This window comes from Hyperolius riggenbachi, chromosome 11, assembly GCF_040937935.1.
Source record: "Hyperolius riggenbachi isolate aHypRig1 chromosome 11, aHypRig1.pri, whole genome shotgun sequence".
NCBI classification, from domain to species: domain Eukaryota; kingdom Metazoa; phylum Chordata; class Amphibia; order Anura; family Hyperoliidae; genus Hyperolius; species Hyperolius riggenbachi.
The window spans coordinates 58,402,664-58,659,634 of record NC_090656.1 but is presented as its reverse complement, the minus strand read 5'-3'; the positions used below and the strand labels follow the sequence as shown (position 1 = coordinate 58,659,634).

General features: G+C 45.6%; 4 protein-coding genes across 4 annotated transcripts; 2 read left to right on the top strand and 2 right to left on the bottom strand.

Moving 5' to 3' along the window:
* Positions 1–17,773: 17,773 nt before the first annotated feature.
* KLHDC4 (kelch domain containing 4) lies at positions 17,774–135,700 on the bottom strand. Its single transcript, XM_068261817.1, is given in 13 exon segments — positions 17,774–20,713; positions 21,718–21,837; positions 23,054–23,206; positions 23,209–23,467; positions 25,825–26,033; positions 39,522–39,591; positions 47,284–47,443; positions 48,579–48,671; positions 70,985–71,121; positions 125,749–125,847; positions 133,124–133,202; positions 134,467–134,558; positions 135,539–135,700. Coding segments are annotated over 13 exon segments (1,746 nt in total). The 5' UTR covers positions 135,638–135,700; the 3' UTR covers positions 17,774–20,537.
* Positions 135,701–202,474: 66,774 nt separating this feature from the next.
* LOC137537807 (zinc finger MYM-type protein 1-like) lies at positions 202,475–216,640 on the bottom strand. Its single transcript, XM_068259767.1, has 5 exons — positions 216,484–216,640; positions 206,507–206,593; positions 205,011–205,103; positions 204,691–204,915; positions 202,475–204,411 (listed from the first exon to the last, which is right to left on the bottom strand). The coding sequence occupies exons 1-5, from the start codon at positions 216,638–216,640 to the stop codon at positions 202,475–202,477; spliced, it is 2,499 nt and encodes an 832-aa protein (XP_068115868.1).
* Positions 216,641–232,770: 16,130 nt separating this feature from the next.
* Positions 232,771–241,576, top strand: LOC137538171 (zona pellucida sperm-binding protein 3-like). Its single transcript, XM_068260195.1, has 6 exons — positions 232,771–232,812; positions 235,707–235,825; positions 237,794–237,897; positions 237,976–238,156; positions 239,239–239,359; positions 241,373–241,576. Exons 2-6 carry the CDS (start codon positions 235,707–235,709, stop codon positions 241,472–241,474), a joined length of 627 nt encoding a protein of 208 aa, XP_068116296.1. The 5' UTR covers positions 232,771–232,812; the 3' UTR covers positions 241,475–241,576.
* A 493-nt stretch (positions 241,577–242,069) lies between these two features.
* LOC137537806 (52 kDa repressor of the inhibitor of the protein kinase-like) lies at positions 242,070–243,740 on the top strand. Its single transcript, XM_068259766.1, has one exon. It carries the CDS (start codon positions 242,070–242,072, stop codon positions 243,738–243,740), a length of 1,671 nt encoding a protein of 556 aa, XP_068115867.1.
* The last annotated feature ends 13,231 nt before the right edge of the window (positions 243,741–256,971 follow it).

Sequence of the window (256,971 nt, the reverse complement as noted above, 5' to 3'; positions counted from 1 at the left end):
AAGCAGGGGTCTCAAACTCAATTTAGCTGGGGGCCGCAGGAGGCAAAGTCAGGATGAGGCTGGGCCGCATAGGGGATTTCACAATCAGCAGCTCCCACTGATTGTGAAATCAAATTCACACTAAAGCGAACTATTTTACCTTATAGTTCGCTTCAGTGCTCCCATTACAAGTAATCCGCCGTGTCCCCGCCGCAAAACGAGGGCTGCAAATCGCCCAAGGGGCAATCCGCCGGCATTTCCTGGAAGGGGCAGAGCTTTCAGCTCTGCCCCTCCTGACGTCAATCGCGGCGCATCGCCGCCTCTGCCCGCCCCTCTCACTCTTCCTTCACAGAGAGGGGCGGGGAGAGGCAGCGATCCGTGCGGCGATTGACGTCAGGAGGGGCAGAGCTGAAGCTGAAAGCTCTGCCCCTTCCAGGAAATGCCGGCGGATTGCCCCCTGGGCGATTTGGGGGCTCTGCAGCCCTCGTTTAGCGGCGGGGATGCGGCAGATTACTTGGGAGCACTGAAGCGAACTATAAGGAAGCTTTTGCCAGTGCGGGCCTCAAAATATTGTATCGAGGGCCGCAAATGGCCCGCGGGCCGCGAGTTTGAGTCCCCTGCCTTTAAGACATCAGAAAGCAAGCAAATACTCAAAATAATGTTGATAGTACTTTTTCACCTACTTTTTGGTTCTATTTTAGTTGAAAAGTATTGGAAAGTTATTTTAAATCGAAAATGAAAAAGGTTCTCCTAGGAGAAAAGTCAGGTGAAAAAGGGAATTGTATATGGCCCCAGGGCCCACATGCAATTCACTTTTTCTACTGAGTTTTCTCCTATGTGATATTTTCACACCTTCACATAAAATGCCTTTTAAACCACCAGCAAGCAAGAAAATACTCAAAATAATTTTGATAGTACTTTTTCATTTACTTTTGGGTACATTTTCACTTGTAAAATGCTGAAAAGTTATTTTAAAGAGGATATGAACATTTTTTCCTAGGAGAAAACTCAGGAGAAAAAATTTATTGCATATGGGCCTATGTGTCAAAGCCACCAAGCGGCATTTCACCATCCCATGTAAAAGAGGCCTGACGGATAACATTACCATCTAAGATGTCTGTTCAGCCGTGGCTCACTGGAAGGATAGAAAAAAAAAATCAGTTTTGTTATTGGTGGGTTACGATGTTGTCTTAGCATGACAGTATGAACAGAGCTCGAAGTACTTTCATACATTTTTTTAAGGTGGCCACAGGAAAGCTGCTGTGAAATCCAACTATTGCAGTTGTGGCTTGAGTATGTCCGCTCAGCAGTGCCTCCCGTCTGCCCATGTGATCAGTCCTGACTCCTCCTCCATTTTACTCAATCACACTGTCATCTGTCATGTCATTTTGTCTGAAATCACAGGAGGCGGGGTGGCTCTGCAGGAAGGAGGGGGAGGTGTAATGACACAAAGCATTACTGAGCTGGACGGCACAATTCACCACCGCAGTAGTTGGATTTCACTGCACATTTCTATGGCCACCTTAAAGGGTCACTTAAGGCAACCCAAAAAAAAAAGAGTTTTACTCACCTGGGACTTCTACCAGCCCCCTGCAGCTGTCCGGTGCCCACGCAGTCTCACTCTGATGCTCCTGTCCCCCTGCCGGCAGCCACTTCCATTTCCGGCGACAGGCCTGGGAACGCGAGTGAAACTTCGCGTTCCTGGCCGCAATATACTGCTGTTGTGGCTAGGAACGCAAAGAATAATTCGTGTTCCCAGGCCTGTCGGCGCCTGTCGCCGGAAACGGAAGTGTCTGCTGGCGCGGGACAGGAGCATCAGAGCGAGACTGCCTTAAAGAGACACTGAAGCGAGAATAAATCTCACTTCAGTGCTTATATTCATAAAACGCTGCTATCCCTCAGCTAAACAGGGGTCCCTTACCTCCCCAATCCCCACGTGGAGTCCCGGGCAGCGCTTCCGCATTGAGGCAGGGCTAACCGCTGCAGCCCTGCCTCACGCGCGTCTGTCAGCGCGTATCTCCGCCTCTCCCAGTCTTCCTTCGCTAAGAGGGGCGGGGGGAGAGGCGGCCGATGCGCCGCTGATAGACGGCGCTGAGAGGCAGGGCTGCAGCCGTTGGCCCTGCCTCAAGAGCAGCAAAATCTACAACCAAGTTGGTTGTAGATTTTGCAAGGGGGGATTTAGGGGGCAAGGCACCCCCGTTTAGCCGCGGTATAGCGGCATTTTAGCAGGGGCACACATGCCCCTGCTGAATATAAGCACTGAAGCGAGATTTATTCTCGCTTCAGTGTCTCTTTAAACAGAAACTGTACTGAAAATAACGTAACGAATAAAATTGCTTAATTTTTGTACAGTATTAATTTATACAATATTTAGTTAGTGTTTTCCCACTGTAAAATCATTCCTAACCCCGATTTACATTTTGAAATTCATCACAGGTGGGGACATCTTTAGTCCTGTTTGGTGCAGCTCTGCAGAATGTTTATTACTGAGAATTCTGAAGCAAGTGAAAATAATGCCTGGTCACCCAGAATGCTCCAGGAAAAGAATGCCACATAGCTAAACAGCCTAGGCTAAGCATCACTGGGACAGCGGAGCTACATACCCATTTCCAATCTGCATACAATTTGCATAACATTTACATGCAAGCTGGAATTAAAGTGCATTCGAAAAGTATTCACAGCACATCACTTTTTCCACATTTTGTTATGTTACAGCCTTATTTCAAAATGGATTAAATACACTATACACTTTTTCCCGTCAGAATGCTATACACAACATAATGACAACCTAAACAAAGTTTATTGGAGATTTTTGCTAATTTTTTAACATAAAAAAATGAGAAAGCACATATACATATGTATTCCCAGCCTTTGCCATGAAGCTCAAAATTGAGTGCAGGTGCATCCTGTTTACCCTGGTCATCCTTGAGATGTTTTTGCAGCTTCATTGGAGTCCACGTATGGTAAATTCAGTTTATTGGACATGATTTGGAAAGGCACACATCTGTTTATATACGATCCCACATTTGAATGCAATACAAAGCAATGTACAGAGACATCCTGAGCACTCTTGAACTCAGACTTGGGCAACAGTTCATCTTTCAGCAGGACAAGGACTCTAAGCACATAGCCAAGATATCAAAGGATCGGCTTCAAGACACCTCTGTGAATGTCCTCGAGTGGCCTAGCCAGATCGTTGATTTGAATTCAATTGAACATCTCTGGAGAGATCTCAGAATGGCTGTGCACCGACACTTCCCATCCAACCTGATGGAGCTTGAGAGATGCTGCAAAGAGGAATGGGTGAAACTGGCCAAGGATAGGTGTGCCAAGCTTGTGGCATCACATTCATAAAGACTTGTGGCTGTAATTGCTGCCAAAGGTGCATCCACAAAGTATTGAGCAAAGGCTGTGAATACTTATGTACATTGTGATTTCTCATGTTGTCATTATGGGGTGTTGTGTGTAGAATTATGAGGAAAAAAATAAATTTAATTAATTTTGGAGTAAGGCTGTAACAAAATGTGGAGCAACTGAAATGTGCTCCGGTGTTAGTCGAGGAGCAGAAATGCAGACATCAAAGCAACAAACACCGATTCCGGTGATACCATTAATGACTAACTGTGAATGGTTTATTGTTTATTTTTGCAATAAACTATGTACAGTTGGTCATTAAAGGTATCACCGGAATCAACGTTTGTTGGTTTGATGTCAACAAAATATGGAAAAAGTGATGTGCTGTGAATATTTCCCAGATGCACTGCATTGTGCAGCAATTCAATGAACATCTCCAATCTCCAGGGAAGGAAAGGATTAGTATTGCGTTCTTCCAGCATCGCAGGGCTCTGATTCGGTAAGGTCTATGTGACATGGTTATGGAGCTGTGGTGTTACCCAAATGTCAGGACATTGCTCAACAAGCATGTATGTGTACGATTTAAAAAAATGCCTTATATAAAAATTCCATACGTTGTTTAACTGCCATAGTTGTGTCAGTTCTCTTCAGAAACATCAGCGCCCTTGTTGTGTACAGGGAAGCAAAACTGACAGAACTCAAACGTGACATTCACAAGGGACACGTCACATTTGCTGAGATAAAGCATTGTTCCTTCACTTCACCTATATACTGTACAAAGGACTCATGGTAAACATTTCTTCAGTTTCTCTGTGGTTTTATGTGAATATAAAATAGTCATTGCAGAGACGTAACAATAGATCCTACGATCCCTCCATCGCGAGTGGGCCCATAAGCGGGAGTGGAACATTATACATAAACTACTCCCAGTGGTTATCTAGGTCCTCCCTACTTCCTGTTCAGTTTACAAGCACTGCAGAGCCAGCGCAGCATCCTGTGTCGCCGCCAGGAGCAGGAAATTTATAAGGCTGGGCCCTTAGCTCCTGGCCCACCCCCTTCCCTCCAGTGACTGCTTTTGTGCAGCGAAATACTTCTCCAGCTGGATGAGAGGTCAGCTAAGTTCACAGTGGGGCATTGAGGAGTGATGTAATTTTAATACACAGAATCGCACTGCAGTTCAAAGTCTATGTGGCATTCAGATTGCACCCTGTGCAATCCAATGGACTTCAGTATCCCAATGCAAAATGCACTGTGGCAGTGAAGTACTTCTCATTAACTGTAGGCTTCACTGTACACAATACGTAATGTGCACGATTCCCTGCATTAGTCTGCATATTAAGCATGGGACTCCTCCCTGGCCACGTAACTGATGGGGAGAATGTTTGGCTTTGCAGATGTGCTGTCACCATTTGTGGCACTGAATAGTGTAGACCTAGCCCTAAGTATACCTGAGACGAATTGGAGTGAAGGATTTTTACTTACCTGGGCCCCCGGTAGTCAGTCTGCTCTCTTAATGTCCTTCCAGTGCCTTCTCTTGTGCCGCTCTCTGAAGTCCTTGATCCAGCGTGGTTGCGGGCCACCATGCGTGTGCTGTCCTATGCCACGTGCCTCCTAGTTTGCGCTCCTGTAAGCACAGCTAGTGTTAATGAACTGAGCATTCACAGAACGCTCCCATGCATGGGAGAGCTATCAAAGGGCCAGCAGAGTTGCAGACATTACGGGGCTGACATCAGCACAATCAATGGGACAGCAAGGGAGCAGATGGACTACAGGGGACTAGGAGAAGCCCCATGTACCTAAAAAGCTTTTTCTCCCATTCATCTCAGGTAGACTTTAAAGAGAACCAGAGACGAAGCACACATGTATTTTATTACATTTATCAGTGGGAACATGACAGTAAACACCTATCATGCTTTTAGTTTTATTCTTCTCAGTCTAATCTATCTGTTATCAGCTGTGATAACAATCCACCAACTGATTCAGTCTAGGTTTGACCTGGGATCATTATAGCGGAGTCACTCTTCTGTGGAGTCTTTTCAAGCCCAAGCCTGCCCCCTCCTGGCTCAGATTTCCTACTCAGAGCTGTTGATATGGGAGGGGCTGCTGCTGCCAAGAAAGAAGCTCTGAAACAGACAAGTGTATCTGTGTGCATTGTGCAGCCAGTCATTATCTACTGTATGCAGTTTCATTTGTATGAGAGACACTTCCTACAAGCAGCCACACAGCATGCCAGAATAATAAAGTTGAAAGCACACAGATGAAAGCCTGCAGCAGCCCTGCTTGTCTATAGTCTCATAGAGGCTAGAGAGCACATCCAGAACAGCTTATAACCTGGAAACAGAAGGGATATGAGCCGGCGGCCATATTGGATATTTCCTGGAGCAATAATGGATAAAAAACACTCAAAAAGGCACACCAGAGTGGCGAAATTATCAGGTAGAGCATTTATTCTTTACAAGCTATCGCCTGATAAGTTTATTTTGTGTGAATCATTCATCTCTGGTTCCCTTTAAGGTAACCAGTTCCCAACAGCCTTCTAAACTGTTGTGTGTGGCCACCATTCAGAGCCGGGACAAGGTCCTCCAGCACCCAAGGCTGAGACACCAAAGTGCGCCCCTCCATCCCTGCCACCCCTGCCGTCACACACTGATTGCTATTAGACTAAGAGGCGCCAAAGGGCCCACAACCTCCCCAACATCTTAATATCTAGTTACATGGCTTGCAGTCACTGCTATGTATCCCCTTTTCTTATTTCTTTCTGCTTCAAACACAATAAGGAATGACAGCTGAATGAATTCTGCGCCCCCTCCTACACTGCGCCCTGAGGCTGGAGCCTCTCCAGCCTATGCCTCGGCCCGGCCACCATTACTGGCAGCTATTTTAGCTGAACATATATGAAGCCTGGTACTTCTTGAAGACCTAAGATGTCGTTTTTTCCAAGAACTTCATTGGCTGAACATCGACCCATCAATGCATCATCCAGTGCCAGTGTAATTTGATATTCTATTTAGCATCATTATGCCACGCCATATACTGCTACCAGAACTTTAAACACAGTGTTTCTCTGCCACTGCTCTTCTGGGTGTGGGTCCTGTTGGTTGGGGATGTACTGCAATCCCAATTTGGTATCTGGTGACTTGGAGACATCATCGCTTGAGACTAACGGCATGATTTTCCAATGCACAATATATGCAGAACCTGACCAATGCTGTACAGAAATCATTTGAAAAATACAAATACTAATAAAAAAAGTACAAAGATGTATACTTTTATAAATATCCTGGACATTCATGGGTTTGTAACTTCCCTGCTGACCTCATTCTTTCTGTTCCTTTTGATAAATATTCATACTCATTAAAACTGGTGAGTTACTGTTTAATCTTGCTTGTGTGACAAAGTTGTGTGTGAATAATATATAAATTCCCCAGTGATCCCAGACTGAAAGAGGACTTGTCTTCAACTTGAATCGAATCCATAGATCTTGAATATTCCAACAACGGCTTCAAGGCAGCATCAGCATGCAAAGACCAAACAACACCTCTGCAGACCCCAACCAGCAACATGTCAAGCCATAAGAGGTAGGGCCTCTGGAGTGATTAATAGGGATGGTCAATGATACTCTAATACTTCCATGTTTATGCACATTTTATGCAAAGGTATGCAGCTTGGCAATGGACCAATCGAATGCAGCATTCCAAGTTGAGATGCTAATTATTTCACAAGTCAGTGTGAATTTTATGTACGTTCATTGAAGAGGAGCAGTTAGCCATACTATCTCAGAAAAAACCCCCCACATATATTAGTAGATAAAATACTTGCTCTAGTTACATAACATATGTATTGCACTGTCCACATTTTGATTTCAGTGAGTTTTATATAATAAATAAAGAGAATTCTATTTCGGTCAGTTTCCATTTTGGAATCCCTCTGTCTGAAGCCAATCCTGATGCAATTTCCTCCCTTATTCTGTTTCCTCTCCTCTTTCTGATTTAGTATGGGTTCCCAGCCGTCAAAAACTCCCACACAGCTCTGCAGTAAGAAGTGCATCCTCACAAATCATTGTGTGGTTTTGCAGACCTGGTTTATTTGTATGGATCGGATTTCAGCTGAGTCACTTTCTCAACTTCTCAGCACAAGAAATATTGGCCAATCAGTGACGAACAGAGGTGTGGGAGGGAAAAACAGGAGTGAAAGAAACTTCAGCCAATCAGACTTTATTAGTTATGTCTGAGGGGAAAAGGGGAGAAAAAAAAAAAGCAACAAAAAAAAAATACACTACAACTTCTCTTTTGCGGCAGATGTACCAAATAAGAGTCAGGGGACCTGGTAAATAGGGATGCTCGCTGTATTCCGTGGAATTGTTAATATCGTGATCCGGCCGGAATTAGGTCAATACCAATTCCGGCAGTCGGAACGGAATTGCTAAACCTCTCAAACGGAATTCCGTGAAATTTTTTTTATTTCCGCGGCATTTTCCGGAAAAACACAAAAATCTCTCTCCTCCTCCTATCTATCCATCCATCCATCCATCCATCCATCATCTTGTAGGGAATTGCAGTTTTTCAAAACAGCTTACATACCATGGCTGGGATTTGAACCCAGGTCTCAGTGTGTAATAGGCATCTGTCTTACCCCCTAGACCACCAACCACACTACATGCTAAAGCCAGCCTAGCATGTACCATTATGATCAATCCAATAGAAAAAGTAGCATGATTAAGGATTTATACTTTTTCAAAAGCCAGCGTACATACCTTGGCCGGGATTTGCTACTTTTTCTATTGGATTGATCATAATGGTACATGCTAGGCTGGCTTTAGCATGTAGTGTGGTTGGTGGTCTAGGGGGTAAGTCAGATACCTACTACACACTGAGACCTGGGTTCAATTCCCAGCTCAGCCTGGGTTCAATTCCCAGCCAAGGTATGTAAGCTGGCTTTTGAAAAAGTACAAATCCTTAAAGTGAACCTTACAGACTAAAAATTGACTCAGCAGCACTGGAAAGGCCTGGTGTTTCTTTAACTGTTTCACAGCATCAGAACTTTTTTTTCTCTTATACAAGCCTCATTTTAGCTGCACAGAAAAAAACTGCCCAGGCATTTTCCCCTAATGCTGTGCAAAGCATGCTGGGATTTCTGATGTTGTTGTTCTCGTTCTGCTGTTTTGGTGCAATTTTTTTTTTTTTTTTACATTTTGATTATATTACCTATCTATTCTAATTAACATAACTAATGTAACTTAATGACAGTATGTTTGGAGAGAGAGAGAGAGATTTTGAAAAAATTTCCGACGGAATCTGGAATTCCACGGAATTTCATACAAATCCGGCGGAATTTTCATAGCGACGGACTTTATCATTGACAGAATCCGCGATTTCCAGCGGAACGGAATTTGCTGGTTCCGATCATCGCTACTGGTAAATGATATTCTATTGAGATGAAAATTAAGAGCAATTTTTAACTTTTGGATTGCCTGGTTAGCATCCTTATTTGTTTACCAGACAAAAATAGAGAATTGATTTTATGACCGACAGTTACACTTTAAAGGAGATCTGAGCTGGAAAACTGGAATTCAGTAGACTACATACATGAGTCTGCAATGGGATCCAGTGAGGAGTGCACCCACCCCCCATAAGCCTGCTGCACTAGGCCCTGACCCCTCGTGGTCAGGATGTTAGAAGCCGATATACTATGCCTCACGTATGCACAGTTATGTCCTGCATGCTGCTTTGGCCACGCTCCCGCCACTGCTTTGAGTGCTGTGAGTGCACTAAGAAAGCCGCCGTGGGGTAATGGACACAACTGCTCATGCGTAAGGCTTGACAGGGGGGATGGAAGACGCAGTCCTCAACTGTATACCATTGCTGACTCATGTATGTAGCCTATTTAATTCCATTTTCTTCAGCTCACTCCAATTGTAAGTGAGCCCACATCCTTGGATGAGAAGCAGCCCCACACATGAATTATCTCAGGATGCTTTACTGTTGGCATGAGACAGGATTGTTGGTCACACTCTGGTTAATAGAACAATGATCAAGCATTGCCCCCCTTTTAAAGCATCCATTCTTCTATTCTAACTCATTCAGCAGGACAGAATGATCTCCAGCCTTGTACTTGTAAACACTCTTACCTGCGTTAGTAATGCTGGGAATACACGGTTCGTTTTTGCCTTCGTTTAAACCTTCGTTTCGATTGTGCCTTTTGTCCTTTTCGATCCCGAAATAATCAGTCATACGGTTAATATCACCACCCACGGTTTCGTTTTTTTTTCCGATTCTGATGGTTTCGTTTTTCCAATTATCGAAGGCTGCAAAGAAACGAAACGAAAATCCCTTTTTACAGGGACGGACTAGCATAAACGAATATATAATCGATCTGAACAGCCATCAAGCCTACCAATGGCTTGATTAGATGGATAAAGAGAGATAATATCAAACATGTTCGATCACTAGTCGTTCGTTTTTGGGGTCTATTAATCGAAACTATAATGAGATTATGACTATTTTCACATACGTTTTCAACACTCGATTCGTTTACCGAACGAATCGAAGGTTTAAACGAAGGCAAAAACGAACCGTGTATTCCCAGCATAAGATTACAGAAAAACTCAGCGGCCTTTTTGCGGCAGGGATGAAACGCAGTGGAAATAATTTTTGGGGGGTATTACGTTGATTTTCATGGCAAAGTGACTTTTCAATTCATCTGATCACTCTTTATAACATTCTGGTTTATGCAAATTGCTATCATGAGAACCGGAGTTTTCAAACTTTGTGAAAACCAGCATTTGTGCCATTCTCAAAACATTTGGCCATGTCGAGGTCTAGGCAGAGGCAGGTAGCGGATGGTGTCAGCCAATGACACTCTTATGCAGCTCTGTACTAGAAAAACCTCATTTTACTAAAAAATCATCAGAAACAGAGGAACAAATTGTTCAGACAACATTAGCAGAACCCTGACAGAAACAATTCTATACGCCCCGTATAACAGCAGCATTAGACACTTGTGTCAAGGATCTGCATTCATGTATGTCTCTCTCTGAAACATGGAGAATACAGATGGACTGATGGGGATAGACAGACAGATGTCCTAACGCTTTAAGGCAGGGTTCACAAAAAAATCATGTCCAAGTTGTGAATTTTCAAAATCGCCATGATCTAATGCATTTCAACATCACATTTTATTCTCATGGTATGTAAATTTGCAATTGTGATTTTTCTGCATTTAAAATTTGAATGGGAGGTCTTATTATTTTCATGTGTGTTGTGCAATTTGTGTTTCAAAGAAAGTCAAAACTGAAAAAGCATAAGGGATAAAAAAAAATTTGTTCCACAAAGAAACAAACTTTTTCCAGGGGGGGGGTCTAGATTCCTGAAAGGTCTCCTTCAGTCGCGCACAGTACAGTATAATAATATGGTAGGACATCATGCTGGTAGTAGGTACACACAATGCAATTTCTCATGCGAATGGAACAAATCAGGAATACAATCAGGAACAGTTTGGATGCAGATAATGTCAGCCAGGGCCAGTTCTCTCATGAAGCAAGGTGAAACATTTGCATCAGGCACAGAGATTTCAGGGGCAGCGTTTTTGTACTGTGTGTACCTTCCTGAGGAGGAATGGAGTGGCTGAAGGTGAGCAGTTTGTTTGTCGCAGACTCACAGCCAGCCAGTGTGCTATTGTGTTGAGCTGCAGCATGTCATGTGAGAACATTAAATGGAGTAAATTGTTGGGTGCGGTGCGATCATTCCAAATCGGGGTGGGGAGCGATTTCCTCACAAGTTTGCCTCAGGAGGCAAAAAGTCTAGAACCGGCCCTGATGACAGCTGTCATTGGTAATGAAGGGGAAAGTGAAGCATTCACACAGCAGGGCACAGGGCTGCGCTCATACCTGAATCTGTTAAGTTCCCCAGAGCAGCTTCATGCTCTGTACACAGGCTGCTGCTGCTCCATGCTCTGTACACACGCTGCTGCTACATCCAAAGTCAACTGTAGCTGGGAAAGGCAGGGCAACACATGGTGCAGACAGCAGCACAGTGCTGTGAGCTGCAGGATGCCTGCAGATATTCTGGTGTCTTGACTTGTGCCTGTCAACAGACACTGCACCGGCCCTGGTGTGAGGGGGTATTCTGGGCATCTGTGAACCCCCCCTGCGTTTGCCTATGGTATGCCGGAAACTCCGTCCGGCAACATTTTTTTGCTGAATGCGGTATGCCCGAGACAGTGTCGGCCATGCCACTCTCAGGAGGCTGACACTGCTACAGCTGCCCAAATCCCCTGCGATCTCTGGCACTGTGTCAGTTACTTGCCTCTAGCCAGTACTGATCGCATCACCTCCGGTCTTGTATGTCGGGAGCATCACGACTCAGCGACATGACATCAATGGTGTCATGACTGAGCCCCCAATGCTCCCCACATACAAGACAGGAGCTGTGCAGAGGTGGTGATTGGTACTGGGGATGATACGATCGGAGCTGGCTAGAGGCATGTGAGTAACTGACACCGCACAGAGGGTTGGGGCAACTGTACTGGGGCAGCTATAGCTGGCTATACTGGGGGCACCTATACCTGTCTGTCTAATCGGAATCAATTAGAGAGAGATTTAGCTCTTGGTCGAATCTGCCCTTCATCTTTAGATGTATGGCCACCTTTACATTCGTATTAGTGCAGGTTAAGCAGCTTGGAAGTATAAATGATCAGAAATTTTGGGGAGTAATTTTGAAATTTTGTGTTTCAAGCTTTTATTAAACTCAAAATATACTAGACTAGTACACTAGACCCTTGCTGGACAGATTTTGGACAAGTTACAAGAAAAAAAGGTTGTGAAAATGAACTGGGCCACTTTTTGCAAAGAAATCCAGCAGAAACTGAACGCCAGGGAGGTTCAATAAAATTGCACGCGATCAGTTAGGGGCGTTTTCTGCCTTTTTTCAAGAGCAGGCGATTTTTAAAATCGCCCACAAAACACTTGTGCAATGATTCCTTATGAGAGAGTTCACAGCTGGGCGGTTTGTTTCCAATCCGCTCAGCAAAGCTGTGCCTGGACCATTTTTTTCTATAATGGAAGGCATAGGAAAAATGCAAAACGCTCACAAAATCGCTTTGTGCAGCGATTGTGTTCACGTTTTTAAGAATAAATACATAGTATTTATTATTTTCCGGGTCAGAGAGATCACTGAAAAAGCGCTTAGAAAAGTGCTTTTTACAAAAACGCAGCGAGCAGCAGAGCGCCGGGAGGGGGAACAAAAAACAGCGCACAAAAACACAAAATGCTTACGTTTGCATGTGTGAATGGGGCCTTAATGAGATGTATTTTGCATGCAAATCCAGTCAATCCCACTAGGTGACAGTTTAGGGCTGAACCACCTGGGCGTTACGGACGAGCTCAGCTCGCCCAGTACCGCCATGCTGCATTGTTCAGGCCCTGGTAAGCCAATTTGCATAATTTTTTTTCTAAACGCGCAATTAGCACTTTGCTAGCTGCGTTTGTTCTGATCCGCCGCTACCAGGCGCGAAAGAGGCCCCCCCCCCCCTGCAGACCCCTTGCGCAGCCTGGCCAATCACCGCCAGGCTGCGCTATGGGGTGGATCAGGACTACCCCTGACGTCAATGATGTCAGTCCGATCGTCGCCATGGCAACGGGGGAAGCCCATACAGGAAATCCTGTTCAGAACGGGATTTCCTGTTGGGTATTTGCACCGGCGGCGATCGGAGGGGTGGGTGGGATAGCGAAGGGAGGGGGGAAGCATGTAGCTAGCGCTAGGCTAGCTACATGTTCAAAAAAAAAAATTAGCCAAAAAAACCCCCTCCCATGGCCGTATATAATCAGAACACTAGAGAGAAGGGGGTGGAGTGAAGAGATGTCATACATTGCTCAACTAAGCAGGAAGGGTAAGGATGAAGCAGAATAGAGAGGTTTTTTTTCGCACAGATACACGCTAGCTTCTCAGTAAAGGCAGTTCAGAGAACTAGGTGTATGAGGCTTCTGACTTGCCACGGATTAGGTTGTAAATTCCTTTGATGAACAGTCTGTGACATGACTATGTATTCTGTAAATCACTGCAGAAGGTGTCACTGCTGTGTAAATTTGCTGTCCCAACAAAATAAAGCCAGTAATGTCTAAACCGCTGGCAACAAAAGCGAAGAATGCCAAAATTGTGCCCCAAGTGTTTGTTTTGTGTCGCCACCATTATTTTGAAGCACTGCCTTCATTCACTTGGGCATGGAGGTCACTAAAGAGTCACAGGTTGCCACTAAAATCCTCTTCCACTCCTCCATGATGAAGCTGGTGGATGTTAGAGAACTTGCGCTCTTCTGCCTTCTGTTTGAGGATGCCCCACAGATGCTCAATACGCACCTTCAGTTTCTTTAGTAAGGCAGTGGTTGTCTTGAAGGTGTGTTTGAGGTTATCATGCAGGAATACTGCCCTGCGGCCAGTTTCAGACGGGAGGGGATAATGCTCTACTTCAGTATGTCACAGTACATGTTGGCATTCTTGGTTCCTTCAATTAACTGTATCTCCCTAGTGCTGGCAGCACTCATGCAGCCCCAATCCATGACACTCCCACTGCCATGCCTGACTTTATGCAAGACACGCTTGTCTTTGTACTCCTCACCTGGTTGATGCCACAAAAATCTAAGGGAATGGTCCCATTAATCCTTGTCCTTAGTCTGCTTATCTTCAGCAAACTGTTTGCAGGCTTTCTTTATCATCATCTTTAGAATAGGCTTTCTTCTGGGATGATAACCATGCAGACCATTTTGATGTAGTGTGTGGTGTATAATCTGAGCACTGACAGGCGGACCGCATGGCAGTGGGAGTGTCCCCACCCCTTCAACCTCTGCAGCAATGCTGCCAGCACTCATAGGTCTATTTGCAAAAGACAACCTCTGGATATGATGCTTAGCATGTGATCTCAACTTCTTTGATCGACCATGACGAGGACTGTTCTAAGTAGAACCTGTCCTCTTAAAGTGCTAGGCCCCCATGCTGCATATCCATTTCTGGCAATCTTCTAATAGACTAGGGCCTTTCTCAACGTGTGGTACGCATACCCCAGGGGGTACTTCTGATGGTTCCAGGGGGTACTCGGGCTTGATATACTTAACCAAGAATAATAAATCTAGAGTTTTAGAAAATGCTACATCTTATTTAAACAATACCAAATTAGTATTTTAGCTAATTAAAAGCAATAGTAAATGCTTGGACATTGTGTTTCGACCCAATTATCATGTACTACAATTTAAATATATATTTGTCAAGGGGTACTTGTGATAATGTGTATTATGCTAGGGGGTACTTGGTGAGTACAGAATTTTAAAAGGGGTACATATCAATAAAATTTTGAGAAACACTGGACTAGGCCAACTTTATGTAGAGTAACAATTCTTTATTTAAGATCTTCAGAGAGTTCTCTGCCATGAGGTAGACAGAGGCACTTGGCATAGTACCAGATCTGTTTTTCTATATGCTCCATCTTATTGCCTGAGGAAGAGGGTCACTCCTGCGAAACGCATTGTAGTTTACTGAAGTATGTAAATAAATTGTTTTGCTGAAAATTGATCGGCCTTTTCATGTGTCTATCCGGAGGAGGCAAGTCCACCACTACCTCCTCATTTTTAAACGTTTTAGATCTTTTTATCCTTCTGGCACCTCTGTATACATACTACGTTACTCTGCTATGAGATGCCATGTTGAACTTCCAGTGACCAGTAAGAGTGTGAGAGAGATGACACCAAATACAGGGAGTGCAGAATTATTAGGCAAGTTGTATTTTTGAGGAATAATTTTATTATTGAACAACAACCATGTTCTCAATGAACCCCAAAAGCTCATTAATATCAAAGCTGACTATTTTTGAAAGTAGTTTTTTTTAGTTTGTTTTTAGTTTTAGCTATTTTAGGGGGATATCTGTGTGTACAGGTGACTATTACTGTGCATAATTGTTAGGCAACTTAACAAAAAACAAATATATACCCATTTCAATTATTTATTTTTACCAGTGAAACCAATATAACATCTCAACATTCACAAATATACATTTCTGACATTCCAAAACAAAAAAAAAAAACACATCAGTGACCAATATAGCACATCTTTCTTTGCAAGGACACTCAAAAGCCTGCCATCCATGGATTCTGTCAGTGTTTTTATTTGTTCACCATCAACATTGCGTGCAGCAGCAACCACAGCCTCCCAGACACTGTTCAGAGGGGTGTACTGTTTTCCCTCCTTGTAAATCTCACATTTTATGGACCACAGGTTCTCAATGGGGTTCAGATCAGGTGAACAAGGAGGCCATGTCATTAGTTTTTCTTCTTTTATACCCTTTCTTGCCAGCCACGCTGTGGAGTACTTGGGCGCGTGTGATGGAGCATTGTCCTGCATGAAAATCGTGTTTTTCTTGAAGGATGCAGACTTCTTCCTGTACCACTGCTTGAAGAAGGTGTCTTCCAGAAACTGGCAGTAGGACTGGGAGTTGAGCTTGACTCCATTCTCAACCCGAAAAGGCCCCACAAGCTCATCTTTGATGATACCAGCCCAAACCAGTACTCCACCTCCACCTTGCTGGCGTCCGAGTCAGACTGGAGCCTTTACCAATTTAGCCACGGGCCCATCCATCTGGCCCATCAAGACTCACTCTCATTTCATCAGTCCATAAAATCTTAGAAAAATCAGTGTTGAGATATTTCTTGGCCCAGTCTTGACGTTTCAGCTTGTGTGTTCAGTGGTGGTCATCTTTCAGCCTTTCTTACCTTGGCCATGTCTCTGAGTATTGCACACCTTGTGCTTTTGGGCACTCCAGTGATGTTGCAGCTCTGAAATATGGCCAAACCGGTGGCAAGTGGCATCTTGGCAGCTGCACGCTTGACTTTTCTCAGTTCATGGGCAGTTATTTTGCGCCTTGGTTTCTCCACACGCTTCTTGCGACCCTGTTTACTGTTTTGAATTAAACGCTTGATTGTTCGATGATCACGCTTCAGAAGCTTTGCAATTTTAAGAGTGCTGCATCCCTTTGCAAGATATCTCACTATTTGTGACTTTTCTGAGCCTGTCAAGTCCTTCTTTTGACCCATTTTGCCAAAGGAAAGGAAGTTGCCTAATAATTATGCACACCTGATATAGGGTGTTGATGTCATTAGACCACACCCCTTCTCATTACAGAGATGCACATCACCTAATATGCTTAATTGGTAGTAGGCTTTCGAGCCTATACAGCTTGGAGTAAGACAACATGCATAAAGAGGATGATGTAGTCAAAATACTCATTTGCCTAATAATTCTGCACTCCCTGTATAACACACCTCCTCGCCATGCACACCTGAGAACTTGTAGCCCTAATGAGTCACATGACCCCGGGGAGGGAAAATGTCTGAGCAGAATTTTGACATTCTTCACTTAGGGATACACTAACTTTTGTTGCCAACAATTTAAACATTAATGACTGTGTGTTAAGATTTTAATGGGACAGCAAATTTACACCGTTATACAAGCGGTACACTGACTACTTCACATTGTATTTAAGTGTCATCCCATGAAAACATATAAAAAAAAAAAGTGTCGTCTTATGAAAACATATAAAAAATTTGAGCATTATACTCACTTTTGTGAGATACTGTATGTTAGTATTGCAAGTAGCAGGAGTTTTCTTTCCTGAGTTAGAAGTGCAGAGCCATCCGCAGTAGCTGCCATTCAGTCACACACATGCTATCTCGGGAGCTCCTGGCCAGTGCTGAGTGTCAGAATGTAGATAGGACAGGGTTCTTGGTGAAAGGTGACATCACTTGCAGGCTGGGCAACCTCCTCTTCGGAAGTCAGAAGAGACCGATAAAGCCAAAGCTTCTACTCCAAACAAAAGTGCTTCTGTCTAACATGAGAGCTTCCATCAGCAGACAGATTCTGACTGTGTGCAAACTGCCAGCAACAACTCAAAGCCGAGAGGTAACAATAGATGGGTACATTTTGTTTTTATAGATCTTTAAGTGTGCCCATGTCATGACTGTAGGCTCCATATCAGTATGTACATACATGTTGCTGTCTGTCAGCGATTGGGAAGTCTATTATGAACGGGAGGATCTCAGTGTGGTAATGTGGAAAGGTTGTGGCATTTCCTGTAGTAGGATCGTACTTCGGAACACCTAGGTGATAAGCAGAGAGAGGCCAGAAGCCCAGTATTGCAGTACCGTTTAGTAATGGGGTTGATGTAAGTACATGTTTATACTCGCAGCCGCATAGGCTTGAGGAGAATTGACCATCCCCACTTGGTTTTCTAGGCCCTGCCGGATGCTGAATGGTTGCTCTCCTAAATTGGTAGTTTTGACAAAAAAACTATAAACTTGTGAGGATGAGGGCGCCCAAAATTTGAACATAGTGTTTTTTTTTCTATTGAATTCTAATAGTTTAACAAGAGGGATCCTCTTACCTCTCAGGAAGATAGGACACCAGTTCAACTGGAAAATATTTATTCAGGACACAAATAGTAAACACGTTTCATGAGTACTAGCCCACTTCCTCAGGTCAAAATACAGTGCCTCTGATTACCCTCAAAAGTAAAGGGAAGTCCCTGGATCCTCCAGAGATTTCCTTCCGACCACCAATGGACACCTCTGGAAGTTGGTAGGAAAATATCCATCAGCGGCGGATCATCAATGGCCCATAGCGTTGCGCTGCATCGAACAGTGCAGCACGGCGGTTAGAGATATTTTATTTCATGCTGTGTAAAGTGTGTGGTGTGATTGGATCAGATAGATCCCTTTCTGATCAGATCGTGATCTGAGAGAGATCCATCTTTTTGGCCACATCTACTACCAGTATATGGCCATCCTGAGCCCCACTGAGGAACAACAAATGAAGTGAGAGATCAGTGCAGGTGGCACATTGTGTAGAGTATTTCTGCACAGACTTTCCAGCGATCCTCTCTTGCGTCTAATCTCCCAGCAGCGGTCATGTGATGTCACCTGTCCCGTCACAAGTGGATGAACATAGGCATGGCGGGGGGAGCTATAGAAAGGGCTCATGTGGAAACAAACTAAACAAACTCTACCCTGCTCAGCGTGCTTCCTGAAGTGGATCTTTACAGCTGGGGGCAGGTACTATTATCACAAGGGGGGTGGCTATGGCTATACCTGTTAGGTTTTTCCTTTTTTTTGGGGGGGGGGGGGGGGGGGAGCAGAGGCTCATGTGTCCAGCTATCTTTTGGGGGGGGGGGGGGGTTGAGGGGAGGCATAGCTATTGTTTATGGGGTTGTTGGGGAGCTATGAGGCTGTACTTATTACGGTGGGGAACAGATTTTCTGAACAAGATGTGGGAGTGTCTATATTTGTTGTGGGGGAGGGGGTTTGGCTGTACTTGGATACATAGTTGTACTTATGGTAACATTGTTATGCTAGTTATAGGAGTGGACATGATTGTGCTGGTAGTATGGTGTGGTACACGGCTATGCTAGTTTTCTGTGTTAGCTTATCCTTCAGTCTTCACAATTTCCAAATTAAAAGGGTCAAAGATCAGCTCACATGCTCCGCGCCAAAAATAACCTGCTTCGGCTTGTATTTGACTATACGGTAAAATGATACTAAATTTTGCTTCATCTTAAAATGTAATGTTTTTTTCTACTTGATTTAGGGCTCATTTCCACTATAGCGAGTCCGCATGCGGATTCGCACAGCCAATACAAGTGGATGGGCCTGTTTCCACTTGTGCATTGTGCGGAGCGTTTTTGTGTGCAGGGAAAATCTGCACGCAGAGCCGGCAGAATTCGCTCCCCGCACACCGCTAAGCGAATCGCATACAAATGTATCTAATAGGGAAATCGCATGCGTTTTTGGCATGCCTTTTTCCCCGCGATTTCGCATAGGAGGTAATGTTAATTTACACAGGCAGTGACATGGTTAAAATCTCCCACCTACTACCCTATGCGAAATCGCGGGAAAAAACGCATGCAAAATCACATCCGCATGCAATTTCGTCTGCGGTGATTTCCCGCCGATTCCGCACCGCACAAGTGGAAATGCAGCCTAAACACATCAGGCATAAGAGCTGTCACGTCTGTATTCCTTCAAGAGGACAGCTACATGTCATGTTCCCATGGTGAAATTAATTAGCTCAGAGAAGGAAAGAGTTAAGTATATTGGGCGTAGCAGTAAAGGCTCACAGAGCGTCAGAGACGGGCGGAGTCCTTGGGGAGCGTGGGCCACTGTTTTTGTTGCATCAGACGCACCGTTACCAGGTGTGTATACTGAAACTAAGAAGGATGAGAAGCCAGAAGCCACGTGGGAATTAATAAACGGCATCAGAGGTGAAGATTCTACATCGCTATCCTTACTGATCTCTTACCAGGGATTCTACCACAAAGCTGATAAATAATGTGTTTTATATAGCACAAGACTTTTATACAAGCACCCCTCTTAAAGCACTGAAGTAAACTATGCCTATATAGTCTCTACATCACTGAGAATGCAGCCTATCCATTCACTAGAGACCAGTGATCTCACGGAGAATGCAGCCTATCCATTCACTAGACACCAGTGACACAACTGAGAATGCAGCCTATCCATTCACTAGAGACTAGTGACATCACTGAGAATGCAGCCTATCCATTCACTAGACACCAGTGACACAACTGAGAATACAGCCTATCCATTCACTAGAGACCAGTGACATCACTGAGAATGCAGCTTATCCATTCACTAGATGCCAGTGACACAACTGAGAATACAGTCTATCCATTCACTAGAGACCAGTGACATCACTGTGAATGCAGCTTATCTCATTCACTAGAGACCAGTGACATCACTGAGAATGCAGCCTATCCATTCACTAGATGCCAGTGACATCACTGAGAATGCAGCTATCCATTCACTAGAGACCAGTGAAATCACTAAGAATGCTGCCTATCCATTCACTAGAGACCAGTGACATCACTGAGGATGCACCCTATCCATTCATTAGAGACCAGTGACTTCACTAAGGATGCAGTCTATCCATTCACTAGAGACCAGTGACATCACCGACCATATGATGGATTATTCTTATTTGTAGTTTCCTCTGTTAGGACTACATGGTACATTTAAATTACAAAGACACCCAAGTCATAAAAATAGTTCATTCTCTTATAACTTTGCATAGGTAACCAGCAGATTTTTCAGTAATTTCATTTTCTCATTCCAGAATCCCCCAAAAATGTTAAATTGTCCATGAGAGCGCAGTCTGTCTAATCCTTAAACTCATAGAATGTTTTTGCCATGGCATGAGCCACTTTAAGTACTTTCTTCTCTTTGGCCTCAGAACCCATATTGCTTCGAGCAAGTTGAATCCAGTACTGTTCAGTCCGGGACAGATAGTCAGAATACTTCTCCTTCGGCTCCACTGGGGGGTGCTCTTCTTCGTCTGTGGGTGGGCAAAATAGGCACAGATCATATTAAGTTTTAACTATTGAATCATGGGTGTAAAATACCACCCTCCAGGCCCCCCAGAAAACAGATCATCATCATATCGGCCTGCACTGTATGGGCAGCCGACAAATCTCTCTAATCAGATTTGATCAGAGAGAGATTTGTCTCTTAGTTGAATCTGCCCATCATCGCTAGATATATGGTTACCTTTAGGCAGAGGTCACACTTGTCTCACTTTTCAGAAAACAGAAAGACAAGTGTGACCCCTGCCTTACAGCAGCTAATGTAATTTATAGAGAAAATTGACAAATTGTGCAAGATTTCAGTTTTTTTTCTGTGCACAAAATCTGCATTCAAGTGTGACCTAGCTCATTGATTAACATGAGTTCTCAGTTTAAATCAGTTTTTCTGTGCAGAAAACGCACATGAAAGCCAACAAGTGTGGCAGGGACTGCGTTGGGGGGGGGGAGGGGTTTAGAGGGGATAGTTAGCGTTAGGCATCAGTTGGGGGAGTCTGTTAGGGTTAGGCACTTTGCATGCGTGTGTGTGTGTGTGTGTGTGTGGCGTCTTGTGGCAGGGATTGCGTGGGGGGGGGGGGGGGGGGGGGGGGGGGAGAGGGGTAGTTAGAGTTAGGCATCGGTTGGGGGAGTCTGTTAGGGTTAGGCACTTTGCGTCAGGGTGTGTGTGTTAGGGTTAGGTGTCTTGTGGCACAGGGAATGCGTGGTGGGGGGTCAGCTGGGTAATGCATTGGTAGAGAGAGAGCTCGTGTGAGAATAGGGCTAGGCGGCCGTAAAATTACCGATATTTTGCTATCAGAATTAAGTAGTGTAATATCAGTAATTTTACCGGTATTCCAATAGTGGCTTTCTCCAGCGGTTAAGTTACCACGGTGGCCATTTTGAATGCACGCCTCTGCAGGGCTCCAAGATTCCGGGAACTTCAGGGAGTCATTCCATGTATATTAGATACACAGTATAAACTGAATATTATGTCACTCACCGCTATCCTCCTCACTTTCATCCTCTTCATCTTCCTCCTCTTCTGCTCCTCCCTCTGCACCTTCCGCTTCTCCTTCCTCCTCTTCACCAGAGTCAGACTCGTCCAGCCACTCCTGTGTCTCTGCAGGAGGAAAACCAGGCACCGTATTTGTGAAGCAGTAGAACAATTCAGCACTGCCCTTATCAAGCTTCATACAGCTCTCAATTCCTGATAATACCTGAAGATGTGTAAAAAATAATTCACTTACCTGGGGCTTCTGCCACGCCCCCTGCAGCTGCACTGTGCCCACACTGTTTCCAAAGGATCCTCCGTTCCCCTGCCGCTGTCCACTGCACCTGCGCATCCTCATTCACGCTCCCATCGCCAGGGGATGTACTACACAGAACACTCCTGGCAACGGGAGTGCATACGAGGATGCGCGGGCACCAGGGCCAGGCAGGTGTAGTGGCCGTCGACTTGTAAATTGGTGGTGAAGAAACGGAGCCATTGCAGGGAAGCGGAGATTGTTTGGAAATGGCGAGGGCACGGGATGGCTGCAGGAGCCTGGCAGAAGCCCCAGGTAAGTGAAATTCTCTCTTCTTTTCTTTACATATCTCCAGGTCCGCTTTAAAGAGACACTGTACTGACATTTAGTATAATGTAATAAATTATTCAGGAATAGATACTTTTGCTAATTTACCTGGCATCAGAAACACTTCTTATACATATATATTACAGTATATTGGTATGAAGCCCCCCCCCCCCCCCCCCCCCCAGTAATGATTAGGCTGTTTAGCTATGCAGCATTCTCCCAGGGAAGCCCAGGAACCAGATCTACCTTTTCATGCCCAGTCCCCGGCTCTTAAGAAGAACACGAGCTCAACATCTGGTAACCCATAAGGGTGTGTCCAGCCCCACATATAAGGCGGGAACTTTGCACCAGGGCATTGTCCCTGCATCTTCACCACTAATTCAGTGTGCACTCTCTTTTTCTCTCTACACACTATATACTGTCTTGTACAGGAAGCAGTACCTGAAACCACCACCCTCCTCTCTGATCGTTACCTTGAGATCCATTTTCACACAACACTGCAATTCCTTCACTGCCTTTTATAGCATTCCGTTATTTTATTTTCCTTGGTTATTAGTCACTTATTTTAATGAGATCGGCCATCAGCGTCATACACTCACACCTCTGATGAAAACATTTACATGGGAGTGTGCAAGGGGTTAACTGATTTTGTTGGTCACACCCACTTTGGCACCTCTCTTCTAAAAAAAAATATTTTAAATATCCTAACTCGAGTTGATGATCCCGGATACTGTGTTTTTTTTCCTATCTGAAATGGGGACTTACTTGGGTCCATTTCCACTAGCACTTTCCATTCTTCCATCTTGTGCAGGTCAAGGGAGTAAAGGTCGTTCAGAGTGAACTGACGGTCACCGACTTCAAACATTCCTCCATAAACATACAGGATGCCCTGCTTGACAGCAATCATGGTGTTGGAGCGGGGCAGGGCTCCACCTGAGGACCTGCTGCCTCCTCCTGGTCATCCTCATCTTCTCCGCTATCTTCCAAGTCACTTGTTGCTTCTGGCTGGTTGGAGATCACCTGTTTGATGGTCATCACAGTCCCGTCTTCAGCCACAATCTCTTTAATGACTTCAATGGGTTCGGCAGGGCTGGGTGCAGCGGCCTCCTCGTTACCGGATGCTTCAGTCTCTGCGGCCTTCTCTCCACGGCGCCTCTTCCTGCGTTCTGATTTAGGGCCCTGCGAAGGACACAAGAATTGGTTTTATGCTCAAGTTTAGCCCCACATAGCATTGAAAATCCATACCTTACACTGATGAGGGTCAGATAGAGTTATGGTTATCCGGCACAGTCGGGGATTGGCGGATGCCGGATAAGTGTGTTTTCTGGTTGCTTGAAACTCAATGTTAAAAATAGGCTTTGCTAATACAGTACTATACCCCACTATATATACATACCATACGCTTTTTGTGACCTGATCTATCCTGTGTTCCCCTACATGGCATCATGCTACCACAATAAAAATGGCCGCCAGCACTCTGACACGCGTCTGCGCATGTGCATTGTGACCCACGCTGCACACCGCCTCCTCCCACTCTAAACTGCTTAGCAACATCCTCCAATTAGCTTCCATTCCTGATTTACTTCCGGGTCTCACCACTGCACACCACAGAGGTGCTTGGTTTGCTATGGACCCAGTATTGGTGAGCGCTTTCCTTCACTACACCCCATGGGAAAAACGCATACGAAAAGCTGTATGTTTTCTGCCACATAACTTCAGGCAGGGGTTACACTTATATCCGCGGAGAAACTGCCGCATTTTACCCGCAAACTGAGCTGCATTGTTGGCCAACAACCAGCTGAAAGCCAGCTCACTGTTGGCAAATGCATGCGAAAAAAAGCAGCGCTGTTGCCTTTTTTATGCCGCAATGGCAAAACGCTCATCGCTCCCACTGCATTGCAATTGTGCACCGGGAGGCATTCTGTGCATTTTCTGCAAAAGTAAGTGTGATCCCTTTAAATATATTTTTTTGACATGATTTTGGGTTTGAAACTTATCTTATACTCAAAATGTATGCTAGAACCTTGCTTAACGTGAACCTTAAGTAAAAAAATAAAATGAGTTTTACTCACCTGTGGCTTCTACCAGCCCCCTGCAGCAGTCCTGTGCCCTTGCAGCCACTCAATAATCCTCTGGTCCCCCGCTGCCAGCTAGTTTCGTTTTTGCCGACAGGCCCGTCAGGACTGGCCACGCGTAGCTTTTTCCGCATTCCCGACTGTAATTAGCGCTATTGCGGAGCGCAACACGTACAAAAATACGCGTTGCCGCATTACGAACGCATAGATATGCAGCAACGCGTATTTTTGTACGCGTTGTGGCCCGCAATAGCACTAATTACAGTCGGGAATGCGTAAAAAACTACACGTGGCCAGTCCTGACGGGCCTGTCGGCAAAAACGAAACTAGCTGGCAGTGGGGGACCAGAGGATTAGTGAGTGGCTGCGAGGGCACGGAACAGCTGCATGGTGAGCCCCAGGTGAGTAAAACTCATTTTATTTTTCTGGCTTAAGTGTCCCTTTAATGCTAAGTACACACTTTGCGATTTTCTGGCAGATCGATTATTTCCAACTTGTCCGATCTGTTTTCTGACCTTCTATCGGGAATCGAACGAAATCAGGTCGGACATCTGGAAAAAAAAAATCGATCTAACAATAAATCTGCCAGAAAATCTCAAAGTGTGTAGTGTACCCAGCACACAGAAATCCATCAGTAATTGACCGCCAGGGAGGTTAAACTCTGCAGTCCTTGCCTGGATCATACTGAAACATAATAAGGGTTGCTGAAGTAAATTAACAGCTACGGGAGGATTCACAAATTTACTAACAATAATTTCATGCTGACAATTTGTGGGTTTGCAGTTTGCAAAGCGGCTTCCCATGGAAATTTAGTGAAGAATCCTAGCATTACAGGTCTGTTGCATTAACATTATAAATTATTATTATTGATTTATAAAGTGCCAACATATTCTGTGGCACTGTACAAAGTAAGAAACAAACATGGGGTACACCATAATACAGACAATGGTGTACACCAATATACAAAATACAGAATTGGAGACAAAATACAGAATGTCAGTAAAAAAAGTAACATGATGAATACAATGTATAATGAATTCCAAGACATAAAAGGGGGAGAGAGTCTGCCCTTGCGAGCTTACAATCTAAATCATGATTGCACACAACCCGGTCAGTCAAACTTACAGACTGACCTTATTGGGTGGAAAAGCTTCACTCCATTCCAGTGATGGCTAACCTTGGCACTCCAGCTGTGACAAAACTACAAATCCCATCATGCCTCTTCCTCCCCAAGTTATGCTTAGAGCTGTCAGAGTATTGCAATGCCTCATGGGACTTGTAGTTCCACTACAGCTGGAGTGCCAAGGTTAGCCATCACTGCTCTATTCTGTTTATGGAGCTGCAAAAGTTATCACATGGCATTTTAAAGCAAATCTGTAGCCACACAAAAAAAAAAAAAAAAAACTGCAGCCATGCACACAGGCCCTAAATGACTGTATGGGATAGTCCTTATGGGATTTACCTTAATCTGTGCAGTAAACCACCGATTCTTTGCCTGGTCATAGAGGTAGAGATCATTGAAGAAATCCCCTTCAATACTCTCCTCTTCCTCCTCATCGTTGACACCCCCAAAGAGGACACTGCGGTTATTGATGCCGACTGCCATGGCGAAACCTGTGCGGGGGTTGGGCTTCACACCGGATGGACTCAGTCTAGTCCACATCCATTTATCTGAAAGAATTTAAAGTCAGCCTGTGAAAAAATCCCCCCCCCCCAACTGAAACTAAATTAAAGCGGACCTGAACTCAGAACGTCCTTCTCTGCTCTATAAGATACACACCAGCATAATAGCCTGTAAACAAAAACATTTCTTTGTTACAGCTAACACAAATCCTAAAATAAATCTGCACAGTTTCTACTTCCTGATTAATGGAACCAGACATAGTTAACATCCTGTGCTTTCAAGTGAGCTTATCTGCCATCTCTGCCATGGCAGTCAGCTGACACTGCTGAGGGATCAAATTACAAATTGTGATTAAACACAAATAAGAGGGCTTTAAACAGGCTAACTCTCTAAAATACATACAGGGTGCATATCTCTAGGTTTTACTTCTGTTGTGTGCAAGAGTTCAGGTCCACTTTAACAAACAACTACATTTAATTGAACAAATATAGGCAAAAGCAACAATACATTACATTTTGATCAATTATGCAACTAAAATGCATTACAGTGGAATCTTGGTGTAAAGTGTGCCAGAGCTCGTATAAATAAAAAGATTTGTACATACCTGGGGCTTCCTCCAGCCCCATACGCTCCGATCGCTCCCACGCTGCCATCCTCAGTTTTCTGCAGCGCCGGTACCGGGTCCCCACACTTCCGTCAGTCAGAGCCAGTCTACGCAGGAGAAGTGCGCTCTTTGCGTATCTCTCCAGCAGCTGCTGGTTCTGGAGAGATACGTAGAGGGCGCACTTCTCTTACGTCAGACTATTCTATTGCCTTTAAAAATAATACATTTATGTTTGAATCTATAATCAAATAATCTGTCTCTCTAGTGATCTACCGGCTCACTCAAATATACAACTTTGCCAACTGGCTAGTGCGTTTACTACTTTTACAACTTAGATCTTTAGGTACATTTTTCTTTAAAAAGGTGTGAATTACAAGGTTATATGTACTGCATACCCCATACAGAAACATTTCACAGAGATCCCCCTTTCATAGTGGCATTTTATACAACTTCCTGCTAATCTTACCTCACCCAGATGGCATTTGACTGAAAATTATAGACTTTCATGAAAATGCCTGGCTACTGGATCACTTCCTCTTTTAGTCTATAAAATAAATGGTTTAATAAATAGGTCCTCGTTAAAAGATATTGGGCTCAATTCTGGTAGTGTTTAGTAAATAATTACCTCATGGAATTGGGTTTACCTCATGAGGGAAATCAACTTTTGAATTCTGGTAGTTTAAGTTTTACCTCATGTAATTTCATGAGGTAATTCATGCGGTAATTTTCTACTAAAAATGTGTGGTATTTAGTAGTGAAATACCTCACACTTGAATTCTGAAGAGAAATAAGGGGCGTGTTTGCAGGTCTTTTACCTCACATAATTAGACCTACCTCTACCACATGATAAATGCAGTGCTGTGACAGAATTGTGATATCAGTCACATAACATGGAACCTCTTCAGCTTGTTCTGTGTTCAGGGCCCCCATATTTTGCTGAAATAAGTAAAAGTTATCTGACCAACAATCCCCCCCAGCCCCAGCTTCCATTTTGTTTTAAAAAAAGAAGACATGCTCCAAACCCTGTACAATCCTTCATCTGCCGCGCCCCCCCCCCCCCCCCCAACATTGCCAATTGGGAAGAAAAAAAAAAGAAAAAATGCTCCAACCCACAGCCTCTATTTAAAATAAAAAAAAAAATTAAGTAAAACTGCGGCAAACACTGATTTCTCCCCCCCCCTCCTCCTCTGGTTAAAAGTGCTCCGAGGCACCCCCCCCCAGCACCTCTAAAAGTAAAAGTACTCACACCCCCAGTCTCTAAAAGTGCTGACCCCTCCCCCGGCCTCTAAAAGTGCTCCGACCCACCCCTCCCCCAGCCTCTAAAAGTGCTCCTCCCCCCCCCCCCCCCCCCCCAGCCTCTAAAGGTAAATGAGCTGGATTTTTTTTTCTTTTCTTGTAATTTTCTTGTAATGGATGCCTATAAATTTACTTTTCATAGGTTGCTACATAATCAAATACACCTTCCCTCCTCCTCCAAAAAAAAAAAAAAATCATCTTCCAAAAACTATCCTAACTTATGGAAGACAAAGACTATTACTTATTTGCTGCAGGCTTACCACTGAAATACCTCATGTTTTACTTCACTCTATGCATTTACCTCATGTTTTACCTCATGTTCTGAAATGGAGAAAAATATTTCAGAATTGATAAAAGAAGAGGAAAATACCTCACGAGGTATTTTACCTACCAAAAAATATTTACCTTACAGAGCTACCAGAATTGAGCCCCACTCTTTTCTATTGGTGAAAAGGTTTGAAGATAAAAAAGGTCTTTAATTACGGATGAAAATGTAACGCCCTCAAGAAGGTGATAATATGAAGCTGTGACCGTCTGATATACTGCGGAACACACAGTGCTGGGACCTGACCCCCTTCTGCAACAACCCCCCACCCCCTCGAGCAGTTTTATTCTTTCATTAATAAAACTGTTGCCTCTTTGAAGCTTTTTTTTTTTTAATCTTTTTATTCTGAAGCGTCTAAGTGCCTCCTAAAGCCTAATCACCCATGTCGATCCATATGCTCCCTGTAAAATCTGTCGGCCCTGCGGGATATGTGTTTATTCAGACGAAACGGCCACAACCGCGCATTGAGATGTTATCTTACTAAGAGGCGGATTTAACCCATGGAAGGAATCCTATTCCTTTCTAAAATGTCTTCTCTATTTTTATCGGTTTCACAGAAGTTCACAGAGAGCTCACTCACTTGCAACCAACTTGAGAACGGAGTATTATTATTATTATGTATTTATATAGCACTGACATCTTCTGCAGGACTTTACAGATCACAGTCATGTCAGAATCAGAATCAGTTTATTCGCCGAGTACGCTGTAGACGTACCCGGAATTGGTTGTGGTACACATAGCAAAGGCAGGAGAGCGTGAGACCTTTAAGTCATTCAATAGTTTCAAGAGACAGAGCATTCAGTAATTCAAGAGACAGACGTACATGCATTGGTGAGATTAAAAAGTAAAAACATATACATATTACAGCATACATGCCAGGCACTGAGAAAGAGTACATTAGTCCAGGTTTAGGGTGCCTGGGGAGCCAGGTAGTCCGTGATCAAAAACTATAGGGGCCCAGTTGGGCAAGTGTTCAGCAGGAGAACAGCTTGAGGAAAAAAGGTGTTCCTGCGCCTTGTAGTTCTGGTGTGGATTGTTCTGAAACGGCGGCCTAATGGGAGTGGCTCAAAGAAGCGACTGCCTGGGTGGGAGGGATCTTGAGCGATCTTGCAGGCTCTTTTCCTCGCTCTGGTGGTGTGGATGAGGTCAAGGGGGGGCAGGGGCGTGCCGATGATCTTTTCTGCAGCGCTTATTACTCTTTGTAGTTTATACTTGTCACTAGCTGTTGCCCCTGCATACCAGACAATAATGGAGGAGCACAGGACTGTCCTCAGAGAAGCTCACAATACAATTCCTACCATAGTCATAAGTCCATCATAGTCTAGGGCCAATTTTAGAGGGAAGCCAATCAACTTATTTGTATGTTTTTGGGATGTGGGGGAAACCGCAGTGCCTGGAGAAAACCCACGCAGACATGGGGAGAACATTACAAGTTCCATGCAGTTAGTGCCCTGGCTGGGATTCAAACCCGAGTCCTCTCCACTACACCACAGTGCTCCTTTGTCTTTTAAGGTGCCCATTAATGGTACAATTTTAGCAAACGATCAACGGTCCGATCCAATAATTATGATTGGATTGGAAAGTTCTGATGAACACAAACGATCATATTATCGATCATACTGTTCAATCCTATTCAAGTGAACGATTAATGATTTACGATTGTTTCCTTCCGATCCCAATTATCGGCTCAGAAGGCAGATCATTAGCTGAAATAGCTGTTACTGGGCACCTGAAAGTGTACCAGAGATGGTACGCTGGCCATTATTTATACTTACCTGGGGCTTCCTCCAGCCCCATGAGCCCTGGGGCTTCCCCCGCCGTCCTCCTCGGGTCCCCCGTTCTGGCGATAGGATTCCCGGTAATCCGCTCAGTTGCCACCAGTCGTTGCCTTCTGCGCATGCGTGGCTCAGCCGCATGCGTGCCCCCGCCGTGCTCCAGTCCCCTGAAACAGTGTGTGCCTGTGCAGTACTACTGGAGGAAGCCCCAGGCAAGTATAAATTATGGCTAGGAAACCATCTTTGGTACACTTTAACAAAAGTTTGTATCTTCCAGAAAATATTAACTGCAAATTTTAACATCATTCAGTGCTCCTATGTAATTATCACTCGGATTCATGCTAATTTCATAGAATCTATACCCATGTATGCTCTTTAGATTTTCCTCGACCGAAATGGCAGCTTTCTTTCTTGCAGTGGTCTTATCATGACTCCCCCCTCTTCATATAACAGAACACACTGTGAGGCCGTAAAGTGGACCTGAACTCAGAACGTCCTCTCTGCTCTAAAAGATACACAACAGCATAAGAATCTTTAAAGAAAAACAATTTTCTTACAGATGATACAAATCCTGCAATAAATCTGCAGTGTGTCGACTTCCTGCTTTCATGGAAGCAGACATAGGGTTAAAGTGGACCCAACTTAAAGAGACTCTGAAGCGAGAATAAATCTCGCTTCAGAGCTCATACTTAGCAGGGGCACGTGTGCCCCTGCTAAACCGCCGGTATCGCGCCGCTAAACGGGAGTCCCTTCACCCCCAAACCCACCCCTCCAAGACTTGGTCGTAGTCTTGGTCGTAAATATTCCCTTCCTGGTTGGGGCAGGGCTAACGGCTGCAGCCCTGCCTCCAGTCGCGTCTATCAGACGCGCATCGCCGCCTCTCCCCTGCCCCTCTCAGTGAAGGAAGACTGAGAGGGGCGGGGGAGAGGCGGAGATACGCGTCTGACAGACGCGCGTGGGGCAGGGCTGCGGCGGTTAGCCCTGCCCCAACCAGGAAGCGCTCCCCCGCTTTACGGAGGCGATTTGGGGGATCAGGGACCCCCGTTAAGCCGCGGGATAGCGGCGTTTTAGCAGGGGCACACATGCCCCTGCTAACTATGAGGTCTGAAGCGAGATTCATTCTCGCTTCAGACTCTCTTTAAAAATACAAGATTTCAGAAATAAAATCTATTTTCTAAATTATAATAATAAATAGCAGCCCTTTTTCAGCTGCATGATGACAAATATAAAATATTTTACATTCTTTGGAGGAACCCCTCCCTTCCGTTCATATTGCCGGGACAGAATCCGGCAGACTGGTGGAGTATGTGGTGTCCAGCAATGGAGGAATTGCTAATGGCTGCCATCTGTATAACCCTAGTTATGGAAAGAGAAGGGTGAAAGGCATGCACTGAAATGCTCATAGGCTTGAAGGAGTGTGTATTTATCTTTGTATGTGTCAGAGTGGTGCAACTAGATATTTTGAATTAAAAAAATTGTTTGGTTTGGGTCCGCTTTAACATCCTGTGTTTAAAAATTAGCAGCTCTGCGGAGACAGCCAGCTGATACAGCTGAGAGATCAAATTACAGTTGTGATTAGTCATAGATGAGGGGGACTAAGACTGGCTAAACTCTCTAAATACATACAGGGTGCATTTCTCTACATTTTCCTTCTGTCCTGTGCAAGAGTTCAGAGATTTTTTTTTTTTTTAATTCAACTGAGAAATCTGGGGGTGACAGGACTGGAACGCAGGGACTGTGAGAGGAGCGGAGAAGGCTCTATAGGACCCAGAGCCTTCCCTCTCCTTAAATATCAGGTAACTTATCTAACTCTTTCAGGCAGAAAAAGAAAAAAAGGAACACAGCATAGTTATTAGTGTGCTAGGCACTGTACATACCCATGTCTATCTCATCATGTCACTTCGGGTATCCTTTAAGTGTTAAAATACAGTAAAACTATATTAACATTGGGGAAGCCATGGAACCCAGTCTTTAAAGGGACTCAGAGACGAGTCTTAAGCTAGTTTTTTTTTTTACTTACCTGGGGCTTCCTCCACCCCATAAGCACAGATACGTCCCTTGCCATCCTCCTGCTCGCTCTCATTCAGCCCAGTGTTGCCAACTCTTCCCTTTAATTACTGACACATATGAATTATACAGGTTTTATGGCTAGGTAGATGCAGTTAAGGCACTGATTATGTGCAAATGGCCCCAGAACCTGTATAACTTAATATGTCAGTAATTGAAGGGATGAGTTGGCAACACTGATTCAGCCCTTGGTGAACCTCCGGTAACGGACTCAGTCGAAGCCAGTCAGGGTCTTCTGCGCAATGTGCAGTAGAGCCAGAGTGATGTCATTGAGCCTGTTACCGGGGCTCACCACGGCTGAACGGGCGATCGTAGGAGGACGGCGAGGGACGTATCTGTGTTTATGAGCTGGAGGAAAACCCGGGTAAGTAAAATAACTAGCTTAAGATTCGTCTCTGAGTCTCTTTAAGCACAGCCTACAAACAGCCTAAGAAGTTGGCCTCACCACTGTGAGTACTGTCAGCGATTTCTGCCGATTGGTTGAGACTGGATGACAGGATGAAAATTGGACATACCGTAGAGGTCATGCCAGCTATGACATGTCCATTACAAGAGAAGTGTGCCTTCTACGTATCTCTCCTGCACATGGGGCTGGGGGAAGCCCCAGGTATGACAACTTTTAGTTGATCTCGTATCTGGTACACTTTAAACTCAGAACATGAACTAAATAGCCTTTTTAAGTAGATTCTGAGCAATGGAAAACAGATATTCAAAAATGAGTTGCAGTATCTGATGTAACTAGATAGAAACTTTTATTTAAACGATTTTACCACAAGTCTGAAAGATAGGAGGGGGCATCCTGCAGTCTGTTAGACACTCCTATTCACAATTATAGAAGGTAGGATTACAAAACCTGTCCATAAATCACATGATCAATACTGTAGGATACAAAAAACAACCTTAGTGCACAATGTATTTCTACCAGTATGCAACTTTTATCATGAAATTTCAAACAGGTGTATAGATAAAATAATGTACTTATGTACTTTAATCCTTTTATTAAAGTGGACCTGAACTCTTGCACAGAACAGAAGTAAAACATTGAGAAATGCACCCTGTATGCATTTAGAGAGTTTGGCCTGTCTAATTCCCCCTCTTCTGTGACTAATTACAACTGGAATTTGATTGCTCAGCTGTGTCAGCTGGCTGCCTCCGCAGAGCACCTTATTTGTAAACACAGGATGTTAACCTTATGTCTGCTTCCATGAAAACAGGAAGTAGATACACTTCAGATTTATTGCAGGATTTGTATCAGCTGTAACAAAGAAATGTTTTTCTGTAAAGGTTACTTTGCTGTTGTGTATCTTTTAGAGCAGAGAGGAAGTTCTGAGTTCAGGACCACTAATACAGTAACTTTATACTGCCAGGGAAGAAAAAACAATGTTGCTGTGGCTCACCAGTTATGACTGCACCCCAAGGGCTGCAAGTCTATAGCAGTGAGCACGAGACGATTCTCTGGAGATGTATGCACCCTGCACCCCCCGGGGGACCACCCTCACTTATTGTCTCCCAAGCTGCAGCATGTCACAGCGTTCCCTGCTGGCACCTCTAATTACTGGCTGGCAAAGCTGGCATCAAGCAGTTTGCCTCCTGATGGTTATTGTGTGGGCTGCGTGAACACAGCACCCGCCCACTGGTGAAATGACACAGTGCCACTTGCAGAGGGCGAGAGTCGGTTATGTAACACTACAGAAAAGGAAGAACGTTTGCCATGTTGTCTCAGCTAGAAACTAAACCCGAGGGACACATGCAGAACCTACAACTACTACTGCAGGGACCCCAACACAACAAACAGGGCAGCAGCTATTGTACAACTATTACTGCTGGACCCCAACACAACAAACAGGGCAGCAGCTACTGTACAACTACTACTGCAGGGACACCAACACAACAAACAGGGCAGCAGCTACTGTACAACTACTACTGCAGGGACACCAACACAACAAACAGGGCAGCAGCTACTGTACAACTACTACTGCAGGGACACCAACACAACAAACAGGGCAGCAGCTACTGTACAACTGCTACTGCAGGGACACCAACACAACAAACAGGGCAGCAGCTACTGTACAACTACTACTGCAGGGACACCAACACAACAAACCGGGCAGCAGCTACTGTGCAACTGCTACTGCAGGGACACCAACACAACAAATAGGACAGCAGCTACTGTACAACTACTACTGCAGGGACACCAACACAACAAACAGGACAGCAGCTACTGTACAACTACTACTGCAGGGACACCAACACAACAAACAGGGCAGCAGCTACTGTACAACTGCTACTGCAGGGACACCAAATTTGCGTCCATCACTATTTATAAGCTTATAATTTTAAATAATATAATAACATATTCTCTTGACATGCATATTTAAAAAGTTCAGACCCTTGGGTAACTATTTATGTTGTTTTTGTTTTTTTTAATTGTATTTTTTATTTTTAATAAAAAAGTGTATGTGGGTAATTTTTGGTGTGGGAGGGAAACTTAATTTTAAATGTAAAATAATATTTTTTTTTTATTAAAAATGTATGTTGGTGCAGTTTACTATTTGGCCACAAGATGGCCACAGTGAAAAAAGTCCTGGATGCGAACGATCTCGCATCCAGGAACTAAAATGCTGGGGAGATGTTTCCTGGGGGCAGAAATACCGCGCTCTCTGGAGAGAAAGCGTCGGTATTTCTGCGGGGAAGATAGATCGGTGAATGGGAATTATATTCCCATTCACTGATCGGGGGGCTAGCGGCGGGCAGCGGGAGCGCGCGCGCACCAGCCGGCGGCAGCAGCAGTGCCTATCTGGACGAGGAAGCTCGTCCAGATAGACCGAACTGGTTAAGATATCCCACAGTTTTATTTTCTATTAAAAAAAACAAACAAACAAACAAAAAAACGTCAAAAAGTAGTTTTATCTCTTCTTAATGACAAAGTCTGTCCCAAGTCTCAGAGAGCTAAAACATATGACCTACTGACCTTTACTTATCCCTTGCAGTCAGAAACCATTCTCTGCCAGGAAAGAGTTTTATGGCTTTAATACCTTAATCAGTGAGAGTTTAACTCTTTCAGGCAGAAAAAGAAACACAGCCTAGTTACTTGTATGCTTGGCACTGTACATACACATGTCTGTCTCATCATGTCACTTAAAGGACACCTGAAGTGAGAGGTGTATGGAAGCTGACATACTGTATCTATTTTCTGTTCAGCAATACCAGTTGTCTATCTTGCAGATCCCTTTCCTCTAATACTTTAAAGGGAACCAGAGGCCCCAGGAAAAAGATTCTATACATACCTGGGGCTTCCTCCAGCCCCATACGCACGGATTGCTCCCACGCGCCGTCCTTTGCTGCCTGGATCCGCCGGTACCGGGTCCCGTCATGGCCGCCAGACGCGGCCAATTGTCCGGTATCACACGGGGCTCCCTCCATATAAGTACGCGTGAGGCTGCCTACTGCGCAGCCGCATGCGTATGGGTATGGAGGGAGCCCCCGTGATGCGGACAATTGGCCGCGTCCGCTGGAAGTGACGGGACCCGGTACCGCCGATCCAGGAAGCGGAGGACGGCGGCGTGGGAGCGATCCAGGCTTATGGGGCTGGAAGAAGCCCCAGGTATGTATAAAAGCTTTTTCTTTTTTTTTGTACGTTCCTCTCTGGTTCCCTTTAAGCCATAGACCCTGAACAAGCATGCAGCAGATCAGGTGTTTCTGACAGTATTGTCAGATTTGTTAAACAACTACAGATACATATTTTGGGATACATATTTTCAATATTTCAGTTTGATCACTAGATGGCGCTGTCACGTACGTTACATGCGTCCATACGCATTCCATTTATTTGACCATGTGCACTTCCATAATAGGAATGCGTACTTTTGTACGCGTTCACTTTTTTGGCCACTATAGGCCATCTTAGATACGGAAGCCGACAGAGTGATGGAGGCGGTAGCGTGGCTATGCTACCTTTGGGCGTTTTCCTCTCTTGGACCTGTATAAATAGGGCAGCATTACAACTACCCAGTAGCTTAGAAAAATCCACGCTATAGGTGGCGAATCGCGATAGCGGCGGTGGGGACCCGTGGAGACATCACACTGGTAGGATCTGATTCACTACTTGCTGACCTCATTACACGTTTCTGCCTCTCATTCCTATATGGTCACTACGCGATTACCTCTGGCGGAACTGGTGGAATTATAAAGTGCTAGTGACAAACATGTTCATCCTCAAACATCATATACATAGCACTAAGCGTGCATAATACTGTTGTGACACATACAATGGCATGAGATCATAATATTATATATATATGATCTCATGCCATTGTATGTGTCCCAACAGTATTATGCACGCTTAGTGCTATGTATATGATGTTTGTGGATGAACATGTTTGTCACTAGCACTTTATAATTCCACCAGTTCTCCGATACTGTGGGTTTATATATTCCCCCACCAAGTTTTAATAGTTTTTAATGTTTGTAATTTCAATAAAGGATGATATTCTATATTTTGATAATTGTTGTTCTGGTGTGGTTATTTTGAGGTCATGGCTTTTGTTTTTGGTATACTATTGTCAGATTTGACAAAATTAGCAGCATTCTTGTTTCTGGTGTGATTCAGACACTATTGCAGCCAAATGGACCAGTAGGATGGCCAGGCAACTGCTATTGTTTTAAAGGAAATAAATATGGCAGCCTCCATATACCTCTCACTTTAGTGCACTTCCGCAATCAATGGGGGGCCAGCGCTGGATCAGGAGTGCGGAGGAGGACGAGGGACGCCTCATTACTATCCAGAGGTTTCCCCTCTCTTCCACCACAGGTACTCTTTTAGGTACACTTTAAAGGGGAACTGAAGAGAGAGGTATATGGAGGCTGCCATGTTTATTTCCTTTTAAGCAATACCAGTTGCCTGGCAGCCCTGATGATCCTCTGCCTCTAATACTATTAGCCATAGCCCCTGAACAAGCATGCAGCAGATCAGGTGTTTCAGACTTTAAAGTCAGATCTGACAAGACTAGCTGCATGCATGTTTCTGGTGTTATTCAGATACTACTGCAGAGAAATAGATCAGCAAGGCTGCCAGGCAACTGGTATTGATTAAAAGGAAATATGGCAGCCTCCATATACCTCTTACTTCAGTTCCCCTTTAAGTCTCTAGCAAGCAATAACATACTCAGAATCATTTTAACTGGACTTTTTCGTCATCTTTGTTGTACTTGTTCAATTGCAAAGTGTTGAAAAGTTATTTTAAAACAGAAGATGAAAAATGATCTCTTAGGAGAAAAGTTGACGTGAATTGAATATGGGCCTTTGTCTCTCTTTTGCCAGCCTCTCATGTGATTCGCACGTCCCTGCCACGCTGCACAGACAGTGAAGGACACCATTTATCATTCGCACTCTCTTTGCATATTTTTAATATACTGTCACTAGCTTATTCACAAGCTTCTTCTGCCTGATGTGGTCCTTTCTGTGCTATCCCTACCTTTACAATGCTTGTCTATCTCCCTCCATCTCCCCCAAAGCATGAAACATGTCACAGGAACAAGAGTGCCTGCTGGCCTACAACTTATACTTAGCTCCTGATGCACACTTACAGGGTTAATCCACGGTGGACATACACTTGAATCTGCTAGACATGTGGCACATATCTCTATCACATTCTGAAGCCAGGTGTGGGAGGATACTGGAACACAAGGAGGAAACCTACACACAGGGGAAGAACATTCACATTTCGCACAGTTAGGGCCTGATTCACTATTCGGTGCTAACCTAGTTAGCACGCACCAAGCCGGCTAACTAGGGTGCTAAGTACGCACCAAGCCGAATAAGATTGCGTGCAAAGTACCACGCGCAAAGGCCGGTGCCCGCGAAAACTGCGCACCCTATACACCTCTAAGATCGCGTTGGATGCGCCCTAAACGTCACATGGGTGCAACATTTAGGGCGCATCCAATGCGACATTATAGGCGCATAGGGTGCGCCGTTTTCGTTTCGCGCGCACCGGACTTTGCACGTGGTAGTTTGCTAATTAGCGTGCGCTTAGTTTCTTTAGGCGTGATAAGGGGCTTTTCACAAGTGTGCTAACAGTTAGCACCGCTTTGTGAATCAAGCCCTCAGTGTGATGGCTGGGATTTAATCCTGGAAGTTTTGCCCTTGGAGGTAGGAGTATTAACCATTTAGCCTCTGTGCTGTCTGATGCATTCTTAATCACATATAAAGCATATAACGCAATAAAAAAAAAGTGTACCCAAGGTGACATGTGACCTGATGAGATAGACATGTGTATGTACAGTGCCTAGCACACAAATAGCTATAGAACCAAAGGAGAACAAATGGTTGTCACTACAGCGGTATGACATGCATAAATCAGCTTCAGAGACATGCAGATTGCACAGGAGGACTACAAACACCCCTCTTCTCTGGAACCTCCTCAGCGTGCTCAAGCAAAAGCATCAAGTGGCAAGCAAACAGAAGAAAGCAGGAAAGATGGCACTGCTGCAAGTGTTCGGTTTATTAAAGCATGGATAAAGTGCAGACGTGCAACATCTTGCAAAAATAGCATGGAAAAACACATACCCTGGCGCTTCTACGGAGGCAGCCTCCGTAGAAGCGCTATCCAGCGCGAAACGGCCTACAGGAATCCTGTGCCCAGCACCCACCACCACCTACGCTTCCTCTCACCAGGGTATGTGTTTTTCCACACAAATAGCTATCCTGTATTTCATTTCCTGCCCAAAACAGTTAAACATCAGGTATGCAAGTGGCAGTTCCTCTCCATTTGGGACCTAGTGGGACTATAGCGTAATCATCACTGATAAGAAAATTACAGCCATACAACTCTTTCCTGGCTGTCATTAGCTTCTGAGTGCAGGGGGTAGATAAAAAAGTCAATAGTTCATATATTTTAGCATCTGGGACACTGAAAGACTGCATCAGTTATATGAGAGAATCCAGTATTAAAGCATACCTGAGATGGGGATAAGGGCCAGATTTATACTTACCTGGGGCTTCCTCCAGCCCCATGAGGCCCGTGAGCTCCCTTGCTGTCCTCTCTGGTGGCTCCGTTCAATTGTAAAAGCTCCCGTTATTCTGGCCAGTCATTGGCTCTTGCACATGCAGGGCCAGGCCAAACTCCAGCCGCCCAGTCGCAGAACGCTCCCAGGCACGGCATGTGTGGCCAACTAGAATACCAGAAGCTTTCACAATTGAACGGAGCAACCAGAGAGGACAGCAATGGAGCCCATGGACCTCATAGGGCTGGAGAAAGTATAAATTATGCCATTACCACCATTTCAGGGTCACTTTAAATATACTTTATTTAACTGATACACGGAGATTAAAACTGTGGGATTCATTTTGAGGAGTAGTAGGAGAGTTACAATTGTTTATCTCATCAGTTTATTTGCACCTTGGGTTTCCTTTAAGACTTTATATTCCTGCCACGTCATATGTAAAATCCCTGCAGAGTAAAACTCACCTGCACCCTCCAGCTTCAGAAGGAACATGTCTGTGTGGACGGTACCTTTATCTACATCCTTCTTTACTCTCTGTGGAAAAAAACATTATAATAATAAGCCACTGACTAACAGACTGAAGTGAAGTATATGGAATATTAATATCTATGCAGTATATGAGGTTGTCTCGTAGTCTCCCCTCTGAGTACAGAACATGGTAGCTGCCAACAGCAGTAGCGTACCTACTGGGAGAGCAACAGACATGGCCAGGGAGAGCCCATCTAACCCAAGCTCAGTCTAGTGTAGTATATAGATCAGTTTATGGTCGTAAGAAAGGAAAGTATGAGAAGTGGATACTCACAAGGTTGGGTTACAGAACCAAGCAACCATTGGTAAGGGCATGTGGGTAAGCAGCGGCAGTGGCTGGATAGTGTACTGGTTAAGAGCTCTTCCTGTTCAGTAAGCCAGCAGCTATTCAGTAAGGAGACAGTAAGGCAAGACTCCCTAACATTGCTACTGCCTATAGGGTGAACCCTAGCGGCATTGAGTCCACCAGGAGAAAAGCGCAATATACAGTGCTGTCCATAATTATTCATACCCCTTGCAAATTTTCACTTAAAGTTACTTTTATTCAACCAGCAAGTTATTTTTTGATGGGAAATGATATAGGTGTCTCCCAAAAGATAAGACTATGTACAAGAGGCATTATTGTGGAAAAAAAAAACATTTTTCAGCTTTTATTTACATTTGAGCAAAAAGTGTCCAGTCCAAAATTATTCATACCTTTCACAAACTGACACAGTCTGGGGGAAAATCCAAAGTTCTATACCATTCCAAATAGTCCAAGCTGTTCTAAAGCAGCCTAATTACCCTGATTGGGAACAGATGTTTTAATCAACTCAACAGGTGAAATACAGCAGCTCTCTGCAGTTGGTTTGTGGACAGTCATGGCTAAGACCAAGGAGCTCAGTGGGGACCTGTGGCTGCACATTGTGGCTGCTCACAAGTCAGGAAAGGGCTACAAGGCCATTTCTAAATGTTTTCAAGGCTTAATGGCTACAGTGCAAAGTATTATTAAAAAATACAAGATGTTCTGCGCTGTGGAAAATCTCAGAGTACGTGGTCAAAAGCCAAAAGTGACACCTGTGCTGGCCAAGGAGGGTAGCGAGAGAGGTGAAAAATAATGCAAGGATAACCACCAAGACCATACTGGTGAATCTGGGCTCTGCTGGTGGCAATGTCTCAAGGCAGACAATCCAACGGACACTGCACCATGCTGGGTTCCACGGATGCAGACCAAGGAGGACACCACTTCTCCAGATAAGGCACACAAAAGCTTGCTTGGCCTTTGCAAAAGCTCATCTGGACAAAGAAGAAGACTTCTGGACTCCTGTGTTATGGTCAGATAAAACAAACATTGAATTGTTTGGTCACAATGAGGTTTCCTTCATTTGCCATAAAAAAGGAGAAGTATTCAACCCAAAGAACACCATCTCAACTTTTAAAGATGGTGGTAGGAACCTAAGGCTTTGGGGGTGTTTTTTCAGCCAACGGACCAGGGAACTTAATCACAGTAAATGGCACCATGAAAAAAGAGCAATACATGAGGATTCTCAACAACAACATCAGGCAGTCACCAAAGAAACTTGGCCTTGGGCAAGTGGACATTTCAGCATGACAATGACCCAAAACACACAGCAAAAGTGGTGAAGAAATGGTTAGCAGACAACAACATTAACATTTTGAAGTGGCCCAGCCATAGTCCTGACTTGAATCCAATTGAGAATCTGTGGAGGGAGCTAAAGATCAGGGTGATGACAAGAAGACCCTCCAACCTGAAAGATTTGGAGCTCATTGCTAAAGATGAATGGGCACAAATACCTGTGGAGACATGCAAGCAGCTGATCTGCAATTATAAGAAGCATTTGATTTCTGTAATAGTTGTTAAAGGGAAGGTTCAGGGACTAACAAAAAAAAAAAAATCCATATCCACTTACCTGGGGCTTCCTCCAGCCAGTGGCAGGCAGGAGGTGCCCTCGGCGCCGCTCCGCAGGCGGCGGTGGTCTCCGGTGGCTGACCCGACCTGGCCAGGCCGGCGGCCAGGTCGGGCTTCTTCTGCGCTCCATTGTGCATTTCACTCCGGCGTGCTGACGTCATCGGACGTCTTCCGGGCTGTACTGCGCAGGCTCAGAACTACTGAGCCTGCGCAGTACAGCCCGGAGGACGTCCGATGACGTCAGCGCGCCAGCGTGAAACGCACAATGGAGCGCAGAAGAAGCCAGGTCGGGTTGGCCACCGGGAGCCCCCGGAGCGGCGCCGAGGGCACCTCCTGCCTGCCACGGGCTGGAGGAAGCCCCAGGTAAGTGGATATGGCTTTTTATTTTTTTTTGTTAGTCCCTGAACCTTCCCTTTAAGGCTGGTTTCACAGTGGGACGTTGCGTTTTAGGGGACGTTATGGTCGCATAACGTGTCCCTAACGCAACGCCTGGTGGTGTTGGAGCAGGACGCTACCAAGAGCCGCGTTACAAGCAGCTCTTGGTGCGCCTGCTCTGTCGGAGGCACTGCGGAGACCACGTGAGCGGAGCTCTCTGCATCGCATGGTCCCGCTAGCCAATCCGCGGCCGCTCCAGGATGTAAACACTGCAAGTGCAGTGAATAATAAGTAGCCATGTGCCTGGCTATGTAGCGGCCTCTCCCCACCTCCTCTCCGCCCATAAAATGAAAAAAAAAACCTACTGAGCATGTGCAAACAGTTTAACGCGGCTTAGCCGCGTGTAAAGTATTGCATGCAGTACGTTATGTAGACGTACTGCGTTACAATGTAACGTAACGTGGGCACTGTGAACAGCCCATTAATTTTTCATTGCTGTGCGTTGGGGTGCGTTACAGGCTGCTCTAACGTGCGCCTGTAACGTCCCACTGTGAAAGCAGCCTAAAGACTTTTCTATTGATTATTGAGAAGGGTATGAATAATTTTGGACTGGACCCTTTTTTCTCAAATGTAAATAAAAGCTGAGAATGTTTTCCCCACAATAATGCCTCTTGTACATGGTCTTATTATCTTTTGAGAGACACCTATGTAATTTCCCGCCAACTTGCTGGTTGAATAAAAGTAAATTTATGCCAATATTTGCCAGGGGTGAGAATAATTATAAGCAGCACTGTAAATGTTCGGTGTCTTGTCAAGCACAGTCCCCCATTCGGCCTTGTGTATTGTAATGATGGGTGCTGCTCCAATATATAAATTATACAATAACCCTCTCAAACTGGGGTGACAATAGCTAAAGGAACAATAGCTGGAGGTACCAAAAATGTATACAATTACTGATACTTCACAATAGAACAAAACAAAAGCCCCTGCACTCTACACATCCAGAATCAGAATCGTTTTTTTATTCCGCAAGCACAATAATGTCACACTCGGAATTGTTCCTGGCAACATACAAAGTACCGGAAAGGAGGAAGACACAACAGTTTGACAAAGTGGCACCTTCTGTGCGAACATAGCTGATTAACATTAATAGCAGCAGTGGTACAAAATGGCCGCAAAAACAGTACCAAATACACTATATGTGGTTTTACAGTAGTAGACCAGTAATGGATAAACAACCACAATACTGGCAATGGCAGGCCATGGGCTAGGGTGAATGAGAAGGGAGAGTGTCCGCTGAGGGAGTTAAGGTGTGGAGAGAGTTTAACCTCTTGTCGACCGCGTCACGCCGGCAGGCGTGGCCGCGGCGGCAGCCCCAGGACCGCCTAACGCCAATTGGCGTAAAGTCCTGGGGCTCTGTTTTGCAGGAGATCGCGCGCAGGCTGCGCGCGCATCTCCTGCTTGGGGGGCGGAGCTCTGCCCCGCCTTCAGTCTCCGAGCGGCTATTGCCGCTCGGGAGACTGTTAGACGGCGTGATCGCCGTCTATTTACTCTGTGCAGCGCTGCGATCAGCAGCAGCGCTGCACTGAGGACAGCCGTGTGACACGGCTGTCCCCCTGCGGGACAAGAGAGCGATCGGCTCTCATAGGCAGAAGCCTATGACAGACGATCGCCGTAATTGGCCGGCTGTGGGGAGGGAGGGAGCGAGGGAGGGAAGGGATTTAAAGGAAGAGGTTTTTTTTTTTAAAAAAATGCAACACAAATATTTATTTAAAAAAAAATAAACATGGGGGGAGCGATCAGACCCCACCAACAGAGAGCTCTGTTGGTGGGGAGAAAAGGGGGGGGGGGGGGGGAAATCACTCGTGTGCTATGTTGTGCGGCCCTGCAGCTTGGCCTTAAAGCTGCAGTGGCCTTTTAAACTAAAAATTGCCTGGTCACTAGGGGGGGGGGGGTTTAGCCCTGCAGTCCTCAAGAGGTTAAGAGATTGACGGCCGTGGGGGGAAAAAAGTATTTCTGTGTCTGGCAGTCTTGGTGGAGATGGCCCGGAGTCTCCGGCCAGATGGTAGTCATCAAAGAAACAAAAGCCCAGGTGGAAGGAGTCGTTAACAATCCGTGTTGCCCTGGAGCGCAATCTGGTGTTGTGAAGGTGGTCGAGAGTGGGTAGGGGCGTACCAATTATCCTCTCCGCCAATTTAATGATCCTCTGGTGTCTGTATCTGACGCTGGCCGTAGAGGCGGCGTACCAGACCCCGATGGAGGAGCAGAGGATAGACTCAATGGTGGCGGAGTAGAAGGACCTCAGTTGCTCTTGTGCCATACCAAACTTCTTGAGCTGGCAAAGGAAATAAAAAAACAAAAAAAAGTCTCTGCTGGGCTTTCTTCTGGATGGAGATGATGTTAGTCTTCCAGCTCAAGTATTTAGAAATGGTTGTTCCCAGGAGGCGAACGCTGGCTGCTCTTATGACCTTGACTCATAGATCAGAGGAGGATTGAGGGCATGCTTCCTAAAGTCAATGATGTGCTCGACAGTTTTGGCAGTGTTAAGTACCAGCTTGTTCTCCTTACACCAGAAGCATAATTCTATCAACCTCCCGATAGGCCACTTCGTTGTTCTTGGTTAAAAGGCCCACGATAGTGTTGTCTGCAAATGTTATGGTTTTGACAGCATTTGCTATGGATGTACAGATGTTCGTGTAGAGGGAGAACAAGATAGGTGATAGGTGGCACGTGTTGCAGCGAGCCCGAGGCAGGAGATTGGCACTGCAAGTGGCGGGACACAGTGGGACACCTCTGATCCTCCTGAGCTGGAACTGCGGTGGACAGGGAAACCGCTGCAGTCATCAGAGGAGCGGCCCTGGCTGTGCGTCAGTGGTGGTGATCCTGACAGTGAAGAACTGGAGCTGCAGAGGACATAGCAGCGGTCATGGGAGCAGCTGCACCTTCAGCGATGGTCCCGGCGGTGGCCTAGGAGGGGGCAGCGCTGTTGAGATGGCAAGGCCGCCGCAGCCGTTGGAGGAGCAGCCGCGGCTGTGTGTTCGCGCTGGCGGTCCTGGCAGTGAAGGGCTGGAGCCGTGGAGGACATTGCAGCCGCGGTTGCATATTCACACCTGACGGTGGCCAAGGTGGGGGCAGCGCTACAGAGGTGGACAGGCCGGACCTGAAGGAGGAGAAGGACATCACTATGCTGGCAGTGTGCATGGGGGAAAATAACAGTAGGCTGCCCTGCTGTTCGTCCGTCGCGTGGCAAAGGAAGTCCACAAAGGTAATAACCACAAAAAGGTTAGAGAAGGTGAAAAAAGTAAATAAAAGTAAAATAGATACAAATAACCAGAGAAAAGTGAAAGAAGAGGTAACACAAGAGAGCAGAGCAGTAATTGCCATGGTTGCCCTTCCAGGCAACAGAAATGAGTACAGATCTGACACTACACTGACCTGATGAAGCAGACTTGAGCTGCGAAACGCATTGTCTACTGTGCTGCATAACATTCTATTTTTAATTATCACATAATCTTCATTTTAACCTCCCTAGCGTTCTGGACGAGCTCAGCTCGTCCAGCAAAAACTTGCTGAAAGTGTTTTGGACGAGCTCAGCTCGTCAATCCCGCCAGGGAGATTTCCTGTTTCTCTGCACCGCCCGCTGCAATTTTCCCTCATCAGAGGGATTCCCCAGGATGGCTGGATGCCTGACTGCACGCTGTGGATAGCGATCTGTGCTACCCACAGCATACAGAACAAGCATCCAGCCACCCTGGGGAATCCCTGTGCAGCTGTCGGGGCAGAGAATGTGCTGCGTGCAGGGATTCCCCCTTTGTGAGTGGACAGGTGTCCGTTCTGTGCAGGGGGATTCCCTATGCGGGCTGGTAGTGGCTGATGGGGACTCCCCTTCTGGGCGGGGGTCCCTGTTCTTTGCAGGCTGGTAGTGGCCGGCGGGGACCCCCCTTCTGGGCGGGGGGGTGTCCCCGTCCTTTGCGGGCTGTGGGTGGCCTTTCCCTCCCTCCCTCCCCCCGTGCAAGCCCCCCCTTCCCCCTGAACCCCTTCCCTCGGTGTGAGTCCAGTTCTACTCACCCAGGCTGTCTCCAGCAGCGCCAGCAGAATCCCTTCTTCCTCTAACGCCGAAGTCCCGGCCTGTGACGTTACTGCTACGAGGCTCGGTGACGTCACCAAGCCTCGTAGCGATAATTACACAGAGCATGAGACTTCGGGGAAGGAGGAAGAAGGGATTCTGCCGCCGCCGCTGGAGACAGCCTGGGTGAGTAGAACAGGACTCACACCGAGGGTAGGGGTTCAGGGGGAAGGGGAGCTTGCACGGGGGATGGGAGGGGGGGAAAGGCCACCCACAACCCGCAAAGGACGGGGACACCCCCCCCCCGCCCAGAAGGGGGGTCAGCATGCAAAGAACAGGGACAACCCCCTGCCCAGAAGGGGGGTCCCCACTGGCCACCCACAGCCTGGGGGAAGGTGTTGGGGGGTAGTTTGGCACGCCATTACTGGCTACACTACACCTGGCACCCCATAACTGGCTACACCTGGCACCCTATAACTAACTACACCTGGCACCCCATAACTGGCTACACCTGGCACCCCATAACTGGCTACACCTGGCACCCCACAATTGGCTACAATACACCTGGCACACTATACCTGGCACCTTATACCTGGCTACACACCTGGCTACCTATACATCTGCCTACACACCTGGCTACCCTGACATCTGGCTACATGTGGCTCCCTATACACCTGGCTACACATCTGGGTATTATACTCACCATTGGCGTGCTGATCCTTCGTCGTCTACCTTTGATAGCTTCCCCAGTGCCTTCTTCCATGTCCCTGTGCGGATTTTTCTTCTCCCTCGGCGATGACATGTCCCCCGGCGATCGGCGTTGATGACACCAGGGTCACACAGCGTCATCAACAAACTCGCAGTAAACACTTTTTTTAGTTGAATTCAATACAATAACCTGTATTGAATTCAATATTAAAAAAAAATGATTGCAAAAAAAAAGGGTTGAAAATTATTGGAAATTAATTGAACCACTTTTTGCACGGAAATCCTGGGTAAATAGAACGCCAGGGAGGTTAAGGTAGGCCAACACTTACCTTCATTTTTTTAAACAGTTTTAATTATTTTATCACTTTCAGGCACCTCCAGCTATTGTTCCTTAGAATTTAGCTGGCAGAGTAAGCAGAGCATATACCGGTGAAGAGGGACGTGTTTAGGGTGAAAACAGCAACTTGGGTTTTTCCAAGTACTACAGTGCACTGGTAATGGGTAAAGAAGCTTCTATTGAAACCCAATCATTACATATTAGGAAATGAATGCTAGCTTACCTTGGGGGATCATAATAACTTGAGGGATCACAATAATCCAATACGGAATATGAAAAAAGAGCCTTGTAATCATGACTTACCTGCTTAGAATAACCACCATAGATGACCACACTGCCATCCTGAGTAGTCGTCATTTGGCATCCTGATCGCGGCAACGGTCCTGTCCCAGATGGGGATAACTTGGACCATGTAAAGGTATCGAGATTAAACACGTATACATCATTATAATAAATGTAGTCCCTAGAAAGGTATAAAGGGGTTTCAATAACAGAACAGAGTCGGTAGGCTGAAACATTATTAACAGTGAGAAGGGGCAGGCAGCAGAACAAAGCAGAAGGGACAGGCAGGAGAACGGCGCCGAGAAGGGGCAGGCAGGAGAACAGCGCCGAGAAGGGGCAGGCAGGAGAACAGCGCCGAGAAGGGGCAGGCAGGAGAACAGCGCCGAGAAGGGGCAGGCAGGAGAACAGCGCCGAGAAGGGGCAGGCAGGAGAACAGCGCCGAGAAGGGGCAGGCAGGAGAACAGCGCCGAGAAGGGGCAGGCAGGAGAACAGCGCCGAGAAGGGGCAGGCAGGAGAACAGCGCCGAGAAGGGGCAGGCAGGAGAACAGCGCCGAGAAGGGGCAGGCAGGAGAACAGCGCCGAGAAGGGGCAGGCAGGAGAACAGCGCCGAGAAGGGGCAGGCAGGAGAACAGCGCCAAGAAGGGGCAGGCAGGAGAACAGCGCCAAGAAAGGGCAGGCAGGAGAACAGCGCCAAGAAGGGGCAGGCAGGAGAACAGCGCAGAGAAGGGGCAGGCAGGAGAACAGCGCAGAGAAGGGGCAGGCAGGAGAAAAGCGCAGAGCAGGGGCAGGCAGGAGAAAAGCGCAGAGCAGGGGCAGGCAGGAGAACACAGCAGACAGAACATTGCAGAGAAGGTGCAGGCAGAACATTGCAGAGAAGGGGCAGGCAGAACATTGCAGAGAAGGGGCAGGCAGAACATCACAGAGAAGGGGTAGGCAGAAAAACAGCACAGAGAAGGGGCAGGCAGAAAAACAGCACAGAGAAGGGGCAGGCAGGAGAACAGCACAGAGAAGGGGCAGGCAGGAGAACAGAGAGCAGAGAAGGGACAGGCAGGGAAGCAGAGAGCATAGAACGGGCAGGCAGGAGAGAAGGGGCAGGCAGGAGAAAAGAGAAGTGACAAGCAGGAGAAAAGAGAGCAGAGAAAGGTTAGCAAGGTAGGTGGATAGATTGATTGATTGAGATGAAGGAGAAAGCAAAATAATACATTGCACTAGGAAGATAACCAGCATAACTGACATTGAGAATGGAACAGAATAGCTAAGAGGAGAAAGAAAGTTTATTGGAAGGGCAGAAAAATCCAACAAATGCCTAATCTCACCGTGTGCTCTCATGGAATCCTCCAAACACTATCAGCTGTCTCTTGCAATAAACCATACGATGGCCGCTTCTCCCGGATGGGCCCCCGGGGGCTCTGCATATGCAAAAATACAAAAAAAAGTAGAACATTGAAACAGGAAGAACAGCAGCAGCAACATATGACTACATACAGAAAAAGTAGTAGTCACGAAACAGAGGCCAGAAAGAGCAACCTAGGGTTTTTGGTTTTCTGGTTCTTTTTCTTTTTATGCCTGCACACTTTGAACTAAAGAATATACAATACCAATAAAAGGTATGTGAACCCTTTGGAATTATATGGATTTTTGCACAAATTGGTCATAAAATGTGATCTGATCTTCATCTAAGTCACAACAATAGACAATCACAGTCTGCAAACTAATACCACATAAGTAATTAAATGTTTCCATGTTTTTATTGAACACAACATGTAAACATTCACAAGGCAGCAATAACTTCAACCAAACGTTTGCTGTAGTTGCAGATCAGACGTGCACATTGGTCAAGAGTATTTCTTGACCATTCCTATTTACATAACTGTTTCAGTTCAGCAATATTCCTGGGATGTCTGGTGAAAATCGCTTTCTTAAGGTCGTGCCAAAGCATTTCAATCGGGTTGAGGTTAGGACTCTGACTGGGCCACTCCAGAAGGTGTATTTTCTTCTGTTTAAGCCATTCTGTTGTTGGTTTACTTCATATGCTTTGGGTTGTTGTCCTGTCGCAACACCCATCTTCTGCTGAGCTTCAGCTGGTGGACAGATGGCCTTAAAGGACAACTGTAGTGAGAGGGATATGGAGGCTGCCATATTCATTTCCTTTTAAACAATACTACTTAGCTGGCTGTCCTGCTGATCCTCTGTCTCTAATACTTTTAGCCATAGACCCTGAACATGCATGCAGCAGTAAGAAAAGACAGATCTATTTCATCACTTCGCTTATCCTTTAAATGAGGATAAGCGAGGTGATGAAAAAGCGCTCCGGGATCCAGATTCACTTTCGACGCAGAGGACTGCACTCTCCACTACCTGGAATCATACTCTCTAATGTCAGGTCCATATGTAACAAACTAGATGAGCTTCAACTACTGATTAGGACAAAGAAGGACTTTCATCTCTCTGCTGCTCTTTCCTTTACAGAAACTTGGCTATCTGAGCTTATTCCAGACAGCGCTCTGCAGATGAATGGATTTACACTCCACAGATCTGACCGGGATCCACTTATTTCTGGCAAAACCAAAGGTGGAGGACTGTTTCTATATTACTGATATGTGGTGCATGGATGCTACCGTTATCAAGATGCATGCTCGGCTGGGCTGGAAACTCTATTCATAAACTGCAGACCCTACTATTCACGCCGTGAGATCTCTTCATTTATTCTAGTTCCTGTGTACATCCCTCCACAAACATGTATGCAGTCTGCGCTCCAAGATCTCACAATTCAAATCACTGAGGTGGAAAGGGAGTATCCCGATTCTTTTTTTTATCATACTTGGGGATTTCAACAGTGCTAACCTTTCCAAAGAACTCCCCAAATACAGGCAACACGTCACAAGGGCAACTAGAGAAGGTAAGACACTTGATCACTGTTACACTATGAGTAAGGACTCGTATCACTCTGTCAGCCGGGCAGCTTTGGGGAGCTAAGATCATTCTATTATACAGCTTATCCCAACATACATACAAAGGCTAAAAACTGCCAAACCTGTAGTGACCACAGTTAAGAAATGGACTAGCGAAGCTGTAGAAAAACTACAGAGCTGCTTTGATTCAACTGACTGGAATACAGTATATTCAAAGAATCCACCAGTGACCTAAATGAATACACTGGTGCTGTAACACCATATATTACCTTTTGCAAAGAGTCCTGTCTCCCCACAAAAAAGTGCATCAGGTACAACAACAGCGATAAACCCTGGTTTACATCACATCTTAGGAAGCTGCGCCTCGATAAAGGGCATATCGTACAGGCGAAAAAGTCCTCTACAAAGCTGCGAAATACAAACTGCAGAGAGCCATTACCAATGCAAAAAAAAAATAAAAAAAATAAAGGACTACTCTAAGAAACTCGAGGAAAAAAAATGTTCCACGGTCGACTTGTCCACAATATGGAAATCTCTACGTGAAATTACCAACTACAGAACAAAAACCTCCACGATCACTGGACAACCTGCAGCTTGCAAATGAACTGAATACGTTTTATTGCAGGTTTGACACTACCAACAAAAGCCAAACACACCATGTCAATTTGCATAATTTGCCTCTCTGCAACAGGCAAATTGAGCACTCCACCAACGTCTTCACCCCCTGCGGTGCCTCAGCATCTACACAACACCAGCCACAATCTGCTAACCTGTCCCCAGATTTGCATGTTCTACCAATATGCCAATCCGATGTAAACAAACTCTTCAAAAGACAGAACACTAATGCTTCCGCTCGATTGATTCCCTGTTCAATTCTGCAGGCGATTCTCTTATCTTCTGCTCTTTTTCTTATCTTTTTACATTGTTCTCAATGCAGAATCGAGCGGCAAAACAATCAGGCGGGAGATCGGACGTGTCGGAAATTATCTATCGAGCCATCTAAATGACTCAGAATCAAGCCGTGTATTTCCAGCATAAGAAAGTAGCTGGGTCAGACACTGTAAATGTCAAATGTTTGAAATTCTGTGCCGATCAATTAGCGCCTGTATTCACAGACATATTCAAATCATCTCTGGAACTCTCAATCGTCCCTGCCAGTTTTAAAAGCTCAATTGTACCAGTTCCAAAAAAATCAAAACCTACATGCTTAAACGATTACAGGCCTGTTGCCCTGACATCATTGGTCACGAAAGCATTCAAAAACGGATAATGGCTTATCCGAAATCCATCACAGATCCTCAGCTGGACTCTCTGCAATTTGCCTACAGGCCCAATAGATCTGCAGACGACGCAGTTAACATGTGTATGCTTTATAAACTACAGCAGGGGTCACCAACCTTTTTGACCACATTTTTCCCCGGGGACCGGGTGGGGGGGCAATTGCTGGGGTGGTTTTGGTTGCAGTTGGGGAGGGTTGCGCGCGACCTAGTGCACAGTGGCGTGCGCAGTGGGTTACGGTGGGGGAGGGGGGGCTGGGGTTCGGCGGCATAGCTAGCATGGTTGCCCCAGTATAGGGAGTTTAGTTGCCCCAGTATGGCTAGTGTAGTCCCAGTATGGGTAGGTAGTAGGGTTGCCGCGGTATACCGGTATGACGGTATACCACGGTTTCAATATGCATGATAATCATACCATGCACTTTTTGAAAATACCGGTTTTTGGCTCTATTTCCGCATCTCCCGTCACTGTCCGGCTCTCCGTCAACCTCCGTTACAAAAGCAAGCTCCCGAAGCTAGTTCGTGGTAGCGGGAGGCTTGCCAACAGACTGTGCAGGCGCCGGGTGATGACACAGCCGGATCGCATAGGCAGAGCGCTGCTGGCGGCTGGAGCGCAAACGCTCATTCTGCGTCATGAAGGGACGCTCGTTCTGCGGCTCTCCGTAGTGTGCACTGCGCACACTGTATGACACTCCCTGAGCGACGAAGAAGGAGCCTAGGCGGCGGGTGCCAGGTTATTTATAACGGAGGGGGACAGAGAGAAGGACAAGTGGGAAGCAGAGGCAAGGATGATCCCCTGCGGACAATTAGAAGGAACGCAAGCACCATAAGGTATGTCAGTGCCAGAGACATTAGTCCACCACTACTCAGCCCCCACACGCCCAGTCACTCCAGCGGCCTCTACGTTCCCCCACTGGGAGTTGAGACACAATTACTCAGAGGGCCTGCCTGAGCACCACACCATTGCACCTCCAGCATTTTTAAAGTGGACCTGAACTTTTGCACAGATTCAAGGAAAACAGAGAACTGGATCCTGTATGCATAGAGAGTGTTTAGACTGTCTAATTCCCCCTCATCTGTGGCACAGCAGCAAACATTTTTGATCTCTCCCGTCCCGTGTCCCTACCTGTGACCTGTCACCTGACTGAGGACAGAAGGAAAAGTGAGACATGCACCCTGCATGTATTTAGAGAATAGACACTGTCTAATGCCTTCTCATCTGTGACTGAGCAGCACAGCACATGTTGTATTTTGATCTCTCCCCGTGTCAGCTGACTGCCACCGCAGCTATGCTCATTTTGAAAGCACGTCTGTGAGAAATTGAAGTAAAAGTGGCCATACACTTATAAATTTGCAGCATTTTTCGACCATCAGATAGATTTCTGTCAGATGCCTGTCAAGTGGAATCTAACAGGAATCTATCTGATGTGTGACACACACACTAGGAACAGATTTCCAATAGATTTCAGAATGAAATCTATTGGAAATCAATCTAAATGCATTATTGGACCATTAGATTCAATGCAACTCTATGGGCCATCGATCTGCTGCCAGCAGCAGATCGACCTAGATTTTTCATCCTGTCAGATAGATCAAACCGATCGAAATCAGTTGAAATCTGCCGCAAATCGATCAAATGGGGGAATTTGATAGAATCGATTTCTGATCAATTGATTCTATAGAAATCGATCGATGGCTGAAATTGACCAGTGTATGGGCCCCTTTAGTTGTAATTTGGTCACCTGTGACCCGTCACCTGACTGCCACCACTGCAGATAAGCTTATTTTTAAAGAGAACCTGTTGCACTGCAGATAGCTGAGGAATACCAGACACAAATCAGGTAACAGAGATGCAGGACGCTGTATCCGAGCCTATACTAGTTAGGTTAATTGTAATGAGAATAAATGTGTAATACTGTATACCGTGATACCGCCATACCGCGGTATTTTTTTTGATGGTTATCATACCGTGAATTTTCATACCGTTGCAACCCTAGTAGGTAGTGCCCCAGTATAGCTAATATAGTGCCCATTACAGCTAGTATAGTGCCCAGTATAGCTAGTATCGTGCCCAGTATAGCTAGTATAGTGCCCAGTATATAGCTAGTATAGTGCCCAGCATATAGCTAGCATAGTGCCCAGTATACAGCTAGCATAGTGCCCAGTATACAGCTAGCATAGTGCCCAGTATATAGCTAGCATAGTGCTCAGCATATAGCTAGCATAGTGCCCAGCATATAGCTAGCATAGTGCCCAGCATATAGCTAGCATAGTGCCCAGCATATAGCTAGCATAGTGCCCAGCATATAGCTAGCATAGTGCCCAGCATATAGCTAGCATAGTGCCCAGTATATAGCTAGCATAGTGCCCAGTATATAGCTAGCATAGTGCCCAGTATATAGCTAGCACAGTGCCCAGTATATAGCTAGCACAGTGCCCAGTATATAGCTAGCACAGTGCCCAGTATATAGCTAGAATAGTGCCCAGTATATAGCTAGCATAGTGCTCAGTATATAGCTAGCATAGTGCCCAGTATATAGCTAGTATAGTGCTCAGCATATAGCTAGCATAGTGCCCAGTATAAAGCTAGCATAGTGCCCAGTATACTGCTAGCATAGTGCCCAGTATACAGCTAGCATAGTGCCCAGTACATAGCTAGCATAGTGCCCAGTATATAGCTAGCATAGTGCCCAGTATATAGCTAGCATAGTGCCCAGCATATAGCTAGCATAGTGCCCAGTATATGGCTAGCATAGTGCCCAGTATATAGCTAGCATAGTGCCCAGTATATAGCTAGCATAGTGCCCAGTATATAGCTAGCATAGTGCCCAGTATATAGCTAGCATAGTGCCCAGTATATAGCTAGTATGGTGCCCAGCATATAGCTAGCATAGTGCCCAGTATAAAGCTAGCATAGTGCCCAGTATACAGCTAGCATAGTGCCCAGTACATAGCTAGCATAGTGCCCAGTATATAGCTAGCATAGTGCCCAGTATATAGCTAGCATAGTGCCCAGTATATAGCTAGCATAGTGCCCAGCATATAGCTAGCATAGTGCCCAGTATATGGCTAGCATAGTGCCCAGTATATAGCTAGCACAGTGCCCAGTATATAGCTAGCACAGTGCCCAGTATATAGCTAGCACAGTGCCCAGTATATAGCTAGCACAGTGCCCAGTATATAGCTAGCAGTGCCCAGTATATAGCTAGCACAGTGCCCAGTATATAGCTAGCATAGTGCCCAGTATATAGCTAGCATAGTGCCCAGTATATAGCTAGCATAGTGCCCAGTATATAGCTAGCATAGTGCCCAGTATATAGCTAGCATAGTGCCCAGTATATAGCTAGCATAGTGCCCAGTATATAGCTAGCATAGTGCACTAGTATGGGTAGGTGCCGCTCTCCTCTTATCAGCATCTCCTATTACAGCAGCGCGTCTTGCGGCTGTTGTAAGGAGGGAAGGAAGCAAGGCAGCCATGGGAACCGCTACCCTGCTTCTTTCCCCCCTTACAGCAGCCGCAAGAAGGAGATGCTGATAATAGGAGATGCTGATAAGAGGAGAGCGGCTGCGGGTGAATATAAGAAAGGAAGTGGCCGCCCGCTCATAAGCTAACAGGAGCGGCAGCCGCGGAGGGGCGAGATGACAGACCTGCCACGGCCCGGTGGAAAACTGCCAATGGCCCAGCAGTGAGCCGCAGCCTGGTGGTTGGGGACCCCTGTACTACAACATCTAGACACCCCAGGACCTACACCAGGATTTTATTCATAGATTTCAGCTCTGCATTTAATACCATAACACCATCCCTGCTACACAGCAAGCTCTGCTAGCTACACATACCTGAATCCATCTGCAAATGGATAACCAATTTTTTAACAGGAGACAGCATGTTAGACTTGGGAAACACACATCAAGCTCGCTGTCAGTACTGTTGCTTTCCCCACTGCTCTACTCACTTTACACCAATGACTGCATCTCCACAGATCCATCTGTTAAGGTCCTGAAGTTTGCAGATGACACAACAGTAGTTGGTCTCATACAAAACAGGGACGAGTCTGCATACAGGCAGGTAGTGGGACAGCTTTCCTCCTGGTGCAGCAGCAACAACTTGGAACTAAATGCTCTTAAAGGGATACTGTAGGGGGTCGGGGGAAAATGAGATGAACTTACCCGGGGCTTCTAATGGTCCCCCGCAGACATTGTGTGTTGGCGCAGCCACTCACTGATGCTCCGGCCCCGCCTCCAGTTCACTTCTGGAATTTCTGACTTTAAAGTCAGAAAACCACTGCGCCTGCGTTGCCGTGTCCTCGCTCCCGCCGATGTCACCAGGAGTGTATAGCAGAAGCCCAGTATGGTCTGTGTCTGCGCAGTATGCTCCTGGTGCCAGCAGCGGGATCGAGGACACGGCAACGCAGGCGGAGTGGTTTTCTGACTTTAAAGTCAGAAATTCCAGAAGTGAACCGGAGGCGGGGCCGGAGCATCGGGGAGTGGCTGCGCCAACACAGGATGTCTGTGGGGGACCATTAGAAGCCCTGGGTAAGTTCATCTTATTTTCCCCCGACCCCCCTACAGTATCCCTTTAAAGAGACAGTGAAGCAAAAAAAAAAAAATATGATATAGTGAATTGGTTGTGTACTATGAATAATTACTAGAAGATTAGCAGCAAAGAAAATATTCTCATTTTTATTTTCAGCTATATAGTGTTTTTTCTAACATTGCATCATTCTATAATATGTGCAGATTACACAACACTAAGCATTCAAAATGATTATTTCAGAGCAGTCTGAACTAATGATCTCTCCTCTGGCAGAGAAAAAGAAAAGAGTTCTCTAAGAGTTCACACCACAAACGCGGACGGCCACGCATGCGGAACGCCACGCATGCGAATGCTCGCCATCCGCGTTTGTATGCGTTGCGTGGCTGATCTCATCACTGAAATGTGAATGGGAAAGCCGCATGTTGTTGCAAAATCTGCGTGCAGCATGCGTTCCCGGACCGCACAGGTCCGGAACGCATGCAGTGTGAACATCAGACAGCGCACTCTATGCACTGTCTGATGTCGTGCGTGTCGGCCTCCTGCACGCGTTTCCAAAACGCGGCTGGAAAAGCGTGCAGTGTGAACGGGCCCTTACAGTTGAGATAATAAAAGTCAGAAAACAGCCCTCTCCATGACTTTTGAAAGTCATAGAGCTTAATGGCTTTTTTGCATAGAGATAACAACTGGAGTTTCTTAACTCTTCCTGTACTGGAAACAATTAGACTAATGTATCTGATCTTAATGTTTTATTTCTTAGGTGTACTACACATACAAATCATAATATACCGTATATTCCGGCGTAGAAGACGACTTTTTAACCCCTTAAAATGTTCTGAAAAGTCGGGTGTCGTCTTATACGCCGGGTGTCAGGCTGCAGGTGTCACTACTTCAACCAGGAATTATAGTAAATGACAAACCTAATGCTGCAGCATCGGGGGAAGGTTCCTATTGAAGTAAAAGCTTCCTGCAAAAACATTAGCATCAAGCGAGCAGCCGCTCGCGCGGGTTACACAGCAGCGGGATCATCGATGACGTGTGCGCTCACGATGGATATTACTGGGCGAGGAACACATTGTTGAGCGCACAAGTCACCAGTCAGGTGACCCGGAAGCAGGAAGCTGCTGTGTAACCCGCGCGAGCGGCTGCTTGCTTGATGCTAATGTTTTTGCAGGAAGCTTTTACTTCAATAGGATCCATCCCCTGATGCTGCAGCATTAGGTTTGTCATTTACTACTCACGCAAGCGGCTGCTGAAAAAAACTATAGCGATTGCTGGAAGATTTTACTGGAAATAGATTTTATCTTTGCACCATCTGGTATTTAAGGTAATTTAAAGATGTAGCACAATTACTATTACTACCGTATGTAGCATAAAGTACTATTGGGATGACAGCTTTGCCAGTTATGAAAATATGCACAGCCCTCCCTCTGGATCATACAGCACCCAGTAATAGTTTTATCTAGTTCTATTCTACACCCTATGTAGTTCTATAGATATATTCTAAACCCAGTTCTATGTAGGGGTAGTCTTATACGGTGAGTATATTCCAAACTCTAAGTTGGGGGGTCATCTTATACGCCGGAATATACGGTAATTTTTTTTCCCGCTTCAGTGTCTCTTTAAAACCATGGAGATGATAATAGACTTTAGGAGATCTCCCCACAGCACCTCCCCTTAACCATAAACGGATCCACAATAACCCAGGTAGAGTCATTCAAGTTTCTTGGGCCCACAATCTCAAACAACCTAAAATGGGATAACAACACAGCCACTATCGTCAAAAAAGCGCAACAGAGGATGTACCATGTATGGCAGCTGAAAAAGTTTGGCCTACCTCAAAATTTAATGGTACAGTTCTACACTGCAATCATCAAATCCACCATAACATCATCTATGACTGTATGGTTTGGCTCCAGCTCAGCATTAGAAAAGGGGAGGCTGCAGCGCATCATCCGATCAGCGGAAAGGATAATTGGCTATAGCTTCAACAGTCACCTTGGTACTCACTCAGTGTAGCTAAGCTGGATAAGGTAGCTGGCCATTGCACTTCTCCTGCAGGTTCACCACTCCTGCTACAATTTAATCCAAGAACAATAAGAAAAAGGCACTGCTGGCTTCAAACTTCCGTTTGATTTATTGAGAGCTTGGACACTCAAATTTATTGTCCCGGGAGGCAGGTACATCAGAATCAGAAACATTTATTTCGCCAAGTACAACAGGGGTTGTACCTGGAATTATTTCTGGCACATACAGGGTCTGTGATGGTACAGTACACATATTAATTACACATTACATCATTACAGTGAAGAGGGACTAGAGGGGTCCGTCTGAGTGTTATGTCGAGTGGGGCTGCCACACTCCATGCGGCGCTCGCAGCTATGCAGCAAAGTACAGACTCCCCTTCGAAAGTCCTTGAAAGTGCAGAGAAGAAGGAAGATAGAGAGAAGGAGCTAGAGAAAGACAAATAGTCCCCATGGTGGAAAATGGCAGTCCTGGCCATGCAATCAAACCCCTGTGGCCATGCTTGCAAAAATGGCTTCAGGCTTACCGCCCAGTCAAATCCGGTACATCCAAGATTGGTTGATGCCATGGTAGATGCTCTAGTCCCGCATCAATGTGGAAATTAGGAGATCCCAGTGGCAGCAAGAGCTGTTGCCACTGTGCGGGCACAGTAGTAGTCGGCTGGCTGATGGAGCAAGGGCCGTGGGTCCCCACAACAGAGCTCCAGTAATAGTGGTGGGGAGCCTGCATTCCAAGGTTGTGCAGGGCTGCTGGGAGTGGGGCAGAGCTGACCTGTAGTGGGCTCAGGCCTAGCCAAATCCAGGCTTTGTTGATTGTGTGGCGGCCTGTTGTGCTGGTCCCGGGAGATGAGCTGCCTGTGCCATTCTGCTGCCTCCAAGGTCCGGGTCCTGGGAGAGGAAGGTTGTCGATGTTCCTGTCTGGGTCCCACAGCGTGGTGAAGACCGGAGAGACACTGCGGGGGTGGCATTATGAGGGCCACCTGCTGGATCTTCCCACATGGGGAGCAGATTAGAAACAGCCTCATGCTGATCCGATGGATTGAGAGGTGCAGGGAGTCCCCGCCATGGCAGCGCTCCATACAGCCAGGGGAGCAGTGGAACCCTGGCCTCCTGCTCGTGCACTGCCAGCGGCGTCCTGGACTCCTAGGCAGCGGCAGTGCAGGAGTCCACGTGTGGATCGGGACCGGGTCAGCGGCTTCCCCTACAGCTCTCCATGGTGCCTCCAGGATGCATTCTGGATTGCGGCGGAGTAGCAGTCCACATGCAGCCTCTGGGCTGTGGAAAGATGTCCAGGGCGAACAAGGTCAGACCGCTGCCATGGAACGGATAGCCGTGTTCCGTGGCGTTCGAGCATGGTGGTAGTCCAGGGGAAATAATAAAAAAATAAGACAATAAAAATAAGAGCCGGAGCCCTGTATGGACATGGCTACCCCTCAGGAGCCATCTTTAGCATGCATACCCTAAATGCTTTTGCAAAACTGACATTTCCATATTAGTCGAACAGTACTGGAAGAGATTCACCACCAAATTGCTTACCTTTCCCCCTGTTGTTGATCTCTCTTCGGATACTGGTCCCTTGGGATAGGGTGGCGAGGATTCTTGCGTGGGTATGCTTTGTCCTGCCCCCCCCCCGGGTGCCTACTGCACCTGAGCCTCCGGCTGCAGGGTAAAAGGAGTTCCGTTTGCCAAAAATCCTGCTGCCCACGTCCTTGGAAAGCTCCTGGGGAACCAGATGAGGAGTCCTCCTGAGTTCCACTGCCACTCTGTCCTCCGGCTCCTCCACGGGGGTAGCGCTTTCGCCACTTGCCATGTCCAAGCTCTCAATAAACCAAACGGAAGTGTGAAGCCAGTGGAGTGCCTTTTTCTTATTGTTCTTGGATTTAATTGGCTGTAGCTTACCTTCCCTGGAGGATCTGTACGCAAGCAGGTGCAGAAAGACAGCGACCAAGATTGTCTCTGACCCCTCTCACACTGCACACGCCATCTTCCAGCTCTTGCCTTCAGGAGTAACATTCCGGTCAATCGCAACTAAAACCTCTAGACACAGAAACAGCTTTTTTCCTCAGGCAGAACCACGCTAGAGCTGCTAGGACTTGAAAGTAATCAGCACAGAACTGAAAATGAACAATTCTCACCTTGCTTAATGCCATTATACTTACATAACCTAACCACCTCTCAGTGGGAGTCCCCCCAAGGCTCGGTCCTTAGCCCCCCTACTGTTCTTCCTATACACATACTCCATTGGCAAGGTTATCTCCTCCATGGGTTTTAACTATCATCTGTATGCAGATGACACCCAGATCTACCTCCAAAAAAATCGGGAAGGTCCGCACACTCACGTGATCTAAAATCAAGGTTTATTCAACCAACGTGACACAAGTCCACTCCATGGTTTTATGGAGTGGACTTGTGTCACGTTGGTTGAATAAACCTTGATTTTGGACCACGTGAGTGTGAGGACCTTCCCGATTTTTTGCTTATAGTCTTCAATGGTTCAGCACCTCCACAGTGGTGTGCGATTCTCCTTTCGATTATTGACAGATCTACCTCCACACCCCTGACCTATCCACCACTACCATGGATAAGGTCTCCTCCTGTCTATCAGCCATCTCCTCCTGGATGTCCGCTAGGTTCCGGAAACTAAATTTAGACAAAAACGGAATTTACGATCTTCCCACCCCGGCCATCCATGAACCTCTCAGATGTGCATGTCACTGTTAACCACACTACCATTCACCTTACCTCTCAAGCCCGCTGTCTGGGTGTCAATATGGACCCTGCACTCTCCTTCACTCCCCACATCCAAAACCTCACAAAGTCCTGTAACTTCCACCTCCGTAACATCTGCAAGATCCGCCCTTTCCTGACCTCTGCCACCACCAAACTTCTCATCCATGCCCTCATAATTTCCCGCCTTGACTACTGCAATGCCCTGCTGTCTGGTCTCCCTATGACCCGAACAGCCCCACTGCAGTCCATCATGAATGGGGCAGCCAGAATTATCCACTGCTCCCATCGCTCCACCACGGCGGCTCCACTCCTTGAATCCCTCCACTGGCTTCCTATCCAGTCCAGAATCAGACCCAAAATACTGTTCCTGACTTACAAATCTGTCCACAAAACCTGTTCAACCTACATTTCCGATCTCACTCAGAGGTACACACCTAGCCGCTCACTCCCCTCCTCCAATGAAATTTGCCTGACCGCCCCTCGCATCATCCAGTCCCATGCACGCCTTCAGGACTTCTCAAGAGCTGCTCCAACACTATGGAACTTCCTACCTCCACCCATTAGGGCAGCCCCCTCCTTCAACATCTTCAAGAAGGCCCTCAAAACTCACCTTTTTACTCTGGCCTACCACCCCTCACAAGTGCTCTAAACCCGCAGCTGAACTCTGGTCCCCTACATTTCGTGTCTTTACCTCTCCCTCTAGATTGTAAGCTACCAGGCAGGGTTCTCCTCCTTTTGTGTCCTACCTGATCATGCACCTCCATTACTGTGCACCCATGCTATGCATCTGAGTGAGCCTAACTTGCCTAATCTCCATGCTCCCATACAGTAAGTATTACCTTGTACTCATACTGTGCTGCGTGATCTGGTTTTTCTTGTTTTCCTGTATTGTCGTATTGCTGTTTGTCACCCCTAAATATTGTCTGTAACCTAATCTAATGTCCAACACTGCGTAATATGTTGGCTCTTTATAAATAAAATAAATAAATAAAATAAAAAAATACTGTTCTCTTGACTTGTACTATACACACCGTTTGTCCTTGTATTGTATTTGTTTGTGTTTGTTAAGCAACTGCCAAGACAAATTCCTTGTAAGTGCAAACTTACTTGGCAAAATAAATTGATTCTGATAAACTAGGTGTGGCTGTACATGGGCGGTGAACAGACATGGACAATGAGATGCAAACATTCAGCCAGTGAAACCTTGAGGCAGAGGGTCAAACTTGAGAAAAATCATCTGCATTTTGCCGCAATGTAAACATCACATGTGAAAATACACACACTGTTTTCCTATGGGCCTACTTCAATTTTCAGGAACCCTCTGCAATTTGGGGATGCAATTTTGGTGTGTTATTTTTAATTTGTTTTTACAGGATCAATTTTTCATCCGATACAGTGTGAATAGGGCCAAAGATTTTAATCCGAATAGAAAATCATCTGTCTTGTTGATCAGATGTCAGTGAAGTAACAAGCATCTGACTTCTCTCTATACGGTTCTCATTATATTATGCTGCCATCGAGCTGTAGGGAAGATTCCAGATCTCTCACATCTGTACTAGCAACTGAACACTCTTCACGACTGTGATGAGGAGACCAGATGGGACCAGCAGTACACAGAGCCGCTGCACTAATCACCTGCGCACCTGACACCTGGCCTGCCCGGGGACCACCTCACTGTTCTGGGAGACACAATCAATGCCAGCCAAACCAGACCCACAGGAACGCCTGCTGCCGTGGCGACAGCAGGCCTGTCACAGGGAGGAGCCAATTAAAGATGTGCGACAACTAGAGGGACGTGAAGGGAATGAAAGCAGGCCTAACATGCAGCTAATTAATCTTATTAATTCTATTCCAATCCAGAATCTTTAAAGAGGAACTGTACTGAAAATAACGTAATTAATAAAATTGCTTATTTTGTTACAATATTGATTTATAAAAGATTTAGTCAGCGATTGCCCATTGTAAAATCTTTCCTCACCCCGATTTACATTCTAAATTTTATCACAGGTGGTCACAAATTTAGCCCCGTCAGGTGATCCCAGCTGGACTCGCATCGGATGGAACTCTGCTCTGCGCGCCGCTAGTCTGGTCTACTAGTGGCACACAGGATCTCCCTCCCGCGGGAGCAATCAAAATCAGCTGCAATGGCATTTGATTGGTCAAATTTAAATCTGTCGTTGCAGGAGAGGTCAGTGACATTGGGGTACACCTGTAAACACAATTTTTTCACCTGACACCATCAACCAAAAAATCAATTCATTATTCGATCTTGCATGCTGATCAGCTTTTTGATCTGATCATTTTATTGGATCAAAGGAGAATCAGAATCAGTGCCGCTTAATGGTCAGCCCATCGGTTTCCGATTAAAAGGATCGATCATGCTGGAAGATCTAGGTTGCAAAATCTTGATCGGGTGCGCGGCGGCAAATGGCATTTGAAATATCCCAACAACCAACGATCCCCTAAAGTGTATATGCCCCCTCCCGCCAGTGTGCAGTGTTGAAGGCTCACCTGTCACGCGGTCACAAATCCTGGTCTTCTCCGGTGTCCATCATCACCTTTACCTGTCTGAAACCACCTGACACCGGCACACTGGTCAGCAGAGGCCAGGATTTGTGCTGCCATGTGATAGGTGACCCTTTAACACTGCACATGGGGTGTGGGGGGGACCATATACAGGTCCTTCTGAAAAAATTAGCATATTGTGATAAAGTTCATTATTTTCTGTAATGTACTGATAAACATTAGACTTTCATATATTTTAGATTCATTACACACAACTGAAGTAGATCAAGCCTGTTATTGTTGTAATATTGATGATTTTGGCATACAGCTTATGAAAACCCAAAATTCCTATCTCAAAAAATTAGCATATCATGAAAAGGTTCTCTAAACGAGCTATTAACCTAATCATCTGAATCAACTAATTAACTCTAAACACCTGCAAAAGATTCCTGAGGCTTTTAAAAACTCCCAGCCTGGTTCATTACTCAAAACCGCAATCATGGGTAAGACTGCCGACCTGACTGCTGTCCAGAAGGCCATCATTGACACCCTCAAGCAAGAGGGTAAGACACCGAAAGAAATTTCTGAACGAATAGGCTGTTCCCAGAGTGCTGTATCAAGGCACCTCAGTGGGAAGTCTGTGGGAAGGAAAAACTATGGCAGAAAAGCTGCACAACGAGAAGAGGTGACCAGACCCTGAGGAAGATTGTGGAGAAGGACCGATTCCAGACCTTGGGAGACCTGCGGAAGTAGTGGACTGAATCTAGAGTAGAAACATCCAGAACCACCGTGTACAGGCGTGTGCAAGGAAATGGGCTACAGGTGCCGCATTCCCCAGGTCAAGCCACTTTTGTTCCAGAAACAGCGGCAGAAGCGCCTGACCTGGGCTACAGAGAAGCAGCACTGGACTGTTGCTCAGTGGTCCAAAGTACTTTTTCGGATGAAAGCAACTTTTGCATGTCATTCGGAAATCAAGGTGCCAGAGTCTGGAGGAAGACTGGGGAGAGGGAAATGCCAAAATGCCTGAAGTCCAGTGTCAAGTACCCACAGTCAGTGATGGTCTGGGGTGCCATGTCAGCTGCTGGTGTTGGTCCACTGGGTTTTATCAAGGGCAGGGTCAATGCAGCTAGCAATCAGGAGATTTGAGAACTTCATGCTTCCATTTGCTGAAAAGCTTTATGGAGATGAAGATTTCATTTTTCAGCACGACCTGGCACCTGCTCACAGTGCCAAAACCACTGGTAAATGGTTTACTGACCATGGTATTACTGTGCTCAATTGGCCTGCCAACTCTCCTGACCTGAACCCCATAGAGAATCTGTGGGATATTGTGAAGAGAAAGTTGAGAGACGCAAGACCCAACACTCTGGATGAGCTTAAGGCCGCTATCGAAGCATCCTGGGCCTCCATAACACCTGAGCAGTGCCACAGGCTGATTGCCTCCATGCCACGCCGCATTGAAGCAGTCATTTCTGCAAAAGGATTCCCGACCAAGTATTGAGTGCATAACTGAACATAATTATTTGAAGGTTGACTTTTTTTGTTTTTAAAACACTTTTCTTTTATTGGTCGGATGAAATATGCTAATTTTTTTGAGATAGGAATTTTGGGTTTTCATGAGCTGTATGCCAAAATCATCAATATTAAAACAATAAAAGGCTTGAACTACTTCAGTTGTGTGTAATGAATCTAAAATATATGAAAGTCTAATGTTTATCAGTACATAACAGAAAATAATGAACTTTATCACAATATGCTAATTTTTTCAGAAGGACCTGTACACTTGGGGGGTGGAAGCAGGGCGATTTCAAATACATTTCATGCTGAATCAATTGGAAATCTGTGTGCAGTGTGTGAGCAGACAAAAGATCCCTCTCTGAGCAGATTCAGAGAGGGATCTGACGGACCATCTTGAATAATTAATCTGTACGGGAAAAGTATACACCACCTAACAAAGTCACCAATGGTGCCAAGGCATGGAGATACAATACTAGGGACCTTAGCCCGTTTAATAACGGGCTCTAGGTCCGTCACTGCCGCCACCTGTCAGCGCACTTGCGCGCGTCTGCCCGGCACCCTGGCTGTCCTGCTCCCATCTGAACAATGGCTGTCCCTGCAGCACATACGCAGTAGTGCTAAGCAGGGACACACACACACACGGTAATGGGACACAGAGACACAGGGGTTTTATTAGGTAGGATAGCAATTAGGTATATTTATACAGCTTCTGCCAAGTTAACTCCTCACAAAGCTGATCAGCTTAAATAAAGTGAACAACACTGGCAAAAATGCCATTACCATGAATTAAATGTAGTCTCTACAAAAATTGTGGAAATTACCATTACACACAACTATGCCTGAAACCCTAAGATGTGCACAACATGAACAAAAAATAAAGTGTACTAAAATTTGTATACAGCAGTGCAGCAACTGAATATAATAGCCAAACAGCAGGAGGCAGAAAGTGAGTGAATGACCAAGCTTTGCAAAGTGTCAGTAAAGTGCTTACATGCAAAGAAGAGCAGGATGCTGGAGTTTTAAAGGGACAAACAAAAAAAATGAGTTTTACTCACCTAGGGCTTCCAATAGCCCCCTGCAGCTGTCCTGTACCCTCGCCGTCTCCCTCCGATCCTCCTGGCCCCGCCGGCAGTCACTTCCTATTTCGGTGACAGCAGCTGACAGGCTGGGGACGCGAGTGATTCTTCGCGTTCCCAGACACATTAGCACCCTCTATGCTGCTATATGGTATATGATATATGCTGCATAGATTGGGCTATTGTGGCCAGGAACGCGAAGAATCACTCGCGTCCCCAGCCTGTCAGCTCCTGTCGCCGAAACAGGAAGTGGCTGCCAGCGGGGCCAGGAGGATCGGAGGGAGATGGCGAGGGTACCGGACAGCTGCAGAGGGCTATTGGAAGCCCCAGGTGAGTAAAACTCGTTTTTTTTGTTTGACTTAAGTGTCCCTTTAAGAATGCAGTGCACAGTAAGAGGAGACCGAGGTCAGCACGGAGCTCTAAATACAGATGCAGCCTGTGACTGAGCACAAGTATCCTTGGTCCACCAGTCAGAGTGAAGCTGTGATTCAGACTGCAGCGGCCAGATTTGCTTACTGTTACTCTACAGGACTTCACATGATGAGCAGCAGTTCTAGAGTAACAGCAGGCAAATCTGGTGACTGTCGGACTCTCAGCTTCTCTCTGGCTTGTGGATGTTTGTACTCAAGTCACAGGCTGCAGCTGCATTAGAACGCCGATCCCCTCCACCTCGGTCTCTTATCCACTAGGTGCAGGTGCACATGCACGCCGCTCGGCACTTCCCCCTTCTGCTCTGATGTCTGCTTCTTTGCCCTCCACTTCCGCTCCTCCTACATCCTGGAACAGGCGTGTTACCGCAGGGTGGGCGGACTCCCAAGACAGGACTAAAACCGTGATCGCTCCTTGCCTCCTTCACTGACATGGTCGGGGCGGATAGACCGCAGAGCGGAGCGGCTAGTGATGTCAGCGGCATGAACGCAGCTGCTACTCTACTGCCTCTGATCACATGGCACCTGTAGGCACGTGCCTACAGTGCCTAGTGGTAAATCCAGCCCTGCTGGGGACATCTCTACACCTGGCTACCTGTTCTGGGGACATCTATACACCTGGCTACCAATTCTAGGTATAACTATACTTATGGTTACTTAAACTGGTGACACCTAAAGACCTGGCTACCTACACTGGGGGTACCTATTTTGGTGGAACTGCTGTCAGATCTGTATTTTTGGGGAACCGCTGCTGACAGATTAAGTGTATTTTGGGGAACAGCTGCCAGATCACGTGTATTTTGGGGAACCGCTGCCAGATTGTGTATGTTTGAGGCAGGGCTGTGGAGTCGGTACAAAAATCCACCGACTCAGACTCCTCAGTTTAGGATTCCACCGACTCCGACTCCTCTAATTTGCATATTACAATCTTGTTGATTGTAAGTATGTAACATGAAATTCGTATCTTAACCGCCAACGCTTAGGAATTTTAAAAGACAACTGAAGTGAGAAGGCTATAAAGACTGCCATATTTATTCCCTTTAGTCATAGACTAAAACTAGTCCTTGGTAAGAGTACTTGTAAAAGGTACACACCGGAACAAAGAACATCTATCAGGTCCTAGGCAATGTAACTGTGGGTACATGTAAGAGTGATGTGCAGGTACTCTGCAGGGGAATAAGGAGATTCTTCCTCTATTACACATTCTTCATGCACAATCTGAACCAGGTTTATGGGTGATAGACAACACCTCTGTGTTCAATGTGCACAACATTCTCAGTGGATTCCCTGCAGCTCTGTGGGGAGTGCATATGTAGAGTATAGTACTACTGTGTAAGAAAGTACACCTGAGACAGATGAAATTCAAGTTTTATACATACCTGGGGCTTCCTCCAGCCCCCTTCAGGCTAATCAGTCCCTCGCTATCCTCCTCCGCCACCTGGATCTTCTGCTATGAGTCCAGGTACTTGAGCCAGTCTGGCGTAGTGTGCATGCACACACTCCGCCGCCGGGAGCATACTACATCTGTGCAGCACTATTGCGCAGGTGCAGAATGCTCCTGGCTGTAGGAGCGGCACGTGGCCGGACTGCGCTGACTGGCCTAATTACCGGGACTCATAGCAGAAGATCCAGGTGGTGGAGGTGGACAGCGAGGGACTAATTGGCCTGAAGGGGGCTGGAGGAAGCCCCAGGTATGTATAAAACTTTTTCTTTTTAACCGTCTCAGGTACCATTTAATTCGTAGTCACCAAACCAAATTTTAACAACATATCAAATTATTTGATTTCGTGAGCAGAGATTGCATACATTTGCATAAATCAGCATCAACGCAGAATTATTTCCATCTCATTGACCATCTCTATTAGTGACACGGCTACACATCAGGCTTTATTCTTACAGCATAGATGTTATTTAGTATATATAAGAGATTCCTGTGTACACATCATATATACTGTACAGTCACAAACAGATATGTATATTTGACTTTAAAAATACAGGGACTGCTTTACTGAAGCAGCACAAGTAACTAATTTTGATTGGTTTATTTCATTTTTGTGGACTAAGCACGGCTATTACTGTATATATAAATTATTTGATAACTTATCTGAGAAATAGAATATTTTATCATAGTTTCTATTTTAATTACAGTTTAAATCCATTAGGAGTTGGAGTCAGTGCATTTTTTCCCGACTCCGACTCCAGGCACCCAAAATTGCCCCGACTCCACGACTCCGACTCTACAGCCCTGGTTTGAGGGACCACTGCTGCCAGATTGCATGTATTTTGGGTGATACTTGTATTTTGGATGATCCGCTGCCAGGTTTTGTGTATTTTGAGGAACTGCTTCCAGATTATGTGTGTGGGGGGAACTGCTGCTGCCAGATTATGTTTATTTTGGGGGAACCACTGCCATATTATCTGTATTTTGGAGATACCTCTGCCAGATTACGCACATTTTTTTGGTGAAATGCTGTCAGATTACATCTATTTTTGCGGGATACACTACGGCAGAGCTAAAACTCCCCGGCAGACCTTTTACACCACTGCTAAGGTCATGTATATTTGGCTCCACCCATGACCACGCCCTTCTGCGTAACCACACCCATTTTCCGGCGAAGGGGTTTTTAGGGTGAGTCCACTCACCTCTTTTCCCAGGACTAGACTACTGCTGTAATCTATTGAAAATCTATGTGCAATGTGTGGAAGGAATGATCCCTCTCTGATCAGATTCCAAACTGAGAAGGATTTATCTTTGTGACACATCGGGTGGCAATCTATGTATGTATGTATGGGTACCTTTAGTCATGTTAATGTCCCCAATGTCTCCTCATTTTGGGTTAATTTTAACCGCTGTTATCAGTGACCCTCACTGATAAGAAATTCCAACTATAAAACACTTTCCTAGCTGAAAATAGCTTCTGAAAGCAAGAAAGAGACAAAAAGGGGAGTTTCTTATCAGTGAGGGTCACACTGTAGTTACTTCCTGTCTGAGTCAGGACTGATTCAACCACTTACATACCTGATATTTAACTCTTTCAGGCAGAGAAAGAAAAGAAGGAACACAGCATAGTTACTTGTGTGCTAGGCACTGTACATACACATGTCTATCTCATCATGTCACTTCAGGTATCCTTTAAGAAAGACAAAAGTACAGTATAATGCACTTAGCGAAGGCATAGACAATATATATAACAGCATTCCAGTAGCAAAAGGGGTAGGATTAGAGGGGTGGTCTGAAGTGCTGATTTGAGCAGAGCTGCTGAATTCAGGAGCTATGCAGTCAGTCCATGTCCTGCGGGTGCAGTCCATCAGTGGACCAGGAGCCAGTCTGAGGGGTCGGCATGATGGAGCGAGGGAGGGGGCTAACCATAGTGGGGACCAGGAGGAAGGTTGTTGGCCTGCACTGCCAAGAAGGGAGCCTGCCAATGCGTGTGGTGAATTACTTTAACAAGCCTTTAATAAAATGTGCCACCACAATAGGAAATCTCAGCATTTATAGACTTATACACTTATAGAAGGTCACCAGATTCAACCATCGGATAGATTCCTGTAACATAAAATATGGTCTGAGGGGGATCTATTACTGCCACACACTAGGCATAGATTTTTAACAGATTTCAGTATGTATCGCAGCATTGCACTGTTCGATGCAGTACAACACTATAGACCGTCAGTCTGCCGCCGCTCCCAATTGATATCTTCCATCTAGTGCAATCCACTGATTTTAGCCAAACATTGCTCTGAGGATCGATCAGGCAACCCACGGTGGTGTTGATGTGCGAATTCGGGAACCTGCATTCGGAAATCTGAATTATGCTAACACCTCACTTCAGCACCAAGCTAATGGATAGGGCCACATGGCTGTGGTCACTTGACTCAGATGCTTCCTCTTTCCAAGCCAGGAGGAGGAAGAATTGGGGTAAAGGTAAAGCATGGCGTGATTGACCTCTCTGTGATCCCTTTCCACTAGCTTGGGTGCTAATTTACGGTGTTCGGCATAATTTGTGTTTCCAAATGCGGGATCCCAAATTCAAACAGCAACACGAGCCCAAAGCAGGGTCGATAAGTGTACAGCAACCTTATGAGGTGCGAGGAATGAATCCAAATCCCACCCCCATAGGGGGGCTGATAACGGGTTAGAAAAAACAAATAGGTTGTGAATTTATGCGCTGATCCCACTTTTTTTGCGCAATTCTCAATTTTGCTGGTAGCGCGCCCAGGCTATGCATATGCATAGGTAGAATTTAGTTAGTGTTAGGTCCCCTCCCATGGAGGAAAGACTTCTTCGACAGTGGGAGGGACAAGTACCTAACAAATTGCAAATTGTTAGTGAAACTAACATCCTCCAAGTGGTAGACAGGTCATGTGTATGCTCATTGTGTATTTGAATCCCATGAGTGGGGTGTGCACTTTTTTGCAGGTAAGCACTCATCTGTTTTTAAGTAGCGCTGTTCATTTCTTTGCTATGTTTGATTGATTTATTTCTGGTCAGCTGCTCCCACTTAATAGTTTTCCTTTGGTGTATATGCAGAGCCTCTGTTTGGGTTCAAGGTGCGTTTGCAGTTTCTGGGGTGGCTCAGCGCATCTCTGAGCAGAGGCCATTCAGAGGCGGCCTGGTGATGCGCTGATCCCACTTTTTTTGCGCAATTGTGAATTTATTTTGCACAGTGCAGATGCTTAGTTGTGTCCCTCCTGGATGTCAGGGTAGACACTGTTTCTCTTACTTGATCTGCTCCCAGGTCTTTGTAGCGAGATGTAACACCCACAGGTCCTTGTAGTGATAAAACTGTTCCCCATCAGGAGATGCAAATTCTCCTCCAAAGATCCAGATTTGCCCTCCAGCCTGGGGTACCGCCACCGCCTGCAAAAAAAGAGGGGGGGAAAGGGCGTTAGGGGTCTGAGTAATCGCAAATCTCCAAACATTCAGAGATAAAGCGGGATTGTCAGCCACAAAATCAAACCATTTACCCTCTTGCTCTGTATTTATTATGTAGTCTAAATGCAGTCTGCATTGCAAGTATTCCAATGTATTCATAAATGTTTCTGCTGTAATGAATCTTACCTCAGTCAGCCTGGCTTTATTCTGGTACATTGCCGGGGAGAGGGAAACATATCTCCCCTCCCACATTACTGCTCCTCACTGATTGGCTGAGGGCAGTTCAGTGTGACACGAGGCTGAGAAGGGAAATACACCTCATCCCACTGCAGAAGCTGCTGAACTATGATCTATGCTGTGCTCACGTGTTTACAAAACAAACTAGGCATAACAGTGCAGTGTCAAGGGGAAAAATGAGTAAGGGAAGAAAAAACATCAGGCTTTAGTCAGAGGCAGTAAAGATGGAAAATCCCTGGAACAGTTTTCTCTTTATTTACTATGCTGAAATCAATTTGTGGACAGTACAATACATATGTTATTTAACCACTTTACCCCCCCACCCCCCCACCCCGCGGTACGAATTTCTCCGTCCCTTTTTTCCCCCCTAAAAAACCAAGGGACGGAGAAATCTGTACCTCCCGTGCTACCGCCGCTGTCCGCACTCCTGCCGCTCGTGCGCGCGCTCCCGCCGCTCGTGCACGCCGCAGCCCGCTCGCCCGGAGATCAATGAACGGGAAAATCTATTCCCGTTCGTTGATCTAAGCCCCCGCAATGATCTGCTGCTTCTATGAGAAAAAGCGCGATCATTGTGATTTTCCCAGCCTCATACTGCTTCCTGTAAGCGTCCTTCAGGACGCTTACAGGTCGCATGACAACAAACTCACTGTGGTCATCATCAATAGTAAAACTACACCCTAAAGCATTTTACATATACAAATACATTAGTTTTACACAATAAATTAACTCATTACCTCCCACACTCCCCAATTTATTTATTTTTTGAAATAAAATAAAAAATACAATAAAAAAACAAAAACATAAATAGTTACCTTAGGGACTGAACTTTTTAAATATTTATGTCAAGAGGGTATAACACTGTTACTTTATAAACTACGGGCTTGTAATTAGGGATGGATGCAAAACTGAAAAAAATGCACCTTTATTTCCAAATAAAATATTGGCGCCAAACATTGTGATAGGAACATAATTTAAACGGTTTTATAACCGGGACAAATGGGCAAATACATTTCATGGGTTTTAATTACAGTAGCATGCATTATTTAAAAACTATAATGGCCGAAAACTGAAAAATAATTTTTTCCCACATTTTTCCTATTCTCCCATTAAAACACATTTAGAATAAAATAATTCTTGGCATAATGTCCCACCTAAAGAAAGCCTAATTGGTGGCGAAAAAAACAAGATATAGTTCATTTCATTGCGATAAGTAATAATAAAGTTATAGACAAATGAATGGAAGGAGCGCTGAAAGGTTAAAATTGCTCTGGTGTTCAAGGGGTAAAACCCCTCAGTGGTGAAGTGGTTAAATAGAAGTATCTAATAGATATATACAAATAACGTAAACATCCATCCTCGCCCCAACCTTATTTCCATCCATCCCACCCACAAACACATGCTCCCCCTACCCTGCGGTCTCTGGAATGCCAGATCCGTCCACAAACTTACAGCAGTCCACGACCTCTTCCTCTCCAAATCCCTCACCATCCTCGCACTCACTGAGACATGGCTCACCCCCCTCTGACTCTGCCGCAGAGGCTGCCCTCTCCTATGGTGGGCTTCACCTCAGTCAAACCCCCAGACCAGCCAGACAACAGGAATGGGGGAGGGTTGGGTCTGCTCCTCTCCCCATCCTGCACCTTCCGTGTCCTCACCCCACCTACCTCCCTACAATTCACTCATTCGAGGCCCACACCATCCGCCTCTACCACCCCCTCCCTGCCATTGTTGCGGTCTTATACTGCCCGCCGGGCTACACCCCACAAACACATCCTCTCCTCTGACCTCCCCACCATCATCCTCGGGGATTTCAATATTCCCATTGATGAAGCCCAGAACTCCGTTGTGACCCGGCTACTCACCATTGCCAACTCACTTGGCCTAGTACAACACACCAACACCCCCACTCACACTGCAGGTCACACGCTCGACCTTATATTCACTAAATCCACCACCATTGCAGACCTTGACATCGCACCCTTTCCACCCTCAGACCATTACCTTCTCACCTTCAACCTCCTCACGGAAGGCACCTCCAAACTACTCACCCACCTGGTCGATGGCAGCGAGACCTAGGCAAGCTCAACCCAAGCGTCCTTGCTGACCCCCTCTATGCCCTCTCCTCCACTCTGCCCACCTTCACCTGTCCTAATCTTGCTGCAGCTCAGTATCCCCAAACTCATCAGCCCTAGAGAAAGCTGTTCCACCAATATTCCGCCGCAACCGACCTAAGCCCCAGCCTTGGCGCACTACCCATACTCGCAACCTCCAGAGGAAAACACAAGCCACTGAACGGAAATGGAGGAAAACTAGATTTAACCAGCATTTCCTACAGTACAACACTAACCTGCTGCAGTTCCACACTGCCCTTGCTCATCGGAACACAAGCTTCCAACCCCGGCGTCTTTTTGCCACTTTCAACTCCCTGCTTAACCCCCCCCCACCTTCTGTTTCCTCCCTCTCTGCCACAGATTTAGCCACCCACTTCACAGACAAAATGGTCTCCATTCGTCAGGAAATATCCAATCTTCACCTCCCACCCCCTCCCAACCAGCTCCTCCTCCACCCTATCCTCCCCTCACCTCCTTCACTCCTACTACCACCGAGGAAGTCAACCACCTACTGCAGACTTCCCATACCACTATTCCCCCCCCCCCCCTTGACCCCATACCTTCTGATTTACTCCAGCCTCACTTCCCAGAATTGGCCCCAGTCCTCACTACCCTGTTTAACCTCTCCCTATCCACAGGCACCTTCCCCTCAGACTTCAAGCAGGCCACTGTACTACCCCTGCTCAAGAAACCCTCCCTCGACCCCTCGCTACCCTCCAACTACCACCCTATCTCCCTCCTCTTTGCCTCAAAACTCCTTGAGCATCTGGTTCACAAACACCTGACCCAGTACCTCAATGCCAACTCACTGCTAGTCCCACTGCAATCTGGATTTCGGTCTGCCCACTCAACCGAAACTGCTCTCACCAAAGTGGTCAATGACCTTGCCTTAGCTAAAGCTGAAGGTAAATACTCCAAACGCCTTGACCTTTCAGCAGCTTTTGACACAGTAGATCAGGGGTCCCCAAATGTTTTGGGTCGAGGGACGGGTCAACATACTTAAGACTGCTGGGGGGCAGGGGGGGGGGGAGGGGGAAGAATAGTATACATAAAATTATGTAGAAGTCTTTGCCGGCCAGACAGTGAAGCATACCCAGGTGACAACCTGCAGTTGACAACCTGCAGTCACTTGATGTGGAATTTGATTGTAAACCAGCAAATTACTGTTTTCTGGCTTCCATGTGGATGGGTGGTGCCAGCACTGCTATTCTATATACTGGGGACATACCTCTGGCTACATATACTGGGCACATATAATCCTGGCTGCACATACTGGGCACATATACCCCTGCCTACATATACTGGGGTCATATACCTCTGGCTACATACAGGGCACATATACCCCTGCCTACATATACTGGGGACATATACCTCTGGCTACAAATACTGGGCACATATACCCCTGACTACATATACTGGGCACATATACCCCTGACTACATATACTGGGGACATATACCCCTGCCTACATATACTGGGGACATATAACTCTGGCTACATATACCCCTGCCTACATATACTGGGGACATACTGTATACCTCTGGCTACATATACTGGGCACATATACCCCTGACTACAAAGCATGCACGCAGCACTGGAGAACCCCAATCTCCATAAGAAATACCCCTGACTACAAAGCATGCACGCAGCACTGGAGAACCCCAATCTCCATAAGAAATATATAAATACAGAGGGGCTGCAGCACACAACAGGAAAGCAGTAATAGGGGCACTTGGTTACGCTTTAACGCATTTAACCTCACAAACTGCGCCAAAGTGTCCCCAATCTGGTGAGTCCTACTCTAACCAGGCAAAATGCTAGTTTTTTATCAGCGTTCCAGTGGGAACCATGCCAAAAGCCCAATGGTCAACTAAATGGGAGAAAGGAAATTAAAAACACCTCACCTTCTACTAGCTACTGACTGAACTATGAGCTCCGTAGCTAGTAGAAGGTGAGGTGTTTTTAATTTCCTCTCTCCCATTTAGTTGACCATTGGGCTTCTGGCATGGTTCCCACTGGAACGCTGATAAAAAAAACTAGCATTTTGCCTGGTTAGAGTAGGACTCACCAGATTGGGGACACTTTGGCGCAGTTTGTGAGGTTAAATGCGTTAAAGCGTAACCAAGAGCCCCTGTCACCGCTTTCCTGTTGTGTGCTGCAGCCCCTATGTATTTATAGATTTCTTATGGAGATTGGGGATCTCCAGTGCTGCGTGCATGCTTTGCATAGTATTGCATATAATTTGGTTTGTGCTGCTCATCCCCTGGTATATATTATATATACACTGCTTTAAGAAAAACTTCACAACAGGACAATCTAGAGCACATGGTCAGGACTAAAGATGTCGTCACTTGTGATACATTTCAGAATGTAAATCAGGGTGAGCAAAGATTTGACAATGGACACTGACTATACAATTTATAAATAAATGTATTGTAAAAAAAATAAACAATGGTGTTCCTTGTGAGATTTATGGTAATGGTTTCTAAACAGTTCAAGATACTAAATTGGCCTAGTTTATATAAGATTTATCATTTTCTAAATTTCTAAAATGTGTTCTTAAGTCCCGGAACCGATCAGAAGCACCCCTGGCATATGTGTAGCACAGCCTAGGTGAGATAGAGCAGAATGAGGCAGCCAGTGATGTTTATGTTTATGTAGTCCTGTCAATCCTCTGCCTGATCAGCGCACAGATTATCGCTGAAGAAGAGGAATCCCTGTACATGTTCAGCATCACTGCCCCCTCTAATAGAGCCAGCAAGTAAGGCTGCCACACTTCTCAGACACGCATTTATGAATATTACATGTACGACATGCTAAGCCGAGCTACAACAATAACACACAACACCTCCTCCGGTTCAAGAACGACGCCCTGATCTCTGTTTTATGGAATACATCACTGGAGGGGAAAGATGGAGCAGGATGTATAGATGAAATGACTGCACCCCTAAACAAAAAAAATAAAAAATAAAAAAAAGATAATAGACTACTTTCAGTTTGGATATCCGCTGTCTTTCAGTCAGTTTGAGTCGAGGTCCCTTCAAAGGACAAATGAAGTAAGATCATGGAGGCTGCCATATTTATTTTCTTTTAAACAAGACCAATCTCCTGGAAGCCCTGCAGGACTAGATGGCTGCAGTAATGTTTGAATCACACCAGGAACAAGCATGCAGCTAATCTTGTCAGATCTGACAATGTCATAAACCCCTGATCTGATCTGCATGCTTGTTCAGGGTCTATGGCTGAAAGTATTAGAGGCAGAGGATCAGTAGGATAGCCAGGCAACTAGTATTGCTAAAAAGGAAATGAATATGGCAGCCCCCATATGTCTCTCATTTCAGGTGTCCTTTAAATTTTGTCTTTTGTCTTCGCTCAGCCTCCTGAGGTTCTCATATGTTAAGGTGCCCATACACTACTGGATTTTGCAGGCCGATCAACCAATCGATAACTATCAATTCAGAGGAAAATCAGTGCCGTAACAGCCGCCCAATATTTTGGTCATTTTCAAAGTGAAATCAGTTGAAAGGATTGATTGCAAATGCTGGTAAATATGTTGTTCACAAGGGCTCGCTCAGGTGCACGGTAGGCCGTACACGATGGACCCCCTGGCCAGTCTCCACTCCCCCAGTGTGCCGGTGTCCTATTGATGCACGAAAGATCAGCTAGGCAACTGGTATTTAGCAAGGTGAATTCCAATAGCAATCAGGCTGATATCATTTGAGAATAATGATAGTAAGGAACTTATGAGGTCTGGCAGTGTGAAAGACTACTGAGCCAGAAAAAGGTCCTGGAGAAGGAGGAAGGGACTGCAATGCTCTTCAATGGTGAGCAGTACAGGTGGGATCCCATGCGGTGACAAGACTTGCTACACCAGAGGGCAGAGCAGGTAGCCTCCCAAAAAAGTCAGATACTCACCTATGTAGAGCAATTTGGAACCAGAAAGGAGGCTCCATGCTTATTTCTCTGGGGGTCCTGTGGGTTGTTGCTGCACCACGGCTCAAACTGACAATGTATCAACCAGTTACACTATCACCAGTGTGCTCCTCTGCATAAGAAGGTCGTGAGCTCTTATTCTTTTGCTGCTTACAATAATGCGCACATATGAAGCTCTCAAGGGCCACATAAAATGGTAAGGAGGGCCGGATTCGGCCAGCAGACCTTGTGTTTGACATCTGTGCTATAGAGCCTTATTGATTCTCTATCTTTCCAGCATAGTAGCCCCTGTTGCACGTATTCAAATTGTTGAATATGCCTTCAGGGGCCTCTCGGAAGGCTTCAGGAACAGTCATGGTATGGAGCCGCCTATTTGCTTTAAACAGCCAGGTGCTACTTGGGAGAGAGGATTTGCCTTTCTCTTGCATATGATGGACTGCAATAGGCATGTCTATTAACACTTTCAGGGGCAATTGGTCCGCTACACTGTAGCGGCCGTTCTCAACATTAATACAGTGACATCGCTATAGTCATATACTAGGTTCTTTTTTCCCTGTTACAATTCTTCTTTTGTAATTGTTTTGATATGTAGTTTTAATTGGAAGCAACCTCAGATCTTACATTCTTTATCATCTTCTCATTATATGCTGATTTTTCTATTCCACGTGCTTGCTACCCCTAGGAGAGGCATGTGCTGTTTTCAGGGGTCCTCTACGTTTCACTGGTTATCGCCATGTTACTCATGAACAATTTAGAGGGGCACTACAGTGAAAAACTGTAAAATTTAAAATATGTGCAAACATATACAAATAAGAAGTACATTTTTCCAGAGTAAAATGAGCCATAAATTACTTTTCTCCTATGTTGCTGTCACTTACAGTAGGTAGTAGATATCTGACAGAAGTGACAGGTTTTGGACTAGTCCATCTCTTTATAGGGGTTTCTCAGGGTTAGATTTTCAAAAGCACTTGCTCTGTCCAACTGCCAAAAAAATGTGTAAGGAGCAGGGAAGCTGGCCAGCATCATTGTTTAAATCCTTTTTAGGGAATATCTTTATAAAGAATAAAAGCCTTGCTGAGAATATATAAATAGTATCATCCTGATTTAAAAGATAAAAAAAAATAAAGAATTGATTTTTGAATTTATGCCCGACAGTTACACTTTTTATCAGTTAGATATTACTTTAACAAATAAAAGAAAAAAAAACCCCACACCTTTTGTGTTTCTACATATGTACAGCAAAATTCCCAGTATCCGACACCGGCGGGGATCACATGATGCTGGAGGATACATGCGCTTGCTGGTGGCTTGAGCAACTGGCCTAAAAAGCACAACCCCCCCCCCCCCCCCCCCCCCCCCAGCAGTATTAAATACTTCCCGAGTGCCCAGCTCCATCTACTCACCATCTTGTAACTCCTAGCGGCTTTCTGGTGTCCTCCATGCACGCCTTCCGGTGTGTCAACTGAAGCCGCTAGGAGCTACAGGGTGGGTAGAAGAAGCACTGGACACCCAGTAAATAAATACCCAGCAAAACCACTTGCAAACCCCCCAAAGCACTGTCCCAGTTATCCACCTCAGGCATGCCAGTTAGTTGAGACTTCCAGTTGCTTGAGTTCCAGGTAACAGGGGCATTGCTGTAATTTTTGCACAACACACTAAGCAAAATATTTTGCTACTATCCAAGAGGGCTATAAACAGATGCAGCATTACCAACACATTGTTGTATCTCAGTACAGAAGAACTTATAATGGAAGTAAATCTAAAAATAACCCTGGAGGTGCTGCTATCTCATGTACCTCATGCCTTGAACAGACTTCTAGGAAAACTGGAGAACCACTCAAAAGTGCAGGAAGATAAAAATTCTAGGAAGCTCTGAACACAGATTGTGCATTGAAAGGGGGGGGGGGGGGGAGGATTTTTTTCCCAGCAGTTAAAATAAATTAAAGTTAAGAGTTGATTGAATATTCATATCATCCTGCAGGACAAAGACGTACCTGCGCACAGGCGGTAAGCATACAATGTCACTTGCTTTAGCAGGAGCCTTGTAAGCTAAAAATAAGTGAAAGTAACAGCATTTAAAATAGGAAACCTGGGTTGTCATGGAGATGTTAAGTGTGAATGATAATCCTGGGGGTATCTGATACACCACCCTACAAGTTCAGCATCACTTTCATTAAAAACACAAGAAAGAGCAATATACTTTTATACACTGGGATTTTGTCTTCTTGGTCTTTGGTGTGTGTGTTTTTTTGTTAGGGTTTCTCGGGTAGCTTTCAGCAGTTTATTGTTAGTCTACTGCATGCTGGATAGAAGAGCCCAAGTGGCCAATAATGATACAATTTTATTTTTTTGTCCAATCTTACCATTTCTATGTAATATGAGGGACTACCTAAAATCTGCAGTCAAAGTATATTTCAATCCATTTACCCTTCTACTACAGATTTGGTAAGATTGAACAAAAAAAACAATTGTATCATTAGTGGGCACCTTAATGATACATAAACACAATTTTGATTGGCCAATCACTGACCAATTTGACCACTTCAACGTAGTATGAGGGTTTACCGACACAATCTGCTGTGTGTTGACCCTTACACTACATGGAGGTGGTAACATTGGTCAGTGATTAATTGAAAAAGTGTGTACCAGGCTATATCCAGACCAAAGTTCTTGTCTATCCCGAGTAAAGTAAGGCATCCTCAGACATTTAGTATTTGTGATTGACTAGAGGGTGAGTTGTGCATTTAGGAGACCACAGTAATCCCAGACACAGCACATGGCCCCCCCATAGGAGGGCACTAAAGGTCAGGACTCATGGAAACATGCATTTAAAGCAAACCTGAAGTCAGAAGTATATGGAGGCTGCCATATTCATTTCCTTTTAGACAAGGCCAGTTGCCTAGCTGACCTGCTGATCCGCTTTCTCTAATACATTTAGCCAAATACCCTGAACAAGCACGCAGCAGATCAGGTGCTCTGACTGAAGTGTGACTGGATTAGCCGCATGCTTGTTTCTTGTGTGAGTCAGACAGTACTGCAGCCAAAGAGATCAGCAGGACTGTCAGGCAACTGATATTGTTTAACCTCCTTGCCGGTTATCCCGAGCTCAGCTCGGGGTAACCTGCGCAGGAGGATTTCTCAGGCCCCGCTGGGCCGATTTCTATCAAATAAAAAGGAGCACACGCAGCCGGCACTTTGCCAGTCGCGTGTGCTACCTGATCGTTGCCGCAGCGCGGCGATCCGCCGCGCGCAGCGGCGAAAGAGGGTCCCCCCAGCCGCTCGAGCCCAGCGCAACCGGAACAAACAGTTCCGGCCAGCTCTAAGGGCTGGATCGGAGGCGGCTGACGTCAAGACGTCAGCTGACGTCCATGACGTCACTCCGCTCGTCGCCATGGCGACGAGGAAAGCGAAACAAGGAAGGCCGCTCGTTGCGGCCTTCCTTGTTACTTCTGATCGCCGGAGGCGATCAGAAGTGCGCATACGAAGCGTCCTCTAGTGGGCGTTATTTAAATAACAAAAACTCCCGCAGCCGCCCTGGCGATCTTAATAGAACGCCAGGGAGGTTAAAGGGAACCTTAACTGAGAGGGATATGGATGTTTTCTTTTAACCTCTTGACGACCAGCTAACGCCGATCGGCGTAAACTGGTCGTCTGCGGGTTACCATGGAAATGGCCGCTCGATCGAGCGGCCTTTCCATGTCAGTTCACGGAGGGTGTCCCCGTGAACAGCCGGAGAGCCGCCGATCGCGGCTCGCCGGCAAAATGTAAACACGCGGGGAAGAAATCCCCGCTGTTTACATCATACGGCGCTGCTGCGCAGCAGCGCCGTAGGGCAGATCGGCGATCCCCGGCCTCTGATTGGCCGGGGATCGCCGGCATCTGATAGGCGGAAGCCTATCCTTCAATGCGCAGGACGGAACTCCGTCCTGCGCATTACGGGGAGAGGGAGGGAGGGAGGTAAGGAGGCAGAGGGCGGAAATGGCTGCGGAGGGGGGCTTTGAGGAGCCCCCCCCCCCCGCAAAACGCAGATGGCCGGCGGCGATCAGACCCCCCTGGCAGGACATCCCCCTAGTGGGGAAAAAAGGGGGGGGAAGGCTGATCGCCCTGGCATAATACTAATCTGTGCTGCGGGCTGGAGAGCCCACGCAGCACAGATCAGGCAAATCACCCCTGGTCGGCAAGTGGCAGTTGCTTGGCAGTTCTGCTGATCTTTTTGACTGCAATAGTATCTAGATCACACACCTGGAACAAGCATGCAGCTAATCCAGTCTGACTTCAGTCAGAGCGCCTGATCTGCATGCTTGTTTAGGGGCTGGGTCTAAAAGTATTAAAGACACAGGATTAGCAGGACAGTCAGGCAACTGGTATTATTTTAAAAGGAAAAATCCATATCCTTCTCAGTTTAGGTTCCCTTTAAAGGGAATGTATATATATGGCAGCCTCCATATCCCTCTCCCTTCAGGTGTCCTATTAAGACATCAATGTGCATAAATATTATGGACAGAGAAGAATAATGATTTGCAAGAAGGGCTAAAGAAACCATCAATGTCAAACAGATGAGCACAACTGCATACATTTAAAACAGCATAAATTTGTGAGATGGTTAGGAGGAGGGGTATGACCCGATTGAGCACAAATTTAAAACTGCTACAAGTTAGATTGGGCATGAAATGTTGCCGACAGTACAAGGTCAGAAATGCTACCGATATTCTACTATCCTATTAACTGTCCTATATTCTATCCTATCTTATCCTATTTACTATCCTATATTCTATCCTATCTTATTCTATTCTCACACTAACCCGCCCCTGTCTACAACTAACATTAACACTGCCCCCAAGCCTAACACTAACACACCAAGGCACAACCTACCGCTATTTTCTGGGTTCAAACGAACTCCCCAGCACTTGGCTATTATATCTCACTAGCAGACCCAAGCAAGCCCGTTTAAAAAACGGGCTCTAGGTTCTGTTTCTCGCTGCTGTATGTTACTGCGCGTGCAATCACCGCGCGCCAGGCCGCCCGCTCACATGCCCGCCCGGCTCCCTGGCCCCGTCCTCATGTCTCTGTGAGGCTGGAACCGTGCTGCGCACATGCGCAGTAGCAAAAAGCATAGACCAAGCTACACAGGGACAGCGTGATGCAGGGACACAGGGGTTTTATTATAGAGGATTACTGGAACCCTGTGAGCAGCCGCACAGCACTCAGCAGAACCACCAAAGCCAAATTGCCATGGCGCTCCTTTAGAGTGTGTACATTGCAACTATAGAATCATATTCACTCTTTAAAACAAGTAACTTCCTCTGTTGTAGCTTTCAGCTGTAAGTAAATATGTGGCACTATACTAATAGTGCCACCTGCTGCTTACCAGTGGTAGTGCAAGATGTGTGTGATAAATCATCACAGCAGAAGAGGGGTACTGGCTACAAAAAAGGGCAGAAACCTTTCAGAGTTTTAAAGGACATCTGAACAGAGAGCAATATGCAGGCCCCTATTTTAAATTACCTTTAGTAAAATTCCCTTCCAAAGCATATGCCACTCTCCAACCCTTTAAACCCAAAGCAAACCTTTAACGTTAAGAGAGAAAAGAAAGTTAGATACTTATCTCATTAGAGCTTCCCTGACATCCATGACACTTCCACTGCTGGCCAGGACGCTCTTCAAAGCTGCGCTCCTCTTTGCGCGCAAGCATGGCCGCAAGCGCAGGAACATAGATGACTGCGCCTCCGTAGAAGTGCTCGGAGCCATGCATTAGCGGCACCCTGCTACTGCACAGGACCAGCTGTCAATGCACAGTGCGGCTACACCCGCATATGGAGGGGAGCATGGCTGTGAGCAATCCTCAACTGTAATGTCCAGGATTCTTTAGATGGTCCCAGCGCAGGAGGGGCGTGGCAGGGGCGGTTCTTCCATGGAGCAATGTGAATCACATGCTTCAGGGATGCAACAATCACAGGGCGGCAAGAGGCAGCTCCCCTCCCCAAATGTCCCCCTCCTCACACTCCGTCTAACCCTCCCTAGATGCGTGGCACCACTTCACTCACCTGCTCTCAGCGTTCCAGCGATGAGATCTCCATCTGCCTGTCCAGTGTCCTGTATCCATGGCTACAGCGGTGCCTCATGTGACCGGTTATGTGCTGCCAGGTCACATGAGGCCCTGTTGTAGTCCGAGAGTAGCCAGGAGTTCACGCGTAGCTGGCGATCCCATCACTAATCTGCTGAGAGCGAGTGATTGATGCGGCACTGGTGCAGCACATACCTGGAATGTGACGAGCAGATGCTATCTTGGAGGAAGCAGAGGGAGGTAACCGTAGTGCCAGGGCTTGCAATGCGCTGCAGGATGTGTCTCTCCCCTCCAGTCCAGCTTTGCGCGCACACACACACCACACACACACACACACACGGGTTGGTGTCCTCACAATGTAGCAGTGTCCTCACAATGTATCACTTTAGGCAGTAAAAAGTCTTGCACCCGCCCTGGGTGACCTATAGATGGTCCAGAGCCTTCCCCCTACTGAAGTAAGTATCCAACTTTTTTCCTATCCAGATTACAGGTACCCTTTAAGTACTCGCTAAAAGATATCCAAGGCGATTACGTAACTAACTTTTTTTACCCGAGGCTTCTTCCATCCCCTGTAGCTTACGTGTAACTCTCGCTGCAGCTCCAGTCTTCTCCCAGGTCCAGCTGAAGTATCGCCTCCCCACAATAGGTTGGCGTCTTCTGCACATGTGTGGGTGTCCTCGTCGTTGTACTGAGCTTGCGCAGGTTCAGTAAAGCTCCCGATAACGTGGGCGCGCACACCGGCACATGCATAGAAGATGCCAACCCAACGGGGGTAAGCGATACTTCAAAGGCGGCCAGCGGGAGACTGGAGAAGTACGAAGCTATGGCGAGGGACAGGCGTGACCTCTAGGGACTGGAAGAAATCCCAGGTAAGTAAAGCTCGATTTTAGTAATTACCTCGGATATCCTTTAGGCTGCAGACACACAATGAGCGCTTTCTTAATGCTTTTCTGACCATCAGCGCTTTATGAGCATTACAAAAAACAAAAAAAACGCTCCCATTGACTTGCATTCAAATCCTGGTAAAATCACAGCGGTTGTGATTTTTTGGAAATATCGATCTCAGCAATTTTCCCATGATTTTAATGTACGTCAATGGGAGTGTTTTTTAAAAATGGTCAGAAAGCTCTGATGGTCAGAAAAGCACGGAAAAAAAATGCTCATAGTGTGTCTACAGCCTTAAAACCAATCTCTTCAGGCAAGCATAAAAAGTAATCTAGGCCCTTCCGTTGTTGACTAAGCTCTGCTCTCTGCAGGATCTGACACATGAGCATCCTGATACAGCACACAGTTTACTCCTATCCGTAGCTATGGGTAAGTATATAAAACTTTTTTTTCAGGTCACTTTCCATTTCCTTTAATGTAAGACTATGAAACAATGTATAATGTATATAAAGTGGAACACATGCTCAGGGACAGGCTCTGTACCATAGAAGGTTTAGCATCTTGGCTCACGACACCCATGCCTCCTCTCCAGCCTGGGAAAAGTGACACCCACTCAGCACAGACTCTACGGTCGGTGCAGCTGACAGTGGGTGGAAGGAAACCCCAGCTTCCCTGGCAGGATCCCTCTAACATAACATTACCGTGTCACCCAGAGGGCGCAATTACGCCATGAAGCTGCCACAGCAAATAAAAGCCTCGTCAATGCAGGCGACAGGCCGACGAACCAACACTGACACTGAATCTACACGCATGGGCGACGCCAGGAATGACTGCTGGTGACTATGAGCTACTGAAGCCCTGGCATTAAAAGGGAACTCTGGCTGAAAATGAAATAACAGTAGCAGAAAATGGACGTTTGCCACATTGTTCCTCCCCCTCAGTGTGACACTGCAATCCAGTCACTCTCAATGCCACCCCAGCTACTGTTCCACACTAAGGGCTTGATTCACAAAACAGTGATAACCGACTTATCACACCTGAAAGCTTTGCACATGCAAACGTGCGTGCAAGCCATTTTGCGCGTGCAAAGTATTAGCACTCGAGCGTTAACCTTTACGCGGATAAGTCCGCTTTGCATGTGAAAACTATGTTGCTTTATGCCTATTAGAGTGTATGCTTAGCATGCCCGTGCTAAGCTGGTTTGCATGCGGTGTAATGTGCGTAAAACTTCACACGCGCAAACTATTGACTTCACGCAAAGTCATTGGTTTGCGTGCGTAAAGCTTTACGCGCTTGATATCGCGTGCAAAGCACCTTTGCACGGGCGTGCTAAGTGTTAGTACTCTTTTGTGAATCAAGCCCTAAAGGCTCTTACACAGTGGGACGTTGCGTTGCAGGGGACGTTAAGGTCGCATAACGTAACCCTAACGCAATGCATGGTGGTGCTAAAGGTGGAAGCTACACAGAGCCGCCTTATGCTGCTCTTGGTGTGCCGTTTTCGTTTAATAGAACCGGCAATGATTCATATGAATCATTGCTAGCAGGCAGAGAATGATTCATATGAATCATTGCTAGCAGGCAGAAAATGATTCATATGAATCATTGCTAGCAGGCAGAAAATGATTCATATGAATCATTGCTAGCAGGCAGAAAAGGATTCATATGAATCATTGCTAGCAGGCAGAAAAGGATTCATTTGAATCATTGCTAGCAGGCAGAAAAGGATTCATTTGAATCATTGCTAGCAGGAAGAGAATGATTCATTTGAATCATTGCTAGCAGGAAGAGAACTGCATTGCAGTGCAATGAATATTAATTAGCCATGTGGCTAGGCAAAATAGTGGACTCTTCCCTCCTCCTCTTCTGCACACAAAAAAAGGGATAGAACATTACTGAGCATGTGCAAACAGTCTAACGCAGCTAAAACCACCTATAACGCACAGGATGCAGCACTTTCTAAATATTGCTACACGTTACACACAAAGCAACGTGTACACTGTGAATGTCGCAGACTTTGCATTGCTGTGCGTTCGTCTCCATTGGAACATTTTCTAACGTACGACTTTAACGTCGCACTGTGAAAGAGGCCTAAAGGCAGTCACACACACCATACAATTTTTTAAATTTCTTTTTTAATTCGAGAAGTAATTTGAAATGAATTGATTGAAACATTTAAAAAATCTGATCAATGTAATCAATGTATCACACAAACACACACATTCTATTTTCCTCCAATTATGAAAAAAAATGAATGAAAAGACTGTAAGTAACAAGAAAAAGAGAAGAGATCGAGAGCCCCCAATGGTGTATTATCGTTTGGTATAAGGCACAATTATGGAAAAGAAGAGTTTATACTCACAAGTATGGGTTGCCAATAGGGGCAACCACTTCGATCGCAGGCGAGGAGATTAGACCTGTCCTCGCTCAGGTTAAGAAAGTCGCTCTCCGTAGAAGAAAAAACGAGGGGTGTCAACACCCATCCACCAGGTGGATCAAAATGTACTCAAAAGTAAGGAGGCGCCAGAAGAATAAAAGGAGGATCAGATTTAAAAAGTTAAAATTGTAGGTGGCAATGGTGGACTTGCTCACCTCACAAGGAGCACAAGCACTGGTTCAGTGTAATAAAATTATACAATTTAATTATTACTCCTTATCAGAAAAAACAAAATTGCAACGCGTTTCACGGATCTCAAGTCCGCTTCCTCAGGCAACAAAAATCACACAGGCAGGAGCAACTAAAAAACAGGAAATATAAGGAACAAAAAATGAACAAATAAATAAATAAAAGTGGAAATGAGGAAAATGATAAAAAAGGGGGGGGGGGGGGGGGGAACAATAGTGAACAGAACATCATAAAAACAGAGCCCTATGTCATTATCCGTACATAGTTACACTCATCAATATATGTACCTTGATCAACATAAAACACATTCCATTGTGTGATCTTATCAACATAAAAAGAATAAACGTATATCTCCGTGAGCACATATCTGTATCTGAAGTTATCCATCTAACAGAAGGAGGGGAAACTTTCAGGGCCCCAGGGGTCCCTTAGAAGCAGATATGTATATTCTTGATAAAGACATATGTATGAAAAACATCATTGTGTAAAGACCAAGCGCCCCGCCCTCTGTAAGGTCCCTGTGTGGAGAGGATCTGTGTAGTGTGATAAAAAAACACATATATGTATATATATATATATATGTATATACCTCTCATGTGCAATACAAATACAAGCACCCTGAGCGTGAGTTGTGTTTGTTCCCACATGCTGGGAGTGGTGGTACCCCTTACATATAGGTGTATGTTGTGATTGGTTTCTCAAGCTGGGAATAATAATCCCCCTTATATATAAGTGTGTGCTGTTTATTGTCCCCGAGTTGTGTGTGTGCCCACATACAGCGTCAGGGTCTCAGGTAAAAAAGGAAGCCCCCCGGGATGTGAGGAATGCGCATACCCTCCCCCCCGGGGTGGGCAATCACCTGCTGCCTGGGTAGGGCCTGGGGGTGTGGATGGCAAAGATATCCCCGTAATAACACTGGCGCGTATGGAGGGGGGGGAGGAAAGAAAGGAGAAGAGGGGACTTACCCGTAGTGCTACGCAGATACGTATGGCGCCTCCGCTGTGGTCTGGCGCCATTTTTCTGTGGAATATATTCCTCCTGAGGTGGGAGGTTGCAACCCACTGAGGGGCGGGGTGTAGCTTGCCGTAGCCTACGCTGTCTGATCAGCTAGTAGGTTGTGGGTCCCGGCGGAAGTGCGTGAGGTATGGGCAGGAAGCCCATTTCCTCATTTCTATTGTGGGCAATACACCTCCGTGTTGTGTGCCCAGCTAGTGGGCTCTACCTTCCGGCGGAAGTATGTCACGTGTGGGCAGGAGGCCCAAATACCCATCTCCTCTGTGGGCAAATTGCTGTTATAGGGTGGCTGCGCATCAGAGTGAACACAGCGCTTGCCAGGGGGAGGAAGTGTGGAGCGGCAGACTATAGGACCTAAGGTGTATATGGATATATATATATATTAATAAAAATTAATTAAAATAAATTATAGATCTAGGTGTGGATTCCCTTTGTGTGTGAAATTTAGTATACACACGATGGTATAGTTGATGGTGATAGGAATGAGAAACTCTCTACTCCCTCTTGTGGCTAAAGGGCTAATTGCCATGAATGTAAAAATGATTTAAAACAAAGGGTAAAAAAGATGTAAAAATTAGGTATATATATAAAAAAAAAAAAAAAAAAAAAAAAAAAAAAAAAAAAAGGTACATATATGCATACATGCATATATGTACATGCATCTACACACACGCACACATACAAAGGATTAGAGGAGCATCGGTCAGGGACTGAAATATTCTGTCCTGTCCGTGATCTTTGCCATATGGTTAAAAAACAGTCACCATGTGGACGATAGCCCCTGCAACAACATGATCAGGATAGGAGCACCTAACCTGTAGTACATCACACATAAAAAGTACATAAAAAGTATAAGTATATACATCCATATACACATATAAGAATACATACAATATACAAGAATTTTGTACACAAGACGACAAATACATAACAGGGCATTATTAAAAGAAAGCGACTTTGTAGGGTGTTTCGGTTATGGGTTTTGCTGATAGAACTGGGGATACTATGGGAAAAGGAGAAGGAAGAGCAGAGAGGACAGGGGAGGGGGGAGGGGGGGGGGGAGGGAAGAACAGGGGAGGGGATCTGATGGTTTGAAATAGACATCGGTGTGTACGGCAGATTATCAGAATGTGGATTTTCATTATTGTTAGAAGGTCTTTTCCAATTGTTCGTTCAATCCCAGGGGCGTAAGTGTTTTGAGTGTCTGGATCCAGTACATTTCTCTATTTTTAAGTGTTAGGGTAGCATTGGGAGCCATAGGGTTTATGGCCTCCAATGCTATAAATGAAACCTCGGATACATTTCTATGGTGAGTCTGATCGAAGTGCCTGGAAAGGCTGTGGGTAGCCAGGCCATTCTGAATGTTGCGTCTGTGTTGACCTATTCTGTCCTTTAGTTGTTGGCTGGTGCGGCCCACATATTGGACCAGGCATGGGCAAGTGGCGACATAAATGACATATCTGGTGTCACAGTTTATGTGTTTGTGTATAGGATATACTAGCTTATTACTGTGGGAGATGACATGATCGGTGGTGGTGATGAAGTTGCAAGCTAGGCATCGTTTTTTAAGGCATGCGGAGGACCCTCCTGGTAGGGTCACCTTATCAGTGTGGGACTTTAGTTTGCTTGGTGCCAATAAATTTCGGAGGTTGGGTGCTCTACGATAGGTCATGATGGGTTTGTTGGGGATTTGTGTACATAAATAAGGGTCCTGCTGTAATATCTCCCATCTATGGGTGAGTATGTCTCTGATGGCTGTATGCTGGGCACTGTATTTTGTGATGAACCGTAGTGGTACATCAGATTTGGATTCAGGTGACCTGTCATGATTAGTATGTGGTCCTGACTTGCATTTAGCTGTATATTTTGCATTTTGAATAAGTTTTTTTGGGTATTTCCTCTCTTTGAATTTATTAACTAGTATTTTGGATTGCGTTTCGTAGTCTTTGATATCTGTGCAGTTCTTGTAGATTCGTTTAAATTGATTATAGGGGGTATTGGTGGTCCATGGTCTGTGATGAAAGCTACCGAAATGGATATAACTATTCGAGTCTACCTTTTTGAAATGGGTTTTGGTTTTAATGGTATTGTTCTCATGAAACAAGACCAAATCTAGGAACTCCAGGGATGTGTTGCTGTGTTGGGAAGTGAATGAAAGTTTGGCCCTGTTGGAGTTGAGGTATTGGATGAATGATGGAATGTGGGCTGTGTCTCCCTGCCAGATGAACACCAAATCGTCTATATAGCGCCTGTATAAGACAATGTGTTCTTTGAATGGGTTGTTGTTCAGGATATATATGGTCTCAAGTAGGCCCATGGCTAGGTTGGCATAGCTTGGCGCGAAGCTGCTGCCCATCGCCGTGCCCCCTATTTGTTTGTACGTGGTGTCCAAAAAAGTGAAGTAGTTGTGCGTGAGTATGAAATCTACGCATTGGAGAAGAAAGATTTTTTGTATTTGTGGCATGTCTGGGTCGGATTGTAGGTAGAATTCTGTGGCTTCCATGCCAAATTCATGTGTAATGTTAGTATAAAGTGCAGATACATCGCATGTCAGCCAGGTGTAGTTTGTTTTCCATTCGTAGTCCTTTAATATTTCAATGAGGTGTTGGGAGTCCCTCGTATATGAGTCCAGTTTTCGAACATGTTTTTGTAAGTGTAGGTCTATGAATTTGGATAGGTTGCTGGTGATTGAGTTAATACCAGATATAATGGGTCTGCCGGGAGGATTAAGTAGACTTTTGTGTATTTTGGGCAATTGGTAGAAATATGGGACAGCGGGCTGTTCAATCAATATAAAATTTCTTTCATCCTTGGTGATGATACCTTCCATCAGAGCGTGATTGATGAGGGTTTTTAGTGCCCCATTATATGCAATAGTGGGGTCTTCTGGAAGGACACAGTAGCTAACAGGGTCATGTAGTAAACGAAGTGCCTCCTTGACATAATCTGCCCTATTCAGTATGACTATGCCCCCCCCCCCTTGTCTGCTGGTTTAATTACCAGATTCTTATTATCTTTGAGATGATTGATGGCTCTCTTTTCAGATGGGGTAAGGTTGGTTTGTGAGATTATGGGTTCTTGACATAATTTTTGCAAATCTTCTAAGGTGAGTGCATAAAAGGTTTCTATGAAGTGTCCCTTAGACGCAGTGGGATAGAATCTGGACCTAGCCTTAAGGGATGTCGTTATGCATTTTTCAAGGTGTAATTCCTGATCATCAACAGTTACTATGGGTGTGTTTGTATCTTGGGTGAGAATTGGTCTAATGTTACTCCCTACTTTTTTCATAGCAAAGTGTCTTTTTAGGGTCAATTTTCGTATGAAGGAATTTAGATCCACAAAAAGTTCGCTTAGCTGGGCCATGTTGGTGGGGCAAAAAGACAGTCCCTTACTTAGTATTTGTATTTCATTCTCTTTAAGTATATGGTCGGAGAGGTTAAAGATGGATCTGGTTTCGTGGTTGATGGGCGCAGCTATGTTTTGTTTCTTTTTCCCCTTTCCCCTTGATCCTCTTTTCCTGTGTCTTTGAAGGGTCGTTTGCGGATACTTTTCGGTTGTAAGATGGTGTTTGAAGCTTTGGGGCTGGGGAGTTGTGTGTGTAGTGGGTCTGGTTGGTGGTTCGTGAGGGTCGAAGGAAGGTCTAAAAAAGACTCAGACTGTTCGCTTGGGCTGTCTGGTGCTGGATATGTGAATGTTAGTGGATCATTGGTATCTGTGTTCTGGTTTGTACCCTCCAGGGGTGCCACAAAAGCCAGGCCTTCTTGAGTGTCATAGACACTGTATTGTGAATAATTCTCATCATCCTCTTTGGTGAGTGAAATGCTTCCTATGGGTGACTTTTGGGGTGTGGGCTTTGGGTCTTCGTTCATGATGGTCGTGGGATCAGATATGGTGTTGATTGGTGTGTCCCCTGGGGTGATTGGTGTGGGGTGCACCCCTGTGGTAAGAGAAATGTCTATAGGTAGGTTTGTGGTGTGTCTGAATAAGGTCGGTGGAGGTGGACCTTTGGAAAAGTTGTATTTGGGGGGGTGTTGAGAATCTATGGGGAGTAGTGTATTACTTTGGGACTGAGGGTTGTTGGTCACTGGATGAGGGGTTTTTTGGGGGGTCTTTTTGGTTTTTTGTGTTTTGTTGTTCATTATTTTGAATAGGGATGGTATAGAGTGCTTGGGTGGTGGTAATTTTGAGAACACAAATTTGTATGCGTTAGGTGAGAAAATACGTGACACACGTGACATACTTCCGCCGGAAGGTAGAGCCCACTAGCTGGGCACACAACACGGAGGTGTATTGCCCACAATAGAAATGAGGAAATGGGCTTCCTGCCCATACCTCACGCACTTCCGCCGGGACCCACAACCTACTAGCTGATCAGACAGCGTAGGCTACGGCAAGCTACACCCCGCCCCTCAGTGGGTTGCAACCTCCCACCTCAGGAGGAATATATTCCACAGAAAAATGGCGCCAGACCACAGCGGAGGCGCCATACGTATCTGCGTAGCACTACGGGTAAGTCCCCTCTTCTCCTTTCTTTCCTCCCCCCCCTCCATACGCGCCAGTGTTATTACGGGGATATCTTTGCCATCCACACCCCCAGGCCCTACCCAGGCAGCAGGTGATTGCCCACCCCGGGGGGGAGGGTATGCGCATTCCTCACATCCCGGGGGGCTTCCTTTTTTACCTGAGACCCTGACGCTGTATGTGGGCACACACACAACTCGGGGACAATAAACAGCACACACTTATATATAAGGGGGATTATTATTCCCAGCTTGAGAAACCAATCACAACATACACCTATATGTAAGGGGTACCACCACTCCCAGCATGTGGGAACAAACACAACTCACGCTCAGGGTGCTTGTATTTGTATTGCACATGAGAGGTATATACATATATATATATATACATATATGTGTTTTTTTATCACACTACACAGATCCTCTCCACACAGGGACCTTACAGAGGGCGGGGCGCTTGCTCTTTACACAATGATGTTTTTCATACATATGTCTTTATCAAGAATATACATATCTGCTTCTAAGGGACCCCTGGGGCCCTGAAAGTTTCCCCTCCTTCTGTTAGATGGATAACTTCAGATACAGATATGTGCTCACGGAGATATACGTTTATTCTTTTTATGTTGATAAGATCACACAATGGAATGTGTTTTATGTTGATCAAGGTACATATATTGATGAGTGTAACTATGTACGGATAATGACATAGGGCTCTGTTTTTATGATGTTCTGTTCACTATTGTTTCCCCCCCCCCCCCCCTTTTTTATCATTTTCCTCATTTCCACTTTTATTTATTTATTTGTTCCTTATATTTCCTGTTTTTTAGTTGCTCCTGCCTGTGTGATTTTTGTTGCCTGAGGAAGCGGACTTGAGATCCGTGAAACGCGTTGCAATTTTGTTTTTTCTGATAAGGAGTAATAATTAAATTGTATAATTTTATTACACTGAACCAGTGCTTGTGCTCCTTGTGAGGTGAGCAAGTCCACCATTGCCACCTACAATTTTAACTTTTTAAATCTGATCCTCCTTTTATTCTTCTGGCGCCTCCTTACTTTTGAGGAAAAGACTGTAAGGGCTGGAAACCACTAGAGCGTTTAGGGAGGGCTTTAAATTGCTAGCGATTTCCCAAAACGCTCTGCCAATGTAAATGGATGGGACAGATTCCACTACAGCAATTGCGATTAGGCAAATCACAATTGCAGGACATGCAGCATTTTGGGACCATTTCCATTCTATTATATAGGAGTCAGGAAATTGCTCCCAAAGTGCTACCACAAATCGCTAGCGATTGCGATAGTGCTTTGTAGTGGGTCCCAGGTGTAAATCAGAAGTTGACAATCAATCAGAAATTGCTTGTCAACTTCTCGAGTCCCATGGAGTCCGTAGGCAAGACTTCCTACCACTGCTACTGCCTACTGAGTGTGTCCCTAGTAGCTGCAGATCAAGCGCTTTGAGTCTGACAGGAGAAGAGCGCTATACAGATTTTTTCCTTTTTTTTTTTCATCGAATTGCTGTAAAATTATATAATTTTATTGTACTGTGTGTGGCCACCTTACAGCATACCCGAGGTGACCTATGACATGATGAGATAGACGTGTGTGTACAGTGCCAAGCACACTAATAACTAACTATGATGATGAGGTTTAAAAAGCAGGTATGTAAGTGACAGTTTCTGTTTGGGTCGGACCACAGTGTAACCCTCACTGATAAGGAATTACAGCCATAAAAACGCTTTCCTGGCAGAAAATGTCTTTTCAGAGCAGATAAGAGATACAAAGGGTCAATTGCTCATAGATTGTAGCTCTGGCATTTGTTAATAAATGTGTCATTGAGCAGAAACAATAAAAACAGTAAGAGGAAAAAAAAAAAAAAAAATAAGTCGTAATTTTTAGGAAAAAGAGGATAGATGCCATTGTTTAACTTATCCGTTTATTTTCACCTTAGGTGTCCTTTAACGTGAACCCAAGGTGAGAGTGATATGGAGGCTGCCATATTTGTTTCTTTTTAAACAATACCAGTTGCCTGGCTGTCCTGCTGATCTATTTGGCTGCAGTAGTGTCTGAATCACACCAGAAACAAGCATAATATATCTTGTCAGATCTGACACCAATGTCAGAAACACCTGATCTGCTGCATGTTTGTTTAGGGTCTATGGATGAAAGTATTAGAGCCAGAGGATCAGCAGGATAGCCAGGCAACTGGTATTGCTTAAAAGGAAATAAATACGGCACATATCCACATAGCAGCACGGTGGCATAGTGGATAGCGGTCTCGCCTTGCAGCGCTGGGTCCCCGGTTTGAATCCCAGCCAGTTCAACATCTGCAAGGAGTTTGTATGTTCTCCCCGTGTCTGTGTGGGTTGCCTCCAGGCACTCCAGTTTCCTCCCACCTCCCAAAAAACATACAGATAAGTTATTTGGCTTCCCTCTAAATTGGCCCTAGACTATGATACATATACTACATAATACATATATAGACATATGACTATGGTAGGGATTAGATTGTGAGCCCCTCTGAGTGACAGTTAGTGACAAGACAATATATACTCAGTATAGAGCTGCGTAATATGATGGCGCTATAGAAATACTTAGATAAATAGATAGCTAATCAGCCTAGGTTAAGCATCATTGGGAGGGCGGGGCTAAATACCAATATACAACAATATATAGCTATAGGAAGTGTTTCTGATGCTGAAACCAGGAAATTACCATAAAAGTGGGTATCCTGAATAATTTACTGCTTTCTACTATATGTCACTACAGGGCCTCCTTAAAAATGCAGCAATTACTGGCTAAAATAGATGGAGAGTAAAGCAACGATTAGCTGTGTTCCCATTCTACCAATAAATATATAGGAGCTCCCAATGCTGCACAGGATGAAGCATGGGGTATTTAGCAGTCCTTGGGTGTGATAAATGGATGCCAGGGTTATATTATCTAGAACAGAGGAGAAGAGATTTCATGCTACCCCATCCGGTACCGCTGGCCTCTCACTTCAGGGATCAATACTCTTATTGACCAGATAAAAGGCTACCAGCAACACTGACTGCAAGGAGCCGAGCCACAGTGTCCAGTGGGATACACTCAGCTTAAAGCCCACAAATTGTTCAAGGCAGTTTCTCAAAGCAAACATGTGGATTAGTATAAACCTTTGGAATTTAAAATTGATAAATCCTTTGCATAGCTGTGCTTGCTCGAAACCGGAAATCTGGGCGCCGGAGTCGCTCCATAGTTAATATCGGTTATAGTGAGGCAAAGACCTTGTAGCCACTATAGTAGCATAGTTTGTCTAGCGGGTGGGCTATTTTATCGGGCACATCCAGGGCCCAAATCTTCATCTATAACTGATGTTAAAATGGGTGTCTCGTACATAGCCAGGAAGGTGTCACGGATAGCAGCGCGTGGGGCAAGTAGGGTTGGGCATCAGTTGGGGGGGGGGGGGGGGTAATCGGATGGGCATCCGTAGAGGGAGATTGTGTGTGATAATAGGGTCAGAAGGGCCTATTTCCACGGCACGCGGATTCCGGATGCAGATATATATATATATATATATATATATATATATATATATATATATATATATATATATATATATATATACATATATATATATATATATATACATATATATACATACATACACATACACACACAGGATCTTCTCAAAAAATTAGCATATTGTGATAAAGTTCATTATTTTCTGTAATGTACTGATAAACATTAGACTTTCATATATTTTAGATTCAAATACACACAACTGAAGTAGTTCAAGCCTTTTATTGTTTTAATATTGATGATTTTGGCATACAGCTCATGAAAACCCAAAATTCCTATCTCAAAAAATTAGCATATTTCCTCCGACCAATAAAAGAAAAGTGTTTTTAAAACAAAAAAAAAGTCAACCTTCAAATAATTATGTTCAGTTATGCACTCAATACTTGGTCGGGAACCCTTTTGCAGAATTGACTGCTTCAATGCGGCGTGGCATGGAGGCAATCAGCCTGTGGCACTGCTCAGGTGTTATGGAGGCCCAGGATGCTTCGATAGCGGCCTTAACCCATTCAGGTTCCGTCGTTTTCACTTGAGAAATGTTCACCTCCCATTCATTAGCCTATAACTTTATCACTACTTATCACAATGAACTGATCTATATCTTGTTTTTCCGCTACCAATTAGGCTTTCTTTGGGGGGTACATTTTGCTAAGAGCCACTTTACTGTAAATGCATTTTAACAGGAAGAATAAGAAAAAAACGGAAAAAATCATTATTTCTCAGTTTTCAGCCATTATAGTTTTAAAATAATACATGCCTCCATAATTAAAACTCACGTTTTGTATTTGCCCATATGTCCCGGTTATTACACCGTTAAAGAGTAACTGTCAGGCTGCAGAAGCTAATTTAAACCTCTATTCTCCTGTGTTAAACAGTTTAGAAGGAAGCCCAAAAGCCATTAGTGAAGATAAAAATCTCAGTTACCTTTGATGTGTGCTTATCAGTAAGGCTGTTAAAACCCAAGAGGACGCAAGCCGCATACTATACTGCAAAGCATTCTGGGGCCCTCCCCTCGGCTGCTAATGAGACGTTACAGCAGCTTGTAATCAGTCCAGCGTGTAGCACTGATAAATCTCCGGGCTGAGTACACTGCAGGAGTCAGCTATTGTTCCTAGCCACATGGCTCATTAACCTCCTTGCCGGTTTTCCCGACCTGAGCTCGGGGTAGAAAAAGACCACTTTACTTACGGTAAAGTCTTTTCCAGTAGTCATGAGGACAGCACCCCTGGATGAGACCTGTCTCCCTCCCCACTGTGGACAGGAAACTGTTAAAAGAAGAATTTGCATAAGCAATAGGCAGCCACATATAAGATACTACACCTGACACAGTACCTCAGTTAATAAAAAGATGACACGGACATTTAATGATGCTTACACAAACTTATTTCTCTTTCCTACCCAAATAAGGGCGGGTTGCAGGGGTGCTGTCCTCATGACTACTGGAAAAGACTTTACCGTAAGTAAAGTGGTCTTTCCCAGAACGTCATTTTGGACAGCACCCCTGGATGAGACGATATACAAGAGTTAAAACCTTAGGGTGGGACCACAGCTTGCAAAACTTTCCTTCTGAAGGATAACCCTGCAGAGGCAGATACATTAAGGCGATAGTGCTTTACAAACGTATTGTGACTTGACCAGGTCGCAGCTCTGCAGATCTGATCTATAGAGGCCCCTGCCCTCTCTGCCCAGGAAGTCGAAATTCCTCTTGTGGAATGAGCCATGATAGAATTGAATTGCTTCCCCTGTGTCTGATATGCTAATGAAATAGCCCAAACAAATGTATAATCTGTGTAGGATTTAATTAAGGAAGATTTCTCCCAATTAATGATCCAACCTAGATCTTGTAGTAAGACTATTGTCGTAACAATCTGATCTCTTACCGAATTGGGAGATGTCCACCAAAACAGAAAGTCAAGGTAACCCAAAATGTTAACCTTTCTCTGTCTAAGTGTAGCCAGAACCCCAGACATTACCTTCATAAACAACCCTGGAGCTGAGGATAATCCGAAGGGCAAAGCATTAAACTGATACATTCTTACCTCTTCCTCCATCTGGATGGCAAACCTTAAGCATTATTGAGAAGTCAGATGTATCGGTAATTGAAGATACGCATCTTTTCAGTCTAGAAAGGCTAGGAAATCGTCCTTCTGTAAAAGATGAATAATAGATCAAATCCATCCTGAATTTTCTGTATTTTACCTTCTGGTTTAGACTCTTTAAATTTAGTATGAACTGATAATTTCCCTGTAGCTCCTTTACTAGAAAAAACACAGGGCAATAGAATCCCTGTCCTCTGACATTTCGGTACTTCTCAAATTACCCTTTTTTTCCTAAACAGGGAAAGGACTTTCGATTGTAGGGCTGAAAACTTTATTTGGTCCTGCAAGCGGGGAGTAATGCAAAAGCTCTTAAAAGGAGGCTGGCTGCACTCTATTCTGTATCCCTCCAAAAAAAAAAACACCTTAAAGGCTCTTTCCCACTAAGACGTTGCGTTAGATGCGACGCTAAGGTCACATAACGTGCCCCCAGCGCAACGCATGTGAGCTTTGAAGTTGGATGCTATTTAGAGCCACGTTATGCGTCTCCTGATGGGTCTGTGATGCGTACTTTTTGACGCATACTATCGGACGAAAACGGCACATGCGGCAAAGACTGTGGAGACCACGTGATCGGAAAACTCCGCATCACGTGGTCCTGCCAGCCAATAAGCGGCCGCTCCAGGAAGTTAACACTGCAGTGCATATTAATAAGTCATGTGGATGGCCACAACAGCGGACTCTCCCCTCCTCTCCTGCAAGAAAAAACAAAAAACACACATTATTGAGCATATGCAAACAGTCTAATGCGGCTAAAACCGTGTATAACGCACAGCATGATGCACTTTCTTTAAACGTCCAGCGTTAGGGTGTAACACAACGTGGGCACTGTGAACAGCCCATTGATTTTTCATTACTGTGAGCTGGGCTGCGTTACAAGCTGCTCTAACCTGCGCCTGTAACGTCCCACTGTGAAAAGCCTAAATAACCAATATTTTGTGCACTGTAGTTGCCATGTTTTGAAATTTGCAATTCTCCATCTCACTGGAATACTAGCGTCATTGCTTATCTGACTTCTTAGTAAAAGTGAAGTTGGACTTAGGGCCGGTTCACATTACAAACGCGGACGGCCACGCATGCGGAACGCAACGCGTACGACGTTGCGTGGCTGATCCCATCACTGAAAAGTGAATGGGACAGCCGCGCGTTTTTTGCTAAATCTGCGTGCAGCATGCGTTCCCGGACCGCACAGGTCCGGAACTCATGCGGTGAGAACATCAGGCAGTGCACTCTATGCACTGTCTGATGTCGTGCGTGTTGGCCTTCTGCACGCGTTTCCAAAACGCAGCTGGAAACGTGTGCAGTCTGAACAGGCCCTTAGGCTTCTGTGACTTGTAGAGAGCCCATCTCCTGCCCTTAGAGGACTAGGGATCTGACTTATTCTTAGAAGGAGGGACGAAAGGACCGTTTACTTTGAAAAGGTCCTTTCTTAAAGGAATACTATCAATACCCAAGTGTTCTAAAATGACAGTGTGCAAATAATGTCTAAGTAGCTGTGTAAACATTTTCGTACTTTTCATGTTAAATATCAGAGGCAAAAGCTGTAATTTATTGAGGGTAGGATTTAGCTATATTGGGACAAATCAATTGCAGAAGGGGTGTCTACTTCAATGCACAGCCAGAGTTGCATATCAGACTACAGGAAGCAAATATCAAACAAACTCTGAAAGTATTTTGCTAACAGTAAACAAAGAAGTTGCTACTAAAATGTATACACCAGTACTTAGCAACACTTCCCAAACAATTCCTGTGTCAATTGAAAATGTGAATCGATAGAATTCCTTTAACAGGAATTCTTTTTTTTTTTTTTTTTTTTTTTTAACATGTGTGTCTGCCGTTCTGTCTAGAGGGTTGTCTAACTGACTCAAACAGCAGACCCCCTTCACAAGGTACACCACATAACTTGATTTTGAAGAATTGTCATCATTCCAAGTTTTTACCCATACACCTCTTCTGGCTGAATTAACTAATGCCGTAGTTCTGGCCATAAGTTTAACCGTATCATCTGAAGCGTCCACTAGATAATTGGAAGCATTCCAAACTTTGGGGAAATCATTCAAAATTTCCCAGAAATCCTCAAAAAAGTAGGTCAGTTTTGTTTGATACCCTTGAAAAATATGGTTCTAATTTAGGTGGGGTTCCCAAAAACCCTGATCTTCAGGAGAAAAACAACATTTAGATAATGATCTGGGCCAAAAAAAAACCTTTTCCTAGGATTATCCCACTCCTTAATCCTAATCTTAAAAGTAGAATGGACTGGAATAAACCGAGAATGAGGATCCGCCAAACTCTCATACATTTGATCCAAAGGTGTCAAAGATTTCTGCTCAGACTTAATATCTATTAGTAAGTCTTTCATTAATTCAGGAAAAAACATTGCGGTTAGGGCTCTTTTCCACTATGAAATGCGATCGCAACAACATTTGCGATCCCAATCGTACTTCAATTTCCACTATGCGATTGCGCTACTATACTTCTAGTACAGCTCAATTGCATACAATGCAGGAGGATGACGATTGTGCTTTGTCCAAATCGCATCGCAATCAGATTGCACTAATGGAAATTGCTGCTGCAGTTTCCATTAGTTTAACGTACCTCGTGATCAGAATCAAATCTTAACTCGCAGGGTAATGAAAAAAAGGCCCTTAGTCAGTTTTACTCAAATCTTCCTCCTAGTTTGATACATTTTCTCTGTGCAGAGAGAGTTACTATAAAGGAGGCAGCCCCAGCATTCCTTTACATGTGCATTTTTGTTTAAATTGCCTCTCCTTGCCCTGAATCTGTCTAGTTCTTTTAAACAATCTATTTAATTGCTGCAGCTTAGAAGAACTTCAAGAATGTTACACATGCAGGCTTTCTGATGTGAAATTTATCTGAAAACAGGTACCCAAGGGGTTAAAAACACAGCCTGGGTATTCTGGGATGCAGTTTGTTCTGCTCTCACTGCAGCTGCCAGGGAGGTCTGTCTCTCCATTAGCTTGCCTGTTATGGCTGGCTTATCGCCTTCTCTAAACAGCCAGGGTTTCTCTGCTCACATTTGCCTGCTTTAATTTTTATGAATTAACCTTCAGTGACCTGTGTGATAATCTCCACACAAGGTGTTCCCGCACCTGCTCAGGAATTATAGATTTTCATGCGGACACAGGTTTTATGAATGCACACTTTACTAAATGGTGGGTAAAGTCAGCTGTTTTGAGCATTACCGCATGCAGGAATGCTCAATAAATAGAGGCCTATGTCTCTTGGAAGCAGGAGGCATAGTTAGAGGTGCAGACAACATAGGAGATGATGGATTAGCTATAACAGGTAGATAAGCCATAGCAGTACTAGTCCCAGGCCCATCTGAAGCAGCTGAGGCGGTAGAAGCAATAGCAGAATCTTTAATTTCCTATTGCTGTGGACCTTCTCTGTACAATACTGGCACCATTTCCATTCAGAGTTGCCAATCCATGCTGACTGGACTGAGTAGAAGATTTTTCAGACTTTTCAACCTTCTCAGTCTTATGTCTTTTGGGTATAAAACATAATAAACGATAGCCAGCCATTAGACAAATCCCTCTATACATAACATACATCCAGCAAAGCAGAAGAAACATAATCACATCTACTTGCCAGAGAGGGATCCTGGGCAGATTCAGCAGATTGTGCAGGAGCTGACCCAGAGGCGTCCTCCATGATCCCAGCCACAAACCAGAGTGCATCATGGACTCTACAAACTTATAGCTGTGCTGCTGATTTGATGCAGCTGATCCAATTATGCATGCGGCCCCTGCCGGCTAAGCATATGCTTAATCAGCTTCTTACCTTAAGGAATCAGCTGTATGCCGATTCCTAATCACCGCCGCGGCCCCTGCCGCCCGGCTCAGACTTCAGATCACGTGGGACGCCAGCGCGTGACTACTTCCGGTTCAACCGGAAGTGAACTCTCTCCAATGCACGCACATGCGCGCATAAAGTTGCTGCCTCCGATGGAGAAGCCTCCTCCACGCTGCAGGGCTCCTGACTGTTCACTGAACAGCGCTGCTTGGAGCCCTGGAAAACGCTGCCCCTGCCGCCTGACATGGATGGCACTCCTGGAGACCTCTCCCATGCATCCCGTCCGGGACAGGAAACTAAACTGAGGTACTGTGTCAGGTGTAGTATCTTATATGTGGCTGCCTATTGCTTATGCAAATTCTTCTTTTAACAGTTTCCTGTCCACAGTGGGGAGGGAGACAGGTCTCATCCAGGGGTGCTGTCCGAAATGACGTTCTGGGAAAATAAGCTATTAGCGGTGATCCCGAGCTCAGGTCGGGGTAGGCATTGCAGAGCTTTACTTGCAGTTGTGGAGTCCCGCGCGCGATCTCGCTGCGCAGCGGGACTCCAGCCTCTCTCGCCGGCAGTGTGGGGTCTTTCCCTGGCCGCCGGGATCCCCCATGTCCCCGCTATTCTTCCGGGGACCCGGCAGCCAGTTGGAGCAGCGCAGCCGTGGTGGTGGCAGCAGAGCGGTGGTGGCAGCGTGACGTCATCGGGGGCGGGGCTAATATTGAAAACGAACTTCTCTATGTTAGAGAAATATAGAGAAGTTCGTTTATATGTATATTAGCGCCATCTTGTGGGCAAAGAGAAAACTGCAGCACAGGAGCCCAGGAAGGTACATTTTTTTTTATTTTGCTGCAGATCTCCCTGCCAGAATGATTTTTTTCAGGTTTTAGGGTCTGAAAGAGTGGAAAAAAATTGCACCGCTTTTAGACCCTAAAATCTGGAAAGAATCAGACCGCCAAGGAGGTTAATATTCACTGCACACTTAAATAATATTATCAAAACAGCAGAGCGCTCAACAACTCTTAGATCTATTACAATATTCAAGTCCTTTTCAAGCTAACAGCCAAAAAGTCCTCCCACAAATGCAGATCACTTCTATGTCTTCCACAGTCTTCATGCAATCCGATATTCCATCACTTATAAATAATATACGCTCACCAGAATAAATGGCCAATCAATCAAGATCAGCAAAACACGTGTTTGGCCCAGCCTGTGATCACTCTTCTATCTGTTGTCGCTCTTCTTATACTCAGTAGTCATGTAGGGAAAATAAACTTCAATAGTGTGATACTGTTAAGAACATAGGCATCTGCTTTTCACCAGTGCTCCCCTATTGACCAAAACTGTCACCAGCGTGTCTCCACCACCTTAGTAGGTAAGCCTCTCACCAGACTCTGTGGCCGACCCCTCACAGACCAGCAATTCAGCGTGTGTGTTACAAGTCTTTGCCTCCAGCATCAAGTTTTCTAAAACTCAAACAACGCTTGACATAGCATAATTCCGTTTATTCATAAAAAGCATTAAAAAGTAGTGCACTCACATGTGTTCCATAAAATATGCGCATGTAAAAAGTATCTTCCCCTCGAGGTCTTAGCGTCTCACCGGCTCTCCAGGCCACGCCCAACTAGTTTCGTCATCCGACTCATCAGGGGCTTGGCCATTCAGAGCCGGCAGACGCCATAAATTCCCACCCATCGGTCACATGATCCCTTGTTACAATCAACGTCATTGGCCAGTTCTCTGCTCTGAATTTCTGTTGTGCCTCCTGATTGGTTATTGTCTTAGCCTGATGGATATATAGAGACTACACCTCCCAGAACTCCGCGCGAGCCGTCTAAAACAACAGTAGCCTCATTCCAAAAAACTACACTACCCAGGGTGCCAATGATATCCCAGGGAACCAATCACACGGGCTAAAAGTCGGAGCATGCAGGGCGGACTACACCGTTCAGCAGCTCCTCAAATTAACAAAGTTTATTAAGATTCTAACATTTCAGTAAAAAACGGAGGAGCTTTTTTAATTCCAGGAACGAGTTATATCAGAACAGTTTGTTAACTATTTTGTAATTATTGTGTACATAACTACAAACAACCATATGCTTAGCTACCGTCTATTTGTACTGGCCTAGGACACCAATATCCCATGGGGCTTGTTCACTCAAATTTACACAGCAGTTCCCATTTTCCCAACAAGAAAATACTTAATTATTATATAAAATGTTAAATGATTATATATACATATAAAGACCATGATTAATCATATGTATTCTATATTAGAGGGTCATAGACTGTCTATATTTGGCAATACATTTGGGGGGCCATGAATTATATTTGATAGTTCTATCTTACTTAGGTCCCCCAATAAACTGTAATTTCTAACCATCCCGGGCTATCCACTGTATATAATGATGCATACCACCCATGCTGCAGGCCACCTGCCATGTGACTAAACAGTGAGGGTCAAAATTCATTAAAAGTTAGGGACACCCAATATCTATATAAAAAATGGCGATACTATATATGGAGACGGTCCTACACCTTAAATCTCATATTGTCACCAGAAATCTTACTTTCCAGAAACAGCGTCGTGTCTACCCACATAGCGCTGTACCTGCAACATGGGGTGTATTCCACAACTTCAATGGTCATCAATATTTAACCAGTGACCCCAATTGTTGTGCCCTGTCTGTTTGAAAGCGCCATCTGCTGGTCAGAAAACCTCAATCATCCATTATAAAACAATTAATATCCAATTCCACGTTCAAACCTCCTGGTGCTAATGTTTTAAGGTTATAAATCCATCGAGTTTCCAATTTTGAGATCTCCCTTATCTTGTGACATCCCCTCCACCTTGTAGTAAGTTTCTGGATCCCACAGAATTTCAGAAGCCCAGGATTTCTACCATGACACTCCAAAAAGTGCTTCGAGACACTGTGCCCACCAAACCCCCCAATGATGTTATTAATATGTTCCCCAACCCTTTTTTTCAGAGTTCTTTTAGTTCTTCCCACATATTGCAGCCCGCATGGGCACCACAACAGATAAACCACATGCGAGCTGCTACAGTGGATGAACTCCTTAATTTTGTAACCCTTACTCGTTTGTGTGGATATAACTTCTTTTGTTCTCACCCCTTGTGCTCTCTGACATGTTGTGCATTGACGACAGGGATAAAACCCACTATTTCCCCACATGTCAGTTCTATCCTTAACAACGGGACCATCAATATATGTCTTAACCAGTTGTTGTTGTAGGTTTCTCGCTCGTCTATAAATAAACTTTGGCTTGTCGGGGAGGGCTTTCCCCAAAACCGGGTCATTTTGTAATAGACCCCAATGTTTCTTATAGATATTCTCCACCTGTTTATGCTGTGAGTTAAAGTCCATCATTATCGCATATTCGAAAGCACTGGATCTGCTGTCCCTTTTTCTGTCCTGCAGCAAAGTGTCCCTGTTCATAGATAAAACATCATTTGCTACTGTTTCTAAATATTGCCGACTGTACCCTTTCTCTGAGAACCTGTCTATGAGTTTATTAGCTTGCATTATATAATCAACTTCAAACGTACAGTTTCTTCGTATACGACTTAGCTGGCCTTTCGGAATATTTTTCATCCATACTGGATGATGACAACTCTGGGTGGGGATATATGAATTTCGGTCTGTTTTTTTAAAATAAGTCTTAGTCCCCAGACAGCCTCCCTTATTCATAATACTGACATCCAAGAATTCTATCTCTTCATTACTATGTTTCATTGTTAATTCAATCCCCAGATTGTTAGAGTTTAACCACTGAACATACTGTGTTAACTGTTGCTCTGTCCCCTCCCATATCCAGAACAGATCGTCAATAAACCGTTTCCAGTATTTGACTCTTGAACTTTCCTGTGACTGTAAAATTTCTTTCTCCCATTGGTCCATGAATATATTTGCAACGCTTGGAGCAAATTTTGCTCCCATAGCGCATCCGATAGCCTGCACATAAAAACACCCCCCAAACCAAAAGTAGTTATGTGTCAATGAAAACTCAAGGAGTTCTAGAATGAACCCAATTTGTTCATGACCCACCATATTATGATCTCTTAGTGCTTTCCCAACAGATTCCAGTGCTTTCTTATGTGGAATAATTGTGTACAAGGCCGTAACATCGGCCGTGACAAGGGTGGCATGCTGACTTATACACATTCCATTCAAACTCTGTAAAAATTGTTTAGTGTCTCTCAGCAAATGTGGCAAAGTGCTTACAACAGGTTGCAAAAATATATCAATATATTCTCCTATCCTCTGGTTTAAGGAACCTATTCCGCTGACAATGGGCCTGCCAGGCGGGTTCGTTTGATCTTTATGAATCTTCGGATTTATATACAAAACGGGGATACGTGGGGCATCTATTACCAAATATCGAAATTCTGCATCCTTTAAAATTCCCCTATCTAATCCACCTTTTAAAATTTTCCTCATTTTTTCCATATACTCCTTTGTAGGGTCCCCCTTTAGTTTTTTATATGTAACAGTGTCATTCAAAATATTGTGCACTTCCCGTGTATATTGGTCATGATGCATAATAACCACCCCTCCCCCCTTATCTGCTGGTCGTACCAATATCTCCTTCTTTTCACTTAATTCTTTAATTTGTTTCCATTCATTTTTGTTGGTCACAGTCTGCACTTGATCTAACTCTTTCAGAACTATATTCTTAAAACTCGTTAGAGTGCTATCTTTGGACATGTCAGGAGGATTGAACGTAGACCGGTTCCTCAAATTTGTATGCACAAAGGGTGTATCTGGAACCCCCTTATTAGCTCTGCTAGTCGGACCTTCCTTTGACAGAAAATATTTTTTAATATTCATTTTGCGTATGAACTTGTGGGTATCTATATATGCATTAAACTTATTCACTCCCTGTTGTGGTGCGTATTTTAATCCTTTGTCTAAAATTTTCATTTCAGCCTGGGATACTGGGACTCCACTTATATTGAAGATACCCTTCCCCTCTATTTTCTTCTTTTGGAATCTGCCCCCTCTTCTACCTCTTCTATGTCTCTTTTTCGGATGTTCCTCATCTGATATTCTATTTCCTCCCATTGTCCATCCCCCATCCTTCTGTCCCCAAGAAAATGGTGATGGGCCGTTTCATCTACTTCTCTTTCCAGGGGTTCATACCTGTTGTAGATGGGTAAGTTGACACACCGTGCCTCCCTCTCTTCCCAACTCCCTTTTGCCGGAATTTTTCTCTGTGGGCTATATTGTTTCATCCGGGATTGGTGGTTGACATATTCTCCATTATATCCTCCCCCATAGGGGCCTCTGTTTCCTCTATATCCTCTACCCCTGTTATATCTCGGTAGTTCCCAGTTTTCTTCCCTATCTTGTCTATAGTCTCTTCTGTGGGGTGAGTTATACCCTGCTCTACCTTGATGACCCCCCCTGGCTGGTCTTCTTGGGAGTGCTCCTCTATCCCAGTAACTTTCCATCCCCAGAGTTACATCATATTTTGCTTTAGTAGCTATGACCCCACCGTGGGCACCATTATCCTCTTCTTTGGTGTTAGTGGCCTTCTTATTTTCTTCTTCCTTACTCCTCCTCTTATTTTGCTCCACCTGCCATTTGTACGCTGTTTTTTTCTTATATTCCTGCCAGTCATTTTGAAAGCGACTAATTCTGGTTTCAGAAACCTCTTTCTCACATTTTTGTATAATTTTACTAAGTGCACCAGCATTGTTGATAAATTCACCTTCTTCCTTAAATGGTTCTAACTTACTTTTAATACCATCAATTTCCTTCCCTAACTTGTCTAACCTGTTCTGTTTTCTTTTGGCCAATAGTTTTAGCAGATTTACCCCACAGTTATTTAGAAATTCACCAAGTTCTCTGTCATTTTCGTCATTCTCTTCACCGTCATTGGGGAGAATATCCCACCTAAACCTCCTAGGAATGATGCCTTCTGTAGCCTGTTTTTTAAGACTAGCCAGATCCCACCAGGCATTAGTCTCCTTCACCATAAGATGCTGCAGCTGTTTGAACAGCCCATCAGCATCCTGGTGATTGGGATCTGGTTCTTTAACAAAGATTTTATCCAAATCTATTACACCTCTATTCCTTAGGTTAAAAAGATCCATATTGGGTACTGTTTAAACCTATTCGGTTACCTCAATTGAGTCTGCTGCAAAACTACTAACACTGTTAGAAAAATTGGATACTGAAATAATTCTGCGCTCCTCACTGATCTCTCCACAATAGTAAGCTATCTTTGTTGGATCGCTGTGCAAATAGTGCGTGTCACACTCACATAAATAATATTATCAAAACAGCAGAGCGCTCAACAACTCTTAGATCTATTACAATATTCAAGTCCTTTTCAAGCTAACAGCCAAAAAGTCCTCCCACAAATGCAGATCACTTCTATGTCTTCCACAGTCTTCATGCAATCCGATATTCCATCACTTATAAATAATATACGCTCACCAGAATAAACAGTACCCAATATGGATCTTTTTAACCTAAGGAATAGAGGTGTAATAGATTTGGATAAAATCTTTGTTAAAGAACCAGATCCCAATCACCAGGATGCTGATGGGCTGTTCAAACAGCTGCAGCATCTTATGGTGAAGGAGACTAATGCCTGGTGGGATCTGGCTAGTCTTAAAAAACAGGCTACAGAAGGCATCATTCCTAGGAGGTTTAGGTGGGATATTCTCCCCAATGACGGTGAAGAGAATGACGAAAATGACAGAGAACTTGGTGAATTTCTAAATAACTGTGGGGTAAATCTGCTAAAACTATTGGCCAAAAGAAAACAGAACAGGTTAGACAAGTTAGGGAAGGAAATTGATGGTATTAAAAGTAAGTTAGAACCATTTAAGGAAGAAGGTGAATTTATCAACAATGCTGGTGCACTTAGTAAAATTATACAAAAATGTGAGAAAGAGGTTTCTGAAACCAGAATTAGTCGCTTTCAAAATGACTGGCAGGAATATAAGAAAAAAACAGCGTACAAATGGCAGGTGGAGCAAAATAAGAGGAGGAGTAAGGAAGAAGAAAATAAGAAGGCCACTAACACCAAAGAAGAGGATAATGGTGCCCACGGTGGGGTCATAGCTACTAAAGCAAAATATGATGTAACTCTGGGGATGGAAAGTTACTGGGATAGAGGAGCACTCCCAAGAAGACCAGCCAGGGGGGGTCATCAAGGTAGAGCAGGGTATAACTCACCCCACAGAAGAGACTATAGACAAGATAGGGAAGAAAACTGGGAACTACCGAGATATAACAGGGGTAGAGGATATAGAGGAAACAGAGGCCCCTATGGGGGAGGATATAATGGAGAATATGTCAACCACCAATCCCGGATGAAACAATATAGCCCACAGAGAAAAATTCCGGCAAAAGGGAGTTGGGAAGAGAGGGAGGCACGGTGTGTCAACTTACCCATCTACAACAGGTATGAACCCCTGGAAAGAGAAGTAGATGAAACGGCCCATCACCATTTTCTTGGGGACAGAAGGATGGGGGATGGACAATGGGAGGAAATAGAATATCAGATGAGGAACATCCGAAAAAGAGACATAGAAGAGGTAGAAGAGGGGGCAGATTCCAAAAGAAGAAAATAGAGGGGAAGGGTATCTTCAATATAAGTGGAGTCCCAGTATCCCAGGCTGAAATGAAAATTTTAGACAAAGGATTAAAATACGCACCACAACAGGGAGTGAATAAGTTTAATGCATATATAGATACCCACAAGTTCATACGCAAAATGAATATTAAAAAATATTTTCTGTCAAAGGAAGGTCCGACTAGCAGAGCTAATAAGGGGGTTCCAGATACACCCTTTGTGCATACAAATTTGAGGAACCGGTCTACGTTCAATCCTCCTGACATGTCCAAAGATAGCACTCTAACGAGTTTTAAGAATATAGTTCTGAAAGAGTTAGATCAAGTGCAGACTGTGACCAACAAAAATGAATGGAAACAAATTAAGGAATTAAGTGAAAAGAAGGAGATATTGGTACGACCAGCAGATAAGGGGGGAGGGGTGGTTATTATGCATCATGACCAATATACACGGGAAGTGCACAATATTTTGAATGACACTGTTACATATAAAAAACTAAAGGGGGACCCTACAAAGGAGTATATGGAAAAAATGAGGAAAATTTTAAAAGGTGGATTAGATAGGGGAATTTTAAAGGATGCAGAATTTCGATATTTGGTAATAGATGCCCCACGTATCCCCGTTTTGTATATAAATCCGAAGATTCATAAAGATCAAACGAACCCGCCTGGCAGGCCCATTGTCAGCGGAATAGGTTCCTTAAACCAGAGGATAGGAGAATATATTGATAGATTTTTGCAACCTGTTGTAAGCACTTTGCCACATTTGCTGAGAGACACTAAACAATTTTTACAGAGTTTGAATGGAATGTGTATAAGTCAGCATGCCACCCTTGTCACGGCCGATGTTACGGCCTTGTACACAATTATTCCACATAAGAAAGCACTGGAATCTGTTGGGAAAGCACTAAGAGATCATAATATGGTGGGTCATGAACAAATTGGGTTCATTCTAGAACTCCTTGAGTTTTCATTGACACATAACTACTTTTGGTTTGGGGGGTGTTTTTATGTGCAGGCTATCGGATGCGCTATGGGAGCAAAATTTGCTCCAAGCGTTGCAAATATATTCATGGACCAATGGGAGAAAGAAATTTTACAGTCACAGGAAAGTTCAAGAGTCAAATACTGGAAACGGTTTATTGACGATCTGTTCTGGATATGGGAGGGGACAGAGCAACAGTTAACACAGTATGTTCAGTGGTTAAACTCTAACAATCTGGGGATTGAATTAACAATGAAACATAGTAATGAAGAGATAGAATTCTTGGATGTCAGTATTATGAATAAGGGAGGCTGTCTGGGGACTAAGACTTATTTTAAAAAAACAGACCGAAATTCATATATCCCCACCCAGAGTTGTCATCATCCAGTATGGATGAAAAATATTCCGAAAGGCCAGCTAAGTCGTATACGAAGAAACTGTACGTTTGAAGTTGATTATATAATGCAAGCTAATAAACTCATAGACAGGTTCTCAGAGAAAGGGTACAGTCGGCAATATTTAGAAACAGTAGCAAATGATGTTTTATCTATGAACAGGGACACTTTGCTGCAGGACAGAAAAAGGGACAGCAGATCCAGTGCTTTCGAATATGCGATAATGATGGACTTTAACTCACAGCATAAACAGGTGGAGAATATCTATAAGAAACATTGGGGTCTATTACAAAATGACCCGGTTTTGGGGAAAGCCCTCCCCGACAAGCCAAAGTTTATTTATAGACGAGCGAGAAACCTACAACAACAACTGGTTAAGACATATATTGATGGTCCCGTTGTTAAGGATAGAACTGACATGTGGGGAAATAGTGGGTTTTATCCCTGTCGTCAATGCACAACATGTCAGAGAGCACAAGGGGTGAGAACAAAAGAAGTTATATCCACACAAACGAGTAAGGGTTACAAAATTAAGGAGTTCATCCACTGTAGCAGCTCGCATGTGGTTTATCTGTTGTGGTGCCCATGCGGGCTGCAATATGTGGGAAGAACTAAAAGAACTCTGAAAAAAAGGGTTGGGGAACATATTAATAACATCATTGGGGGGTTTGGTGGGCACAGTGTCTCGAAGCACTTTTTGGAGTGTCATGGTAGAAATCCTGGGCTTCTGAAATTCTGTGGGATCCAGAAACTTACTACAAGGTGGAGGGGATGTCACAAGATAAGGGAGATCTCAAAATTGGAAACTCGATGGATTTATAACCTTAAAACATTAGCACCAGGAGGTTTGAACGTGGAATTGGATATTAATTGTTTTATAATGGATGATTGAGGTTTTCTGACCAGCAGATGGCGCTTTCAAACAGACAGGGCACAACAATTGGGGTCACTGGTTAAATATTGATGACCATTGAAGTTGTGGAATACACCCCATGTTGCAGGTACAGCGCTATGTGGGTAGACACGACGCTGTTTCTGGAAAGTAAGATTTCTGGTGACAATATGAGATTTAAGGTGTAGGACCGTCTCCATATATAGTATCGCCATTTTTTATATAGATATTGGGTGTCCCTAACTTTTAATGAATTTTGACCCTCACTGTTTAGTCACATGGCAGGTGGCCTGCAGCATGGGTGGTATGCATCATTATATACAGTGGATAGCCCGGGATGGTTAGAAATTACAGTTTATTGGGGGACCTAAGTAAGATAGAACTATCAAATATAATTCATGGCCCCCCAAATGTATTGCCAAATATAGACAGTCTATGACCCTCTAATATAGAATACATATGATTAATCATGGTCTTTATATGTATATATAATCATTTAACATTTTATATAATAATTAAGTATTTTCTTGTTGGGAAAATGGGAACTGCTGTGTAAATTTGAGTGAACAAGCCCCATGGGATATTGGTGTCCTAGGCCAGTACAAATAGACGGTAGCTAAGCATATGGTTGTTTGTAGTTATGTACACAATAATTACAAAATAGTTAACAAACTGTTCTGATATAACTCGTTCCTGGAATTAAAAAAGCTCCTCCGTTTTTTACTGAAATGTTAGAATCTTAATAAACTTTGTTAATTTGAGGAGCTGCTGAACGGTGTAGTCCGCCCTGCATGCTCCGACTTTTAGCCCGTGTGATTGGTTCCCTGGGATATCATTGGCACCCTGGGTAGTGTAGTTTTTTGGAATGAGGCTACTGTTGTTTTAGACGGCTCGCGCGGAGTTCTGGGAGGTGTAGTCTCTATATATCCATCAGGCTAAGACAATAACCAATCAGGAGGCACAACAGAAATTCAGAGCAGAGAACTGGCCAATGACGTTGATTGTAACAAGGGATCATGTGACCGATGGGTGGGAATTTATGGCGTCTGCCGGCTCTGAATGGCCAAGCCCCTGATGAGTCGGATGACGAAACTAGTTGGGCGTGGCCTGGAGAGCCGGTGAGACGCTAAGACCTCGAGGGGAAGATACTTTTTACATGCGCATATTTTATGGAACACATGTGAGTGCACTACTTTTTAATGCTTTTTATGAATAAACGGAATTATGCTATGTCAAGCGTTGTTTGAGTTTTAGAAAACTTGATGCTGGAGGCAAAGACTTGTAACACACACGCTGAATTGCTGGTCTGTGAGGGGTCGGCCACAGAGTCTGGTGAGAGGCTTACCTACTAAGGTGGTGGAGACACGCTGGTGACAGTTTTGGTCAATAGGGGAGCACTGGTGAAAAGCAGATGCCTATGTTCTTAACAGTATCACACTATTGAAGTTTATTTTCCCTACATGACTACTGAGTATAAGAAGAGCGACAACAGATAGAAGAGTGATCACAGGCTGGGCCAAACACGTGTTTTGCTGATCTTGATTGATTGGCCATTTATTCTGGTGAGCGTATATTATTTATAAGTGATGGAATATCGGATTGCATGAAGACTGTGGAAGACATAGAAGTGATCTGCATTTGTGGGAGGACTTTTTGGCTGTTAGCTTGAAAAGGACTTGAATATTGTAATAGATCTAAGAGTTGTTGAGCGCTCTGCTGTTTTGATAATATTATTTATGTGAGTGTGACACGCACTATTTGCACAGCGATCCAACAAAGATAGCTTACTATTGTGGAGAGATCAGTGAGGAGCGCAGAATTATTTCAGTATCCAAATTCACTGCACACTGTGTTGTTCAAGTAGGAGCTTATCTGTGATCAGGAAGCAGGCAGGACATGACGACACATTTGACAGAAAAACATGGAGCCTGCCATGAGCTGTCAGGAGCATCTATCTCTGCATATACTATATACAAATTCTGTGAAATCCAAACGTGGACAGTGAAATGCATATGTAATGTAAGTACAGCCAATCTTTAGCTACTGATATATGTGTTTATTTTCTCTGAGACCTTATACCTAACAGCTCCTCTTTAAAATTATGTCCCTATCACAATGTATGGCGACAATATTTTATTTGGAAATAAAGGTGCATTTTTTCCGTTTTGCATCCATCACTATTAACAAGTTTAAAATAAAAAAAATAGAAATATTTCATCTTTACATTGATATTTAAAAAGTTTAGACCCTTAGGTAAATATTTACATGTTTTTTTTTTTATTGTAATGGTTTTTTGTTTTTTTTATATTAAACATTTTATTTGGGTATTTTTGGGAGGGTGGGATGTAAAGTATAGTTTTATAATGTAATTGTGTTATGTTTAACTTTTTTTTAATTTTAGTTGTAGTTTTACTTTTTGGCCACAAGATGGCCATGAGTTTGTTTACATGACGTCACTCTAAGCGTAACTCACGCTTAGAGTGACTCATCGGGGAGGGAACGGCCAGAAAAGGCGCAGCTTCCGAGAGAAGCTGTCGCTTTTTCAGCGGGGGAGAGGAATCAGTGATCGGGCACCATAGCCCGATACATTGATTCCTTGGCTACCGAATCCGCGGCCGGGAGTGCGCGTGCAATCGGCCGCGGGAGTGCGCGGTAGCGCGCATGGTTCCTGGACGTAGTTTCTACGTCCAGGAACCAAAATAGGTTAAGCTCATCCAGAGTGTTGGGTCTTGCGTTTTTCAACTTTCTCTTCACAATATCCCACAGATTCTCTATGGGGTTCAGGTCAGGAGATTTGGCAGGCCAATAGAGCACAGTAATACTATGGTCAGTAAACCATTTACCAGTGGTTTTGGCACTGTGAGCAGGTGCCAGGTCGTGCTGAAAAATGAAATCATCTCCATAAAGCTTTTCAGCAGATGGAAGCATGAAGCGCTCCAAAATCTCCTGATAGCTAGCTGCACTGACCCTGCCCTTGATAAAACACAGTGGACCAACACCAGCAGCTGACATTGCACCCCAGACCATCACTGACTGTGGGTACTTGACACTGGACTTCAGGCATTTTGGCATTTCCCTCTCCCCAGTCTTCCTCCAGACTCTGGCACCTTGATTTCCGAATGACATGTAAAAGTTGCTTTCATCCGAAAAAAGTACTTTGGACCACTGAGCAACAGTCCAGTGCTGCTTCTCTGTAGCCCAGGTCAGGCGCTTCTGCCGCTGTTTCTGGTTCAAAAGTGGGTTCATGCTTCCATCTGCCGAAAAGCTTTATGGAGATGAAGATTTCATTTTTCAGCACGGCCTGGCACCTGCTCACAGTGCCAAAACCACTGGTAAATGGTTTACTGACCATAGTGAAGAGAAAGTTGAGAGATGCAAGACCCAACACTCTGGATGAACTTAAGGCCGCTATCGAAGCATCCTGGGCCTCCATAACACCTGAGCAGTGCCACAGGCTGATTGCCTCCATGCCACGCCACGCCACATTGAAGCAGTCATTTCTGCAAAAGGATTCCCGACCAAGTATTGAGTGCATAACTGAACATAATTATTTGAAAGTTGACTTTTTTGGTTTTAAAAACACTCTTCTTTTATTGGTCGGATGAAATATGCTAATTTTTTGAGATAGGAAATTTGGGTTTTCATGAGCTGTATGCCAAAATCATCAATATTAAAACAATAACAATAAAAGGCTTGAACTACTTCAGCTGTGCGTATTTGAATCTAAAATATATGAAAGTCTAATGTTTGTCAGTACATTACAGAAAATAATGAACTTTACCACAATATGCAAATTTTTTGAGAAGATCCTGTATATATACATATATATATATATATATACACACACACATATACACATACATACATACATACACACATACACACACACACACACACACATACATACATACATACACACACACACATACATACATACATACATACACACACATACATACATAGATACATACACACACATATACATACACACGGAGTTACCACTGCCCAATAGTAGATTATCAGTAATTTTACCAATACTCTACAAGCTGGTATCACCAGAGCCCATTTTCCCAGATGCCTTTTTTCCATATGCTTACTTGCTATCCCTACTTGTAATTTCCGGTTAGGGAAATGGGGATGTACTATTGCTCAAACCGATTTAATTTAAACGCATAGAGGTTTGATTTTGTAATAATGCAGTAATCGGTGGTAGCCCCCACGTATTAACTGGGGGGTAATGAAGCTTAATGCACCTTCAATTCAGTAAATACCAGGGCTGGACCTAACCCAATTGCACCCCTGTGAGGATAAAGTCAGGAACACACAGAGCACAGACCGACAGAGGAGCATGCTTTGGGAAAACTGTTCAGCGCTGTAGGAAGAACCCTTAACCATTACACTATCCAGCCAGAGGATTCAAATTAACTCTCAGTCAACCCCTTATGATACCCTAAAGCCCTAGCCGTCGGACACAAATGACGGCCGATAATGGTCTAAAAAAAAATGTCCCTACAATGGTAAAAGACAGCAATTATCATGCATGTAGACTGATCCATCCCAGTAGATTGGTTCAGACAATAATCGCTGTTAATCATACAATATACAAATATTAGACACTGCGCCAGATCAATGGGGTCAACACGAAACAAAACAGATTGTCCTCTTGATACAAACACCTGTCAATTCCTGCTGAAGATCTCGCTACTATAAGGAACACCACATCCCCCTACCAAATTCAAAGAACAAAAACAGCAGCGCTATCTCAAAAAGTCACTATATTCAAATGATATGGCTGTATCCAGTCTATAATGTTATGCCTTTCACTTCTTCAACTTCACTTCAACTGGTACACAAACAGGTAGTAAAGATACACTCACCAGACGTACTGACTCTTAATCACAGGAGTCAGTATAGGCAGTGAGGGGTCTCTGCCCCCCTCCTAGCTCACAAACTTCTCAAGCCTTCAGGACCCCCACTACAGAGGTGTCTGCACCATCATATCCAACCCCATTACAGAGGAGTCAGCTTCACACAGCTAAATACTATGTTCCTCCAATCTCCAGCTTTGCAGTTGTCCTCAAAAACAAGCATAAACAGCTCCCATAGCGTAACACAATTTATTAAAAAGCTTTTAAAAACATCCAATACACTCACATAGGCGGCACTAGTTTCCAGCTTGGAGTTTTTGGCCGGGCTCTCCCCCGTGCGCTACTCCGGATTAGTGCTCTGTAGGGACACTGATCACCCTCGCTCTACTCCTGGCTCGCCTGAGGCATAATCCACGATTCCTCCTTGCCACACATGTCTCCGCCCCACGCGTTTTGAACGTCATTTCTTACAGGAGTAGTGTTGGGTCGTTCGCGAACGAGTCGGCTCTAAGAGCCGGCTCTTTGCTTCGAACGACAAGAGCCTGCTCTCAGTTTTAGAAGAGCCTCAGCCGCCCCACAGAGCTCTGATTTGCTCTGTAATAAAGGGCACTGAGGCATGCTGGGAGATGTAGTCCTCCTCTTCCAGCTTGTAGGAGTGTGTGGGGCGGAGCAGAGCAATAGCAGGAGGGATTGCCTCATTCAGAGAAGCAGTCTGGAGTTGTCATGGAGACGGGGGCGGGGCTTTTACTCCGATTCTGAGTGGTGTCTAGTGATATTTAATGAAGAGCCGATTCAGAGCCGTAAGAGCCGGCTCTTTGATGGGAGCCGATTCAGAAGAGCCGATTCTCCGAGAAGAGCCAGAATTCCCATCACTAATCAGGAGTGTGGGAACGTGCGTGCAGTGTGCCATTAAATATGGAGACTCCCGGGGTTCCCTTCGCATCACTTCCTCCCTGAGATCCAGCGGCTATTTCTGCCGCTTACTTCCTGCGTTCCACCCATATCAAAGAGCTGTGCTCTATTACCCCATCTTGTGGAAGTTGAAGCTAATTGCAGCCCAGGGGGAAAACCTGACCATTACAATGTATTGCACCTGAATTACATACAAAAATCAAAGTATCCATAATAAAATTACAATAAAGCAGTAAAATAAATTATAAGCTCCTGTAGTCCAACACTAAGATTTAATCATCACTAATAAAACAATTAATATCAATTTCAATATTTAATCCTTTAGGATCCAGACTGTCCATTTTATACATCCATTCCATCTCTTTTGTGCCATACGTCTCACTTTATTAGCACCCCTCCATGAATATTTTATTTTATCTAAGACACAAAATCTCAAATCCTTTGGGTTACATCCATGCTTTTCTTTAACCACTTCCCGACCGCCCACTACACAGGGGCGGCGGGGAAGTGGAGCCCTGCAGGACGGCCTCACCCACAGAGGCGGCGGTCCATTTAAGGGCATGGGCGGAGCGATCGCGTCATCCGTGACGCGATCCTCCGCCGGCGCCTGTCACCGCTCGCTCGCCGCAACATCCCGCCGGCTATACGGAAGCGCCGGCGGGATGTTAACCCCGCGATCGCCGCATACAAAGTGTATAATACACTTTGTAATGTTTACAAAGTGTATTATACAGGCTGCCTCCTGCCCTGGTGGTCCCAGTGTCCGAGGGACCACCAGGGCAGGCTGCAGCCACCCTAGTCTGCACCCAAGCACACTGATTTCTCCCCCCCCTGCCCCAGATCGCCCACAGCACCCATCAGACCCCCTTCTGCCCACCCCCCAGACCCCTGTTTGCACCCAATCACCCCCCTAATCACCCATCAATCACTCCCTGTCACTATCTGTCAACGCTATTTTTTTTTTTATCCCCCCCCCCGCTCCCTGCCCCCTCCTGATCACCCCCCACCCCTCAGATTCTCCCCAGACCCCCCCCCAGACCACCCCCCCCCCTGTTTACTGTATGCATCTATCCCCCTGATCACCTGTCAATCACCTGTCAATCACCTGTCAATCACCCGTCAATCACCCATCAATCACCCATCAATCACCCGTCAATCACCCCCTGACACTGCCACCCATCAATCAGCCCCTAACCTGCCCCTTGCGGGCAATCTGATCACCCACCCACACCAATAGATCGCCCACAGATCCGACATCAGATCACCTCCCAAATCCATTGTTTACATCTATTCTCTCCTCTAAACACCCACTAATTACCCATCAATCACCCATCAATCACCCCCTATCACCACTTGTCACTTTTACCTATCAGATCAGACCCTAATCTGCCCCTTGCGGGCACCCAATCACCCGCCCACACGCTCAGATTGCCCTCTGACCCCCCCTTATCAATTCACCAGTGCATTAATTACATCTGTTCTTCCCTGTAATAACCCACTGATCACCTGTCAATCACCTGCCAATCACCTATCACCCATCAATCACCCCCTGTCACCCCCTGTCACTGCCACCCATCAATCAGCCCCTAACCTGCCCCTTGCGGGCAATCTGATCACCCACCCACACCATTAGATCGCCCGCAAACCCGCCGTCAGATTACCTCCCAAATGTATCGTTTACATCTGTTATCTTCTCTAAACACCCACTAATTACCCATCAATCACCCCCTATCACCACCTGTCACTGTTACCTATCAGATCAGACCCTAATCTGCCCCTTGCGGGCACCCAATCACCCGCCCACACGCTCAGATTGCCCTCAGACCCCCCCCCCCCCCCCCCCCTTATCAATTCGCCAGTGCATTAATTACATCTGTCCTTCCCTGTAATAACCCACTGATCACCTGTCAATCACCTGCCAATCACCTATCACCCATCAATCACCCCCTGTCACTGCCACCCAACAATCAGCCCCTAACCTGCCCCTTGCGGGCAATCTGATCACCCACCCACACCAATAGATCGCCCGCAGATCCGACATCAGATCACCACCCAAGCGCAGTGTTTCCATCTATTCTCTCCTCTAAACACCCACTAATTACCCATCAATCACCCATCAATCACTCCCTATCACCACCTGTCACTGTTACCTATCAGATCAGACCCTAATCTGCCCCTTGCGGGCACCCAATCGACCGCCTACACGCTCAGATTGCCCTCAGACCCCCCTTATCAATTCGCCAGTGCAATATTTACATCTGTTCTCCCCTGTAATAACCCACTGATTACCTGTCAATCACCTATCAATCACCCATCAATCACCCCCTGTCACTGCCACCCATCAATCACCCCCTGTCACTGCCACCCATCAATCACCCGCTGTCACTGCCACCCATCAATCAGCCCCTAACCTGCCCCTTGCGGGCAAACTGATCACCCACCCACACCAATAGATCGCCCGCAGATCCGACATCAGATCACCACCCAAGCGCAGTGTTTCCATCTATTCTCTACCCTAAACACCCACTAATTACCCATCAATCACCCCCTGTCACTGCTACCTATCAGATTAGACCCCTATCTGCCCCTAGGGCACTCAATCACCCGCCCACACCCTCAGAATGCCCTCAGACCCCAGCCCTGATCACCTCGCCAGTGCATTGCTTGCATCCATTCCCCCCTCTAATCACACCTTGAGACACCCATCAATCACCTCCTGTCACCCCCTAGCACACCTACCCATCAGATCAGGCCCCAATTTGCCCCGTGTGGGCTCCTGATCACTCGGCCAAACCCTCAGACCCCCTTCCGATCACCTCCCCAGTGCATGGATTGCATCTATTTTCCCCTCTAACCACCCCCTGAGACACCCATCAATCACCTCCTGTCACCCCCCTAGCACTCCTATCCATCAGATCAGGCCCAATACAACCTGTCATCTAAAAGGCCACCCTGCTTATGACCGGTTCCACAAAATTCGCCCCCTCATAGACCACCTGTCATCAAAATTTGCAGATGCTTATACCCCTGAACAGTCATTTTGAGACATTTGGTTTCCAGACTACTCACGGTTTTGGGCCTGTAAAATGCCAGGGCGGTATAGGAACCCCACAAGTGACCCCATTTTAGAAAAAAAAGACACCCCAAGGTATTATGTTAGGTGTATGACGAGTTCATAGAAGATTTAATTTTTTGTCAAAAGTTAGCGGAAATTAATTTTTATTGGTTTTTTTTCACAAAGTGTCATTTTTCACTAACTTGTGACAAAAAATAAAATCTTCTATGAACTCGCCATACACCTAACGGAATACCTTGGGGTGTCTTCTTTCTAAAATGGGGTCACTTGTGGGGTTCCTATACTGCCCTGGCATTTTAGGGGCCCTAAACCGCGAGGAGTAGTCTAGAAAACAAATGCTTCAAAATGACCTGTGAATAGGACGTTGGGCCCCTTAGCGCACCTAGGCTGCAAAAAAGTGTCACACATGTGGTACCGCCGTACTCAGGAAAAGTAGTATAATGTGTTTTGGGGTGTATTTTTACACATACCCATGCTGGGTGGGAGAAATTTCTATGTAAATGGACAATTGTGTGTAAAAAAATCAAACAATTGTCATTTACAGAGATATTTCTCCCACTTAGCATGGGTATGTGTAAAAATACACCCCAAAACGCATTATACTACTTCTCCTGAGTACAGCGGTACCACATGTGTGGCACTTTTTTACACCCTAAGTACGCTAAGGGGCCCAAAGTCCAATTTAGGATTTCACAGGTCATTTTGCGACATTTGGTTTCAAGACTACTCCTCACGGTTTAGGGCCCCTAAAATGCCAGGGCAGTATAGGAACCCCACAAATGACCCCATTCTAGAAAGAAGACACCCAAAGGTATTCCGTACGGAGTATGGTGAGTTCATAGAAGATTTTATTTTTTGTCACAAGTTAGCGGAAAATGACACTTTGTGAAAAAAAACTATTAAAATCAATTTCCGCTAACTTGTGACAAAAAAATAAAATCTTCTATGAACTCACCATACTCCTAACGGAATACCTTGGGGTGTCTTCTTTCTAAAATGGGGTCATTAGTGGGGTTCCTATACTGCCCTGGCATTTTAGGGGCCCTAAACCGTGAGGAGTAGTCTTGAAACAAAAATGACCTGTGAAATCCTAAAGGTACTCATTGGACTTTGGGCCCCTTAGTGCAGTTAGGGTGCAAAAAAGTGCCACACATGTGGTATCGCCGTACTCGGGAGAAGTAGTACAATGTGTTTTGGGGTGTATTTTTACACATACCCATGCTGGGTGGGAGAAATACCTCTGTAAATGACAATCTTTTGATTTTTTTACACACAATTGTCCATTTACAGAGGTATTTCTCCCACCCAGCATGGGTATGTGTAAAAATACACCCCAAAACACATTGTACTACTTCTCCCGAGTATGGCGATACCACATGTGTGGCACTTTTTTGCACCCTAACTGCGCTAAAGGGCCCAAAGTCCAATGAGTACCTTTAGGATTTCACAGGTCATTTTGAGAAATTTCGTTTCAAGACTACTCCTCACGGTTTAGGGCCCCTAAAATGCCAGGGCAGTATAGGAACCCCACAAATGACCCCATTTTAGAAAGAAGAAACCCCAAGGTATTCCGTTAGGAGTATGGTGAGTTCATAGAAGATTTTATTTTTTGTCAAAAGTTAGCGGAAATTGATTTTAATTGTGTTTTTTCACAAAGTGTCATTTTCCGCTAACTTGTGACAAAAAATAAAATCTTCTATGAACTCGCCATACTACTAACGGAATACCTTGGGGTGTCTTCTTTCTAAAATGGGGTCATTTGTGGGGTTCCTATACTGCCCTGGCATTTTAGGGGCCCTAAACCGTGAGGAGTAGTCTTGAAACGAAATTTCTCAAAATGACCTGTGAAATCCTAAAGGTACTCATTGGACTTTGGGCCCTTTAGCGCAGTTAGGGTGCAAAAAAGTGCCACACATGTGGTATCGCCGTACTCAGGAGAAGTAGTATAATGTGTTTTGTGGTGTATTTTTACACATACCCATGCTGAGTGGGAGAAATATCTCTGTAAATGGACAATTGTGTGTAAAAAAAATTAACAAATTGTCATTTACAGAGATATTTCTCCCACCCAGCATGGGTATGTGTAAAAATACACCCCAAAACACATTATACTACTTCTCCTGAGTACGGCAATACCACATGTGTGGCACTTTTTTGCAGCCTAACTGCGCTAAGGGGTCCAAAGTCCAATGAGCACCTTTAGGCTTTACAGGGGTGCTTACAATTTAGCACCCCCCAAAATGTCAGGACAGTAAACACACCCCACAAATGATCCCATTTTGGAAAGTAGACCCTTCAAGGTATTCAGAGAGGGGCATGGTGAGTCCGTGGCAGATTTCATTTTTTTTTGTCGCAAGTTAGAAGAAATGGAAACTTTTTTTTTTTTTTTTTTTCTCACAAAGTGTCATTTTCCGCTTACTTGTGACAAAAAATAATATCTTCTATGAACTCACTATGCCTCTCAGTGAATACTTTGGGATGTCTTCTTTCCAAAATGGGGTCATTTGGGGGGTATTTATACTATCCTGGAATTCTAGCCCCTCATGAAACATGACAGGGGGTCAGAAAAGTCAGAGATGCTTGAAAATGGGAAAATTCACTTTTGGCACCATAGTTTGTAAACGCTATAACTTTTACCCAAACCAATAAATATACACTGAATGGGTTTTTTTTTTATCAAAAACATGTTTGTCCACATTTTTCGCGCTGCATGTATACAGAAATTTTACTTTATTTGAAAAATGTCAGCACAGAAAGTTAAAAAAATCATTTTTTTGCCAAAATTCATGTCTTTTTTGATGAATATAATAAAAAGTAAAAATCGCAGGAGCAATCAAATAGCATCAAAAGAAAGCTTTATTAGTGACAAGAAAAGGAGCCAAAATTCATTTAGGTGGTAGGTTGTATGAGCGAGCAATAAACCGTGAAAGCTGCAGTGGTCTGAATGGAAAAAAAGTGGCCGGTCCTTAAGGGGTAGAAAGCCCTAGGTCCTCAAGTGGTTAAAGAGACTCCGTAACAAAAATTGCATCCTGTTTTTTATCATCCTACATGTTCCAAAAGCTATTCTAATGTGTTCTGGCTAACTGCAGCACTTTCTACTATGACAGTCTCTGTAATAAATCAATGTATCTTTCCCCTGTCAGACTTGTCGGCCTGTGTCTGGAAGGCTGCCAAGTTCTTCAGTGTTGTGGTTCTGCTATGAACTCACCCTTTCTGGCCCCTCTATGCACACTGCCTGTGTGTTATTTAGATAAGAGAGAAGAGAGAAGCTGCTCTAATCAGCTGGATAAATCGTCCTCTGAGCTGGCTGGGCTTTAAAGAGAATCTGTATTGTTAAAATCGCACAAAAGTAAACATACCAGTGCGTTAGGGGACATCTTCTATTACCCTCTGTCACAATTTCGCCGCTCCTCGCCGCATTAAAAGTGGTTAAAAACAGTTTTAAAAAGTTTGTTTATAAACAAACAAAATGGCCACCAAAACAGGAAGTAGGTTGATGTACAGTATGTCCTCACATAGAAAATACATTCATACACAAGTAGGCTGTATACAGCCTTCCTTTTGAATCTCAAGAGATCATTTGTGTGTTTCTTTCCCCCTGCAGCTATCTTCCACTGAAGTGTCAGGCTGTTTCTTCCTGCAGAGTGGAGACAGCTCTGCCTGTATGTAATTCCTCAGTATGTAAAAGCCCAGCCAGCTCAGAGGAGCATTTATCCAGCTTGTAAAAGATAAGAGAGAAGAGAGAAGCTGCCCTAATCTAAATAACACACAGGCAGTGTGCAGAGAGGGGCCTGGAGGGGGGGAGATGCATCACAGAACCACAACACTGAAGAACTTGGCAGCCTTCCAGACACAGGCGTGACAAGTCTGACAATAGAGAGATAAGTTGATTTATTACAGAGATGGTGATAGTATAAAGTGCTGCAGTTAGCCAGAACACATTAGAATAGCTTTTGGAACTTGTAGGATGATAAAAAACAGGATGCAATTTTTGTTACGGAGTCTCTTTAGCATACTGAGGAATTACAAACAAGGGCAAAGCTGTTTTTGCAAGAAGAAAATAGCAGCCTGAAACTTCAGTGCATGGGGGAAAGAAACACACAAATGATCTCTTGAGATTCAAAAGGAATGCTGTATACAGCCTGCTTATGTATGGATGTATTTTCTATGTGTGGACATACTGTACATCAACCTACTTCCTGTTTTGGTGGCCATTTTGTTTGTTTACAAACAAACTTTTTAAAACTGTTTTTAACCACTTTTAATGCGGCGAGGAGCGGCGAAATTGTGACAGAGGGTAATAGGAGATGTCCCCTAACGCACTGGTATGTTTACTTTTGAGCGATTTTAACAATACAGATTCTCTTTAAAGTGAGCGGACACGCTGTGCCCCTCATAACCTCTTATAATATTACCCACATGTTCTGAGAACCGTATAGGGGTTGGATAGGATGGTGCAGACACCTCTGTAGTGGGGGTCCAGAAGGCTTGAGAAGTTCGTGAGCTAGTAGGGGGGCAGAAACCCCTCACTGCCTATACTGACTCCTGTGATCAAGAGTCAGTGTGTCTGGTGAGTGTATTTTTACTACCTGTTTGTGCACCAGTTGAAGTGAAGTTGAAGACGTGAAAGGAATAACATTATAGACTGGATACCGCCATATCAATTGAATATAGTGACTTTTTGAGATAGCACTGCTGTTTTTGTTCTTTGAATCGCTGTTAATCGTTCGCACTGCACAATGGTAAACCAAAGGGTCCATTCAAAATACTCCTGTGTTGAATTTCGCACTTCCCGGTCCTCATTTTCGCATGTCCGATAACGATCCGATTGGGAGACCATTGTACTGCAGTTGCTGAATTCAAATTCCTGCTCGTTTTCTGTCGATCGCGGTCACACGTGTGTGTGGAGCTTTAACGGTGTCATTAATGAGCCCTTAGTTCCAGAGTTGAAAGATCTATTGTCTCAGGGACACAATTGTCGCTCACAAATGAATCAGTGAAAGGTGATAACCTGACAGAAGTCAAACAAGTCTTACCTGATGAGCACAACGCCGGGGTGGAGGGTTGGGGATGTCCGCTTTAGTCCAGCTGTTCTTCTTTATGTTATAAATGTACAGCTCATTATACAGAAAAGTCTGCAAAAAGATTAAAAACAGAAAACTTCTGAAAGCATGATCCAGAAATAACGCTCCGCAAATCTTAGGTAAACTCCCTATGTCGCTATTTATTAACTTCAACTCTCTAAACCAGTGTCCTGGCATTAGGATGCTGCTGGCTCCAGTACTTTGTATGCATTTTGTGGCATTTCCAGTTGAATCTGTTAACTGCTGTTAACTGTTAACTTATACATTTGCAGCAGATTCGACCATCAGAAAGAAAGCCGAATCTGACAGGAATCTGATGTGTGCCACACACTAGGAACAGATTTCCAATAGATTTTAAAATGAAATCCATTGGAAATAGATCTAAATGTATTATTGGACCATTAGATCCAATGCAACTCTATGGGCCATCGATCTGCTGTCAGCAGGAGATTGACTAGATTTACCATCCAGTCAGATAGATCAAATCAATTGAAATCAATCAATACCAATTGCCTAGCTATCTTGCTGATCCTCTGCCTCTAAAACTTTCAGCCATAGACCCTGAACAAGCATGCAGCACATCAGATGTTTCTGACATTATTGTCAGATCTGACAACATTAGCTGCATGCTTGTTCCTGGTTTGATTAAGACACTACTGCAGCAAAATAGATCAGAAGGGCTGCCAGGCAACTAGTATTGTTTAAAAGGAAATAAATGTCAGCCTCCGTATTGCTCTCAATGCAGGTGTCCTTTACATTATAAAAAAGGTTGCTAAGGAGGATATCACCTGCATGTTTGAACATTGCCTACCTTTTGCTATACTGTGTCACTCCTCTGCCAGATGTGGCTGAAACTGAGCTGTGTGCAGAGATCTGGCATAGTATATTCCCAGCAGCTGTGCATCCAGTGACCTACTTGAATGAAGCACTCACTGCAGAGTTCTAGAATGATGCCAAAGCAAAAATGTAGAATGGAGTCCTCCATAAGCAGTGGACTGTAGATATAGATGCACGTTTTAGCAAAAATAGCTGGATACCGACACTGAATACATCTGACGTGAGAGAGATATGAAGGCTGCCATATTGATTTCCTGTTAAACAATACCAGTTGCCTGGCAGCCCAGCTGATCTCTTTGGCTGCAGTAGTGTCTGAATTACACACCTGAAACAAGCATGCAGCTAATCCAGTCAGTCTTCAGTCATCTGCATGCTTGTTCAGGAGCTATGGCTAAAAGTATTAGAGGCAGAGGATCAGCAGAACAGCCAGGCAACTGGTATTCTTTAAAATGAAATAAATATGACAACCTCCATATCCCTCTTACATCAGACGTTATTTAACTGGAGGAGTGGTGGCCAAAATCATAGGAATTCCCTAATTCTGGACTCTTTTCCACTGCTTGAATGTTGACTTAATTTTCAGAACGCATGGAAATGCTATGCTATATAATGTTCTTATGATTTTCCAGAGTCATTTTTTTACCCCCTACAAATCGTAGGTATAACGCAAATATAATCAAAACCACACCGTAAAAAAATTCATGGAATACTGTGTGATGTGTTTCAGGGTTTATGTGATCCTGATTGTCATTGGAAAAAGGCCCTTTAAGTTAATGCATGTGACTATAGGGAGGAGGAGGGAAAAGGCTGTAAATAATAATAATAATAATAATAATAATAAGACTTTAAAACAACTGATGTGTAGCACTCAAATAAGATTATAGCAATGCTTTTTAAGAAACAGTACACATTCACTCTAATTGTAGTGAAGTTCCTATTATGGCCGATTCACACTACAAAATGCAAACGCAAGGCAATTTTGATGCGATTTGGCTGCGACTTTGACTGGATGTTTGGAATACAATGAGAAAATGCAGCACTTTTGTGATCAGGTAAAATTGCCTCACAACCACATTCGTATAAAAGGGTTCCTTTGATTTTAATTTGTTTGCTGATGTCCTTGCATTTTGCGATTTGCATGAGACTGGAAAACACAGCAAATGAGAGTCAGTATAAAACAGAGTAAAAAGTAAGGAAGATTACACTGCTATCATCTTGAGCATGCACACAGATTGTCGGCAGCATCTCTCATTACCGACTCTGATCCATCCATGACACATGGTCACCCCCAACCACTCACAGTGCATTAAATATTAAACACAAATCTACACGGTGAGGCCTGTAATGGGCACACATCTCTCCCAGTTCATTTACAGCAGAAGGTCGAGGGGCGGGCGTTCCTCTCATGATGTGATACACTCCACAGAGATGCATGCAAATCAGCCTCAGCCCTCCAATCAATATCTATCTGTAAATTTCTCAACAGCCATATGGTACAATCCAATCACATGATCGATTTACCATATTTTTCCAGGCAGAGCGGGCAATCACCGCCACTCTGCTAGTTAATAGGAAGCGATGGTCTCAGAGGCGAGACAGACTCCAGTCATCTAGCAGAGCGGCAGTGATTGGCTGGGATAGCTGCAGCACCCCGCCTGATTGGCCGCTCTGTCTGGAGGCTGAAGAGTGAGCCACAGGTGCAGAGGTGTATGCTGCTTTGAGGTAGACTCCATTGGCTGACAGAGGGACTGTGACGTGACCAGAAGACTTGGCCTCTGCCTGGCATATAAATATCCACATTCAAAGTCTGCCAGGAGGATCTCGGGGAGTTTGTGGAGCTGTCCAGGATCTTATGCAGATCGTGGTGGGTCACAGCGATGCCTTTGGTTGCTTAGATATTTTATTACTTGCATATTGTTGCATTTTATTAATCATTAAATTTTAGATTACGTTCATTAAGAAAGCTCAGGAGTTGGTAATTTCCCCACAGACAGGATGTGATTTTTCTTTTGGGGACAGAGGAGAACACATGAGGAGGGTTTAAAAAGGTACAAGTGGGACACAGGAGGGACATAATTTGGAGGAGAACATCTACAAGACGTCCCTGCACTATGGACGCAACAGGTTTAGTATTTTTTTTCCCTCTAAATCTAGGTGTGTCTTGTGGTCCAAAAAGTATGGTAGTCTATGGAAATGATTTTGGCCCATTTTACAAATTCAATTCTTCTCATTCGTTTTTTTGCACACTGGACAAGTCGAGTACTTTTGGGCATATTTGATCTAAGAGCACATTGGTTGTATGCTTCTTTTTGGATAGATTCCCCCCTCACATTATTTTAGGTGTAAATACACAAAATACATTTTTTTAACCTCTCTAATTTTCACATGACAAGTTCCATAGTTAGAAAACAAATATACACAGAGGTTTGCAAAAGTATTTGGCCCCCTTGAAGTTTTCCACATTTTGTCATATTACTGCCACAAACACAAATTAATTTTATTGGAATTTCACATGAAAGATCAATACAAAGGCTATCATTCATAAAAGCAGTGCGGTAAAAAACATCTGTGCGGGAAAGTACCACATTCGGTATTTTAGACTTCTGTGTGCTTATTCACAAATATGTTTACAGTTGCGATAGCACTGCAGTATTTTCCCGAACTAGGCTGGCTCTAGGCAGGCGGTAGGCTTGCGGAAACACTAGAAGCTGCCGAGTTGATACATTTTTTCCTCCAGAGACAGCGTTACTACAGAAGAGGCAGCCCCAACTTCCCTTTACATGTGCATTTTTTTTTTTAAACTGCCTCTGTTTGCCCTGAACCTGCGCTGAACCCATTTAATAGCCACAGCTTAGAAGAACTTCAAAAAAATGTTACACATGCAGGCTTTGTGATGTGAAATAAATCTGAAAACAGGTACCCAAGGGGTTAAAAAAAAAACACAGCCTTGGTATTACAGAATGCCTTTTTTTTTGCTCTGCTCTCACTGCTGCTGCCTGGGAGGTCTGTCTCCTTAGCTTAGCTGTTTTCCACATTCTTATTGGCTCTGCCAAGGAAGCGGTATTCTCCGTGCTGACACCGCTTGCTCTAATCTTTATGAATTGACATATGGTGACATGTGTTAACATAATCACCGCACAAGGCGGTAATTTATCACACTGCTCGGTGATTGTAGCTTTTCATGCGCAAACAGCTTTTCTGAATAGACACTTTGCTAAGTGCTCGGTAAATTCAGCTGTTTTCAGCATTTCCGCATACGGGAATGCTTTATGAATGATAGCCATAGTGGTGTACACGTGAGAAGTGGAACAAAAATCATACATGATTCAAAACATTTATTACAAATAAATAACTTCAAAGTGGTGTGTGCGTAATTATTCAGCCCCCTTTGGTCTGAGTGCAGTCAGTTGCCCATTGACATTGCCTGATAAGTGCTAATGACTAAATAGAGTGCACCTGTGTGTAATCTAATGTCAGTACAAATACAGCTGCTCTGCGACGGCCTCAGAGGTTGTCTAAGAGAATATTGGGAGCAACAACACCATGAAGTCCAAAGAACACACCAGTTATTAAGAAATTTAAAGCAGGCTTAGGCTACAAAAAGATTTCCAAAGCCTTGAACATCCCACAAAGCACTGTTCAAGCGATCATTCAGAAATGGAAGGAGTATGGCACAACTGTAAACCTATCAAGACAAGGCCATCCACCTAAACTCACAGGCCGAACAAGGAGAGCGCTGATCAGAAATGCAGTCAAGAGGCCCATGGTGACTCTGGACGAGCTGCAGAGATCTACAGCTCAGGTGGGGGAATGTGTCCATAGGACAACTATTAGTCATGCACTGTACAAAGTTGGCCTTTGTGGAAGAGTGGCAAGAAGAAAGGCATTGATAACAGAAAAGCATAAGAAGGCCCGTTTGCAGTGTGCCACAAGCCATGTAGGGGACACAGCAAACATGTGGAAGAAGGCTCTCTGGTCAGATGAGACCAAAATGGAACTTTTTGGCCAATATGCAAAACGCTATGTGTGGCGGAAAACTAACACTGAACATCACTACTTGCCCGTATGTCTTACCCACAAGCCTGATGTGAAGCTGCAAACCGGATCCTCATTTGTCGCTGGATGATGGATGTACGGGGGCGGTGTGCGCTCCTGTGCCCGGAAATTTAAAATCATCAAGCAGCCGGCAGTGCGAGTGCGTTCTATGGTTCGGGGGATTGTAATCCTCTTTGCTGTGAGTGCTGCCCGAAGAGAGGTGACCAAATGTGCGGACTACACAGGGGCCCCTGATGTATGCATCTGTAAGGATGGGATCCCTTTATCCCCAGGAATTGGTCTAGGACTGTGGAGTCGTGAGTATGCATTAAGGCCTGACAATTGCAGCTTAGGAGACGGGACTGCTTTGCATGCGCTTGCGTACATCAACGCTTTACCAATCTACAAGCTTTACCGCATGGTACAGGGCTTGTTGTGATGCATGCCACTGACATCAACCTCCAATGTTTGAGCTCAATATGACTTTACCTGGGTGGTTATAAAGGTTGTGTCAACCCTCCCTTATGCCCTTAGGTTGGCCAGTGTGTGTGTTAGCACAATATGTGGTGAGTTTGGTGGGCGCCCTGACGTATATGGACAACAGCGCTGTTGGTTTTAATTGTGTCTTGCACACCATTTTACGCTTTTATGAGTCACATATAACAAATAAATGATTACCTTTTTCACGGCAACTAGGCCACAGCTTATTAATTGATAGACAATTGTGGCGGTTGGGTTGAAAGTACAAAGTGGAAATTGGGAATTTAATTGAATGTCTGTCTCCCTCCCCTTCCCTGGCTCCCCCTTGACATAACACTGCACATCACTCTGAACACACCATCCCCACTGTCAAATATAGTGGTGGCAGCATCATGCTCAGGGGTGCATCTCTTCAGCAGGGACAGGGAAGCTGGTCAGAGTTGATGGGAAGACGGATGGAGCCAAATACAGGGCAATCTTGGAAGAAAACCTCTTGGAGTCTGCAAAAGACTAGAGACTTGGGCGGAGGTTCACCTTCCAGCAGGACAATGACCCTAAACATAAAGCCAGGGCAACAATGGAATGGTTTAAAACAAAAACATATCCATGTGTTAGAATGGCCCAGTCAAAGTCCAGATCTAAATCCAATCGAGAATCTGTGGCAAGATCAGAAAACTGCTGTTCACAAACGCTGTCCATCTAATCTGACTGAGCTGGAGCTGTTTTGCAAAGAAGAATGGGCAAGGATTTCAGTCTCTAGATGTGCAAAGCTGGTAGAGACATACCCTAAAAGACTGGCAGCTGTAATTACAGCAAAAGGTGGTTCTACAAAGTATTGACTCAGGGGGCTGAATAATTACACACACCCCACTTTGCATTATTTTATTTTTTTCATTGTTTGGAATCATGTATGATTTTCGTTCCACTTCTCATGTGTACACTACTTCATATTGGTCTTTTACGTGGAATTCCAATTAAATTGATTCAGGTTTGTGGCAGTAATGTGACAAAATGTGGAAAGCAGCAAACTTTTGCAAACCACTGTATTCTATGGACCTTCCCAATTTAAATTACACCACATATGCCTTATTTCAGTAATAGCAGGTCATGTGGTGGACCATTATGCCCAGCCTTCAGGTTTGTAGTGATCGGATGCAATTTTTGGGGCAAATTTTCAGGGGTCACAGTGCTGTTCAAATCTTGCGGCCCGAACTGTTGCCTTAGCGATTGCATCTGATCGCCACAGGTGGCAGGCATTACATGTGTATTAACAGGTAAAGGTATTACAGGGTTAACAAGGATGGGTGGGGGGAAATTTTTTTTTACTTGCCCCCCCCCCAAATTTCAATTAATGATTGTTACTTTTAACAAAAGCGTACACAACCACATGAACGTGCCGCTGTGGGATGCTGCTACATCCAAAAAGGTACAGGAACATTTTTGGATGCAGAATCTACCAGTTAATGATGTAATGTCTCCCCATCTATTGTACAGCACTGCGTAATACGGTAAGTTAGCGCTTCAGAAATAAAGTTGATTATTATTAATAATAAAAAATATTGAAGTATATTTCTAGCAATAAGCAAATGATATAAGTTTATATGCACAGAACATTTCCAGTTAAGAAGTGGTAATGTCAGGTGTTATTGAGGTCATGTACATACCTCAATGCACATACACTTCTTTAATAATTGTGTGTGTGAAAACGTCTGCATGAGGAGAATCCCCCCACAAATTTAATTATCAAAAGTGTTCCTGACTTCAATTACATTTTAAGACTACACTCACACCACCCCATATTCTCAGAAGGCTCCAGCAGAACCTAGTACTAGAACACAGTTTTCAGCATTGCTCTTGTAGGGTTTTGCTTGAGTTCCAAAACCAGAAAAACGTAATGGCACAGATGGATAAAAAAAAAAAAACAAACTAAATTTAAGCGGGAGAATAGGAAGGAAAAAAAAAATGTATACTTTACTTTTTGGCCATTGAAATATTCACCTCCAAAGAGAATCAGCTCATCCTTTTCCGGGTGGGGGGTCAGAGAGGCGTTCAGCCTGCGAGAGAAAGCAAGACAAGTGATATAGATGGTCAATTGTGTTTTATACCTTAATGCCTTTAAATAACACAAAAGTAGTAAAACCAACCATACTGTAATGTACTTTCGCTATGAACCACTTTGCCATATATCACAGGACCAATGATCGAACCTAATCAGAGAGGGATCTATTGCCTGCCCACCTACTGCAGACAGATTTACAATAGATTTCAGCATAAAATATATGGAAAAATTTCTTAGCGTCACCGCCTACCGCCCAACCCCCCCATGAAGTGTGTCTCTCACTCCCCACCCCCGGGCCCGTGGTGACAGTTACAGGCTCACCTGTCACCCAGGAGTGACGCCTCACCTTCTCCTGTCTTTCTGAATAGCCACTGCAAGCGCCTGTACCCCATGAAACCGGTACATGTAGTGACAACACATACACCAGCTGGGGGTCTGTCCGTCGTCAGCAAAAAACACTGTGGGCCTGATTCACAAAGCGGTGCTAACAGTTAGCACGCTGGTGAAAAGCCCTTAATCACGCCTAAACTCAGTTTAGGCATGATAAGTTTAAGCACCAACTGGCTTAGCACCACAGTGAACAGCTGATCAAAAGTTTTGCACTAGCAAAGTCTGGTGCACTTCGTATAGAGTTTAATGGCGCTGCTTTGCGTGCAGGACTTTGCACGCGATCTAAACTTATCTAAACTTAGCATGCCTAAACTTATCACACCTAAACTGGCTTTTCACCAGTGTGGTGCAATGGTTATCACGCCTAAAGTCTCTAACTGGGTTAGCACCGCTTTGTGAATCGAGCCCTATGTACGCAATCGAGCACTTTCGACCAAGATAATGCAGCAAACCCAATTGTTCGCTTTGATCTATTCGGACTGAATCGATTGATCAAGTGGCCATGTTGCGTCATCAATCTCTGATGGATATTGATAGAAATTTTTGTACTGTATGTACACACCCTTAGAACACCTGAGCACATACTTATTTATGCAATCTTAATCGGCCAGTCAAGGGACTGAGCAATCCATAATATCATCCAGAAAAGGTGTTTCAGTTAATGTTCAACTTAAACACTTCAAACATCAAGCTGAATATGAATATAATCTCAGTGATTCTGACCTTGGCACGAGTGTTGTTGCCAGACATGATAGTTTGTGTAGTTCTGTAACTGCTAATTGGCTGGGATCCGTGCATGGCCAACTAATGGCCTGTTCTAGTGTACCGGATTCAGAATGCTGTACCAGGTGCTACACATGCATACTTGCCTTGGGCTTGGCGGTGGGCACAATGTTTCCACAACCTGGGTTTTCTTGGCATCCAGAGACTGGAATTCTGCTATTAGAGCCTCCAGGTCCTCCTTCAGAAGATTAACACAGAAAGTGAAATTTAAGAAGGATGATACTAACCAAAAAATAAAAACATAGAAGTACAATATGCACATTGCCACTTGTTTAGCTTACCTATCCTATTTTAGTGGTCACTGTCAGATTTAGGAGAAATGTGATGTGAAAAAAAAAAAAATTCTGCTGGTTTCCTTCTTTACGGTTTCTCAGTGATGCCAAAAGTGACATCACTTCTGTCCTTTTCTTTTTCAATCCAGCTCAGTGTTAATTTTCCCTCCCTACACTGCCACAGCTTACTGTCCCTCCAACAGTAAACATCACCTAAACAGGCTTACATCACTTTATAAATTTTTCAATTAACTTCTGCTACAGACACCCCATTTGTGCTATTCTGGTTGAATACTCCTTAGGGTGTCCTCATGAAGGCTTCGTAAGTACTCATGCTCCCGAGAGCTTCCAAAGATGGGCCCATCAGTACCGAGTATTCGAGTACTCACCTCGACCAGTTGTTTGAACAACTTAAATTGGGGGGGGGGGTTGTTTTGTGTGTTATGATAGTAGTTGACCAAGGGCATGGAGAGAGAGGGCCGGGAAGCTACATAGGATCCAGAACCCTCCCTCTACATGAGTATCTGACTTTTTTTTTAGCAACAGTACAGTATTGCTTTCAGTTCACTCCAAAGCTTCACAGAAAATCTTGGCACTATATAAATACACAATGATACCAACAATAATCTCTAATAAGGTATTTAACGTTAGATACCCAGTTCTCAGGTGTTCAGTTGGTGCTGATTGAAATATAAAATTAAAACAATAAAATAATCCATAGACATTAAAAAGCAAACAAAGCCTATGAAAGGTGAAAGACAATATGAAAACCTTAGCAATTTCAAAGGTGAAAGAATCTATATTGACACCTAGAAAACAGAAATTCAATGAAGTTCAGGAACTCCCTCAGCCCCTACCACTCATGTGACCCCAGCCTAATGCCTACCTCATCCTTTTTGGACCTCTTGGAGACTTTCTTCTCCATCTTGGCAGCCGTCTTCTCTGCCCCCTTCACCTTCTTCTCCTTCTTGCCTTTCTTACCCATGCTTGAGCTTCCTCCACACTTCTCTGCGGCACACTGTCTAACACTATAGACTGCTCCCAGGATGACGATACTGCTCTGCGACCAGGGATGCACAAGATGACATCACTGCGACGTGACAGGTCACGTCGCGCCTCGTGTGAGTTCCTGTGTAATGTCTGATTGCGCTGCCTCAAAGCTGCCCTCCATGGCAGACATGCGCAGACATTACTTCCTCATTCCACAGAGAGAAGGCAGCACAATCAGACATAGCACAGCTCAGACTGTGCTTCTGCAGAGCTGCCCTCCAATGGTAATTAATCTGCAGCACTTCCGTGCTGTGAATGGGGTCTATTGTAATGGGCTGAAGGTGGCTGATTGTAGCAGAAGATTACTGACAGGAGGACAGGACGTTAGGGCAGACAGCAGTCAGAAGTGCTTGATTTAGAATACTGAGACTGTAATCCAATCAGCCGTCTAGCTGTTGTTCAGTTTCCACAGTAATACAGTCACTGTACTTTTTTTTTTTTTTTAACAGTAGAGACCCATTTTATGTGAGATAACTACCAGGAGCAAAGACACTGTTTAGTTGGGGCTATATTATCGTTATTTAGTATTTATATAGTGCCAACATTTTACACCACGCTGTACAGTATATATTGTCTCGACACTATCTGTCCCGATGACCTGCTGTTACCATGGAGTTTAATATGTGTCCAGTCACAGAGTAAAGTATTGTTTTCCATGCAGTCAGGGTGAATTCCAAGAGCAAATCCCCATAAAGGATACCGGAGCCGACTCGCTTATTAGAAATGTGGGGGGCAGGCATGTACAATGAGCTTTCCTGATAACCACCACTCCCCCCTCCCCCCCCCCCCCCCCGTTCCCCTCCTTTGCCTGCTAAGTTCCCCCCCGGCTCGCTGAAGATGGGCAGCACCGCGCCTACCCTGGCCCACCTGTGCGCATCATACAGCACGCAATTGCGGCCAGGAGTGCACTGCGCATGATGTCACCTTGAGGTCATGCGCAGAGAGTTCCCAGTTGGGTTCGAGTGCTGTCGGGTGTACGCAGCCGGTCCAGCGTAGGCGTGGTGCTGCCCGGCTCTGGCGACCCAGAAGAGGTTGCCGGTGTTAATTTATCAGGCAAAGGAGGAGAACGGGAGAGCGGTGGCCATCTGGACAGCTCATCGTACATGCCATCTCCCTCAGTTTCTCATCTTTTTGGCTCTGGCCTCTTGCACACTATATGCGATTGCGATTTTGATGTGGTTTTACATGCAATTCCGATTTGCGATTTTTAATCGGTACTGCATGCTGCGTTTTTGTTTGGAACGGAGGCTTCGAAAAGCCTTTGGGAGCCCGAGTGCTCTTGAAGATGGGCCTCTCTACACTGCGCGAGCGGCCACTCACGTGCACTCGTGTGTGCGCAGTTTGGAGCCGCCTGTCTTCGGGAGGACTCGGCTCCTGAAGACTTCTGAAGTCCCGCGCAGCAGGGGATTTGAATGAATGGAGGAGCTGCCACCTGAACGAGAGGACCGGGAGAGGAGAGTGAAAGCTCATTAGGACTCAGAGCCTTCCCTCTCCTGGGGTAAGTATCCGGCTTTGTATTTTAGGGTGGCCACTAACCATCCAATCTTTTTCATCCAATCTTACCATTCCATGTAATAGAAGGGCCTGCCTATAGTATCTGTTCAAGTATAATCACTCAGTTTACTCTTCTACTACATAGACAAAGACAAGACAAATAACATTTATATCGCGCTTTTCTCCTGGCGGACTCAAAGCGCCACATAGATTTGGTAAGATTGGATGAAAAAGATTGGATCGTCAGTGGCCACCCTTAACTCCCGGTTCTCATTGTCTTTAAGTAGATGCCCACCTTGCCATCGCACCCACTTAGTCTAGAGTAGTGATGGGAATTCCGTCTCTTCTCAGAGAGTCGGCTCTTCTGAATCGGCTCCCATTAAACAGCCGGCTCTTACGGCTCTCAATCGGCTCTTCATTAAATATCACTAGACACCACTCAGAATCGGCGTAAAAGCCCCGCCCCCGTCTCCATGACAACTCCAGACTGCTTCTCTGACTGGGGCAATCCCTCCTGCTACTGCTCTGCTCCGCACCCATACACTCCTAAAAGCTGCAAGAGGAGGACTACATCTCCCAGCATGCCTCAGCGCCCTTTATTACATAGCAAAGCAGGGCTATGTGGGGTAGCTGAGGCACCGGCTCTCCTCAAAGTGGGAATCGGCTCTTGTTGTTCGCAGAAAAGAGCTGGCTCTTAGAGCCGGCTGGTTGGCGAATGACCCATCACTAGTCTAGAGTGTTCTGTGCAGGTGCAGTAGTTCTTCACCAGCGCAGATCATTCCAGATTATGTGACCGCAATTGTGAGTGACACGGACACGTGCTTGCGCAGGCGATGACGACCTGGCAAGATGGGCATCTGCAACGGAGGGGATCCTTTGACACCGGAGCTGTGGCGAGGGACAGATAGGCTGCCAGGGGCTAGAGGAAAGTCCCAGGCAAGTAGATCTTGTTTTTTTTTTTCTTCTCTCACCTGTCCTTTTAGGATCTGCCTAAATTACCTATTCAATACATTCACTCAATTTACCCTGCAGGTGGGCACGAAAGATCCAAATTTTTTCATCCAATTTTATCAAATCTATGTAGTACAAGGGCTTGTTCCAGTGCCAGACAGAGGCAGAGGCCGAGAGAGGCTCCTGCCTCAGGGCGCAGTGTAGGAGGGGGCGAGGCAGAGGCTCCAGCCTCAGGGCGCAGTGTAGGAGGGGGCGCACAACTCACTCAGCTATCATTCCCCTATTGTGTTTGACGCAGAGAGAAATAAGAAAAGGGGATACATGGCAGTGATTGCAGGCAACATGACTAGAGTTTAAGGTGTTGGGTGGTTTAGGGCCCTGAGGCGGCTTTTAGTTTAATAGCAATCAGTGTGTGACGGCTGGGGTGGGAGGGATGGAGAGGTCCACTTTGGTGTCTCAGCCTTGGGTGCCGGAGGACCTAGTCCCAGCTCTAGCTTGTTCACACTATGAGCGTTTGCGGAATTTTTCAAGCGCTGGCGATTTTAGAAATCGCACTAAAAGTTCTTATGCAATTGATTTCCTGTGAGAGTGTTCACATGTTTCAATTTTATTAAAATGTAAACTGCCTACATGTACCATTTTCTGAGTGTTACCACAAACCTCAGGCCAACAGCAGCCAATAACTTGACCACCCCCAGTATCCAACGCAAAGCCTTTGGGGCTTGAGTCCCGGCCATGGCGGTTTTCCAGCCCCCATGGTCAGGAAGAGCTAGCTTAATGACCGTAACGTGGTCCAGAAAACACTGGTACTGCTGTGTGGACCCAGTGTTGGCCTAGTAGGCTTTACAGAATACTGCTGCCAGACTGCTAAGCAACCAACCCCATCACTGCCACATAACACCAGTCCTGCACTCCCTTCACTGGCTACCTATAGAATGGAGGGTCCTATTCAAGATCGGCCTACTGACATTTAAATCCCTGAATAATCTAGGCCCTGGATACATGAAAGATATGTTGCAGCTACGTAGCAATCCCTGCATTCTCAGATCCACAGGTTCTAATAATCTAGTCATACCCAGAGTCCACTTGGAATCTTTTGGTCCCAGAGCCTTCTGTCATGCTGCCCCTACATTTTGGAACTCCTTACCTTAACAGATCAGGACAGCTCCATCCCTGGACGTGTTTAAATCCAGACTGAAAACCCACCTGTTCAGTTTGGCATTTGCAGAAATATAACTTTTGTTGTGTGAATACTTCATCCTACTACCAATTACTGAATCTGAGAGAGCCTAAGCTTCTTTGAGTCCTATGGGAGAAAAGCGCTATAGAAATGTTATTGTATTGTATTGTATTTATTGAATGATCATCTAGCCAAAACATACCTAGCCCATCGATCGAATTTGGTCTGTCCACAATGAAGCAACAACCTTATCCTCTTGGGTGTGTCCCTAACACACTTATATAGGTAATTGGTTCATTGTGACATGCAAGCCACTTCACCATGACAAGATAATGCTTATGAAGGGGAATTGACATTATGTACATCATGCCTTTTTTTTTTTGTTGCCACATTTCAGCACCACAGTCCAGAAAAATTAGGAATGTGCACATGACAGAATTTTTTTTTATTTATAGCAGGACTCCACCTGGAGTCTTGGGCTGGACCCTGCTGGTGTTGGCAGAAAAGTAAAAAAACAGGCCTAGCTAGCGCTTTCCCTTCCTCAGCAATGTGTCTCTCCCTTCCTCTCATTATAGAAGCCAAAGACAGACTGTAACATGGCCGACGCAGCAGCGTTTTTATAGGGGACGGGGGGGGGTCCATGAGGGAGTGCAGGCTGATTAGCTGCCACAGGTACCTGCTCACTCCCACTCCAATTTAAACACCTCCCTTTCAGTCACATGTGCATGCAAGGGAAGAGAGTGATTGCTCTGACAGCTCAAGCTATGCCTCTCTGCTGAGTGCGTGCCTATTATATCTGCCGCTCTTTTCTAGTGGGTCATGGCTACTAGCTGACTGGTGATGGGTGGAAGTGAGCAGGGGCGGCGCCAGGGGGGTGCAAGGGGGTGCTCGAGCACCCCCTAGAATTGTCCAAGCACCCCCTGGAGTGAACTGACTTCAGGCGTCTAAGAGACGCCAAGTCAGTTCACAGCGGCAGCACGGAGCAGCAGGCAGGGCTACGGTAAGATGGCCGCCCGAAGCCCTGCTCTGCAGACTTCGAGTCTGCAGTGCAGGGCTTCGGGCGGCCATATTCCCGTAGCCCTGCTCTCAGCACGGGCAGGAAGTCTCGTGACATCATCAGGAAGGAAGAGGATCGTGGGCGCTGCACGCCACAAGGAGGTCGGGACAGGAGGTCGGGAAAGAAGGTCTTCTGGCTGTAGGTGAGTAAATAGTTTTTCTTTTCTTTTTCAGGTGGTGCTGAAGGGGTCAAAACTGCTGAGGAAGGATTGTGCATATTGGGGTCATTTCTGCTACCGATTGTGCATATTGGGGTCATATCTGCTACCGATTGTGCATATTGGGGTCATTTCTCCCATCGTCCTCCAGGATGGCTGCTGCTGAGACATTGCTTGTCCCCTCCCCAAACGGAAACACCTGTAAGAGTAATCAATTTAAAAGAACCCGCCCTTATATAAGGACTCCTCCTCCCTCACCAACTCAGTTTTTGTTTGTTTCCCATCACCTGAGGATACACCTGTAGACATTTGTTGTTTTAAGGCATAGGTTGGCCTGGGGCGCCTATGTTGTTAGACAGGGTTTTTTCCTGGATGGCGGTGGAAACTGTGAGTAGGATGCCCCAGTTTTAACCTGTGTGCGGTGGGGGCGGAATGTTACCTGGCTGCAGGTTGTCCAAAAGGATCGCCGCCATTACCGCCCTTCTTGCTGCGTCCATGTGTTACAGAGCAGCTAGAGATGTCAGAAGTTATGACATAGGATCTCCTGGTCCCGCAGGTGTCACTTCTGCTAGCCGGCCAATGAGGACAGGAAGTGGGGCGGTGTCTTCAAAAGCCAAGAGAAGCGCGGATTCCACGCTCTCTACACGTGGGACGCCAGCGACGCTGCCATGGAGCAGAAGCAGTCCTCCGCAACAGCAGCCTCTGATGCCCAACCGAGACTTTCTCTCTCGGGGGAATTGGCACAGGTACATATATGAAAAAACAATTGCTACCTATAAATACCTCTAGCAAAATGTTTTTTCTGAGCAGTGACTCTTCTTTCACGGTTTTGCAAAACTTGCACAGCAACAGCCTGAGAGATAGAGATGCCAAAAGTGTAACATTAGATTACATGATAAGAAATGGAACTGCTCCTCACGTTCTCCACTATGCTGGAAAGATGGGATCACAGACAATAGGCATCCCAGCCTGTTCCAGCAGCAAAGGTGAGTGCACTGATGGTGCATTTTTTGCAGGAATATACACTCCTATGGTTGAGATTGCAGTGTGATTTCCCCTGTGTTTTCCCTTTTCCCTTTCCCTCTATAACCTAGCAAGCTAAAAGTGCATGCAAAGCAGAGGAGGTATCGAATAAGGTTGGAGAAGCTAATATCTTAGAAATGTTGCTACTGCAACATTGGGCTTTCCCAGCAATATAACAAAGAATTGTCAAGCCTGCACTAAATCTGTGGTAAAGGTAGTGATTGACAATTTACGTAAACAGCTAATGGAAACTTTCGGGGTAATGGGGAATCCCTGAGCAGTTTCAGGGTATGATTGTTTTCCCAATTTGATTGTCAGGCTTGCAGTAAACCTATGCTAGCTGTAGAGACTGATGATTGTTTGCAGGAATATGCACTTACATGATTGATTGTTAGTGCTTTTCCCTTGTATGGTTTATACTTTCCCTTATCCTCTGTGTCCATGCAATGTAGCAGTGGGTGCAAAGCAGGAGTGAAGGGGAATTGTTGCCATTGCGGCAGTATGTTTCCCCAGGGTTATAGTAAGATTGGTCAAGCCTGAACTGGAGCGATGGTGATTGACAATCTATGTAAATGAGAAATAGAACTTTTCAGGAAGTGAATCTCTGGGTAGTTTCAAGGAGTTCCTTTTTTCAGATCTGTTTTGCATTTGTATTGGTTTAGATCTGTTTTGCATTTGTATTGGTTTCAGATCTGTTTTGCATTTGCATTGGTTCAGATCTGTTTTGCATTTGCATTGGTTCAGATCTGTTTTGCATTTGTATTGGTTTCAGATCTGTTTTGCATTTGTATTGGTTTCAGATCTGTTTTGCATTTGCATTGGTTCAGATCTGTTTTGCATTTGCATTGGTTCAGATCTGTTTTGCATTTGCATTGGTTTCAGATCTGTTTTGCATTTGCATTGGTTCAGATCTGTTTTGCATTTGCATTGGTTCAGATCTGTTTTGCATTTGTATTGGTTTCAGATCTGTTTTGCATTTGTATTGGTTTCAGATCTGTTTTGCATTTGCATTGGTTCAGATCTGTTTTGCATTTGCATTGGTTTCAGATCTGTTTTGCATTTGCATTGGTGTCAGATCTGTTTTGCATTTGCATTGGTGTCAGATCTGTTTTGCATTTGCATTGGTGTCAGATCTGTTTTGCATTTGCATTGGTGTCAGATCTGTTTTGCATTGGTGTCAGATCTGTTTTGCATTGGTGTCAGATCTGTTTTGCATTGGTTCAGATCTGTTTTGCATTTGCATTGGTTCAGATCTGTTTTGCATTTGCATTGGTTCAGATCTGTTTTGCATTGGCATTGGTGTCAGATCTGTTTTGCATTGGCATTGGTTCAGATCTGTGTTGCATTTTCATTGGTTCAGATCTCTTTTGCTGTTGCATTGGTTCAGATCTGTTTTGCTTTTGCATTTGTGTCAGATCTGTTTTGCAATTCCATTGGTTCAGATATGTTTTGCATTGGTCAGATCTGTTTGGCATTGGTTCAGATCGGTTTTGCATTTGCATTGGGGTCAGACCTGTTTTGCATTTGCATTGGTTCAGATCTGTTTTTGCTTTTGCATTGGTGTCAGATCGGTTTGGCTTTTGCATTGGTGTCAGATCTGGTTTGCATTTGCATTGGTGTCAGAGCTGGTTTGCATTTGCATTGGTGTCAGATCTGGTTTGCATTTGCATTGGTGTCAGATCTGGTTTGCATTTGCATTGGTTCAGATCTGGTTTGCATTTGCATTGGTTCAGATCTGGTTTGCATTTGCATTGGTTCAGATCTGGTTTGCATTTGCATTGGTTCAGATCTGGTTTGCATTGGTTCAGATCTGGTATGCATTGGTTCAGATCTGTTTGGCATTTGCATTGGTTCAGATCTGTTTGGCATTTGAATTGGTTCAGATCTGTTTGGCATTTGAATTGGTTCAGATCTGTTTGGCATTTGCATTAGTTCAGATCTGTTTTGCATTTGAATTGGTTCAGATCTGTTTTGCTTTTGCATTGGTGTCAGATCTGTTTAGCTTTGGATCCATTTTTCATTTGTTCTAGATCTGTTTTGCTTTTGAATTTGTTTCAGATCTGTTTTGCATTTGCTTTTGGTTCTAGACCTGTTTAGCATCTGTATTGGTTTCAGATCTGTTTTGCATATGCGTTGGTCTCAGATCTGTTTCGCTTATGCGTTGGTCTCAGATCTGTATCGCTTATGCGTTGGTCTCAGATCTGTTTCGCTTATGCGTTGGTCTCAGATCTGTTTTGCATTTTTCAGATCTGTTTTGCTTTGGCGTTTGTCTGATATGTTTTTTCATGTGTTTCAGATCTGTTTGCCTTGGCGTTTTGGGTTCAGATCTGTTTTCTGCTTTTGATACGAAGGTGGAGGATTTCTGCTCTCTCCACCCATCGGTGTCAGGGAACAGATTGGATAAGTTATCAGTGGACTGGCTGAGCGGTCTCCTCTACACATTTCCACCATTCAACTTCATTCCCAAGGTCCTGAGAAAGATGGAGGTTGAAGGGCAACAGTGATATTCATAGGTCCCTGGTGACTGAGACGGGCATGGTTCCCTATCTGTTGTCTCTAGTCCTGAAAGGCCCATGGCATCTGGGAAAAGACAAGACCTTTTAGTTCAGGGGTCAAATGTACATCCAAATCTCCTGGTGTTAAAATTGATAGCCTGGGTATTGAGGAAAGAATCCTGGTAAGACTGGTTTTCTAGAGAGGTGGCATCTACTTTAGTTAACTGCAGAAAGATTTCCACAACGAGGAAATATGCAAAAATTTGGAACGCATATTCTTCCTGGAAGAAAAGGAATAATATACAGACGGTTTTTCTTCATACACAATTGTCCAAGAAGATTTGTCGTTAAAAAGTCTTATTTTCAGTAATGAAATTCCAACCAATGCCAGGAAAATTAATTCCTCCTTGGGATTTATCTTTAATTTCTTGACTCCTGATAAAGTTGAACCTATTGCTCAGACCCCTTTAAAGAATCTAACATTAAAGGTAGCAATAACATCAGCTAGAAGAATTGGGGATATTCAGGCATTATCCGTTAACGACCTTTTTATATGATTATTCATTCAGAATTGTGTTCAGACCTGACCTAGCCTATCTTCCAAAGATATCTTCAGCTTTTCATCGTTCACAGGAGATTGTTTTACCGTCTTCTTCTCCCAAGCCGCAGGATGTTAGAGGAGCAGTGAAACAGATTAATGTGAGAGAGCTATCATAGTTTATTCAGAAAGGACAGCTCAGTGGAGAAGATCTAGCTATTTATTTGTATCATATATGGGAGCCTCAAAAGGATTGCAGGCATGAAAAAAAAAAAAACAAAAAAAAAAAAACCACTATAGCTAGATGGGTTAAGGAGCTAATAGGTTGGGCTTACAGGGAATTGCAGGAAGTATTCCATACTAGAATTACGACACATTCTACTCTATCCTTGGCAGCCTCTTGGGCAGAGAGGTCGTGAGCAAGCCTGGAACAGATATGTAAAGCAGCTACCTGGTTGTCACACACAACTTTTGTGAAACACTACAGAGTTGAACTACTGTTAAGCCAGGATCAGAGTTTTTTGGAAGAAAGTATTACAAGCCATCATCCCTCCCTAAGGAAAATGTCTCGCTGGTCTCAGCAGCAGCCATCCTGGAGGACGATGGGAGAAAGTCCCAGCTGCTTACCGGTAGCCGTGTTTCGGCGAGTCCTCCAGGATGGCTGCCGAGTTCCCATTCCTATTGTAATATAGTTGCTAAGTTTGATTTATGTTAAAGGTGATGTACTCTTAATAACTGAGTTGGTGAGGGAGGAGGAGTCCTTATATAAGGGCGGGTTCTTTTAAATTGATTACTCTTACAGGTGTTTCCGTTTGGGGAGGGGACAAGCAATGTCTCAGCAGCAGCCATCCTGGAGGACTCGCCGAAACACGGCTACCGGTAAGCAGCTGGGACTATCTGCTACCGATTGTGCATATTGGGGTCATATCTGCTACCGATTGTGCATATTGGGGCCATATCTGCTACCGATTGTGCATATTGGGGCCATATCTGCTACCGATTGTGCATATTGGGGCCATATCTGCTACCGATTGTGCATATTGGGGCCATATCTACTAACGATTGTGCATATTGGGGTTATTAAACATGCTTTTTGTTCAAATCTGCTCACATTAGGTGTATTTTCTCGAGAAAACCTGCACAATTATGTGAATTTTCTGGGGAAAGGGTCACCAAAACTTGGGCCCTCTGTGTTTGCGTTGCACTTTTAACCACTTCCCGACCGCCTAACGCACAGAGGCGGCCGGAAAGTGGAGCCCGCAAGGACCAGCTCATACCTAAAGGCGGCGGTCCTTTTAGGGGCATGGGCGGCGCGATCGCGTCATTCGTGACGCGATCGGCCGCCGGCGACTGGCTTCGCCCCCTCGCGCTGTAACCTGCCGGCCGTTCGGAAGCGCCGGCGGGTTACTAGCACCCGGATTGGCGCATACATAATGTTTACAAAGTGTATTATACAGGCTGCCTCCTGCCCTGGTGGTCCCAGTGTCCGAGGGACCCCCAGGGCAGGCTGCACCCACCCTAGTCTGCACCCAAGCATACTGATTTCCCCCCCCCCTGCCCCCTGATCGCCCACAGCACCCCTCAGGACCCCCCAGACCACTGTTTGCACCCAATCACCCCCATAATCACCCATCAATCACTCCCTGTCACTATCTGTCAATGCTATTTCCCCCCCCCCCTGCCCCCTCCTGATCACCCCCCCCCACCCCTCAGATTCTCCCCAGACCCCCCCCCAGTGTACTGTATGCATCTATCCCCCCTGATCACCTGTCAAGCACCTGTCAATCACCCATCAATAACCCCCTGTCACTGCCACCCATCAATCAGCCCCTAACCTGCCCCTTGCAGGCAATCTGATCACCCACCCACACCAATAGATCGCCCGCAGATCCGACGTCCGATCACCTCCCAAGTGCAGTGTTTACATCTGTTCTCTACCCTAAACAGCCACTAATTACCCATCAATCACCCCCTATCACCACCTGTCACTGTTACCCATCAGATCAGACCCTAATCTGCCCCTTGCGGGCACCCAATCACCCGCCTACACGCTCAGATTGCCCTCAGACCCCCTCCCTTATCAATTCGCCAGTGCAATATTTACATCTGTTCTTCCCTGTAATAACCCACTGATCCCCTGTCAATCACCCATCAATCACCCCCTGTCACTGCCACCCATCAATCACCCCCTGTCACTGCCACCCATCAATCAGCCCCTAACTTGCCCCTCGCGGGCAATCTGATCACCCACCCACACCAATAGATCGCCCGCAGATCCGACGTCCGATCACCTCCCAAGTGCAGTGTTTACATCTGTTCTCTACCCTAAACACCCACTAATTACCCATCAATCACCCCCTGTCACTGCTACCCATCAGATTAGACCCCTATCTGCCCCTAGGGCACTCAATCACCCGCCCACACCCTCAGAACGCCCTCAGACCCCAGCCCTGATCACCTCGACAGTGCATTGCTTGCATCTATTCCCTCCTCTAATCACACCTTGAGACACCCATCAATCACCTCCTGTCACCCCCTAGCACACCTACCCATCAGATCAGGCCCTAATTTGCCCCTTGTGGGCTCCTGATCACTCGGCCAAACCCTGCAGTAAAGGTAACCATACATCAGATGACTAGGTGGATGATCGTCCATCCAATTATATTATTATAATCGAATTGGATGAAAATCTGTGGCGACAAGTGCATGCACCACTGACAATGCGACTGGCGTATTCTCCCCTAATGTTAAATGTTCCCCCACTGCCTAGTGCAAGTGATACATTACCTCTCCGTATCCTCCCCTGCTCTGTTCTCCTGACACTTGCGACCCATGTGGTTGCCTAGTAAGGACGCGCGTGTGATGTCAGATGTCACACACGCGGGCATGTTACTAGGCAACCACGTGGAGCATGCGTGTACGGAGAATGGAGGAAGCCAGGAGCCAGCAGAGGACAAGCAGCAGGCACGGCGGAGAGGTAATGTATAACTTGCAATGGGGGGGGGGGGGGGACATTTAACATTACGGGGGATATAGTATCACAAGCGAGGTGGCCAGATGCGGCGTCACAAGGCCAATTCGTGATCAATTTCAGCAATGTTACAGTGGCATTTCAGTATGAAATTGAACGATGATTGGCCTCAGTGTATGGCCAGCTGGTCAATCTCTCTCTAATCAGATTCGTTTACAGAGAGATTTGTATTTTGGTCGGCTCATCATCGCTAGATATATGGTTGCCTTAACCATGGCCAATTTGTTTGTCAAGAGGTTTGTGTTTTTTGTTTTTTTTTAATTACTAATGTTTTTTTTTTTTTTTTAATAAAAACACTTCAACCATCTATGTCCGTGGTTCCAAACCTTTTTGAAGTCATTAGTAACAAGACTATGTTCTATTTAAAGCATTGTGGAAGATGTCAGCATTAGAGAATATGTGGGATATTGTGAAGAGAAAGCTGAGAGACGCAAGACCCAACACTCTGGATGAGCTTAAAGGGGAACTTCAGCCTAAAAAAATATACTGCCATTAAGTTACATTAGTTATGTTAATTAGAATAGATAGGTAATACAATCTCTTACCCACCCTGTTTTAAAAGAAAAGGCAAATGTTTGTAATTCATGGGGGCTGCCATCTTTGTCATGGGGGCAGCCATCTTTTTGGTTTTAAGGAGGTGACAAGGAGCAGGAGACACAGTTCCAACTGTCCTGTGTCCTGATAACCCCTCCCAGCTGCACACACTAGGCTTCAAATGTCAAATTCAAAATGTAAGAAAAAAAAATTTGCACCAAAACAGCAGAACGAGAGCAACAACATCAGAAATCCCATCATGCTTTGCACAGCATCAGGGGAAACATGCCCGGGCAGTTTTCTTCTGTGCAGCTAAAAATGAGACTTGTATAAGAGAAACAAAGTTCTGATGCTGTGAAACTGTTAAAGAAACACCAGGCCTTTTCAGTGCTGCTGAGTCGATTTTTAGTCTGGAGGTTAACTTTAAGGCCGCTATCAAAGCATCCTGGGCCTCCATAATACCTGAGCAGTGCCAGAGGCTGATTGCCTCCATGCCACGCTGCATTGAAGCAGTCATTTCTGCAAAAGGATTCCCGACCAAGTATTGAGTGCATAACTGAACATAATTATTTGAAGGTTGACTTTTTTTGTTTTAAAAACACTTTTCTTTTATTGGTCGGATGAAATATGCTAATTTTTGGAGATAGGAATTTTGGGTTTTCATGAGCTGTATGCCAAAATCATCAATATTAAAACAATAAAAGGCTTGAACTACTTCAGTTGTGTGTAATGAATCTAAAATATATGAAAGTCTAATGTTTATCAGTACATTACAGAAAATAATGAACTTTATCACAATATGCCAATTTTTAGAGAAGGACCTGTACAGTGAGAAACCGGCCTGAAAATAATGAAATGCTGTGCATCAAGTTTGTTATCAAATGACGTATAGGTGACTTAACGTAATCAAAATGAGGTGTGGAATAAATTTTGATGCATCTTTCAGCTCGGACCCCTGTCACCTAAAAAAAAGGAAGGGAAAAACGCAATCCTACATCCCCATAAAAAAAAATAAGTATAGGCCATAAATTATTGTTACCTTGCGTTTGAAATATGTTGCCATGAGGGTGTATTACTGTTATTTTTGCAATAAAGGGTTTGTAATTATTAATAGATTACAACGAGGGAGAAAAAAACAACATGGAAAAAAATACACCTTTATTTCTAAATACAATAATGTCATTGTACTAGTAACATAACCAGGACAAATGGGCAAACAACATGTGTGAGTTTTATCTACAATAGCATTGTTTAATGAAGACATTGTCATTCGTCAATTTCACCCCTTTAAAATGCATAGAAAATAGTAAAAAAAAAAAACAACAACACAAAAACCCTAATTTGGCCCTAAAAAACAAAAACAAGACATAGATCATTTAGGTATGATGAGTACCATAGTTGGGCGAATGAATGAAAACAGCGCTGCAATGTGAACAATAAAGTAAATATGTAATGTTCACTAAGGAGATGAAAAATTAAAGGAACGTGCCCAAAAGAGTAACCAAAGAAAATGGCTCCTTTAGTGTTAAAGAGGAGCTGTTAGGTATAGGGTCTCAGAGAAAATAAACACATATATCAGTAGCTAAAGATTGGCTGTACTTACATTACATATGCATTTCACTGTCCACGTTTGGATTTCACAGAATTTGTATATAGTATATGCAGAGAATGATGCTCCTGACAGCTCATGGCAGGTTCCATGTTTGTGAAGCCAAATGTGTCGTCATGTCCTGCCTGCTTCTGATCACAGAACAGCTCATTCTGAATAACACTAGTTTGCAGTGAATATTAATGAGCCATGTGGCTAGGAACAATAGCTGACTCCTGCAGTGTACTCTGCCCAGGAGATTTATCTGTGCTGTGGCTGGACTGAGTTTTAGAAGCTGCTGAAACTTGATCCCGTCTTCTCCTTAGCAGCCGAGGGGAGGGCCCCAGAATGCTTTGCAGTATGTTATGCGGCTTGCGGCTTGCTTAGGTCTAAGCATTGCTGATAAGCATACATCAAAGGTAAGATAGATCTTTATCTTCAGTAATGTCTTTTTGGCTTCCTTCTAAACTGTTTAACACAGGAGACTAGAGGTTTAAATTAGCTTCTGCAGCCTGACAGTTAAGGTGGCCATACACTGGCCCGATTTGCGGCAGTTTCGACAGCAGATTCGATCACTGGGATCGAATCTGCTGCCAATCGTTCGCGCAACACGCACCCGCCGATCCGATTTCCTCCCGAAATCGGATCGGTCCGTCGATCGCGCCGTGCGGGAAATTACCCTCGATCGCCCGCGGGTAGGGAGCGCGTCGCTAGCGGCGGCCGATCCGATCAGGTATACATTACCTGAGGCTGGCTCCCGGGCATCCCGTCCGTCACTGCTCCTGTCATGACACCTCCGGCATCCTCTTATAACTTCCGCTGTCATGCCAGTGACAGCGGAAGTACAACTAGAGGGCGCTCTATTTGAACTTCCGCTGTCACTGGTGTGATAGCTTAAGTTCTATGCGGATGCCGGAGCCGGAGGTGCCACATGACGGGGACATCACGCCCGGGAGCCAGCCTCAGGTAATGTATACCGGCGGGGGGAGCGGCGGCAGCACCACCACAACAGATTGTGATCGGTTTCAGGCTGAAATCAATTCACAATCTGTTTGCAGGAAAGGCAGCCATACGATCCCTCTCTGATCAGATTCGATCAGATAGGGATCTGTCAGCTGGTCGATCTGATGGCACATCGACCAGTGTATGGCTACCTTTACTCTTTAACTATCCCACTGACCGAAACTGGTTTTAAATTAATAGGCAAATTTGCATGCAATTTGACAAATGTTAACACTGCCTAAAGCACAGGTGTGGAGCTCCAGTCCTCGGGGGTGTAAGATCCACTGGCTGCTCAAGGTGGCAGGGCGCCGAGACCCACGCTGAGGCGCAAGCCTCTGGGTCTCGGCCTGTCTCTGCCATCACTGGAGCGCATGGCGCTCAGCTCCCATTGGATAAGCGGCGGACGCGCTCTCCATATGCGCTCCGCCGCTGTAAACAATGGCCTCGATTCATAAAGCATTCCCGCATTCGGAAATGCTGAAAACGGCTCACTTTACCGACCACACAGCAGAATCTTTATTCATAAAGGCTTTTTCCGCATGAAAAGCCGACATTCGCGAGCAGAGTGATAAATCACCGCCTTGCGCGGTGATTATCATAGCAAAAGTAACAAGTAGTCAATTCATAAAGATTAGAGGTAGCGGTATGCGGACAAGTATTACCGCTACCTCTGGTGTGGCGAGAAGCGTGCGGAATACATTGCAGTGAATGGGACAGACCTCCCGAGCAGCTGCAGAGAGAACACCGCACGGAGGGACTCCGCCTGCTTCTCCTGTTTCCGCATGTCTCCCGACAGCCTAACGCCTGCCTACAGCGGAATATCTCCGCACGCCTGTCACATCTAGCTACATTTTTATGAATTACCACCCTGAAGGCGGAAATACCGACAGCGGTGTTTCCCCGCTCGACTTTCCCCGCTCGACAGCACTTTTACGAATCGAGGCCAATGAGTTTGGTTATATGTCAGTCATATGGGCATACAGTCTGACTCATAGCAGGTGACTGTACTGAGATGATCAGCAAGAAATGAGAGGTTAGGATGAGTCCCCAGCTTGGAGAAAGTCCTGAGTGTAGAGCAGGTGACATCTATAGTGTAGTTCCAGCACTGTGAGGCCACGTCATTGCTGCTGCTCTAATAAGATGTGCTTCCAGGAGACGTGTGCTTGTTTCCCCGTAGCTTCATAAGCTGTCTGACTGTAACTTTCCTCCTGACATGACTAAGGACGCTTTCCCGTGTGACTTCTCTGAAGTTTAATAAAACTAGCTTTCTGACTGAAACATTTCCCACACTCTGAACACAAATAAGGACGCTCTCCTTTGTGTCTCCTGTAATGTCTAAGAAATACAAATTTCTGACAACCATTTCATGTATTCAGAACATGTAAAAGGACGCTCAACCATGATTTTTCTGATGTGTAGTAAGATTACCTTTCTGGCTGAAACATTTCCCACACTCTGGACATGAATAAGGATGCTCTCCTTTGTGATGGCTAAGAAAAATAAATTTACAAATGAAACATTTCCCACATACAGAACATGAATAAGGACGCTCTGCTGTGTGACTTCTCTGATGTATAATAAGACTACCTTTCTGCGTGAAACATTCCCCACACTCTGCATATGAATGTGGACACTCTGCTGTGTGACTTCTCTGATGTATAATAAGACTACCTTTCTGCGTGAAACATTCCCCACACTCTGCATATGAATGTGGACGCTCTCCTGTGTGACTTCTCTGATGTATAATAAGACTACCTTTCTGCATGAAACATTTACCACACCTGCATATGAATGTGGACGCTTTCCTGTGTGAATTCTGATGTTTAACATTTGATTTGACACAGGAAATTTTCCACATTCGGAACATGGATAAGAACGCTTTCCTGCGTGATTTCTTAGATTTCTAACAAGATCAGATTTCTGACTGAAGCATTTCCCACACTTTGCACATGAGAAAGGACGCTATCCTGTGTGAATTCTGTGATGTGTACGTAGACCAGTTTTCAAACAAGAACGTTTTCCACACTCAGAAGATAAAAAAGGATGTGTCTTTGAGCTAACAGGATGTGATCTATCAGAAGATTTGTCCTCATGGTGACGTCTGCTGTGTATATTTTCTGCAATGGAGTTTCCTGCTGGTAAATGTAGTGCGGCACCATTATCGTCTGCGCCATAATCTGTTGGAGAAATAATAACAGAGAACAGTCATTGTCCTGTCAGCAGTCGTGTGTGTTGCTGTAGCAGTTACAAATAATAAAAACCAGATCAGACACAAACTCAATAGATAAAAATATAAAACCAAGAAAAAAAAACACAGCGACCCACCCATAAGATCCAATGTTATAGAAACAATCACATCAATCAATCCAGTTCAACAATAGAACAGATGCCTCCCGCCTTGCAGCACATGTAATGTACAGACTGGGAGCCCCAATACACAGCAAGGTGCCACATAGCATCACAGATATACCACCCAACACATCATACCAGTATAGATACATAAATGTAAGTGCTGAAGGGTTAAAGCGGTGGCTGCTGCTGGCATAGTAGTGACACAGTGGTGGCTGCTGCTAGAACATTAGGGGCACCAGGGTAGCTGATGCCGGCACATTAGGGGCACTGGGGTGAAAGTCGCTGGCACATTAGGGGCACTGGGGTAGCTAATGCCGGCACACTAGGGGCACTGGGGTGGCTGATGCTAGCACAAACAGGGACAGTGCCAGGGACAATGCTGCCAGTCACATACAGGGACAGTGCCCGGGACAATAATGCCAGTCACATACAGGGACAGAGCCAGGGACAATGCTACCAGTCACATACAGGGACAGTGCCAGGGACAATGCTGCCAGTCACATACAGGGACAGAGCCAGGGACAATGCTGCCAGTCACATACAGGGACAGTGCCCGGGACAATGCTGCCAGTCACATACAGGGACAGTGCCCGGGACAATGCTGCCAGTCACATACAGGGACAGTGCCCGGGACAATGCTGCCAGTCACATACAGGGACAGTGCCCGGGACAATGCTGCCACTCACATACAGGGACAGTGCCAGGGACAATGCTGCCAGTCACATACAGGGACAGTGCCCGGGACAATGCTGCCACTCACATACAGGGACAGTGCCAGGGACAATGCTGCCAGTCACATACAGGGACAGTGCCAGGGACAATGCTGCCAGTCACATACAGGGACAGTGCCAGGGACAATGCTGCCAGTCACATACAGGGACAGTGCCTGGGACAATGCTGCCAGTCACATACAGGGACAGTGCCCGGGACAATGCTGCCACTCACATACAGGGACAGCGCCCGGGACAATGCTGCCAGTCACATAGAGGGACAGCGCCAGGGACAATGCTGCCAGTCACATACAGGGACAGTGCCTGGGACAATGCTGCCAGTCACATACAGGACAGTGCCCGGGACAATGCTGCCAGTCACATACAGGGACAGTGCCCGGGACAATGCTGCCAGTCACATACAGGGACAGTGCCCGGGACAATGCTGCCAGTCACATAGAGGGACAGTGCCCGGGACAATGCTGCCACTCACATACAGGGACAGTGCCCGGGACAATGCTGCCACTCACATACAGGGACAGTGCCAGGGACAATGCTGCCAGTCACATACAGGGACAGTGCCCGGGACAATGCTGCCAGTCACATAGAGGGACAGTGCCCGGGACAATGCTGCCACTCACATACAGGGACAGTGCCCGGGACAATGCTGCCACTCACATACAGGGACAGTGCCAGGGACAATGCTGCCAGTCACATACAGGGACAGTGCCCGGGACAATGCTGCCAGTCACATAGAGGGACAGTGCCCGGGACAATGCTGCCACTCACATACAGGGACAGTGCCCGGGACAATGCTGCCACTCACATACAGGGACAGTGCCAGGGACAATGCTGCCAGTCACATACAGGGACAGTGCCAGGGACAATGCTGCCAGTCACATACAGGGACAGTGCCTGGGACAATGCTGCCAGTCACATACAGGACAGTGCCCGGGACAATGCTGCCACTCACATACAGGGACAGTGCCCGGGACAATGCTGCCACTCACATACAGGGACAGCGCCCGGGACAATGCTGCCAGTCACATAGAGGGACAGCGCCAGGGACAATGCTGCCAGTCACATACAGGGACAGTGCCTGGGACAATGCTGCCAGTCACATACAGGACAGTGCCCGGGACAATGCTGCCAGTCACATACAGGGACAGTGCCCGGGACAATGCTGCCAGTCACATACAGGGACAGTGCCCGGGACAATGCTGCCAGTCACATAGAGGGACAGTGCCCGGGACAATGCTGCCACTCACATACAGGGACAGTGCCCGGGACAATGCTGCCACTCACATACAGGGACAGTGCCAGGGACAATGCTGCCAGTCACATACAGGGACAGTGCCCGGGACAATGCTGCCAGTCACATACAGGGACAGCGCCAGGGACAATGCTGCCAGTCACATACAGGGACAGTGCCCGGGACAATGCTGCCAGTCACATACAGGGACAGTGCCCGGGACAATGCTGCCAGTCACATACAGGGACAGAGCCAGGGACAATGCTGCCAGTCACATACAGGGACAGTGCCCGGGACAATGCTGCCACTCACATACAGGGACAGTGCCCGGGACAATGCTGCCAGTCACATACAGGGACAGTGCCAGGGACAATGCTGCCAGTCACATACAGGACAGTGCCCGGGACAATGCTGCCAGTCACATACAGGGACAGTACCCGGGACAATGCTGCCAGTCACATACAGGGACAGTGCCTGGGACAATGCTGCCAGTCACATACAGGGACAGTGCCAGGGACAATGCTGCCAGTCACATACAGGACAGTGCCCGGGACAATGCTGCCAGTCACATACAGGGACAGTGCCCGGGACAATGCTGCCAGTCACATACAGGGACAGTGCCCGGGACAATGCTGCCAGTCACATAGAGGGACAGTGCCTGGGACAATGCTGCACGTCACAAACAGGGACAGTGCCAGGGACAATGCTGCCAGTCACATACAGGGACAGTGCCCGGGACAATGCTGCCAGTCACATACAGGACAGTGCCCGGGACAATGCTGCCAGTCACATACAGGGACAGTGCCCGGGACAATGCTGCCAGTCACATACAGGGACAGTGCCCGGGACAATGCTGCCAGTCACATAGAGGGACAGTGCCTGGGACAATGCTGCACGTCACAAACAGGGACAGTGCCAGGGACAATGCTGCCAGTCACATACAGGGACAGTGCCCGGGACAATGCTGCCAGTCACATACAGGGACAGTGCCCGGGACAATGCTGCCAGTCACATACAGGGACAGAGCCAGGGACAATGCTGCCAGTCACATACAGGGACAGTGCCCGGGACAATGCTGCCACTCACATACAGGGACAGTGCCCGGGACAATGCTGCCAGTCACATACAGGGACAGTGCCCGGGACAATGCTGCCAGTCACATACAGGGACAGTGCCCGGGACAATGCTGCCACTCACATACAGGGACAGTGCCTGGGACAATGCTGCACGTCACAAACAGGGACAGTGCCAGGGACAATGCTGCCAGTCACATACAGGGACAGTGCCCGGGACAATGCTGCCAGTCACATACAGGACAGTGCCCGGGACAATGCTGCCAGTCACATACAGGGACAGTGCCCGGGACAATGCTGCCAGTCACATAGAGGGACAGTGCCTGGGACAATGCTGCACGTCACAAACAGGGACAGTGCCAGGGACAATGCTGCCAGTCACATACAGGGACAGTGCCCGGGACAATGCTGCCAGTCACATACAGGGACAGTGCCCGGGACAATGCTGCCAGTCACATACAGGGACAGAGCCAGGGACAATGCTGCCAGTCACATACAGGGACAGTGCCCGGGACAATGCTGCCACTCACATACAGGGACAGTGCCCGGGACAATGCTGCCAGTCACATACAGGGACAGTGCCCGGGACAATGCTGCCAGTCACATACAGGGACAGTGCCAGGGACAATGCTGCCAGTCACATACAGGACAGTGCCCGGGACAATGCTGCCAGTCACATACAGGGACAGTACCCAGGACAATGCTGCCAGTCACATACAGGGACAGTGCCTGGGACAATGCTGCCAGTCACATACAGGGACAGTGCCAGGGACAATGCTGCCAGTCACATACAGGACAGTGCCCGGGACAATGCTGCCAGTCACATACAGGGACAGTGCCCGGGACAATGCTGCCAGTCACATACAGGGACAGTGCCCGGGACAATGCTGCCAGTCACATAGAGGGACAGTGCCAGGGACAATGCTGCACGTCACAAACAGGGACAGTGCCAGGGACAATGCTGCCAGTCACATACAGGGACAGTGCCCGGGACAATGCTGCCAGTCATATACAGGGAGAGTGCCAGGGACAATGCTGCCAGTCACATACAGGGACAGTGCCAGGGACAATGCTGCCAGTCATATATAGGGACAGTGCCAGGGACAATGCTGCCAGTCACATACAGGGACAGTGCCAGGGACAATGCAGCCAGTCACATACATGGACAGTGCCCGGGACAATGCTGCCAGTCACATACAGGGACAGTGCCAGGGACAATGCTGCCAGTCACATACAGGGACAGTGCCAGGGACAATGCTGCCAGTCACATACAGGGACAGTGCCAGGGACAATGCTGCCAGTAACATACAGGGACAGTGCCCGGGACAATGCTGCCAGTCACATACAGGGACAGAGCCAGGGACAATGCTGCCAGTCACATACAGGGACAGTGCCCGGGACAATGCTGCCACTCACATACAGGGACAGTGCCCGGGACAATGCTGCCAGTCACATACAGGGACAGTGCCCGGGACAATGCTGCCAGTCACATACAGGGACAGTGCCCGGGACAATGCTGCCACTCACATACAGGGACAGTGCCTGGGACAATGCTGCACGTCACAAACAGGGACAGTGCCAGGGACAATGCTGCCAGTCACATACAGGGACAGTGCCCGGGACAATGCTGCCAGTCACATACAGGACAGTGCCCGGGGCAATGCTGCCAGTCACATACAGGGACAGTGCCCGGGACAATGCTGCCAGTCACATACAGGGACAGTGCCCGGGACAATGCTGCCAGTCACATAGAGGGACAGTGCCTGGGACAATGCTGCACGTCACAAACAGGGACAGTGCCAGGGACAATGCTGCCAGTCACATACAGGGACAGTGCCCGGGACAATGCTGCCAGTCACATACAGGGACAGTGCCCGGGACAATGCTGCCAGTCACATACAGGGACAGAGCCAGGGACAATGCAGCCAGTCACATACAGGGACAGTGCCCGGGACAATGCTGCCACTCACATACAGGGACAGTGCCCGGGACAATGCTGCCAGTCACATACAGGGACAGTGCCCGGGACAATGCTGCCAGTCACATACAGGGACAGTGCCAGGGACAATGCTGCCAGTCACATACAGGACAGTGCCCGGGACAATGCTGCCAGTCACATACAGGGACAGTACCCGGGACAATGCTGCCAGTCACATACAGGGACAGTGCCTGGGACAATGCTGCCAGTCACATACAGGGACAGTGCCAGGGACAATGCTGCCAGTCACATACAGGACAGTGCCCGGGACAATGCTGCCAGTCACATACAGGGACAGTGCCCGGGACAATGCTGCCAGTCACATACAGGGACAGTGCCCGGGACAATGCTGCCAGTCACATAGAGGGACAGTGCCTGGGACAATGCTGCACGTCACAAACAGGGACAGTGCCAGGGACAATGCTGCCAGTCACATACAGGGACAGTGCCCGGGACAATGCTGCCAGTCATATACAGGGAGAGTGCCAGGGACAATGCTGCCAGTCACATACAGGGACAGTGCCAGGGACAATGCTGCCAGTCATATATAGGGACAGTGCCAGGGACAATGCTGCCAGTCACATACAGGGACAGTGCCAGGGACAATGCAGCCAGTCACATACATGGACAGTGCCCGGGACAATGCTGCCACTCACATACAGGGACAGTGCCAGGGACAATGCTGCCAGTCACATACAGGGACAGTGCCAGGGACAATGCTGCCAGTCACATACAGGGACAGTGCCAGGGACAATGCTGCCAGTCACATACAGGGACAGTGCCTGGGACAATGCTGCCAGTCACATACAGGGACAGTGCCAGGGACAATGCTGCCAGTCATATACAGGGACAGTGCCAGGGACAATGCTGCCAGTCACATACAGGGACAGTGCCCGGGACAATGCTGCCAGTCACATACAGGGACAGTGCCAGGGACAATGCTGCCAGTCACATACAGGGACAGTGCCCGGGACAATGCTGCCAGTCACATACAGGGACAGTGCCAGGGACAATGCTGCCAGTCACATACAGGGACAGTGCCAGGGACAATGCTGCCAGTCACATACAGGGACAGTGCCAGGGGCGAGCGATTGTTAGTGGAAAAGAGAGCTAAGACCACCACAGTGACAGTGACTGACAGGCACAACATAGTACTTACGTTATGTGCTCTATAGTGACCTCCTCCACCACACAGGAAGCACTCTGCAGCCAGCCAATACAATACAGCAGGAAGTACAATACAGGAAGCACTATGTATCCAGGCTGTGGAGCTCTAGGGCAGCTTAAAAATACTGCATCTGCGCATGTGCTAAGACATGTCACGTGATGCAGTGTAATTCTAGCCGATGTTGATACTGAGCATGCGCGGCAGCGTAATCCTTAGGGCAGCGCAATCAGACACAACACCTGCTCTGCGTGCGTTCAGGTAGAGCAGATCAAGTGACATAGCCCAGCCGCGCTGACCACGTGACATAATCCAAGCCGTGCCCTTTCCGATGTTGTTGCGTTATCCCTCCCCAGAATCTTTTTACTGTTCTGGTATTGTACTGTACTTCAAAACGTTGCTCTGTGTGTTGTAGCCCTGCCTGTCCTCATTTGGAAAAAGATGGGTACTTCTCCAACAGGGACAGACACCAAGAAATTTTTTTTTTTTATTACGTTGGTTTACCTTATTACTATGTGTGGAAGAGTATTATTATTTATTGTATTTTAAAGCGCCAACATATTACGCAGCACTAGACAATAAATATATATAATGATACAAGGATGACAGACTTAGCAAGGTTATGCAACATAGAACAAAGTTATACAAGGTAAACGGTACAAGATACATGATGATGCAATATGTGCTGGTTAGGTAGGCCAAGTAATAAAAGTACAGGCTGTCATAGGAAAAGTATCAATCCAAGAAAACAGCTATGACCTCAAAGAACCGCACCAAATCCGTACACAAAAAATGTTGCAAAAAGTCCATCCTTTATTTATACATCAACAAACAATTAAAAACACAAATAAAACCAGGTGGGGAATAGCATATGAACCCAAATTGTCGGAGAACCAGGGGGATATTAAAGTGCAATGAGTGCTAATGACACACCACTAGGGGTGTGAAAAATGAGGGCTTGATTGTGGTAGTGGTCAATGGATGTGCATATTACCCAGAGGGGTAGGGGGGAGGGGGGGGGGGGGGGGGGAAGGGGGATACAAGGTGCAATGTGCAATGTGCAAAATCGAATAACCATCAAATTGCAAACAATGAGGATGACAAATACATGACCTCAGTGTATAAACAGTAAATGTCTGATAATAAACAATAGTGGAAAAAAGTCTAGACACAAGGAGTGAATGAGGGAATGAGAGGGGAAAGACAAGTGAGAAACCACAGTGCTTTGAGAAAGCCACAGGACGGTGGCGAATCGCGATAGCAGCGGTGGGGGACCCGTGGAGCTACTTCCTTACTGGTAGGATCCTTTACCACATTGGTGGTTTCTGTCTTTGACCACTTTCATTGCAATCTGCACTTTACTAGCTAATCCACAGCACTGTGGTTTCTCACTTGTCTTTCCCCTCTCATTCCCTCATTCACTCCTTGGGCTTGATTCAGCAAGCGGTGCAAAGTGTTGTATCCCCCTTTTTCCCTCCACCCCCCCCCCCCCCCTTACCCCTCTGGGTAATATGCACATCCATTGACCACTACCACAATCAAGCCCTCATTTTTTTTCACACCCCTAGTGGTGTGTCATTAGCACTCATTGCACTTTAATATCCTCCTGGTTCTCCGACAATTTGGGTTCATATGCTATTCCCCACCTGGTTTTATTTGTGTTTTTAATTGTTTGTTGATGTATAAATAAAGGATGGACTTTTTGCAACATTTTTTGTGTACGGATTTGGTGCGGTTCTTTGAGGTCATAGCTGTTTTCTTGGATTGATATTGTATCTAATTGGCCTTTCTGCACATTTCAATGCACTGTACATTTAGCTAATACTAATTGTTTGCTTATGGATGGTGCTCCACATGTTTTGTTTGGTTCAATGTCATAGGAAAAGAGCACACAATCCTTTAGAGTAAAAAAATAAAATAAAATACATATATCCAGGCACATCGCCTCTAGTTAGGACATTAAATAAGTTATTAACCACTTCCTGACCGCCGTATATATAATTGGCGGCTGGGAAGTGGACCCCGCAAGGACCGCCGTATTGACAAATGGCGGCGGTCCTTTTACGGGCATGGGCGGCGCGATCGCGTCATTCGTGAAGCGATCGGCCGCTGGGGACTGGCTCCGCCCACCTCACGCTGTAACCCGCCGGCCGTTCGGGAATCGCCGGCGGGTTACTAGCACCCGGATCGCCGCATACAAAGTGTATAATACACTTTGTAATGTATACAAAGTATATTATACAGGCTGCCTCCTGCCCTGGTGGTCCCAGTGTCCGAGGGACCACCAGGGCAAGCTGCAGCCACCCTAGTCTGCACCCAAGCACACTGATTTCTTCCCCCCTGCCCCCTGATCGCCCACAGCACCCCTCAGACCCCCCCTGCCCAACCCCCAGACCCCTGTTTGCACCCAATCACCCCCCTAATCACCCATCAATCACTCCCTGTCACTATCTGTCAACGCTATTTTTTTTATGCCCTAAACTGCCCCCTGCTCCCTCCTGATCACCCCCCACCCCTCAGATTCTCCCTAGACCCCCCCCCCCCCCCCTGTGTACTGTATGCATCTATCCCCCTGATCACCTGTCAATCACCCATCAATCACCCCTTGTCACTGCCACCCATCAATCAGCCCCTAACCTGCCCCTTGCTGGCAATCTGATCACCCACCCACACCAATAGATCGCCCGCAGATCCGACATCAGATCACCTCCCAAGTGCAGTGTTTACATCTGTTCTCTACCCTAAACACCCACTAATTACCCATCAATCACCCCCTATCACCACCTGTCACTATTACCCATCAGATCAGACCCTAATCTGCCCCTTGCGGGCACCCAATCACCCGCCTACACGCTCAGATTGCCCTCAGACCCCCCCATTATCAATTCGCCAGTGCAATATTTACATCTTGTAACGATCGGTGAAGCACAGAGAGGACCTGATTACCAGTGATCTGCAGAATCACTGGAAATACAGATGTATACCAGATTATACGTGATCTGCAGTATCACTGATAATCCGATATACTAGCTAACCTCTGTTCACCTGAGTAGAGTGTAGTGTTTGGTGTAACAGTAACACTTTGAGGACTAGGCCTCAGTGCAGCAAGGAGTACTGCACAGATTCCTTCCGCAGACCTGAGCTCTCCAAGACGGGAGGAGTCAGACTGACAGTAGGAAGGACAGACTGAAAGTAACCTTCAGGAGGAAGGATCACTAACAGAGCGAGGAACCGCCTCTAACAGTAAGGTCGGTTCTCGAGGTCAGACAAGCCAGGTCGTACACACACGGACAGATAAAGTACAAGATCAGAAGGCAAAGGCGGAGTCAAAGTACAGGCAGGGTTCAGCAACGGGGTATCGGAAATATCGGGGTACAAAATCAGGAGGCAGAAGCAGAGTCAAGGAATGAGCCGGGGTTCGGCAACAGAGTATCAGAAATATCGAGGTGCAAGATCAGAGTTCAGGAGGATAGTCAAGGCAGGCAAAAGTCATAACAAATAATCACAATCAAACTAGTACTTTAGCTATCAACAGAATCTAGCTAAGTGTAGGATTACAGCTCCAGCTGGTCCCGGCACACTTGCGGATCTGACTATGGATCTGGGTGCTCCCACATATGTGATCGCACGCCAGACAAAGAGCAAGTGAACAACCAGCAGTATATATACTCTAGGACCTTTCCAGGACCTCCCTAATTGCTGGTCCAATGGGAGCAGTGGAATTTGTCAGCTGACCCAGCTGGTCAGCCGACACCCTTCTAACTGCTATTTAAACTCTGCCTCTGTGCTCGCGCGCGTGTAAGTCTGAATCTTGGTGGACTATCAGTCCCAGCCACACCAGTACTGTTTTGCAATGTATCCAGTGAACTGAGTGCGGGAGCCGCCTCCAATGCGGATTCCGCCGTTCCCAATGCGGATTCCGCCGCTCTGCCTAAGCGGCATGCAGCGTTTTTTCCGCGTTGTGACGCCATGCTGGACGCGGAAACAGCCGCCTCGCCTTGAGAGACAGCGGCTTTTCCGCGTTTCATCACAGTACCCCCCCCCCCCGAGGAGTGGACTCCGGACAACTCCTACCAGGCTTCTCGGGGTGTAAGGCATGAAACTCCCTCCTTAACTCATCCGCATGCATACGCCTCCCTGGTACCCATTGCCTCTCTTCAATGCCGTACCCTTTCCAATGAACGAGATACTGTACCGAGTTTTGTACAGTACGTGAATCAATAATCTTCTCCACCTCATATTCGGGTTGGGCATCTACCAATACAGGAGGAGGAGGAATACAGGAGGAGGAGGAGTGGGACCCACCTGGACTGCTGGTTTAAGAAGGGATACATGGAAAGACCTTACTCCCCGCATGCTGGTGGGAAGGTCAACGGTATATGTAACATCATTAATTTTCCTGACAACCGGGAATGGACCCACAAACCTGGGACCAAGTTTATCAGAAGGTTGTCTCAGGGTCAAGTGATGTGTGGATACCCAGACCAAGTCTCCTGGTCTGAACCTCCACTCCACTGAGCGTCTTTTATCAGCTTGACCCTTCTGACTCAGAAATGCTTTTTCCAGGTTACTTCTTACCGTCCCCCAAAGGTTCCTAAATGACCTTTGCCAGAGCTCCAGGGCTGGGAACGGAGTGGAGACCACAGGCAATAGGGAAAATTTGGGTGATCTCCCTGTCACTACCTGAAAGGGGGAAAATCCGGAGGACGAATTTTTTAAATTATTCTGAGCAAACTCCGCGAAGGGCAAGAATCTGACCCAATCGTCTTGCGCCTCTGCAACATAACACCTCAAAAACTGCTCTAAGGACTGGTTTATCCTCTCAGTCTGGCCATTTGTCTGAGGATGATAACCAGACGAGAATGATAGCTTTATGCCCATGAGTTGGCAAAAAGCCTTCCAAAATCGGGAAACAAATTGCACTCCCCTATCTGAAACTATGTCTTCAGGAATGCCGTGCAATCGGAATACATGTGTAATAAATAACTCGGCCAACTCCTGAGCCGAGGGGAGTCCCTTCAATGGCACAAAGTGGGCCATCTTGCTAAAGCGGTCAATTATGACCCAAATGACTGTCATGCCTTCAGATCTGGGAAGCTCACCCACAAAATCCATGGACAGGTGGGTCCACGGCTCACTCGGGGTGGGCAAAGGCTGTAAGGTACCGACAGGTGCCAGCCGGGAGGGTTTGCTCCTGGCACATATCGTACACTCCTTCACATATTCCTTGCAATCTGCTGCCAGTGACGGCCACCAGGCGCATCTGGCCACCACATCCTGTGTTCTAGATGCCCCTGGATGGCCAGCATTCTTATGCGCATGGAACATCTCCAGTACCTGGAGACGAAATGGCAGAGGAATAAACAAAACCCCTGCGGGCTTCCCTTCTGGGATGTCCTGCTGAAAGGGAGTCAAAGTCTCCTTCCAGTCCTCCCAAGTTCCAGTTGCTGCCAGTATCAACCTCTGGGGAACAATGGTCTCTGGAACGGAGGGCTGTGCTGCCTCTGACTCGAAACACCTGGATAACGCATCCGCCTTAACATTTTTGCTACCTGGAGTGTACGTAATAATGAAACTAAACCTGGAGAAGAACAGCGACCACCGAGCCTGGCGCGGGCTCAACCTCTTAGCCCCCTCGATATACTCTAGGTTTTTGTGATCGGTGTAAACCGTGATGGTATGCTCAGCTCCTTCTAACCAATGTCGCCATTCCTCGAAAGCCAACTTGATGGCCAAAAGCTCCCTGTTGCCAATATCGTAATTCCTCTCTGCAGGGGAGAACCTGCGAGAGAAATACGCACACGGGTGCAATCTACCCTGCAAGCCTGACCGCTGAGACAGCACAGCCCCCACCCCAACCTCCGAGGCATCCACCTCTACAATGAATGGGAAAGAGGCATCCACATGTCTGAGGATGGGTGCTGAACAGAATAGGCCCTTCAGGGTGGCAAAAGCCTGTAAAGCCTCAGGAGACCAGTGGGTGGTATCTGCCCCCTTCTTAGTGAGACAGGTAAGGGGAGCAATGACCGTGGAGTACCCCTTTATAAACCGTCTATAGTAGTTGGCGAAGCCAAGAAAGCGCTGAAGGGATTTCAACCCAACCGGTTGTGGCCACTCCAGAACAGCGGAGACCTTGGCAGGATCCATAGATAGGCCCGTGGTGGAGATTATGTACCCCAAGAAAGCGACAGATGTTACTTCAAAGATGCACTTTTCAAGTTTTGCGTATAACGAGTTCTGCCTTAACTGATTCAACACAAACCTCACATGGTTTCTATGTTCAGCGAGGTTGTTGGAGAAGATAAGAATATCATCAAGATAAACCAGAACAAATTTCCCCAACACCTCCCGGAATACCTCGTTAATGAGTTCCTGAAAAACGGCCGGAGCATTACATAGCCCGAAGGGCATCACCAGGTACTCATAATGCCCGTCTGGTGTATTAAAGGCCGTTTTCCACTCATCGCCCCTTCTTATGCGCACCAGATTGTACGCGCCCCGCAAGTCTAGCTTAGAAAAGATTTTAGCATCCGTAATCTGAGTGAACAAATCATCTATCAGTGGCAACGGATAGCGATTTTTTACAGTAATCTTGTTGAGACCGCGATAATCGATGCAGGGTCGCAGGCCTCCATCTTTCTTTTTGACAAAAAAGAACCCTGCTCCAGCAGGGGACCGGGACGGGCGAATGAAACCCTTGGCCAAATTTTCACGGATGTACTCCTGCATGGCCAATTTTTCGGGCCCTGACAGATTGTACAAATGACCCCGGGAAGGTACACAACCGGAACGGAGATCAATGGGACAGTCGAAAGGGCGATGTGGGGGTAACTTATCCGCTGCCTTGGGACAAAATACGTCAGCATATTCCATGTACTGTTCAGGAACCCCCTCCACCTGAACCCTGGTTTGGCCCAAAGTCACCCTCCCTAAACAGTGCTGGTGACAATGATCGGACCATCTGGTTATCTGACCCGTAGCCCAGTCTATTTGTGGAGAATGGACTTGTAACCACGGCATGCCTAGGATGATAGTGGAGGTTGACATATGCAATACAAAAACCGTAGATGTTCCCCATGCAGTACCCCTAAGGTGACCTTCACCTGCGGTGTCTGTGACAGGGAACGATTCCGTTGCAGAGGGGAATCGTCTACTGCCGTGACCTGAATGGGGGGACTCACTGGAGTGAGAGGAATACCCAACTCCTGAGCAAATTCAGTGTTCATAAAATTAGCCGCTGAGCCCGAATCAATAAAAGCCTCAGTGGCTACAGACTTATTATCCCATGTAATCGTACAGGGGAGAAGCAATCTTTTCTCTTTTTGGGGTGAGAATGGCGTGCCTAGGGTGTCACCCCCCACTACTCCTAGGCAGACTCGTTTCCCAGCTTGTTCGGGCAGTTTCGCTCGACCAATCTGCATTGGTTCGGGCGGAGGCAAGGCCGGAGAGGTTGAGACAGGCGGATAAGGTGTTACTAGGGGAGTAGCGGATGGTGCCGCGTACGAAGTCACCCTGACACGGTGACTGCCCCTAGCCTGCCTCTGATGACGTAGCCTGCGATCAACTCGAATGGCCGATGATATGGCCTGATCAACTGTCTTGGGCTCAGGTACAGTTAACATTAGGTCGGAGACCTCCTCCGATAACCCAGACAGGAAGTAATCTATCAGGGCAAAGTTGTCAAATCTAGCGGTGACGGACCACCTACGGAATTCTGCCACGTAATCCTCGACCGACCCTCTGCCTTGGCGCAAAAGTTTGAGCTTCCGCTCAGAGGTTGCCGCAAGGTCAGGGTCGTCGTATATCACGGCCATAGCCTTAAAAAATTTCTCAACTGAGGTCAGAGCTGTATCTGTGGGAGGCAGATTGTATGCCCAGGTCTGGGAGTCACCGGTTAACAATGTTTTAATAAAAATGACCCGTTGGGTCTTAGTCCCCGATGATCGGGGTCTCAATTCGAAATATGACAACACTCTACTCCTAAAATTCCGGAAGTCAGACTTGTGGCCGGAAAACTTATCAGGTACGGGCATACGTATGTCATCACTAGGAGGGGATCGCACCGAATCAACTGACGTCTGAAGGGTTTGCACAGAGCCTTTAAGAGCATCAATTAAGGCTTTGTGCTGGCCCAGTGCTTGATGGATGTTATCCACCGAAGTGGCAAGCACAGACAGAGGGTCAGCTTGTGCGTCCATCAGTATTTTTGGTCTGGCGTTCTGTAACGATCGGTGAAGTGTAGCACAGTGATTTTTAGGCATATGAAGTTTCACCAAATATCCAGTCTGCAGGTTTGCAAGAGGGTCATACCAACATACAGGAGCTGCAGAAATGTACACTTGTTGAATATAGTTTAATTTGTTTAAAAGCTGTTAACAGAGTGTCAGGACAGGCAAAATAAACCTCTTTAATTGTGTCATTAGCTAAAACTGAGGAAAGTGTTAACAGGCTGAATCTTAGCAATGGACTCTTCCAGAAAGCCCCCTGTGTATTCCACCTGTTGGTTTGTTCTCCTCAGTGCAAAGATTGACTGTGGAAGAGGTAGGATCTCTGTCTGTGTTCTCTGAAGCTAAAGTTAATCTATCTGCTGTAAAAAGTTATGATCTATATCCATACTAGTCCTGTAGAATGTAAAGAGTTATATGTGTGCTTTTTAGCAGCCTGTAGGCCCTGCAGCACATGCTAGGCTGATTAGGTGATGTAAGTTACAGAGCCATGTGCTCTTCCTGAGATGGCTGCTGTATGAGACATGCAGTGTTTCACATCACCCTGCTGCAAAATCTCTGTACAATGTTCTTTATTGTTCATTTTCATGTATGCTTTGTATATATATATGCCGTGACATGTATGTGGCATACCCCCCAACCGTCCCGTTTTCGTCGGGATTCTCCCGATTTGGGGGGGCCCTCCCGCTATCCCGGGCCCCCCCTCTCGAATCCCGACGGCTGGCAGAGAATAGAGGCGGAAAAACTGATCGAGGCTCCAGCCGCGGTACTGAGGGATGCGGGAGCCCGGCTTCAATACTTCCTCCCTCCCTCCCTCTGTGAATGCCCCCTAATGTATGTCCGTGTGCCCCCCTCTCCTCCCCTCCCTATAGGCAGAGTGAGCGCAGCGGAGCGGGCAGTCGGGTCCTCTTACCGCTGGCTGATGCACGCGTACTGTCTCTGGCATCCGACCTCCATGTGCTTCCTGTTTACTATGACGTCACAGGAAGCACATGGAGGTCGGATAGAGACAGTACGCGTGCATCAGCCAGCGGTAAGAGGACCCGACTGCCCGCTCCGCTGCGCTCACTCTGCCTATAGGGAGGGGTGGAGAGGGGGGCACACGGACATACATTAGGGGGCATTCACAGAGGGAGGGAGGGAGGAAGTATTGAAGCCGGGCTCCCGCATCCCTCAGTACCGCGGCTGGAGCCTCGATCAGTTTTTCCGCCTCCATTCTCTGCCCAGGCGCCCCCCCCCCACCTAAAAGTGGCACCCTCCTCCCCACCCACGGTGACGGGCATCCTCCCCCCCTCCACTGACAACCCCCCTAATTAATCACATAAGGGGACACTGGGGGCACATTAGGAGGGAGGGAGGGAGAGGCTTAATAGCGTCCATGCGGCATCCATGCCGCATACGCATCCCCGGGCTGGTGCCTCGATCGGGTTTTCTTTTCCCCCCCCTCGGCCACCCTCACCACCCTCCTCCCCCTCCCACTGGCACCCTCCCTTTCAGGAGTAATTAATTAAAAATTTTTAATAAAAAATAAATTTAAAAAATAAATAAAATAAAATAGTGGGCGTGGCTAGGGGGTTGGGGCGTGGCCAGGGGCGTGGCCTAAGTGTCCCGCTTTCGACACTTAAAATGTTGGGAGGTATGATGTGGAAATGTAATGACTGCCTGTTATGATATAGGTGGGCTGGTGGCCTGGCAGTATCTAGGGTTGCCAGGTCGGCTGATGAAGAAAACCGGACAGGGGGTGGAGTTAGGGGTGGAGTTAGGGGCGGAGTCAGAAGCGCACATTTATGTAGAGTGGGGCTAAGCAATGGGCTTTTTTTAAAAAAAAATTATAGTATTTATATCGCACTGACATCTTCTGCAGCACATTACAGAGTACATAGCCATGTCACTAACTGTCCTCACCAGTAGTACTGGTCCAGTGCACATAAGAGACAGTTTTTCACCAGTAACTGCACATAAGAGACAGCTTTTCACCAGTAAATGCACATTATAAGAGACACCTTTTCGCCAGTAAATGCACATAATAAGAGACAGCTTTTCCCCAGTAAATGCACAAGAGACAGCTTTTCACCAGTAAATGCACATAATAAGACACAGCTTTTCACCAGTAAATGCACATAATAAGAGACAGCTTTTCACCAGTAAATGCACAAAAGAGACAGCTTTTCACCACTAAATGCACGTAATGACAAACAGCCAGTGTTCCCAGTATATGTAGCCAGGGATATATGTGGCCAGTATATGTAGCCAGGGGGTATATATGTCCCAGTATATGTAGGCAGGGGTGTAAATGTCCCAGTATACGTAGGCAGGGGTATATATGTCCCAGTATATGTAGCCAGGGGGTATATGTGCCCAGAATAGGTAGCCAGGGGGTATATGTGCCCAGAATAGGTAGCCAGGGGGTATATGTGCCCAGAATAGGTAGCCAGGGGCTAGATGTGCCCAGAATAGGTAGCCAGGGGGTATATGTGCCCAGAATAGGTAGCCAGGAGCTATATGTGCCCAGAATAGGTAGCCAGGGGCTATATGTGCCCAGAATAGGTAGCCAGGGGGTATATGTGCCCGGAATAGGTAGCCAGGGGCTATATGTGCCCAGAATAGGTTAGGTAGCCAGGTGCCCTCCGCCCCCCCCCCCCCTCCGCAGGAGGAGAACAGTGCAGCAGAGAGAGAGCTGGGAGCAGCGGTGGAGAAGGGGGGCAATCTCCCCCCCCCTTCCCTCACCTTAGGGTGCTCTCTCTCCCCCGCTGTCTCCTCCAATATGATGTGCAGGCTGGCGGGTGGCTGCGGGCGGAACTTACCTCTGTGTCGCAGGCGCCGGAGGTTCGGGTCCCGCAGCCGCTGAGATTCGACTCAAAAAAGATCCGGATCAAAGATCCGAATCATTCATGAGCCGGACAACACTATTCAGACTGATTAGTGTTGTCCGGCTCATGAATGATTCGGATCTTTGATCCGGATCTTTTTTGAGTTGAACTCGAATCTCAGCGGCTGAGGGACCCGAACTTCCGGCGCTGGAGCGACACAGAGGTAAGTTCTGCCTGCAGCCACTCGCCAGCCTGCACATCATCATCCTGGAGGAGACAGCGGGGGAGAGAGAGCACCCTAAGGTGAGGGAAGGGGGGGGAGATTGCCCCCCTTCTCCACCGCTGCTCCCAGCTCTCTCTCTGCTGCGCTGTTTTCCTCCTGCGCTGCGGGGGGGGGGGGGGGGGGGGGGGCTCTAAACCGGACAACTTAATTGTCCGGTTTAGCATGCCTTTTTGCACCGGACACAGCGCACAAAAACCGGACTGTCCGGTGTAAAACCGGACACCTGGCAACCCTAGCAGTATCCCAGATAGTGGCAGTGTTTCCCTATTGTCTTACAGGTATGTTGCTGTTATGTTCATATATTATTGTTCTATGTAAAATCCACTATACGATCACTGTTTTATGATATTTTATGAGTGCAAAGTTTGACTGTGGAAGAGGTGGGCTGGTGGCCTGGCAGTATCCCAGATAGTGGCAGTGTTTCCCTATTGTCTTACAGGCTCCAGCCAAGTGCACTCCACCTCAATAAAGCTTTATAACACAGAAGGCCTGAGTGTCATCCCTTTCAGTCCACTTGGAGTTTATGCTGGAGGAGCTGGTGGCCGAGTGAGTGTGAAAGCTGGAAGTGTCGCAGATGGTGTAAGAAAGAGAGGGCTACATTTGGTGCCGTGACTCGGATCTCATCATTCTGCACAAAGTGACCAGTGAAGATACCTAAAGTCATCAGCAGCGATCCAGACAAGTGGACACGTGTATTAAGCGGACTGTATCTGAAAGGTTTGCCTAAAAGACTGTGTTCTGGAACTTTCTAAAAAAAAAAATATGTCAGAACCCCGCAGACCTCCCCCAGGACATTACAACTCCACTCCTTTGGTACTGGGGAGGGGAGCTCCATTGTATAAACAGTTACAGAATTTGAATGCATCTTACAATGATGTTAATGCAGGTTTTTCCACAACGGTAGATCAAACTGGAAACTTATTTACAAGGTCTAAGTTATTTGTATCTAATGATTCAGGTGTACCAGAAGTGTCTGACCAGGACAGGACATGTTCAGAAACCATGAGCCATGTTACTGACTCCCATGATAAACGTACACCCAGCAATATACAAAACACATTCCAGAATTCACAGGTTCTGTCAGATGTAATAAGGGAGGTTGGACAGCAGATTAGTCACTCTATTATAGAAGGTCTGTCAGCTCACAATAGCAGGCAGGATTCCTTCACACCAGAAAGAAACCAGCAAACTCAGGATTGGGCTAAACTAAATCTTGTACTAAAAGCAAATGTGAAAGAACCCCCAATATTTAGGGGAGATGAGAGTGACAAGTGCAGTGTGTATGAATGGGAGGAGATGATGCAGTCTTTTCTTGATAAGAAAGGTTACCAAACTGTTGAACGAGGTAAAGAGATAATGGATAAATTGATGGGTCGTGCAAAAGAACTAGTGAAAATTGGGGTGAGAAATAATCCATCTATTGATATAAAGAAGGACCCTAGTGCTATTTACAATATGTTGAAACAACATTTTGGGGAAGTAATCTCCACGGTGACTCCCTTGGCAGACTTTTACTCCACTCTGCCTAAACCTGGTGAGAGTAGCCTTGATTACTGGATTCATTTAAACCGGGTCATTGATCTTGCTAATGAATGTCTAAAGAGGCAGGGAAGGTGTGTGGAGGACCCGGGGCATGAGGTAGCAATGATGTTCATCCGACACTGCCCAGAGTCAGAATTGCAAAGCATGCTTAGGTGTAAACCTGCAGAGAAATGGACAGTAAGTGAAGTGCAGGAAATGATGGATGGTTACCACAGAGACAAAAGGTTTAGGGCTGAGAATAAAATGGTCCAGAGTCTTGTGACTAAAAAATGTGACATTTCTGAAGACTCGACTCCTACAGAATCTGAGGTAAATAACATTGTTCCCTTATGCAGTAAGGGGGAAGATGATTCCAATATTAACAAACTAATTGCATTGCTTGAAAAGGTTGTACCAGTTCAATATACTTGCCAACATCCCGGGGCACAAACAGCTGTCTTTTCAGTTCCTGGAAAAAGGCATGCTGCTTGTCACATCTGCAAAAACAGCAACCACTCTACCAAGGCGCATTGCATGATGAACAACTTGTGCTTCCTCTGCTGGCAACCCGGCCACCAGAGGCAGGCACGCCCAATAAAAAAGTCACAACAGTTAAACTAGAAAGCCTGCACTTAGAGGGGTATGGTGCGGGCCCAAACTCTCAAACCCAATCTACTGATGAATCTGGAAATATGGAAGTGTTATATAATCAGTGTGTTCAGGAAATGCCAAAAGGAACACACTTGCAGAAAATTGCTCCCTATGACAATTTGTTTCATACTACTGTTACTGTTCAAGAAAAGTGTCAGTTAACTGCTATGATTGACAGTGGCTCAATGGTGTGTAGCATTAGTGAGCAAACTGAGCAACAACTTATACAGTCTAAATTGTTGAAACCATGCTCTGCCATACCAAATGCTATTGTACTTGTGGGTTGTGGTGGTATTAAGGTAAAACCAAAGTCTGTTTATGACATACACCTAGAAATGTTTGACTGTAAAATGATTGTTCCAGTGCTAGTAGTGCCAGGACAAGTAGATGATCTAATTATTGGAACAAATGTGATTAGGCACATTACTCACCAGTTAAAGAAAGATGAGAGTTTTTGGGAAATGTTAGCTATTCCTGAAAAAGACAGTGAAGCCAGGCCTGGTCCCTTTATGAATTTACTAGCCAATGTGACCCGATGGAGAGGTGATAGGATCCCAGAGAAAGTGGGCACTGTAAAGCTTGTCTCCTGTATTACTATGCAGCCACTTCAAGAACATTTAGTGTGGGGAAAGCTTGAAAAGAAGGCGCATGTATCAGTTGGTAGTACAGTTATAGTGGAGCCTACTACATCCAAGACATGTCCAAGAAATGTTCTGATAGGGCGTACAGTCACACCACTATGGGGCGACAGATGGATCCCTGTAAAATTATTATTATTATTATTATTATTTTTTATTTATATAGCGCCAACATCTTCCGTAGCGCTGTACATAGTACAAACAAATAATGGGGAACAAATATACATAAGAAATACAAGACACTGTACAGTCATGACATTGAATAGAATAAATACAGATACATACATAGTTGATATGTAGTTGGTACATATACATATGTTAAAATTACAGCAGTATGAGAAACACTAGGGGGAGGTCCCTGCCCTTGCGAGCTTACAATCTAGAGGGTAGTGGGGAGGAAACAAAGGGGAAGGAAACACCAGGATTAGTGGGTGAGCCAGTGTGCCTTCAGTGCTGCCTATAGCAAATTATAGGCTTGTCTGAACAGGTGTGTTTACAGAGTACGTTTGAAGGTTTCCAGACTCGTGGCATGACGAACCGGCTGAGGGAGAGAGTTCCAAAGGAGAGGGACCGCCCGTGAGAAGTCTTGGATGCGAGAGTGAGAGGAGGTGACTAGGCTGGAGGACAAAAGGGTCTCCTGTGAGGAACGGAGGGTCCGAGCGGGGAGGTATCTGGAGATTAAAGAGGAAATGTATGGAGGCGACAGCTTGTGTAGAGCTTTGTATGCAAGTGTGAGAAGTTTAAACTGGATCCTTTGGGCAACTGGTAACCAATGGAGGGATTGGCAGAGAGGGGCTGCCTCAGAGGATCTAGAAGAGAGGTGGATGAGACGGGCCGCAGAGTTTAGTAGGGATTGGAGGGGTGCCAGTCTGCTTTTTGGTAGACCACAGAGTAGGGTGTTGCAGTAGTCAAGACGGGAGATGATTAGGGCATGCACAAGCATTTTAGTTGCTTCTTGTGAAAGGAAGGGACGGATTCTGGAGATGTTTTTGAGATGGAAGTAGCAGGAGGTAGTTAAAGTGTTAATATGTGGTTTAAAGGAGAGCTCAGAGTCCAGAGTTACCCCTAGGCAACGAGCTTTGGGGGTTGATGCTATTGGGGTGTTCTCTACATTGATTGTGACAATGGGAGGTGGAACAGAGAGCGAAGGTGGAAATATCACAATCTCCGTTTTGCTCATATTGAGTTTAAGGAAGCGGGATGACATAAATGTAGATACAGCGGATAGACATTTGGGGACTTTAGATAGTAGTGTGGAGAGGTCTGGGGCAGAACAATAAATTTGGGTGTCATCAGCATAGAGGTGGTATTGAAACCCAAAAGAGCTTATTATCTGTCCCAGGCCATGGGTGTAAATGGAGAAGAGGAGGGGTCCAAGGACGGACCCTTGTGGTACTCCCACAGACAGTGGGCGTGGAGAGGAGTTGGTATTGGCATAGGAGACCATGAAAGAACGTCCAGACAGGTAAGAGTTGAGCCAGGAGTGTGCTAGGCCCTTGATTCCCAGTGTTGAGAGGGTCTGGAGAAGCAGGGTATGATCAACAGTGTCGAAGGCAGAGGACAGATCTAGGAGTATTAGTACCGAAAATCTGCCTTTGGCTTTAGCAACTAGGAGGTCATTGGCAACCTTAGTGAGAACGGTTTCCGTAGAGTGTTGAGGGCGGAAGCCAGACTGGAAGGGGTCCAACAGGGAATTAGCAGAGAGAAAGTTAGACAACTCTGAGTAAATGTGGCGTTCCAGCAGTTTGGAAGCAAAGGGAAGGAGAGAGACTGGGCGGTAATTAGAAAGGGCAGTAGAGTCTAAGGAGGGTTTTTTGATTAGTGGTGTTATGATAGCTTGTTTAAATGAAGAAGGGAAAATGCCAGTTGAGATGGAAAGGTTAAACAGTGTTGTTAAAGCAGGAATGAGGGGGGAGGAGAGCTGGGGGATAAGATGAGAGGGAATAGGGTCTGAGGCGCATGTAGTAAGATGAGCTTTAGAGATTAGTGAAGAAAGACGCTGTTCAGTTAAGGCAGAGAAGATGGTTAGCAGGGAGGGGGTTTGAGTGGGTGAGTGGTTATGTGGAGAGGGATAGTTAATAGTGGGGGAGCTCCCGGGAGGAGAGGAAAAAGGAAGAGGTGATTGGACCGGTGAAGAGGGTTGCTTTTGAAAGCTGTTCTGTAGCGTTTCAATTTTGCTCACAAAATATGCTGCAAAGTCCTCTGCAGACAAGCTTGTGGTTGTAGGGGGAGGCGGGGGGTGGAGAAGAGAGTTGAAGGTGTTAAAAAGTTGTTTAGGGTTATGGGATTGTGAAGAAATAAGTATAGAGAAGTATGACTGCTTTGCAAGTGAGAGAGCGTCCCTGAGCTGCAGCAGCGTGTTTTTATAGTGGGCGAAGTCATCTGCGTTGGAGCTTTTCCTCCACTGCCGTTCTGTAGCCCTGGACTGCCTTTTCAGTTGTTTGATGGGTTCAGTCAGCCAGGGCTGTCTGTTGATGCGGCGGGGGCTAAAGTTGGTGAGAGGGGCGGCTGTGTTCATGATAGCGGTGACTGTGGTGGAGTAGTAGATGGATGCTGACTCGGGGTCAGTGTAGGATGACAGGGAGCCCAGGGGTTTTAGAGAATCAGCTAGGGAGCAGAGGTCGAGGTTGCGATAATTCCTGCATAAGCGTGATGGCTGCACTACAGTAGCTGGAGGAGGCAGGGAGGGGCTGATTGTAAACGTTATGAGATTGTGATCTGAAAGGGGGAATAAAGAGTTATTAAATGTGGAAACTGGACAGAGCCGGGTAAAAACTAGGTCCAAAGTGTGGCCATTTTTGTGGGTGGAGGTTGAGGACCATTGGGAGAGGTCATAGGATGAGGTGAGTGAGAGGAATTTTGTGGTAGTGGAACAGTTAGTGTCTATGGGGATGTTAAAGTCCCCAATGATGATGGAAGGAATGTCAGTGGATAGAAAGTGGAGAAGCCATGTTGAAAAGTGGTCAATGAAGGTGGAGGCTGGTCCAGGAGGACGGTAGATGACAGCAACCTGGAAATGGTGAGGGGAGTAGATGCGGACAGCATGAGCCTCAAAGGAAGAGAAAGCCAGAGAAGGTGCAGGTGCAAGCGGTGTAAAGGAGCAGTGTTCGGAAAGAAGAATTCCCACCCCCATGTTTGTCACCCGATCTAGGTGTGTGGCTAAACTTGAGGCCACCGTATGAAAGGGCAGCTGGAGACACAGTATCAGATGGGGTTAGCCATGTCTCAGTGAGCCCCAGGAAGGTGAAAGCATTAGTGATGAACAGATCATGGACGTGGGCTAGTTTGTTGACTACAGAGCGTGCATTCCAGAGAGCCCCAGATATGGGAGGGGGAGAGCTGGGAAGGCAAGGAATGGTGATCAGGTTACATCGGTTAATATGTGCGGAGGAGTGAGGATGGTCAGTGCGGGATGTGGTATTTACCAGAGTGCAGTGTGGTCTAGAAGAGGGTCCTGGATTGGGTGATATGTCCCCAGCAGCAAGTAAAAGTAGTAGGCAGAGATGAGAGAGGTGAGGATGTGATTTGTATGTGACAGAGGGCTGTTTGAGAGATGTGGAGGAAGGTATATGTGATTTGAGAAATAAGAATAGTTCATGAGTAGAGAGAAGAGAGGATGGTAGGAGAGAGGGAGCAATATAGATGTTATTGCTGGCAGCGGGGGGAGTGAGTGATGTAGGTATTTTAAGTAGTGGGGCTGACAGAATAATGGCTGTAAAAATGATATTAAACATTTTGCAAGTTGGTGTGTGTCTAATTAGGGAAAATAAGTGTCAGAGTTAAAGAGTGCAGGGTAGTTTGTGTGATATTATCAGGTGTATGTTGATGGTTGAAATCAGGGTAGTTCAGGGATTGATAAACATGAGCTGATGGTGGAAGTCAGGGAAACCAAAGAGAAAAGATTATACCAGTGTTAGATCAGCAGATGAGCAGAGATGTGTGTTTGTTCTCATCTGGTCTCTTCTGGTTCAATTCTGGGCTAATTCGTGGTGTCTTATACACCCTTAAAGATATACCCTTTAAGTATATGCCCTGCTGACCAAACGGTCTGCTGACCTTAGAGTTCTACTAATATAGGCCCTAACTGAGTTTGGAGTTAATAGGCAGAATGATATCAGGTGTGAGTTGGCTGGCCAATTTGTCTCACAGGGGCAGGGCTAGTCAAACATATGCAAAGGCTCTATTGAATAGGTAAGAAGTAGCAGGAAGTGGCCTAAGTTAATTATGCATACCATTTAAGATAGAGAAATTAGCAATGCAGGATTCAAGGAGCAGGTCAATCAGTCAGGAAATATTGCATAGAGTCAAATGCATACCATTTAAGATAGAGAAATTAGCAATGCAGGATTCAAGGAGCAGATCAATCAGTCAGGAAATATTGCATAGAGTCAAATGCATACCATTTAAGATAGAGAAATTAGCAATGCAGGATTCAAGGAGCAGATCAATCAGTCAGGAAATATTGCATAGAGTCAAATGCATACCATTTAAGATAGAGAAATTAGCAATGCAGGATTCAAGGAGCAGGTCAATCAGTCAGGAAATATTGCATAGAGTCAAATGCATACCATTTAAGATAGAGAAATTAGCAATGCAGGATTCAAGGAGCAGATCAATCAGTCAGGAAATATTGCATAGAGTCAAATGCATACCATTTAAGATAGAGAAATTAGCAATGCAGGATTCAAGGAGCAGGTCAATCAGTCAGGAAATATTGCATAGAGTCAAATGCATACCATTTAAGATAGAGAAATTAGCAATGCAGGATTCAAGGAGCAGATCAATCAGTCAGGAAATATTGCATAGAGTCAAATGCATACCATTTAAGATAGAGAAATTAGCAATGCAGGATTCAAGGAGCAGATCAATCAGTCAGGAAATATTGCATAGAGTCAAATGCATACCATTTAAGATAGAGAAATTAGCAATGCAGGATTCAAGGAGCAGGTCAATCAGTCAGGAAATATTGCATAGAGTCAAATGCATACCATTTAAGATAGAGAAATTAGCAATGCAGGATTCAAGGAGCAGATCAATCAGTCAGGAAATATTGCATAGAGTCAAATGCATACCATTTAAGATAGAGAAATTAGCAATGCAGGATTCAAGGAGCAGGTCAATCAGTCAGGAAATATTGCATAGAGTCAAATGCATACCATTTAAGATAGAGAAATTAGCAATGCAGGATTCAAGGAGCAGATCAATCAGTCAGGAAATATTGCATAGAGTCAAATGCATACCATTTAAGATAGAGAAATTAGCAATGCAGGATTCAAGGAGCAGATCAATCAGTCAGGAAATATTGCATAGAGTCAAATGCATACCATTTAAGATAGAGAAATTAGCAATGCAGGATTCAAGGAGCAGGTCAATCAGTCAGGAAATATTGCATAGAGTCAAATGCATACCATTTAAGATAGAGAAATTAGCAATGCAGGATTCAAGGAGCAGATCAATCAGTCAGGAAATATTGCATAGAGTCAAATGCATACCATTTAAGATAGAGAAATTAGCAATGCAGGATTCAAGGAGCAGGTCAATCAGTCAGGAAATATTGCATAGAGTCAAATGCATACCATTTAAGATAGAGAAATTAGCAATGCAGGATTCAAGGAGCAGATCAATCAGTCAGGAAATATTGCATAGAGTCAAATGCATACCATTTAAGATAGAGAAATTAGCAATGCAGGATTCAAGGAGCAGATCAATCAGTCAGGAAATATTGCATAGAGTCAAATGCATACCATTTAAGATAGAGAAATTAGCAATGCAGGATTCAAGGAGCAGGTCAATCAGTCAGGAAATATTGCATAGAGTCAAATGCATACCATTTAAGATAGAGAAATTAGCAATGCAGGATTCAAGGAGCAGATCAATCAGTCAGGAAATATTGCATAGAGTCAAATGCATACCATTTAAGATAGAGAAATTAGCAATGCAGGATTCAAGGAGCAGGTCAATCAGTCAGGAAATATTGCATAGAGTCAAATGCATACCATTTAAGATAGAGAAATTAGCAATGCAGGATTCAAGGAGCAGATCAATCAGTCAGGAAATATTGCATAGAGTCAAATGCATACCATTTAAGATAGAGAAATTAGCAATGCAGGATTCAAGGAGCAGATCAATCAGTCAGGAAATATTGCATAGAGTCAAATGCATACCATTTAAGATAGAGAAATTAGCAATGCAGGATTCAAGGAGCAGGTCAATCAGTCAGGAAATATTGCATAGAGTCAAATGCATACCATTTAAGATAGAGAAATTAGCAATGCAGGATTCAAGGAGCAGATCAATCAGTCAGGAAATATTGCATAGAGTCAAATGCATACCATTTAAGATAGAGAAATTAGCAATGCAGGATTCAAGGAGCAGGTCAATCAGTCAGGAAATATTGCATAGAGTCAAATGCATACCATTTAAGATAGAGAAATTAGCAATGCAGGATTCAAGGAGCAGATCAATCAGTCAGGAAATATTGCATAGAGTCAAATGCATACCATTTAAGATAGAGAAATTAGCAATGCAGGATTCAAGGAGCAGATCAATCAGTCAGGAAATATTGCATAGAGTCAAATGCATACCATTTAAGATAGAGAAATTAGCAATGCAGGATTCAAGGAGCAGGTCAATCAGTCAGGAAATATTGCATAGAGTCAAATGCATACCATTTAAGATAGAGAAATTAGCAATGCAGGATTCAAGGAGCAGATCAATCAGTCAGGAAATATTGCATAGAGTCAAATGCATACCATTTAAGATAGAGAAATTAGCAATGCAGGATTCAAGGAGCAGGTCAATCAGTCAGGAAATATTGCATAGAGTCAAATGCATACCATTTAAGATAGAGAAATTAGCAATGCAGGATTCAAGGAGCAGGTCAATCAGTCAGGAAATATTGCATAGAGTCAAATGCATACCATTTAAGATAGAGAAATTAGCAATGCAGGATTCAAGGAGCAGATCAATCAGTCAGGAAATATTGCATAGAGTCAAATGCATACCATTTAAGATAGAGAAATTAGCAATGCAGGATTCAAGGAGCAGGTCAATCAGTCAGGAAATATTGCATAGAGTCAAATGCATACCATTTAAGATAGAGAAATTAGCAATGCAGGATTCAAGGAGCAGATCAATCAGTCAGGAAATATTGCATAGAGTCAAATGCATACCATTTAAGATAGAGAAATTAGCAATGCAGGATTCAAGGAGCAGATCAATCAGTCAGGAAATATTGCATAGAGTCAAATGCATACCATTTAAGATAGAGAAATTAGCAATGCAGGATTCAAGGAGCAGGTCAATCAGTCAGGAAATATTGCATAGAGTCAAATGCATACCATTTAAGATAGAGAAATTAGCAATGCAGGATTCAAGGAGCAGATCAATCAGTCAGGAAATATTGCATAGAGTCAAATGCATACCATTTAAGATAGAGAAATTAGCAATGCAGGATTCAAGGAGCAGGTCAATCAGTCAGGAAATATTGCATAGAGTCAAATGCATACCATTTAAGATAGAGAAATTAGCAATGCAGGATTCAAGGAGCAGATCAATCAGTCAGGAAATATTGCATAGAGTCAAATGCATACCATTTAAGATAGAGAAATTAGCAATGCAGGATTCAAGGAGCAGATCAATCAGTCAGGAAATATTGCATAGAGTCAAATGCATACCATTTAAGATAGAGAAATTAGCAATGCAGGATTCAAGGAGCAGGTCAATCAGTCAGGAAATATTGCATAGAGTCAAATGCATACCATTTAAGATAGAGAAATTAGCAATGCAGGATTCAAGGAGCAGATCAATCAGTCAGGAAATATTGCATAGAGTCAAATGCATACCATTTAAGATAGAGAAATTAGCAATGCAGGATTCAAGGAGCAGGTCAATCAGTCAGGAAATATTGCATAGAGTCAAATGCATACCATTTAAGATAGAGAAATTAGCAATGCAGGATTCAAGGAGCAGATCAATCAGTCAGGAAATATTGCATAGAGTCAAATGCATACCATTTAAGATAGAGAAATTAGCAATGCAGGATTCAAGGAGCAGATCAATCAGTCAGGAAATATTGCATAGAGTCAAATGCATACCATTTAAGATAGAGAAATTAGCAATGCAGGATTCAAGGAGCAGGTCAATCAGTCAGGAAATATTGCATAGAGTCAAATGCATACCATTTAAGATAGAGAAATTAGCAATGCAGGATTCAAGGAGCAGATCAATCAGTCAGGAAATATTGCATAGAGTCAAATGCATACCATTTAAGATAGAGAAATTAGCAATGCAGGATTCAAGGAGCAGGTCAATCAGTCAGGAAATATTGCATAGAGTCAAATGCATACCATTTAAGATAGAGAAATTAGCAATGCAGGATTCAAGGAGCAGATCAATCAGTCAGGAAATATTGCATAGAGTCAAATGCATACCATTTAAGATAGAGAAATTAGCAATGCAGGATTCAAGGAGCAGATCAATCAGTCAGGAAATATTGCATAGAGTCAAATGCATACCATTTAAGATAGAGAAATTAGCAATGCAGGATTCAAGGAGCAGGTCAATCAGTCAGGAAATATTGCATAGAGTCAAATGCATACCATTTAAGATAGAGAAATTAGCAATGCAGGATTCAAGGAGCAGATCAATCAGTCAGGAAATATTGCATAGAGTCAAATGCATACCATTTAAGATAGAGAAATTAGCAATGCAGGATTCAAGGAGCAGGTCAATCAGTCAGGAAATATTGCATAGAGTCAAATGCATACCATTTAAGATAGAGAAATTAGCAATGCAGGATTCAAGGAGCAGATCAATCAGTCAGGAAATATTGCATAGAGTCAAATGCATACCATTTAAGATAGAGAAATTAGCAATGCAGGATTCAAGGAGCAGATCAATCAGTCAGGAAATATTGCATAGAGTCAAATGCATACCATTTAAGATAGAGAAATTAGCAATGCAGGATTCAAGGAGCAGGTCAATCAGTCAGGAAATATTGCATAGAGTCAAATGCATACCATTTAAGATAGAGAAATTAGCAATGCAGGATTCAAGGAGCAGATCAATCAGTCAGGAAATATTGCATAGAGTCAAATGCATACCATTTAAGATAGAGAAATTAGCAATGCAGGATTCAAGGAGCAGGTCAATCAGTCAGGAAATATTGCATAGAGTCAAATGCATACCATTTAAGATAGAGAAATTAGCAATGCAGGATTCAAGGAGCAGATCAATCAGTCAGGAAATATTGCATAGAGTCAAATGCATACCATTTAAGATAGAGAAATTAGCAATGCAGGATTCAAGGAGCAGGTCAATCAGTCAGGAAATATTGCATAGAGTCAAATGCATACCATTTAAGATAGAGAAATTAGCAATGCAGGATTCAAGGAGCAGGTCAATCAGTCAGGAAATATTGCATAGAGTCAAATGCATACCATTTAAGATAGAGAAATTAGCAATGCAGGATTCAAGGAGCAGATCAATCAGTCAGGAAATATTGCATAGAGTCAAATGCATACCATTTAAGATAGAGAAATTAGCAATGCAGGATTCAAGGAGCAGGTCAATCAGTCAGGAAATATTGCATAGAGTCAAATGCATACCATTTAAGATAGAGAAATTAGCAATGCAGGATTCAAGGAGCAGATCAATCAGTCAGGAAATATTGCATAGAGTCAAATGCATACCATTTAAGATAGAGAAATTAGCAATGCAGGATTCAAGGAGCAGGTCAATCAGTCAGGAAATATTGCATAGAGTCAAATGCATACCATTTAAGATAGAGAAATTAGCAATGCAGGATTCAAGGAGCAGATCAATCAGTCAGGAAATATTGCATAGAGTCAAATGCATACCATTTAAGATAGAGAAATTAGCAATGCAGGATTCAAGGAGCAGATCAATCAGTCAGGAAATATTGCATAGAGTCAAATGCATACCATTTAAGATAGAGAAATTAGCAATGCAGGATTCAAGGAGCAGGTCAATCAGTCAGGAAATATTGCATAGAGTCAAATGCATACCATTTAAGATAGAGAAATTAGCAATGCAGGATTCAAGGAGCAGATCAATCAGTCAGGAAATATTGCATAGAGTCAAATGCATACCATTTAAGATAGAGAAATTAGCAATGCAGGATTCAAGGAGCAGGTCAATCAGTCAGGAAATATTGCATAGAGTCAAATGCATACCTTTTAAGATAGAGAAATTAGCAATGCAGGATTCAAGGAGCAGATCAATCAGTCAGGAAATATTGCATAGAGTCAAATGCATACCATTTAAGATAGAGAAATTAGCAATGCAGGATTCAAGGAGCAGATCAATCAGTCAGGAAATATTGCATAGAGTCAAATGCATACCATTTAAGATAGAGAAATTAGCAATGCAGGATTCAAGGAGCAGGTCAATCAGTCAGGAAATATTGCATAGAGTCAAATGCATACCATTTAAGATAGAGAAATTAGCAATGCAGGATTCAAGGAGCAGATCAATCAGTCAGGAAATATTGCATAGAGTCAAATGCATACCATTTAAGATAGAGAAATTAGCAATGCAGGATTCAAGGAGCAGGTCAATCAGTCAGGAAATATTGCATAGAGTCAAATGCATACCATTTAAGATAGAGAAATTAGCAATGCAGGATTCAAGGAGCAGATCAATCAGTCAGGAAATATTGCATAGAGTCAAATGCATACCATTTAAGATAGAGAAATTAGCAATGCAGGATTCAAGGAGCAGATCAATCAGTCAGGAAATATTGCATAGAGTCAAATGCATACCATTTAAGATAGAGAAATTAGCAATGCAGGATTCAAGGAGCAGGTCAATCAGTCAGGAAATATTGCATAGAGTCAAATGCATACCATTTAAGATAGAGAAATTAGCAATGCAGGATTCAAGGAGCAGATCAATCAGTCAGGAAATATTGCATAGAGTCAAATGCATACCATTTAAGATAGAGAAATTAGCAATGCAGGATTCAAGGAGCAGGTCAATCAGTCAGGAAATATTGCATAGAGTCAAATGCATACCATTTAAGATAGAGAAATTAGCAATGCAGGATTCAAGGAGCAGATCAATCAGTCAGGAAATATTGCATAGAGTCAAATGCATACCATTTAAGATAGAGAAATTAGCAATGCAGGATTCAAGGAGCAGATCAATCAGTCAGGAAATATTGCATAGAGTCAAATGCATACCATTTAAGATAGAGAAATTAGCAATGCAGGATTCAAGGAGCAGGTCAATCAGTCAGGAAATATTGCATAGAGTCAAATGCATACCATTTAAGATAGAGAAATTAGCAATGCAGGATTCAAGGAGCAGATCAATCAGTCAGGAAATATTGCATAGAGTCAAATGCATACCATTTAAGATAGAGAAATTAGCAATGCAGGATTCAAGGAGCAGGTCAATCAGTCAGGAAATATTGCATAGAGTCAAATGCATACCATTTAAGATAGAGAAATTAGCAATGCAGGATTCAAGGAGCAGATCAATCAGTCAGGAAATATTGCATAGAGTCAAATGCATACCATTTAAGATAGAGAAATTAGCAATGCAGGATTCAAGGAGCAGATCAATCAGTCAGGAAATATTGCATAGAGTCAAATGCATACCATTTAAGATAGAGAAATTAGCAATGCAGGATTCAAGGAGCAGATCAATCAGTCAGGAAATATTGCATAGAGTCAAATGCATACCATTTAAGATAGAGAAATTAGCAATGCAGGATTCAAGGAGCAGATCAAGCAGATCAATCAGTCAGGAAATATTGCATAGAGTCAAATGCATACCATTTAAGATAGAGAAATTAGCAATGCAGGATTCAAGGAGCAGATTTATTAATACAACCAACAAGCAAATCACCATTAGAAGAAATGCAAAAATAGCTGATGTCCACCCTTGTATAGCTTTAGAAGATCTTGATCTTGGTGGCAAAGAAGAAGTACTGCTATCCCAGCAATGCTCAGCACAAGAAGATACTTTCCATAGCACTAAAGGGAAAAGTGAGTGTATCAGAACAATGCTGACAAATCTTGGATTAGAGGAAGTGAATATAGACTTATGTGAGGTGTCAGAGTGCTGGAAGCAAAAGTTAGGTGAGCTGATTGTATCTTATGAACAGATCTTTTCTAGAGGAAGATTGGATTGTGGAGAAGCCAAGGGATTTTGTCATCGAATACGTCTAACTGACGACAGACCCTTTCGTCTCCCTTATAGAAGAGTCCCTCCAGCTCACTTTCAAAAATTGCGTGAAGTCCTGAATGAAATGGAAGAAAAGCAAATTATTCGTAAGTCTAGCAGCGAATGGGCATCACCACTGGTGTTAGCATGGAAACCATCAGGAGAACCCAGAATCTGTACAGATTTCCGATGGCTGAACGCGAGAACAATTAAGGACGCCTATCCTTTACCAAATTAGGCTGATGCTCTGGCATCCCTTAGTGGAAACTGTTGGTTCAGTACAATGGACTTAACATCAGGGTTTTACAACATTCCTATCCATGAGGATGATAAGAAGTACACAGCTTGTATCACACCTGTTGGACTATTTGAGTACAACCGTATGGCACAAGGGTTATGCAACAGTCCAGCAACTTTTGCTCGAATGATGATGTCTATTTTTGGTGACCAAAATTATCTGAGTTTGTTATGCTATCTAGATGATTTACTGGTGTTCGGCAAGAATGAACAAGAAGCTCTTGAGAGAATTCAGATGGTCTTCAGCCGATTACATGAACACAATTTAAAGTTAGCACCGAAGAAATGCAAATTTCTAAGAAGCACTGTGAAGTTTTTGGGCCATATCATAAGACCAGAAGGAATTACCACGGATCCAGATAAGATATCATCGATAACAAGCGTTGCTACAAATGACCTGATGGAGGAAGATGGCAAAACACCATCGGTGAAGAAGATCAGATCATTTCTGGGATTGGCAAATTATTATTCTCATTTCATACCAGAATTTTCAAGAATAGCAAAACCGCTGTACAAACTAACAGCAGAGCCAAAACAAGCAAAAGAGAAGTCAAAACGTTTCAAGCGAAAGCCATCAATGACAGGAAAGCTGACCCCAGAGTGCTGGAATGAAGAATGCCAGAATGCGTTTAAAAATTTGAAAGATGCTTTTCAGAAGACCGTGACATTGAAGCATCCAGACTTTAGCAAACCCTTCATTTTGGCTACTGATGCCTCTATGGATGGACTTGGAGCAGTACTCAGTCAACTATCCGAATGTGGGAAGAAGGTACAGCCAATCTCTTTTGCTAGTAAAACTTTAACAAAATCTCAGTCAAGATATCCAGCTCATCGCTTGGAATTTTTAGCTTTAAAATGGGCAGTTTGTGACAAATTTAGTCATTGGTTAAAAGGACACAGATTCACAGCATGGACAGACAACAATCCACTGACGTACATTATGACCAAGCCTAAGTTGGATGCTTGTGAACAAAGATGGGTTGCCAAGCTTGCACCTTACAACTTTGATTTAAAATATGTGCCAGGAACACAGAATATTCCAGCTGATCTTCTGAGTCGAGAGCCATTTGTCAGACAAAGTATCAACAGCAAGATGGGAAGCGAACCCTATCAAGATTTACTGAAGTTGTGTACAACTGTTGAGAAGGACACTGTTCAGAAATCATTTAAGCTGTCGGTGAACCCTCAAAGAGTTTCAATTACGAACAATGAAGTTAAGGCTATATTTGAATATCATTTGCGACCAGGAGATGCTGCCATGCCATATACAGTTCTGCTAGGACAACATGTGCATGCTGTGCTACAGAAGGGAATTGTGCCACTCCCCAAATTTTCATTGGAAGACCTTCAGAGGAAACAGAATGAAGATGATGACCTGGCAAGGGCTATATACTTTGTTGAAAGGAAAAGGAGACCATCCAGAAGAGAACGCCCTTCTGAATCTCAAAACACTATGCGGTTGTTGAAGCACTGGGATAAACTGAAGATAAATAATGGAATTCTCTATAGAATTTCAAAGAATAGATCAGGAAGCAAGATTTATCAATTTGTTGTCCCTTATTCACTTAGGAATTACGTTCTAAAGGGTATCCATGATGATGCTGGACATCAAGGACAGGACAGAACAATCTCTTTGGCCCGTGAACGATTTTTTTGGATTCACATGGAAGCAGACATCAAGAACTATGTGAGACAGTGCAAGAGATGTGTAGTGAGCAAGACTCCAGAACCAGAGGGAAGAGCACCTCTTGAATCCATAGTTACAAGTCATCCATTAGAACTTGTATGCATTGATTTTTGGTCCGCAGAGAACAGCAGAAATGAAAGTGTTGATGTGTTAGTGGTTACGGACCACTTTACAAAACTATCTCATGCATTCCAATGTCAGAACCAAACTGCAAAGCAAGTGGCACGCAAACTTTGGGACAATTTCTTCTGTATCTATGGATTTCCAGAAAGATTGCATTCTGATAGAGGCGCTAATTTTGAAAGTGAACTAATTAGTGAACTTTTACAAATTGCTGGTATTGAGAAATCTCACACGACACCATACCACCCTATGGGAAATGGTCAAGCAGAACGTTTCAACCGTACACTAGGAAGCATGCTGCGATCCCTACCACCAAGATCAAAGAACAAGTGGCCACAGATGATTCAGACACTAACCTTTGCGTATAACTGTACTGTACATGAAACCACAGGTTATCCACCTTTTTTCCTTATGTTTGGAAGAACTCCCAGATTGCCTGTTGATATAATGTTCAGGAATGTGTTAAGAGATGAAACGGTCAAGGACTATGATGAATTTGTTACCTCTTTAGAAGAAGACTTGAAGGAAGCAATTGCAATAGCACAGAAACATTCTAGCAAAGAGCAAAACAAACAAAGAAGAGGATATAACCAAAGGATCCAGGGTTTACCCATCGACATTGGAGACCATGTTCTACTTGTGAATAAGAAAGAAAGAGGAAAACGCAAACTTGCTGATATTTGGGAGTCAACTGTTTACAGAGTTGTTAACACCAACCCAAAGACGCACATTTTCCAGATACATGACTTAAAAACTGGAGAAATCCGAGTAGTTCATCGCAACCTAATTTTACCAGTTAACTTTTTACCCATAGATTTGGGAGAAGAAGAACTGTCAGAAGTGGCTTCTACTTTGTCTGATTATGAAGTGGAGGAACAGACTGATGAACAACAGGTAGATTCCTTCAGTTATAATGGAAATACAGAGAGAAGTCTTGACCAGACATTAGGAACTGAAGAATGTAGTTTGGTAGTATTTGGTTCCGACACTGAGGTATCTCTCCCGGAGGACATCCTACAAGACAATCTACCAGACTTTGATCCTTGCCATGGTATGCAAGACTTACAAACCAGGCATGAAGTTGACTTATCCAAGACATTATCCTTTTCAGAGGGTCAAACTGGACATTCTCAACCATCATCAGAGAAGAAGCAGACTGATCCAAGCCAATCTGATTCAAACAGGGTAACTCAGACAAGGGTTGGAAGAACTGTTAGACCAGTAAACAGACTGATCTGCTCAATGAATACCAAGATATCTAGTTGCCCAGAAGATGGAGAGTTACTAGAAGTAGTAGTACTGTAGTTTTTTATATGGAAATAGATACATGTAGACGCCTAAGGTAGATGTTAGTAAAAAACATCTTTTTGCAGTATGTAGGTGCTGAGTTGAGAAGCACAAAGTTGTATGTCTTAACAAGGGGTTTCTGCTATATTTCTTGCATTAAGCATTGTGTAGATAGGCACTTTGCAATACTTGCTACGTGAGGGGAGTGCACACCCTCCAAGTAGTCCTTAAGTGGTCCTTCAAAAGAGAGTCCAAGAAACAGCTATCCCATACAGACATATGCTCATATACCTTAAAGTGTCCAAGCTGAAGTATACAATTCTGTTCCCATTGGAATTTTCTATAATGTTATATTGTACTGTTTTAGTGTCATATATTTGGTGAAATTCAGGAGGGGTGAAATGTAGCACAGTGATTTTTAGGCATATGAAGTTTCACCAAATATCCAGTCTGCAGGTTTGCAAGAGGGTCATACCAATATACAGGAGCTGCAGAAATGTACACTTGTTGAATATAGTTTAATTTGTTTAAAAGCTGTTAACAGAGTGTCAGGACAGGCAAAATAAACCTCTTTAATTGTGTCATTAGCTAAAACTGAGGAAAGTGTTAACAGGCTGAATCTTAGCAATGGACTCTTCCAGAAAGCCCCCTGTGTATTCCACCTGTTGGTTTGTTCTCCTCAGTGCAAAGATTGACTGTGGAAGAGGTAGGATCTCTGTCTGTGTTCTCTGAAGCTAAAGTTAATCTATCTGCTGTAAATGATCTATATCCATACTAGTCCTGTAGAATGTAAAGAGTTATATGTGTGCTTTTTAGCAGCCTGTAGGCCCTGCAGTACATGCTAGGCTGAGTAGATGATGTAAGTTATAGAGCCATGTGCTCTTCCTGAGATGGCTGCTGTATGAGACATGCAGTGTTTCACATCACCCTGCTGCAAAATCTCTGTACAATGTTCTTTATTGTTCATTTTCATGTATGCTTTGTATATATATATCCCGTGACATGTATGTGGAAATGTAATGACTGCCTGTTATGATATAGGTGGGCCGGTGGCCTGGCAGTATCCCAGATAGTGGCAGTGTTTCCCTATTGTCTTACAGGTATGTTGCTATTATGTTCATATATTATTGTTCTATGTAAAATCCACTATACGATCACTGTTTTATAAAATTTTGTGAGTGCAAAGATTGACTGTGGAAGAGGTGGGCTGGTGGCCTGACAGTATCCCAGATAGTGGCAGTGTTTCCCTATTGTCTTACAGGCTCCAGCCAAGTGCACTCCACCTCAATAAAGCTTTAAAACACAGAAGGCCTGAGTGTCATCCCTTTCAGTCCACTTGGAGTTTATGCTGGAGGAGCTGGTGGCCGAGTGAGTGTGAAAGCTGGAAGTGTCGCAGATGGTGTAAGAAAGAGAGGGCTACAGAAGCACAGAGAGGACCTGATTACCAGTGATCTGCAGAATCACTGGAAATACAGATGTATACCAGATTATACGTGATCTGCAGTATCACTGATAATCCGATATACTAGCTAACCTCTGTTCACCTGAGTAGAGTGTAGTGTTTGGTGTAACAGTAACACTTTGAGGACTAGGCCTCAGTGCAGCAAGGAGTACTGCACAGATTCCTTCCGCAGACCTGAGCTCTCCAAGACGGGAGGAGTCAGACTGACAGTAGGAAGGACAGACTGAAAGTAACCTTCAGGAGGAAGGATCACTAACAGAGTGAGGAACCGCCTCTAACAGTAAGGTCGGTTCTCGAGGTCAGACAAGCCAGGTCGTACACACACGGACAGATAAAGTACAAGATCAGAAGGCAAAGGCGGAGTCAAAGTACAGGCAGGGTTCAGCAACGGGGTATCAGAAATATCGGGGTACAAAATCAGGAGGCAGAAGCAGAGTCAAGGAATGAGCCGGGGTTCGGCAACAGAGTATCAGAAATATCGAATTCAGGAGGATAGTCAAGGCAGGCAAAAGTCATAACAAATAATCACAATCAAACTAGTACTTTAGCTATCAACAGAATCTAGCTAAGTGTAGGATTACAGCTCCAGCTGGTCCCGGGCACACTTGCGGATCTGACTACGGATCTGGGTGCTCCCACATATGTGATCGCACGCCAGACAAAGAGCAAGTGAACAACCAGCAGTATATATACTCTAGGACCTTTCCAGGACCTCCCTAATTGCTGGTCCAATGGGAGCAGTGGAATTTGTCAGCTGACCCAGCTGGTCAGCCGACACCCTTCAAACTGCTATTTAAACTCTGCCTCTGTGCTCGCGCGCGTGTAAGTCTGAATCTTGGTGGACTATCAGTCCCAGCCACACCGGTACTGTTTTGCAATGTATCCAGTGAACTGAGTGCGGGAGCCGCCTCCAATGCGGATTCCGCCGTTCCCAATGCGGATTCCGCCGCTCTGCCTAAGCGGCATGCGGCGTTTTTTCCGCGTTGTGACACCATGCTGGACGCGGAAACAGCCGCCTCGCCTTGAGAGACAGCGGCTTTTCCACGTTTCATCACACATCTCTTCTTCCCTGTAATAACCCACTGATCACCTGTCAATCACCCCCTGTCACTGCCACCCATCAATCACCCCCTGTCACTGCCACCCATCAATCCACCCCTAACCTGCCCCTTGTGGGCAATCTGATCACCCACCAACACCAATAGATCGCCCGCAGATCCGATGTCAGATCACCTCCCAAGTGCATTGTTTACATCTGTTCTCTACCCTAAATACCCACTAATAACCCATCAATCACCCCCTGTCACTGCTATCTATCAGATTAGACCCCTATCTGCCCCTAGGGCACTCAATCACCCGCCCACACCCTCAGAACGCCCTCAGACCCCAGCCCTGATCACCTCGCCAGTGCATTGCTTGCATCTATTCCCCCCTCTAATCACACCTTGAGACACCCATCAATCACCTCCTGTCGCCCCCTACCACACCTACCCATCACATCAGGCCCTAATTTGCCCCGTGTGGGCTCCTGATCACTCGGCCAAACCCTCAGATCCCCCTCAGACCCCCTTCCGATCACCTCCCCGGTGCATTGATTGCATCTATTTTCCCCTCTAACCACCTCCTGAGACACCCATCAATCACCTCCTGTCACCCCCCCTAGCACTCCTATCCATCAGATCAGGCCCAATACAACCTGTCATCTAAAAGGCCACCCTGCTTATGACCGATTCCACAAAATTCGCCCCCTCATACACCACCTGCCATCAAAATTTGCAGATGCTTATACCCCTGAACAGTCATTTTGAGACATTTAGTTTCCAGACTACTCACGGTTTTGGGCCCGTGAAATTCCAGGGCGGTATAGGAACCCCACAAGTGACCCCATTTTAGAAAAAAAAGACACCCCAAGGTATTCTGTTAGGTGTATGACGAGTTCATAGAAGATTTTATTTTTTGTCAAAAGTTAGCGGAAATTGATTTTTATTGTTTTTTTTTTTTTTTTCACAAAGTGTCATTTTTCACTAACTTGTGACAAAAAATAAAATCTTCTATGAACTCACCATACACCTAATGGAATACCTTGGGGTGTCTTCTTTCTAAAATGGGGTCACTTGTGGGGTTCCTATACTGCCCTGGCATTTTAGGGGCCCTAAACCGTGAGGAGTAGTCTAGAAAACAAATGCCTCAAAATGACCTGTGAATAGGACGTTGGGCCCCTTAGCGCACCTAGGCTGCAAAAAAGTGTCACACATGTGGTACCGCCGTACTAAGGAAAAGTAGTATAATGTGTTTTGGGGTGTATTTTTACACATACCCATGCTGGGTGGGAGAAATCTCTCTGTAAATGGACAATTGTGTGTAAAAAAAATCCCCCAAAACACATTATACTACTTCTCCTGAGTACGGCGGTACCACATGTGTGGCACTTTTTTACACCCTAAGTACGCTAAGGGGCCCAAAGTCCAATGAGTACATGCAGGTCATTTTGCGACATTTGGTTTCAAGACTACTCCTCACGGTTTGGGGCCCCTAAAATGCCAGGGCAGTATAGAAACCCCACAAATGACCCCATTCTAGAAAGAAGACACCCAAAGGTATTCCGTTAGGAGTATGGTGAGTTCATAGAAGATTTTATTTTTTGTCACAAGTTAGCGGAAAATGACACTTTGTGAAAAAAAACAATTAAAATCCATTTCCGCTAACTTGTGACAAAAAAATAAAATCTTCTATGAACTCACCATACTCCTAACGGAATACCTTGGGGTGTCTTCTTTCTAAAATGGGGTCATTAGTAGGGTTCCTATACTGCCCTGGCATTTTAAGGGACCTAAACCGTGAGGAGTAGTCTTGAAACAAAAATGACCTGTGAAATCCTAAAGGTACTCATTGGACTTTGGGCCCCTTAGCGCAGTTAGGGTGCAAAAAAGTGCCACACATGTGGTTTTGCCGTACTCAGGAGAAGTAGTATAATGTGTTTTGGGGTGTATTTTTACACATACCCATGCTGAGTGGGAGAAATATCTCTGTAAATGGACAATTGTATGTAAAAAAAAAAAATCAATCAATTGTCATTTACAGAGATATTTCTCCCACCCAGCATGGGTATGTGTAAAAATACACCCCAAAACACATTATACTACTTCTCCTGAGTACGGCAATACCACATGTGTGGCACTTTTTTGCAGCCTAACTGTGCTAAGGGGCCCAAAGTCCAATGAGCACCTTTAGACTTTACAGGGGTGCTTACAATTTAGCACCCCCCAAAATGTCAGGACAGTAAACACACCCCACAAATGACCCCATTTTGGAAAGTAAACACTTCAAGGTATTCAGAGAGGGGCATGGTGAGTCCGTGGCAGATTTCATTTTTTTTTTTTTGTCGCAAGTTAGAAGAAATGGAAACTTTTTTTTTTTTTTGTCACAAAGGATGTCTTCTTTCCAAAATGGGGTAATTTGGGTGGTATTTACACTATCCTGGAATTCTACCCCTCATGAAACATGTCAGGTGCTCAGAAAAGTCAGAGATGCTGGAAAATGGGAAAATTCACTTTTTGCACCATAGTTTGTAAACGCTATAACTTTTACCCAAACCAATAAATATAGGCTGAATGGGGTTTTTTTTAATCAAAAACATGTTTTTCCACATTTTTCGTGCTGCATGTATACAGAAATTTTACTTTATTTGAAAAATGTCAGCACAGAAAGTTAAAAAAAATCATTTTTTTGCCAAAATTCATGCCTTTTTTGATGAATATAATAAAAAGTAAAAATCGCAGCAGCAATCAAATAGCACCAAAAGAAAGCTTTATTAGTGACAAGAAAAGGAGCCAAAATTCATTTAGGTGGTAGGTTGTATGAGCGAGCAATAAACCGTGAAAGCTGCAGTGGTCTGAATGGAAAAAAAGTGCCTGGTCCAGTTTAGGTAGGCAGGTCACCAGTTAGTGGAGGCCCCCATGCTGGAAGGGGGGTGGGGGCAGTGGGCACAGAGCAGAGCTTCTCCTCTAGCCTGGAGGCTGGAGCCCCCCCCCCCAGCTTAGGTAGGCAGGTCACAGGTGTCCCCAGTTAGGTAGGCAGAGAGCCAGGTCTAAGTTCCCCCTCAGCTTGGAACGGGGGGGGGGGGGGGGGGGTGGGGGGGGGGGTAGCGGGCACAGAGCGGCGGGAAAGGGGGGAAGCCTCCCCCCCTCCCTCCCTCACCTAGGGCCCCCCCTTCCACGTTCCCCCCCAGTTAGGTAGGCAGGTCTCACCGTCTGTGCCCCCATGCTGGAAGGGGGGGCAGCGGGCACAGAGCGAGGTGCCCGGTCGTGTTGAAAAATGAAATCATCTTCATAAAGCTTTTCAGCAGATGGAAGCATGAACCCACTTTTGAACCAGAAACAGCTGCAGAAGCGTCTGACCTGGGCTACAGAGAAGCAGCACTGGACTGTTGCTCAGTGGTCCAAAGTACTTTTTTCAGATGAAAGCAACTTTTGCATGTCATTCGGAAATCAAGGTGCCAGAGTCTGGAGGAAGACTGGGGAGAGGGAAATGCCAAAATGCCTGAAGTCCAGTGTCAAGTACCCACAGTCAGTGATGGTCTAAGGTGCCATGTCAGCTGCTGGTGTTGGTCCACTGTGTTTTATCAAGGGCAGGGTCAATGCAGCTAGCTATCAGGAGATTTTGGAGCACTTCATGCTCCCATCTGCTGAAAAGCTTTATGGAGATGAAAATTTCATTTTTCAGCACGACCTGGCACCTGCTCACAGTGCCAAAACCACTGGTAAATGGTTTACTGACCATGGTATTACTGTGCTCAATTGGCCTGCCAACTCTCCTGACCTGAACCCCATAGAGAATCTGTGGGATATTGTGAACAGAAAGTTGAGAAGCAAGACCCAACACTCTGGATGAGCTTAAGGCCGCTATTGAAGCATCCTGGGCCTCCATAATACCTGAGCAGTGCCACAGGCTGATCGCCTCCATGCCACGCCGCATTGAAGCATTCATTTCTGCAAAAGGATTCCCGACGAAGTATTGAGTGCATAACTGAACATAATTATTTGAAGGTTGACTTGTTTTGTTTTAAAAACACTTTTCTTGTATTGGTCGGATGAAATATGCTAATTTTTGGAGATAGGAATTTTGGGTTTTCATGAGCTGTATGCCAAAATCATCAATATTAAAACAATAAAAGGCTTGAACTACTTCAGTTGTGTGTAATGAATCTAAAATATATGAAAGTCTGTTTATCAGTACATTACAGAAAATAATGAACTTTATCACAATATGCAATTTTTTTGAGAAGATCCTGTATATATTGTGCGTCTACACAATATATTAATGTAGCTCAAAGTAGCTAACTAGACCAAGAACAAGCGAACTGATTAGTATCAAGGTCAGCAAGCACTAAATGCTCTTGGCTTTAAATACAAAACTCCTCAATCAGTAGCCACTCCTATTTTGGTGATGTCACTTATGACATCACCTGCTGTCATCCTAAATCCTTCTCCTGAGCCTATAAGGCGCACTAGAACTCGCGCGATGCAACCTTTGGGTCGCCCAGGGATGCCGCCAGAGGATTCCAGCGTGGCAGTCCCGCTGCTTGCCCGGACCACGCTGGAGCCGTCACGGGACCTGTCGCTGGAAGGTAAGCTTGTCACAGTTAGATCCCTGTGCGCCAGAACCTGTTCCAACTGCGCATAGATCAACATATTGTCCAGATAAGGGATAATGGAGACCCCCTGAAGCCTTAGCACCCTCATCACCTCTGCCATAACCTTTGTGAAGATGCGAGGAGCCGAGGCTATCCCAAAGGGAAGAGCCGGGAACTGAAAATGATGGATGCTGGAACCCAACCTAACTGCAAATCTCAAACTTTTGAAGTGGCCCAAAGATAGGGATGTGCATATATGTGTCAAAGATCTATGGTAATAAAAATTCCCCTCCCTAAGGAAGTACAGTAGAAGGTAAAGAGGCGCCCAATGGATATAAAACACTTTAAAATCAATACAATGAAAAGGATTGAGGTGGCTTACCTCATAGTTGACAAACTCACTTTAGGTAAGGAAGTTTAATAGAATATTACGCACAGGCAACGTGTTTCGTGGGTCTATGCCCTCTTCCCCAGGCCAAAGTGCCTTAACAGTCTATATGCCGCACTTGAGGCACCCCAAGTGCGGCATATAGACTGTTAAGGCACTATGGCCTGAGGAAGTGGTCATAGACCCACGAAACGCGTTGCCTGTGCTTATTATTCTATTAAACTTCCTAACCTAAAGTGAGTTTGTCATAGTTACATAGTTACATAGTTATTTTGGTTGAAAAAAGACATACGTCCATCGAGTTCAACCAGTATAAAGTACAACACCAGCCTGCTCCCTCACATATCCCTGTTGATCCAGAGGAAGGCGAAAAAACCCTTACAAGGCATGGTCCAATTAGCCCCTAAAGGGAAAAATTCCTTCCCGACTCCAGATGGCAATCAGATAAAATCCCTGGATCAACATCATTAGGCATTACCTAGTAATTGTAGCCATGGATGTCTTTCAACGCAAGGAAAGCATCTAAGCCCCCTTTAAATGCAGGTATAGAGTTTGCCATAACGACTTCCTGTGGCAATGCATTCCACATCTTAATCACTCTTACTGTAAAGAACCCTTTCCTAAATAAATGGCTAAAACATTTTTCCTCCATGCGCAGATCATGTCCTCTAGTCCTTTGAGAAGGCCTAGGGACAAAAAGCTCATCCGCCAAGGTATTATATTGCCCTCTGATGTATTTATACATGTTAATTAGATCCCCTCTAAGGCGTCTTTTCTCTAGACTAAATAAACCCAGTTTATCTAACCTTTCTCGATAAGTGAGACCTTCCATCCCACGCATCAATTTTGTTGCTCGTCTCTGCACCTGCTCTAAAACTGCAATATCTTTTTTGTAATGTGGGGCCCAGAACTGAATTCCATATTCCAGATGTGGCCTTACTAGAGAGTTAAACAGGGGCAATATTATGCTAGCATCTCGAGTTTTTATTTCCCTTTTAATGCATCCCAAAATTTTGTTAGCTTTAGCTGCAGCTGCTTGGCATTGAGTACGATTATTTAACTTGTTGTCAATGAGTACTCCTAAGTCCTTCTCCAAGTTTGATGTCCCCAACTGTATCCCATTTATTTTGTATGGTGCTAGACCATTAGTACGTCCAAAATGCATGACCTTACATTTGTCAACATTGAATTTCATCTGCCATGTATGTGCCCATATAGCCATCCTATCCAGATCCTGTTGCAATATGACACTATCTTCCTGAGAGTTAATGATTCTGCACAATTTTGTATCATCTGCAAAAATAGCAACATTGCTCACTACTGCATCTACTAGGTCATTAATAAATAAATTGAAGAGCACTGGACCCAGAACAGACCCCTGTGGGACCCCACTGCTAACAGTCTCCCATTTTGAGTACGATCCATTGACCACAACTCTTTGTTTTCTGTCCATTAGCCAGTTCCCTATCCATGAACACAGACTCTTCCCCAGTCCTTGCATCCTCAACTTTTGCACCAGACTTTTGTGGGGAACAGTGTCGAAGGCCTTTGCAAAGTCCAAGTATATCACATCTACAGCATTCCCAATATCCATATTAGCATTCACTACCTCATAAAAGCTGAGCATGTTAGTCAAACAGGACCTGTCTTTAGTAAACCCATGTTGATGCTGAGAAATAAGATTATTTTCTACTATGAAGTCATGTATAGTATCTCTTAGTAACCCCTCAAATAGTTTGCATACAACTGATGTTAAACTTACAGGTCTATAATTTCCTGGATCAGATTTTTTGCCCTTCTTAAATAATGGGAAAACGTGGGCTGTACGCCAATCCACTGGGACTCTGCCAGTTGCAAGAGAGTCACAAAAGATAAGATAAAGGGGTTTATCTATAACTGAACTTAATTCCCTTAGGACCCGAGGATGCATGCCATCCGGGCCAGGTGCCTTGTCTATTTTTAATTTATTTAGTCTTGCCTTCACTTCTTCCTGCGTTAAGTATTTAATATTACAGTTAGAAGATTGAGACTCTTCCGCCTCTGTAGTTTGCAACAGTGCTGTTTCTTTTGTGAAGACAGAAGCAAAGAAAGCATTTAATAACTCTGCCTTACCTTGGTCATCCACCATTGAGTTCCCATCCTCATCCTTTAGGAGTCCTATACAGTCAACCTTTCTTTTTTTAGAGTTAATGTACTTGTAAAACTTTTTTGGGTTAGATTTGATATCCTTAGCGATTTGTTTTTCAGCTTCAATCTTTGCCTGCCTAATTTCTTTTTTACAATTTTTATTGCACTCCTTATAATTGCTTAGTGCAGCCTCTGTCCCCTACTGTTTTAAGACCTTATATGCATTCTTTTTCCTCTTCATTTTATCTTTAACCTTTCTATTCATCCATAGAGGCCTTTTTTTATTCCTAGACATTTTGTTTCCATATGGGATATACATACTACAGTATTGATTGAGTATAAGTTTAAAAGCTTGCCATTTCCCTTCAGTGTCTTCCCCTTGTAGTACATTATCCCAGTTCACCAAACTTAGTGCCTGCCTAATTTGAGTGAACTTTGCTTTTCTAAAGTTCATAGTTTTAGTGGTCCCGCTGCCCCGTGGCCTATCAGTCACCAGCTCAAACGTTATCATGTTGTGATCACTATTTCCCAAATGTTCTTGAACCTGCACATTTGATACATTATCTGGTCTATTAGAAATGATCAGATCCAGTAACGCATTCCCCCTAGTTGGTTCAGTTACCATTTGAGTCAAGTAATTGTCCTGTAGTGCTGCCAGAAATCTGCTGCTTTTACCAGAATGGGTAGCCTCAATACTCCAGTCAATGTCTGGAAAGTTGAAGTCGCCCATAATTATGACCTCATTTTTACCTGCAGCTTTTTCAATCTGCTGTAGTAATCGCAGTTCTGCAGCTTCATTAATAAGAGGTGGCCTGTAGCATACCCCAATAAGCAATTGGCAACTTTTATTTCCACCATGAATATTTACCCAAACGGACTCCACATCTTCGCAATCTTCCTCCATCTCATCGTTGAGGACAGCTGTAAGAGAATTCTTAACAAAGAGACAAACCCCATCTATGAGGTAAGCCACCTCAATCCTTTTCATTTTATTGATTTTAAAGTTTTTTATATCCATTGGGCGCCTCTTTACCTTCTAAGGTACCTATTCCCCCTGTCCTCCCTGGAGGGGGGCTTCTTGCACCCACCTAAGGAGCGCAGGTTTTTTGCTAAGAGAGCGACTGAGTCCAGGATCTCTGGGAAACCTGAGTGGAGTCAGGTTTTAAGACACTCCACGTGCCTAAAGTGGTCGGTTGCCCCCTGGTGCAACCCACCTTTGCGAGTACATTTCTATAGAAGTATTTTCCAATACTTAATACTCATGATATACTGCGCCATTTGGGCTCCCGTTTGTCTTCGTTTTTTCCTTCCAGTACTGTACCTCCCTGAAGAAGGGCTCTTGTACATCGCCTTATCTTTGGGGAGACACCCATGTAATTTCATGTAAAAAAAATTACTTGCTGGTTGAATACAAGTAACTAAGTCAAAATTTACCACGGGTATGAATAATTATGGGCAGCACTATCTACACATACAAAATATGTATTTAGATCTACATATACACAAACACATAGTGTATACATACTATTCAAAAAATGTGGCAGTGGCAGAAAATGTTTTTCTTTCAGGCAGGGCGTACACTCCCAAACAATCACCAGAAACAACTATTAATTGTGATAATCGTATCAAAATTTATTGATCCAAAACATGTTCCTATGTATAGTGAAATAATAAAAAACACATGGGATGGCCACCCCGTCACGCTACATCCACCTCACTCACCACTCATCTCAGCAGGCATCTAAAGCTAGATAGAATAAGCATTAATGCACTCCAGCAGTGTTAGCAGAAGCTTGAATGTAAATGTTGCAATTGCCATGCAGCAAGCAGGTCACCATTAAAAGAGCAATATGGCACGGAGCATAGCACAGAGGCAGGGAAAACAGTCCAGCAATCCACGTCTCAACATTGATTCCACTGGTAAATACTGTTAACTGTTGTGTTAGACAGCCTGGATATCACACGCACACTGCTGCCTTCGAATCAGCTTGAAAATCTCACCCAAATGCTACCAACAATGACTGCATGGATTCCTCATCTCCATCACATTATCCCTCAGAGGGTGTATTCAACATAGAACAGTTCATCTCACCATGCTTCTGGGTAAAGGGTGAAGTGCTGGTCCTGGCGTCAGGCTGTCCCACAGATTCCACAGTGTATGTCCTGCGTGAGTCTCCTGTGAGTGCTGGGGCTTCCCCAAAGATCTCCTACCCCTGCTCCCTGTGTTAAGTGGCAAGCGGTGCCGCTGGAGGAGACTGATGGCAAAAGTCTCAGAGTGATGCCTGGGTGGAGAGCGGGGCGGCGTGGCGTCCCATGCAGGCGGGTAGTTTCCCTGACGTTTCGCCGGCTTCCGGCTATACTGCGCCATTTGGGCTCCCGTTTGTCTTCGTTTTTTCCTTCCAGTACTGTACCTCCCTGAAGAAGGGCTCTTGTACATCGCCTTATCTTTGGGGAGACACCCATGTAATTTCATGTAAAAAAAATTACTTGCTGGTTGAATACAAGTAACTAAGTCAAAATTTACCACGGGTATGAATAATTATGGGCAGCACTATCTACACATACAAAATATGTATTTAGATCTACATATACACAAACACATAGTGTATACATACTTCCTACACACATATACAAACATGAGTTATGTAAATATATACACACGCATGTGTTGTGTATAAATACAGGCGTGTGTTTGTGTGTTTTTAATGCATGTGCGTGTGTGTGCGCAGGGGTGTTTCTAGCCACTTTGTCACTCCAGGCAAGAAAACCTGTGGCGCCCCCCCCCCCCCCCAGCGCCGACCCTTATTCCACCCCCACCCCCATGCCCCCACCACAAGCACACACACAAAAAAAGCTATATACTGTAATTATAAAGTTCCACAATGTATGTGTTTCCACGTTTTATATCTCCAGTAAGAGAAAAATAAATCACATTCTTGGAACAATACCTTAAGTGCAATTAAATATAATGCACAAAATTGGAATGCTTTCAAGTTTTATAACTTAAGAGATAAATAAAAATAAAGTGCTTGCAATAATAACTTAAGATCAATTAAATCTAGTGCACAAATGAACAATCTAAACATTACAAAATTTCTTGCTTAACATCAAAAAAGTAGAATATTTAAAACTGAACATGCCTGGACTTAAAAGGACATCCGAGGTGAAAATAAACTTATGAGAAAAACAATTGTATCTATCCTCCTCCTCCTAAAAAAGACTTGTTTAGATATGCCACAGTTTTCATTTATATTTAAATCTAGAGGTACAGAGTACCTAGCAAGCTTATGGTGAACCAGAAGGAGTGTGTAAGGGGCTACAATAGACTTAAAATCTAGTTTTTAAGATTTTACTGTTTCAATGTCTCTGCTCAATAACACCTTCATTGAAGTATGTCAGAGCTCAAATCTATGAATTATTGACCCTTTTTATCTCTTTCCTGCTCTCAGAAGCCATTTACTGAAAGAAAAGTATGTTATGGCTGTAATTACTAATCAGTAAGATTTATGCTATAGTCTGACCCAGTCCGACCCGGACAGAAACTGTCACTTACAAATCTGATCTTTAACTCTTTTAGGCAGAGAAAGAAAAAAAAAAGGAACACAGCATAGTTATTTGTATGCTTGGCACTGTACATACACATATCTATCTCCTCATGTCACGTCACCTCGGGTATCCTTTAAGACATAAAAAAAATTAAATACAATGCAGAACATAGGAACTTCAACTGCTTTCAAGTTTTAGAACTTCAGTAGGAGATATACACATGATGTGCTCAGAACAATAACTTAAGAATAAATATAATGCACAAATGAACAATAATGTAAACATTCAAAAAGTGCTTGCTCAATATGTAAAAGTCAGAATATTTAAAACTTAACACGCCTGGACTTTCTAGCAGCAAAATCATTAATGACATCATCAAAAGATATACTCCTAGACACATCTCTATTAATGCTCATCATAGCAAGGCCATTGAGACGTTCCTGTGACATGGTTGATCTCAAATAGTTTTTTATTAACTTCAGTTTTGAGAAACTTCTCTCTGCTGAAGCTACAGTTATGGGAGTAGTTACTGCAATTCTAAGGGCTAGCCACATGTTAGGATAGATCTCCATTAAACGTTTTTCCTGTAAAAATGCCAACAGTTCCAAGGCAGTCATGCTGGATTTAGGTAAATCTGGGAAGACTTGTAGTTCTTGTGCTAGTCCTTTCCCATCAAGGTCACAATGTCCATTGTAGGTCAGGCTGTCACTGAGCTTTGTACATTTTTCAATCTTCTCCTCAGTGGAAAGATTAGGAAAGTTTGTAAGGACTCCAAATTTTTTTTCAATTTCACCTACTGTCAGAAATCTCTCTTGCAATGATGCAATTGAAGTATCCACAACCATGTTAAAGAAAGAGACTTCCAATTGTTTTAGTGCATCTTGAATAGGCTCATCAGGAGTCTCATAGGAGAAATGGAGCTTGGTTTTTCTCAGCCTCTTTTGCTTTAGCACAGGTTCCACGTTCATCTCCTCACAAATATCCTTCGCTGAGATCTGTGCAGAAACAAATCCAGTACCTCTGTAATCAAGTAAGGAGGCTTCTGTTTTTTTCAGAAGGTCTACAGCAACATCCAACTGCATGGATTCTGACTGCATTAGCTTGCTTACAATTTGGATTTTCTGAAGAATGTCATACCATACAACAGTACAAATCAAAAACCGAAATGATCCCACTTCTTCGGCTAATGATTGCGCCTCTGCTTGCACTCCAGGATCAGAAGACGTTTCCCTCACTTGAAGAAGAGCCTCCCTAATATTTGAAGCCTGGTATTTTACAGCTTCTACACTTTCCACCCGACTCTCCCATCTTGTTTCAGACCATGATTTCAGTGTGATGGTGACCTTGCTTTTTAAAATAGTCCATCTCTGAGTAGAAGCTGAGAAAAGTTTGAAAAGATTTTGTAGGTAACCAAAATAGGCATTGGCTTCAGGAGAGTTTTTAGCTGCATCAGCAACCACTAGGTTTAATGTGTGTGCTCCACAAGGCACAAAAAATGCCCTTGGGTTGATTTCCAAGAGTCTGGCTTGCACACCTTTCCTTTTCCCTCTCATATTTGCGCCATTGTCATAGGACTGTCCTCTACAGTCTTCAAAAGAGATATTGAGATCTCCAAGTCTCTTCAGAATGAGAGATGCCAGGCCTTCACCAGTAGTTTCTTCTGCTTCAAGGAAACCCATAAAGTGCTCTTTGATTTGAAGACTTTCAAGGGCCACGATTCTAATAATCACTGACATCTGCTCCTTGTGGCTCACATCAGGTGTACAATCCAAAATGATTGCATAGTATTTAGAATCTTTTACTTCTTTCACAATAGCATCTGTAATTTTGCTTCCGATACAGTCAATCAGCTCATTCTGAATATTAGGTCCCAAATATGTAGTGTGACTGGCTCCCCTTTGCACTTCACTAAGATGCTGTTTGAGTACCGGGTCAAATTTAGCCAAAAGTTCCACTTCCTTTAGAAAGTTTCCATTGTTTGGTTGGAAAAGGATGCTTGTCTTGTCTCTCAGAGCAATATTTCGTTCTGCTAATGACTGTATAATAGCAACCAACCTTGTTAAGACTGCTCGCCATCGTTTCTTTTCAGCATCATACAGTTCCATTTGTACTTTATCTATAGTTTTCCCTTTTTGAAGACGAATCTCTAATTCCTTCCACATTGTCATATACTTGTGATGATCTGCACTGTTCTCATGGTTCTTTAATTGCTCTGCACAGTTCTTCCAATCTTGAAATCCGGCCTTGATCAGACTGAATTCTTTGTTGGAAAACAGCTTACAACAAAAGCAAAATAGTCTGTTACCCTTTTTAGAATAAATGAGCCAACTTCTTCTTATTTTTTCTCCATTTACTAGACTTCTGTGAAAGAAGTGGTGGTGGCAGGATCTGCTATCTTCTTTTCTCGGAAAAATAAATCCAGAACGAACTTGATATGGCCCACTTCTCACCAACTCATCCCTTACACTATTTGTAATGACTGGCCAATCAGCAGGGTCTAGAGGTGCTGCTCTGCTAGGATCACACACCCGTGTCTCACCATGTGCCTCTGTAGCTTTTTGAAATTCAACAAGTAACTCGTGAGAAGTGTGTTCCGTAGATATTGTATCTGCAGCCTGAAGACTTGCTGGGATTCGTGCTGTACTTGGCTGTGCTAAATGAACCTCTGCAACCACCTGCACTTCAGATCGTTTCTCAGCACTTGTCTCTGCAGTACAATGTGTGGCCTCTTGTGTTTCAGGTCTTGAGCACGATGCAGTTTCACCTGCATGAAAAAGCCAAACACTTATGTAGCATGAAATCCTTAGCATCTCTAGATATTTTACTCTAATAAAGAATATAGGGTAGAAAGTGAAGTACATGTGACCGTTACTCCAGATGATCCTTCCTCACTGGGTCCACTAGTGGGATCTGGAGCTGGTTTTGAGCGTTCCAGATACTTCTTCATGGCCTCTGTAAAGTTTTAAAAAATTTGCATTAATCTACACTTTTAAAGCACTTCAGCACAAACTTTGACACCATAATCAGTGAAGTTCATAGTAATGCACATTGGAAAACCTGAACTCTGAACATCAAGAACAATCAAAATGATTAAACACGTGCTGAATGGCCAAATTATTAGAGACACCACAGCAATGATGCCATGAAGTTTTTTAGACCAGTAGTTATCCTCTGGACACCTGAGATATTGCTTTGTTGGTTTCATAAATATTGAATCCATCTTTTTGTTACACCCATAATCATGAATCAATCCAGTTTGTTTAAATCTTCTATTATACCCATGTAGAGGCTAAACAGGTCTCTTGATACAATACGATATCTCTTGTGTCTTCATCATGTGTCACTAATGGAGCCATCAAATTTAGAGTTGGGGGTGTCTCTTGTAATCCGGGCGCACAATGTATAAAAACTTTAATTTAGAAATGCTCTATATCACATAGCACCAGGCAGCATGGTTGCAGATTTAGTCCTCAATTTCTGCAATGTACAGTCAAGCACCTCATCTTGGTCATTGGAATACTGTCCAAACCCAATGTTTGAAAAATCAAAGTTGTACTCTTTCACCAGAAGGAAATACCGTTGTATTACAATGAGACTCACAGGCATCTTCTTTTCAGTCAGACAGAAAGTTTCAGGCTGGCAAGAGAGTAACCAAGCAGCTCGGGGTGACCAAAAACCACAAGGAGAGTATAGGGGACTAAAAGGGACCAAAAGCCCTCCTACTAAAAAACAATGCTTGGTGTGCTTTGCCTTCTTAAAACAGAAGGGATTTACATTAATTTAACGCAGAATTTAAGTGCACATCTGTGGTTACCCAAATTGCAGGGCTCCTGAATACCTAAATGATCTCTTTATGCCCCTGAAGCAAGGCTAGCATCCAGAACCACTGGTGTATAGGAAGCCTATAGCTTATAGGTTTTACACAGCCATATCAACCCCACATGCAGACAGCCTGTTTCGTACTTTTGGTCCTCCTCAGTGCATGGCAGGGATTGATATAGCTGTATGGGATAGGGCTTGTAAGACTGGCAAGAGGGGATGCTTAAAATTCGACATTTAAAGTGAGAGCAACCTTAAGTTTAGTAAAGTCTCCTCCCTTAGGACACCACTCACGAGCTGCGTCAGATACAAAGTCTATTCATTCCTTTATACAGAGCCATGTTTTCCTAAAGTTTGGCAAACCTTGGTTGTTTGGGAGCTCCTACCCCCCGATATAATGTGCACTACACTGGAGCCCTGTTGCTTGACCACAGCGGCTGAGGGGTCATTACTAAACTTAAGGTGTGGTCAAATGACGGTCACCTTTAGTAACTTACAATTCTCCTAGACGCCTACTATATTTCTATATGAAATACCTCTGTATTGAAGTGCTTTTTGCTCCGCATCTTTCCTCCTTTTTTTAAATTCTGCCCCTGAAGGCTTTGATCGTTTCATGATGAAGCCTACAAAGGATGAGTGTACGAGTAATGAGTAAAAAGCTTTTGTAACAAACTGCTTCACAATATGATGTACAACGAAAGCAAAAATCTATTCCAACTCCTCATAAATTATATTATACAATTCAAGAGTTTAATGGAGTTATCAGGCAATAATACGTAAAATAGGGGCTACTTACCCGGGGCTTCATCCAGCCCCAAGCTCCCAGCATGTCAAGACAAGACAAATAACATTTATATCGCGCTTTTCTCTTGGTGGACTCAAAGCGCCAATGTCCCTCACCACAGCTCTGCCCGCAGCCATTCGCCGCCTCTGCCTCCCGGTCCGTGGTGATGACGTCAGGCCGAGGTACTGTACTACGCCTGCGCGAGCGGCGCTGTTAATCACCGCCACTTGTAACGGAGCGTACTGAGCAGGCGCAGAACCTACCTCCAGGTCGGCCTGACATCATCACCGCAGACCGGGAGGCAGAGGCGGAGCCGGCGAACGGCTGCATGCAGAACTGCGGTGAGGGACATGCTGGGAGCTTGGGGCTGGACGAAGCCCCGGGTAAGTAGTCCTTATTTTACGTATTACTGCCTGATAATTTAATAACACGCTCCAAAACTTAGCAAAGCACAACTGATCCAGGCTATTTGCAGTGAAGTTCCCATGGGATGTGCCCGGAGGGAAGACAGTAAGAAAGTCAGCAGAATACAAAGAATATAAAGCCCCTTGTGCAACTTAGGAATTTGAAAGTAACCAAACCTGAAAGCCCAAATGGCAGTCAGATATAGAATAGCACAAATACCAATGTCAGGTATCATGTCTCCTGCAAATCAAATGCAGATAACATGTTCCCCACAGATCAAATGCACATAACACATCCCCCACAGAACAAGGCAAGACATCATTACCAACATAAAACTATAAATCATGTATCATGTCCACCACAGATCAAATGCAGATAATGTTACACATGCTTTTCCACATAACAAGCCTAGAGTGAAAACATCACAATGTGACAATGATTGTCATTAGACTGTGAGCTTCTCTGAGAACAGTCAGTTATGGCCCATACTCACGAGGGAGTAAAGTGGCCTGTCGCCAGCACACGTGAGCGTGTGGGCGACAGGCCGGCGACAGCTCCTCGCCAGGTCCCTCCGCGTACACACGCGGAAGAGTGACCAGCGGTGAGGCGGAAGCTGTCGCCGACGTTCCTCCTCCCCCCGCCGGAAGCTCCGTGTTTCTCAATTGAGGTTGCTGTCGCTAGTCCGCGTACTCACGCGGACTAGCGACAGTTGCGGGGGAGGTGCAGCGGCGACTGTCGCCATGTGATTGAAAGTTTCAATCGCCTGGCGACATAAGCGACGGGCGACAGTTCGGGGTGCGCGCGCGTGGAACGGCCCATACTCACGGGCGAACTGTCGCCGCAACACGCGCGCGCCGCGTGTTGAGGCGACAAAAGTCCCTCGTGAGTATGGGCCATTAGAGACATCTCTATTCACTTTGTAGGAAGTAGATTGTGAGCTCCTCTGGGGAAGTCAGTGACATGACTATGTACTCTGTAATGTGCTGCAGAAGATGTCAGTGCTATATAAATACATAATAATAATATGGTAGGACATTAGACTAGGACTATGGTAGGATTAGATTGTGAGCTTCTCTGAGGACAGTCAGTGACATGACTATGTACTCTGTAATGTGCTGCAGAAGCTGTCCATGCTATATAAATACATAATAATAATATGGTAGGACATTACACTATGAGTATGGTAGGATTAGATTGTGAGTTCCTCTGGGGAAGTCAGTGACATGACTATGTACTCTGTAATGTGCTGCAGAAGAGGTCAGTGCTATATAAATACATAATAATAATATGGCAGCACATTATGGATGGTAGGATTAGATTGTGAGCTCCTTGGAGGACAGTCAGTGACATGAAAAGGACTCTGTAAAGTGCTGCAGAAGATGTCAGCGCTCTATAAATACATAATAATAACATGGTAGGACAATAGACTATGACTATGGTAGGGATTAGATTGTGAGCTCCTTTGAGGACAGTCAGTGACATGACTATGTACTCTGTAAAGTGCTGCAGAAGATGTCACTGCTACTATTACTTAATATGTATAAAGCACCAACATCTTCTGCAGCACTGTACAGAGTATATTGTCTTGACACTTAACTGCCTCTCAGAGGTGCTCACAATTCCTACCATAGTCACATGTCTATGTATGTATATATCGTGTAATGTTTTTATTAAGTCTAGGGCCAATTTAGGGGGAAGCCAATAAACTTATCTGTGTTTTTGGGATGTGAGAGGAAACCAGAGTGCCTGGAGGAAACCCACACAGAGGGAGAACAAGCAAACTTTGCGCAGATGGTGCCCTGGCTGGAATACAGTGAAGGGAAGCCTCAGGATTCCATTAAGGCTTCCTTCGGGTCTCTGATGACCCTCATTAGTGAGTGTGGCCCTCCAGAAGATTAGTGACAAGGCACTGTCGCTAATCATATCGGGGCCGCGCACCTCCTCTTCCTTCAGCGTGGGCTTGCACAGTAGCTGCACAAGCACACCTGCGCAGTAAGCTAAGCTGCTACTGCATGGCCGCACTGATAACTGAGGAAGAGTGCGATCCCGATGTGGCAGGGGGGCAGCATTCAACGACAGGGGACATTGGACCACTGAGGGAAGCCTGAACCCTCAATGGGATCCTGAGGCTTTCCTCTGTTCAGGTTAAAGTGGACCCACATTAAAAATACAAGATTTCAGAAATAAAATCTATTTTCTAAATTATAATAATAAATAGCAGCCTTTTTTCAGCTGCATGATGACAAATATAAAATATTTTACATTTATTGGAGGAACTCCTCCATTCCTTTCAAATTGCCGGGGCAGAATCCGGCAAACTGGTGAAGTAGGTGGTGTCCGGCAATGGAGGAATTGCTAATGGCTGCCACATGTATAACGTATAATGAAAAGAGAAGGGTGAAAAGCATGCACTGAAATGCTCATAGGCTTGAAGGAGTGTTTATTTATCTTTGTATGTGTCAGAGTGGTGCAACTAAATATTTTTAATTTAAAATAATGTTTGGTTTGGGTCCACTTTAATATCTTATTTTGAACTCGAGCTTCGGATCACTTTAAAGGATACCTTAGTCCTTAAAGGGAACCTAAATTGAAACAAAACAAAAAAAAAAAGTTTCCCTTTCTTAGGGCTTCTACCAGCCTCCTGCAGCGGCCCTGTGCCAGCGCCATCACAGATCAATTTTCTGGTTCCCCGCTGCCCCACAGTTTCGTTCTTGCTGACTGGCCAGTCAATGGTCACTGCCCACATCCTCGGTCACACTCCAGCTGCCAGAAGTGTCCTGCGCATGCACAGAACGAGAAAATCTCGTACTGCGCTTGCGCAGAACGCTCCCGGACCACGGTGATGGGAGAATATTAGAGGACGCACACAGTCAGGGCTGCGCTGGTGCAGTGTCCATCGACTGGCCAGTTGACAAGAACAAAACTAAGTGGCAGTGGGGGACCGGAGACTCGATGTATGATGGCACGGACACAGGGTGGCTGCAGGGGACTGGTAGAAGCCCCAGGAAAGTGAAACTTTTTTGTTGTTGTTTCGGTTTAGGTTCCCTTTAATGAACTCTGTAATTGATGCTGTGTGTGTGTGTGTGTGTTGGTGCACATAGGCTTATCGCACCTCCTGTGGCCCAGAGTTGGTTTATGTTCATTTGTAACAGGTCCTGTTCCTAAGTAGTGGTCGACGTAGGCGCAATATGTCCTTTCATGCAATCCTGTGGGAAGACGTAGCAGTTGCGTTTACCCTCTGACTTAGACATACTGCACTCATGTGCAGTATGCCCACTTGAGCACCTGGTGACCATGCTCCCTGCCAACCTCTAGTCCAGTGCACGCACGCCGACTAGGTCTTCCCGCAAAAATGCACGCGTCTGCGTGTCTTTGACTGAGGCTAAGATTCAGCAGCAGCAATGCTGCAGCATCACCTCAGACAGCATGATTGCTCTCTGCTGATATCATCATCAGTGGTGCTGCAGCAGCTGCGTCACTCAAACTTAGGGCCCTTTTCCACTAGCAAGTGCGATCGCAAGCGCAAATCACCTGCGCTTGTGATCATGCAAGCTACTTTTTTCCACTGTCCGCGTTCCGCCATCGGGAATGTAACACGATCATGACAAGAATCGCGCTGGCCGGCGATCGTATTTCTGCAAAAATCAAACCAACGATCGAAGCGGCATAGTGGAAAATGAGCACCACAATTTACATGCGGTGCTCTAGCGCCTAGAAAAACTGCTGCAATCCTCTTTTTGAATTGGATCACAGCCAGTGGAAAAGGGCCCTGACAACTCTGCTCACAGTGCCCAGCACAGCTTGCCCAATGCCCACCTACACCTAGTGACAGTCTGTCGGACTCTGTCCAACTCACAACTAGAGATGGCCTGAAACCGTTCGCCGGGCGAATCTGGGCCCTGTACTACTTCCGGGTCACTATGACCTGGAGTAGTACGCCTGCGTGGCCCGGCGGTGCGTGTCCTAGTATCGCTCTCCTGTTGCTGGGCACTCTCTGCGCATGAGCGTGATGTCCCTCATGACGTCACGCACATGCGCAGAAAGTGCCCAGCAACAGGAGAGCGATACTAGGACGCGCACCGCCAGCGTACTACTCCGGGTCATTGTGACCCGCAAGTAGTACAGGCAGGGCCCAGATGTTCGCCAGCATCTCTGCTCAGCCCCCCCCCCCCCTCAGATCTCAGGGCCAGCCAGGGGAGAGTGGGGCATATAATATCAAGAGAGGGGGAACGCCACTCACTATGAGGGTCTCCCCTCTGCTGCTCTGCAGACACTGTGCAGCATGTGTGTCTCCCTCCCTCCGAGTCCTGCCCAGGCCCACACAGCAGCAGGCATGCTATATGCCTGATTGCCTGTATTATTTAACATCCATGACCCATCCATCCCATTCCCAGGACAGGAGCCACTGCCTGCGGTGATATGGGCGACGGGGGGGGCGGGGGGGGGGGTCGGGTCGGCGGAATTAGGCTGCCAGGATCAGGATGCATATACAAAAATTATCAAGAGAAGCTGATCTGCACTCACTGTCTTCTGCTGCTGCCTGCTCTGCAGATTTGTGCGTGCAGGTGTAGTAGTTAGCCGGCGTTGGTCCCTGACTCCCTGGCTGCGTCACACACGGTGCCTTCAACTAAGCACGTGTGACAGGCGGGGGCGGAGTTAGGGGCGGCGCCGACGAGTAAACAAACCAGCGTGCAGCGGCTGCCTGCACGCTTTACACAGAGAGCGAGCGCCGGGGAGAGGGGGCGGACCAGTAGGCGGCGGCAGGGGTGTTTCTAGCCACCGCATTCGCACAAAAACTAATGTGCGTGCCGTGCAGCGTGCTGCTTGCTCGGAGCCGGAGGAGAGGAGAGGAAGGGGGCGGACCAGTAGGCGGCGCCGGGCACAGGCTGAGCTGCCTGTCACAGCCGGCGCCGACCTGGCTGGCTGCAGAAGAGAGGAAAAAAAAAAAAAACAAAAAACACGCACAGAGAGAGCGCCCACTTCCACCCAGGGCGCCATAGGCAAAAATTTATAGTTGCCTAGTGACTCAGACGGCCGTGTGTGTGTGTGTGTGTGTGTGTGTGTGTGTGTGTGTGTGTGTGTGTGTGTGTGTGTGTGTGTGTGTGTGTGTGTGTGTGTGTGTGTGTGTGTGTGTGTGTGTGTGTGTGTGTGTGTGTGTTTTGTGTTTAATGTGTGTGTATATACAGTGGTGTGAAAAACTATTTGCCCCCTTCCTGATTTCTTATTCTTTTGCATGTTTGTCACACTAAAATGTTTCTGCTCATCAAAAACCGTTAACTATTAGTCAAAGATAACATAATTGAACACAAAATGCAGTTTTAAATGATGGTTTTTATTATTTAGTGAGAAAAATAACTCAAAACCTACATGGCCCTGTGTGAAAAAGAACCTAATGAACCTAATAACTGGTTGGGCCACCCTTAGCAGCAATAACTGCAATCAAGCGTTTGTGATAACTTGCAACACGTCTTTTACAGCACTCTGGAGGAATTTTGGCCCACTCATCTTTGCAGAATTGTTGTAATTCAGCTTTATTTGAGGGTTTTGTAGCATGAACCGCCTTTTTAAGGTCATGCCACAACATCTCAATAGGATTCAGGTCAGGACTTTGACTAGGCCACTCCAAAGTCTTCATTTTGTTTTTCTTCAGCCATTCAGAGGTGGATTTGCTGGTGTGTTTTGGGTCATTGTCCTGCTGCAGCACCCAAGATCGCTTCAGCTTGAGTTGACAAACAGATGGATGAATTCATGGTTCCATCTATCACAGCAAGCCTTCCAGGTCCTGAAGCAGCAAAACAACCCCAGACCACCACACTACCACCACCATATTTTACTGTTGGTATGATGTTCTTTTGCTGAAATGCTGTGCTACTTCTACGCCAGATGTAACGGGACACGCACCTTCCAAAAAGGTCAACTTTTGTCTCGTCGTTCCACAAGGTATTTTCCCAAAAGTCTTGCCAATCATTGAGATTTTTTTTTTAGCAAAATTGAGAGGAGCCTTAATGTTCTTTTTGCTTAAAAGTGGTTTGCGCCTTGAATATCTGCCATGCAGACCGTTTTTGCCCAGTCTCTTTCTTATGGTGGAGTCATGAACAATGACCTTAATTGAGGCAAGTGAGGCCTGCAGTTCTTTAGATGTTGTCCTGGGGTCTTTTGTGGCCTCTCGGATGAGTTTTCTCTGCGCTCTTGGGGTAATTTTGGTCGGCCAGCCACTCCTGGGAAGGTTCATCACTGTTCCATGTTTTTGCCATTTGTGGATAATGGCTCTCACTGTGGTTCGCTGGAGTCCCAAAGCTTTAGAAATGGCTTTATAACCTTTACCAGACTGATAGATCTCAATTACAGTACTTTGTTCTCATTTGTTCCTGAATTTCTTTGGATCTTGGCATGATGTCTAGCTTTTGAGGTGCTTTTGGTCTACTTCTCTGTGTCAGATAGCTCCTATTTAAGTGATTTCTTGATTGAAACAGGTGTGGCAGTAATCAGGCCTGGGGGTGACTACAGAAATTGAACTCAGCTGTGACAAACCACAGTTAAATTATTTTTTTAACAAGGGGGGCAATCACTTTTTCACACAGGGCCATGTAGGTTTTGAGTTTTTTTCTCACTAAACAATAAAAACCATCATTTAAAACTGCATTTTGTGTTCAATTATGTTATCTTTGACTAATAGTTAAAGAGAACCCGAGGTGTGTTTAAAGAATGTTATCTGCATACAGAGAGCTGGATCTGCCTATACAGCCCAGCCTATGTTGCTATCCCAAACCCCCCTAAGGTCCCCCTGCACTCTGCAATTCCTCATAAATCACAGCCGTGCTGTGAGGCTGTGTTTACATCTGTAGTGTCAGTCTCAGCTGCTCCCCCGCCTCCTGCATAGCTCCGGTCCCTGCCCCCGTCCCTTCCCTCCAATCAGCAGGGAGGGAAGGGATGCAGGCGGGGACTGGAGTTCTGCAGGAGGCGGGGAGAGCAGCAGACTGACACTATAGAGATAAACACAGCCAGCTCTGACAAGCTGTTTGTCAGCAGCGTGGCTGTGATTTATGAGGGATTGCAGAGTGCAGGGGGACCTTAGGGGGGTTTGGGATAGCAACAAACGCTGGGCTGTATAGGCAGATCCAGCCTCTGTATGCAGATAATATTCTTCAAACCCACCTCGGGTTCTCTTTAACGGTTTTTGATGAGCAGAAACATTTAAGTGTGACAAACATGCAAAAGAATAAGAAATCAGGAAGGGGGCAAATAGTTTGTGTGTGTGTGTTTGGTGTGTGTGGTGTGTGGTGTGTGGTGTGTGGTTATATATATATTTTTTAATATGTTGGCATTTTATAAAATAATCTTACACATTTACATATACAGTGGTGTGAAAAACTATTTGCCCCCTTCCTGATTTCTTATTCTTTTGCATGTTTGTCACACTTAAATGTTTCTGCTCATCAAAAAACGTTAACTATTAGTCAAAGATAACATAATTGAACACAAAATGCAGTTTTAAATGATGGTTTTTTTTATTTAGTCAGAAAAAAAACCTCAAAACCTACATGGTCCTGTGTGAAAAAGTGATTGCCCCCCTTGTTAAAAAAAATAACTTAACTGTGGTTTATCACACCTGAGTTCAATTTCTGTAGTCACTCCCAGGCCTGATTACTGCCACACCTGTTTCAATCAAGAAATCACTTAAATAGGAGCTATCTGACACAGAGAAGTAGACCAAAAGCACCTCAAAAGCTAGACATCATGCCAAGATCCAAAGAAATTCAGGAACAAATGAGAACAAAAGTACTGTAATTGAGATCTATCAGTCTAGTAAAGGGTATAAAGCCATTTCTAAAGCTTTGGGACTCCAGCGAACCACAGTGAGAGCCATTATCCACAAATGGCAGAAACATGGAACAGTGATGAACCTTCCCAGGAGTGGCTGGCCGACCAAAATTACCCCAAGAGCGCAGAAAAAAAGTCATCCGAGAGGCCACAAAAGACCTCAGGACAACATCTAAAGAACTGCAGGCCTCACTTGCCTCAATTAAGGTCAGTGTTCACGACTCCACCATAAGAAAGAGACTGGGCAAAAACGGCCTGCATGGCAGATATCCAAGGCGCAAACCACTTTTAAGCAAAAAGAACCTTAAGGGTCGTCTCAATTTTGCTAAAAAAATCTCAATGATTGCCAAGACTTTTGGGAAAATACCTTGTGGACCGATGAGACAAAAGTTTAACTTTTTGGAAGGTGCGTGTCCCGTTATATCTGGCGTAGAAGTAACACAGCATTTCAGCAAAAGAACATCATACCAACAGTAAAATATGGTGGTGGTAGTGTGATGGTCTGGGGTTGTTTTGCTGCTTCAGGACCTGGAAGGCTTGCTGTGATAGATGGAACCATGAATGCTACTGTCTACCAAAAAATCCTGAAGGAGAATGTCCGGCCATCTGTTCGTCAACTCAACTGAAGCGATCTTGGGTTTTGCAGCAGGACAATGACCCAAAACACACCAGCAAATCCACCTCTGAATGGCTGAAGAAAAACAAAATGAAGACTTTGGAGTGGCCTAGTCAAAGTCCTGACCTGAATCCTATTGAGATGTTGTGGCATGACCTTAAAAAGGCGGTTCATGCTACAAAACCCTCAAATAAAGCTGAATTACAACAATTCTGCAAAGATGAGTGGGCCAAAATTCCTCCAGAGTGCTGTAAAAGACGTGTTGCAAGTTATCGCAAACGCTTGATTGCAGTTATTGCTGCTAAGGGTGGCCCAACCAGTTATTAGGTTCAGGGGGCAATTTCTTTCTCACGCAGGGCCATGTAGGTTTTGAGTTTTTTTTCTCACTAAATAATAAAAACTCATCATTTAAAACTGCATTTTGTGTTCAATTATGTTATCTTTGACTAATAGTTAACGGTTTTTGATGAGCAGAAACATTTAAGTGTGACAAACATGCAAAAGAATAAGAAATCAGGAAGGGGGCAAATAGTTTTTCACACCACTGTATACAAACACATACATATACATATACACAGTAGTGTACTAAAGTTCAGGGCAGGTGTGAAAAAAAATTCTGTCAAAGAATGCTTTTATAAACGCAAGTATTTATTTTCATCATTCAACAAAAAATAAAAATGCAGTGAATGAACAGATTAAATCTTTATCAATATTTCGTGTGACCAGGGCTGTGGAGTCGGAGTGGAGGAGTCGGAGCAATTTTGGGCACCCGGAGTCGGAGTTGGAGTCAGAGTCGTGGTTTCAGAAACTGAGGAGTCGGAGTTGGAGTCGGAAGATTTTTGTACCGACTCCACAGCCCTGGGTGTGACCATACTTTGCAAGCGTACCTAGAAGAATTGATGCCGTTTTGAAGGCACACAGTTTTTGAAGGAACTCAGCCGGTAGGTTGTTGCAGATATCTGGGAGAATTAACCACAGGTCTTCTGTGGATGTTGGCTTCCTCACATCCTTCTGTCTCTTCATGTAATCCCAGACACGCTCCATGTGGAGATCAGGGCTTGATTCACTAACCGGCGCTAAGCCGACTAGTGTGCCTTATCACTTAGTGGGCACAAACTACAGCGCTAAGCTTATCTGAGGTTAGTGTGCCTTATCTGAGGTTAGTGCACCTTATCTGAGGTTAGTGCACCTTAAGTAGCTTTGTGCACACTAAGGCTGCTTAGCTGTAACGCTCCCCCAACGCACAGCAATGTAACACAAGTGGGCTGTTCACACAGCCCACGTTGCGTTGCATGTAACGCTGCACGTTCTGCCGAAAGTGCAGCATGCTACGGCGTTAGAGCGGCTATAGCCGCGCTAGACTGTTTGCACGTGCTCAGTGGGGGGCGGAGAGGAGGCGGGGAGATGCAGCTACAGTAGCCGCGCACATGGCTACTTAATATTCACTGCACTGGCGGCCGCTGATTGGCCGGCGGGACCACGTGATGCGGAGTGTCTCGCTTCGCATCACGTGGTCCTGCCGGCCAATCAGCGCCACTCTGGGAGACCTTATATGGATAGAGCCGCCTAACGCGGCTCACTCTACCGTCCTCTCCCACACCACCATACGTTGCATTAGGTGCACGTTATGCGACCTTAACGTGCACCTAACGCAACGTCTTGATGTGCAAGAAGCCTAAAAGATGCACAAAAGCTACATCGCGCACCCGCTATACTGTACATGATGTGAACTTAAAGAGAACCTGTACTGAGTAAAAATATTTAAAATAAACACACGAGGTAACTGTAAATGAACATTACATAGTTACCTTGCCATCAGTTCCTCTCAGAAGCTCACCATTTTCTTCTGACAATAATCCCTTCCAGTTCTGACAATATTTTGTCAGATCTGAAATATATCAGTTGCTGTCAGTAAAATATCAGTTGCTGTCAGTTATAGCTGAGAGGAAAACTGATGTACCTGGTAATGTCCATGTTTCCCTATGGCTCAACTGGGCCATGTTACAGTTTAACTGTGTGCTGACCAGAAAGCTGTTATGGGTAATGGCCATTTTCAAAATGGAGGACGGAAAATTCCCTTGATCACAGTGAACAAACAGGACGCGGGACAGGAGAAAAACACTGAGGAGTAGACTACATGGAAGGTAAGTATGACTTGTGTATGCTTATTTTGACTTTTAATTTTCAGTTCAGGTTTTCTTTAAGGTCGCATAGGATGCGACCTAAACGGCGCATCAGTGCACCGTTAGCGCAAGTTAGTGAATCAAGGCCCAGGTCTCTGCAGGGGCCATACCTTCACTTCCAGGACTTCTTTATGCTGAAGATAGTTTTCAATCGCTTTAGCTGTATGTTTAGCATCATTGTCCTGCTGCAGAATACATTTAGGTCCGATCATACGGCTCTCTGATGGATAATGAGAAAAGCATACACCCACATATAGGATTTTCACCTTTCGCAGTTACAGAACTATCACATGAAAAAGCCTCACTTGGCATCTTGCCAAACTAGTGGTCAAAGCAACAGCCAGTAATAAGGCCTCTTTTACAGGGGCAGTTGAACTGTGTGCTCAGGAAGAGTTTGAGAGGAATCTCACTGCCTATCAACTGTTTGTGGAAATGAGGCCTCACAGTGCCAAAGTTTGGCAGGAAGAGTTGAGTGGGCATCAGCTTCAGCAAACCCAACAGAAGGCACAGCAAGGCCCAACAGCCAATGAAAAGAGATCCCACCACAGGCAGCACATATATTACAAGGGTGGAGAGAGGGGTTAGTCACTCCATCTTGTGTTCTATAAGTAAGGAGGAAGACAGAGCCAGGAAGATAACTATTCTGTCGGAGAGATTGCAACATAGTAAAAAGGTACCCATACATGACACGACTCGCAGCTATCGACCATCCCAATTCCATAATCAAGGATGCTCATCACAGATTAATCACGAGTAACCACAGTGGTTACTCGTGATTCAAATGAGCTTTAATTTCTGCAGCTGAGTAGCTAAATGCGGCGGGGTTAATTACCCATAATGCCACTCTCCGCCCAGCGTTTCAACGAGCTCACAAGTGTCCTAATGGACGCGTAGCCGGAAGGAGGAAGTGGTCCATAGTGAGGCTTGCAACGCGTCCATTAGAACACTTGTGAGCTCATTGAAATGCTGGGCGGAGAGAGCGGCATTATGGGTTATTAACCCTGCCGCATCTAGCCGCAGCAATTAAAGCTCATTTGAACCATGAGTAACCACCGTGGTTACTCGTAATTAATCCGTGATGAGCAGCCCTGTCCATAATTATGGAATTGGGAGGAAAAAAAAAGTGCCGCCAACAGCATGCCCAGTTGAACATGCTGCAAGATGTTAGTCAGCAATGGTCAATCAAGTGCACAGCGGTCATGGCGAGTGATATTGGTATGAGCAACAGACACAACAGAAATCCCGGGTGCTGTTCCCCAGTGTGTAAATGTACCCCATGTGTGCGCATTTATACAGGACCTGTCCTATGTCGCCCGCCACGCGGTGTCCATTAGTCTTCAGAATGCGCCGCTATTCCATACATGCCACCAGCGCATAGCACGCGATGCTTGTGTGACGTCACACACTGCATGCCGTGTGTCGGTGGTGTGTATGGAAGAGCGGCATATTCCGAAGATGGATGGAAATCGGCGTGGTGGACGACACAGGACAGGTCATGTATAAATGCGCACACACAGGGGGTACATTTACACACTGGGGAACAGCTGTGGACTTATTCCTGAGAAACTTCATGCTAAAATCTGCCTATCATAGCTAAATGCATGGCAACAGTGTTATCACCACAAATCTGTGTTTCATGAGATCTCACTTGCTCATTCCTTCCTCCTGAGACTTACCAGCGGAGTGGCATGGCTGTGATTTATTCTATGGTTTATTCTATGGTGTGTGAATTCTGGGAATGATTACAGTTATGAGATACAAATAATTTATTCTAACATTCAAATTTCATAAAAATTATACAGCTTGAACCTGTACAAAATAAAAAGTGACAGAATGTTATTCTAATTGGCCCGACTTCAAGCTGCATATAAAATTTACAAGTCATTTAAATGTTAAGAGAAATTTGCATCTCATTGATCATCCCTAGTTAACTCCACCCCTCCCCAAATGTTAACTCCTCCCCCTCCATGCCATGGATAAGCCCAAGACTCACATTGTGTATCCTGTACAAATATACCAATGGAAGGGAAGCTCCATTGCACATTACCTATGAAACAGTTTAGAAGCATTTAACAGTATGATTCAGTGCAACTGTCAATGTATCTGTCTGCTCTAGTGTGACTAACCTTGAAGTAGGGGACACAATTGACTGTTTTATTCACGAGGCAAGCATTCTTAGAAGGAAAGAGTTAAATTTTTACTGCTTTTTTACTGCTTTTCATCAGACAGTTGTACTGTGTGTTCAGCAAGCAGTTATCAGGCAGCAGTGAGCAGTTAGGCAGTACCAAGCAGTTGTGAGAGTTTGCAGTCCAAGAACAGAGAAGATGATGGGCATCTGCTGCATAAAAACCCTTTATTGTGGTGGGTGGACACAGTGGTTACAGCAGTGGGGGGAAAAAAGTGATGTCTGACAGCTGTTTCGCAAAGATGAACTTTGCTTCTCTAGAGACAAACATGTACAGCAACATACAATCTTTTAAATGGTGGCCATCTCACTCACCTCTGCCCAGCAGCCGGCTTGGAACGCACGCCACGCCGTTTCTGACACCGCCCCCTCTCCGTCTCCTGCATCATATCCGGTGGATACCTCCAGCCAATTGGCGAGCCGTGAGTCTCCCTGCCTATCTCACACCCTGCATGCTATGTGACGGGGGAGCGGCCGTTCAGCAGGCGTGCGCATCTCCGGTTGCCATAGCAACCTTTCCTGCCGCTGAGGGTCACTGCCTACCCCATTAGCATACTCCGCACCGCCCTCCTCTCACGTAGGCCATCATTGCAGGTCTCCCCGCTCACGTGGCCTTACCGAGATATTTTCATTGGGCGGCGCAGCGTGTACTGAGCTAGGCATTGTGCGTTGTCATGGCGATCATCTGGCCAGTACATATCTATAATACAAGAATATACAGACATAATACATTCCATAACGTCATTATATTCAAAGTATACAAAAGTTTAAAACCGTGAAAAAGAGAAAAAGAGGGTTAGTAAAAGTATGAACATGTGATACAAGCATCATAAATAGGGAATCTAACCTTCAATTATTTTTGCTAAGAAAACAGTGTAGCTCATTCCTGTCGTTTAATCCCAGGGGTCCACATGCATTTGTAATTGAGATAATTCTAGCTTCCTGCTGTAATAGCAACTGTTCTCGATTACCACCCCTATGGGGAATTCCTACAGTTAAAATTCCTGCAAATTTTAAACAACCACTATTGCCATCATGACATTCTCGAACATGTCTTATCAGCCTACCGGCTTCCACTCCTGTTTTTATTGAGTTGCAATGCTCTTGGAAACGAGTACATATCATACGGGTTGTTTGGCCTATGTAAAAACTACCACATGTGCAGACAACGCAATATACTGCGAATACACTCCAACAATGCATAAATTCTTTGATTTTTAACATGTGGCCTCCCAATTGAATACTGCGTCCTGCTTTATATTGATGACAATGGTTACAATTGCCACATTTAAAGCCTCCCATCGGGATGCATTTCTGTAACCAATTAGATTCTGTTTGCATCCTGAATTCACTACTTGTTATGGCATCCCCTATGGTCCGTGCCCTCCTGAACGAGATGAGGGGCCTATTGGCCGCCACCCCGGCCAGGTTGGGATCGTCCCGCAGGACATGCAAATGTCTGTAGACTATTGCCCTGATACGTTCTGCCATTGGTTAAAAATCAAAAACACATGCAAATCTCTGTTTAGATTTCGATTGAGGTTCCGAGGTGTAAACCCTTCTGAATCGTTTCTCATTCCTGTTCCTAATTAGCGTCTCTCTTTCAAGAGCATCCGCTCTTCGAAAGGCTGCATTTATATTCTGCAGGTCATAACCCCTACTGGCCAGCCCGGCCGCCAAGTCCTAACTTTGTTTCAGGAAATCACATAGTTTAGAATGGTTTCGTTTTAGGCGGACAAACTGGCCGTAAGGGATAGACCTGACGGTATGAACTGGGTGGTAACTGGCACTCAAAAGCACTGAATTTGTGGCAGTTGTTTTTCTATGACCCTTAGTGAGGAGGTGTTCCCCCTCAATAAAAATCTCGAGATCCAAGAACTCCAGCTGGTCACCACCCAACACGCCAGTAAACTGCATGTTAAAGTCATTGGAGTTCAAGGATTTCAGGAACTCCACAAATTGTAAATCAGTTCCCTTCTATGTGAGAAATATGTCGTCCACAAACCTATACCAGTGGCCTATCAGTGCTCTGAATGGGTTTTCACCATTGAGGATCACTGTACTCTCCCATCCCCATAAAAATAGGTTTGAGAGAGTTGGAGTCACCGGTGTTCCCATGGCAACACCAGAGCACTGAGAGTACTACCGGTTGTTAAACAAGAATGCATTATGCGATATGACAAAGTGCAAGCATTCACATATGTACTGCACCCATTTTTCATCTTTACCCTGGCTTTCAAGTATTCCTCCTACAACCTGAACCCCAAATCTTTGTGGGATTTGTGTGTACAAGTTAACGACATCAATTGATGCCAGTTTAACTCCCTACCCAAGGCGCACCCCCTCCAACCTGCCCAGGACGTCCAAGGTGTCAGCCAGGTGTGTCGTAACCACTTTCAAAAAGGGTTTGAGGATGTAATCCTGATATCTCGATAGAGGTTCTGTTAGCGAACCCCTGGCTGACACGATCGGGCGCCCCGGGGGGCAGACAGGATCCTTGTGAACCTTGGGGAGGAAGTACCACACCGGTTTAATCGGAAACTCTGGTAAAACCCTCCCCCAACTGTTTGGAGATAAAACCTGTTTCCACCCCTTGTCTGAGGAGAGTTTGTAGGGCCATTTTATAGAGAGTTTGGGTGGAATTTCACTGCCTATCAACTGTCCGTGGAAAAAAGGCCTTAGAGCCTGTTTCCACTACACACAGATTGGATGCAGAAAAACTGACTCCAATGAATACCTATGAGAAAATCAGCATCAGAAAAATCGTGTTTACTGGAAACAGGTCCATAGGCATTCATTGGAGTCAGTTTTTCTGTATCCTTTCTGTGTGTAGTGGAAACAGGCCCTGAATAGCTACTTCATGATTTAAGAGACTCTGAAGTCTCAAAAATCATCTTTTTATTACAAAATCCTCTTTAGCATTACTGCCCTAACTAAAACATCTAACTAAATTCCCCCTAACTCCCTGGGGGGGGGGGGGGGGGGGGGGCAGTGCGGGGAGTGCTTTCGGTTGAGGCAGAGTGGTCAGCTGCAGTTCTGCCTCTTCACGCTGTCAGTCAGTGCCAGATCGCCGCCTCCACCCGCCCCTGATAGATGCGCAAGGAGGCAGAGCTGCGGCTGGATTTTGTGGGGGAGAGGTGGGGGGATTTAGTTAGATTTCAGCCGCGGGGATGTGGCGTTTTAGTTAGGGCAGTAATGTTAAAGAGGATTTTATAATAAAAAGCTGATTTTTAGCAGACTTCAGTGTCTCTTAAAAGGGATCTAAGCAGCTCCTTGCTTCAAATAGCTGAAAGGGCTGCCATGTTTCAAAAGCTAAACCCCCTGCTTTTCCACTGCCATTATCCAGGCTAGGTGTGAAATTCTTCAAGTGTGATTATTGTTTTCTGTTTGAAGTACAAGGGGAGTTTGTTTGTGGTCAATTAAGTCTAATGAGGTGATTTCTTATCTGCCTCCATCATCTGTTGCTCTGGGTCCCCTGTCCTTTCATGGACTGAAGAGGTGCTATTTTAACACTTAGGGCCCATTTCCACTATAGCGAATTTGCATGCGTTTGACGCATGCGAATTCGCATAGGCCATACAAATGTATGGGGCTGTTTCCACTTGTCAGGAAATGTATGCGGTTTCATCCGCGATAAAAATCCGCATGGAAGAGCCATCAGAATTCGCCTGCCGCATACATTCGCATGCGATTCGCATGCAATGCATTTAATAGGGGAATCGTTTGTGTTATTTTATGCGTTTTTCTATGCGAATCGCATGCGAATTCATTTGAAAAAACGCATGCAATAAAGTTTTTTTTGGGGGGGGGAACTAACTAATTCCTGTTTCATGTTTCCTGTGTATACTTTATCAAAAAACGTTTTGGAAACAGCAAGCATGGAATTCAGCACAGAGGCTCTGGTGGCCAAAGTTCAGGAAAAATCTTTCCTGTATGATAAATGAGATCCCAGATATAAAGATCTGGCACTGGCTAGGAGAACCTGGCATGAAATAACATCACATTTCGTGGAAGATTGGGCAGATTTATCTGCCAAAGATAAGCGTAAAGAAGGTGAGTGTAGTGTGTGAAGGGGTGTGTTATGTTGTGTATTGTGTTGCATGAACTGTATCTGTGGCATAGCTGTACTTGTGGCAGAGGAATGTAGTGCAGTGTGTCCGTGGGGAAATAGGGGCTATGTAGGGTAGTTGGTAGTAACATCTACGCTGTGCTGTATTGTAGTGTGGTTTCATCAGCACTTGCATATGCTGGTAATATTCATGTGTGGGCCTTGTTTAGTTAGGTTTTTTTTTGGGTGGGGGGGGGGTGGTTGTGAGTGTTGAGGGTGTGGAGGTATAATCTGTCCTTGTGAAAGGGTCAGCAGGGAGCACACTTAAAGTGGTCTAACACCCAGCATTTCAACTTTGCTTTAAAAGATTGCTTACAGCTTATAAACTATTATGCCAGATTTTTTTTTTTAGCAGAAATTCAATGGATTAAACATGACATTTTAGTGCTGCATTTAGCTAGAAATACTCCTCCGTGCTTGCATGTTTAGTTACAAATGTATCTATCTACAATGTAACAAACAAACACTGCTTTGAGAGAACAAAGAGGGCTTCCCCGGCAGGCTTTTCAAAGGTCTATTTGTATTCCAAATAAAGATACATTTGTAACTAAAAGATAAGAACAGATGCGGATTCCTAGTTAAATCCAACACTAAAATGTCATGTTTAACCCATTCAGTGAATTTCTGCTTAAAAAAAAAATCTGGCATAATAGTTTGTAAGCTGTAAGCAATCTTTTAAAGCAAAGTTGTAATGCTGGGTGTTAAACCGCTTTAAGTAGTGGCATGTAGGAAATTAGTAGTATTTGTGTTTGTAAATACACACACCTGCCAGGCATAGTATAATAAAAATGTTATTATTTTGTTTCTTTTTTCCTTCTAGTGGATAATGAATAAGTGGCGGTCTGTACGAGACACATTTAAAAAGCACCTGGAAAAGATGAAGGCATTGGAAAGGAGTGGGAGTGCAAGTATACCCACGCCAACATACAAACACTTCGAATTGCTTTCCTTCCTGAAGCAGATTTAGGAACCCCAAGGGTAATTACTGTCAACGCCTAATGGTCATGTATAATGTTGTATTGAACCGGGATATAGCAATCTAACCTGGTACGAATCCACCAGCAGGGTGAATTTAACTTGGAAAAGGGTAGGGTTGGTTGTAGTTGTGTAGTCCTCAAGGGCCTTAGCATAGGAAAGGGTGAGCATGATGCACAAACTGCAGTGCATCTGTGCACACAACTGTTATAATTTAAGTAGGCCTCAGTTATTTGGACTGAGTTAGTCAAAAAGGCTTGGGGTGCAGACCTGCCCTTTAAGGGGATTTTCTCTTAGAGAGAAAATCTACAGTTCTGTCAGCAGAACTAGAACATACCAAGAAGCTGTTCTATGGACAAGGCCACAGGTCTACCTGACCTCAACATGCACACCACAAGAACAGTAAACAAAGCCATGTTTATTCAACATGGAAATTCTTTGTATCTAGGGCAAAATATCTTATAGAATATTAATCAAGTAGGTGTGTGTCCTGACATCACAAGGGATCTGAACCAATCATAGATGGTTCAGATGAGGTCACATTTAACTCTTTCTGGTTCATATAAAGAGGGAGCACGGAGGGAAAAGGGGACTGTACTCTACTTTCCAGCTATCCGGCTCTCTATGCTTCCTAGTTAGAATACTAGCTTCCTGTATGTATGCTGTAAATATATGTGATGTACATAGGACATAGGAAAGACTATTTATACTTTGAAGAAATCAAACTGTAACACAAGATGCTTAATAAACCCCATTGAAAGGTGAAGAAGGCTGTCTCCGCTCTATCTCCTGTATGCTGTCGCTGTGAGTTGCAGCTCTGATGAGTTGCCGGTGCCGGATCTGAATGTGATTTATTACAAACTCCAATTACAAAATGTGCATACCATCATTGATTCCTCCTGTAATCATAACAGATCTGTTGGCCCATGGCACACGTTTGCACATCTGGTGGCTAATTTCTATGTATGGGTGTGTTTACAGACTAATTACTGTAAAGATGTGTGTTATAGGATGGAAGACATTTGCATGGAGACACCTACACAACAGGAAGAGTCACAGAGTTCTGTGGTATCACCTGCAATAAGTGGTGATTTGGATGAGGGAACATGAGACTCCGTCACCACAGGAAAGCAGAAGGTCAACTTTTTCACAGCCTACCTACAGACAAACTAGACCGAAACAGCGGAGAAAGGCTAGTGAAGTGGAAGGTGAATCCCAACAGCAAATGTTGTCCACATACACTGACATTTTAAGCTACTTACAAAGTAATCGGGAGCGACAACGTGCTATGGAGAATAACCCCTCTTACACAATGCTAATGTCGGTATTACCATATGTTGAAAAAATTCACCCCAAAACACCACACAGCTTTTCATGTAGCTCTTATTCAACTGGCTGAACAATTTGTACAGAAAGGAGATGGCACTGCACAACCTCCCTCGGATTCACAGAGTTGTGTTTCACATGCGATAGCACCACCACAGTTTTGGAGACCGTCCACAGAATGTCCTAGTTCATTCACTCAAAATCCACAACAAGTTTCTGCACGAGTACAGCATGACAGGGCTTCCAACTATCCATATGCAGGTGATGGTCAGCACATGTACAATGCAAATCAGGGCAGAAATGTGGAGACAAGAACCTACCATACTTTAGAAGATCATCGTGATGTGTGTAGCCAAGGTAGAGCAGACACATCCATGACCCGCTACCTATTTGATTACGATGCAACAGAGTAGTGACACGGGCAACACATTTGCCCCACTTTTCCCATGATGTGAATAGTTAATATAGGCACACTACTACCGCTTACATTTTTCCATTGAGGTATGTGGAGGATCGTTGCACATTCTTTGTAAGCACCTGGAGTTTTTGTTTCCGCGTTTACAAAGTAGAACAGAGGATGACGATGGTGGTGTGCTTTGCACTTTATCAAGAAGTGGTTGATGACATAACTTCTGCCAAGTGTTTTTGTTGTTTAACAACCTTTTTGCTCTTTTCTATATGTTTTGAGTGTTCCTTATCACATTGTTGCCATTGTTGGTCTTTATGTATAAAGAGAGCACTTTACCGTGTTCTCATGTGTGTACGTTGCTGTTTACCCACGAAATACATGGAAAAAGCCTTTCCAAACTGAGAGCATTTTTTCTGTTTGTTATCTGCTTAACAATTGCTTACAGTGTAATTATGTTGACAACGTTTCAGGTGGTGTTGGAGCCGGTAAGGTAAGTAGCAGAGGCCTCTGCTGTAACAGTGATGCGACCCCCAGGACATACACTGTGCTGTACAGTAAACTTATCTGAGCCGGACAAGAGGAGGTGTCATTCTCACTTTCATTTCTACACATGGTGAGGAGGCTAATATTTACCACGTAGCGACTGTTTACTCTACATACAGATTGGATGCTGACCAACTGACTCCTCTGCATGGAAAACAGGCCCCTAGGCATTGGAGTCCTTTGTTTTGCATCCCTTTACCATGCAATGTGTGTGTAGTGGAAACAGGCTGTGAAGCTGACAATACTTGGGATCAATGCTGTACATGCTCTACATTCATTAAGCTTTATCAAACACTTCAAAGGTTTGAAAAACTACATCCTGGTAAATGGTTTCATAAAGCTTAACCACCCTGGTGTTCTATTAAGATCGCCAGGGCGGCTGCGGGAGGGTTTTTTTTAAATAAAAAAAAAAACTATTTCATGCAGCCAACTGAAAGTTGGCTGCATGAAAGCCCACTAGAGGGCGCTCCGGAGGCGTTCTGCCGATCGCCTCCGGCAGCCAGAAGTAACACGGAAGGCCGTGTTTTGCTTACTTCGTCGCCATGGCGACGAGCGGAGTGACGTCATGGACGTCAGCCGACGTCCTGACGTCAGCCGCCTCCGATCCAGCCCTTAGCGCTGGCCGGAACTATTTGTTCCGGCTGCGCAGGGCTCAGGCGGCTGGGGGGACCCTCTTTCGCCGCTGCTAGCGGCGGATCGCCGCAGAGCGGCGGCGATCAGGCAGCACACGTGGCTGGCAAAGTGCCGGCTGCGTGTGCTGCTTTTTATTTCAACAAAATCGGCCCAGCAGGGCCTGAGCGGCAGCCATCGGCGGTGATGGACGAGCTGAGCTCGTCCATACCGCTAAGATGGTTAATGAATTTAGGCCCATGTCATCTGCACAACAACAGTAGGTATACAGTCTGCACCTACACAACTTATAATTCACCACTTATGTTACCATACCAAAACATGTGTGCAGGGTGCACATTAGCAACTGCAGGTCATCTGTCAGAAGGGTTGTCTACACAAAGTAATGAAGATAAACAGGTATTTGCAACTTATTTTATTAACTGAGAGTAAGCTCCTTCACACTACACCTGTACAGGCCTGTTCTCAAAGTATTCTGCCAAGACATCTCTATTTAGAATTGCCTCATTGGTGTGTCGGCCTTCAGACCACGAAATGCCACGTAGTGGTTGAACATGTTGAGTAACCTCTTCCTCAACTGGACTGCCTTCCTGTTTGATGATAAAGTTGTGCAAAATACATGTTGCTTTCACAACTGCAACAGCAGTGTCAACATGCAGGTTAATTGGCGTATGAAGCACCCGCCACTTGTTGGCCAGAATTCCAAAACTGCATTCCACCATTCTTCTCGCCTGAGTCAGTCGCAGATTGAATTAGCTCTTCCTGGCATCCAATGTTTTGGAAGAGTAGGGCCGCATTAGGTGCTTGGACAGAGCAAATGCCTCATCTCCAACAAAAGTGTAAGGGAACGCTGGAGCAGAGGTCTCAGGCCAGGGAGCAGGGGCTGGAAGGTCCAGCATTCCATTCTCCAAAGAACGAAATAGGGTGCTATTACGAAATATTTGGGAGTCACTACCACTCCCAAATGCCCCAACGTCAATGTAAATGAATTTGTATTCTGCGTCTGCCACCGCCATCAGTACTACAGAAAAATACTTTTTATAATTAAAAAACTGTGTACCAGTACATGCAGGCATGACTATGCGGATGTGCTTGCCATCCACAGCCCCTATGCAGTTTGGAAACCGACATTTGCTCCAGAATTTGGCTGCTATGTCTTCCCAGTGTTGGCAATCCGGAATGGGCACGTAAGCCTGGTGAAGCTTCCTCCACAACAAGAGACAGGTCTCTCGGACAATCCGAGAGATAGTAATCCTTCCCAAACGAAAACTAAAATGCAAGGATGCATACGACTGCCCGGTAGCCAGAAACCTATGTAGAAGATATATATTAGAAATTTTATTTGCATTCATGTTACAGATTATGTTTGTGTGATGTCTGTTGCATCGCCTATCACGCAATGCAACACACACCACACAAACACATAGTTATACAAACATCATTTTTGGTCATGTTACTGTGCACAATCTTACACCACTGTACCGTCATACTGCTACAGAACGGCCACCCTATCAACTATGTCTTGACACACATTACAACACTACCACTATCACTATCACACAACACAGTATCGTACCGAAGGGTCACGAGCAGTCTCTCCTCCGGAATGATGGCGTTTTGAAAACAGGTGTCCATCTTACGAAGGTCAGAGCCCAACAGCTGCAGCAGGTGATCAAAACTGCAACCAAACACACAAACAACCAATAAATGCTTCAACTATTCCATGGCATCATTTAATTACAAACTGGATATTTGTCAAAATAAACATTACAACTACACAATACGTACGATGCTGTTGTCATACGGGTGTACTCAAAGAACTTCACCGGGTGACTGCGAAGATCCTCATAAAGAACAGTAAACTGGCCTTTCAGAGGCCTCTCCACAACCAAAGGATGCATCCAGAACTGATGACGTCTGCGAGGCGCAATCCTCCTCCGCCTCATACTTGTCATACTCATCAGCATGTTGCTTAACATGCTAACATGCTGAGCAGCAACACCTCCTCAAAATCGTCCAAAAACATTTTCTAGGCACCACACCACTACACTACCTTCTCTTTCGCCTTCTCAAAACCCACAATACAGAACAGGAAGGAAGCTCATTTATGCTAATTTTCGAATATAAACTACTTCCTGCAGTGACAACTTCCTCTTTCTTAGTTCTGACCATGTAAGGCTGTTACATGGTTAATTTTCTCTTATGCGAATCCGCGTTAAAATTCGCATACATACGCATGCGAATTCGCATCTGCGTGCGAATTCGCATACACGATAATCGCTGCGAATTCGCAATGCACAAGTGGAAATGCAGCCTAAAATGTAAAAAGATTAGGTAAACTGAAAGGTTTTTTTTTTTAATAAACCACATTTTTAGAATGCATTTTTAATTTGCTATAGAGCTACCCTGGGTGTTAAAAATGATGCAGATCGGCCTTCCATCTGTTGCTCCTCTGTCTGCAAGTCCCACTGACCGAAGAGGTAGAAGGACACCGCTTCATTTAACCCCTAAAGCTTCTTACACACAGGGACGTTACAGGCGCACGTTAGTGCAGCCTGTAACGCTCCCCCAACGCACAGCAATGTAACACAAGTGGGCTGCTCACACTGCCCACTTGGCGTTACATGTAACGCTGCACGTTCTTCCAAAAGAGCAGCATACCATAGCGATACAGCGGCTTAAGCCGCGCGTTAGACTGTTTGCACATGCTCAGTCATGTTGAGGAGGAGCGGAGAGTGGCCAGGCACATGGCTAATTAATATTCACTGCACGTTGTGACGTGCAGTGTTTACTTCCTCGTGCGGCCGATCTGTGCGGCGATTGGCCGGCGGGACCACGTGATGCCGCATGCGTCCAAGAGTACGCATCACGGACGCCAGAGTGAGCTGCACAACGTGGCTCACTCTGACGTCCACATCGAAGAGCACCAGGCCTTGCGTTAGGTGCACGTTATGCGACCTTAACGTAGCACCTAATGCAACGTCTTGGTGTGCAAGTAGCCTAAATGTAAAAAGGAGGTAAAATGAAAGTTTTAATAATAAACCACATTTTTAGAATGCATTTTTAATTTGCTATAGAGCTGCCCTGGGAGTTAAAAATGATGCTCGGTTCACTTTAAGGTGGCCATACATCTAGCGATTTAGCTGTACTATTGACCATGCGATTCTATCATTTTATAGAATCGAGAAAGAATCGAGTGTGTTCCAAAATTTCCATTCAATGAAAAGTGACTAATTTCATGTTGAATTGACCAGCTGGATGCAAGATATCGGTCAATCGCACAGGAATCGGCTACTGTTCACGTCAAATGACAATCTAAATTTGCATTCAGAGCATGGAGACAACATCGGTCAAATCGAATGTGAATCGCATAGGATGTAGTTTGCAGTGTGTGGGTCACTAGTCTATCAACTTTCTATCAACCATACTCATAGCCCCCAACCGTCCCGAATCCAGCGGGATTGTCCCGATTTGGGGGTGCTCTCCCGCTAACCCAATATGACCCACCCATGTCCCGGGCGGCAGTGGGCAGGGAGGAAGGAAAAAAAAATTATCGAGGTGCCAGCCACGCCGAAGAGGTATGCAGGATGCCTGTCCTTCCATTCTATCTCCCTCCTCCCTTTGAATCTGCCCCCCTGTGTCTCCCCCCTGCTTGCAGAGTGCGCAGCGGGCTGTCAGCTTACCGGTATCCATGGATGCGTACCGATGTCCAGCTTCAATCTGCTTCCTGTGACGTCACAGGAAGCCAGATGGTGGTACACGTCCATGGATACCAGTAAGCTGACAGCCCGCTCCGCTTAGCTGCGCACTCTGCAAGCAGGGGGGAGACACAGGGGGGCAGATTCAAAGGGAGGAGGGAGATAGAATGGAAGGTCGGGGTGTGGCCTAAGTGTCCCGATTCCTAACTTTAAAATGTTGGGAGGTATGCATACTGAGGTCGATTCCTTAATAAGGTTGATTGCTTTGTCAATTGAATCAGAATCCCTAGCTGTATGGCTAGCTTTTCCACGAGCAGTTGATAGGCAGTGAAAAGCCTCTTAAACTCTCACAGCTGCACGGTAACTGCTTCCTGATAACTGCTCACTGCTGCCTGGTAATAGCTGTGCTGTGAAAAAAAAAAAAAAAGCACGTTTTTCTGCATACAAACACACATGGCGTGCAGAAAATGTATGCAGAAAACCAAACAACAAGAGTGTCCCCATGGGCGTCCGCACGTCTGGCAAAATAGGGCATTCGCCCTCCCCTAGCCAGCTGCGGCCCCCCCCTAGATTGCCCAACCCGGAAGTATGAGGCCACGGCCGCCGGCCAGCCACCAAGCTGACAATCCGGCTGCTGCACTGCCTTGAGTCTCTCTCTCCCACTCTGACTCAGGCTGGGCTGCAGCTGGGCACCGGGCGGGCTGGCGGCTGGCTAATGATCGGCGATAGCCGATTGCGGGGGACGGGCGGGAGGCATGGCAACGGCGTGGTGGAGTCACGTGGTGGAGCCTGGAGGAGGTGGTTATCATGGTGTCACGAGCAGGGCAGCAGCCGCCTGCATCCGCAGCACGATCTGATGCTAGGCTGGCCGCTCTGCTCCTCCTCCTGCCTGCTCCAGTGAGTCCCGACCGAGTGACTGAATCTGACGTGACGTCAGTCAGTCACACACAAACACCACTCTCTCGGGGAGGGGGATCATGCGGCCAGAGCCCAGCCCACAGACAGACATAATGTCAGCAAGGAGGCGGGCATAGCCATGGAGCTGAGGGAGGAGGAGGGACTGTCTGCTCTGCAGACTGAAAAATGAGTCGGTCCACCTGCAACTGTTGGGGGGGGGGGCGGAGTAGAGTGGAACTGTCTGCGTGTACCTACTGCTGTGGTAAGTTCTGCCCAGACTCCCCCCCTCCCCATTTTAACATTGGTGCTGTCAGTGTTCTAGAAATTTCCAGGCCAGCCTTATCCAGTTTTAGCTGGTCTGGTCAAGCTGCGCACACATGCTGGCATTGGAGAGTGAGCTGAGCGACAGGCTGATTATGTAAGTTGGTTTCTTTGCCTGTTATTTGTGTGAGTGACCCTCATAGTGTGACACCCCACTGGGGTGTCAGTCAGTGTTACTGTCCCCACCATTTGTTAGTGCCAGACCCCACTAGGCCTGAGTCCAGGCCACACCATTTGCCCTCTCCTACCTGGCAAGTTGTGTCTGTTGCAGTTTCTGGAAGTGTGAGAGAGACTGCCGCAGTACGATTGCGTAATGGAGACACGCTGCCTCAGTACAATTGAGTAATGGTGACCCGCTGCCTCAGTACGATTGAGTAATGGTGATCCGCTGCCTCAGTACGATTGCGTAATGGTGACCCGCTGCCTCAGTACGATTGCGTAATGGTGACCCGCTGCCTCAGTACGATTGCGTAATGGTGACCCGCTGCCTCAGTACGATTGATTAATGGTGACCCGCTGCCTCAGTACGATTGCTTAATGGTGACCCGCTGCCTCAGTACAATTGCGTAATGGTGACCCGCTGCCTCAGTACAATTGCGTAATGGTGACACGCTGCCGCAGTACGATTGCGTAATGGTGACACGCTGCCGCAGTACGATTGCGTAATGGTGACACGCTGCCGCAGTACGATTGCGTAATGGTGACACGCTGCCGCAGTACGATTGCGTAATGGTGACACGCTGCCGCAGTACGATTGCGTAATGGTGACACGCTGCCGCAGTACGATTGCGTAATGGTGACACGCTGCCGCAGTACGATTATTTTCATAGGAAGCATGAGGGGAGGGGGGTTGACACCGGTTTTCTTTCCTGAAGTGACAAAATGGCTACCTCCAAGTATGTTCACCACACCTGCTCCACACTCCACAGGCTGGAACTTGCGTTCACTTTTTTAATAACAATGTATTGCTATTAAAAAGTGAATGCAAGTTCCAGCCTGTGGAGTGCCTCCTTAAGTGGACCTGAACTCTTGCACAAGACCGAAGGAAAACAAAGAAATGCACCCTGTATGTATTTAGACTTTAACCCTGTTTAATTCCACCTAATTTGCATCTAATCACAAGTTTTAATTTGATCTCTCCCCTGTGTCACCTGAATGCCATGGCATGGATGGCAGAAAAGTTAATTTGTAAGCACAGATTGTTAATGTCTGCTTCCATGAATCAGGAATTAGAAACACTGGATTTTAGGATTTGTATCCGCTGCAACAAATGGTTTTGGTTACAGGTTATTATGCTGTTTCCATGTGGCTGTGGCATATCCTTAAAGGAGCTACCAGCTAAAAAATGAAAAATGAGCTTTACTCACCTGGGGCTTTCTCCAGCCCCTTGCAGCCGACAGTCCCATGCCGACCGCTCTGCTCCCTGCTGCCGTCCCGGTCTCCGTACTCGGTGCGGAAGCCGACCCAGAGGTCGTCCGCGCTGCGCCTGCCCTAACCGCCGCTGTCAATGAAGCCCACGTTGTACGCGGCTTACTGCGCAGGCGCAGTAGTCCTGCGCAGTAAGCCGCGTACAACGTGGGCTTCATTGACAGCGGCGGTTAGGGCAGGCGCAGCGCGGACGACCTCTGGGTCGGCTTCCGCACCGAGTACGGAGACCGGGACGGCAGCAGGGAGCAGAGCGGTCGGCATGGGACTGTCGGCTGCAAGGGGCTGGAGAAAGCCCCAGGTGCAGGGCTAACCGCCGCAGCCCTGCCCCACGCGCGTCTGTCAGCGCGTATCTCCGCCTCTCCCCCGCCCCTCTGTCTTCCTTCACTGGGAGAGGCGGCGATGCGCTGCTGATAGACGCGACTGGAGGCAGGGCTGCAGCCGTTAGCCCTGCCTCTAGGAGCAGCAAAATCTACGACCAATTTGGTCGTTGATTTTGCAGGGGGTGGGTTTGGGGGTGAAGGGACCCCGTTTAGCCGCGGGATAGCGGCGTTTTAGCAGGGGCACGTGAAGCGAGAATTATTCTCGCTTCAGTGTCTCTTTAAAGCCTCATCTACACTGTACAATTTTCCATCAGATTGGATCTATTAGATAATTTCCAGGCAGTCCACTTGTATTGCGATAAATTTAGCAATAGATTTGGGTACTTATCAATGCAAAATCTATTGCAATATTGATCGGAAGCAATTTGCACCTCTACACACGATACAATCTATCAGATCACCATTTGATCTGATGTAAAATATATATTACCGTGTAGATGAGGCTTTAAGGTAGCCGTACACACACCCGCACCCTACTAGACCACGTGGGGCTTGCATGTATGGCGAAGAGGAGAATATGCTCAGAAGCCAGCGGGGGTAAAGTGGACGCCGCAGATCACTTTGGCACAGCGGTGAGGCAGCGCACGGGGCCAATTCCATATCTATTTCAGCATGAAATTGATCAGGAATCGGCCTGTGGTGTATGGGCAGGCAACAGATCTCTCTCATCAGATTCAATGAGAGAGAGTTGGCTGTTGGGCGAATCTGCCCATACATCACTAGATGTATGGCGACCTTTAGAGCAGAGAGGACGTACTGAGTTCAGGTCCGATTTAACATCAACTTGGCTTAAGGTAGACCTTTACATGGCCCAAACTGGTGTCAGAAGGCTCCTGATAGCTGGATGTGGTTAGTACCATTACTGATGGTGGATGGCTGAAAGATAATTTACTGTCAGTACTGAAGGAGAAGTGGTATTATATGTGTAAACCAGCAGATTTGAAGCTTGGGAAGGTGACTATTCTACTTTTGGTATAATATTGGCTGTCATAATCAAAACTTGTGATAATCATGTTTGGCTCCACAGATGGCTTTCGCTTTCCTGAACTACTCCACCAGCCTGCTGTACAACCCTACTTCTACAAGAAATTTCCAGATTGCTAGGACCAACTCAACTGTTGTCCTCATTGCCTGCTACTACTTTCGGTAAGTCTGCCTAGTTTCCTCAGTGAGGCGAAAAATTGCAAAATGATGCAAAAGTTCACAAAACTATGTGGGAATGGATGATCAAATGCTTATGCCTACTCTATCTATAAGCTTATAATCAATATATTGCAAATTGAAAAGTAAAGAAAAAAGGAATAGAACAAGAAGCAATCGCAAATTGTAATTCAGTCATTCATGCTGTTTGATCACAATGAGTCTGCAGGTCTTCATCTTTACTACTAGCAGACTAGTTTAGCCCATAACAATACAATGGGCTAAAATGTTATATTTAGATAGACATATGTAGAGGGAGATGCTAGTTGCTTGGCATTTGGAAACAGACGAACCTGTCAGAACCATGGTCCTGACTAGTGATGGGCGAACACCTGGATGTTCGGGTTCGGGAAAGTTCGCCGAACATGGCCGAGATGTTCGGCATGTTCGGGCCGAACCCCGAACTTTCCGAACATCCAGCTTTTGGGGGCCCTATGGGGTCGCAGGCATAAGGGGGGAGCATGCCCCGATCGCGGGGGGGGTCGGAAATTCCCCCCACCCCCTCCGCTAGCGCTCCCCCCTCTGCCCGCTTCCCCATAACAAAGTTTCAAAAAGTACCTGGTGTGTCCGGTGGTAGTGTGGGCGGCTGGCAGTGGGCGGCACTATGCAGTGACTTAATGAGGAGGAGGAGTCCGGAGAGTGACGCGTTGAGGGAGGCCGGGCAGCGGGCGGTTCAGCAGTTCAGTACTGCTGAACCGCCCGCTGCCCGGCCTCCCTCAACGCGTCACTCTCCGGACTCCTCCTCCTCATTAAGTCACTGCATAGTGCCGCCCACTGCCAGCCGCCCACACTACCACCGGACACACCAGGTACTTTTTGAAACTTTGTTATGGGGAAGCGGGCAGAGGGGGGAGCGCTAGCGGAGGGGGTGGGGGGAATTTCCGACCCCCCCCCCCGCGATCGGGGCATGCTCCCCCCTTATGCCTGCGACCCCATAGGGGGGCAGTATTCGGCCGAACAGGGCCCTGTTCGGCCGAACAGGGGCCCTGTTCGGCCCTGTTCGGCAGCCATTAGAAGTTCAGGGCGAACCCGAACTTAAAAGGCCGAACACCATTAGGTGTTCGGCCGAACATCACCCGAACAGGGTGATGTTCTGCAGAACCCGAACAGTGGCGAACACTGTTCGCCCAACACTAGTCCTGACATCACACTGTGGGAGGGGTTTCACCACAATATCAGCCATACAGAGCCCCCTGAAGATCCGTTTTTGAAAAGGTAAAGATTACTCAAGGAAAAGGGGGCATCAGATTGGGATGAAGTTCAATCCTTGGTCACGGTTTCTCTTTAATAACCACTTAAGGACCGGGGCTGTTCTGTGTGATCTGCGCTGCGTGGGCTCTCCAGCCCGCAGCGCAGATCGTGTGCACGGCAGGGCGATCAGACTTCCACCCCCACCCTTTTTTCCCCACTAGGGGGATGACCTGCTGATGGGGGTCTGATCGCCGCCGCTCCGTGTGTCCGAGCCGGGGGGTTCTTCAAGGCCCCCCTCCGAAGCGATATTGCGCGCCCCCTCCCCTTACCTCCCTCTGTCTTCCCCTCTGATGTGCGCAGGACGGATATCCATCCTGCGCCGGATAGGATAGGCTTCAGCCTATCAAATGACAGCGATCCCCGGCCAATCAGAGGCCGGGGATCGCCGATCTCCATAACGGCGCTGCTGCGCAGCAGCGCCGTATTGATGTAAACAGCTGGGATTTCTTCCCCGCGTGTTTACATTATGCGTGCGAGCCGCGATCGGCGGCTCGCACACTGTTCACGGAGACAGTCTCCGTGAACTGGCATGGAAAGGTTTCCATGCAAAACCACAAACGACCAGCCGCCGCCTATCGGTGTTAGCTGGTCGTTAAGTGGTTAATGTTAGGAATGCAAATTGTTTAATCCTAACACTGAGCTTTTTTTTTTTTTTTTTTGCAGAGCTGACAATGTGAGCAACAACGCAATCAAGCCAATATGGTCGCCATTGAGCATCGCCATCTCACCAGAAGAGAAGTTGTCCTTTAACTTGCTGCTTATCACTGGTAAGTGGAAGTAACTCACGAGAAAATTAACCAGGTACAAGCTTAGCCTCTCCTAATATTTTTTTGTTGCCTCTACAGAGAACTGGTCAAGCCCCAGAAATTGCATCGTCTATCAGCTGGGAGAGCATTTCAGCATAGAGGCCTCTGTGGAAACTCCGATACATGTCGGTCTGATCCTGTTCATTGACCGCTGTGTGGCCACCCCATCTCCTGATCCCACCTCCGTGGCAAACTATACCATTGTCGTCTCAGCAAATAGGTACGTTCTAGGCAAGAACTATGTTGGTCACAAAGTACTACATCTGTTAATGCAGAAAACAGTGAAGTTTCTACAAGATAGTCAATTAAGCTAAGGCTTCCCCATGGAAAAGTAAAATTACTGACTAGTGTAGTAAATTCATGAAATGTAATATTCAAAGATAAGAGCATATAGTGAGATGTCTAATTTCTGCCCTCCAGCCTGTAACTGTCAGTAAATAACAATCAGCTAGTCATTAAAATGGACAGGCAAAGAGGTGGCCCATAAGTGCGACTTAATCCATTGATGCTTTCTGATGTCCCACCAGCAGCATGTAGATGTAGGGCACATTCATAAAGGCCTCTATAATGGCTGGATAGTGTACTGGTTTAGGGCTCTGCCTCTGACACAGGTGACCTGGCTTTGACTCTCAGCTATTCCTGTTCAGTAAGCCACCACCTAGTTGGTAAGGAGACCTTGGGCAAGACTCCCTAAATAACACAGCTACTGCCTATAGTGTCCTAGTGGCTGCAGCTGTGATTTTGGGTCCACAGGAGAAAAACGCAATAATAAAATGTTCTGTCTTGTCTAGATTGAGGCAGAGTTAAAGCGAAGCTGGGGATTGAATTTATTGTATGCTTTGCAAGCAACTCTTGGAAAGTAACAGCTCAAGTGTTATGCTTGGAATATCCCATGCAATTTTCCATCAGATAGGTTGACATTTCCACCAGGTCTGATCTCACCTTAATTGTTTTTCAGATCACTTCACAATCAGATCAGACTTGTTGGAAGTCATCGACTCATCTAACTGATGGGAAATTGCATGTTGTATTCCCAGCATAAATCAGTACAACTCTGGCCAGAAGTGGGAGAAAATCACTTTACCACCACTACAGCTTGTTAACAAGACATACTCCACAGCTGGTTGCAGGTCTTGGTGAACTGAAGGCACATCCTTGAGTAAATTACAAACCATTACATGTTTGGAAATCTTAGCAAATGCAGAAAATTCTAAAATGCCAAATGCAGCTTTTTACTACAACAGGTCTTGGTGAATTTAGCCCTAGTTCTGCATTTAGCTACAATCTTTCTATCTTCTGCAGGTGCCTAGTGGATGGGATCCTGGATGACTCCTCTTCAGCCTTTCTATATCCAATAAGCCAAGCAGAAAAGCTGCAGTCCACTGTGGATGCATTCCGCTTTGTAGATACTGCTCAATCTGAGGTAAGGACCGGCCTTGAATTTTCCTGTACTGGGGTTTACCTCAAGGTCTAAGATAAGACTTCCTAATGCTACAATCCCTCTTAGGTCTACATCAATCCACCCCAACCCCCCCCCCCCCCCTCATCACTGCTGACTTAGGCTACCACTAGGCCAGGCCAGCCGCAGTATAGGTAGTCAGGGATCGGAGTAGCCAGTAATAGGTGGCCAGTTATAGGTGTAGGCAGTAATAGGTGGCTGTAGGTAGCCATGGATAGGTGGTGCAGCCAGTGTATGTAGCTAGGAATAGTTGCCCGCAGTAAAAAGAGGCTGGGGAGGCGTACGAGAGAACGGTGCTGGAGACTCTAGCGCAGGACACAGCTGGTATGTGGCTGATCCTGCTGCCGTACAAGTCCAGGCCGTGTTAATGCCCCCCCCCCCCCAGGCTGCCATGAATAGTGGGGAATGAAATAATTCTGCTTCCAGCAATTTCTGGTGGACGAAATATTGTGTTTTTTAAGCAACTTTGGCTCCGTCTTCTGACGGCGCTGAAGTTACTCCCTGTGCGCTGCTATTCCTATTACGGCCTATGGTGGCGCCGGCTGTGCCCAAGTCTCCTGCGCTGCTGCACCCAAGTCTCCAGCACTGGATTCAGCGTGTTCGCTGGGGAGAGGGGACAGAGCAGTGGGGGTAAACAAATACTCACTTTTCAGGTCCTTCATGCTTGTACTTCTATCTTTCTGTCCTTGCCTTCCAGCTTACTGTAACAGCATCCAGGGGCATTGTAACAGGGAGAAGGAACTTAAGAGGAAGTAGTAAGAAGTATGTAGTACATGTTCTGGACCCCCGGGGAAGTGAGTATCTGTTTACCCCTGCCGCTGTTCATGTGCCTGCCGTTACGCTGCCCTGGTCTCACTTTATTTATTGTATTTATATTTGTTCTTAATCATTATAACTCACAGCAGAAGTGAATGTGATATCGAGACTGACATCTATTTTTTCTTTTAATTACACATTGCCTTGCTGCCCTGCTGGTCTGTTTGGCTGCAGTAGTGTCAGAATAACACCTAAAACAAGCATGCAGCTAATCTTGTCAGATGTCAGAATCTAATTTGCTGCATGCTTGTTCATGGTCAGTGGTTAAAAGTATTAGAGGCAGAGGATCAACAAGATGGCAAGTTAACTTGTATTGTTTGAAAGGAATTAAACATGGCAGCCTGCATATTCTTCTGACTTCATTTGTCTGCATATTCTTCTGACTTCAGTTGTCCTTTAAGGGCCCTTTTCCACTGCAAAATGTAAACGCATGCATTGCGTTAGAGTTTTTTTTATCTATTGTAATGAGTCTAAACATTTTTATGTGCGTTTTTTTAATGAGTTTAGGGGCCGTTACCTCTAGAAGCGATGCGGCAACATAGCCACATCGCTCCGCGGCTGTGCTGAAACACATGCATGGCAATGTAAAAGTTTCCACTGCGTGCATGTAGTGCGGCGCGATCCGAGAATTTGCAGCATACTGCAGATTCTCGGACAGCCGCAGCTGGGTCCCATTTCCTCAATTGACTTCTGCGTCGGGAGACGCGGAAGTGATGCGATGTGGCTAGGTAGTCGCATAATTATCCCTGTGGAAACGGGCACTTACTTTTTACTAATTATAAAAGTGTCTTCATTTTTGAAAATAGGTTGATTCTACAAAAAACAAACGCATTTCTATGGATTTTAATCCGTTCCTATACTTTACATTACAATGCATCGTAATCGCACAGACATGCGTTTGAGGTTTTAAAAAAATGTTAAGCAGTAGTGGAAAAGGCCACCTATGGTTCTTATTTTAAAATGGCTGCACTTGTGATTTGGCAAACGCATCCGTGCTGCATTTTTGCAAAAAAACGCAGCTAGTGGAAAAGGGCCCCTAAATCAGTTTTTCCTTGAATGCAGTAATGCTTTGATTGTGCATGGAGTCCATAGTCATGTCAATGTTTTCCCGCAGAGGAGCTCTATTCAGAATGTAATCCCTAGCCTCTAATCTCTCCGCAGCGGAGACGTCAACTAGAACTTGAGAACCAGCCCACCACAGTCTGTACAGCTGTCCTCCAATCAAATGGATATCCGCAAGTACTTAAGTCAGCCAAAGCGTAAACTGGACAGTTCAAAGGTGGATGCTCCGAAAGACAGAAAAAGGCTTGAAACACAAAGCTTGCATGAAGAAGCACCCGCTGAATGTAGACATGATGATTCAGATCCAGTTGTTAAGACTGACATTGGCTTATATATGCAATCATCTGTAACCATTACAGATGATCTTAAACATTCTTTGCTAACTCACTACTTTACCTCTTATGAAATGTGTAATTTAGAAAATCATTCTAAAGGCCATCGCAGGTTTAGGTTTTCATGGCTCAGTCAGTATTCCCCTTGGCTAACTTATTCAAAACATCTGAAAGGAGCCTTTTGTAAATACTGTGTGCTTTTTCCACAGCCTGTTTGTCGTGGTATACAAGGCGCATTCATCACTACTCCCTTTACAAAATACAAATACTTTCATGACAGTGCTCGAAAACATATCACTACTGCGTGGCACAGACATGCACAGGCGTGTGCAAATAATTTCCTGCATATCAGAAACAACCCTGGCACAAGTGTTGCAAGTCAAATGAATACAGCCGTACAACATAAAATACAAGAAAATCGAAAAAAGTTAGTTCCTATTGTGTCAACCATCTTATTTTGTGGAATGCACGATATTGCACTACGTGGTAAAGAGAGTTCCAGTGGTAATGTGCAAAGCCTTTATGCTTTCCGCATTGAAGCTGGGGATGAACTGTTGAGACAACATTTGGAGAGTTCGCCAGCCAATGCCAGATACACATCTGTTCGTATTGAACATGAGCTAATTAAGATTTGTGAATCAACAATAAGGGAGGAAATTGTTGCTAAGGTCAAACAGGCACCTGGCTTTGCTATTATTGCCGACGAAAGTGCTGACATTTCTGGACATGAGCAATTGTCACTTGGTGTACGTTTCATAGACATGAATAGTAGCAACACCATTATTTGTGAAGAATTTCTGGGTTTTGCACGTCTAACTGCCTTGGATGCTGCTTCTATTGCCAACACAATTCTTGAACATTGTTCAAAATTTGGCTTAAATCTAGAAAAGTTGTATGGCCAGGCATATGATGGATGTTCTACAATGGCCGGAAAAGAAAATGGTGTACAGTCCAAAATCAGAAGCAAGTTCCCAAAGGCTGCATTTGTCCATTGTGCAGCACATAAGCTTAATCTTGTAGTTCATGATTCCAATGCTGTGCCTGATATCAGAAATACTACTGGCACTGTGAAGGCTATTATCAAATACTTTCGTGACAGTCCGAAAAGGCGAAATATGATTCCTAATGTACCACTCCTAAGTGAAACACGGTGGACTGCAAAATATAAGAGTATTAGAGTATTTTCTTCTAGCTTTGTTGATATATTTGAACAGTTACATGTATTAGCTACTACTGCAGCAGGCAAAACCCGTCAGGATGCATATCAACTGCAGTGTGCTTCAAGCACAGGAAATTTTGTTGTGTCTCTTATTATAATTTCCACCTACTCAGCAATGCTGGAACCTGTAACACAAGCACTTCAAGCTGTTGAACTTGATATTCTTGCAGTATCTGGCCATGTACAAAACCTACTAGCTATATTTCGCAGTCACAGAACAGATGCAGCAAACCACTTTAAAATTATATTTGAAAAAGCTGAGGACTTGGCCAAATCTATTGGTACCGAACTACTAATTCCTCGACAGTGTGGGCGCCAAGTACATAGAGCAAATGTTGACAGTTGCAATACAGAAGAATATTTTCGCCGCACAATCTTTGTACCGTATCTGGATTCACTAATCTCTTCACTGGATAACCGGTTTGGGGAACAAAACAGAGTAAATTTTAGTCTTTTTGCTCTCTGCCCAGCACAGATGTCAAAAATGAACCGTCTAGATTTTGCCACACACATCATGGAAGTAAATAAAGTTTATGAAATTGAAAACTTAAATACTGAAGCACTCACATGGTTTGATATGTGGTCAAACAAAAATATTGCCAAAAACACAGAAAATGTACTCAAGGATGGACTTGCAGGTTTGCTGACCTACACTGATCTTTTCCCTGCTGTTCGTGAAGCTCTTCTTATTGCTTTAACATTACCAGTAACCACTTGCACAGTGGAAAGGTCATTTAGCACCATGAGAAGAGTGAAAACTTGGTTGAGGTCAACCATGACAGATGGCCGGTTATCTGGACTCTGTATGATGAGTGTTCACAGAGCTAAGATTCTGGAGCAGAAGAGTGAACTTATTGAAAAAGTTATAAACCATTTCGCACAGGATGAGCGACGGGTGCAACTGCTATTCAAGTAACAGGACTACACTGGAAGTACATGAGCTGAGGATATGATGGAGGTCACGCTCATAGATCCAACAGCTATCCTAACTGTTTTTACCCGTTGCTCCCACATACCAATTAGCTGTGCATAGCCACTTTCTTTACTTTTCTTCCTTCTGATATGCTCTCGGTATCAATCTTGCCTTGCCTATACCCCGGAGGTGCCACTGAGCGCCTCCCCGTCACTGGGCTCTCCTTTTCTTTTCATTCTCTTATCTTCATTTGCTGTCCTGCATATTGGCCTTTTCGGACTGTCCTGCTATACCTGTGTACACTGTGGTTCCTGGTCTAAGTGATTTTTTGCAGCCCACAGAACCTGCAGGTGACATACCTTAAGTACTGTAGTTACGAATGGGACGGCACGGAAATAGGGGGTAGCCTCTTTCTGGCTGCCCCCCTTTTCCCTGCCGCCTCTCTGTTGTGCATTGTGTCTTTAGCAATATTTTTGCTGTCCTGCATATTGGCCTTTTCGGACTGTCCTGCTGTGCCTGTGTACACGGTTTGTGGTCTGGTCTTGTCCTGGTCGAAGTGATTTTGTTGCAGCCCGCAGATCCTGTGGGTGACGTACCTCAAGTAGCGTAGTTACGAATGGGACGGCACGGAAATAGGGGGTGGCTTCTTTCTGGCTGCCCCCCTTTTCCCTGCCGCCTCTCTGTTGTACATTTTCTGTGTTTTTGGCAATATTTTTGCTGTCCTGCATATTGGCCTTTTCGGACTGTCCTGCTGTACCTGTGTACACGGTTTGTGGTCTGGTCTTGTCCTGGTCGAAGTGATTTTGTTGCAGCCCGCAGATCCTGTGGGTGACGTACCTCAAGTAGCGTAGTTACGAATGGGACGGCACGGAAATAGGGGTAGCCTCTGGCTGCCCCCCTTTTCCCTGCCGCCTCTGTTGTGCATTGTGTCTTTGGCAATATTTTTGCTGTCCTGCATATTGGCCTTTTCGGACTGTCCTGCTGTACCTGTGTACACGGTTTGTGGTCTGGTCTTGTCCTGGTCGAAGTGATTTTGTTGCAGCCCGCAGATCCTGTGGGTGACGTACCTCAAGTACTGTAGTTACGAATGGGACGGCACGGAAATAGGGGGTAGCCTCTTTCTGGCTGCCCCCCTTTTCCCTGCCGCCTCTCTGTTGTACATTTTCTGTGTTTTTGGCAATATTTTTGCTGTCCTGCATATTGGCCTTTTCGGACTGTCCTGCTGTACCTGTGTACACGGTTTGTGGTCTGGTCTTGTCCTGGTCGAAGTGATTTTGTTGCAGCCCGCAGATCCTGTGGGTGACGTACCTCAAGTAGCGTAGTTATGAATGGGATGGCACGGAAATAGGGGGTAGCCTCTTTCTGGCTGCCCCCCTTTTCCCTGCCGCCTCTGTTGTGTATTGTGTCTTTGGCAATATTTTTGCTGTCCTGCATATTGGCCTTTTCGGACTGTCCTGCTGTACCTGTGTACACGGTTTGTGGTCTGGTCTTGTCCTGGTCGAAGTGATTTTGTTGCAGCCCGCAGATCCTGTGGGTGACGTACCTCAAGTAGCGTAGTTACGAATGGGACGGCACGGAAATAGGGGGTGGCTTCTTTCTGGCTGCCCCCCTTTTCCCTGCCGCCTCTCTGTTGTACATTTTCTGTGTTTTTGGCAATATTTTTGCTGTCCTGCATATTGGCCTTTTCGGACTGCCCTGCTGTACCTGTGTACACGGTTTGTGGTCTGGTCTTGTCCTGGTCGAAGTGATTTTGTTGCAGCCCGCAGATCCTGTGGGTGACATACCTCAAGTAGCATAGTTACGAATGGGACGGCACGGAAATAGGGGGTGGCTTTTCTGGCTGCCCCCCTTTTCCCTGCCGCCTCTCTGTTGTACTTTTGTGTTTTTTGGCAATATTTTTGCTGTCCTGCATATTCGCCTTTTCGGACTGTCCTGCTGTACCTAGGTACACGGTTTGTGGTCTGGTCTTGTCCTGGTCGAAGTGATTTTGTTGCAGCCCGCAGATCCTGTGGGTGACATACCTCAAGTAGTGTAGTTACGAATGGGACGGCACGGAAATAGGGGGTGGCTTCTTTCTGGCTGCCCCCCTTTTCCCTGCTGCCTCTGTACATTTTGTGTTTTAGGAAAAACAAAATGGCTCCTTGCCATACCAAAAACTAATTTATCAACAGAGGTTGCCCTGGCAAATATGCTAAAGTTTGGAATCGATGGGCATTTAAACTCTGATTTAAACCTCTTGTGAATGCCATTACTACTACCTACTGTAATTATGCCTCCTATTCACTCACTCCTATTCTAATGCTTATAACTGTGTCATTTTCAAGGATACCCAAAGTGACATGAGATAGACATGTGTATGTACAGTGCCTAGCACACAAATAGCAATGCTGTGTTCTTTTTTTTTTTTTTTTTTTTTCTTACTCTGCCTTAAAGAGTTAAATATCAGGTATGTAAGTGGCTGACTCAGTCAGGAAGAGACTACAGTGTGACCCTAACTGATAAGAAATTCCAACTATAAAACACTTTCCTAGCAGAAAATGGCTTCTGAGAGCAAAAAATAGGTTAAAAAAAAATCAATTTCTTATCAGTGAGGGTCACACTGTAGTCACTTCCTGTCTTAATCAGGACTGAGTAAGCCATTTACATACCTGATATTTAAGTCTTTCAGTCAGAGAAAAAAAAGGAACACAGCATAGTTATTTGTGTGCTTGTACAAACACATGTCTATCTTATCATGTCACTTGTTCATGTTTTTTTTTTTTTTTTTTTATTATTCAGGTTAATTTGTCATATTGTAATAAGACTATAATGTCCTTCAATATGTTTCCATGGATTTGCTGTTATGTACTACATAATTTTCAATAAAACCTTTGGTTGATGGAAAAAAAATTTTGGGGGGAATTTTTTGGCTGTCATGCTGTACCTAGGTACACTGTTTGTGGTTCCTGGTCTTGTCCTAGTCGCTGTGATTTGTTACAGCCCACAGAACCTGCGGGTGACACACCTCAAATAGATTAGATTATGACATATTTAGTATTTGTAAAGTGCTGTAGAAGAGGTCAATGCTATATAAATACATAAGGTAGGACATTAGACTGAATATGGTAGGATTAGATTATTAGCGCCTCTTGACTATGTATTCTATTTAGCACTGACATTTTCTGCAGCACTTTACAGAGTACATACTCAAGAGGAGCTAACAATCTTATCCTACCATATTTAGTCTAATGTCCTACCTTATTGTGTATTTATATAGCACTGACCAATTCTACAGCACCTTAAAGTTCATAGTCATATTACTGAACCTTGTCAGAGGTGCTCACAATCTAATCCCTACATACTCCTAGCCTACTGTCCCACCATTGCGAAGTTCATGTAAATTTGGCTCCTCCCAAGACCACGCCCACATCCTAGTCTATGGCCACGCCCATTTTTCGGCGCGGCGCGCTACGCGCGCCGCTAGCTTCGCGCGCCGCTAGCTTCGCCTAGTTTTGTCTTTGCCCCCCCCTGGAAAATTTCCTGCGGACGCCCATGAGTGTCCCCTGCCTTGAGGACCAGTGTCACAAACAAATCTGTGCCAATCAGTGATGTTTACTGCTGACACAGAGTGCAAGTCACCAGGATTTTTAATTTGTTGCACAGGAAATAAACTTCATGAAATCAATCCTGTGCCTGTACTGGCGTCGGGATGCACTACTGCTGAGTAAGGGGAGCATAATCAGGCTCTCACCCAGCCAGGGGCGTAGCAATAGGGGTTGCAGAGGTAGCGACCGCATCGGGGCCCCTGGGCCAGAGGGGCCCCGGAAGGCCCACCCCTCAACCACAGTATTAGCTCTCTATTGGTCCTGTTCTCATAATAATCACTTCTATAGATGCTTTGAATAGTGGTAATCATTAACAAACTGTTCCCCATTACCTTCTTGCACCTCTGACACTGTAGTTGCCATTGGCAGGTTTTGGTGCACCGTATCAATTGTTATGTATAGAGTGCTTAGCTTACTACTACAGATTACTGCATTTCTGCTGTGCTGCTGACTGAGTGTCAGGGTGTGTGAGATAGACAGTGTACACACTGTGTTCTACTCTGCTGTCCGTGCAGATTCATTAAAGTTCAACACCGATTTCAATAAAGTGCAAGTACCCCACATCCATCTGGCGACATCATCACACAAACTTGCACTATGTCTGCTGGCACTGGCAGCCGGGGGCAGGGCCCGCAAGGCCAAGAAGAGAGAGAACATTGCTGGCACCATCATCGCCAGCATTTCTGCCGTGCCAGTGTCCATTCCACCGCTAGCCACTGGCCGTGGACGCACTGGGCGCCCAGCTGTTAGGGGGAGTCACGCTGCAGTGGCGCAGCAGCGTGTAGCGGCCATTTTTCAGCAGGGTCAGCGCCGCAAATTGGAGGAGAAAGATGCAGAGCCTGTGATGCAGCTGATGGTGGATGAGCAGGCCAACACCAGCTCTACAACAGGGAGCTCCATCCTCACCACTCCTGTTCGCAGGAGAAGCAGCAGCCGCCCAGCAGTGCATGGGGACTCGTCGGCCACAGGGGCGTCGCTAGCCCTATTTTGGGGGGGCACGTGCCCCCAATCTATCCTGGGGTGCCACGGATCTCCGCCCGACCCCCTCTGGCAGCGGCTCCCTCCAGCCGCCGCGTCACTCAGACCTCAGGATCAGGCGGCGAGCCGGCGACCAATCGTGCGGGCGCTAGGACCCATCGGCCGCACTGATATGCGGAAGTGACATCACTTCCGCATATCGAGCGGGTGCGTCCAGCGCCCGCTCTTACTGGTCGGGTCGCCGCTGATCCTGAGGTCTGCTACAAGGTAAGGGGGGTGGGGGCGGCGGCGGGGGGACCTCCCTGGCACTCACTCACTCCCTAAAGGGGCTCCCTGGCACTCACTCAAGGGGCTCCCTGGCACTCACTCACTTTCTCCCTAAAGCGGCTCCCCCTGGCACTCACTCACTCCCTAAAGGGGCTCCCTGGCACTCACTCACTCCCTAAAGGGGCTCCCTGGCACTCACTCACTCCCTAAAGGGGCTCCCTGGCACTCACTCACTCCCTCCCTAAAGCGGCTCCCCCTGGCACTCACTCCCTAAAGGGGCTCCCTGGCACTCACTCACTCCCTAAAGGGGCTCCCCCTGGCACTCACTCACTCCCTAAAGGGGCTCCCTGGCACTCACTCACTCCCTAAAGGGGCTCCCTGGCACTCACTCACTCCCTAAAGGGGCTCCCTGGCACTCACTAACTCCCTAAAGGGGCTCCCTGGCACTCACTCACTCCCTAAAGGGGCTCCCTGGCACTCACTCACTCCCTCCCTAAAGCGGCTCCCCCTGGAACTCACTCCCTAAAGGGGCTCCCTGGCACTCACTCACTCCCTAAAGGGGCTCCCCCTGGCACTCACTCACTCCCTAAAGGGGCTCCCTGGCACTCACTCCCTAAAGGGGCTCCCTGGCACTCACTCACTCCCTAAAGGGGCTCCCTGGCACTCACTCACTCCCTCCCTAAAGCGGCTCCCCCTGGCACTCACTCCCTAAAGGGGCTCCCTGGCACTCACTCACTCCCTAAAGGGGCTCCCCCTGGCACTCACTCCCTAAAGGGGCTCCCTGGCACTCACTCACTCCCTAAAGGGGCTCTCCCTGGCACTCACTCCCTAAAGGGGCTTCCTGGCACTCACTCCCTAAAGGGGCTCCCCCTGGCACTCACTCCCTAAAGGGGCTCCCCCTGGCACTCACTCACTCCCTAAAGGGGCTCCCCCTGGCACTCACTCACTCCCTAAAGGGCCTCCCTGGCACTCACTCACTCCCTAAAGGGCCTCCCTGGCACTCACTCACTCCCTAAAGGGCCTCCCTGGCACTCACTCACTCAAGGGGCTCCCTGGCACTCACTCCCTAAAGGGGCTCCCTGGCACTCACTCACTCCTTAAAGGGGCTCCCCCTGGCACTCACTCACTCCTTAAAGGGGCTCCTTGGCACCCACTCACTCCCTAAAGGGGCTCCCTGGCACTCACTCCCTAAAGGGGCTCCCTGGCACTCACTCACTCCCTAAAGGGGCTCCCTGGCACTCACTCACTCCCTAAAGGGGCTCCCTGGCACTCACTCACTCCCTAAAGGGGCTCCCTGGCACTCACTCACTCCCTAAAGGGGCTCCCTGGCACTCACTCACTTCCTAAAGGGGCTCCCTGGCACTCACTGACTCCCTAAAGGGCCTTCCTGTCACTCACTCACTGCCTAAAGGGCCTCCCTGTCACTCACTCACTCCCTAAAGGTCCTCCCTGGCACTCACTCACTCCCTAAAGGGGCTCCCTGGCACTCACTCACTCCCTAAAGGGGCTCCCTGGCACTCACTCACTCCCTAAAGGGGCTCCCTGGCACTCACTCACTCCCTAAAGGGGCTCCCTGGCACTCACTCACTCCCTAAAGGGGCTCCCTGGCACTCACTCACTCCCTAAAGGGGCTCCCTGGCACTCACTCACTGCCTGAAGGGGCTCCCTGGCACTCACTCCCTAAAGGGGCTCTCCCTGGCACTCACTCCCTAAAGGGGCTTCCTGGCACTCACTCCCTAAAGGGGCTCCCCCTGGCACTCACTCCCTAAAGGGGCTCCCCCTGGCACTCACTCACTCCCTAAAGGGGCTCCCCCTGGCACTCACTCACTCCCTAAAGGGCCTCCCTGGCACTCACTCACTCCCTAAAGGGCCTCCCTGGCACTCACTCACTCCCTAAAGGGGCTCCCTGGCACTCACTCACTCCCTAAAGGGGCTCCCTGGCACTCACTCACTCCTTAAAGGGGCTCCCCCTGGCACTCACTCCCTAATGGGGCTCCTTGGCACCCACTCACTCCCTAAAGGGGCTCCCTGGCACTCACTCCCTAAAGGGGCTCCCTGGCACTCACTCCCTAAAGGGGCTCCCTGGCACTCACTCCCTAAAGGGGCTCCCTGGCACTCACTCACTTCCTAAAGGGGCTCCCTGACACTCACTGACTCCCTAAAGGGCCTTCCTGTCACTCACTCACTGCCTAAAGGGCCTCCCTGTCACTCACTCATTCACTCCCTAAAGGGCCTCCCTGTCACTCACTCACTCCCTAAAGGTCCTCCCTGTCACTCACTCACTCCCTAAAGGTCCTCCCTGTCACTCACTCACTCCCTAAAGGGGCTCCCTGGCACTCACTCACTCCCTAAAGGGGCTCCCTGGCACTCACTCACTCCCTAAAGGGGCTCCCTGGCACTCACTCACTCCCTAAAGGGGCTCCCTGGCACTCACTCACTCCCTAAAGGGGCTCCCTGGCACTCACTCACTCCCTAAAGGGGCTCCCTGGCACTCACTCACTGCCTGAAGGGGCTCCCTGGCACTCACTCACTGCCTGAAGGGGCTCCCTGGCACTCACTCACTGCCTGAAGGGGCTCCCTGGCACTCACTCACTGCCTGAAGGGGCTCCCTGGCACTCACTCACTGCCTGAAGGGGCTCCCTGGCACTCACTCACTGCCTGAAGGGGCTCCCTGGCACTCACTCACTGCCTGAAGGGGCTCCCTGGCACTCACTCACTGCCTGAAGGGGCTCCCTGGCACTCACTCACTGCCTGAAGGGGCTCCCTGGCACTCACTCACTGCCTGAAGGGGCTCCCTGGCACTCACTCACTGCCTGAAGGGGCTCCCTGGCACTCACTCACTGCCTGAAGGGGCTCCCTGGCACTCACTCACTGCCTGAAGGGGCTCCCTGGCACTCACTCACTGCCTGAAGGGGCTCCCTGGCACTCACTCACTGCCTGAAGGGGCTCCCTGGCACTCACTCACTGCCTGAAGGGGCTCCCTGGCACTCACTCACTGCCTGAAGGGGCTCCCTGGCACTCACTCACTGCCTGAAGGGGCTCCCTGGCACTCACTCACTGCCTAAAGGGGCTCCCTGGCACTCACTCACTGCCTAAAGGGGCTCCCTGGCACTCACTCACTGCCCCAGGGCCGGTCCTGGACTTTCTGCTGCCTGAGGCAAAGATCGTAAAGGCGCCCTCCCCCCCCCAATATTTCTACATAACATGAACGGCGGCCGGCGGCAGCCAGCCAGCCTTATCATCATCATCGACACGTCGGCGGCGCTCGCTGCTCAGTGACTGACCGTGACAATCAGCCGCAGCCAGGGCAGCAGAGCGGGCGGCAGCCGCCGCCATCAAATCAGCAGGCTTAGGCACTAGGCAGCGTCACCAGCATGCAGCCTTGGAGGAGACAGGAGAGGCTGCAGAGCTCGGAGTCGTCGGACTCGGAGGCCGGTGGCAACAGTGCAGTTTCTAGGCTAAAATGCACCCAGGGCGAGGGTGTAAAAATTGCGCCCCCCCCCCCCCCGGTATAGGTAACCAGCTATAGGTCCCCCCCCCCCCCCCCCCCGAGTATAGGTGGCCAGGCATGGGTGAGCCAGTAAAGTTGCCCCCAGTATAGGTTAGCCAGGTAGTTGCCTCCAGTATAGGTAGCCAGTATAGTTGCCCCCAGTATGTTAGATAGGCAGGCACCCCCCCCCCCCCCGGTATAAGTTAGATAAGTAGGTGCCCCCAGTACAGGTTAGCTAGGTAGGTGCCTCCAATATAGGTAGCCAGTATAGTTGCCCCCAGCATAGGTTAGATAGGTAGGTACCCCCAGTATAGGTTAGTGAGGTAGGTGCCCCCAGTATAGGTAGCCAGTATAGCTGCCACCTGTATAGGCTAGCTAGGTAGGTAGGTGCCCCCAATACAGGTTAGATAAGTGCCCCCAGTATAGGTTAGATAGGTAGCTTCCCCCCAGTATAGGTTAGATTAGGTCGCTGCCCTTCAGTATAGGTTAGATTAGGTAGGTGCCCCCAGTACAGGTTAGATTAGGTAGGTGCCCCCAGTATAGATTAGATAGGTAGCTGCCCCCAGCATAGGTTAGACAGGTAGCTGCCCCCCAGTACAGGTTAGATTAGGTAGGTGCCCCCCAGTATAGGATAGATAGGTAGCTGCCCCCAGTATAGGTTAGATAGGTAGCTGCCCCCCAGTATAGGTTAGATAGGTAGCTGCCCCCCAGTACAGGTTAGATTAGGTAGGTGCCCCCCAGTATAGGATAGATAGGTAGCTGCCCCCAGTACAGGTTAGATAGGTAGGTGCCCCCAGTATAGATTAGATAGGTAGCTGCCCCCAGCATAGGTTAGACAGGTAGCTGCCCCCCAGCATAGGTTAGATAGGTAGCTGCCCCCCAGCATAGGTTAGATAGGTAGCTGCCCCCCAGTATAGGATAGATAGGTAGCTGCCCCCAGTACAGGTTAGATTAGGTAGGTGCCCCCCAGTATAGGATAGACAGGTAGCTGCCCCCAGTATAGGTTAGATAGGTAGCTGCCCCCCAGTGTAGGTTAGATAGGTAGCTGCCCCCCAGTGTAGGTTAGATAGGTAGCTGCCCCCCAGTATAGGATAGATAGGTAGCTGCCCCCCAGTATAGGTTAGATAGGTAGCTGCCCCCCAGTATAGGTTAGATAGGTAGCTGCCCCCCAGTATAGGTTAGATAGGTAGCTGCCCCCCAGTATAGGATAGATAGGTAACTGGCCCCCAGTATAGGTGAGATTAGGTAGGTGCCCCCCAGTATAGGATAGATAGGTAGCTGCCCCTAGTACAGGTTAGATTAGGTAGGTGCCCCCCAGTATAGGATAGATAGGTAGCTGCCCCCAAAACAGGTTAGATTAGGTAGGTGCCCCCCAGTATAGGATAGATAGGTAGCTGCCCCCAAAACAGGTTAGATTAGGTAGGTGCCCCCCAGTATAGGATAGATAGGTAGCTGCCCCAAAACAGGTTAGATTAGGTAGGTGCCCCCCAGTATAGGATAGATAGGTAGCTGCCCCTAGTACAGGTTAGATTAGGTAGGTGCCCCCCAGTATAGGATAGATAGGTAGCTGCCCCCAAAACAGGTTAGATTAGGTAGGTGCCCCCCAGTATAGGACAGATAGGTAGCTTGCCCAGGTAGGTGCCCCTGCCCCCTCATAATGGCGGAGGGGGGAGCCGGAGCCGCGGTGAGGGCAGCCCGACCTCTCCCTCCCTCTCCCCGGGCCGCCCTCCATGCTCCCCCCTCGGACTTTAGGCAGCAGAGTTAGCGCGCGCAGGGAAGCGCTGCTGTACACAGCCTGTTACTCACCTCCCTGGATCCGATCGCCGCTCCCGCCCTGCTGGTCTCCTCTCTGCCTAGCCGGCTGATACACACGCGGCTGCTTCCTGTGTAAACAGGAAGCAGCCGCGTGTGTATCAGCGGCTACATTGCAGAGAGGAGACCAGCAGGGCGGGAGCGGCGATCGGATCCAGGGAGGTGAGTAACAGGCTCTGTACAGCAGCGCTTCCCTGCGCGCTAACTCTGCTGCCTAAAGTCCGAGGGGGGAGCATGGAGGGCGGCCCGGGGAGAGGGAGGGAGAGGTCGGGCTGCCCTCACCGCGGCTCCGGCTCCCCCCGCTCAGACAGTCACAGCCACTTCATCTGGTGCCGCCCCTCCACTTCCTGCCGCCTGAGGAACCCGCCTCACCCCGCCTCATGGGCGGGCCGGCCCTGGGGGCTCCCTGGCACTCACTGCCTTAAGGGGCTCCCTGGCACTCACTCACTGCCTAAAGGGGCTCCCTGGCACTCACTCACTGCCTAAAAGGGCTCCCTGGCACTCACTCACTGCCTAAAGGGGCTCCCTGGCACTCACTCACTGCCTAAAGGGGCTCCCTGGCACTCACTCACTGCCTGAAGGGGCTCCCTGGCACTCACTGCCTAAAGGGGCTCCCTGGCACTCACTCGCTGCCTGAAGGGGCTCCCTGGCACTCACTCACTGCCTAAAGGGGCTCCCTGGCACTCACTCACTGCCTAAAGGGGCTCCCTGGCACTCACTCACTGCCTAAAGGGGCTCCCTGGCACTCACTCACTGCCTAAAGGGGCTCCCTGGCACTCACTCACTGCCTAAAGGGGCTCCCTGGCACTCACTCACTACCTGAAGGGGCTCCCTGGCACTCACTCACTGCCTAAAGGGGCTCCCTGGCACTCACTCACTGCCTAAAGGGGCTTCCTGGCACTCACTACCTGAAGGGGCTCCCTGGCACTCACTCACTACCTAAAGGGGCTCCCTGTCACTCACTATCGGGGTCCCTGTCACTCACTACCTAACTGGAGGCGCCTGTCACTCACTAGCTAACCTGGGGGTCCCTTTCACTCACTACCTAACGTGGGGGATACCATATTAAGGGGGGATTCTGCCTATTTATGTGAAATGCTGTCTATTTATGTGCCTCATGACTGCTGAATTTGTCTTGTTGGGAGCCTTATGATTTGTTGGGGGCCTCAAGATTGCTGAATTTGTCTTGTTGGGGGCCTCATGATTTGTTGGGGGCCTCATGATTGCTGAATTTGTCTTGTTGGGGGTCACATGATTGCTAACTGCGAGACTATGGGAAAAGCTGAATCCTTATCATATGAGACAATAGCATTAAACCTACTTTTTTAGCTTTTTAAAACAGAAAATAAAACTGGGAGGTTCTAAAAAATTGAATACATTTTTCAGGAGTAGGATGGATGAAATTCTTTATCTTCACCGTTTATTTTCAACTTGGATTTTCCATAATGTTCATGTATGAGTTTAAACGTTTGTACAGTATTTAGTTTAAATTGCGGTTGCCACTTTGCGATAGATGAGTGACTTTTGGGTTGCAGTTTGGGCACTCGGCCTCCAAAAGGTTCGCCACCGCTGTCATAATCTAATGTCCCACCATTGCTAGGTTTATGTAAATTTGTCTCCACCCGTTACCACACCTATATTCTGGTCCATGGCCCACCCATTTTTCGGTGCGGCACGATAAGCACGCCGCACAACGTGATCCTCATATTTTTGGCACGCTAGCTGCAGTGTGCTGAATTCTGCTGCCTACAGTATGTACAGTATATGCTGATCTCTAGTTGCTGCACTGTGTGCTGATTTACCTCCAGTGTGTACAGTGTAAGGTGTTACTCTGTGCCTTTACTGATTGTAAACCAGCTATATTGTATGCTGATCCCTGCTACTTTCAGTATGTACAGTATTAGCTGTAAAGCCTGGTACACACATACAATTTTGATTAGCCAATTTTAGCTCTGTTCATAAAATTCATTGTCTGTTGGCCCACTTACTGCACGGGGGTGGTAAAATTGGGGGTCAGTAATTGACCAATCAAAATTGTATGTGCGTATACATCTTTGATCTATGCCTATACTGATTGTAAATTATCCAAATAAAGGACAGGGGGCTCCATCCAATATTTCGATGGGCAGGCCCGTTATCTGTAGCTTACACCACTGCTAAGTTCATGTACATTTGGCCCCACCCATGGCCACGCCCACTCACAGCATGGCCACGCCCATTTTTTGCCACGGCGCATATAGCTCCCCGCCTGGTGCCCACAGGTGCCCCCGAACTCCAAGGACCCTAGAAACGCCCCTGGTCGGCCATCATGTCAACCCCAGCGGCAGAGCCAAAGACACCAAAGTGCGCCCCTCCATCCCTGCCACCCCAGCCATCACACACTGATTGCTATTAGATTAAGAGGCGCCACAGGGCCCACAACTTCCCCAACACCTTAAAGAGAATCTGTATTGTTAAAATCACACAAAAGTAAACATACCAGTGCGTTAGGGGACATCTATTACCCTCTGACACAATTTCGCCGCTCCTCGCCGCATTAAAAGTGGTTAAAAACAGTTTTAAAAAGTTTGTTTATAAACAAACAAAATGGCCACCAAAACAGGAAGTAGGTTGATGTACAGTATGTCCACACATAGAAAATACATCCATACACAAGCAGGCTGTATACAGCCTTCCTTTTGAATCTCAAGAGATCATTTGTGTGTTTCTTTCCCCCTGCAGTTCTCATGCACTGAAGTTTCAGGCTGCTTGTTTCTTCCTGCAAACAGCTTTGCCCTTGTCTGTAATTCTTCAGTATGTGAAAGCCCAGCCAGCTCAGAGGACGATTTATCCAGCTTGTAAAAGATAAGAGAGAAGCTGTTCTAATCCTAAATAACACAGGCAGTGTGCATAGAGGGGCCTGGAAGGGGGAGTTCATAGCAGAACCACAACACTGAAGAACTTGGCAGCCTTCCAGACACAGGCCGACAAGCCTGACAGGGGAAAGATACATTGATTTATTACAGAGACAGTGATAGTATAAAGTGCTGCAGTAAGCCAGAACACATTAGAATAGCTTTTTGAACTTGTAGGATGATAAAAAACGGGATGCAATTTTTGTTAC

Coding starts and splice junctions, on each gene's coding strand:
- LOC137537807 (XM_068259767.1), bottom strand. CDS start 216,640: ATGGAGCGTGTCTGGGATTACATGAAGAGACAGAAGGATGTGAGGAAG. Junction 205,104..206,506: donor AAAAGCACTTCAATACAGAG/GTATTTCATATA, acceptor AAAACTTTACAG/AGGCCATGAAGAAGTATCTG. Junction 204,412..204,690: donor AAAAGCTACAGAGGCACATG/GTGAGACACGGG, acceptor TTTCCAACAAAG/AATTCAGTCTGATCAAGGCC.
- LOC137538171 (XM_068260195.1), top strand. CDS start 235,707: ATGGCTTTCGCTTTCCTGAACTACTCCACCAGCCTGCTGTACAACCCT. Junction 237,898..237,975: donor TAACTTGCTGCTTATCACTG/GTAAGTGGAAGT, acceptor TTGCCTCTACAG/AGAACTGGTCAAGCCCCAGA. Junction 238,157..239,238: donor ATTGTCGTCTCAGCAAATAG/GTACGTTCTAGG, acceptor TATCTTCTGCAG/GTGCCTAGTGGATGGGATCC.
- LOC137537806 (XM_068259766.1), top strand. CDS start 242,070: ATGCACGATATTGCACTACGTGGTAAAGAGAGTTCCAGTGGTAATGTG.